Source organism: Molothrus ater, chromosome 12 (assembly GCF_012460135.2).
Source record: "Molothrus ater isolate BHLD 08-10-18 breed brown headed cowbird chromosome 12, BPBGC_Mater_1.1, whole genome shotgun sequence".
NCBI classification, from domain to species: Eukaryota; Metazoa; Chordata; class Aves; order Passeriformes; family Icteridae; genus Molothrus; species Molothrus ater.
In genome coordinates this window covers 13,740,013-13,950,011 of record NC_050489.2, presented here as the reverse complement: position 1 = coordinate 13,950,011, position 209,999 = coordinate 13,740,013, and the positions used below count along the sequence as shown (strand labels likewise).

Here is a 209,999-nt window from a genome sequence, read left to right as displayed (position 1 = left end):
CAGGGCATGGTCTCAGCAGCCTCGGTTGGGACTGACCTCCATCGAGGAGTTCACAGTGCTGGAACTTGGTTGTCCCCACTTATGGAGAGGTCACACAAACTAACCCATCCCCAAGAGACACCGTGACTCAGGCAGGATGTGAGAGCCCACAGCAGAAGGGAAGACATCTCCTTCTCCTGCATGGACAAGCAGAACAGCACAGGGTCCTTGCCTGCTGCAGATGGAGCAACTGCTGCCAATGCCTCTGCTGCCTTGGCTCAAGGGGCAGAGTCCCACAGCCTTCCCAAACCCTGCTCCACAGGGCCAGCAACTCAAGACCACCTTCAGATACTCCTCTCCCAGGGAGGACTGACAGCAGTTTGCCCTAAAACCCCTTTGCATATGATAGCTTCATCATGTTTCCAGACCTAACCAGCAATGGGGAGTTTGAGCAGCCAATCAAAGCCAACCATTCAATCCACTAGCTGCCTGGTGTGCTGCTGCATTTCCTTAAGCCAAAGAGATGTCCTGCTAAAAGGGGCTGTGACACTGAGAGTGACCAGAGCTCAGCATCTCCCTCACTGTTCAGCACTTGGCTCTCAAAAAGCCCGTGCTTCCAGAGGCTCCCCCATGGTCTGGAAAAGCCTGTCACCCTCTCCCCACAGCAGCACTCCATCTGTAAGCAGTGTCCATGTCAGGTGACAGCAGTTGCTAATGCCAAGCTGGGTGAAGGAGAGCATCCCTGCCACCTCGAGTATTAACAACCCAGCACAGGCACAACCTAGTTGCTGTAATCTGCAACAACTAATTTGAGAGCTTAGATCTTGTCTGTGCATGCAAGAGAGCCTCTTTCCCCCTCATATTCCTATCAGGAGGATGAAGAGCCTGGCATACCTCCCCAGCAGAGCCTCTGACCACAGCTTTCAGGGTCTGTACAAGGCTACTTTTGCAGAGTAGCTTTGTCCTTCATCTGTTCCCCCAGCACCTCTCCCACGCAGTGAGCCTGGCTACATTTGGCTGACCTCTGCAATATCCTCCTGCAGGTGCTTGCTGGGAGTCTCCCTAGGGACTGGCCCACTCCCAGAGAGGAGGGAGCACCAGGAGTGATGTCTCTGCAGCATGCACATGACAAGCCCTGTGCTATCAGCAGTACCAGGCTATTTCTGTTGGAGGCATATCCCCATCACAGAATAAAAGGAGGTAGAAGAGATCCAACATGCCTCTCACAGCCAGGTGTTTTATGGAAAACTGTAGAAACAGTTTTATGTACTGTTTCTACAACTGCAGCATTACATGTATGTTTCCTTTCAGGAGGCTATGGCTGCCCAGGGCAGCACAAATTGCAGAATCATAGAGAAATCCTGAGCTGGGAGGGACCCACAAGGATCAGATGCTATTCATTGTTCTGCACAGGACAACTCCAAAAATTATACCATGTGTGATTGCACCAGCCTTGCACACAACTATTTTTATCCAGCAAACAGGTCACTGCAATTACCCTGGGTTCTGCAGAGGAACAAGTCTCCAAATAGAGACCTGGAGTCTCAAAAAAAATCTGGTAATCAGCAGCCTGGGTAACAAGCCTGGGAACTTCAGGGCTATTCCAGTTGCAGCCAAAGTTCCTGCTCCTTCGGGGGGCTACTACAAGCCAGGAGCTACCCCAGCTTTGAAACAGAGACATGTGCTCCCCAGGCAGCACAAAGGGCAATGCAGAGCAATGGGACATCCCCACAGCCCATGGTGATGAGGGGGATGGAGCAGAGAACCTGCTCTCATGCTGTTATTGAACTGGTCAGGTGTCCTACACTCAGACCTTTGGCAGCAGATCCAGGATGAGCAGCTTTGGGCTTTCCTGTCTCCTTCAGGTGGCTTGCACAGGCCTAGGAGCACAAGGTTGTCATCTCCTTTAGTTCTGAATTACTTGCTAAGATACTGTTAAGCCACCTAATTTCAGCTCTCTGATGGCCAGAAAGAGAAACGTGATACTTTTCTCATAGAAAGACAAAAGTGGTATGGGAGCTTGCAGCATCCCCATAAACAGAGGAGGAAGGCACCATAGAGGTACTCAGAGCCTTGTTCCTACCCCATTTCCCATTACAAAAGAAAGATCTCCACAAGCTCTCAAGTCAACACCACTCAGAAGGATGCAGGGAAGTTGGCAGGTGCCATTTATAGAGGCTGCCAAACACAAGAGTAGCTTAGAGCCCCATCTCACACCTCCTCCCTTTCCTACACTGCACTTAAAGCTCAGGAGCACCTTCCCCCATATGGATTTCCAGGCTGAAGAACCTGAGTGCAGCTCACCCCCACCCCAGTCAAGGCACTGACGTGATTTCCTCTGCCATGGCACGGTGCTAAGGGGAACATCTCACTGCTGTGCACTCATGGCTGGTTCCTAACATAGTTTCCTTTTTTTTTAATTGCAAAGTGGCCTTTCCCTCTTCTGCATTGTAGATCCATTTCCCGCACAAGCACATGGGAGACAGCTGTAGCCAGCACTTCAGTGGGTGTTAAAAAGCCCCTCTTGACGGAGGCTGCCAACAATGCCAGGCTTGTTCCCAGCACAGTCTCACTCTGTCTCCTCGCAGGAGCAGCTCCTCGCGCCTTCCTCAGGGCTGCTTTAATTGCTGCAGTCACTGCAAAAGGCTGCTGTCATCCATGCTGGCAGGGATCTGAGTGCCCCAGCTTCCCATCCAGCAGACCCAGCTCCTTTGCATGGGCTGAGGGGCAATTTTACTCCAAGGGACTGCTTTGGTACCCACCTTGAGCAGCAGCTGACCATTGCTAAGCACAGCCTGTCGTAGAGGTGAATTACAGCAAAAGGCAGTAAATGCTGGCATTAGGAGTTTGACACTGAAGTCTGTGGGGCCTCCCCAGATTTGAAAGAAAAGGTAGTAGAAGAGGGATCAGTATAACTGTTCTGAAAATTTCAGAGGTTCTAATTTCAGACTCTCATCTCTTTCCTCTCTCTTCCTTTCTCCTTTCCTGGATCTGGTTTCTGGAGTTGCAGTATTTCTCAAGTGCCTAAAGCAGTACCACAACCTAGAGATGGGAGAGAGCACAGACAGAGGTAGGAGGCAGGGAAAGGACCTCTGCCTTTGGGTCAACACTTAGCAGAGTTCTGCTTATTTTTGGTTGTGCAAATCAGGAAATGCTCAATTCTTTTATGAATAGAATTCAGCTGTGCTGGAAACAACACAAGACAGATGTTTTAGATGCCAGATAAGGACATCTCCTGACCTAGGGGAAGTTGTGCAATATGGATGCTAGCAGGATGATTACATTACTGGGGCCAACAGCTCTTAGGAAAACACCCCCATGAGCTCCATGTTAGCTTAGAGTGATCACTGGTGCAGTCCTCAGCACAGCACAGGGAACCTCCTGTGGCCACAGAGACTTCTGAGGGAATGGAGATCCTGGGAATGGGCTGTGGTAGAGCACTGCTCCAGGTTATATGGCTCCTGTTAACCCATTGATAAGTGGATGTCTCTGAATCTACTTCCAGGCATCTCATCACCAGACTGAGCTTCTCCACCAGCTCCCATGTCCACAGACATGGCAATGCAGATATCCCATGGACTAAGCTTTATCCTGAAAGGAAAGGTATGGTACCATCCCACCAAGCTAGCCAAGCTAACTTAGGGAAGGGATCCACAAGGATCATTGAAGTTCAGCTCCAATCCTATACCCCTTCAACCTGGCAGTTGTGCTGCCACAAAATCAGAGGAAGCCTCCAAGAAGAAGCATTAAACCCCACCCAGAACAAGCCTTAAAACCAGGGATAGATGTTGCTCAAAAAGAGGGTTTGTGCAAGAAAGGCAACAAGTGATGCAGCAAGTAGAGGTGCAAACAGCGCTTTGTACCAACTACACTTCAGGAAAGAACTAGCTCTCTCCCCCATTAGGGACACAAGAACAGGTTGTATGCAGTTTAATAACATTTAAACCTTTATTTCAGATCACAAGTAAAGCAGGTCTTGGCTTCACAAAAGCACATCTTGGTTTAACTAATTAATTTGATAATCCGCTATTTGCAATCCTCAGGAGACATTCAGCTTCTAAAGCAAGTAATTACCACTAAGTGGCAACCTCTTTGTGAGGCCCAGTCTGATTAGGGAAAAAATTTCTTAAGCCAGAAATATAATCACAGTGTGATTTCCCAGAAGGACTGAAGGACAGACTACATAACAACAGCTGGTCACGCTCCCCATCTGAAGGGACAGAAGCAACTCAATTACCAGGTCTCCAGCTACAATTCAAGATGTTGTTCAGTGCCACGTGCAACCATGGCCTGCAGTTAACCATCAGGAAGTCTTACAGGAGGTATTTTGTAGGGACAGAAATCAGGAAGGTCTCACTTGGGGGGCTCAAATACCCATGTGTGCCACAAGGGAAAGAAGGGAGAGGAATATATCTTTTTTTTAATTCACACATCAGGCTGCCTGCAGCACATATTAAGAGAGGTGATTCTCCCCCTCTGCCCTCATGAGACCTGCCTTGGAGTGCTGCATCCAGGTCTGGGGTCCTCAGCACAGGAGTGACACGGACCTGTCACAGCAGGTCCAGAGGAGGCCACAAAGATGATCCTAAGGCTGGAGCAGCTCTCCTGAGTGGACAGTCTGAGAGAGAACTGTTCAGCCTGCAGCAGAGAAGGCTTTGGCAGAACCTTAGAGTCCCTTCCAGTACTCACAGGAAGCTTACAAAAAGAGAGAAGTTTTTATGCAGGCAGAGAGTGATAGGACAAGAGGGAGTGGTTTTAAGCTAAAAGAGGAGAAATTTAGATTAGGTGTTAGGAAGAAATTCTTTACTCAAAGGACAGTGTTGCACTGGCTCAGGTTGGCTAGAAAAGCTGTGGATGCCCCATCCCTAGAAGTGTTCAAGGCACAGTCAGACAGGGCTTTGAGCAGCCTGGTTTAGTGGGTGGCATTCCTGCCTGTGGCAGAGGGCTTGGAACTCTGAGGTCCCTTACAAACCAAACCATTCTATGATTCTAAGTCAAAGCTCATAGTGTGCAGTGCCAGAGAGAAAATGTGCAAGCAGGGCAATATCAGCCTTACAGCCTCTGCCCAGATACAAAGGCACACCTTGATGACACAGTGTCTTCCCAGACAAGCCAGCTGGACTCAGTACATGCAGAGTACTTGCTGGTTAGACCAGCTCTGGGCATCCCCAAGCACCCAGGGTTCTGGCTCAGCTGGCATCCATCACTGCCAGAGTCCACAGGACAAAGTCCTGCTTCTGCACTCATCCAAGACCCTGAGTCAGTCTGAGCAGCTCTGGGCTCCTTTAAATTTGGGCCAGGGAGGGGACACACAGAGGTGGCCCCAGGCCTTGTGAAGTGGCCGTGCTGCACACCACTCTTGGGTTAATGCTGCACACCAGTCTCCAGAGACTTCTTACAGTCATGAACACAGCCAGCACAGGTAGGAGGAGGGCTTGGATGGAAACCTGGCCTCCTGCCCAATCAGACACCACCCCAGTGCATCCACACCCCGAGGGTGTTTCCCCACTGCACTGGACTCCCCTCTTGGGTCTCAGCACGCTGGTGCTTTGAGTACTAGGCAGGTGCTCTGGTTGGCAAGATGTGACTGTACTGAGTGGAGAAAATATCCCAACCCACCACAAGAGCCTGTAGGACACAGAGCCAGGCAGGGACACACCTCTGTGAATGTGGAGGCAAGAGAGTTTAAATGGTTTAAGAGGAGCCACTTTTCTGTCTCCCGAGAGTTTAGGCATTGCCTGCCTTTCCTGAGAACAAAGTGCTCTTGGCTTAGAAATCCAGCTGTGGTTTCAGGACTGCTGCTTCAAAACTCACCACAGTCTCTGAACAGAAGAATAGGTCAGCTTTTTCTGCAGAGCAGCCTAAAAGTGACCCATCTCTCTCCAGACCCCATGTATTTAATGGCACAGAAGAGTCATCTGTTTACCTTCCCTGCTGGCAGTGATGCTGCATGCCATTTAGCCCCACAGCATATGTTTACTGTGCTCTCTGAGACAGCACGCTCACCTCTGAGCCAGACATGCCAGCAGGCACCCACACCCTTCCTGCCCCAGCCCCTGTCCTGCAGACAAGGGACTCGTGGGACACAGGGGCACACACACTACTGCAAATTCCATCCTCAGTCCCAGCTGCCAGGGCCTGCTCCCCTTTCCAGGTCTGCTTGGCAGAGTAAGCGTTGTGGTGACAGACAGACAGACACCTCCCACCATGGCTCCACACCACCAGCAGCCCCCGACTTGTGCCCCTGCTCTGTGCCCAGCTCATGCCTGGGCAACCAGCACCCATGAGACACCTGCCCAGCCTGCACCAGGAGAAGAGGGTACATCCCTTGGATACACTTTGGATGGGTATATCCCTTGGAGGATGCCACTGAGCACCAGCCATTACCAGACAAGGGCTGGGACACACTTCTGATCTGGAGACCCATCTCTTCTTTTCCCAAAGCCAACCTCAATCCAACTATGCCCTGCTAGGAGGCAGGGCTGGCAGCTCTAACCAGGGAAGCAAGGACCCCCTCTCCAACCACTGGCTGCAGTCTGCTCCACAGTTTGCAGAGCCAGGACCAGCTCCCAGATCCTACCTTGGGTGACAGTCAGGGACTCTGATCCAGGAGCTTTGATCCCCAGAACTGCTATTCCTCTGGGTGCACACTCTGCCAAGCTCCCATCCAGCCCCTCCAACCCTCCCAAACCCCACACTTACAGCCAGCATTTGCAGAGCTTCTACCCAGCAGATCCCGACAGATCTTGCAAACCATTCTCCCATGGCAGAATGTCTCCAGAGAAAAGGAAAGCTCTCACCTGCCTACAGTTTGCTTCTCCAGAGCAGGCAGGGAGGCAGGCAAACAGCTGAGTTAGCTCAGCACTCCCTGGGGCAGAGCAATAGCCCCAAGATGCAGCTCCAGGTCCAGTCAGTGCCTTATAGAGCTGCATGGGCGTTCCCTGGGAGCAGCTGTCATGGTGCCTATCACAGCTGGGCTGTGTTGCCCACTGAACTCAAGCAGTCCCACTGTGAGTCCTCCAGGTGCATCTCAAAGTACCCTTAATCCAGCTGGTATTTCCAACAGGGGAATAATAACCTGCTCAGGTCTGACAGTTTTCCCAGATACACAAGAGATCTGCTTTGTCCCCCTCTAGCCTTGCCCAGCTGGCAGCAAAGGGGAAAGATCTCAGTCCTCCAGCAGCTCTGCAAGGCTTCAGGCTGATGTTCAATCACTCCGCAGTGGGCAAAGAGCAGTTTGGGGTCAGGGTCTTCTCCCCAGGGGAGTCTAGAGCCAGCTCTGCTGACTGCAGATCCAGAGCACTGAGAAGGCTCCTTATGTGCCACTGGGAAGGGCTGGTTTGGCAGGGATAGGAGCAGTCTGCCATGGAACATCCACAGCTGGCAATTAGAGGAGTGAACCTCAGGGAATGCCTACAGCAAGGATGCCAGGCTGGAGCACAGAGCAGGTGGGACACAGGGCACTGTGAGGAGGTGGCGTGATGTGGATCATAGCTGCTGCACCAGGGACCCTTTGTTCCCTGTTGGGCTGGAGGCAGAGGAAGCACCAGGAAGCAGCACAAGACTGACATGCTGTGAGCTGGTTCCAGCAGGGGTGGGCACCTCCCCTCCCTGGCACCAGGGCTGCAGAGCACCGGCAGGAAACCTGATTCGATGGCATCAGCAGCAATAACAATGTGCCTCCTGGAGGAGAGGAGCAGCTTCCCCTTCAGACGGGCAGGGCAGAGGGCTCCTGCCTCCTGTCAGCAATCTGTCCTCTCTCCCTCTCACTTGCCCTTCTTCCATTATGTTGCTGCTCTCTTCCTCATCGCAGACAAATCCGTGCTCCCAAATCGAGACAGGGTAAGGTCAGCTACAGAGCAGCCCCAGGAAGGTTCGAGGGGGCTGAGACCCCTCTGGGGCTCAAACAGAACTGTCAGACTGGGGCCATGAGCCTTTGGAGGAGCTTCGTGGGAGGAGGGACAAGTGGGCCAAGAGCTTCCTCCCCAACACAGAAATACCCAGGTCCAAGTGTGTGTTCTTTGCTGCGTTTTTTCCTTTATAGAATCATACAATGTTAAGAATTTGGAAAGGACCTTAAAGATCATTCTGTCCCAAGGCCTCTTGCCATGAGCAGGGACACCTCCCACTAGACCAGACTGCTCAAGACTTTATCCAACCTGGCTTTAAACACTTCCAGCTCTGGGACAACTCCAACCTCCCTAGGCAACGTGTTCCAGTGTCTCACCACCCTCACAGTAAAAGAAGGCTTTGGGGTTGGGTCATATTTTGCAGCCCCTGCCTGCGTTTGCTGCCGGGTGAGATGAAGGTGTCTGAGAAAGAGCGCGTGATTGAACTTGGACATCACACCCGCCATCAGGAGAGCGGGAGGGAGCTGGGGCTGGCACACCACGGAGGCCTGAAACTGCCACACGTATATTGTCTTTTCCCTTAAGACTGCCCCGTCACGGCATCCCCGGGGCCTTTGAGCCGCGCTCCGCCGCACCCGCCCCGCCGGGGGCTCCATGAGGGGGCGCGGCGCCATCTTGGCGGGCGGGCCGGGGCGAGGCCTCGGCGCGGGGCGACACCTGCCGGGGGCGCTGGGCAGCGCGGCCGCTCCCGCCGTGCCCGCGCTCCGCGCACCGAGCTCCGCGTCAGCCGAGCTCCAAGCACCGCGTACCAAGCACCGACCTCCGCGCACCGAGCTCCGCGTCCCGCTACCCGCGTACCGAACCTCAAGCGCTGCGCACCGAGCCCCGAGCTCCGCGTACCGAGCACCGAGCTCCGCGCACCGAGCTCCGCGTCAGCCGAGCTCCGCGTAACAAGCTCCGCGTACCGCTACTGAGCTCCGCGCACCGAGCTCGGTAGTGAGCCAGCGCCGGCCCCGCTTCCGAGTCTCGGTGCGGCGCCCTGGCCGAGGGAAGATGCTCCCCTGCACCCCCGTCCCCCGATCCCCACCAGCCTGGGGGCGGTTTGGTTGCCTTTGGGCAAGCGACACCTCACGTGGAGCTGTATTTATAGACAAATCCAAGCGCAGCGAGGTAGCTGCCTGACTTTTCCCCCTCTTCATTGCACTCCTCGGTCTGTAATTTCCTGTTTGCCTTTAAAGCTATTTTTACTTAGGAAAAAAAAATTAACAGTTTTATCTGTTCACTAGCAGAATAAAGCAAAGATCGGAGTGAATCTAGCAGGGATTGTGGATTAACTCCCCGGCAGCACCTGTCCCACCTGTTTGCTCCACAGCCCTTCCATCCCAGCACATGTGGCTGGTGCTTCTTCACTGGCCAGCTCCCATCAGCCAGCCCCACACCTCGTGGGAAAGCTTCAAGTTGTTTCTTTTTTATTTCTTTCTCTGTCTTTCTGGGTACCTTTCTGAAGCTTTTGCCAGCTTTCTCCATAAATACAAGAGGGTAGGGATGTCTACTGAAAATAGGTGTATCTACATCACTTATGTGGTAGAGAAGAGAATATCCTGATCCTTAGGAGACTGGGATTTCTGAGAGAGCAGGAAGGACCCAGATGTCCAGGAGAAATCTGGAGGGGGTGACTGCTGCACAAGTGATACAAGCAATGCCTACAGAGGGGCTCTTAGGGCTCTGAGCCCACAGCTCATCCAGCTGTCTGTGAGAGCTGAGAGACTCTAAACTGCCAGGCAGCCACACATGATGATGCCTCAGGTGGGTGCACAGCCAGAATCCAACTTTCCCCCAGCCAGCCAAGGAGCCAAAGCAAAGCTTTAAACGGCTCTCCAACAGCGTGGGCTTAGCTGGGCTTCAGGAGGCAAAGCTTGTGTGCAGGCAGGGACTGCCCTGCATTGCTGTGACAGAGGAAAGCTCAGATACAGTACAGCTGCTGCAGAGTTTGGTCACTGTCAGTACCCTGTGGCCTTTCCAGGCCCTCCTTCCTGGGCCGCCCACAAGCTCGGGATGACCTGTGTCTGATGTAGACCAACTGGGCTGGTGGTCACCTCCCCAAAGTGTCCTCAGCACCTTCCCTCCCTCTCCAGGTAACCCACCAAGACATTTCATTTACCTTCAGGACAGCCTGGATGTGTGGCCACAGATGCCAGGAGAAGATGAGGTGAGAGGAGCCCAGGTGGCTTCTTCAGGGATCCTTGCCTTCTGAGAGGCTCTGAGGAGCAGCTGTGTCTGGCTGCAGGGAAGATCACAGCTCTTGGATCTGGGGTGCTCATAAAATCAAAGCCCACCACGCTGGCTTCCACTCTGGCTGTTCTGTAGAAATCCCCGGGAGTAGAAACCTCATCGGGCAGTCCTCAGGGATTCCTGCACTTTTGTTTGCTCCTCCAGGGAAAAGCAAGGAAGTGTGAGCCACGAAGGAAGGTGGGGATCACCCCGCCCAGCTCCTGCTGACCTGGAGCTCGCTCTGCTCTTGCCTGTCCTCAGCCAGTTCACGCTGCAGCGTGTTCCCTTGCACAGCCGGGCCGTGGGGAACGGGACCCTGCAGCCCGACGGGTGGCACAGCCCTGGGGACGGTGCCCGGCCCCGCGGGGCGCCCGGGGCCGCTCAGAGCCGGCAGCCGGCGGGGACAGCCCGGGCAGCCCAGGGGCTGGCTCCGCTCAGCCGGAGGGGTGCACCGCGGAGCACAAACGCTCTCCCATCCTGGCCGCTCTGCCCTGGAACGCAGCATGGGAACCACTGCCCAGCGCGAGTCTGTTCCTCATTATCCGCCCCGGCTGATCCCGGCTCCGTCAGCACTCGCGGCACAGCCCCGCTCGCATCCCATCAGCCGAGAAACCTCTGCACACCTGGGGCACACCAGGGTCAGGGCTGGCATCCGCCTCCAGAGGTGATGCCAGTGGGAAAACGAATTGTTCCCTTCGCCAATAGGCAGAGGAGGCTTCCAGTGAAAGCAGGGATGGCTGCTTCAGGTGCGAAGAGCAGGAAGGAAAATGCAGAATTCAGGGGAGGTGTTCAGTCTGATTGCTGGTGAGATGGATGCCTGGACAGATGGACACGAGGAGGCAGGAGCAAGGAACAGACTGATGTGTCTCCAAAATACTTGTACCGGATACAGTCAGACTGAACACCTCTCCTGAATTCTGCATTTGCCTTCCTGCTGTTCTCCATGCAAACATGAGCATGGCCAAAGCCTCTGCCATGCTTTGTGTGAGTGAGAGGTGAGGAGCTGGCTCCTATTCACTCCCTTCCCCCTGCTTCTGCCTGTATAGAGCAGTGTAAAAACCTCCCAAGAGGGTGTCAGAAGTGCTCCAGAAACAGAGCATGATCAGCAACTACACATGTGAGTCATCAGCACCCTTGCTGTAGTGGAAAATACAAAACTGGCAGGTTCAAGAAAATTATTATTGCTTGGACTTGGTACCTGTGAGACACAACTGGGTGCTAGTTCCAATATGGGGCTTCCCAAAAGAGTATATATATGAACCAGCTTTAAGAAGATAAGGCAGAGGGAAGCTACCAACAAGGTGGCACACAGAAACCACAGCCCAACTGTTCCCAGAGAAGCACTTGGAAGAACAAGAGGTAACAGGGACAACCTGGCCCAGGGGAATCGTGACTGAGCATAAGGAGAAATTCATTCTGTGCAAGACTGGTGTAGCTGTGGTGTGGTTCTGGGACAGGGACAGTTGACACCTCCATCCTCTGGGACATTCCAAATCCAGGGGGACAGGGCTCTGAGCTATCTGGTCTAGCTTTGCTACCAGCCCTGCATGGTGCTGGGATGGACCATGGGTTTCCCAAGCCCCTTCCAGTCTGAAATTTACCTGATGCTCCAATGTGCATCATGCAAAAGGGATGTGGTGATTTTAAGACTCACTTGTAAGATGGCCAACACCAATCCACTGCCCACAGCTCTTCCACACAGCTGATGTCAGATGTGCCTTACATCCCCTGCTGACTTCACAAGTTTTGCTACCACAGAGGAACTGGAGGAGCTGAGTATTGGAGAAAGTAAATGCCTGTGGAAAAAATGTGTGGGTTTAATGACAGGCTCTAAACAGAAGCCTGGGTGCAAAATGATAGCTCTGTGATAGTCTGCCCTGGGATGGGGTTGGTTACAGTCACAGTTGGAGGGTTGTATGTTCTGGGTTAGAGTCTGACAAGCAGATCCTGTGGCTGTGCCTCACTCTGTCCTGGAGAAGCAGAAGTTTGGACACATGCATTCATGGTTTGGCCCACTCCTCATGTTTTTCCACTGAAGCACTTTAGTATTTTTAGGCTGAAAGAAACGACTCTCTGCTATGCTGGAAGGATCAGAGCAGTCCTGTGCAGGCTGGACACTCGAAGGTGAAATACAGAGAGTGAAGTACAAGACTAAAAACCAGCCAGGAGCCACCATCCCTGCTCACAACAAGGATGGGGTTGAGGGTGGGAAGGGGCTACAAGGGGCTGGCTGGTGGCATGGAGAGCCTGCACACACATTAGCTGCTAGGCTCAGATGTCTGGATGAGAGAGCAGCAACCAGTCCCAGCATTTCCTGAAGCTCAGATGTCAGCTTTCCCTCCTCTGAGGACCTGAAGGATGCAGACCCACCTCTTCCAGGAAACCACCTGGCCCACACAGCCTGCTGCACTGCCAAGGCAACTGTGGCTGCAGGCTGTGCTGGCACTGAGGTCCAGCATGCAGAGCACAGCTCAGCCAGCAGCATTGTTGGTGGGATTCAAGGCAGATGGGGAATGTCACAAGGAACAAGAGCTTCCACGGGGGCCAGTGCAAAGCTAACAGGGCTAGAAGTTACATTTGACCCTGCCAAAAAGTTCCAGGGGTTGATGGAGGATGCCAGGTTCAATACAAGCCAAACATCTGCCTTGTGAATCAAATAAACCACATTTTTACTTTCCTTCAGGAAAAGCGGAGATCAAGGGGAAGAGCAAAACCAGCACACACCAATGCAAGGAGGCTCCTCTGGCACAGAGCACCCCGAAACAGACCCCTTTAAAACATATTTTTGCCTAGGAGAGAGGCCATGGGAAGACATGGGCTCCCAGCACACTGGTGGCTGTGCAGCCACAGCTCTGGGCAGGAGGACCTGGTCTCTTGCTGGCTGCTCCCTCTGCACAGCCTAACAACGGCTGCAGGCACGCATCGCTTTGGAAAGAATTTCACATTTTCCACAAACTTTATGGAAACCAGGAAATCCAGTTAGGCACATCAAGAGAGTGGGGTTGGGGCCTCAGGTGGAGAAGAATGGAGAGGCACAAGGACATGGTGCCTGCAAAGGAGAAGCGAACCAGGATGGGCAGAGGTTCCCAGACAGACCAGACCACAACGTCTGCTCCAACTCCAGTTTATTGAACATTACAAAATACTCTGCATATATTTTCACATTATAACAATATCCTTGCAAATAATATATTAAGTATTGAGTCATTTGTGGTGCCCATGGCTACAGAAAACACTGACCCAACTAGAGATTTAGTATGGCCCAATATCAGAAATCAAAACTAGAATAAGTCATACCAGAAATGCAAAACTATATAAAAACCTTTTAAAAACCTCATGCTCATCTGGTGGAACAGGTACAGAGCTGAAGGGCCTCTGCTGAGCCCTGCTGACAGGGCTGGGAGTCCCACCAGCTCACCTGCTCCACACTGGACTCACCCACCCAGTGCATCCAAGTGTCCCCTTGGCACCTGCTGTCTCAGCACACCCACAGAGCTGCAAAAGGCAGCCTTTTATCTGCTTTGGAACATTATCAGTCTGAGTTCCCATTTTTCCCAAAGAGGAGTGACCCCCAACCCTCCTGCTCTGCCGGTGCCCAGCCATTGTGCTCTTTTGTGTGCTGAGCAGTTCTTGGGGTGCAATTCTTGGCCCTTGGGGTCACACCAGGAATAATTCATCATTTGGGCCACCAGCTCCCATCACCCTCTGAGGAGGGAACAGGGGTGGCTGGGATGCAGGTGTTGGAGACAGCTCTTGGAAGATGCACACTGGTCACACCCATCACCCCTGTTCCTGATGTACATTCATACCTGCTGCTCGCTCCACTCCTTGCACCATGACCAGTCCTCCCAGCTGATCCACCCCAGGAGGGACTGGAACGTGGGCAGAATGAACACCAAGGATGCTGTGCAGGGCAGGTGCCTCCCAGTGAAGACAGAAAGCTGAGCACTGCAGCTGTTGGGAACACATCCAGGTGAGAGGTGCGAGGCTGGCACAGCAGGTTGGCTGTTGGAGGGGTCCCTGTGCGCACAGGTTTGCTAGCCCAGCTCCTGCTGGAGCCAAACCCCAGGAGCACTGCTCCCAGTCCTGAGAAAGCCATGGCTTTGCCTCTGTGGTGCCTCCAAAATCCAGGGAACACAGGGCTGTCGTGGCAAGGAGCCTATCTCTGAGCTCCATGCATGCTGTGAGGAACCAGCACTGTGGCCACCTTGAAGTCAATGGTTTGGTCACTGGGTGTGGGTGAGCTCTTGTGCACCAGCACTGCTCTCAGCCCTTTTCCCAGAGACCTCCTACACACCGCCAGGCTGGAGACCAGCTCATACTCTTACACCTGTGAGCAGCCACAGCCCATCTTCCAGGAGCCACCACCTCAGGGCAGCACAGCCATGACAGGATCAAGTCTCTTTGGGATCCCAGCCCTGGGAGAAATATCTCTAACCTCCCAGCTGCAGAGATGTGTAGGGACCAGAGAGGAAGAATGAGGTTTGGGATCTGTGCCTTCCTGGGTGGACAGGGGCTGGTACCTGCTGTCACAGCACAAAGACCTGTTATTGACCAGGTTTGCATCAGCAGGTGCATGGGCAAAGCACACCCTGGAGAACTGCTCCAGGAGGAGTACTGGGTTCTCCTGCCACTCCTGGAGTTTATGGAGACACACACAAGCTTTGCAGTGCAAGACAGAGCAGTCACCAGGTCATAGCCTGTCTGCAGCTCTCAGCCCCTTCCCAATCCACAGGGTGCCTCAGAGGTGGCTTGCTCTGTTGAACATCAGCCACCTGGGCTCTGCAGAGGGTGGCACCCTGCCCTGCTCCTCTGTGGCCATCAAAGGCTGCAGCTCCTGCTGCTCAGGACCGTCCGGGCTGCTGTCACTCTGGGACCGGCCGCTCTTGGAGATGTGGCTGGGGAACTGGAAGCAGGAGCCCTGCTCTGGCATTGCCTGGCTTGCAGACTGGGGCTGCTCTTCCAGCACAGGGCAGGCAAATCTCCTGTGCTGAGGTCCGCTCTCGATGCCTGGGGGGGAAGCGATGCTCTCCAGGGAGGAGATGCTTTGGTTCCACGCCTTCTGCATATCCACTGGCACGATTTTGGTGGTCTCCGAGGAGACATAAACAGCCAGATCAGCCTGGTCTCCTTTCCATGGCAGCTCCTTCTCTGCCAGGGTTGGCGATGGAGGGATGATGCAGGGGCTGGGGCAGACATCCAGGCTGCCTGGAGATGCAGATGGAGGGACAGTGAGAGGGAGCTTGCACAGCTCTCAGTCTCTCCTTGGACCCTGCAAACATTGCAGAACCAACCACTACCAAATGACCAAAGAACCCTAGAATATCCTGAGTTGGAAAGAACCCACAAGGATTATGGAGTCCAACTCCTTGCCCAATGCAGGACAACCCCAAGAATCACACCATGTGCTGGCCCAGGGATGCAGGACACAGGGAGGCTCTGCCATGCCTCCAGAGGACAGTGATTCTCCCATTCATGCTCTGTGGACTTTGCCCAGGCCATGGCAGCTTTGCTCCACAGGCAGAGGAAGGATAAGCTACCCGATGTCAGCTGCCCTGGCATGGAGCATTGGTGCCTACCAGGAGCTGTCTTTCCCTGCAGGACCTCATCAGTGGCTCGAGCAACGAACACAATCCCCTCATCGTCCTCTTTCTCCGTTTCCGAGCTATCACTCTCCTCCTCCTCTGAGCTGACCATCACCAGGACAGGAGCTGCAGGCAGATGGGGGGGCTTGGTTTGGTGCTAGCACAACCCTGGTGCTGTCATCCCACTGAGCTGGCAGTGGGCAGGCACCGCAGGTACTCCCACCCACACCACCAGGTCCCCTTGCCAGGACCTGCCATCCTCACCTGCCACTGGCCTTACCTGCATCCTGCCAGGGGACATTTCTGTGAGTCTTCCCGTTGGGTGTCTCTTTGGTCAGAGAGATGTTCTTCTGTGAAAGAAGAGGAACTGGCTGGGACCTGCCCTGTGCAAAGCCCTAAACCCAAGAGGTGGTCCTGCAGCCAGCCAGCATTGGGCATGCAGATTCCCACCCTGGCTACATGGCAGATGGGTTCTAGTCCTTAGGCTTTGCATCTTCATGGCCCCACAAGGAACAGCTCAGCTGCAATGCCTTCAAAAGCCTCCAAAAAAAGAAGATACCTAAGACTCAACTTGAGGTGCAGTTCCACACTTCTGAGCCTGGATCTGCACCAGCACTGAGGCTGCTTTATGCTGAGTGCTCTTCAAAAAGAACCTGGGGGTCCTCCAGGGCTTTGCTCAGTGAAGAGCCACCCCACAGCACTGATGGCATGCTGGGGACACATGGACAGACAGCACCTGCATGCTCACATGCAGCATCAACAAGACTGAGAAGAGATGAGCTGCTTTCCCCTCTGGCTCTGGAGCTGCTGATGCCCTGCAACGCTGCACCCACACCTCACAAGGACTTCTCTTACTGCATCCTGGGGTGGCCAAATCTCAGAGCTAGGAAAAGAACAAGAGCTTGGGAAGGACTTGCCTTTTTCCTGCCTTTTTCCTTCAGCCTGGCCTTGCTCTTGGAGGAGCAGACATTGTGCTTTGTGGACTTGAAGGTCTCCAGACGCCTCTTCATGTTCTGCCGGAAGATTTCTTTATCTTGGCGCTCTTGTTTATCTGGAGAGATGAAGTGACGGCTGTAGCTGGCCTTGTACTGGCCGAGGGAGAGGCAAAGAGACACAGGGTGAGCAGCTGGCCCCACGGAGCACGGTCCATCCCTGCTCCTCTGGCGGGTGCTGCTCCCCTCGGGGTCAGCCCCCGCCGTGCCCGGGAGTGCTCACCCGCCGCCGGGGCTTGTAGAGGCTCCCTCGCAGCACGTGGTGCATGGCAGCGTCCTCCTTGTCCCGGCGGCTCCGCACCGTGTCGATCACCTGCAGGTCCAGGCACGCCCCGCTCCCGCTCTCCCTCCTGTGGGGACATGGAGATGGACGGGCTGCGCTCCCTGCCAGCCCTGGTGCAAGCCGCCCCCAGGGGAGAGGGCGGCTGGGAGGTCACACGAGATCTGTCCAGGAGCTCAGAGGGATGGTTGTACTCACAGGAGGTTTGTGACTGATGACTCCGACATGGACGTGCGGCTGGGCATGGAGGGCAGTGCCAGCTTGGCAGCTGAGTGCACATGGCCACCCTGGGACATGGGAGGACAAGGCAGGCATCAGGACTGTCGCTCTGATTTTTTAAGATTTTCTAAGCCTTCTGATGTTTACATTTTTGTAGCAAACTTTCTCACACACTTTCTGTAAATAACTTATTATTTTGCATTCTTTTATGGAGGAGAAGAAATTTGATGGACTGTTGGCTTGTCCAGTGTCATTGGAGAGGTTGCACTTTCACCCTCCAATCCACCGTCTCTTTTGGAAAACTAAAAATATTGGAGTCAGAAAATAAACTTCCCTTTTCTTCACCTTGAGAGCAGCGGTGTGTGTGCTCATGTTGTTTCATGTCCTACAGTGACACAGGACAGCAAGGACCCAGCTGGGATGGGCAGGTCCCCACTGCCTGGCCAGAGGGTGCACATGTGGGGAGGAACATACATGAGGGGAACCTCTCCTGCCAGGGCCATCCTGCTGCCTGGACACCACTACTGCCTGTACCTGATCTACAAAGCTGATAGCATCACGGATGTTCAGCTTGTAGTAAACATCCCAGATCTCATCCCGCAGCCTGTAGGCAGATTTCCGCATCAGGAGCTGGCTCAGGTATTTCTTGTCAAACTGCTCCCACCTGCCATGAGATGAAGACACAGGCAGTTCAGCTCCCATGGGGTACCAGGGCCAGGGATATCTATCCACACAAGGCTGAGTGTCCCAGGTACAGCAAAGGGAGGCTGGGCATGCAGGACCTGTCCCTGTCTGTGCACAGGGACACACTGCCAGGGAGAGCAGGAGGGGAGGGGACATGCTGACCCTTCAGCCTGCCCAAGGGGAAGCCAGATACTGTTGGGTCTGTGAGGCAGTGGGAGTAGGACTGGGGCCACCCTGCTGGAGCACTTCCCCTGCAGGAAACAGGCTTTTTGCATCCTTTTCCTGTTGCTGTGCTGCAGATAAACACTGCCCAGGCAGGAACAGGGCTGTTCCCTCCTCAGTGCCCAGGGCAGTTCCATCCAAGAGGGGGCAGAGGGCCATTGCCACCAACATGGACACCCCAAGTTCTGACCTTGGCAAGCAATGTCAGCTCCACAGCATCCCCAACCTGACCTGTCTCTGGGATGCTTTTGTGATCTTGGTCTGCTGCACAACAGCATCCAAAGGTACCTATCCAGACTGATGGACAGACATACAGGCTTCCTGGTCCCGCTGCTCTGTCCACAGCTGGGGTGTCCTTCTGTGAGGACCCTGAAGATGTCCCTGTGGCTGGCATGCATCTCCCATGCACTAACAGCAGAGGATCCTGTCTAAGGCACTCACTTGTCCCGCCAGTAGTGGTAGCCATGGTGCCCCACGATGTCCTCCACTGCTGCCAAGATGTGGTCAAAGGCCTTGAGTGAGGGGAAGAGGGTGAGTGGTGGCAAGGCTGTGGGTGCCCTGGGGATGCCAAGGTCATACATGGTCCTTGCCCAGCCCCACACATGAGGGGAGCTGAGGAGTCTCTGGCACTGTCACTTACGTGCTCATGCAGCTCCTCGTTCAGCGTGGGTTTGTGGTGGTCACTACGCTTCACCTTCAGCCACGTCACCAGGGGTTTGATGGTGAGGCCCTAGAATGGCAGGAGAAGGCAAGGGGAAGACTGGGAGGGTGAGAGGGTGCATGGCTGGGGCATGGGGAGCAGAAGCAGCACAAAGTGACTGGGGACAGTGGCTGTGCCAGCCACACATGCCCCTACCAACCCGACCCCTGTGCCATGGTGTGCACTCCCAATCATCCTTCCCCTAGACTAATTTTCATCCTCCTTGTGGCTTCCCTTCCCAGGGCACTGAACACCAGAGCTGGGGCCCATCAGCAGCTTTGTAAAGAGAGCAGCCTGGACAGGCACACACTCTTGGAGCTCCTGGAGCCAGTCCCAGAACAAAATGCCAGTGGGAAAAGAAGGTGGGCCATGGCCCCACCATCACAACAGTGCCCATAGCGGTCCTGCCCACCTGCTGATGGATGGGGTGCCAGAAAGCACCAAGGACCAAAGGTCACTTGAAAAAAGATACTTTCCCAAAGCACATGTCCCCAGACCAGTTCTGGGGCAAGAAAGCAGCACTGGAGGAGGGCACAGTGCCCATCCTCACCTGCACAATGACAGTGAAGAACACCACCACGATGGTCGTTGCCACAAAGTAGTCCTTGGCTTTCACCTTCTCCCTGTCCAGCAGGATGACCAGGGCGAAGGCCACGGCCCCACGGAGGCCACCATATGACATGACCACCTGGTCGATCCTGTCCAGGGGGATGAGGCGGAAGCGGTTGAGCACATATGTTTGGAGAACAACACCTGGGGAAGAAGGAGGAGGAGAGCCTGGAATGCTGGGAGAACCCTGCCTGCTCCAACAGAACAGCACAAAATCCCAGCCAGGATCCATGGCTGGCCTTGTGCCCCAGCCTTTCCTGGGCAATATCCCTTTCTGGCATGAAAGGGCTGTGTGCTACCAGCCATATACTCAGCAGGACAGACTGACCCACGGCTCTGAAGAGCAGGATAAAGAACAGGGTGCCCAGCACCAGCGCTGTGTCCCACGTCCACTTGGAGGTGTCCACAGCCGAAATGCCCAGAAACATGAAGATGATGGTCTCTGAGCTGCTGGCCAGTGTCTTCATGGTGTACTTGACTGTGGTGCGGGATTTCTGGGAGATGTTGGCTTCCACGTACTTCTTGCAGCAGATCCCACAGAAGGTGACTCTGCAGAGGGGCAGGAGGAGATGGCATGGCCCTATGGCAGGATGAGGAGTGGGTCTACTCACTGCCTCTTGCTGCTCAGCACTGCAGCCCCAGTTTCCTGGGCTCCCCTGGGCAGTACTCACGCCAGGATGGCGGAGAGCGAGACCATCTCGGCAGCCAGGTACGCCACGTAGGCCAGGAGGAAGACGAAGAGCGGCTCGATGATGCGCACGCGCTTGGTGAACCGCGTGATCAGGGCCAGCAGGAAGGCAAAGAGCAGCCCCACGGCTGTGCCCCCCAGGCTCACCAGGAAGAAGGAGGCTGGAGGGAGGAGAAGTCTCATTTGAACCATAAGGAAGTGGGCCCAGCTCCTGTGCCCCCCATGCTGCACTGGCCAAGCGCCATTCTCCCACCCAGGTCCCCTCCAAAGCATCCCATGGAGCACAAAGCCTTGGTTGATCCCAAAGCATCCCTTGGAGCACCTCTGCTGCGGGGCAGGCTGGTAGAGTTGGGGCTGATGTTGGGGCTGTTCAGCCTGGAGAAGACCTCAGAAGCCCTTCCAGTAGCTGAAGAGTACTCCAAAAGAGCTGGAGAGGGACTTTTGGCATGGACATGGAATAACAGGACAAGGGGGAATGGCTTCAAACTGACAGAGGGCAGGATTAGGTTGGGTATTAGGAAGAAATTCTTCCCTGTGAGGGTGGTGAGGCCCTGGCACAGACTGGCTGTTCCATCCCTGGAAGTGTTCAAGGCCAGGTTGGGGGGGCAACCCGGTCTACTGGAAGGTGTCCCTGCTCGTGGCAGGGGGGTTGGACCAAGATGGTCTTTAAGGTCCCTTCCAGCCCACACAATTCTACAGTTCTATGCTGATGGCCAGCATGTGACACATGGAGGTGACAAAGCTGTGATGCTGAGTGCCCAACCCACAGGACAACAGCTCCTGTGCTTGCCCCCCTCCACTTCCACAACAGAGGAGGAGGTGGAGGGGCTGGTGTGGCCATTACTCACCTACCCCCTTCACGTAGTCTGTGGCGTGGATGTGTGCTGGGCCCAGCTCCACAAAAGAGTTGAAGACCTTGTACAGCACCTGCAGGCAAGGCAAATCCCTTGAGAAACACAGGGCATTGCCCTGCCTTGCGAGGGGCAGGAAGGGTCTTGTGGAAGAGGCATTTTCCACCCCAAACCTGTCAGGTAACAGCTCATTTCAGCAGGCAAAGTCTCCCAGGGCCAGGAGAGAGGAAAGGCCAAGAGAGCATGGTACGGGTCTGCCCCCAGCTCAGGGATGTCACCTGCATCCTCTGCCCATCCTGGGGAATTCCAGCACCTTGAACATGTTGGGCTCAACATTAGAGTCCCCCAAGCTGCAACTCACCACGGTGACAGCGTCATTCAGGAGAGACTCGCCAAACACAATGATGAAGAGGGTCTCATTAACATGGACCTCTTCAAAGACAGCCAGGACTGCCACAGGGTCCACAGCTGAAATCAGGCTGCCAAAGAGCAGGAAATCCATCAGCCCAGCTTCAACACCTGGATCTGTTAGGACAGAAGGACCGAGGTCAGGCAAACCAGCCACCCCAGAACCCCTCTCACCAGATGGAAACAAGCCTGTCCCTCATCTGATCCCAGTGACTTGGCTGCAGCATCTCAACTGGGAGTGCAATGGGATGAGCCCAAAAGTGTTCCCAGACCTCCGGGATGCCCCTGGAAAAGTGGGACTCAGGTGCCTTCTTGCTGCAACATGAGAGGAGCATGGGGGACGTCCCTGTTGGCACCCAGGTGCATCACTGCTCCACCAGCAGGCACCACCAAAGGTGGCTCAGCAGCCACACCTCAGTCCAAGCATCAAGTGGCTCCTCAGGGTTCAGCAGAGCTCAAAACACAGCCCAGGCCAGGCAGGGCCAGTGGCTCCTGCCAAGGACAGGGAACATGGCAGTGAGCCAGCAACGCTAGCCAAGGTCAGCAGACAAAAATAGCAAAGACATGAGTCAGCCCAGTGCCAAGCAGGGCCCGTCTGCCCTGCACGCTTGACTGTCCTGCCAGAGCATCGTTCCCAGGATGTCAGGACCCTGCTCGTGCTGCAATTCCTAGGAATCCACAGCAGGGAGAGGCAGTGGGCTATGAAATTGGGGTTGCTGTGCACTGCCACCCGTTTTTTGGGGACGTGGTCCGAGCTGGGCAGCCCTGCAGACCCACCCATGAGCCCGGCGCGGTGCAGCCCCCAGAGTGCGGTGCCAGTGGCGAAGGAGTTCCAGAGCGTGCCCACCACTGCGTAGGTGAGGATGGCACCAATGTTGTCAAAGAACAGTCGGCTGGGCATGAAGTACCCCGAGTCCAGGACAATGGGGGGCAGAAGGAAGAGGAAGAACATGTTGGGCTCCAGTTGGTACTCAGCTTTCTTTGCCACGGCCAGCACGATGCCCCCCAGGCCCAGCCCCAGCAGGATGAGAAGGCAGCTCTCTGGGACGACAGATGTCACCTTCCTTGACAGGTGGAAAACTAGAAGAAAAAGAAGAATGAGAGCATCAGCCCAACAGGCACATGGACAGAGCATCCCGAATCCACAAGCTTCACAGAAGGGTTGGGTGATGCATGATGGATGGGAGGGGAACAAGGGAGCACCTATAGAAAGGCTGCTTCCTGGCCACATGTGCACAAAAGACCTTCCAGCTACCTCCCAGGTCAGGATTTCAGGTCCCTGACTCTTTAGGATTTTCCTCACCCTCTCAGCCAATAAGCCAATCAGCCAGGCATTTTACTTTTCTTGGCTTCTGGTGTCGGCTCTCAAAGGTTTAAAGCAGGCAGTGAGCACGTTCACAGTGTCACGAGCACTGCTGGCTGCTGTTTAAGTGAAGAAATCCTGGTACACCGGGACATGTCACCCCACTCAGAGACAAGGATGCTCAGCCCTGGTGACAGGGTGACCTTGTTTGCATCCATCTGAGCAATCTGAGCAAGCAGCCAGAGCAGCATGCAAACCACTGCAGCACAAGGCATGCCTGAGCACAACCTCCCTCAGCACCAGCTAACCTACCTGCATGCAAAAGCACAGGCACTTGGGAGCTGCAGATTTAGAGATGCTTGGAATAATCAGTTTATTCCATGCAAGGTTTGGGCCAAATCTTAAGCTGCCGTGGAACAGGATGTATTTTCTAAAGCAAACAGAGGATGCCCTGGTATTCATCCAGCAGTAATGTGGCAGTGAGCCTGTGCTCAGGCACAAGCCAGCAGGGTGCCATGCCAGCCAGCACAGGGGACTCATTCCTCCAGGCACCCTTGTCCCCCCATGCCAGGGTGTCCCGTGTAAACCCAAATCAGTCCAGCTTCCAGGCAGGCAAGCCCAATCCCTGGGGGTTTCTCCTTGCTAGCACAAGGTGTCCCTCCAAAAGGGCATTGCTTGGGGAAAGGCTATTGAGGGTCACAGTTATTTTGTCCCCTTGTCACTGGGTTCTGCCATCAGTTGTGACATCCAGCCCAGCTCTGTTGCATGACTTGACCATCAGATGAAGAAATCTCCTGGGGAGTGGGTTCCTCTGGGCACTTTGAGAGCCATCTCTGTCCTTGTGCACCCAGCAGGTACAAGGGGCATCAGGGTAGGCTCTGAGCCATCACTTGGCTGCAAGCCCAGCCCTGCTGCCAACCCCAAAACCCAGTCCCTAAAGCCCTTTAGCTTCCCTCCTTTGGAACACCAACGGACAGACCATAAGGTCTGCCTAGCCCAGGGTGCTGTCTCCAGTGGCATAGATCTGGAGAGGAGCCCAGGAACAGGCAGTACTTCATCAGCAGGTTTCCATGTGTCTATGCCCTTGTCATTCTCCTCTGAACCTGGTCCTGCTCTATCCTTCTGGGACAGGTCCCACTGTCCCTGAGATGTGGACAGCCAGAGAACTGACACTGTGGCCTCCTCATGTTCTTCCTTTCTCCTTTCCCAGCACCTCTTAGGTAATTTTCTTTCCTTCACCACAGCTGAGCTCTGAATTAGAGGAGATAATTGAATGACAAAGATGTGATTCACAATCAGAGACATCTTTGAACCCACCACCCAATGTGCAGGCTAAGGACCACTCTCCTTTAGTTGAGGACCTCAAGAGGTTGCTGCTTGGCACAGCAAGCTCCATCCATGCCCCAGCACTGGCTCCCTGCCATAATACAGCAAGAGCACTGCTGCAGCCAGCAGGGCAGAGCAGTGAGCATAGGGGCAGCATGATCTGCAGCTCCACCACCAAGCACCTCAATAGGAAAGAGCAGCCAGGCCAAGCCTCTGCCATAGCTCTGTCACTGAACACCCCAGCCACAGAGCCTGGGGCACCCCCTCAGCCCCAGCCACCTCTGCTCACTGCTGTGGGCTGCAATACAGCCCTGGAGACTGTGGTGACATGGACACTGCAGCCCTTCAAGCAGACCCACAGCCTGAGGAAATGCTGGCTGGGCTTCATCCAGGCCGAATTCCTGCTAAATGACCACACAAGTCACTGCAGAGCCCTGCTCACCCCACACAAGCTGCCTGCACCAGTGGACGGATGGTGCTCGCTCAGCGCCTGCAGCAGGCTGTGAAGCCGCTTCCCACCCACGGGAACAAAGCTCTGAAGTTTTCAAGAAGGGAACGAGGCGTCCAGCCCCTTTCTGCATTCTCAGGAACATTGCCAAGATCCCTGCTCTCTGCTTCGGCAACCCAGCTGCATTCCTCATGCTGTGGAGCTGTCCTGGCTGGCTGGGGCACCCAGGAGAGCATGCAAGGATGCTGTGAGGACATGGGTCCTAGCTGTCACCCATCCTGGAAGTGTTCAAGGCCAGGTTGGATGGGGCTTTGAGCAACTTGGTCTAATGGAAGTTGTCTCTGCTCATGGAAGAGTAGTTGGAAAAAGATAATCTCTAAAGTCCCTTCCAACTCAAACTATTCTATGATTGATTTCACCAAGCCAGAAACTTGGTCAAATAAAGGAGAAGCATCAATGGGAAAGACCATGCTTGTCCAAAAATCTGCTGGCTGATGGGGAGAGCTGCCAGCCTCCCCAGGAAATGGCAGCACATGAGCTCCCATGTGTCACAGAGAGCAGCCAGTGGGGACAGACTGAACAAGCTCTAATTTTATACACACTAGTCAAGGATTTCAGCTCTAAAGGTTCCCACAGCAACAGTAACTTAGCCACATGTGAATTAACTTCAGAGACATAATCCATACTCAGGCATACATAATGAAGCATTTGCCATTGAGACAACTCAGGGCCAAAACCTCCTCTGCTCCTCCAGAGCTTGGGAAATGGCAGAAAACCTAAACCAAGACATGAGCAGCTGGGGGCAGAGGTGATGGTGCGAGGAGAGATGGTTGCAATTCTGCTGCATAGAACATCATCTGTCTGCTGGCAAACTCCTGCCTGTGGGGCAGTTATGTCTAAGGAGAATGTCTGGGGCAATGCTCATCACCTCTGTGCTGCCCATCCTGTGCTCTGACTGTGGATGGAAAAGGCAGCAAAGCCCGGATGATGCCTCGCTGTGCAGGAAGGCAACACCCAAGCCAGTTTTTCCCTGCCCCGGGTGTTTGCTGGCTTGGGTCACCCCAGCATCGTGACTGCCTCTGAGAACAGAGCCCACAGTGTCATTTCCCCATCACCCGGGCGTGGGGCCACTTCCTCCCCTCCAGTCACAGGGCTGTGAGCTGGCAGCCCAGCACCACAACCGCAGCGGATCCTCTGCACCAGCCTGCGCCCAGCGTCCACAGCTGGCACTGCCCTCTCTGCTCCCCAAAATCTTCCACCCCTGGTTCATCTCCTCTGTGGACTCCTGTGCACACTGGGGACTGCAGGTGCCATCTCTGGGGACACCCATGGCAGGGTGCTGCCTCAAGGTCTGGGTGTCACTATTGGCTCCAGGCTCTGAGGACCCATTGGACCCACTGGATACACTAAACCTGGCAGCTCAAAGCCATCAGCCATCAGGGCTGTGTCTCACAGACAGAGAAGGAGAGTGGCCATCACCCTCAGGCCTGGAAGAAAGTGGGGATTTGGGAATGATCCCAACTCAGGCCCCCCTGCACCCACCCGCACAAAATCAGGGTGGCTGAGGGGAGCATGTCAATGGAAACCTGCGCAGGGAGCAGTTCTGAGGAGAGGTTGGAGAGAAGAAAATAAAAGACAGGGAAAGGAATTTTCTCTCTGATCTTCTGCAGGTAGGAGGGACGCACTCGGCAGCTGGAGGTGGCACAGCTACAGCAGAGTGCTGTATTTTTAAACTCATGATACCTTTCAATTCATTCCTCGCGAGGCTTTAGGTCTCTCTTGCAAGAAGGCAAGGAAGGAGAGGAACGGAAGATCCACAGTGATGCTGGGACAGGAAGAGGCCAGCTGGTGGTCACAGCTGTAGCTGTCTCCTGTGTAACGAGTGCTGCTGCACATCCCTGGCTGATCAGAGATTCCCCTGACAAACTCTGAACCCACATTTCTTGGTCAAACTCGAAACTCAGAGGGTGTCTGCACCCCCACCACGGAGTCTGTGCCCACAGTGGGGTCTCTAAGGAGAGAACCTGGCTCAAGGTCACGATCTCATCCCCAGGGCCTAGCACAGCAGGCAGGGGCACTGTGGGGGACCAGCCCTCTGGGTACCCCTGCCTGGCACCCACACACGTGTGTCCCCTCCCCAGCACCGCAGATGCTGGTGGGGAGCCCAGCCCTGCACAGCTCACACAGATCCTCATTGTGCCTTCCCACACAGCCTCTCACAGCACAGCCTCCCCTGGCTCCGTGGTTCTGTGCTGGGGATCACAAGAGTCCAAGGCCAGCCCAATCCGGAGTGACCCACTGGAGGAGACTGCAGGCACCTGCCATCCCCAGGCTGCTGGGGGCACAAACTGCCCGGCACTGGCCCCACCGAGCCTTTCCCGGGGCTGGGGGGGAACAATGGCTTCCAGACCTGCCAGTGGCAGGTGCTGTGCCAGCCCTTGGGAACATGGGACATCCTTTGGGGCTTCTCCTCTCATGAACCCTCCATCCTCTGTGCCCACCCATCTATCCATCCATCCATCCATCCCTCGCAGGAAAAAACAGCCCGGGCCCCCACCCTTTCCTTCGGGTGGTGTCTTAACCCCGCCGCCGCACATCATCCCACGGCAGGGCACGGAGGATGTGGCGCGGTCCTGCGACCTCCGCAATCCAGCTGAGAGTGGTGACCAGCCGGATTTGTCCCCACGACCCGTGTCCCGCCGTGCGGTGACACCCCTCGTCCCGAGTGCCCCCGCGCCCGCCGGGGATGCCGCGTCCCCCCTGCCCGCCCGGGGGTGGGCACGTCTGCTCCCGGGGGACCGGAGCGGGTGGGGACACGGGGACACTCACCGATCTTGGCCAGGCTGGCTACCAGGATCCAGGCGGCCACCAGGCAGGGCGCCTGCACCTCCCGCCACTGCCACCGCAGCAGCTCGGCTCCCGCCGGGGCGGCGGGGCCGGGGGAGGCCGCCGGGGGCTGCATGGCCCCGCCGCTCCCGCCGCTCCGCTCCGCCGCGCTCCCGGCCCCGGCCCCGGCCCCCGCCCGCGTCACGCGCACGTGGGGATGCGCGGGGACGGCCCCCGGGCCCCACGCCACGGGCCCCGCCCCGAGCGGCACCGGCCCGCCCCGGACCTCGGCACCCCCGGTACGGCCCCGGGCCTTTGCATCCGCCCCGGACCCCAGCGCCCCCCTACTCACGCCTTTGCATCCCCCCTCCCTCATCCCAGCTCATCTGCACGCTCCCGGAGCCCCCTGGGCCGTACTAGTCCCCTGTCCCCCTCTCAGTCCTCTCTGCAACTGTCCCGGTGCCACCTGCATCGCCCTAGTCCCCCGTGCCCTCCCCCCGTGCCTCTGCTTTGTCTGAGTCTCCCCAGCCTGGCTTAGTCCTCACGCACCCACCAAATTCCCCACCCTCCTCCCAGCCGGCCCCTTCCCAGCTGAAACCATCCACCCTTGCCCCAGGTGCTGCCTGAGCATCAGCCCGGGAACACACGTGGGGGGCCCCCAAAATTACTGTCTCCCCTTTCCCTCCTCAGCCCCTCCTAAATCTCCCAGATGCTGATTAGGCTATCCACCACGCCCTGGGAGGTGCCCCATCTCCCACCCCCCATCCCTGAGGCTCCCAATCCAGGAGATTCACACTCCATGTCCTGGGTGGGCAGGGAGCTTTGCCCAAGAGCCCAGAGAGGTGGGATGCTGGGCAGGGAGCAAGAAGAGACGCTGGCAGAGTGCTCCATGGAGAGCCAGCTCTGACCTGTGTCCCTGCAGGACAGGACACCTTAGCCAGAGTGAGACCTCTGGCTGGCAGTGCCTGTGGCATGGGCACTCTCAGGTGCTGAGTGCCAGCCTGAGCCCTCTGGCCAGGTGGGAATGGGCCACAGGACACTTCCCTGGGAGCCTCGGTGGCATCACCTTTTTTCATCTCTCTGCCTGGGTACAAATGTGCTATAAATGTTTGCCAGCAGAAGCCAACGGCTGGGGAACACAGGCTGGAGGCAGGAGCAAGGGGAAAGCTCCCTGCCCACCACTCCATCACATCTGATCATTGTCATTGTCCAGGTAATCTGCCAAAAAGAAAGTAAAATGGATTTTACACAAGCTGTGCTTTGCAGTTTGAGCTCAGTATGCCCCACTTCCAGAGTGGCACCGCAACACCCCTGGATCCAGGAAGCTCATCCTGTGCTGCTTCCCCCCTGCCCCAGGATGGGGAGATGGAGCCCAGCTGCCCACCCGTGCTCCAGTTCACCTGGGGTGACCCAACCCACCCGGTCCCCTGGAGCAGCCTGGAACCTCATGAGGCCTGGAGCATCCTGGAGCATCCCAGTGGTGCCCCACAGGGCCTGGAGCACCCCTGACACCAGAGCAACCTGGGGTCTGCAGATCCTGGATACCGAGGGGCCCTGATGGAGCCCCCCAGAGCCTGGAGCATCCATCCTGGAGCACCCCTGAAGCCAGAGCATTCCAGTGAAGCCCCCCAGAGCCGGGAGCATCCCGGTGCCCGGAGCATCCATCCTGGACGCGCCCGCGGGAGGGCGCGCCGAGCGCCGAGCACGGAGCGGCCTCTCCCGGGACGGGGAGGGCGGAGGGGCCGGGCCGAGCCCGTGTCCGCCCCGGGCGTCGCGCGGGGCCGCGGCGGGGCCATGGCGGTGGTGGAGGCGGCGGAGGCGACGGTGCCATGCCGGGTGCAGTACCTGGAGGACGCGGATCCCTTCGCCTTCGGCAGCTTCCCGGAGCCCCGACGAGCCCCGGTTTACGCCGTGGAGGAGGCGCTGGCCCTGGGGGCGCAGCTGCCCGCGCTGCACCGCCTGGTCGGGGCCCCGCTGCCGGTGAGCAGGGACGGGGACGGCGGGGAAAGCGCCGTGCGGGGGAGCGGGTGGGGATGGCTGGCTGGAGGGGACCGGGGGGCGAGGGATCGGACTGTGTGTCCCCGGCAGCGCTCCCGGTGTGAGTCACGGCGGGGTTTGTGAGCTCCTGCGGGAGATGCCAGCCTCGGCCGGCCCCGATGAGTCGGCGGGAGGAAGAGGATGTGCTGCTCAGGGCAGGCAGGAACCCTGGCAGGGGGAAGCAGGATGAGGGCAGGCGTCCATCCCCATGTGGTTGGGGCTGAGGCAGGCAGCGTGTTCCCCACCGGCCTCGCACTTCCACGCCGGGAAGCCGGAGCGGAGCACACCGCTCCGCCTGGGACCCTTCCAGTGCTGCTTCTTGCTGCGGCACCTGGAGCTTGGGGCGGTGATGGTGGGGGCGGAGGGCCACCAGCCCCTCATCTCACCGGTCCGGCAGCAGCTTTGTCAGCGGAGAGCAGTACGGAAATGCACGCTGAGCAATTTCCTTCAGCTGGGAGGAAGGCAGGAGGCCGAACGTGAAGCGAGGCACCGTGTCTTGTTTGTGTGTCCTCAAGTCTGGCTCGGGCTGGGAAGTGGAGGAGACACGGGAGACAGGGCACCCTCCCTGCCTATCTCCTGTGGATGTGATGCTCTCGGAGCATCCTTCTCGGGATGGGGACAGGCTTGTTTTCTTCCTCAGGAAAGCGGGACCCAGCAGAGCTTGGCAATAGCTGAGCATCTTCGTCTTGCAGCACCACAGGAGTGCAGGGAAGGGAGGCAGGAGCCCCGGCTGGCTGGGGGGAGCTCTGCTCAGAGCTAGAGCAGAGAGATGGAGCGACAGGAGGGGGAAATTCAGCTCGGTGTGCCCGACACTGAGCTTGCTGGCCTTCCAGGGGAGAGGGGATCACTTCGAGACTTTGCCTGCACCAAAAAAAAACCCCTCCCGTTTATTCCCCTTTTCATTTTTCTTGGAGCAAAGAAGCAGCGTCTCATGTCGCCGTCATGGGATTTTTAGGCGGTGACTAAAGGGAGTTTGTTTGGGAACAAACAGCCTGGAGACATGACGAATGGAGCAAACTCAAATTTCATGCGTGTGCTGTGCTCCCTGGGCAGGAGCTGGCTGTAACGGGATCGCCAGCCCGGAGTGCTGCCATGGTGGCACGGGGCAGGGGGAGGGGACACTGGACACTGCGTTCCCGAGGGCGGGAGCGTTGCAAGGAGGTCCTGTGCCCAGCAGAAGGGTGTTGATCCTGGGCTTTCAGGCTCTGTTCTCTACCTAATCCAAGCTCTGGATATTTTTTTCCCCGTAGTTTCCTCATATCATCCCATGACTCTTGGTGAAATCACAGGTGAACCGCCTGGATCCTGTTCTGGGTTTATAAACCAGATTTCTGGATTATATAGATTATAAACCATGATGCCTTTATCACACAGTGCTCTCTGAGGCAGCAAGGGCTGCAGAATGTCCCACCTGACAAGCTGGGATGCTGGCTGGGGTTTGCATGAGCAACTGTGTTCATTGGGAGCCTCCTGCACTGGGATTTACAGCCTGTGGAGTGAGGTCAGTCTCTCAAGCCACCCAGCTCAGTTGAAATTCAGAGCTGGCACCCTTGGAGCCATGCAGATGTTGTTCCCCTGGCATGACCAGCCAAAGCCTCCCCTGGTGCCTTTTGTGCCAGGTAGCACTCAGCTCCATTAGTCACCGCCCTAAAATTAGTAAATGAACAGTCAGATTTTCCCAAGGAACTGGCTGTAAAAAAATTCAACTGGGAATGCCTGGTGCCAGGTTTGTCCTGCTGGGCAGCATGCCTGGACCTGCAGAGCACTGGAAGAGGATTCAGCAGCCAGGAGGGAGCTGGGCTGGGGTACCCTCATAGTTGGAGGAAGATTGAGCTGCTGGCACCCAGGGGATGAGCTGCCATGGCAGAGCAGCTGAGCCCTACCCTTGCTGGGCCCAGCAAAGCAGCTCCCTGTGCTGGGAACAGCTTAGAGATGATGAGCAAGAGGTTTCTGGTGCAAGCATCAATGCCTTGAATAGCCTGTCCTGCCCCATGACACCCTTGGTGCTTCCTCTCCCTGAGCAGGACCTGTCACTGATGACTTTTTCATGCTCTCCGGGAAGTGTGTTTGCTTGGAAATACCTTCCTGCTTTGTTTGCTGCTGCTGCATTGTTTGCCTCCAGGCTGATACTATCTTCTCCACTTTCCAGCATTTTTCTAGTACCCTTGGGTGATGCTTGGGCAGGGCGTGGCCATTCTCTGAACCTCTGCAGGCAGGTTTTGACAGGGCAGGTTTTTTGGCTGTCCTTTAAGTCCCCAAATGCTCCTGCGGCTCCCTTGAGCACTATCTCACCTCTGAATCTGGGGATTTTTCCAAACAATTGCAAAACCCATCAGGCTAGAGTTTTGCATTCTCCTTCCTCCCCCGGAAATCTGGGAAGAGCAAACAGTTCGCTGGCCTCAGTGCCATAAACTTGCTGAGAGCTCTTGTACTCAACAGAGGTGCCGGTGGGGCAATCTCTGTGTGTGAAGTGAGCAATCCCCATCCCACAGCCCTGTTGCCCTCTGTTTCCTAACAGGCTTGAGGAGGGCTTTGGTGAGGGTCTTTGCCCCACTTCACCCCTGGATGGTAGGAAAGCGGTGAGGAGGGGTCAGCAGCACTGAGTGTTGGTGCTCAGCAGCTCCCAGCACTCCCCAGCTCCCAACACCATCCCTGCATGGATCCCAGGAAGGGAGCTGCAGCCAGGCACTCATGCCACGGCTTTTCCAGGACACCAACTGCTGCCTGGGACTGGGCTCCTCCCACTGCCACAGGTCTGCTGATAAACAGCAGGAGATCTGTTAATGAGCAATGAGCCCAGCTGGAGGAGCTTCCAGAGGGAAGAAAGTTGGCACTTCTGGGCTGACTCTGGGTGACCTCCAGAGATCCCTCCTGGCCTGGGTATTATTTCCTGCCCCCATGATAAGGCAGTGGCAGTGTTCTCATCCACTTGCTGCCATCCATCATGCAGGAGTGGACAAGCACCTGAGTGTCGTGGCAAAGGACACCCCTCTTAACCCTGCAACTAAATTGTGGTGAATGCACTTGGCTGGGGTTGGGGTTGGGGTTGGGGTGGGTCCTGTGGCTCGTGTAACTCTACAAACCATCAGCCCCCCTGTGTGTTTTGGGAGGAAGAGCAGCAGCTGATGATGTTCTTTCTGACATGTCAGTGCCTTGTGTTTAACTGCTGCCTACTATATTTAAATAATATATTTTTCCTGTAGTTTCCCCACAGCCTTTCTAGAAGAGCTGCAGCGATGCTGAGAAATTGTGCAAAAAGAAAGTGTTAGAAAGGGGGTAAAAGTGGTAAAAGTGTTTCCTTTGCTGACAGATAAAGAGGATATTTGTTGCCTGGCCTTGGAGCATGTGGGGATGCTGCGATAGGGGTGAGCAGGAAAATGTGATGCTGTGCTGGGTGGTGTGAGTTCGTCTGTGCATGGACAATGTCTCCATATTGGAGGTGAGGAGGTTTCCATCACAGTCCCATTGAATCCTGGAACAGTTTGGATTTGAAGGGACCTTAAAGGGATCATCTTGTTCCATGCCACTGCCATGGGCAGGAACACCTTCCATTAGAGCTCTTGTTCCAAGTCCCATCCACCCTGGCCTTGAACACTTCCAGGGATGGGGCATTCAACACAGACAGAATCCTTTTCCAGGTTGTGGATCCTTGTTCTACATCAGGGTTGGCACGAGCATCATGTCCTCAGCAAGACCCTAGAACCTCCCTGTGAATGGATGAAGGGCATCCATCCTGCTGCAGGGTGGCTGGGACTCCCAGGAGCCACGGGCTGCATGTGTGAGCGTGGGATACTCTCCTCTCCCAGCTCTGTTTTGCCTTCAAGTCCCCATTGCCCTCAAAGTCTGGTTCATTTTGTAATGGTTTACCAGGCAGGAGACAGATGAACCAGAGCCACCCTGCACTGGGAGCTGTCAGTAACCTGTGACCCCAACTTGCTGCCCCCAGCACCATGACACTGAGACCTCAGCTTGATCCTACAGGGTATAAACCCCCTGTCTGAATAACCCCTGGCCCTGGGGCAGCTGCTGCTCCTTGGTGTGGAAGTGCTGCCCGGGATTTTTGGCAGGGCTGCAGGAGCCTGGGATGGCCTCTCCCCATCCCCAGGGAGGCCACAGCCAAGCCAGGGCCCAGGGCTTGGAGCATCCCTAGTGGGAAACGTTGCCAAGCTCACACGGGAAATACACAGGGTCAGGTCCCAGGGGCTTGGCCTCCCCCCACAGCTGGGACATGTCAGCAGCCCCAGAGGAGCTGGGATGTTAACTCTGGCTTGCTGGGGCTGTGGCAGCCCAGAGAAGGCAAGGCTTTTGTTCTGAGGGTGATTTGCTCTTTGCTGACTTAGAGTGCCTAGGTGGATACAGGGATGCCTGAGGGATGCCCAGGAGGCTGGCAGAGGTGCCAGTGGCGATGCAGGGGTTGGCCAGGAGGATACAGAGATGTCTGGGAGGATGCCCAGGAGTACGCAGGAATTGGCTGGGTGGATGCAGGGATGTCCAGGTCGATGCAGGGATGCAGGACAGCCTGTCCCAGTGGAGGGATTGAAGCATTCCCCAGTGAGCAAACCCTGTGTGGGGTCATTGTTAGGGACTGACGCTGTGAAGGCAGAGCTGGAAGCCAGGAGTACCTGCCCAGTGCCAGGTGCTGTGTTTGCCAAGCCTGTGTTTGCTGCACATTGCCATGGCTGGCTGGCGTGGCCAGCAATGTCCAACCCAACAACAGTGCCCTGCCAAATTGCCCATGTTAACTACTTCAATTAATGTGTCATTTGACTTTACCCTGTGGTATTAAAGTCACACTCACAGTGAATTCATATGTGTGAGCTTGTGCCCAATGCTGGGATGCAAGGAGATGGGAATGTTATGGAAAAGAATCCCAGTGAGACACAGGAGGCATACCCAATATTGCAGTGGGATCTCCAGGGCCACAGTGGGGAAAGGCATTGATGGGAAAGGTAGAGAAGCTGTGACTGTTCCCATCTGAGCTCCTCAGCCACAGGACTGTGCTTGGAGCTTTTGCAATTTGGGGTTGAAATTGAGGTGGGGTTTTAGATGGCTGATGGATCCCCACTTCTCTCCCCGATTGCTGCTTTTGTTTGCACAAGAGCAGCTTTAATAATGGGGTTTTATCCCCAGTCCTCAGTTCCTGCCCTGCAGATGTGTTCCTTGGAGATGGTTGAGCAGGGAGAGGGTGGGGCAGGGGAGTTGCAAGTGCTTTAGGAACAGATCCAGATGTGCAGGGGAGGCAGGGTGCTGGCACTGCCCTCCCTCTGCTTCTGCTCATGCCTTGAGGGTGAGTTGCCGTGTCCCAGAAGACCTGGCTGGGTGCTGTGGGGTGCTGCTGGCTCCAGGGTACCTCAGGACTTTGTGGGTGCCGTGCACCATGGGTGCTGTGCATGGATTTTCTGGGAAGGTGCCCCTTGCCCCAGCCTTGTCTCAGGGCTGTGCTTATCCAATTCTGATGGAAGATGCCACGTGGCTCTGGGCTGAGTCAGAGGGTGTGTCAGCCAGGGCACATCCCAGAGATTTGCACTGCTTTGGGGGGTCCCTGTCTGGGCTGGGTGCCCAACAGTTCCCTCAGACCCAGTCCCTGCAGGCAGGGGCAATTTGCCAGCTCTGGGAGGAGATGGATCCTGCCCCAGCTGAGCCCCTGCTGACTAACGGGGAGCCCCAGGGAGCCAATCAACCTCTTGCCATGGTTCCCACCCAGGGATTGCCAAGGAGCTCAATGCTGGCAGGACTGCCCTCACTCAACCTTTTCCTGCCTGGGGCTCCATGTTTCTCCACAATCAGCGCCAGGCTGAGGCAGAAGGTGCTGGGACATCTCCCTGCAGAGCCAGTGGCTGCGGACAGGTGGGACATGCCACCCCACTGCAGGATGTGTCTGCCAACTGAGTTTGGTGTGAGTGGGAGGGTGACCTGGGAATGCTCTGGGAGCCTGTAGGCCTGTGGTGGGCATGGGCACTCAGCCTTGCTGTCTGCATCCCCAGCTGGAGGACTGCACGCTGCAGGTCTCACCCTCTGGACACTACCTGGACCTTGACTTATCCCTGCTGGAACAGAAGGATGATCTGGAGGGTTTCTACGAGGAGGTCAGGTAGGGCACATGGGGTACCTGAGCCATGTGGGGACACAGGGGACCCCACATGTGTGTGTACACCATGGGCAAAGAGCCAGGGGTTGGGGTGGTCCCACTGCAGGCACTCACAGCACATTTTCCCTCACCTCAGGAAGGGGAGACGGCCGACCCTGATCCTGCGCACGCAGCTCTCCGTCCGAGTCCACGCCATCATCGGTGAGTCAGGGCTGCTCTCTCCTCCAGCCTGGTCCAGCAGCTCCACTGCCCTGGATGGGGGAGGTTTGGCCTCTGCAGTGAGTTTTGGCCAGGGTTTTTGTGATGGAGAGGGCTGCTTCCACCCCATAACCCCTCCCAGAGATCAGGGGATGTGGTCCTCGTGGGGTACCCGCTGGGTTAATACCCTCCATCCTCAGAGATCAGGACTTTTGCCTCTTGGGCTGGGAGCCCACCACCCACTGCAGTTATTCTGGGTCACTCAGGCAAGCTCTAAATATAGCTGTGAAGACATAAACAAAGGGCTCTTGCGCAGCAGAAAGTGCTGCCATGGTTCAGAAAGCCTGCTCTGAGGTCCTGCAAAATTTTCAGGAGTCTCAAGCCTTTTTTTTGTCTTTGGCAGGGGGAAAACAAGCACTGAGAAGAGTGATGCCAGATGGGCATCAGCTGACTGTGCAGGGCTGCAGCTGAACCATGCAGGAAGGGGCAGGAAGCCCAGGGTCAGGGTCATGGTCGTGCTCTTTGCCAGCAGTTCCCAGGCTCTGTCTGAGCGCTGAGCTCTTCTGCTTTTCCTCCCAGCAGCTCTGCCTTCCCTCCCAGCTCTGACAAGCTGATAAGCAAGTGGAGGAGGCTGCCAGGACACTGTGTTTTACAGGGCATATCTGGAGGACTACTTGGACATCTTGTTTTTAGCTTGTTGCAGCTTTAAGCCTGACCCAAATAAGTTGGGATATGTGGCTAACTCAGTTTTTGCATGTGGGAAGTGCTGGTTCCCAATGGCCTTGGTGTCTTCATGGGGCCTTCCAGCTTCCCAATGCCCTGGCTGCTCCACGCTGGCTCCTGCCTGCAGGCACACCCCCAAAAGCACATAGTCTCCACCCCAGTGACAGTCCTGTCCCCGAGCAACCTGTGTCACACTACTGGCCTTCCTATCCTGTGGATTTTTCCCAAGCTCCGAGGCTGCTGGGAACTTTGGAACCATGACATGGCTGTGCCCAGGGAGGGATGGCTAAAAGTAGCTCAACCTCTTGCCTCTGTTCCTGTTTAGGTTCTGCAAAGGAAACCAGAGGGGATATTTGTGTCATTGCTGGTCAGAAAAAGAGGGCAAAAAAAAGGAAATAGGAAAGTGAGAGGGCTGAAATATGTAGTTGTGTTAGAGCAGCTGCTCCCAGCCACTGTGTCCCACAGCCAGGACAGTGCTGGGGTGATGGCACAGAGATCAGGATCAGGATAAGTCAGGATGAGGGGCTTTCCCAGGAAGCCCCAGTTCAGCAGTGAGCCACTCACACCACATCTCTCCTTTCCTCCCAGAGAAGCTGTACAACTCACGGGGGCCCGAGCTGCGCAGGTCCCTCTTCTCCCTGAAGCAGCTCTTCCAGGTGAGGTGATGCTGGTGTGGTGGGGGACAGGGGCTCCCTCAGGGCTGGCTGCCACACTGCAGTAACACTTGGCCTTCTTCCCTCAGGAGGACAAGGACCTGGTGCCAGAGTTTGTGAACCTGGAGGGGTTGACGTGCCTGATCAAAGTGGGGACAGAGGCTGACCAGAACTACCAAAATTACATCCTCCGGGGTTGGTATTTGGGCACAGGGCACCTCTGGAGCAGGTTCCCTAAAGAAGCTGTGGGTGCCCTATCCCTGGAAGTGTTCAAGGCCAGGTTGGATGGGTCTTTTATGCAACCTGGTTTAATGGAAGGTGTCCCTGCCTGTGGCAGGGGAGTTGGAATGGGTCTTTAAGGTCCCTTCAACCCAAAGCATTCCAGGATTCTATGCTTGTCCCCAGGGAGGAAGGCTGGCATTCAGGGTGAGCAAGCCACAAAGTCTGCCAGGGCTACTCTGCCTTCCCAGCAGCCAGACATTGCCCTTGCTGCAGTGATGCTGTGCAGGGATGGGAATTCCCAACCCCTGCCTGCTGCAGCATCAGCCTGCCCACTGTCTGCCTTGCAGCCTTGAGCCAGATCATGCTCTTCGTGGATGGAATGCAGGGTGTCATCAACCACAATGAGACTGTCCAGTGGCTGTACACACTCTCAGGAAGCCCAGTGAGTGCCTGTTGCTCTTGGGGGGCTGTCTGTGCCCTCCACTGCATCCCCTTCCCTGCTTGTGGCTGTCCCCTTGAACCATCCCTCAGAGGATGTGCCTTCACTCTCTGCCTCTGGGCTTGGTACTCTGGTATCTTTGCTTGTGTTGGGTCCTGCTCCCAGCCTTCTGGGAGTCACCCAGGATCTGCAGACCTCCCTATCCTGATGTGACCACATTCCCAGGCACAGAGCTTGAGTAAGACACTCCTGCTCTAGGTCCCTTCCCAGTGCCTCTCAGCCATCAGCCTCACAGCTGCAGGTCCCTGGCCCCACGGCAAAGCTCCCAGTCCTGGGGCATGGGCACAGCCACCCCACAGTGCCCCAGCAGCACGCTGGCAGGCCCCTGTCACTGCTGCTGTCCCAGCTGCCATCCCTTGTCCCAGTTTCGCCTGGTGGTGAAGATGGCACTGAAGCTGCTCCTGGTGTTTGTGGAGTACACAGAGCCCAACGCCTTGCTGCTCATCCGCGCCGTCAATGCCGTGGACCAGGCGAGAGGTGAGCGCAGCTCCAGCCTCCTGCGAGGTCCCTGCTGGGGGACAGTGTCCCCTCCCAGCCTGCATGTCACCTGTTCATCCCTCTTTTCCCAGGTGCCTGTCCGTGGTCCAACTTAATGGCCATCCTGGAGCAGCGCAACGGGGCTGACACAGAGCTGCTGGTGTTCACCATGACACTGATCAACAAGGTCTGTGGGGGTGTCCCCGTGGTGCCACACTGCTGGGGCTCAGTGTGGGTCACCCCAGTGCCAGCAGCATCCCTCTGATTCTGCCCAGACGCTGGCAGCCCTCCCAGACCAGGACACCTTCTATGATGTGACTGACTGCCTGGAGCAGCAGGGCATGGAGCAGGTGGTGCAGCAGTACCTGGGCAGCAAGGGCACCGACCTTGACTTGAAGCAGCAGTTCACAATCTACGAGGTGAGTGGGGCTCCAAAAGGATCTGGCCATGTACTACCTGCCTCCAGCAGGGAGGGTGAGTGCATGGGGTGGCAGGGATGCTGCTGTGCCCAGTGCCATGCCCCTGGTCCCTCCACAGAGTGCTCTCAAGCTGGAGGATGATGTGGAAGAGCCACCCTCAGGGGGACGCAAAGAGCGGAGGAGGACAGATGAGGGCCGGCGTGGGTGGCGATCCCAGGGTGGCTCCCAGGATCCCAGTGCTGATGCCCAGCCACTGCTGGGGTCTCCTGACACTCCAAAGGAGCCCCCAGCTGAGGACACCCTGCCTATCCCTGCACCAAGCAGCCCAGCACAGTAAGTACAGCTGGAGGTGTTCTGTGGTGGGGATGCTCCTGGGATGGTGAAGACACCGAGATGCCGCATAAGCAGCACTTGGATCCGTTGCTGGTGTGAGGGTGGAGAGCAGTCCTGTGGGACTGGGACCTGCTCTCAGTCCCTGTCAACTTCTTCCAGACCCTGTCCCGCCAGCATCTACAACAGCACGTCCAGCGTGCGGCTGGCCCTGGCCTCCTCCCCGGCTGAGAAGGAGCAGCCCCCGGGCCCAGGAGAGCGCAGCATCTACAAGTAAGGAGCCAGGGGGGGCTGGGGGCATGGAGGTCCCCCAGGGCAGCAGGGTGGGCTCCCAGGAGCGTGAGGTGTGTCCATCCCAGGGCACACTCTGCCTTTCCCCTTGGGGAAACAGTCTGGGAGGGTACTGGAGCTGGAGAGATGTATGAGGGGGCAGCAAGTATCAAAGGGTCCAGCCAGGGGCTCCAAGGCATCCTTCGGGCATGCACAGCTCTGCTCCAGCTCCTCATTCTCCTCTCTGCCCATGCTTGCCCTCTCCTCTGCCCACTCTTTCTGTCTTTCCTTTTGCAGGCTGCACCAAACTGCCCCTGTCTGGTAAGTGCCTGGCTTTGCACGTGCATGCTCCCTCCCAGCATGATCATAGAATCATAGCATCCTGGAATAATTTGGGTTGAAAGGGACCTTAAAAATCATCTAGTTCCAATGCTTCCACTAGATTGCTCAAAGCATCCAGCCTGGTCTTACAGGGATGGGGCATCCACAGCTTCTCTGGGCTACCTATGCCAGTGTCTCACCAGCCTCATAGGAAGGAATTTCTTCCTAATACCCAGTTTAAACCTACTCTCTTTCAGCTTGATGTCCTATTAATTCTCCCTTGCCCTATCCTGTGGGGGAGCAGTCACTTGCACTCACCTTGCTGCCCCCATCCCTTGCCTCTCCCCTTCAAGTCCTACCTGTGGGACCCCAACCCACTCCCCCACCACCCCACAGGATGTGGCACGCTCTGATCCCTGCTTTGGGGTGAGGTGTCCTTGCTGGGGGTGGCACAGCCCTCTCCAGGTGATGGACAATGTCCCATCTCTCCAGCACCTGATGCCACGTGGTGCCTGGGCCGGAGGGGACTTGCCAGGGCTCTCCTGGCTCCCTGTGAACCCTGGGGCCATGGGGCAAGGGTTCCATGCTGGAGGGCTGCCAGGTGGGTGTGTGCAGGATGCACGAGCCCCGGGGGACTGCCAGCAGAGGGAGCTAACCCCTGTTTTCCCTCAGGCGGGAGGATGCCCCCTCCTCGCATGGGGACAAGCCTATTTTGAAGAAGTTTGAGTAAGTAGAGGCATGCGTGTGTCTCCAGGCATGCGCTTCCTTGGAGTGGTACCCGGCTGGAGGTATCTGGGCTCTGGCCACCCAGGGCATGAGGAGCAGGATCATGCCCTCAAGTCTCTGCCTTGGTGCCTTCCTTTGCAGCTTTTGGACGAGGGTTGCACTGAGCACCAGGTCTGTTGGGACCAACTGGTGACTGCAGCACCCTGTTGGCACAGCTGTGGGGCCATCACCTCTCTCTGCAGGGCTCAGAGGAGGTTGAATCCTTGGTGTCCCCGATGAGCTGTGACCAGTGCAGGGGGTTTCTGTGCTGTGGGACTGCCTCTTCAGTGTGGCATGGTGTGGTTCGCTAGTTGTCCCTATTGTCCCCATCCCTGCTTTGTTTTTGGCCAACATCCACCCCATCTTGCAGAGCTCGCTTTTTGGAGAACCTGGCTGCAGCCCAGAAGGAGAAGATCTCTTCCATGGCCAAGGGACGGCTCGACGTCCTTAGCGATACTACACTGGAGCATCCTACTGCTCTTGCATGGGAAAGAGACCATGGCACCTGCGATCCCGGGATGGAGCCACCCAGCATAAGTAGGTGCTGCCAGGGTGTGTGTTCCCAGCTCATCTGGGTCCCTGGGTGGGGATTAGTGGCCCCTCAGTCCCCATCCCATGCCTGTATCTGTGACACACAGAGCCTTGGAGGAGCTGGTCGTACCTCCTTGCTCAAAATGCTGGCATCTGAGCACACCTCACTGCAGAGCAGGACTCCAGCTCTACACTGAGTCAGCACCACCTGCCCCCTCCAAGCAGATTATTCCAGCTTCTCCCTCTCTCCCTGCAGGGTCTTGTTTGGCTCGATCTGACATCACTGACTCCTGCAGCACCATCTCCTCTGACACCAAGTTTATGCTGGACATGCTCTATGCCAAGGGCTCCTCGGAGTCAGGGAGGGAGAAGGTGTTCCATGAAATACCTTTATCCCCCCAGATCCAGGGTGAGGTGGAGATGGACACCAAGGGAAGCAGCAGCCAGGAGCAGGAGAGTGCCCGGCCCCGTGGCAGGGCTCCAGATGGGCCAGTAGCCAGCGCCCATGCCAAGCTGGTACGTGCCATGTCCAGCATAGATGATGAGACCCACACACAGAAGCTGGAGAGCACTGGGATGATGCCCATCAAAAAGGAAACGGAGCTGACATGGGAGCGCCTGGAGACCATCCCTGTGCAGCTGAAGATCAAGGACATGGACTTCACTGACTTGGGGGAAGAAGAAGATTTTGACATCCTGGACACGGGGCAAATGACCAACGGGTCTTTCCTCCATCCTGGCATTGAAGCAATGAGTGCTGGAACATTCATGGCTCCCCCTCCACCTCCTCCCCTCCCTGGTTGCCCACCACCTCCACCTCCTGCCCTCCCTGGTTGCCCACCACCACCACCACCACCACCTCCTGCCATCCCTGGTTGCCCACCACCACCACCTCCACCTCCTGCAGTCCCCGGCTGCCCACCCCCACCAGGGCTGCCAGGTCCCTCAACAACAGATGGCCCCTCTGAGGCCAAGAAGAAGAGGACAGTGAAGCTCTTCTGGAAAGAGCTGAAGCAGCTGGATGGCACTGTGGGGACTGGCAGGTTTGGCCAGGGGACACTTTGGGCATCCCTGCAGAATGTCGAGGTCAATACTGCGAAACTGGAGCATCTCTTTGAGTCACGGTCAAAGGAAGCGCCAACCTCAAAGGTACCAGTGGGCACCCATTGGCGGAGGGGCATTGAGGGGTGGGAGGAAGGCTGTGGGTTCCTGTGGGGATCCTGTTACCCCTACCCTCTCTCAAGGATGGGCACCAGAAGCCTGGAGGCTCAGTGGGGATGATTATGTGCAGTGCCCAGATTTGGTTTGGCTCACAGGCCTCATCTGTGTTTGGTTCCCTGTGTTCATAAGTTCACGAAGGTGAGCCCTTTGCCTGGCTGTCCCCATCCATCCTGTCCTGTTTGCAGAAAGCCATTGATGGGAAGAAGGTGGTGGTGGTGTTGGACCCCAAGAGGAGCAACGCCATCAACATTGGCCTCACTGTGCTGCCGCCCGTCCATATAATCAAGACAGCCGTGCTCAACTTTGATGAGTTTGCAGTCAGTAAGGAAGGGATTGAGGTGAGCACAAGAGAAGCAGGCTCAGCTCCTCTGAGGTCCTCTGCAGGTCATTTCCCCAGGCTAGGCAACATCCATGCCATGATGCCTGGGGTGACACATCCTACATATGGAGACTGACATATCCCTCTTTCCCTGCTCCAGAAAATCCTAACCATGGTCCCAACTGAGGAGGAAAAACAGAAGATCCAGGAGGCCCAGTTGGCCAATCCTGATGTTCCTTTGGGCTCTGCAGAGCAGTTCCTGCTCTCCCTGTCTTCCATCAGTGACCTCACGGCCAGGCTCCAGCTCTGGGCCTTCAAGCTGGACTATGAGAGCCTGGAGCAGGTATGGAGCCATGTACCCCATCTCCCCTCTGCCCTCCCACTGCTGACACCTCAGCAGTGCTAAGCACTGAGCCAAGCATGTTTCTGGTGAGGAACAGTCATATCCAAACATGGGAGGTGCCCCAGCATGGCTGGGGATGGGCTGCAGATCCCCAAGGCAAGCATGGGCTTGGATTGATCAGGAGGTGGTTGTCCTCGTGGGTGAATGCTGAAGCTCCCAAGGGAGAGAGTGGCCAAGGGATCTCACCTGCTTCTCCCTCACCCAGGAGATCGCAGAGCCGCTCTTTGATCTGAAGGTAGGCATGGAGCAGCTGGCCAGAAATCACACATTCAAGTGCATCTTGGCCACGCTGCTGGCAACGGGCAACTTCTTGAATGGTTCCCAGGTGAGGAGCAGGGTGAGGACCAGCCATGGTTTGTGGGCACCTAGAAGGGTCTGTGGGGAGCTGGGAGGTGCTGGTGGGGACCCAGTGGATCTGCAGACTGGAGGTCTGCTGGAGTAGGGACGAGAGTCCCTGCTGAGTCCATTGGGTTTCAGAGCAGAGGCTTTGAGCTCGGCTACCTGGAGAAGGTCTCAGAAGTGAAGGACACAGTGCACCGGCAGTCCCTGCTCTACCATCTCTGCCAGATGGTGGTAGAGAAGTTCCCAGAAACCACTGACCTCTACTCAGAAATTGCCTCCATCACCCGCTCTGCCAAGGTGAGGCAAGGCAGGTGACACCTGGGCAGGGGGACGGTGTGGGTCCTGTGGCTGCCCAGCTACACCAGCATGGCCAAGGACTGACATCTCACTCTTCCAGATTGACTTTGAAGAGCTGGCCAACAGCCTGGTGCAGCTGGAGCGGAGGTGCAGGGCCTCCTGGCACAACCTGAAGGTGATTGCCAAGCATGAGACCAAGCCAGTGCTGAAGACTAAGCTGACAGAGTTCCTCAAGGACAGCACCCAGCGCATCATCGTCCTAAAGGTGGTGCACAGGCGTGTCCTCAACAGGTTGGTGGCTTGGGGACACAGCAGGAACCTTGCAGTCCTGTTGGTGGCCCTCCGTGACTGATGTTCCCATAGGTTTCACTCCTTCCTGCTGTACCTGGGGTACCCAGCGAGCGCGGTGCGGGATGTGAAGGTGACATCCATCTGCAAACTGCTGCAGGAGTTTGCCCTGGAGTACCGCACCTGCCGGGAGCGCGTGCTGCAGCAGCAGAAGAAACGCGCCGCCCACCGCGAGCGCAACAAAACTCGGGGCCGGCTCATCACCGAGGTACGAGGACACTTGCCTGGGTGCCAGCAGGAGGTGACGCTCCCCATGTCCCCAACACCAACCTCTCCTCCTATTGCAGACTGAGAAATTCTCCGGCATTGCCGAGGCAGTTCTGCCGCCTGCCGTGGTGTCCAGCAGCCCCAGGGAGCAGATGGAAGCGGGTCACGAGAGCATGAAGATTGTGCTGACCTCCCCCACAGATATCCCTGCCCGCCGCAGCCGAGCCAGCCAGGGTAGGAGCAGGATGGCAGAGGAACTCAAGACATGCCCAGCTGGCCGGGAGCACCTGGTGCCAGCATCCTCATTGTCCCCATGCAGGAACAGGGCATGGCACCCCGACCCAGGGCTCTCCAGCCCAGGAGGATGTTCCCAGCTCACCTGATGATGCTTCAGATGAAATCATGGACCAGCTTGTGAAATCAGTGACACACAATCCCAACCCCCGACCCTGCCCCAACAAGGAGCGCAGGAGGTCCCGTGGCAATAGGAAGTCCTGTAAGTCCCATTCCTGTGTCCTTGTGCCCTGTTCCATCTCTGTTCCACGCTCTGTCCCTGTACTCTGTCCCATTTCCATGTCCCTGTCCCATGTCTGTGTCCCTGCTCAGATGCTTCTTCCCAGCTCTGTGTCCCTGTCCCCTTACCCTTTCCATCTCTTTGTCTCTCTTGCCATGCCCTGTCCCATCTCTCCTCCCAGGCTCTGCCCAATCCCCATACTCCTTCTCATCTCTGTCCCCGTCACTGTCTTGTTCCATCTCCATGTCTCTGTGCTCTATCCCTTGTCCTCTGTGTCCTTGTTCCCATGCCCTGTCTGGCTCCTTCCCCATGGGCCACCCGTCACCTGCCATGCTGAGCCCACCAGACGGGATGTACCCTGAGACCAGTCCATGCCAGTGCACCCCATTACCCTGTCCCTGCCTGAGCAGGCCCCCATGTGTGGGGACTCTGGCACCCAGTGCTGCTCGTGCTGGCAGTGCCACACTCTGCTCTTCCCGCAGTGCGGCGGACGCTGAAGAGTGGCCTCACCGACGAGCTGGTGCAGGCCCTGGGCCTGGGGCGGGCGCCTGGCATGGAGGTTTGAGGGGGCTCTGGCTGCTCCCCACTGCCAGCAGCCCCAGGACAGGAAGCAGCCCCAGCAGCCAGCAGCCCCAGCAGCCCCTGTGGTTCCAGGAAAGGCACACTCTGCACCTTTGGCCTCACCTCACTTTTTCCTGCTGGCCTCCAGCTCCCAGAGGTGCAGGGAGCAGAATGTGAGTGATGGCCCAGAGCTGCTCCATGGCGACCGGGATGGAGGATGCTCAGCACTCGTGCTTGGAGGCTCGAGGTTCATCTTCTCAACAGTATTAGAGCGGTCAAGGGGCTGGACTCAGATCCCCTCTGGGAACTGGGCCTGGCCCACAGCCGCTGTGGCAATAAAATTATCTGATATGCTGCCAGCATCTCCTGTTCCTGTACCTGAGAGGCCAGAATGATGTGATACTCCCTCCCTGGCCAAGCCAGTATCCCTTCTCCTGCAACCCCAACCCTGCTGCCTGGGGCAAGCACTCAGTCAGCCCTGTGGCTTGTAGGCACCATTGTCCCTCTGGGAACAGCATGATCCCCTCTGTGCCAGGACAGCTGGGGGATTTTTTCCAGAAGGAGCAAGGACTGCTGCCAGGCTCAAGGCTGCACGCTCAAGGACAGGAGCAGTGGCTCGAGCACAAGGCCACAGCACAGTAAAATTGTCTCACACTTCACCTCTCCTTTACAAACCTCTGCTGGGGTGTTTAGCCAGACCCAGACCTGGGTCAGAGGCAGGGTGGTTGTTCCCCTCTAGGGGCAGGTCCAAGGCACAGCAGCTGTGTCCCCCAGCTGCAAGCCTCAGAAATACCAGTGCTTGGCAAAGACAGGCTGCCTGTTCCTGTAAATGCACCAAGGCCAGCATCTGCCGGTCCCCATGGGAGCCTGGGAGATGTTCCTGCCACCTCCTGTCCCAGTGTGGCTCATGCCATGCCAGACACGGATTAAACCCCACGCTGGGTACGATGCTCCTCGCAGTGGGAACCATTTCTCAGCATCCCCCTCTGCCAGTGCTCTGGGCACTCTCACCTGTGGTAGAGGCCTTTGGGAATGGTGTCACATCATCCATCACGACAGCTCCACCTCGGCGCTGCCCTGGCGCTGCCTCCAGCCCTGAATCCCGCACAGCAGGTCTCTGTGGCCTTCAAGGAATGAAGAAAAACTCCACCGGGCAGGGCAGCTTTTTCCTCCTGGCTATCTCTGCCCAGGGTTGTTACTCTCCCACGAGGCTGGACATGCCAGCCTGCCCCGGCTTGCAGTGTCTGAGATCTTCCTGAGTGGCCCTGAAAGCAGCAAGATGCCACACTGAGAGCTGCAAGTGTCCCAGAAGTGCCTCAAGATACAGTCTGGCTTTCCTGGCCTCTGGGTGCTTGACTTGGTGCTGCAAAGAGAGGACAAAGAGGTTATGACAGGTAACAGTGAGCCACAGGAGGAAGGAGAAGGGGCTGAGAAAGCACCTTCTTGACCCCCTGCACCTACTCCAGGTACCTAAAATGATATTGCATATGTCACAGTCTAGGATTGTTACTCCTGAGGGCTTGCTGGGGACCACTGAGGCAGGGTGCAGGGGAATGTGTTTGGGTTTTTCCACCTTTTTTTTTTTTCAGCCTTGCTGTTATTTCCAGGATTCCCAGCCTGGCCCTGGACACACGCTGCCCTTGAGTGGCGCCTGAAGTGCTTGGCTTGGCCACAGCACAAGTCATTTATGCCAAAAATATGACCAGCAGGGGTGACCCCTGAGAAGGAGAGGGGGTGGCAGGATGCTGGAGGCACCTTTGCAAGCTGAGGGGGGTTTGGGGCAGTCAGATGAGGCTTGGTGGGGACCTGGGACACATGTGGCCTCAGGCAGCATTAACAGAGATGGGGTTGGGGTGCTGCAGCCCCAGTGGACTTCTCGAGGGGGGATGAAGGGCAGGACACCCCATGGCACCCAGCACCTCCATTTCTTCATCCATCTCCATCCCTGCGTGGCTCCTGCCCAGCCAGCCCGGGACCACGAGCTGTGTGTTGCTGCCACGAGGGGGCACGGTGGCCACACGCAGGCGAGGCCACCCTAAAGGACGCTTCCTGTCCCGAAAGGATGCCCCGTGTCCCGCCGCTCGCTCTTCAGCGACTCGCCAACAAAAATGGGCTTCATTTTGTTGTTCTCCCCTGGCTGGCACCCGGCGGGGCTGCACCCTGCTCCCCCCACCCAGAGACACAGCCTGCCTCTTTCATGTCTCCTGTTGAATGACAGCCGCGTCCTTGGTCCTGGCTGTTTGTCTGGCCGGCGGGGACAGGCTCCGGTCCCCTCTGATCAGCTGTGTCTCCACGGCTTGTCCCTGGCCCTCATTCTGCCCTGGCCCCGTTCCAGGCAGTGGGGAGAAGCAGGGGACAGCAGGAATGAGCCCGGCTCCACTTTATGTTGCATTTTTGCTCTTCTGTATTTTCCACCCTTACTGTGATAGATGTTCCCTGCCTTCTCCATTCCAACTTTTCCATGGGACTGTCCCAGCACAGGATCCTGTTTGCTGCCACACTCTGAGGTTGGCTACAGCTTCATGCTACATGGGCATGTCCCCAGTGCCACCCCCAAGCTCAGGGTAGGGGATTGCCCATGGTCCTGGCCTCGTGGTTGCCATGAAGCCCCACCACCTTGTGTGAGAAGCACAATTACCATCAGTGACAGCACAACCTCTCTTCTCCTCCCAGGTCAGAACCATCTTGAACACTTCTTGCAAATACTGGTGCACCCTAGCCACCTTCCAGAAGCACTATGATCATCTACAACCCCCACCCCCCCCAAATTCCTCCTCCTGCCTCAGCTGGAGGACACCTACTCCACTTCCTGGCCTCAACCCTCTTAAGCAACTTCAGGCTGACAACATGCTCCATTCTGCAACCACCTTCCCCAGCAGGATGGAGGCGTGGAATAGGAACCAGGTCACAGCTGCTGTGACCTACTGCCACCTTCCCTAGGAGCAGAGGGAGCAGAATGTCACCTGGAGCATGGCCCAGTCATCTTCCCCTGGCATCTGTCCTGTGACCAAGGGGGAGACACATTTCCCCTGTCCCCATCACTCCAGTGCTGAGATACAGACTCTGTGATGGGCAGAGATGGGAGATGGGAGGTTGATGCTGTGCTGCCAAAGGAAGCCTGGCATGCTACCACACATGACCCAGGAGAACACTAAGTATTAGTGGAGATGGAATCACTGTTTCACAGCCACACTGAAGGAGTAAGGTCCCTGCAGCCCAAAATCAGCTCTGATTTGGAGAACTGTGGTGCAGAAAGCCTGGCTGCCAAAGGCTGTGCAGACACAGTGACACAAGGTCCTGGCCAGGGCAGAAGGTGAAACCACCCAAAGCCACGAATGCATCTGGAAACTGAGCTGTGTTTTGTAAATACCTGGGGATCATGTGCAACCTGAAAAAACAAGTCAGAGGCAGGAATGTTCTGAAGACAAGGGGGTCTGGAAAGAGTCAGACCCAGGGGCAGTGCTTGGCTGGATGCTCCACGCTGCCAGCAAGGCTCTCCTGGGGAGCAGCCCTGGTACTCTGCAAAGGAGCTGCTCCAGCCACAGCACCCCAGGAGAAAGGAGATCCTGCCCAGCTGCTGGGGAAAGCTTTGAGCTGTGCCCACCATCCAGCTGAGGTGTGTGGAAACCCCCTATAGATGGAGGATCAAAGCCTGGGTCTCAGGCTGATTCCATCAACATGGCACCAAATGCAGCAGACAATGAGGACCAATGGTCACCTGTGATTTACAGCTTCAAAATATAAGGAAAGATCAAAGCAAGTCCTTTGTCAATTAAGCTGGAAACAAGGAATGAAAAATGCTGGGGAAGAAGAGGAAAAAGATCCCAGAACAAAGAGCTTAGGTGGCTCCATGGAGGCTGTGGCTGAGGTTGGCTGTGCCATGAGAAGTGCCTCCAGGCTGGGATTTTTTAGACTCAGTTTCCCATGCCTTAGGTTTGGGAAAGGATCACAGGGATGTTGGATGCAGGAAAGGCTTTCCTGGAGGTGAACCTGGCTTAGCTGAATCACAGCCACCTGTGGATCTGTGCTCCCCAGAAAAGAATGCCAAAATTACAGAGTTACCACTACAGTAGCAAAGTTCAACCAGAACCAAGACAACTGCACAAAGTTCAGTAGTAGGACACAAATATTTGGTGCCAGGAGTAATTAATCACTGTCCTTTGCAAGATGCTTTGGGGCAAAATGAGAGTTAAATTCCAAGTGGTGCAACAGCCTTTGTCACCCCTGAACTGTCTCCAGACCCAGATGCCAATGGGCTCCAGTGTCTCACATCCTCACTGTGACAGATGAACCCCTGTCCATTCAAGGGCATTTTGAGGACATTGTGTGGGAGACAGGGAGCCCCCTGTGCTCCAAGTGCAGCATCCCCTTTCCTGTGGGTTTGACAGTCCATGGTGGGTACCCGGCCCTCAAGTGACATTGAAGGAGGAGGCCTCAGCCCCATGGTCCCCTCTCCTGAGACAGCTGCTCCCAGGGAAGGACTGTACCTCATGGCATTTGTGAGGAAGCAAGAGCTGGCACAAATATCCATCAGCACTGAACAGGCAAAAGTGGCCTGTTAGACGCTTGCCTGGGTGGCGTTTCCTGAGGAGATAATAGCCCTGGAAGAAGGACTTGCTGTTTTGGAGAAGATTAAGTACCTGTGGCAGCAGCATGCGGATGAATCACAACCCTCATGGGCTTAGAGACCCTGGAAATGGCTTATGGCACTTTGAAAACAATGTCATGAATCTTCTGCAGATCAGATTAGGGAGTGGAACAATTATCTCAAAACCTGTTAGTCATGGGAGGCTCCAGGAGCTGGAGGAACAGCCTAGGGCAAGGGGAGCACTAGGAAGATGTGGTTTGTGTGTCCTCCCTCCCAGGGACCTGCTCGAGCAGCCCCAGGAAAGGTGTGGGAGGTGGCTGTGGTTGAACCAGCCCTGCTTCCCCTGTGAAAGGTGAGCTGTAATTAGCAGAACGGGTACGGAAGAGCTCAAGTAGGTCAAAAGGTAATGGGGCTATCACCGGCATTTCCCAACAGCACGGTGCAGCTGGGAGGCACCTCAGGGTTGGGCAATGGGCAGATGAACAAGGCCAGGCACTGTCTTCAAGGGAAGAGCCACCAGTCACCCTGACTGCACACCAGCCTTCTGAGGAAAGCTGGGGAGCGGCCAGAGACAGCAAATGGTGCTGCTGGTTCAGCCCCACCACACGGGGCCTGTGGTGAGAAAACCCACAGTAAGCCCTGAGTGGTGTGACAAAGAGCACCCCAGTTATCTACAAACCTATCCTGAGGTGTCCCACCTCAGGGCATCCCAAGACCATGTGTGAGGAGATCTGGAAGGGATGGATGCAGGGATGCAGGGATGCAGGGATGGATGGATGGATGGATGGATGGATGGATGGATGGATGGATGGATGGATGGATGGATGGATGAACATCCAATCTAGCTCTCAAGGGGTTGTGGAAATTCATGTTGCAATTTGGGAATGGCCACATCTACCCTCTGTGAAATACAGACATGGGTACAGACTCTACATTCTGTCTGTCCCTGCAAAGCACCATATCCCTGCCCCCACTCCCTTGCGTGCCCCAGCACTTCCAACTTGGCCAGCACAGTAAGGGATTGCCTCTCATGGAAAACAACCTTTCTCCAACAGGATTTTTCAAGCCCAGGTGAAGTGATGTGTGGTGAGGTTTAACCAGGTCCTCTTCAAAGCCCAAGTTCCCTGAGGCTCTGCTTTGTGGTCACCTCTATTGTTTTCATCAGGTTCAGTAGCCCAGGGCTGCAAGCAAGCAGATTCCTGTGGGAGAGCCCGCGGCCATGCTGTTGGGAGCATCCCTCCTCCTCCTCTACCTTGCCGGCTTCCCAACATTCCCTTGAGCACTTCAAACTCAGCTGGGTGACACCACCACACCCCAGCCAAACCACCCCAGCCTGTTCCACGCTGTACTTCTGCAGCTGTTGCCATCCCTGCTGATGAAATGTGGTTTCCTGCCAGTACCAGGGAGGCTGTTTCCAATGAGGATGGCACAGGCATCCCTGGCACGTGCTGCCACCACCACAGGGCTTGGGGGTCTGGTGGGGCAGCCAGTGCTGATGGCAGCACAGCTGGCAGGGCCTGGCTCCACCAGGGAGGGAGAGGTGTTGGTGATGGCACGTGAGAGCCCAGAGAGTGCCAAGAGTCAGGCCCACGGCAGGGACACACGAAGGATCACCGAGTACGGAGACTTGGTGAAATATTAAAGCAGGTGCTTAATAAAGCGAGCCCAGCGGCAGCAATTACCCTGTGTAATTAACCTGGGAAGGAGAGGACTTTGTCCCCCAGCCAGGTGGTGCAGGGAGCTCCTGCCAGCAGCTGCTGGAGGTGGCACAGACCTGGCACCCAGCACTGCATGGCAGGGCTTCCCCAGGCTTTGCTGGGGCAAGCCAGGAGCTGAGCTCCCAGCATGGCTCACCCTGCTGCAGCCCCAGAGTCACACCAGGTACGTGAGTGGCAGAGCACTGCCTGCTCTGGGTGCTGAGGAACTGAGCATGGCTGGCCAAGGCAGCAGGAGCTGGGCAGCCCACTGCTCCTAGAGTGCTCCCCAGCAGGGCCTGAGGGCACTGCCCTGTGCAGGGGGACCCGATCGAGGGGTGGCCCTGACGGTGGCCATGCCCTGTGCTCCCCCTGTCCCAGTGGGGCGTGGGTGCTGGGGGCACTGGTTCTGGCTTGGGCAGCCTCCCTGGATGCAATGGCACTTCCTGCCAGAAAGCTCTGCCTGGACAGGCACTGAGCCAAGCTGTGCCAGGCCAAACTGAGCTGAGCTAAATTGAACCAAGCTGAGCTGAACTGTGCTTACCTAGGTGGGATGATGTGCTGAGCTGTGCCAAACTGAGCTGAGCTGTGCTCTAGGTGCTGTATAACCAAGCCATACTGAACCGAATTGAACCATGATGGGCTGAGATGAGATGAGCTGAGCTGAGCTGTGCCAAGCTGAGTTGAGCTGAGCTGTGCTGAGCCGATCTGAGCCAAGTCAAGCTGAACTGTGCCTACCTAGGTGGCATGATGTCCTAAGCCGGGCTGAGCTGAGTCATGCTAAACCATGTCAAGCTCTGCTGAGTTAAGCTGTGCCTATTTAGGTAGCATGATGTCTCAAGACGTGCTGAGCCAAGCCAAGCTAAGCTGTGTCAAGCTGAGCTGTGCCTGCCTAGGTGGTACCTTGTCCTGAGTTGTGCCAAGATGAGCTGAGCCGTCCTGTACATGGTATGACATCCCAAGCTGTGCTAAGCCAGGCCGAACTGAGCTGAGTCTACCTGAGTGTCCTGACTGTCCTGAGCTGTGCTGAACCAAGCTGAGCTGAGATGAATTGCACCTATCTAGGTGGCAAAATGTTCTGAGTCGAACTGAACTGTGCCAAGCTGAACCATGCCTACTGAGGTGCCACAATGTACAGGGCAGGGCTCAGCTGAGCTGAGCTGAGCTGGGCCAAGCCAAGCTGCATCAAACTGAGTTGTGCCTTAAATGGGTGGCATCGTGTCCCAAGCAAGACTGAGCTATGCCAAGCTGAGCTGAGTTGTGCCTATTGAGGTGGCACAATGTCTTGTGCTCAGCTGGGCCAAGCCAAGCCAAGTCAAGCCAAACTGTGACTATCTGGCACATCATCATCTCCTGGTCTGTGCTGAGCTGAGCTGTGCAAATTGAGGTGGCATGGTGTCCTGAGCAGGGCTGAGCTGCGCTGAGCTGTGCTGACCGAGATGAGCCATGTCTACTGAGCTGGCAAAATGCCCCAAGCTGTGCTGAACTGAATCTACTTGGGTGGCATCATGTCCCTAGCTGAGCTGAGCTGAGCTGAGCTGAGCCATGCCAGACTAAGCAACACTGAACGCACCTACCTAGGCAGCAGAATATCCTGAGCAGCACTGAGCCAAGCCAAACCGTGCCGAGCCGAGCCGAGCCGTGCCTACCCAGGCAGCACGATGTCCCAAGCCGTGCCGCGCAGTACCACGCCGAGCCGAGCCGAGCCGAGCCGAGCCGAGCCGAGCCGAGCCGAGCCGAGCCGAGCCGAGCCGAGCCGAGCCGAGCCGCGGGTACCAAGGTGCTCCGCCTTCCCCCCTCCCCGGCCGCCGGTGCCGGTGCCCGGCGCTCCCGGTGCCCGGCGCTCCCGTCCCGCCCGTCTCCCATTGGCGGCGGCCGGTCCCGCCCCGCCCCGCTCCCCCGCCGGGCGGCTATAAACGGGCGCGGCGGGGCGGGCGAGCGGCAGCGGCGGGGCCGTGCCGGGCCCGGGATCGGGATGGAGCCGGGGCTGGAGCGCTGGGCGCACGGCGCGCTGTGGGCGGCTCTGGCCGGCAGCCTGGCGCTGCGGGCGGCGCGGCGGGCGCCGGGGCCGGGCCGGGGGCTGGGGCCGCCGCTGGGCCGGGGGCTGGTGCTGCCGCTGGCGCTGCTGGCCGCGCTGCAGAGCCTGTGCCGCGCCTGGCTGCCGCTGCCCCTGGGGCTGGCCCTGGCCGCCGCCGCCGCCGGGCTGCTGCTGTGGCGGGCGGCGCCCCGCGGGCTGCTGCCGGTGGCGGGCAGAGCCGTCCTTGTCACAGGTGAGTGCGGGGACACGGCCTCGACGCCCCGACGGCACCGCCTGGGCTCGGCGGGGAGCGGAGTGGGGTGTCCCGCAGGCACCAGGACGCTGCTGTCTGTGGGGTCCCGCTGGGGACCAACCACCGCTGCCAGCGCATCCCTCACCCTCTTCCACGTCCAAGCAGAACCGGCTAGGCTGTATCTGCCCCGCGAAGCAGGGAGTTGCAATGGCCCCTCGAGTGTTGACCACTAGTTGCAGCATGATGCCGAGAGCTGCTTCCTCTGGAAGCCCTGAGATTAGATGGGACAGAGCTGGCTTTGGACCCCCTCGGCTGGCCCAAGGGCTTCCCTCTCCTCTTTCCCCCTTCCCTTCCTCCCCTCTGGAGTTGTACTTGTTCTTGGAAAGGTTCTCATAGTATCTCTAGAGGCTTCAACAGGGCTGGCTACCTAGTGCTGAGCATCACTGCTTCATCCAGAGCTCCATCCAGGGAGCTGCTGGCAACAAGGTCCTCCACTGTGTGGGTATCCTTGGGAAATGCTGCCCAGCTGCTGCCTGCCTCCTCTTTGGGCTGCCTGGTCCAAAGCTTCTCTGTGGTCCTGAGCTCCTTAGAGAATGTGCTATGCTCCCAAGTTTTGCACAGCTCTGGCTTGCTGGCTGAAGCTCTTTAGGATATCTTGGTATATACATGGTTTCTCATTCCTTCCTCCTGGCAGTGGAACTGCAGGATGAGAGCCAGGGTCAGCAGTGCATTGCTGTGAGGCAATGGTCGTGGAGAGATGAGGAGGAAGTGCTGGAGCTGGGGTGGTTTTTGCTCCAGGTGTGCCTGGAAGGTGCTGCTGGCTCTGCATGGATGCAGAGGGGAGGGAAACTTCTGGGCATGACCTTGGCAGTGCTTCCAAGGACAGGAGCCTGCATCCTGGTGGGGATGTCTGTGCTGGGCTTGGAGGTGCTGAAGCTGGAGAAAGGAGTTTGCTTGTTTCCTAGAAAATTAAGGCAAGACCTGGGTCCCCCTTCCAGCTTGAAGGGTTCTGTGGCAGCAGTAGGAAGTGCAGCAAATCCTCTCTGGAGGAGGAAGATCAGAGGAGCAAGGCAGTGGATGAATGAATGATTCAACTGAGTGAAGGTCAAAGCTGCAGCAGGGTAGGGCTGCCTGGGGAGGATGTCTGACAGCCATGCGCTCACAGGTGCCCTGTGGCACACCAGCTCTGGCAGCCCTGGCTCCCTGGCATTGCCTATATAATTAGTGAGTCAGTGACTGGAACAAGGTGTTCTTGCCCCAGTGCGTTGAGGTGGCACCTCTGCAGCTCTGATGTGTTTGCTCTTGGCTGTAAATACTTTGTGGTTTTACAGGTTCGAGGCGCAGCCCGTGGTGCGGGATTGGCGTTTCCGTGCTGCTGCTCTGGCAAGTGCCTGCCAAGGGGCAGATGTGAGGGCTGTTTTGCTGGGGATGGCATCCCTCACTTGAGCATTTGCATAGTAATTAGCCTGATTCTTTTATGGATTAATTCCAGCCAACTAGGTATTGAGTAGCTGCTCGTGTCTCCTGTGGGAGCAGCCTAGAAGGATCAGCTCGGGGAGAAAGGCAGCCTGACCTTCCTCCTCTTGCCAATGGGAAGCAAAGCCTGGCAGAGAGAGCAGCATAAGCATGGATGGCTGGCAATGCTGGGTCTCACTGAAGGTGTGTGAGGTCAAGGACAGAACTTCTGCCATGCTGTGTGTTGTGCTGGACCTTGCAGATCAACTGAGAAATGGCACAAAGTCCCCTCCTGATGGAGCAGTGCAGGTTTCAGCCTGAAAATCTTTGGGCATCATTTCCTTGTATACCTATCTTGGCCGCTGTCTTAATCCTGCAGCAGGTTCAGTGATGCTTATCTGGGGCAAGTTAAGGTGGCTGCAGTGCTGCTCTATCTCCCAGGTGATGAGTTTCAGCTCTTCCAGCTGCCCACTCTCTCCAGGAACAACCCTGAGTTGAGCTCTGCATGTGAAGCTCCAGCCCCATGTGCTGTTCGGACATCGCTGGCTAAATAAAACTTAATTGTGGCAGGGATTGAAGGAAAACTAACTGTGCAGCTCAGTGGGAAAATAGCAGAGCAGCTGTAGAGCTGCTGCAGAGCAAAGCTGCTGACCCTGTGGTAGCAGCAGGGGCTGGAAAGTTGTGGCGTTTCCCATCTGCTGCAGGTTTGCATTTTGACTGTTGCACGTGGGACTGGGGTTTGGCTGGAGCAGGGATGGGCAGCCACCTGCTGCTAGAGGGGAGTAAGGGATGCTGTGCTTTCCCATGAGGCATCCCCTGGGCTAGCAAAGTGAGTGGTCACTAGTCTCTGCAGTGCTGTGATTGTCTGGGGCTGTGACCTTGGTGCTTTTGTTCTGCATCCCTATGGTCCAGCTTCTCCAGGAGTCTGGCTCCAGTGGATGCAGCCTGGCTGGGGGCAGAGGGTGAGGAAAGTGTTAATCCTGTATTCCTAGGAGATGTAACAGCTGTTTTCAGGGAGGAGGAGAATGCCCTCCTGTGCAGCCAGGGGCTGGGAGAGGTCAGTCCCAGGAGGATGGTGGGGATGAGGAGGGGAGAGGAAATCAGCTGCTTGGCCTGGGCTGGGAGGGAGACAGCAGCTATCTCCATGCCTCCCTTGGTTTGCTGTCCTGGGCCTGCCCTTGCCTTAAAGATGAGCCCACACCTGGCACAGGCTTTAGCCAAACTCAGAAAACCACAAGGTACAAACATACCTGCAGTGTGGGCAGGGCTGGTATGGGCAGCTGCCTGACCAGAGCCTGATCCAGCACAGGGAAGCTGCAAGGCAGCCAATACCTGGCATCCCTCACCACAGGGTGTGACAGGGCACTCCAGGGTGCTGGTGCTGCTGGCTGGCACCTGTGAGCCAGTGGGGGCAGTGGCTCACTGAGAGATGCTGGCTCCAAACACCAAACAGCTGGTTTGTGTGTGCATTCCCCTTCCCAAATGTGAAATGGCACTGCTGGGTGTTCCTAGGGCCACTGGACTCCTCAGAGCTGTGTGAAAAAAGAGGAGGAGTATTATATCCCATACTGCTTCCCACTGGGAATTGATACAAAAAGCAGTCCAGCCTCTGGAGCAGGGCAGGGCTGATGGTCTGCAAGAGCAGTCTTGGAGGGTGGTGATGAGCTGCCATTTCTTGGCCTCTCCAGATTTAGGCTGGCAGTGCATTGTGCAAGACTGGGCTTTGACTGGATCAGTTTAGACATGAACCTACAACATCCTTTGGTTCCTGTGGTCTTAGCAGATGCCTGTGGAATTCAGTGAGTCTTTTGAAACCATCCAACTCAACTGGGTGCCTGGAGGTGGTGGAGGGATGGCCAGGAGCATCCCCGGGCTCCACTGAGCAGCTGGAGAAGCCTTTTGCTGTTGTGTAGCTCTGCCATGTGTGACTGTGTGGGGTGGTTCTTTGGACAGTAGCCAATTGCCCGATTTACTGCAGATCCTTGAAAAGCACCAAATGCAAATCAGCCCAGGGAGTCTGCCTGCCTGCAGGGCTTTGCCAGAGCAGAGGAGGACAGGAGTTATGATTTTGGTTCATATGCTTCAGCTTGGATGGAAAGTTGAAAATAGTGAATTGTTGTTCTGTCTATAATGGTGGTACCTGAATTAGCTCTCCAATAACATCAAACATCAGGATGGCTGCCTGAGAGAAGCAGTCTGGGTCTCTTGTATCTTTGCTCTTCCTTGGTGCAGCCTGTGAAGGAAGCTAGGAGCACCTGCAGATTGGTCTGTCTTCCAACAAATCATCTCTGTGAGCAAAATTGGTTGTTGGTCAGGCTGCCCAGACCCAAACCTCCCCTGTCCTCCTCTCTTCTCCTTCCTGGCTGCAGGGAAAGTGTGGTTTTCCTGGTGAAGCGTTCTTGTTACAATTGCATGCCCCATTAACAATCTGAAATGGGTCAGAGCTTCAGATCATGTTCAAGGTTAACAGAGGCTTTGCAACTTGCAGTGCTGCAGTATTTCCCATGGACTCCACAGATGCTAAAGCATCTGCTGGCTGCAGCAGGACTGAGTGATTCAATCCAGATGTTGGGACTCTTGCTTTCTGCCATGAAGGTAAATCCCTTTCTGTGGTAAAAAAAGCAGTCTGGACTTTGATGTTGTCTTAGATCTATTTTCCAGCTAAACAAGGTGACTGAGAAATGCCGGGGTCAAGGATTCAGGGCTGGCTCTGGGATGGGCACCTCTGCACCACGGCGTGGCCAGAGCACCTGCAGAGCACACTCACAGCCTGTGTTTGGTGCTGAGCCTGCCAGCAGCCTTGCTGTGAGAAATGCTTTGTGCAAAGGTGCTGCAGCTCTCCGTAGGTGACTTTCACTCTGCTTCTGAAGCCAGTGATCCAGCTCAGAGTATCTGGGATCTTTCCCCAGCCTAAGTGCAGGGGGTTGGAACTAGGTGCTCTTTCAGGTCCCTGCCAAACCGAACCATTTTGTGATTCTATAAGTGAAAGTTGAAAATCAGCTTATTCCCTGAAATTGCTCTGATTTTTCCAGAATCTATTAAAAATTAACAGCAGAGGCAGCTGCTGCCTCCAAGCTGAGGGGTGGGACAGGACCAAAATCAAACACCCAAACTCCGGCCCTGGTGTACAAGCAATTCCTGGTATACTTGAAGTTAAAAAAATGCAATATTTAACTCTAGTTGTAGGGTTTGCTGCTGGCTTTTGGGAACAGAGCAGGAAAGCTGTTTTTTCTGCCTCTATCTGCAGGGCTGAAGCTCTCCCCCCGCTTTGTCAGCAGCCCTCCATGGATTTAGGATTCTTCTTTCCCACGTGAGGTTTCTTCAGAAATAGATACCTACCCCTGCTCACCACAGGCATGTGGATAGATACGCTCGGCTTTTTCTCACTTATCTATAAAATAAGCACTTTGGAAGCCTACTAATGACACAGACCTGTTGAGGTGGGAGTTTTTAGCACCGTTAACCAAAAATGATGAGCACAGCTAATTAGGAGGAAAAACGCATTGAGGTTTCATACTGTGGGAGACTGGAGTTGGTAGAGAAACCCAAGCTGGCTTGATTAACCTCGGGGTTATGTGGGGACATGAGAGCAACAAAGCAAAGACTTCCCTGCTGAAATGAGATTGTCAGATGGGAACGGATGCTTTCGGGAGGAGAGAAGTGTAGGCAGTTGCTGCCCTCTAGTCCAATGAGCAGCACATTTTTAATGAGGTCTGGGATTGGGTTACCCACTGTTGAGTCTAGCTCCCCTCAAGCCAGGATCTGGTTACAGAAGAGCCAGTTGCTGCTTTCACTGCTGGGAGCACAGGCACAGGGTTGGTGGACTTGCCCAGCCAGGGTTTTGTTTGAGGGGGCTCTTCAAGGTGTTTCCACCGAATCTTTGCCTTCTCCCCACAGTCTTCCTTCAGTGCTGGTCTAAAACTCCAGCTGGAGGGGCTTTTTATTTTTTTTTCTGAGGAGGAAAGGCTGCAGGGCTTTTGTACCTCTTACCTCCTGATGTCCCTCCTGTCATCTCAGATCTGAGGTACTGCTGTGGAGCCTCCAAGGCCAGGTTGGATGGGTCTTGGAGCAATCTGGGCTAGTGGAAGGTGTCCCTGCCCACAGCAGGGGTGCTGGAATTGGATGACCCTATAAGGTCCCTTCCAACCTAACTCTTCTATATTTAGATGGAAAATGCTCAAATTTTCTATGATGAGGTGGAAAAACTGCCCTCATGCTGTCAGTATGTTTCTAAAGGTATAGTTTAGGAGCTCTTATTTTTAATCACCCCAGGATGTGCCTGTTACCTCCTTTCCTGCTCCCCTTAGTGGCTGTGGTATATCCACCATCTCCCATTCTTCTGTCTCAACTTGTATGTGTAATGTATCACTTCTGCTTCCTTCTCCCCTGGAGAGCTGCCAGCCCCTGAGCTTTATCAGCTTCTCCCTCGGGAGCTGGCTTCCCTGTCACACATGGCGCTGTCCTGGGATTTGCTGGCTCTAAGGCTGTAATCTTGAAAAGCAGTTTTTGGCTTTACAGGCTTTGCGGCAGCACTTCCTCTTGTTGGGTGGCTGACCCTATGGAGCCAGATGGTGAGTGACTCCCAGGCAGGCTGGGAACAGAGAGAAGGGATGGGCTGGAAAGCTCAGGTACCTGCCCTGATGTCTTCTGTGCCAGCTCTGAAAGTCTGGCCTCTCAGAATCATAGAAGCTCTGAATGGTTTGGATTGGAATAAACTTTAAAGACCATCTTGTTCCAACCCCCCTGCCATGGGCAGGGACACCTTCCACTAGACCAGGTTGCTCCAAGCCACATCCCACCTTGCCTTGAACATTTTCAGGGATGGGGCAGCTGCAGCTTCTCTGGGTTACAAGGGCCTCATCCTGTTATGAGTAACCCACTGTGACCAGTATTTGTTCCTCTCTAGGGTCCTGGTTACCAGGTGGGGATAAGCTCCAACCTGGGGTGTGCAGCCATCCCAGGATGAGTTCTGCCCCCTCTTTCAGCTGTTGTGTTGGGCTCTGCCTAAGCTGAAGGGCACGTGTGGGTGCTGCCCTGGCATTGCCTGGGTCAGCACAACTGTGTCCAAGCACATCAACCTGGAGGGCCACCTTGATGTATTTTGGGGAAAATGCACCAAAGTAGCCTTATGATACTGAAACTCTTACTCTGAAGAGCTGGTGAGAGCTACAGGTGAAGAGTAAGGAGGGGACAACTTGAGCTGTGTATGGAAAGGGCAGGTGGGTTGAGGATGTCATGAGGCACATCTCTGAGCCTGGGGGCTTAAACAGCTCAGTGTATTTCAAAAGCTGTCTTGGCAGAAGCTCAGTTGGTGTTTGCTCAAGTGTTTTGCTCTGTTTCTAAAAAAAAAAAAAAAAGTCCCCCGCTTCACATGGATCTGGAAGCTGCAAATGAAAATAGTTGGTGCAGCTGTAGAGACCATCATGATGTGGGAATGGGCAGGGCTTGCACCACTTCTGCTTGCTTGGGATTGTGACATGAGGTGGGAGTTTACTCTTGTGACAAGGAGAGTGATGAGCTGGCACCCTACAAGCAAAGAAATATCTCATCAGCAAAATACCCCTAAATATTACCCCTAGTGCTCCATTAAAACTGCTGTAGCCTTATTGGGGTGCTGCAAACTCTGAGATGATTAACATGGTGATCCCCTGGGCTTGCTCTGACCTGTTGCTTTGGTCAGCATTGTCCCAGCATGGCTTTGTCCCTGCTGGCATCACTTGTGACTTGCCCACAGTACTGTCTGGGTGGCACATCAAAGCTCTCCCACAGCTGACCTGTCCCACCACATCGTTAGAGGTTCTCCTGGTCATGCCATGGCTGTGGTGCTTTGCTGTCCTGGCTAAAATCACCTTCCCTGAGATGTCCCTGGGTGATGATGGCTCATGGTGGTCCATGTAGAAGAGCTGTTCTTCCCTTCAGCTGCCTGTGGATGGATTAGCCCTGCCTGTAGCAGACCTTAGGCATGACCTGATGCCTCTCTTTGCTTGTTAGCACACAAGAGGGATGGATATGGGGCTCGGCTGCTGGTTCTCCGGCCTGCTGGGACTCCTGGAGAGACCTTTTGCAGACTAGAGGTGCCCACCAGCAGGTGCCCCAGCCACCACCTTATTCCCCAGGAGCATCTTCAGACATTCCAGACATAGCCAGTGGAGCTTTCTGGCTTCCCAGCCTGTTTCCTACCCAGCCCCTCTCTCTCTCAAAAAGCCCAGGTGGATGTGTCACCAGTGCCAGCTTGCCATTGGCACTGATCTTGAGTGGCACTTGATCTTGAGTGATCTGGTCAAGTTGTCTCCGGGTGTCCTTCCCAGCGACAGCTCTTCCTGATGGAAGAGCTTTGTCCCGAGAGCCATCAGCTCTTCCTGATGGCTTTCGAGGCTTTGTCAGCTCCATGTTCCCAGTTCACCGTGTTCCCTTTGAGGGTGATTATTAACCCAGCTATCACCATAGCTCTTCACAACTTCCTCTTGGAGGGCCATCCATCTATCCCAGATTAGCTCTCATGTACAGCCTGTGCCAGGTGAAGTCTGTGCTGCTGACTTCTCTCGTGTATCGCTGCCTGCTGCAAGATGAAATTCTTGACTGTGAGAATCTCACTGCTCCCTTTGGGGAGAGGATCTCCCCTCGCTGGAGACAGCAGCTGCCGGAAGATGCCATCCAGCCCCGGTGTGCGGTGAGCAGCTGCTTCTAGGAAATTCCTGTGCTCTCTTTCTGCGAAGTGTCACAGCGAAGCTGGAGGTGGCACTTCCTCCCCCCACCCCCGTCAGCTTGTGAGCCCAGGGTCACTGCTCACCGCAGCAGCGTCACTGCCATGCCAGGGCTGGGTTAATTCCGGGGTCCCAGCCTCTCTGAGCATCCCCCCAGGCACTGGCCTTGCATTGCAGGGGGTGGCTGGGCTCATTCCTGTTCTGCTGTCCCAAGGCACGAACAAGCTCCTGCGTTCATTAGCCCCACTGGCGGCAAGCAGCATCTGCTGCTCACAGCTTTGGTGGGGGAGAAGGCGTCTGGATGGCTTTTAGTGACAGCGATGGGGAGGGCTGCGGCCCCTGACACTTTTCTTATTGCCCAGCTGATTCTGTGCAATCAGTCCCCAATATGGATGCACCAGTAAAGCTCCTGAGAAATGGTCTTTAATCCAGAAGCTGTGGGTGCATTCACACTGGCCTGGGGGCTCCACGTCATCTCTGTCTGGTTGTGGTTGTTGTCTAGGCAGAAAATCAGATTTCCCCCTTCTCTTTAAGTGGGAGATAACTTCCCGGGTGGAGGTGATGACTGTGAGGCCCCAGGAATACTTGGCTAATCCATTGTAATTCACACCATCTGGCTATTGTCCCCAGCGTGGAGGGGTAGGTCACCCATGCACCCCCTGCCATGGGCATTCTGAGCTCTGCCTTCTGTCACGAGTCTCCCTGTGGGGCTGAGGGTTTGTCTGACCCCTGCTCTGACCCACAGGACCTGTTGGAGGGATGTGTCTATCCTGGGCTGTGGGAGCCATCAGCAATCTCCCTCGAGCTGCCTGTGCCGACTGTGTCATGCAGGGGGGTGGTCCTAGGGGAGCAGGGGCACTGTGTGCCTGCCTTGGCTCAGGTCCTGCTCAGGAAGGAGGCTGAGGCTTTGCAAGGATGCACAGCCAGCCTGCTTGAGTGGGGGGTTCCTGCAATATCCACTCACTAGGGATTTGGGGATGGGATTTGGGTCATCCCTAAAGGTATCTTCTGGCTTAAATTTAATTTAATTAGGCTTGTGGCTTCCTGAACCCCAGTGCTGAGGACCAGCAGCAGCATTACCAGGCCTGCTGCCACCCCAGCCCTGTCTGCCGTGCTTGGGCATGAGGGCTGCTCCCACAGGGAACGGGGACATGGCATGCCATGCAAGCCAGTGGCTGGGGTGGTGTCTTCTGTGAACAGTGATGACACTGGATGGGTTGGGGGCTGTGGGTGCCCCTTCCCAGCCCCACTCCCACAGAATTACCTTGGGTGTGGGCAGATGGTGGCTGATGCCTGGCTGGGGAGGCCAGGGCTGGTGCATGGCTGTGGTGGCCTAGCTGCTGTGGGGACAGGTGCTCCTGCCTTCCCCTCCCTATCCTGTGCCCTGCCAAGAATTTGTTCCTTCACAGCTCCCCATTGCCCAGGGCTGACATCACCCCTTTATCACTCCTTGCTCCAATTGTGTGCAGCATCTGGAAGGTGTTGGCCACTGGGCCTTGTCCTGCCCACACAGGATTTTGCTGGGCATTTTATCATGCCTGGACCTGCACTGTGCAAAGATCCCCTCCTTGAGCTCCTCTGGGAGACTGCCATCCCCTCTGATGGCACCATCCCCAGCTTGTCCTGTGCTTCTGCATCCATGAGGTTCCCACGCTCCCAGGACGGAGCTGAGACAAACAACTGAGTTGGGATCAGTGCCTGCTCAGGCACTCAGGTGAGCCTCCCTGAGTGCTGCTAAATCCCATACTGTGCCCAGAGAAGCTGGATCCATGATGGCAGTGAATCCTGTCAGAGCCAGAAGGCCACATTTAGCTTGGCATCCCAGGCAGGGTCTGAGCTTGAGCCCATGGAAACAAGTGGTGCAGCACGTTAATCCATTCGGCCTTGGTGCCCTGTTGATGGTGTCCTTGAGCCTGGTGACAGCTCTATCTTGGCAAGGCCTCTTGGACAGGGTGGTGGGACACACAGCCCTAAAGCTCTTTGGGGAGGGGGGACTGGTGTCCTGGGATTTGAGGAGCAGCAGGGGGCACCCAGGCAAGGGCCTGCAGAGCTGATGGGGGTGGAGGGGGGGTGATGTCCTTCTGAGTGCCCAACTCAGCTGGCAAGCTCCCAGTTGGTGGAAGATGGAGCATCCTCAAGGGGTGCTTCCAGCTGCCTTGCTGCCAGGTGCCTGGAGCACTGCCCCTAGGGCTGCTGACTGACCACGCTGCTAGGGTGACCGTGGGGGAGCTGGTCCATCCCTGGGGCAACCCCTCTTCAGCTTCCACACCAGGGTCCTCAGCTGGGGTGGCTGAGGAGGGACCAGATCCAGGGAGCTGTCACTGTACCCAACAGGCTCTGGGCAGTTTTGCAGGCACATGGGAATTCTTTAGCCAAGCTGTGGTTCTCACTGCTTAGGTTTTCGTTGGTCCTCACCTGTTGTGCATGGTTCAGCATACAGAGGTCATAAGGACACACAGCTTCTGGTTCAGAGATGAGGGTGCTCAGTTTATGGCTCAGGGATGAGGCTGAGGATGTACACAGCTCATGGCTAGGGGTTGAAGAAGCTTGGCTTGTAACTCAGGGCTTAAGATGCCCAGCTTGCAATTCCAAAGCTCCAGAATGAGACTGCACAGTTCATGGCTCATGGAAGGGGACTCTCAGCTCACAGTTTGGGAAGGGAAGTCATTCCTAGGTTGTGCTGGGGTGAGCACTGCAGACCTGTGCTGCCAGCCCTCCATCATGTACCGTGCCAGCAGTGGGGGCAGGGGCAGGCAGGTGGTTGTGGTTCAGCAGCTCCCAGGTCACAGCTGTGTTACTGACCCTCTCTGCTCCAATCAGAAAACTGTGGCACTAATTTTGAGCATGTCTGTGTATGGTGGCCTTGGTGCTGGTGCAGGAGAGCAGGGTGAATACCTGAGACAGCAAAACGTCAGAGCGTGCCATGCCTGACTCACCTGAAAGAAATGTGTCCGCACCAAACAGGGACTGCAGCTCCAGCCGGCTCCTGGAGCGAGGAAGCAGCGGTGCAGGCTGGCTGGGAGCTGCCCAGCTGGCACAGCTCAGCCCCGGCGGTGGCTCTGCTGTCACCGTGAGGAGCAGCTCTGGACAATGGATGCAAGATGCTGCGGTGTCAGTCCTCTTTCCCTCTCCGAGTGGGTGGGAGGCCACCCCTTATGATGATGCCGGAGGCCAAACCTTTTTGCTTGCTCAAGATAAGTAAAATTGGGGCTTGTCATGCCAAAATTCTAGTGGAGGCGTGCATCTCTCACTCTTTGGGAAGTCGCTGAAGTGGCTGGAGCTTTTGTAAAGTTCTCAGGAATTGCTGCTGACCTGCTGCTCTGGAAAACGTCCGGCCGGCCCCTGGTGCAAGAGTTTGTCCCGGCTTGCTGAGCCTGTGGAGGGCTGCTGGATTTTGCAACCTGGACTCAAGTTTAGCTCTGCTCCTGCTGCAGCAAAAGCCTCTGTCTGCTGACCCAGGGTCCATGGGGATGCGATGCAGGGACTTCCAGGTACCTGCTCTCCTCTGCTGTGCTCCCAGTGCTGGGCTCCTGCGCTTGATCTGACCACGTCCCTCCCTCCAGCAGGACTGTGAAACCAGCTGGCAAGCTGGGAGCTGGGGCGGGGGGAACTGGCGCCGGCATCTCCTCGTGATGCAGCATCCTGGGAGGGCAGCGAGCCCAGCACCAGCCTTTTGGGGCTGCACAGACTGCACGGCTCCAGCGCTCCCGGCGGGGCCGGGCCAGCGGCAATGGCTCCTGTGCCAGCTCTGGCGTGGCCAGCAGCTCATGTGCTGGTGGCCACAGGGAGTGAACATGGCCCTGGGAAAGCTGCCATGCTTTGGGGCCACGTGTTATGGGCCCAGGGGGTTCAATGTCCCTCCCTGCACTCTTGGCCATGCCTGAGCACAGTGGATGGGAAGCTGAGCAGCAGCGGAGACCTTAAATAACACCAGAGCATCCTCACCCTTCTGGCCTTGGGCCTCCCGCCAGCCTCCCAGGAGTTTTTTTATTTGGTATGTGTGTGAATAAATTAGAACTTCCGAAACAAACCCTCTGACTGCCCTGCTCCTCTAAGGCAAAACAAACCCTGCCTGACTTGGACAGCATGTGGCTGTGTTTGCTACCTCCTTGCCAGACTTGCCCATAAGAAGCCAGCAAACCTGGCTCTCAGTTTTTTGGGATGTTTCCCGGGGTTTTGAGAGTTACGTGGTGATAGGAAGCTTCATGTTTGGACTGGAAGCTTTTCTTGCCAGCTGCATGGGAGCAGTGCAGGTAACCCTCCTGTCAGCTGCGTCATGGTGAGGCTGTGGCCAGGAGCACTTTTATTTTTAAACCTTATCTTTATTGCAGTTTTCTCCTGCACTGCTTGAAAGGTGAAATGCACCTTATCTGTTTGTCTGCTGGCAGTATGCACTGCTCCTAGGGAGGGGAGAGGTGGATGTGCTGTACCTTCAGCATGCCCTGCGGACCAGGGTTCTGGGGGTGATGCTGGGGCAATGCCAGGGATAATGCTGGGGTGATGCTGAGCCAACCTGGCACACATCCATGATGAATGTGGGGTGCTGTGTGGGAAAGGGAGGTCCCTGCAGTCCCTTCCTGCCAACTGAGCACCTCTGGGCTGTGTTATCACTCTGGCCTCTGGCCAGGGGTTTAATTACAGGTTTCTGACGCAGCAACAGAGTAAAACTGAACTGGGAACTGGGACAGACACCGAACTGATGCTTAGCTGGCACCCCAAGAGCTGTGCCTGATCCCAGCCTGGGGGTGTGGAAGAGTGAGGCATCCAGTCCATGTGCCAAAGGCTGGTGGAGGGCTGCTGAATCTCGTGAGGTAACAGTCCCCAGGGCCACTGTTGTGTCCACCCCTGTGTCCACCCCGGGGTGGCTCCAGGTGCCACACAGGGTCGGTTTTCAGGATGTCCTCATGAGCACCCAAAGGTGCAGGGCAGGAGGGTACAGGGCCACGGGGCTGCCCCTGCAGTGCTCCCCTGTTAATGGTTAATGTGACTGGGCAGCGGTTGTGGCACAGACTCCCCGAGCTATCAGTGCTGCCATCGGCCCCGGGAACAACCTGTACCTTGCTGCCGCTGTTTGTTTGCATCCTGGCCGCTCCACCCTGGCCACTGGCCTTGTCACCGCTCTGCAACAGCCAGCTCCCGCCTGGGCTGTCTCCCAGCCACCCCGATGGTGGCTTTGCAGGTGATAGTGTCACCTGTGGTGCCTCTGTTTGAACAGTGATGGAGGATGTGAGGCTGGGACCGGGCATGGAGCACCAGTACTCTCCCGAGTGGTCCATCCCGTTTGGATGCTCCCTTGAAGGATGCAGGAGCAGACCAGAATCCGTTTTTTCCCTCACCATTTTTAATCCCCTCATGCCCCAGCCAGGTGAAGAGGTTCTCTGCCTTTTGATCACTTTCTGGGAGGCGAAAGGCATTCGGCAAAAGTCTCGCACGGAGCCTGATGCCAGCTATGAATGGTGCTTGATGGAGCTTTTAGAGGCTATTTTGAGGGCTGATGGCCCCTCATCGCTGCAGGGCTCTGGCCTGTTCGGTGGGTGCGTTGCTGGTGCCTGTGGGTTTGCCTGCAGCTCCGGGACGATGGGGCTGCAGATAAAGGGAGTGTTTTCTTCTCCTGCAAGGGAGAGAAAACAACAGCTCCATGACCTGCAAATGCCCCAGGGCAAGGTCACATCCTGGTGAGTCAGGAGCTACAGCAGGGTGCGGAGCCAAGGTGGTGCTCAGGCAAGGGAAACTGATGCTCGGGTGGATGTTTGGTTCCTGGGGTTGGTTCCTAGTGATGGAGAGGCAGAGCTAGGGGGTCTTTAGGGGCTGGAGGCAGACAGTGGCTGTCACTGGCCACTGCAAGGCTCTTCCCATCTCTTTCAGGATGTGACTCGGGCTTTGGGCAGGCAACAGCCAGGCACTTGGACATCATGGGCTTTCAGGTGTTTGCCAGCGTGCTGGACCTGCAGAGTCCTGGTGCCCAGGAGCTGCGCCAGAGCTGCTCATCGAGGCTGACGCTGCTGCAGATGGACCTGACCAAGACAGAGGACATCCAGCGCGTCCTGCAGCATATCCAGGCCCACACCAACAGCACAGGTAGGAGCTGCCTTTGGCAACCACACAGGACCCCACAGAACTCCCTGGGATCTCAGCCTGCAGCCAGCATGGCAGCGGCACCCTCCATCTGTCTCCACGGGGGCTGCGTCCCTGTGCCAACAGCCTTTGCCAAGCTCTCTTGTCCTGGGGCATCCTACAATTCCCTTGCAGGACCCCCATCAGCCTGGGGAGCAGCTGGAAATCCTGGGGTGGGGCTTCCCCATTCAGGTCACCTCTTCAAGCATCCCATTCCCACAGGACTCTGGGGCCTGGTGAACAACGCTGGGTTCAATGACACCATCGCCGACGCTGAGCTCTCGCCGCTGGGCAAGTTCCGCACCTGCATGGAGGTGAACTTCTTTGGCTCCCTGGAGCTCACCAAGGGGCTGCTGCCCCTGCTCCGCTCTGCTGGTGGCCGCATTGTCACCGTGAGCAGCCCTGCAGGTAAGCAGCCTCCCTCCAGCGTGGCACCCCTGGCACCCTCAGCCCAGGCATGGCTTGAGCATCCCCATGGTGTGGTGCAATTTCCAACCCCCAGGCACTCCAACCTTCTCAGCCAACCGGCTCCAGGAACTGTAGAATGAGCTGGCAGCACTGCTGAGCCCCACAGCAGCTACTAAGACATGAGGAGACATGGGGGCTGGGGACAGGCAGCCTGGTCACAGGCAACATGGGCAACCTAAGCCCAGCTGCCATGTGTCTCCATTGGGGACGACAGCCCCAGCCAGGGTGGGAAAATCAACTTCCTTTCCCCTGCCCTTTTTTTTTGCCCATTAAAACACTCTAATCCTCCACTGGGGATGACAATCCCAAGCTTTAGCTGGACCGGGAGCAAAATCAATTTCCTCTTCCCTCACCACTGTTTTTTGCCCCCATTAAAACATTAATTTGAATTTGAACAATTTCAGTTGTTTTCTTAGCAAAACAAACCCCAAGCCATTTCCTTAAGCAGGGCCCAGGAACACAGCCCTACACAAGCCCTGCCCTTCCCCCCTCTCTCCTCTGTCCCTGCTGGAGCACTGGCTCACTCATTCTTTCACTCCTGCCAGGTGACATGCCCTTCCCCTGCCTGGCAGCCTACGGGGCCTCGAAGGCAGCCCTCAGCCTGGTCATGGACACCTTCCGCAGTGAGCTCCAGCCCTGGGGCATCAAAGTCAGCCTCATCCTGCCTGGATACTACAAAACAGGTAAGAGGGTCAGTGCCTGCTCCTGTCTGTGCCTGTGGGCAAGGGACAGGTATCCCAGGGAGGCAGAAGATGGAGAAATGGGATGAGCAGTTGGTGGTGCAACCATGCAGCTTCTGAGTATCTCCAGCCATACGGGGACAGTGGCTATCCTGTGGCCGTTGGGCTCTGATGGACTAGAAACAGCATCAAGTCCTGCCAGCAGACCCCATACCACTAGGACTGGTCAAAGCAGCTCAGTCACGTTTATGACAGCGGCATCCCCACTGCAGGCAGGGTCCAAGACCCCTGGTCCAGTCTCAGGCTAGCAAGAGTCACTATGGTGCTACTACTGTCCCTCTCTCATGGCAATCTTTGCCAGGGTCTCAGGTGGACCTTCCTGTGAGGCTGGAAGGTGACTGGGGCTGCTGGCACCCATGGCAAGGGGCCTGGAGTGGGGGGCCCACAAGCTCACAGGGACTGTTTCCTTGCAGGGACGACGTGTGACCCTGCCTTCTGGAACCTGCATAAGCAGCAGCTGTTGGCCAGCCTGCCCCAGGAGCTGCTGCAGGCCTATGGCGAGGACTATGTGGAGGAGATCAACCAGCAGTTCATCCAGTTCATGAAGGTGGCAGTGGAGGACCTCAGCGCAGTGGTGAACAGCATCACAGAGGGGCTTCTGGCTGCCAACCCAGCCGTGCGCTACTACCCAGGGCAGGGCCTTGGGATCATGTATTTCATACACCGCTACCTGCCCTACTTTGTCCGAGACTTGTTCTTGAAAGGATTCTTCATCAACCCCAAGCTGCCCCGAGCCCTGCGGCGAGAGCACCACAAGGATGTGAAGAAGGCCTGACCTGGGCCTGCCCAGGGCCTTCTCCCGGGCTCTCCAGGCACACCGGCCCCTGAGCGCGTGCAGAGCCAAAGGCACCGCCCTCCTGCACCGTGGGGGAACAATCAGCATTAGACGTTAAAAACCAAATTTCTTTCCAAAATCAGGTAGATCTATTTTCTATTGTGCAAGAATCAACGTTTTCTAGAGACCTTGGTTTTGTATTTTTTCTAACCATGTACCGTCCAAGAGGCCCATCCCTGCCTGACTCAGCAGCTCTGCACCACAGGCTGGGATGTACCTCCTCAGCTACCCACCACCTTCCTTACTGCTCTCAGAGCTGTTTGTCTCCATCCCCTCTTGGCTGGGTCAGGGCTGGGACCCTGTGGCCGCTGCCTCCCTGCCACTCATTACACACTCCACACGCTCCTGATCAGTGCAGGGGCCAAGACCAGGCTGCCAGTGCTGCAGAGCTCTTCATGAGATGAACTATGTGATTGTCACTTTTTAAATAAATCCATTCTTGATATTCCAGCAGGCTCTGGCTGTCTCCTTCCACAGTGCAGTGCTGCAATGCTGCTCAGGGATGCCCAGCCTGTGGGCAGAGCTAAGCTGGGTCATGACTGGCCCCGTGCCGAGCACTGTGGCAGGAGCCTCACATGCAGCAGCAGGTGCCACAGGTACTCCCAGAAAAGGGCTCAACCTGCCAGGAGGGATTTGTGCCCACTCCCTGCCCTTCCCCAGCCCTATGCCAAAAGCTTTCTTTTGCTTTGCTCCGACTCTGTGGCCCTGCTGGGGCAAGGATGGCAGCGGTGACAGTGCCCCATGTGGACAGCCCCAGGCACCAGGGAAAACCATGCAGCTCCCTAACCTTATGGACCATTCCCATATGGCTGCAGCTCTTAGCTCAGCAGCCAGCTGGACCCACAGACCAGGCAGTGTCCTGGCTTGGGCTGGAGGGAGTACTCTGTGCCTCATGGGGTGGTACCACAACGATGCCTGTGGTACAAACAAGTGTCCCAACTCACACAGGAACCACACCAGGCTCCACTACCACAACTACCAGATTCCCTGTGACTGATGGAGGCTCCACCTGGGGCTGTGGGAGCAGGTGCCCAAGTAAGCAGGAGAGCACAGTGCAGTAGGCAGATATTTATTGGTGTAGAGAGGATGGGATCACAGGAAAACAAGCTGCAGAGGTGACCACAGCACAAGCCGGGACAGAGCCACTCTCCATTGATCCTTCCTCCCAGCAGCATCCAGCATGTTTCCCTTCAGCAAGGCTTGTCTGCTGCCATTGCACATCTCCCAGAACTCAAGTGCAAGTAGGAGCTAGCCAGAACAGAGCAGCAAAGAGCAGGGCTGCCACACCATGCCCAGGGCTTGGCTCCCACCCTAGACCACAGATAGGCAGGGCCTGGGACATCCCTGCCCCCACCAGGGTGACTAAGGCTGCTCTGTCCCCTGGCCAGCTGTGCCATACAGCTCCATGGTTGTGCCAATCCACCCTCTGCAGGGGAGAAGCCTGGATGTCTACCCTGGAGGGGTGCAGGGGTCCACCACCATCTGCAGAGCCCAGAGGAGCCCCAGCTCTTGCATGGTTGTGTCAGTAAACTGCAAGCTGTGGGTCTTCACAGCTCTGAAGAAGGAGCTCAGCCAGCTTATGGAGCCCTGTCCAGGGCAGCAGGGAGACTGATGAGAGCTTTTTCTGCAGACACAGAGAGGCTGCATGAGTGCAAATACTGCCAGAGTGGGAGGACTGTGCTCCACAAGCACTCTGGCTCTGCCCTCACATTCCCACAGGCTCCATTCCAGGCCTGGCCAGGGTTGCTTGGTCTCTCCCAGGTCAGGGTTCACTACAAGGGGATGAAGGGATTGCACAGCAGCATGGGCTACGCTACAAACCACAGTCTAACTACATCTCACAGAAACAACACTGAGTAGGAGATGTGCAGAGCACTGACAGAGGGCCCCCCCAGCCATGGCAGACCTGACCCATTCCTCTGCAGCAGTGGAACTCTCTGAGGCAGCCCCCTGCAGCTCTATGAGCATAAGCACACACAGCAATTAGTACAGGAACACTGTGACTACTGCATACACAACAGGAGACCCTCCTGCTGCACAGGGCTAAGCCCGGACCACTGGTCCCTCTGGACATCTCACAGCACACACAACTCCAACTTTTGAATAATTTAACTAGCAACTGTACAGTTTCCTCATTTGATCCAGTTCCGCAGATGGGACATCCCTGGAGTCTGGGCATGGGACAATTCAGGGAGTTAGGGGTCTGTCCAGACTCCAGGGGTGGGAGGGTTGGACAGGAGCAGAGCAGAGTTAGAAGATGGGAATGTAGTTGTCGATCTTGGTCCTGTGCCGCTGGGCAATGCACTCTGCGATCCACACAATGTTGCGGCACTCCTGCTCCTTCAGCTTCACGAAGGCATAGAAGACTCCAAAGTGGAATTGGTTGAGGAAGGCCAGCTTGTTCAGCTTTACCTGGGGAAAGCCCAGAGGAGGACATGTCATTTGTTCACTTCAGATAGGAGGAGTTGGTCAAGGCAAGCATGGAGCTGCTTGGAAGGACCCATGACTTCCCAGCAGGCTGGAAGGCTCTGCACAGGTATCCTGCTCTGCATCTCTCTAGGTCCCTGGGACAGCTCTAACCTATAGCACATGGCTCAGGACAGACTCTGACATTTGAAGGGGGAAATATTTATAACTCAGGTACCATAAAAGTCCTTCTTCTCCATGTAATTACACTCTGGTTTTGCTGTTGATGAACCAAATATCCATTAGCAGCCCCAAACATGCCTCCTCACAATGCTGGAATCTGTCTGGCTTAGACAACAGGCCAAGCACTATGCCAGGCCGCCATTCTCATGCAGGAGCAGAGGGCAAGCATGCTTCTCCTTCCCCCAGATCCTGTTAATCCACAGCACTGCTGACAGGGCAGTAGACCAGCTTCCTAACACCTGGAGCTTTGCAAATGGCACATGTCAAAAAGCATTTCAGGGCTCACTCACCTCGTGCTCAAAGAACCTGTCTTCAAGGGTTTTGTCTCCAGGGTTGCTGCCAGCCCCTTCAAATAGCAGCTTGTACTCCTGCAGGAAAGCATTACATGAGGATATACCCTGTACCCAAGCTCAGTAGCACCTGAGGGCCTCCTGTGTCACAGATACTCCAGCCACCCTGTCAAGTCAGAGGACAGAGAAACCAAGAGTCCTGCCCCTTCTCCAAAATGTGCAGTTCTCAAAGGCGTATCATTGCTTCAAGCCACAGGAAAAGGGGCATCAGGTACAGACTCCCTCCACATACAGACTGGAGTGCTCGGGCCAGACCCCTGTGCCCACACACACAGGCTGCTCAGTAAAGGGACACTGAGGTCTTTGACTCCAAACAGGTCCACAGCCATGCCCAAAGTGGCTTGAACATAGACAAATCCAAACATGTCCTCCCAGGTCTGCAGCTCACCTTCAACTGAGCCAGAGCTCAAGGCTGGAAGTGGGCCAACACCACTTCTCACTGAAGATACATTTCCATCCCAAATCAGGCAAGGAGAGCCTGTCACTGCTTCCACATCAGCACTTTAAGGGTTTGGTGGTAAAGGCAGTCCCCACACCCTTGGACAGGGAACATTGTCTCCCAGTGATCCCTAAAATGACAGCTATGACTAAGAAGCCAATGGCATCTCAGGCAAGCCAAGTCCTGCCCAAGCAGAGCACAGGACCAACAGCATCAGAGACGACTGGCACCTCTCTCCCCAGGCTGTCAAGTCACAAGTTTCCCCAGATCCCCAAGAAGCTCTGATGCAGAGCAGGTTCTTGTACCAATCCCCATGGCCCTCACCCCAGAGCACTCACAGGGTAGTAGTCAGCAACGTTTTTGACTTGCTCGTAGTCATCTGCCCTGGCCAGCTGAGCCAGGCCCTCAGGGTAGAGCTTGCCACAGTGTGGGAACAGCTTGGCTCGGTCCTCCTTGGACAGCTCAGTACCAAATGAGTTGATGGTGATAATGAAGGCCCTCCGGTCAGCTTCAAACTGCAGGAAGAGAGTGGCTCATGCTGGGATGCAGTATCTTTACCAGAGGCTGGCAGATATCAGTGCTGCTCTGCACACAGCCACATCAGGAGGGCAGCATGAGGAGGCTCCTAGGATGTGTACAGCTCTCCAGTGCTCAGCTAGGGCAGGCTACAAGTACAGGCTCCCAGTATGCCCAGTACCTGGGGAGCATTCAGGTGAGGAAATCCCCATCCCAGGAACAAGCCAAATCCTGCCCAAGTCCAGGGGTGACTCTCACCTACTGCTCCTAAGTCCTGCACATCTCACAGCAAGCTTTGGCATGGAGACAAGCTGTGACTCCAACAGCTCTGGTAGCTTTCCTACATGTTATCCAGGTCAGAGGATGAAGATGTTGCCACAGAGGCAACTAATGTATCAGTACTTGGGGAACCAAAGTCATGCTCAGGCAGTGTTCCCCACGTCTCTCAGTGAGCAGGTCAAGTGGGCATGGGGATGCTGAACAGGAACTGGAGAATCTTTAACAACTGGCAGACAAGCTGGGCCCAAGCAGGGAGTGATGACCATCACTGTAACACCATCCAGCTATGGAAGTTTCCAGACCTACCTCCAGGATTGGGCACATGGCATCTGCTGTGGTACCTCCCAGCGTCTTGCAGAACTTGTAGAAGGACTCCAGGTAAGCCTGGAAGAGAGAGGGCAGATGAGCATTCTTCTACACAGCTTCATCTACTCCCCCACAAGGCCCTTCAGCAGAGGACAGACAGCAGGCAGACTTTGCTTTCTTGCTCCCAGACGCTCTGTAACACAGCACAGGCACTCTGGCCCCTTGTGAACTTGCCCACACAAGGACTGTGCTTTGCCCAGGAGCCAGAGACATGAAGGGTTGTGGTTGGGTTTGTTCAAGTGACTGCATGAGCTTACTGTGGGCAAGATCCCCAGGCAGCAAGGTTAAAGCCTTTTTTTCTCCTTTGAGTCGCCTAACTCATTTTACTGAAGTCTCACGTGGTTTCCTGACCCTGCTCTGGCCTCCACAAACGTGCCAAGCCACACAACCATAGCTGCAAGACCTACACTCAGAAAGTAGCGCTGTGTAAGCAGAGTCAAGAGATGAGATAGGACATCTGTGAAAGAAACCAGCCATTCTCTCTAATTCTCTTTTCACACTGCGGCCACTTGGTCTCTTATCCCAACTGAAGCACTGCAGAAATCATACGGCCAGGCACAGCTACGCTGCCTCCAGGAAATCCTTTGTGGAGATGTTCTGTAATCCATCTGGAAGATGACTCTGTCTCTCAGGGGAGCCTAAGAAGGCTGTGGATGGCTAAAAGTATCGTTCAGCAAAAATGTTCTCAGAAGAAGTGATCAAGTAATAAAACACCTCCCCGAGCAGAGAGCTGCAAGCAGAATAATTTCAAAGGGATGGAATAAAAGGATGCTGAGACACCACAAATCTCTGCTTTATCACAACAACTCTAGGACTTAAGATGGACCAAGAATGTACAAGTTGGATACTCCCAGACTCTGCACCAGGAAAGCACCTGGATTACTGTGTTCTGTAAATATTTGTTACCACACAGTGCAAGAGGGCAATGCTGGGTGAGCATCACTCATCAAAGAAAGCCTCTCCAGCACTTGTCACTGCCCAGGTGGAGGATAGCACAGAGCAACAGCCGCAGAGTTACCACAGAACAAGGACATGGATAATGAATCCCGTTTGAGGCTGACAGGAAAGGGAACGTGGCAAAGAGATTCAGTCACTACCTCTGCGCTTATCAGAGTTCATGCAGAAACCTAAGGCTTTAGAAGCAAATACAGGTGAACTCCAATATCCAGCAGTGAATGGAGATCCAATACCACATACAACACAGAAAGTCTGTAAACAGCTGCACGGGGTGCCCTTCCAGTGACAGCAACTGGAAGAAAAACTCCAATGTCCTGAAGCCCTTACCCCGGGAACAGAACAATCTTTCCCTTTAATGATCCTCAATGGGTCTTCCCTGTCATGAACCCACCCCCTCTGTCTCCTGCCAGCCTCACCTGTCCTCAAATCTAGTCTGCAGACAGGCCTGTGGCCTGTCCATCCACAATGACTTTTCCAACATCATCTGGGGATACCACCCTCCTCTGCCAGGTGAGGAATCCTAGACTTTTCCTGCAGCTTTCTGTACAGAAGTTCATCATACCCAAGCCTCTAAATGTGTCTGTCTTAGCATCATCTCCTGTTTTGCTGCTCATACTCTGAGATGAGTGGAATGAGATAGTGTCCAGGTCAAGCACACTTTACAGATGGATGCAGTAGCACAGTGATACTCATAGAGTTCTTTTCTACTGTTAGGAACATGTTACCTTGTATAGAGACAATTGCTTAGGTCAATCATTACCCAAGATTCCCATTAGTAGTAGGAAGGAACAAGGAGACCCTCACTATACAAGCAGAGTTAGGGCTCCCTCCGAGCCTCTCCCATACACCACTCCACATTTACCCACACTGATTTGCCCGCTTTATTTTATTGTCCAGTTGCAAAGCTCCTTCAACTGGTTCCTACAAGAAAGTCACCAGCAAAGGCCAACAGTCAGCTGGCTTCGCTTCAGCAAGAGATGGAACAAAGGGAGTAAGCACTGAAGATAACAAGGCCGGCAATAAAGATAACAATGCCAGCACACTTCCATTGCAAGACTTGGCTGCTGACTGCACTCTACACTAAGCACTGACCATTTTTAACCCCTGTTCCCCATTTTAATCATATTTCCATTTGAGAACCTTCATTGTTAACAAGAAGCCTTTGTAATAGCCTTCCTCCTATGAATCCTGCTCAAACCTTCTGTCAACACACAGATTTCTTAAAAGCCTCCAGTATGTATGGGAGATAGCACTTCCCATTCCCATGCCAACTCCACACGAATGCAGGCATCTGTCCCAGGCCTGTTGTACTTTTCAGAGCAACTCTCTGCAGATTTCAGACCTGATTTTATTTCCCTCATTTGCATTGTATTATACATTTTCCAGTCCCTGGGGAAAGAGGTAGCTTCAAGTAGTCTGTAGGCAGCAATTACCTTTTCCACTCCTTCATCCCTGTGATTTGTTACGGACAGAGCCCCTGTATTCCCCAGGGGCTGCTCTTTAGCAAGAGCCAGTGCCAGCACACACTGAGGCATTAAAAGCACCTACATTTCCATTTGTGGGTAGGAAGAGTAGACTACAAAGCAGTATTGAGCCTCAAAAAGGATATGGGAAAGGACATGGCAGCTGGGATCTAAAGAGATACATCCCACCTCCCTCCCAACCAGTTTTCCCTGAGCCCACTCTGCTGCCTGCCTTCCCCCTTCTGGCTTCACATTGAGACCAGTGCCCTGCAAGGCTGTGGTGTTTATGCACACAGGTGTCCCTCCCTGTTATAGCAAAGACCAGTACACGCCAGAGGCCACAGGCAGCTGGGCATGACTGCTGACACGCCGCTCCTTTTCCCTCCCTTTGCCTCCTTCCCTTCACGCCTGACCTGCTCTCTACCTCTCCAAGCCATAGCTTTCTTGGGAAGAAGAGGTCACACCGACTGCAGGCTGGATGTGACCAGCCAAAACAAGATTGACAGATAAAATCTACATCCCACCCCTGATCCAGAGAGCAGAGATGGAGCGATAGCCACAGCCTGCACATAAACACATGCTTCAACACTGCCAGCTAAAACCAGACAGAGCCTGCAGAGGAGATGACAGTCAGGACAAGGAGATCCTTAGCCCCCTCCACATCTCTCTGCCAATACTCTCCCCAGCTTGCATCTTTCACACTGCTCTACCAAGAACATCTAAACCTAATCACAGCCACAGAAGGCTTGAGCAGACAGTGGGAAGGTCTTTGGGAAAGGCTCAAGACAAGGAGCAAAGCCAATGGGAGTCCTTCAACCAAGGTTAAGTTTAGTCACTGTGAATGCAGTTAACTGCACCTCTGAACCCGTGTGGTAAGGGAGCAGACTTCTCCTGCCTGCCTGGGGCATGAGTAAATTCAAAGACACAACCTCTGCAAAATCTCTTGCACAGACTCCTGAGAAAATCCTCTCTGCCTAGCTCTGGTGCCCTGACTCAGCAGAGCTGTGTGATCAGATGTAAGGCCCCTCCAGGAGTGTTATCTTTACTTTCCAATGGATGCAAGGAGGTTTTGGCCATGTTTAATCACCACACCAGGAATAAATAGGGAAGTTTACATCTCCTTCCTTTCTCAGGAAGGAGAGGGCACTAGGACAAGTGGCAACAGGCAGAAATTGATGCACAGAACTTCCACTTGAATATGAGGAAGAACCTTTTCATTGTGTGGATGACCATGCACTGGAACCGTTTGCCCACAGAGGGTGTGGAGCCTCCCTCACTGGAGATATTCCAGAACCATCCGGACACAATCCTGTGCTCTGGGATAGCCCTACTTGAGCAGGGATGTTGAACCAGATGACCCACTGTGGCCCTTTCCAACCAAACCCATTCTGCGACTCTGTGACTCATTTACCTTATACAGCGTGTTTCGAATTATTTCAATATTCATTTCATCCAGGTCCTGTTCAGATATGCAGTCTTGGAAGAAAGCAGCTGAAACAGAGCCAGAGACAGAGTTAGCATTGCCCTAACCAGAGCCATGCTCAGCATTTTCCAGACTCCTCAACAATACCAGGCAGAAGCACATCCTGTGTTGAGCTTGTCCCTCCTAGGCCTGGCCCTTATCTTCAGCAGCCAAATTGTCATGACTCAAAACCTCAGGCTCCACCATGGTTCCTTAGGCCATAATAATTTCTGGGGTTCTCATATGAAAATCTTTCTTTACCCCTTAGTCCCATGGTTTTGTTAACAGCCTATTCCCAGCAGAAATTCTCAGCTCTAGCCCCCAGCATCAGTGATAGAGAAGCCTGTATTTAAACATAAGCAGTCCCCAAACTGTTCCCAGATGCAGGCACTTGGAGGTGACAAGGCAGCTTTGAACTGCCTGCTACAGCATTGCAGGAGTGCTTAAGAACCTGTGAGACAGCAGCTAGTGAAACACAAGGAGCTGATGCTTCTCCCTCCTTCTACAATATCTTAGTGGGGATTAAGGTATGATGATGCCATAGCTCATATAGCCCATGACACTGGTCATGGCTGGAGTCAGGAGTTGTTTCTCCTGGTCAAGTCTATCAGTCTCATTTTCCACTTCTTCCAAGGGCTTTTATTTCTCTAGCTGAAAGTTAGTAACAGGAGATAGAATAAATTACTAGGACTTGGTAGGATGCTTAGCCCTACATACTTTGCCAGAGTACCCCTGGGAGGAGTTGGAGAAGTTGTTGCCACCTAAAGAACACAGATTTCAGATCAAACAGGTGCTGCAAGCTGCAGATATAGATGAGTCTTGTACATCTACAGTGTAAATGCAAACGAGTGGTACAATAAAACCCATTGACAGGACTTCCTGACTTCAACTCTCACTCAGTAACCAACTTTGCTGAATTTGCTACAAAGAGAAATCTGATCTGTCTCAGCTTACACAGTGCAGCTGTGGGTAACAGGCACCACAGCCATGCTGAGAACTGACCAGTGCTCTGCTCTGTACAACAAACCAGCTGCAATGCAGGCTCACACCTCTGGCCTGCACCACTTTTATAGCATGAGCTGCTTGGAAGAACAGCAGCCACAGTGTGGGTCTGGAGGGTCCTGAACAGAGGTTAACCTCTGCAGAAGTTTCTTTGCAGCACCAGAGCACAATGCCACGTGTCCGGGGGAACGCTGCTCCCGATGGTTGGCAAAAATGCAAACAGTGTGTGCCAGGACTGGTTTTTACTGCAGGATGTGCTGGCCAGCCTGGAGAGCTAAGCAGTGGCTACTTCAGAGTAGCTGAGGAATGAGTACACAGCTATTTCAGTTCTTGGCCCTCCAATATCCCAAATTAAGCTTACAGCCCTGTTAACCTATGAAAGCCATTTGGGGTTAGGCATTCCCACCAAGCCACGTAGCTACTCAAGTCCTTTTAGGAGATAGAGCTGCTGTTTCTTTGCGTGTGGTCACTGGAAAGAGTGCAAGTTAAACAACTGAAGCCTGCATGCCTGCTTGTTTAGGCAACACAGCTACTCCCCATGTTCCCCTGCTGAAGAAATGCCACACTGGTTGGTACACAGCCCCAAGGGCATGGCCAGGGCAAAGGTCTGGAGAAGCTAGCTCAGGCAGGGCTGGAGCAGGCAAAACCAACTCATGTACAAGTACATGAAAGCAAGAGGCAAAGACCCTCAATTGCCTGCCTTGCTGTCCAGAAGCACCTCAACACTGACATGGGGCATTTTCACTCCATATTCTGCTGGAAGCCTTAAGGTCTCAGAGATAATATCTCTGAAATACTCTGTTCTATCTTCTTACCAAAATGGGAAGGTTCCCACTTACTTGTGAGGAGGATTTTCTTCCCACACATCATCCCCACAGTGGGCTCAACTCAGCTGCATGCAGAGCCTCAGTTCTCCTGCTCTGTTGTTGCCCTGCCTTGCAACCCAGATCTCCTGAGGCAGGTTCTCCCTTCTTTACTGGCCACAAGTCATTTTTCCATGATGACTACTTCATTTGCCCCATTATAACACAGAGCATTTACAAAAGCACTTTCAGTTCCAAAGCCAACTATTTCTATCAAAGATAGCATGATGACTTAGAGTGTTTTCTTCTTTCTAGCAACCCCAAAAGAATGACTAATCACTGACTCAGGCATATCTCCTTACGTTTTTGCCCACAGATGCTAAACTAGAAAGTCACCTGTGACTACCTCCCCTACTACTGCAAAGACTTCCATATTTTCTCCAGAACCACTTCCTACACCTTTTATCTTTAAAGAGCAGATCTGTCTGACTAGCTCTTCATAAGACACTTGGTTTTAGCATTATGTGCCTCCTAAACAAGCCTGTAGACAATATATCTCAGTCCAGGATGCTGCTATAAAATGAGTTTTAAAAGGCTTTTGGAGATTTCTTTGTTTTGCTGTGGTTGTTTGGGTTTGTTTTTTGTTTACATAAAGGGCTTTTATTTAACTAGTGCTAATTTTAGTAGTCCCAGAATAAGACTGGGCATGTGCAGATCTCTGTAATTATCTTTAAAAACTGTATACTAGAAATTACCTAATGGCCCAACTAAAAGTGCTAGAAATCAAATGATTCATTCCAGCAGAAGACCCAATAGCTTTTCACTAAGGAGACTCAAGGCCTGGCTCACAAAAACCAAACTGTCCAGCACTTTGCCCTACCACTGTGATGGCCTGGACACTGATCAAAGGGCACAGAGAGGTAGCTGGTCCTCCAGAGGAAAAGACAGCTTAGGACAGACATAAACCTGAACTCAAGCCCAGCCACCAAAGCAGTACAGCCACAGCTGTGCATTACCCACCACTTTGTCTTCCTGGAGCACAACTTAGGCTTAGCTGGAGATAGTCAGACTGGGGGAGAAAGGGACATCTGTTCCACCATGGACAGCTGAAAGGTATTTTGAACAGCTCCACTCACCCAGGGGAGTGTCCACCAAGATTGCATTGTAAAGCTCTGCAGGTGTCTGAGCAATGTTCACAGCTTCCATCTGCTCAAAACTTCCCAGAGGATGGCATTTGGGCACCAGCTCGGAGATGGAACGCTGGTGCAGAGTGCCAGTGATCAGCAGAATGACATTGTCAATCATGTAGCTGTACCTGGAGGAATGAAAGAGAAAGACTGAAACAATGCATACAATATGAAACCCAGCAACAGGCACACATCATCTCCTCGTGAACATCTCCAGAAAGATGCACACTTCCCACAAAGAAGTACTAAGGCACCTCCTTAGCATCTGTTTATCATGCCAGCCTAGGAGAAGGCAGTCAGGCATAATCCCAGGCTGTGATTTATGCCACAGCTGAACCACACCATCTGGGTACCACCTACTACTGAAGAGCATTAGACTGGAACTGACTTCTGGAGGTCTCTGGCCCCATAACCTGCTCTGAGCATGGCCAGCTCTAACTGCTCAGGCAAAAAGACTTTTGAATGTTCATATGAACTTTGAATTACTTGCAAGGATGTGTTTCTCACAACCTCCCTGGGGCTCTGCTTCAGCATCCAAGCACATTTGCAATGAAAGGCTTTCCCTAACGTTCCCCCATGGTCATCTGTCTACTGTCTCTCATTCTAACCCCACACACCTCCAAGAGGAGCCTGGCTCCAGTTTCAGTGCCAGCAACGCTGCTCCATCTTGCCAAGTGAAAGGAGGAAGGGTCACATTTCCGCCGCCTCACTCCATTCCAACAACAACAGGACTGGCAGCTTTGGCACAACCTTCTCTCACACCCTCAAGAAACTACACACAAGGTTTTTCACACCTTACACCAAAAGCTACAAACTTCTTCGCATTAGCCCAAGTTATGACACCCCAAACCAAGTTCTCCACTTATGTTGCTCAGGATTAGCAGATTCAGTCTTTGGCACTGCAGCAATGGGACATTCAATCTGGAATCACAGTACCTGGCATAAGTTCCACCAACACAAGCCCTCTGTAGCCTTCCTCTCCAATATGTCCATTTTTCTCCTGAACTGAGCAGCCCAGAACTGGGCATAGCATGCCAGGTGAGGCCTCCCCTGAGCAGAGGAGAAAGAACACCTCCCAGTACTCCAGTCCAGCCAGAGAAGAGAGACATAGCAAGCCTGAAGACTGGGAACACATAAAAGGCTGGTAACCTTCTCCAAGTAGAAGGTCCAAGCAAGGGATCGAGGCATCACGTAAATAGCAAGTGTCCCCAGCAAGAACAGCAGTGATACTCTAGGCATCTTCACCACCAGCTAAGCCACAAGCCAACCAAGCTGAGAACTTGATAAACATCAAGTGACATGAGGGGGTTTTTTTAGTCAGCAGAAGTTGTTTTTGCACATATCCCGAGTATCACAGGGAAGAGGCACAGATGCTCAAGAGCAGGGTATGTGGCATTTTACACTCCCTTGATCTCACTCCTAGAACTCTAAAAAGTTAGATGATGGAAAAGACCTGAAGAAGCTCCTTGGCAGGAGCTGCTTCAAAACAAATGAGATCAGGCCTGAACTAGAATGGCAAAAGGAGCTATGCACATCTGGAGTTGTAGAGAGTCAGGCTTCCCACCGGTACTTGAGTACTGAAGAAAGGGAACTTAAGGCCAGCATCCTGAGATGGAGGCAAAGACAGACATGGCAAGGCTCTGGTGATGTTTGACAGACACACTGGGATGCTGCTGGTCTTTGTATTTCCAAGCTAACAAAGAGCACAGTGCAGACCTGCTTCCCTTTAACCACATCAAAGGCAGGTAAGCAGAGCCAGTTAAAGGCAGATTTTGCTAGTTTTTATTAGATGGGCTGATTGCCTCTCAAATATGCTCAAAGGGCACGTCCATGAAAACATCAAATCCACACCTTAGTTCCTCAAACAGGTGCTGCTTTTTTCTCTCCACACTGCAAGGCTGAGTAATGCACCTCCTGGCCCTATGATTTTTGCAGAGCACCCTTCTTTTTTCACAGCCTGCCTTTCCTGGTTCAATCTAGAACCAGGGCAATCAGTACAAGCTTCATGTACTAGGAAACCTCCTTTTGCCCTTTAATCTGCAAGGTCATTATCTTCCCTCCTGTTTGTGCAGCTCTCACCATGGAGATGACTGCAATCTCCAGGACAGCAAGAAGGGCCTGTTTATGAGAACTGAGGTAAGTCTCCTGCAGTAAGCAGCTGGTTCCTGGTAAATAAAAGCATCTGCACCCTAACACAGATGCTTCTCCATGAGGTGCACCAGAACAAGGATACAGAAGATCATTTCCCAGCTCCACCATCTGCCCTCAACATTCAAGTTTCCTTAGTGCAACACAGTAGCTTTAAGGAAAGACCATGGCCAGCACTTCTCTCAACAAAGCAAGGCAATAATATACAACCAGACCAAATTTGTTATTTTAACTCAGCCTACAGTGAAGGAATAGGTAAGGAAATACAGACATGTATGGCAGCACACCTCCTTCCTATCCCCAGTTTACTACAGTTACCACTCTCCACAAGGTATTTGCAAGGAGCCTGGCCAACGTCAACTGTAGAAAAAAGGAACTGAGGAGAAGTGTCTGGAGCCCTACTGCTCTCAGGTCTTCAGAGCAGCTCACTGGAGTCCCACCAAGCTCATTCATGCCTTCCCAGTCTAGCTCAGCACAAAAACCACAGCCAGGTTTTGGGAAAGCTGCCAAAATCTGAGCCTCTTCACACATGGAAGCTCCTTCTTTTGGACTGATGGTCTCAAGAAAGACAATCCAGCTGGCTTCCAGTGCCAGACAGCAAAGCATGGCCATCCCTGTTTAATTTATACCCCTTAACTTGACTGTTTCCTCATCCTTCAGGGAGGTCTGGGAAATGCACGGTCTATAGCCCAAATGCCATGGAAGCACCAACTGTCTTAAAGATTACTTCACCTCCTTAAATCTTGCTGTCAAAGGACTCATCCCGGCAGGAAGAGTCAATATGTGTGAGACAGAAGGGGAATTCTCATTCAAATTTCCCTCCTGAAAGCATTTCAAACCTTCACAACAACAAGGCAAATATGGCAGGACAAAGGTCTTCTTGTACCTGTTAAGGCCAGGCAGACACCAGCAGCACTACCTAATCACTCACAATAGCTCCATTTACTTCAAGCAAGGCCAAACAATCCTCATTCACATTCAGTCCTTACTTCATCCCAATAAAACCAATCACAGCTTAGCCACTCATAGCTACAGGACAAGTCTTCCAGTGCCAGGGCAGCCAGAAAAGCCTCTTGTCATCTGTGGAAGGGGCAACAGTCACATTGCTGTATCAGGTTTCAACAAGGACCCATCTGCCTCCATCAGCAAACCTGTCCCAAGACCACAGGAGAGGTCCTGGCTATGCTGGCATTTCCTCCCAGGCCCAAAGAAATAGATTAAGTACAGCAGCAGCAGTGTTTCTAAGAACCTCCAACTACTTGTGTAATAGAGCAACGTTTGTTGTCATCTTCCTCATCTCCTATGAAGTTCTGACCAGCTACAAATGTTTCAGCTTTCCTGATTAATGCCTGCTCAGAGCCCTCCAAAAGCATTTTAACCTTCTCTAGCTCTCAGTGCAGCTAGTAAGAGGACCATGTTCTGGGACATATAGAAGAAAATAAAAGTAGTTTGTCACTTGCAACACCATGAAGCCTTACTTCAGCCCACTTGGATGGCCTCTTGCCAGCAAAACTCTCTTGCACACAAAGGTGTTTTACACTCCTGCTTTGAGCTGCCTTCTGCTCATCTGGGGACATGGGCACAAAACCAGCCAGAGTTGGACATGCACAGTTACACCGGGCATAACTCTTCCTGTCACTCACTGAACAGAGGTGTCATATATTCCAGAAATTCACCTTCACAGAAATACAATTTTAGTCAATACTGAGAAGTGTTAGCAACATCTCACAGGAGAGTATAATTTCTTATTAAGGGACCAAAAAGAATCAGCAAACATAGAAATATCCTCAGCATCACCCAGAACAGGACAGAGACAATGATTTACAGCTTCCTGAAGTCTGAGACAACTGGAGCCACTATCTTAGCTCCTCCAGCGATTCCTACTGCAGAACAACATGCATTGGGTGACACTCAGATAACAAGAACAAAGTCAGGCTAGGATATGCCTAGAGAAGCCAAAAGAGAGGCACTGGTGGGGGAAACCTTCCTTCCAGCAGCAGCAGGCCAGAGTTCATGCTCACTGCTGATTTTGGGAGGTATGGTCTCAGGCAGACACAGCAGAGAACCCTCATAGAGCAGAGGGGAGAGCCAGCCCCCAGAAGCTAAATCCTGACATAGTCACCCATGGGTAGCTATGGAGCAGAATCAAGCAGGAGTAGAACACAAGCACTTTGACAATGTATGTTTTCTCCTTCTGGCATTACTTAACTCTGATAAATGAGGTATGCAAGAAAGACTGCAGTGGCCCACTGAATATTGGGAAAGGTTGTTTTAGCATGGGAGCACATGAAATGCATGAGCACTCATCATATGGGGCATTTACAATTTGGCCTCAAGGCACTCAGGCACAGCCCTGCAAGGCAGTGACCCCAAAACAGTTACAGCTTCTCCCTCCTCCACTTACTAATCTAATCTAATCATAAAGAGTCATTGTCCTACAGAGATAGGTTGGTCTTTTATTGCTTTCTCTTCCAGGATACTAAAAAAACCGTTAACAATACTGCAAGTAGTCACAAAGCATGACTAATGATGGAATATTGCATGACCTGAGATTCTCAGGGATCCTCCAAAAGTAAAGCCAAAACTGTAGCTCAAACAGCTGCTCTGCAAAGGATCATGAGGACAGCCCTCCATGTCACAGCCAACAGACAGTAGTGGGCCAATGCAGAGGTGCATAGCAGGGGTTTTGTTGGGATGGGTTAAGATATTGCCTTGCTCAGGCAGCTTTAATGCTTTCCAAAACCAGCATTAGACATTAACTCAGACTACTGTGAGCAAGGCCAAAGTTCCTATGTGACTGCATTGGGCAGTTACTCAGATTACTATAGAAGCATGAATTTATTTTGGGACGAAAAAGGAAAATTTCCAGTGGGATCAGAGCAGTGCTCTGAACTCGGCATGAATTCCAGAGACAGCTTTAAAAGATAATGAAGTTGTTTTGACTATAGTCACTTTAGCATCTAGCACTTCCCTCTTGCAGCTCATTCAGTTCACACACTCAGGGGGTGTTGGGAGAAGTAACTTAGGGAAAAAGTTTCAGGCTCTTTTACTGCTGCTTCCTTGGGTTTGTGCATAAATACACAGATCCATCTATATCCCACTGGATACTGTGCTGGTACACAGAGCCACTTGTCACACCTCTCTCAAGCTCCAAATGTTAAGCAGCCACGGGGGAAAGCAACACACAGACTTCAAAGCCCAAAAGAGCAGTGGCTGACACTAAGAATAGTGCCAACAGCTGAGATGTTTGTATCTGTGGGGTCAGCTTAAGATCATTAGTAAATAACTGCACAGATGTCCTGATCTGGAAAGGAGAGGAATGTTGCACATCAGGAAGATCTCAGTGTCTCACTGAGACTTGTTTGAGTAATAGACAATGGATGTGAACAGAGTCAAATCCTTTAATCGGTTTTTCAGCTCGTATTAGAACAGGTCAGATCAGCAGCAGTTCTACCTCTCATTGCAGCAGAAGCTCAGACAGTCCAGGGAACAGCAAGAGCAGATGCAGTGTGTGATGATCTCTGCTCAAAGTGCCCTTGCTGGTCTCTTCCTACCTTTGCACACTGTCCTTCCTAGAGTCACACCAATACAAACCATACCTAAGTGCTACATTCGTGAACCTGCCAAAGAGAAAGCTGAGAATTTCATGGTTGCCACCACAAACCAAGGGCGCTCAGCCAGGAAGTGGGTGCTCTGCTAAACTTAGATCAACAAGACCATTTGAGAGCAGAGTTATAACTTCACAGTACTACAGAGGCTGTGGCAGCCTTTCAAAACCAAGTATCCAGGAATGTTCTCAGCATTAATCTAAATTTAGCTGTATCTCCACATGATTTTCACCATCCTCTAGTCTAGGTCTCTAGGGATACTGACCTCAGTTTTCCACTGGTATCATCTGTTAACTTACATGCAGTGATAGAGTCTTGGCTGCATTAAAGACTAACGAGAAAAAAGCTGCAAGAAATACTTTTAATTTTAAAGCTTTGTGAATTTGACTCAATGTTTCTGATGTGTAAAAACCCCTTGAAACATCAGGGAATGTTTTGAGCACCTTGCAGCCGGGTGCAAGAATCTCTGGTTACCTAAACTTGATGTCTCAAAGTTTGAGAAATACAAGGCTGATATGCAAAACTGAGCCCTAGCACTCTGCACCATGTTGAACAGACTTGAGTCCTAATTAAATTTTAAATATTGACCAAAACCATGTAATCATGCTGCTTTCCCAGGGACCAGCTGCAGAAGTCAAACTTGCATAAAGTTTTTCTTATCTTACCTGTAAAGCACAAACCCCACAACATTTCATGGATATAAAATAAGAGGAAAGGCTGCACTGGTCACATTATCCCCCAAACTGTCTCTAGTAGCTAAGAAACCTGAATGAGTTTAGAGGCCTAAAAAGCCTTTACCTGCTTCTGAGTGAACGTGTGGTCTGGACCCAGCCAATGTGCAGAACATCTCTGTGCATACAGACCTGATGCCAGCAGAAGCCAAGAAAATTCATCAACCCACCTGACATGCAGTAAACCATAGGAGGTAGACACAAGATTTAGCTCAGCCTCTAAATATTGTGGTACTTATTCAAAGCTCTACACAAGTGTTTGCTAGACTTCAAACTAGCTTACAGAATAGACCTGGGAGAGGGGACTAGGACCCAAGATGCCCCCAGGAAGCCTTCAGAAGTAGTGCTCTTGGCCTCCAGACCTTCTCTGGGCTGAACTTGTCAGTCTAGAGTATTGGGTGAGGCAAATCAATGGAAAGGTAAAAGGAAAACAAAAGCTGTTAAGGTCAAGCACGCAATACCTTGGGAATGGTTTCAGTCGAGGAATGAAGCGTGTTACATGTAAACAGAATTGCTTAGTGAGTACACACCCAGCTGAAGGCACTGCACATGGGTTTTCTTCTGGAAAAGCTGCAGTCACACAAATTGATTTGAGCAGCATTGATAACCTCCTAATACACACACTCTCTTCCCTTCTTGTTTTATGCCTCTAACAGACATTTTCTTCAGCCTGTTGAGGAAAAGACTGTAAGAAGGAGCATGGGGGAAGTACAAGGACTGTTCCTGCAAACTGCAGATTCACCAGAGAAACTCAGCTTTAAACAAAGCCCAAGAAGATACAGAAATCCACACACTGCCTATGGATGACACTGCATGAGCTTGGACAGGGATGATATCCAGGGGCAATAAATTCTCACCTAATCACCCAGAGCCTGCATGCTAGAGGCCTTTATCAGACTCTGCAGAGTTTCACTGAAGACTTCCCTTAGTGACACACAGGCTGAAATCTGGAGCTCATCACTCACTTTCTGAGCATCTTTACTGCCACCAGTAACATTTTGTTAGCTTTTCTGATCACTACCGGTGCTCACTGTTTGCCAGGCACTGTGGTAACACACTGTGAAGAACAGTGCTACTCCATAGCAGAACAGTTAGGTTGTTCCCATTCAAATCCACTGGCCAAATGAAATGTTTTTCAGACATCAGAAAAAAAAAAGGCAGTATTTTAATGTAATATACAGTGAAACACACCTTCCAAAGATTCCCTTTCTAATGGGGGCACCCGCAGTTCACACCATGACTCCCACAGTCACCACCATGCAACCCAGTCCATCACCACAGACATTGGTTCTGGGAAACCAGTATGAGAACAGCATCCTTTGGGAATGCAGGTGAGCAGATGCAGCTCTGATGCCACCATCCAGAGGACACAAATCTCTGATCATTTCCAGACCATTAGCTATGCCCTCTAATTTTGAATATTGCATAATCCCTCCAAGAACTTGGCTTATCAGTTCAACTTTGCACTCCCTGCAAACACGGAAGCTGTTTGTCAGAAACCTGTGCTGCTTTGCCAAAACAATCTCTGCCAGAAAAGGCTCTTAAACCTTTTATTGCAGAATCCCCAGCCACTACGGTAAATTTTGCTTCCTAACCTCACTGCCACCAAAGAACCTGAGTGAAATAGTATAATGTAATTTTAAATGCAGCAGCATTAGGAAAGATCCTTCAGACTGTTGGACTTGTCACAATGAACTACACCTAAAGCATTTGAAGGGTTTTTTCCCTTCTGCAGGAAAGGATTTCAAAAGGATGCAGTCATATTTTGTAACCTCCACAGTTATGCCAGGATGCAAACTCCAGTACATTTAGAATGAAGATAGGCAACTTCCTACTCCAGAGAAGATTAGTGCTCTTCAGCTTAAGTAGCAATTGAAAAATTTGGCTCCAGAAAAACCACTGCTGCAAAATTAAAATTGAATTCAAAGTTGTGCAGCAGAAACTAGATCTATCCAGTGCAGGGGGGAGGCAGAGCAGGACTGGGTCAGGGAGAAGGTAACAGAGGGAAGTGTCAGTGAAGAAAAGGCACACACAAGGGGAAAAGGTACATGCAGCCTCATCAAAAACACATCTTGTGACCACAAAAACATACTGAAAGCCAAGTTCCCAGCTGCATCCTCAGGGCAAAAAAAGAACCTGGTTCCCAGCCCTCGCAGGCTGGTAAGATAAAGATAAAAGATGACCTAGTCTGTCCTCTAGATGACAGGCTTGATCACAGATTTGGAAAATGTATTTAGACCCAGCTTGCCCCTAGCCCTCACTCCCACGGCACACTCAGTGCCCACAGTTGCCAGCAGCTCCCCCACTGGAGACAAGACCAAACCCTTCTCTGCCCATCAGTTTGCTGAGAGGGCTCAAGGGGCCCAACAGCTGCCAGGGCCTTGACACTGGTCTGCTGCAAAGCCAGACTTCCCAGAGCAGGGAAGAGACTGCTGAAGAAATGGGGAGAGAAAAAACACCAAAACAAACCCCAAACAAAAAACCCACACACAACAAAAACCAACCAAACCAACCCAAAAAACCCACTAAACCCTTTTCCCTGCCACTGGAAAAAGACAAAAGCTGACAATCTGATCAGGCTACAGCAGGCTGGAGTCAGGATTCTTTATCATAACGTTGCTCCTATCTAAACCATATTCAGGAACACTGGAAGGAAGGAGAGACAAGCCATGGCACTCTGTCAGGCTAACACGAAGAACAAAGCCTGTACAGAAAGGCAAGGCAGCACATCACTAAGAAGAACCTAAAACCCACTTCCATCCCACAAGTCAATATGTGCTTGTTGAATTCAGGAAGTGGCTTTTGCTGTTTCAAGAACACTTAATACCTGTTTGTTGCTGCCCTACAGAACATCACTGCATTCCCCCAGCTGAACAGTCCATTGTTTGTGTTGGAGCAGAGATGTTAACAGACAATTTGTGCCTATCACTCAGAACCTCCACTGCTTGGCTGAAAGACATGGGGAAGCACCAGCAGACTTCCAGCAAGGAGCTGCGTGGCAAGATGCAGAGCTAGCAGGTGTGTTACAGAGACTGCAGCAGCTCAGCAAGCTGAGCTTTCTGCTTGCAGTGGCAGAGGCTGCCAGCTACAGCCACCACTTGAAAAAACAAATTGAGGAAGTTGGCTGATTTCCCTTATTTTGGTATAAGAACACAACACTTGCCACAGAAGAGTTCCTGGAGAGAACCAGAGCCAGGAAAGAGTCAGTGTGGTGCCAGGAGAGGAGCACAACAGGACAAAAAAAAAAAAAAATCTGTGTCAGCAAGTGACTCGGGAAACAAAGACCTTACTTTGGGGTTGCTGCCTAGCCGCGTTTTGGGGTCAGTTTTGGTTCTTGTGCTTTTAAACACTGTCCTTTCTCCTGTGCTCGGATAGAGGTTAACTCCTGCCCACCTCCTCAGGTGAACATCCTCACCCCGCTGGCTGTGCACCTGGGGACAGGAAGCACGGGGCTGGAGTGCCACCTTCCGGCAAGCAACCGGCAGCGCGGCCTCCCCTCCCTGAGCCGGGCATGGAGCGCGCACCCTCTGCTCCAGAGCCCCTGCACCGCCCCCACTGCTCCTTCTCCTTTCCCTGGCCTCACTTACTGCAGGGGCTGCTTCAAAGAGGCAAGTGAAATGACACGGTATCATTCCACCTGGGACAAACGGCATGGCTCCTGGCAGGTTGGTGCTGGGGCCAGAGGAGACAAGGACCACAGCTGCTCCCACAGTCAGACATTTCCCCAGATCTCAGCAATGTGTCCTGAGTCAGATCAGAGCATCCTCAGAAAACAAGCACAACAGTCACCCGATGATCCACTCAAAACCACCTCAAAGGTTCAGCAGGACATTCAGGAAGGAGAAAGCTCGACTGGTTTTTAAGTGCTTGATCCACCTCCTGGCATCAGCCATGCACAGCGTGGTCACTACCAATGAGTGTTAAGAGGCCCCAGTGGGCCCATCTTACATGAGGTTATCCAGGAGTCTTAAGAAGGCCAAAAAGGTAAGTACATACAAAGACATCCAAGCAGCAATGAGTTTCAAAGCTGAACTGGACATGCTACAAAACATTTCCTTCCAATTTGAGCCAGACACACCTCCTACAATCCCACTCAATGTTAAAAATCTCTGTTTACAACTCAGAAGAGGTCTCAGTGAACTCAAGCTTTCCAGTCATGCTCAAACTTTCCACATCTTTCTGCTATTTTTTATTTCACTTCAGCCTGTATACTATTAGCACATAGATACATCCAGTTGAGTACAATTTCTTCTTCTCACCACCTGGTGCCTCAATTGCCTTGAGCCATCTACCAGGAGCAGTCTTTATCATTTCCTGCTCAGCTCTCATTAACTACCCTGAAAGAATGGAGTGGGAAATAGGCATGTTCAAAAGGCAAAGATAAATCATTCCCTGCCTATGTGTGTGCACCCAGAATGAAAAATCAAGAGGCAAAGGCTGGTGCCAGTGTCCCCCAGGTAGGCAGGATGACACAGTACCTCTGGGTGCACAAGCACAAAATCCCCAGCACTGCCAACATCCTTTGGCTGAACATTTTTACAGTGCTGCCTCCATACATGCCTGTGCTAGATGAAAACCACTGGCACAAGTATGTGCTACCAGCTCCAAAGAGGACTGTTCTCCACTCCAGCTATTTGGGACACACATGGGAAGTTTTACACTGTCAGCAGACAAAACCTCTGGAATTTCTGTCTCCTGCCCCAAACCAAGACCTACAACAACTTAAGGGACAGTTTCAGGGAACACAGTCTGAAAGGCAGCCTAAGAAGTCACAGCCTAAGAAGCCTCTTTTCTACTAGGCCTGTCACCAAAATACTAGGTTTATCAAGAGAAGATACTAAGACCCACTGGGCAAAAGCAGCACCCTCCCCAAACTCCTTGTGGTTCACTGTATCTTGTTTTAACCTGCCTGTAGAGTCATTACAAGTTATTAGAGTAATTAATACCCTGACAGTGGCTCCCACCTTAGACCAGTCAAAGCTGGTAACACCTTCTCTACTTCAACAATACTCCACTGGTGTGCTGAGTGCAGACCCAGAGGAGACCCCTCCATCAGTGGTGCAGCAGAACCACAACAAAACCCAACTGAACACTTGACCTCCTTGCACAAAAGACTCTACAAGAGTGCAGACATTCCATATGGAAAAAGAACTTTCTCCTGCTTCACCTTTTGCCTTCCTCTAGGCAGCACTGCAGACAATGGCATTAAAGCCAATCTTGTGGGTAAAAAGGAAAATAAGAGATAAGAGTGAAGACAAACTTGAGGAAGGAACATTCTGTGCTGAACAGAAACAATATATTCAAAAAGAGATTATGCAGTAGCAAGAGACAGAGGCATCTGCACAGAATCATGTTTTGCTGTAGAGAACTCATCAAAATCAGAATGACAGAAGCAGAACAAGATCAAAGTTAAATCTAGTTGAGGGCAGAACACCAGTTTTAAAAAGTGATTCCAACAGCTGGTAAGAACCAGCCTTTCTGATTACACAAGATGTCTAAGGTCTTCTGCAAAACACAAGTGGATGTAGACACTGGATAAAGATCAACAGGACTGAAGTTAAGAGGAACTGGATTTCCATAGCCATACATAGCCCTCCTACCAAGTCAGGCAGCGTGTAACCAAGGCAGGCCTGGTCTGAGACCATTCAGCTCATGTTTGGCACACACTGCTAATAAAGTGAGACTCTTAGGCAACAGCAAAATTTTAAAGTCTGCAAGATACTGCTGTGCTGCCCAAACCATTGCCTTTAAACTGATATGACAGAAGAATTAGTGATTATTATGATAATTCCATGCAGACATTTTCATAATCCTGTAACACAGCAAAGGAAAAGGAACAGTGGAGGACCACCCACCTAATATTGCCAAGCTCAAACAGCACTGATGTCTTGACAGAAAATTCAAGATGGGCAAAGAGGTGTTTTAAGAGTTAACTTAAGTTTGAGAGAATAGAAGAGATTGCTCCATACAGCTAAGATGATGAAAGATGATGAATTAGAAATTGTGTCATACATTGGAAACACTGCTGCAAAATGGGAGCTTAGTAATGTTTTGCTCCATGTTTAGGTCCAAACATGAAAACTCTAGAAATTTCACTGACAAGCTTATAAGTAAAAACTATTTCTTAGAAAACAGGAAAGGCTTAGGAGACAGCTTTAACACACTGGCACAGAAAATAACAGATATGAGCCACTGGGTTAGAAGGTGAGATAGCAGTAGCACCCAGACACAGAAAGGAGTGAACACAAAGGCAGGTGGCAGAGAGACAGGTGTTTACTCAATATTTGCAAATGCAGGAGATACCACAGACAGATGAAAATTTAAAATTTTTCCATTAACCACAAAGATCTTTCTACATCAGCCTGCATCATTCAAAAACTTGTAGCTGGTAAGCAGGATAACAGACAACTGCCAAAAATGCATGATTAAATATCATTTGCCAGAGCACTTGTGATGAGCCCAGGCTCACTGTACCAGAGGTGATACATTAACTATCCCACTTAAGAACAGAGTATGATCTCCTCCTCAGAAATGCAAGTTAAAATCACACTCTACCGAACCAGAAACTCACTTTTGTCCTCGAGGCATCTCCTTGGTGGTTAGAGGAGACCATTGGCTGTGTAATTTGCAAGCTAAACTAGAGCTTACAGGAATATAGACTAAGGAAAGGAAAAAGTCAATTTTACTTCCATGTTTCAGATGCAAGCTAGAACAACTAGCATCCCTCTGTCACTAACAATTCCATTTTGTTACCGAACAAACCAGAGCAGCACACTGGAAAGCAGAGGGCTGTACAAAACCTCTGGGAGAAGATATCTCGAGACTGCTGGGCTACTTCAAGCTTTTCACATCAGCTGAACCTGCTGTGGAAGCCCCATGTGTTTCCACCAACTGACAGAGACGTGCTGAGGCTGCTGCAGCCCTCTGTTTCCCTGCTGCTCATTTCAAGTCCTGCCTTCCCCTAGTGCTGCCATTTGCTGGATCCCACCAAGCTGTCCAAGAAAAACAAACCAGTCAAAGGTCAACCCCAAAAGGGAAAAGTTGTTCAATTTTTGGCAAGCTCAACTCCCTGAACCAGTTTGTGTGGGGCCAGAGGATGGGGTCAGAGCCCATGGGGTGGGACAGCAGAATCACATCAGCCCCGATGAAGGCTGTCAGTGGCTTAGAACTAGCAGGCAACTCCTGTAATGGACACACATGGTATATGCCAATGTTTTGCAGCAGGACTACAGTTTTAAAAAACCAAGAACATTTAACACAAGGGACAAAGATAAATGGTACCTCTAAGAGACTGAATCAGTGTTGCAATGGAAGGTAGCCAAGCAGCTGTACCAACGGAGCACATGCTCCCTGGGAACAGAAGCCTTTAATAACACAGTGATACGATGCTGCTGCTTTCAGACCTCCAGACACAATCACACCCATTTCATTCAAGAAGCTGCATAAAACACAGCAGGCACAGGTCTGAGAGCAGAAAGGTGGTCTGAGAGCTCTCAAGTCTGGAAGAACAGCAGCATTTCAAATGCTGCTCATGACCAGCTGGTACTCACGTGATAAAGTCCAGAAAACTTGCCAGGGGCTCATAGGCGTGGTTCCTCATGTGACGGAACTCCACCACCATCTTCTCCTTCAGCTTGTCATCAATGACGGACACAGTGAGCGGGGACGCTTCATTGGCCAGGAAGTTCCCATAGTCTGTGCTCTGGAGGTGCAGTTTCAAGTCTGAAAACGAAAGAAAAATTCCACTCTAGAGGGTTTTGGGCTGGGTTTGGAGGCTTTTTCAGCATAGCCAAGAAAGCTGCTGCTCAGCACTTCTCTAGGGCACTTCTCTACGCACTCTCTTCTCTGAAAGATCACCTAGACAAATCCCATGTGTTAGGTCATACACTTACATTTGTTCTCAGTTTTATCATGGACAACTCAAATGCAGGAAGAGATCAGTGTTTCACCATATCAGCCTTACTTCATCTTAAAGACAAATCTGTGACACCATCTGTGTGACTGAGCACACACACTGGTGCCAGCTGTTCACTCTGCTAGGTCAAGGTGGAAGCTTACTGATTTTCTAGGAGGTACTTGCTAGAAATCCAGGGGGAGAAAAAAACCAAATAACTTAAGCACTCTGTCTAGCCAAAAGGGCTCTGGGTGGAGGCTCCTCTGAAAAAAATCACAACCAAGAACCTAACTGCATGCACAGCAAGCCTCCCCAGATACTAGTGATGTGCAGACATTTGTAAAGCTTTCAAAACCAAAAAGACAGAAATGGCAACTTAGAAATTATAAATCATCTTGGTCTTACATTATCAAAGCAGCCCAGCTAATTGTGCTGGTAAATAGAATTCAGGCATTAATAGGTAGAGAGGAGCTAGTGAAGATGAAGGCCATTTAAATCCACCTCACAGGGCAGGCAATCCCTGCCCAGGATGGAAGAACATGCTCAGAAGTCTTCCCTTTCTCCAGTTTCAAGCAGAGGAAACCTTTGTTTCCTCTCTTACCCCTGCTTGCAGGTCAGGTGCCCAACCAAGCTGCAGTCCTGGCCAACAAGCAACCACAACATGCTGAGTTCTGTCAAGATAAAAGCACTGTTTGAGCCAAAAGCATTTAAGTGTCTCTGTGGAAAAACTGAATCCAGAACTAAGGAACGTCATACAATCCTACTCCTCAAAGCTCTACTCGTTGCATTGGTACACAATGTTCATCTCCCTTCAGCTTCACCTCAGAGGGCCAGTTAGGCAAGCAAGCATCCTCCCAGGGATTCAAGACCTTTATGGGGTAAGGAGAGGAGCTGGAAGAGTTGAGTCAAACCAGATGTGAACACACCATCCAGAGAAAACAAAAGAAGACATTTCTCCCCGGTTTTTCTGAAGCAGCATTACTGAGGTGACCTTTCACTTCCACTGAGCCATATGAGTCCTCAGCATCATGGCACAAGCATCCACAGCACCGAGGTCAGAGCAAGCACTCAGCCTGCTTTGAGGAGTTTGGCCTTTTGACATTACATCCAGCCATGGAGAGCTGGAGAGCTCCTCCTCAGGCTCCAACCTGAGCTTGTACAGCTTGATACTGTTCTCAGCCCAAGGGATCAGGGGTCAAACAGCTTCCAAGCCAACTGACTCTTCTGGGTATTTCCAAGGAGCTCTAGTAAAGATGGTTTTGACCCAGCACTCCTTAGTTACAAAGATGTTCCCACTGCTCAGTGTTACAGAAAACAGATGGAGTTTATAGGGAAGGAAAATAAAGGCCAGAGACTTAAATACTGCTCAGTTTGTCAGGTGCTCAAGGCCAGGTTGGATGGGGCTTGGAGCAATCTGGTGTAGCGGAACGTGTCCCTGCCCATGGAAGGAGGCTTGGAACAAGATGGTCTTTAAGGTCCCTTCAACCCAAACCATTCAATAACTCTATGAATCCTGAACTATGTCTTAATGAGTTTTTGTCCCACTTTTTAAAGCTCTTGAATGATCAACATTGGAGTCTGAGTGGAAAATAAGTTTCTGACAGATCAGGACTTTACTAGTTTGCTTTTAGCAGAAACTGGAGAAAACATGGAACAAAACTGATCAATTAACATGTTCAATGAATATGAGAGAAAAGCTCCTGGTAAGAGTATTATACCCATAAGGTCAGATTGCAAGGGAAGGCACAGGAACTGCAGTAGTTGCATTCATATACCTCCTACTTGCAGTTCCCAGTAGTTGTGCAGAGCTCTAATGGAAGCTAAGTCTGCCCAAAAAGGCATGTGATGTTGTTTTGCAGCATACAGGACTTTGGAGAGGAAGCAGCTATTGCATATCCTCCCAGATCTGCCTTCGGTAGGGAAGCTGCCAAAGCTTGTTTCCTCAAGTCCAACACCATTGGTTTGTTTTGTTGTCATCACAACCTGAAACTCTTCTTTTGAGATTGCAAGCAGCTCCTTTGCTATCATGTCACTAGATGCTACAGACTCGGTGACACAAAAAGAAGTTTGCTGTACTTCCAGGAAGTCAGAGCTGCACTGTATCTAGACCAGAGGCACACAGGCTGCACGTTGTGCCTTGCAGGCTCTCCAACAGCTCTGAGCAAGCTCCCATGAGCTGCTTGGCCGGAACATTTTGCCCTGCTCCATGAAGGGGTTGTGCCCCCAACTCCAGAGCACAAGAGCCAGCACATTATGTTGCAACTGGAATAAGGGCCATGTTTATATAACACTTGGAATTCATTTTTACAAGGAAGGCCAGCCACAAACTGCAGAATTAAACTTTTCTGAATCCTTTAGCATCCAAGCAGACAAAACGGAACATATTTTCCAAAAATTGGACAGGATTTATGAACCCTGACTCAGTGCATCTCACGGTGTATCAGTGCTTTACACTAGCCTGTCCTCCTCCAGCTGCTGGGCTAGTCACCAAGCTTCAGCCAAGAGGGTTTGGGAGCTTTTAATAGGACTATTCACATGTCAAGCTTCTCAGATGAGAGCAAACTAATCCCGTGGTTTCACAAACCTGCTGCCAGAAGAGCTGTCCCAGTAGCACGGTGACTAATAAATGGCCTCACTGCTGAGCAAGCCCCAAGCTCTCCAAAAGCTCAGGTTCCTAACACAAGCTTGGACTCAGCTGGAGTTGGCCTCTGGCAGCAAGAGCAGCACCGTGGCAGGGGCGGCTGCCAGAGATCCCACACGCTGCAGGTCGATAAGACACTGGCTGCAAGGCTCTGCAGTGCCTCTTCCGCAGCTGCTGCTGAAAAGGAGGGAGGGAGAGGTGCAGCTAGAGCCCAGCCCCTCCTGATGAGCTCCTCCAGATACCCACAAACAACAGCACATGGTCTCAACCCAGTGACTGATTTTAAGAGATACATTTGCCTGTTCTGGCGTATTTCCAAGAGGTTCACACACTTTATGAAACAGACTGAGCCAGCATTTGGCAAGGGAGCACTTGAATGACCACAAAAGTTTTGTTCTCTCTCCTCTCCCGCAAAACCTAGGAAATTATGGCCAGGTCACTGCTCCCAGAAAGTTGCCTCATGCAAGAACACAACTGTTTGTCAGAATGACAGTCTTTTTCAGCTGGGTAGGGTAGTGCTTGGGATTACCATGACATGTACTTACAGCCACCTCCTGTCAATTCTCAGATCAGGCCCACTGGTTTTCATGCAGCTGCCTGTACATGAGCCATAAACACAACCAGAGCTTAATCAACACACTGCTATGCCAACACCTGGACATTTCAGATGACATCTTCACAAGAAACTTTATATCCACACTAATGCAACTATCCTCTCCTGCAAGTTTGCTTTGACATAACAAGGAACCAAGCCATTAGTCTGTCAGACATCTGTCAGTCAAAGCCTCTCCTGTAAGCCCAGTTCAGACAGAGTGATCCATGGCCCCATCAGCTCAGACTTCCAACCCTTCCTTCTTGCCTGCTGTAACTGCATTGCAGAGCTCTGAATCAAGTTCAGGGCTCAAACACTTCCAGGCAAGGACTGATCTGTCTTCTCACGCACAGGCACAGAATCAGCTTCCGCAACTTGTGAGCTGAACTGATGCTTTCACAAAAATTATCTGCTGTAACCCCAACATCTTCCTCCAAAACACCTGGGGCCATCACTGCCTATATAAAAATTAAAATATCATTTGCCATCTCCAAGGCTGGAGGCAGTAAAGCAGCCGAGGGATTACACAGCAGTCTGCAGATGAGCTACATCGCCCACGTCTCCCTTCAGGAGACTGCAGTCATTACCATTTGCCTTCTTGCTGTTTGTTTGGTCTGTTTATAGCCACCTCAGACACTCCTGAAGCTGATTCTCTGAAATCTCGTTCAAGAAGAACTCAGAGACCCTTTGTTCCCTGCAGAATTTAAGACCTTTCCTGTGGCTGCACACCACCAGCAGTGACGTGCTACCTCTTCTTCTCTGTTGTCAGGCAGCAAATCTGAGCCACAGTGAGACACAGAGAAGCATCATCTTTGGCTCTTTCCTCCATCAGTAGCTCACCTCTGACTTTTCACCAGTTTGAGATGCCCTCAGCCCCAAAGAGCAGCCTGTGTTTCTAGCCCATCCCTTCCTGGGACTGAACTCACTCCACTCAGAGCTTCAAACCCCACAGCCAGGCTGTGTTCCATGAGGAGCCCCTCAACTAGGCAGCCCCTTCCTAACCTGTCCAAAAGGCAAGGTAACCCCTCCTCATCTCCTGCATCCCCAATAAGCTTTTTTCCCCCTCCAAAAGCAGACTGCTCTAAGTCACTCTGTAACCTCAGAAGCCCAGTCAGGACATCAGCCCAGCACCTAGTGCACAGGATAAGGGAGAGGCAACAAATCACTGAGAAACTAAAACAAACAGGGCAGAAAACAGTCTCATGCTGCAGGAGCTGACAGCTGAGGAAAAACAAGATGAAAGCACTGACTGGCTGCCAAGCACCAATACCTGCCAGGAAACCCAGACAGCATCATCATCTAACAAGGGGCAGGACCCAAACAAGGGCTGAAGCTGCACCAGTACTGAGAAGCTGACCTCAGCTGCTGCTTGAAGTTTAGCTAGGAGAAGCCATGAAGCAGGTCTCTGCCTGGTAAAGGAGGCCAGAACAAACAGCAGAGAGCCTCTGCTGAACCCTACAGGAAGCCAGTGACCACAGTGTTTGTTTGCCACCATGATCTAGCAGGCTATGGAAGTGCCATCATTCTTCCAATAAATGATGTTTTCCTGAAGCTTGATTTAACAGGAGAGTTGATGAAACAGCCACAGCCAGCGGTTACACCCATACAGGATGCAGGACAAAGCACCAAAATTAGCAGGACAGCGTTTTGGACACTGTTTTGTTGCTACACAAGAAGTGAGCATTCAGAGGACAGGAATGGTCTGTACTTTCCTCAGATCTCACCTTGCCTGTAGGCTCTGCCTCCTTTGGCAGGAGAAAGCCCTTGGGGCCAGGGGTCAGTTCTGCTGCACAGTGCCAACACACAGGGGTCAGCTTTTCACACAGGGCTCCAAGATGTGAGGAGAGTGACAAATCATCATTGTGTGAATGTCAGTGAAAACTCCCCAGCACACTAAAGCCTGGCTTCTACAGCCCCCGAGTTCAGACTGAACCACTCTTGGAGCTCAGGATGGATCTAAGCATGGCCACACCTTGGGACCATCAAGTGGCCTCTCCCTGCTTGGTAGCACAGTAAAGGAGCTGCACAGGAAAGGATTCACACAGGGGAATATCATGAGCTCCACCAAAAGCAGTCTTGAAGTCAGTCGGGAGCTCTGCAACACCCCCGCGCAAGAGAGGACACACTGCCCATGTGGTTATCCTGAAAGAGAAGCCTCACTCCAACCTTCCTGGGGTCTCAATTCCAGGGCCACAGTGATAAAATGGAAAAGAGACAGGTAGCACAGCTTCCCCTGCTCTTCTCTCGTGAAAGGAGATGTGCTGAACACCTCAAAGCAACGGCAGCCTGCAGGGGAGAAAAAAAGATCTTTGGGACAATGAAGACAAAAGCCCACACTGCACACAGCCTGGTGTACTCCATGGACAGATCCCACTCCTCCAAGTGCACACCACTGTTTACAAGGCATTCCAGCTCCCAGCTGTGCCAACTGCATGGACAGAGCACAGGCACCCACAGAGTGGTGGTGCTGAGATGCACAGTCTCCAGAAGGCCTCTCCCAAAAGAGGCCCACAAGCTTGAGCCAACTCCCTGCCACTCCTCAGCCTCATCACCTGCCTAGAAGGTGACACATCCTACTACTGGATTTCACCCACCAATCACCTCTACAACACTGGCAAGTCAGAAAGAAAGCAGCTCTCTACACTGTTGCTGTGGAAGCAAGAAGTAGTAGTAGCAATAGGAAGCTCATGAACACTGACCTAAGGGTAAAGACACTCCTGGGTTAAGATGCTTTTGTGCACTTCTTGGGCTCTGCACACTCTTTGCAGAAGGGGACTTTGCAGACCAACAGTAAAGCCAGTTGGTAACCAACATTCCAGTCCCAGACTGAACTCTGCTGCTTAAAAGCATCACCACTGTTTAACTACATCAACAGCTTTTCATTCTCCTGACAGAACATCAGACCCCTGACAGGCCACCACAGCTTGCAGAGCTGTAGATGACTCACCAATCTTTTGACAGTAGAAATCTGGGTGACTCCTAAGTTTGGCTGCCCCAAACAGATTCCACGCAAGCACAGATCCATGCTCACAGCACTAGAGCAGAGGAAAGCAGCTCCAGGTCCTTCACTGACACCTTGTGTCAGAAACAGGAACTGGATACAACAGCGACCACCAGGCAGGTTCCAAACGCTCCCAGCTCATGTGTGCTGCTGTATAGGGCCTCGCTGAGGAACAACCAGAGCACCAGGACTTTTGGAGCTGAAAGAAGGCATTAAACGTGTTATTGATAAAGGCTTTAAGAGAAAGCTTAAACCAAAACAGCTCTCACACACACACACTTTCAATCCATTTTTCTGCACTTCTTATGGCCAACTCAGGAGCCTGCCTGACCACAGACAACCCATTTGGCTCTCTGTTTCTGACTCAACAATGGAGAGCTTGGGTCACATTACCTTGTGATCAGATAAGCAGAGACAACAGGGGATCATGCAGAAAAGCATGATTTCCTTCCTTCCAGCAGCACTAAACTGCCAGCTTAAGTCCTGAAGCAGAAAAGTCAATCCCTTTATGCTTCCAGACTGATCTGGGCACACCAGAGGGAGCAGCATTTCAGACCTGGAAGCACAACGTCCTCCAAGCAGCCAGATACTCAATTCTCAGGGCCAGACCCAGAACAGCTTTGGTCCTTCAGGCTTTCTCTATGGCCAGGGCAAACACTTGCTCCAGGACTGGGACTAACTGCAGAGGAGACCAGTGAGAGGCAGCAGCAAAGACTAAACAGAGTAGAGAAGAATGTATCAGTAATTTATGCCCCAGTACTTATTTTGGCTGCTAATACATCAGGCACTGCCTGGATTTAGCGCAGATGAGCATCTGAGAGGGAAGGAAACATTTTAAAAGTCAGTGGAGCACAGAAAACAAATACTGAAATGGGAAAGTCAGCACTAAAAGGACAGAGGAAAGAAATTGTTTGACCAGGGACCTACGTAAGGAATAAAGAACAATGCTCCTTTGAAGAAAAATCTCTCTCCAAAAGGGTACGGCGAGCCAAGGGAAGGAGTAACAAGAAGGGCAGTGAATTTGGAAGAGCCTCTAGGTTCTGAGTGAAGCGTGACCAAGAGCACAGCAGCTGCCACCACCAGAGAGCTGCTGGGGACAGAACAGCAACAATACCATGGCAAACATACGGGAACTCCAACGTGACTCATTCCAAACGCAGCCAACACCACTCCAAGGGAGAACCAGGCAGCTTGGTTCAGAAACCGAGAAACAGAGAGAAAAGAGAAGCTCCAAGTACAGAAGGACTCCAAAGAGGAAGTCATCTGCAGGAAGGGTGAAAAAGTCACAGTTCAGGGCATGCTGAGACTTGTGACTACCAAGAGAGCAGAAGTCACTCCCACTGCTCTCTTCCAGACCCTGGGCTCCACACCAGGAATGACAGTGACTGCTGCAAGCTGCAAGCAAAGAGCTGCAAAAAAAAAAAAAAAAAAAAAAAGAAAAAGAAAAGAAAAGCAGAAAAAGAGCTTCTGTCCTAAGTAAAAATATACTGGGGATTTTTAAGGTAGAGACTGGGGCACAACACAGCACTCTGTTCCATTCTATTACTACCTGGAGCTGCTCACTGCAGGTAACCTACATCCAGGGTTCAGCAGGCCAGGGAGGGATTCATCTAAAGTGTCAATGTCAATGAACCACTCAGCAATGATTGCCTAGATAACATTGATGCTTAACTATTTTTTAGAAGAAAAAAATGAGCCAACAATTATAGTTCCACTGATCAAAACAACCAACATCTCTGGATATGTCTGTTTCTAGTTTATTTCAAGACAGGCCTGGTTTTAATCTTTGTGATCAGGTTCTGTACACCAAAGAGTGAAAACTGCTAAGCAGGTCACTGATCAGAGGAACAGTTTAGCACCAACTAATTAAGATGATGAGCTGACCACAGCACAGATGATACAACTGCAGAAGAGTTTGGGTTGGAAGGGACCTTCAAAGGCCATGCAGTCCAACTGCCTGCAATGAGCAGGGATATCTTCAGCTAGACCAGGTTGTTTAGAGTTCCATTCAACCTGGCATTGAATGTTTTCAATAATGGGGCATCCACCACCTCTCTGAAAGCCGCTGCCAGTGTTTCACCACCTTCATAGTTAAAAAAGAAATCCTCACAGTTCTGCAAGTTTGTACACATTGATCTAGAAAAAAAGATGATGGCTGGAAACCAGAATTAGCCTCAAAAGAGAACACCAAATCAGAGGCAACAGATAATTCACTGCTGAATTTACTCAGATATGCACTAGGTTTTTTCTTCCACTAGCGATCTTTCAATAACAGCAGGTACTTTCCTAGGTGACCTGATCTCCTTAAACACTAATCATGGATATCAGGGATCTTAAGTAATACTAATAACCTTATTTCAGGCCTTAAAAGGCTTCCTGCCCTTTAGGGAGTGTAGGCACAAACATGTCTCACCAGCAAGGCCTGTCAAAACCCACCAGGCTCCCAAAACCCGCAGGGTACAGCTACACGGCCACCTCAATAAAGCATTAGGAGCCCAAGTTCCCTCACGCCACTGTATCAGCGGCTGCAATTACACGGCCGGGCTGACCGGGAAACTGAGTCAGCTGAGGCGGGGTGGGGGGCCAGGACGGAACACCGACCAGTCATGGGGTAAAGAGGGAACAGCTCCTTATAAACGCCGCTATCGGCTCTCTTCCCCACTGCCAAACAACCCCTTCCCTCCCCTCGTCTCCTCACAGCCCCTCACCATCTCCCCTCAGCCCGAACATTCCCCTCAGGATGGCGGGGAGGGAGGTGGGGGGGGGCTGTCCCCACTTGCCTCAGGCCTCCACCGTTACTCACCCTCCAGGCTCTCACACTGCACCAGGTTCACGTAGTCGCCTTGCCGGAGTACCCCCGCCTTAAAGCCGCGCACCAGCCCCTCCAGGTAGCCGTTATCCACGTTGAAGTAAAGCTCCGGGAAACACGACATGGCGGCAGCGGCACAGGCAGCGCTACCGCCCGCCGCCTCACGTGACCCGCCGGGTCACGTGGCCGCGGCCCCTTCCCGGCAGCCATCGCGGGGCGGGAGCGGCCTGAGGCGATGGCGGCCGCCACGAGCCCCTGCCCGCCGTGCCCCCGCTCCGGCTGCACAGCGCCCGGCGTGAGCCTCCCCTTCCCTCCGCCTAAGCCGCCGTGAGCGATACAGGCACAAGGAGGATACGCAAGTAAAGTTCGCAGTGTCGCCTGCTGCCGAGACACCGCTTCTACTAGTCAGGAAATGCCTAGCCAGTTAAAGGGCTTTGCCAGGAGCTGCTCTGTGAAAAAATGAAATAGTTTTGTTTGATGTAAAGGTGTTGCAAAATGTGGGATATGTCAAGGTTATATTAAGGCAAGATGTTCTTTGATATAAGACCTCTGTGTACTTTGAAACCTAACCCGTAAGAAAGGAGACCTAATCAGTGGAACAGGCAGCAGCCAGCACCCCTCACTCAAGAATATCCCAGAACAAGCTTTAAGGATGCAATAAATCAAGGTAGTGATGTATGTCTACATGTACATTGTTCACCTAGTGAAATACTCAAGGTCCATGTATCCTAGAGCTGAGCTGTCTTCATTGTAACACTAAAAATCACACCTGGAGGGTCAAAAAGACCCTGACCGGGTGAAGACGCTTCCCCTGAGCATGAGTGGAAATTGCCTGGATGAAGTTGTGTGATTACTATGGAAATTACTAACCAATCTTAATAGAGGGGCTGTCCTTGGAAAGTCACTAACCCTGAACTTCTCTGTGTAAATAATAGCACAGAAAGCCTGCTGGGGTGTGCTGGATTTGTGGAACAGCACAGAGCACCCAGGCTGGGGCAGCTCTGAAATAAACAATCAGTGTCTCTCTGGAGTGTGTCATGATCGGCTCAGTGCACACCAAGGAACGAGCCAGATTTTGTGGGTAACAGCAGCATAGCCAGAACATCACCTGAGGTGCCCCTGCTGCTGAAACAGCACTAATGGATCCAGGAAAGGCACATCTGGTTTGATGTGGATGTGTGGACACTGCCCAGCTGTGCACAGCCCACCCTCATCTTGCTGCCACCCTCCGAGAGCCCGAGAGGACACGTCACACCATTCCCACTCTGCAGTGGCTTTTGCAAAGGGCTGGTTTATTGGAGCTGCAGAGCAGGAGGCACACGCAGGGGCGAGCAGCTGGCAGCCCCTGGGGCACTAGTTCTTGCCGCAGGGGAAGCTGGTGCTGATTTTCCTGCAGTAGCAAAAGGCATTGAAGAAGCGGCAGTAGCAGGTGGCACAGGGGTCACAGCAGGGGATCTGGTGGCCCAGGCAGGACTCCAGGAGACGGACACAGCGGCGGGGGGAGCGCTCCTCACGGCCCTCAGCTTGCAGCTCTGTGGATGATGCCTGCAGGAGAGAGAGGAGGAAGAGGAGGGGAAGAGCTGGTCCTGGACCACTGTGCCAGCAATAAAGAACTGTGTGGGAGAGAGCCAAGAGCGGCTGCTGAAGCTTGGCATCGCAGAGGCTTCTGTTGTGTTCAACCCCAGGCTCAATTTTCTGTTGGAAATCACTGCTGTGCACTGTGGACTCTCTACAGGCATTGGTGCCTCATCCACAGTGTCTCAAGGCCTTTGTGCACACATTTATTTTGAAGCACAGCCTGGACAGAAGGTGCTGTGCCTTCTGTACAAACAGAGGCACTGGGGGCTGAGCCAGGCCACCACAGGGCACTGCTTAGTGAACTCCTGCTCTGCAGAGGCTTCCTGGGCTACACTTGAGCTTAATTAAATGGATTACAGGAGCACAGGCTTGGACCACTCTCCTTTGAATGCTGGAGCCCCTTGCAGGTCTGAGCCGCCTCAGCTCATCCCAGCTCCTCAGGTGATGGACAGATAGTCCCATCCCAGGCAGCACTGTGCTGGCTCCAAACCCCCCAGCCTCAGAGACACAGAGGAGGCTGCTGTGGCCTGAGGCTGCCCTGCTCTTAGGGTGTCTGTAAGAAAGCTCAGGGAGCCATACCTGTGGTTCCAGCAGGCTGCCTCTCTGCACAAGGTCACCATCAGCTTCTTGGACCCCCAAGGCCATCTGCTCAAACCCCAGCCTTGGGAGAGTTCCTGTGAGATACAGAGAGACTGCACAAGGAGGCTGCTGGAGGATCAGCTCTGATTCTTCTCCCTTTGCTCATGGGTCCCCATAAAAAAAAAAAAAAGACCCCACTCCCTGTGGGCTGCCAGGCTGCTGTCACTATCCAGGGCCAGGAGAAGCTGTGCTGCTTTAAGGGGATCCCCAGCTCAGTTTTGGGGCCCTGGATTTCCCAGCAAGCAGCAGGTGGGCTCAGTGAGGAGCAGGGCTCAGGACTCACCTGCCGGCTCCGCAGACGCCTCCTTGCCCTTGCGCTGCAGGCTGGCCTGGCGGGCTCTGTCCACCCGCTCCAGCCCGCCGCTCGCCTTCTGCACGTGGCCACAGCTGAGGTCAGCAGTCCTGAGATCCAGCACAGCCTGGATCCCCTGCAGCAGCCCACAGCACAGCAGCAGCACGTTCAGCATGGTCCTGGGGGACAAACTGTGCAGAGGGGCCTGGCCAGCATCAGCCCACCTGGTGGCAGCGTGGCCTGTCCCCTCCACTGCCATCATCCCCTGCCACCCCAAGAAGTGCCGTGTCAGCCTCTGCCAGCACAGCCACCACTCCCAGCTGTTTGTTCCCTTGGACTGGAGAGCCTTTTTTTGGGCCCACAGACACCTGGGAGCAGGAGCCCCCAAAGCTCTGTCATGTGCTGTGGGGCACTCTACATGAGAGCACATTCATGATCTCCCCACAGAAAGGGGTGACCAGCAGAGAATGGACTGAGATTTGATCTTTTTTGTGTCAGTTCAGGTTCTTCTGCCCGACACACAGCAGCCGCCAGACCACTGAGGTGCACAGTGTGTGCATCTGACACAGCTCCTGCCAGGCTCTGAGCCTGGAAGTGCCACTAGAATCTGAGTGCTGGGCAGGAGATGCACCACAGCACACACAGCTGGGGGACAGGAGAAGCTGCAGGGCCAGGCTGTGGGCTTTGGGGGCCTGAAGGCTCTAAAAAGTAGGTGACCTCTTAGGGAGCAAAAGTAAAGGGGTCCAGAGGTGGTATCCACCAAATGTCAGCCAAATCCTTGGAAACCTGTGCTTGCTGCTTGGGCAGCCTTGAGGTTTCAAACCTGGCTCCAGCAGCCCAGTGCTGGCCACTCCTCATCTCCCCATCCCACAAAATCACCCAGCTCTTTACTGGGAGAGACCCCCCTGCACTGTGGGGAGCCCCACAGCCGTGGGGTCACATCCCACACGCTCCCAGGACCCCTCCCGTGGCAAGCACTGACCTCTGCCAGCAGAGAGGTGTTGCTGTCGCTGCTCCACTGAGCCCGCTGGAAGCGCTGCTACCGCTCTCTGCCTCAGTGTCCTCCTCCCCACATGTTTACTGGCATTTATATCAGCTTTTTATTAATTAAGTGCTGCGGCCACATGACTTCGCTAACCACCAGGTAGGTGGGAGCCTCTGGAAAATGGGCTTTGTCTGGATGGAGAGGCAGCCAGTGGGGTGGTGCATGGGAGGGGGGGCTCCTTCTTTGTGCCTTGCACAGCTGCAGGAAGGAACAGTCCCTGTTAGCTCCAAACTCCCAGGTTTTTTGGAAGTGATCCCCACTTCCCTTTTCAGCCCACTTCCCTTTCCAGCACTAAGCCTGAGGACATTTCCTAATTCCCAAATACAGAAATAACAGGGCTACGATCTCCTCACCAAAACCATGCTAAGCTTGACTGGTTTTCAAAGGGAATGTTGCCTATCTGTATCTCCTGGCAAGCATCCACTCATAGTGCAGAGCCTCCAGAAGTCCTCCAGCTTCTAACCACATACCATTTGCTGATTCTCCAGGCTTCCACCTGTGCTAACTGCATCTCTTACTCATGTCTTGTTTGGAAAACCTGCATCTCCCCAGAACCAGGCTCCTTTGGGGAACACTTGTGGCCTTGAGTGGCTTCAGCCCTGCAAGGAATTGGGGGAATAAGACATAACAGGAAGGGTTCAGCAGCTTCTGACATCACCTGCAGAGAAGGCTGACAGCCCAGGCTCTGCCCAGGCTGTTCCTAGACCGGGAGGACCCCCCAGGCCTCCCAACACGTCCTCGGCAGAGCACGAGCCACTGCTCCTGGCTGCAGCACCACCTCTGAGGCTCTTGGCAGGCTTCCTCTGCTCCTACACACCCCCATCCCGGCATGATCAGATTCCTGCTGCATTTGAGGGACAGGCTGAGCAGGCACAGGACCAGTGAGGAGCTCATCTGCCATGTGTCATTTTCTCCAGCTGTGTGTGGCTGCTGGAAGCACTCTGCACCCAACTGGGTCCCCCAGCGCACAACACCCAGTCAGGATCCCCTGCCACAGCACCTGGATGCTTCCTGCACCCCACATGCCTGGACAGAGTCACCTTGGGTGAGAGGCAGGTTTGGCAGCCCCTTCCATTCCCGAGGCCCAGGTGGGTGCCGTGTGTCCCATCCAGCCCCGGCTCCTCCGTTCCTCAGCCCTGGGGAGCCCGGGCCCGCAGTCCGCGCTGCGCGGACCCCGCTGGCCGCAGCCCCCGCACGGAGCCCTCGGCACAGCTCATTAGGGGCTGTTTGCAGCCGCCGGGGCCGCGGGCCAGGACTTCTGGGAAGGCATTAGCGGGAACGAGGGCGGCCGCGCTGAGAGCTTTTTAATCTGCAGGAGCAACATCTGCTTTGTGCGCATCCCGATGGCCAGTAACGAGCTAAATGAGGCGGCCGGCCGCTCGGCAGCCGCTTCCAGGAAAAGACCGGCTTAAAGCGAGGGGGAAAGGGGGGCCAGGGCTGCGCTCCCGGCTCAGTGGTTCAGGCTCCAGCGAGGGAGGGAGCGGGTGGAGCGGGTTAGTGGCACAGCAGAGATGCCCATGAGCGGGCATCCCGGGCAGGAGCCCACAACGACGGGACCCTCCTAGAGACCAGCCCGGGCTGGGGGCTCTCCCTGTCCTCCTGGAAGCATCCAGGCAAGCGGGCGGCTCGTTTAGCTCATCACCAGCCCTCGTTACCGCTAAGGCCAACCGAGTCCCCGCTACCCCAAACAGGCAGTAACGAGCCGGGCCGCGGGAGCTGCCGGAGGCAGCGGTACCCGGGGTTGCCTCTCCGGAGGTGATGAGCGTCACCCCGGTCTCAGCCCCGCCGGGCCGGGCCCTTTAAGGCGCGATCCCGAAGCCGCCCTGACGTCAGCGGGGCGGGCGCGCCCGGGCACCGCAGCCCCGGCGGTCGCAGCTCCGCGCCCCAGCGAGTGCGGCTCCGCCGGAGCGCCCCGGGTGACAGGGGTGGGTATCGGGGTGCCCGGGGCGCTAGAGGGGGGGCATGGGGGTGCCCAGGGTGCTGAGGTCTGGAGGTGAGGGCATGGGGTGGCATGGATGTTGGGGATTGGAGATGGGGATACAGGAGTGACAAGGGTGCTGGAGACCTGAGGGTTGGCGTTATGGGGGCGGCCCGGAGTGCTGGGGACTGGAGATGGAGGTGTGGGGGTGCCCAGAGGTGCTGGGTAGTGGAGGTGAGCATATTGGGGTAGCCAGGATGCCGAATATCTGGAAGTTGGTATTATTGGGGTGCCCAGGATGCTGGGGTCTGGGAGTGTGGGGTGACAGGGGTGCTGGCGATTTGGAGGTAGGGGTATGAAGTGCTCAGGCTGCGGGGAACCAGGAGAGAAGGAGTATGAGGCTGCTCAGGATGCTGGGAACCAGGAGAGAAGGGGTATGGGGCTGCTCAGGGTGATGAGGGACTGAAGGCAGGAATATTGGGGTGCCCGGGGTGCTGCAGTTCTGGACATCTGGAGGAGAGGGTATCAGGATGTCCTGGGGTGCTGGGAATTGAAAGGAAGGTGTTGGAGTGCTCAAGATGATGGGGACCCAGACATGGGGATTATGGGGTGTCCTAGGAGATGGAAGATGGAAGTATTGAGATTCTCAGAGTACTAGGAACTGGAGATGGGGATACAGATGGGGGTCTAGGTCCTGGGATGGGGACTGGGAGGTAGAGTGTCAGGGTGCTCAGGCTACTGGGGACCTGATGTCCTGGCAGCGCTGGTGTCAGTGGTGCTGAGGGACCTGGTATTCGGGAGCACCCTGTCCCTCACCCCACATTGCTCAGCATCTCCTCCATCCCACAGCACCTGCCTGATGCCTGTCCCCACCTGACGGCACCGCCATGGCCGGGGCGCAGGGCTGCGGCGAGGCCAAGATCGCGGGGCTGTACGACCTGGAGCGCACGCTGGGCAAGGGCCACTTTGCCGTGGTGAAGCTGGCCCGGCACGTCTTCACTGGGCAGCGCGTGGCCGTCAAGGTGATCGACAAGAGCAAGCTGGCGGGGGAGGCGGCAGGGCAGCTCCTGCAGGAGGTGCGCTGCATGAAGCTGGTGCAGCACCCCAACGTGGTGCGCCTCTACGAGGTCATCGACACCCACGCCAAGCTCTACCTCATCCTGGAGCTGGGTGACGGTGGGGACATGTTTGACCACATCATGCGGCACGAGGGTGGCCTGGCCGAGCCGCGGGCCAAGCACTACTTTGCCCAGATCGTCCATGCCATCTCCTATTGCCACAAGCTCCATGTGGTGCACCGTGACCTCAAGCCCGAGAACGTGGTCTTCTTCCAGGAGCAAGGGGTGGTCAAACTCACCGACTTTGGCTTCAGCAACCGCTTCCAGCCCGGCAAGATGCTCACCACCAGCTGCGGCTCCCTGGCCTACTCGGCACCAGAGATCCTGCTTGGGGATGAGTACGATGCCCCAGCTGTTGGTAAGGGCTGAGGGGGGCCCTGAGGACCTGCCTCCCTCCTGTCCCTGGCCTGGAGCATGGTCCTGCCAACTGGGTACCACCTCCCACTTGGCCCCTTACACTAGGAGCACACAGTGGGACTGCTGTCCCTGCAAGGAGCAAGCCTGTCCCTTGGGTGCTTGGCTGCCCAGCCTTGCCCTGGCACAGCAGGGTCCTCCCTGCAGAGACCATCCTGGCATCCACAGAGATCCCACAGAGTGATGGTTGCCAGAGAGGGGAAAAAGCCCAAGCAGGCTGTGAGCCTGGAGAGGCAGCCTGCCAGGAGAAGCAGTGTGAGCATTGAGCATACAGCTGCCAGCAATCTGGCGCTGGTGGTTATTTGGCGGGGCGAGGCAGGAAGGAAATCTGCTCGGGATGCTGCTGTTTGGGCGGAGGGGCTCCGAAAGTTTCCTTTGCTCCATCCCCGCCCTGAAAACCACTTCCTTCCCATGGCTCCCAGTGCTCTTCCTCCCCGGGTGCAGGGGATGTGCAGGGGTCTGGGGACACTGTCTGAGGGCACAGGGAGCTGGGCTGGGGGCTCCAAGAAGCTCTGCTGTGACAGAGGGGACGTGGGAGGGAAGCAGGATCCGAGCTGGCTGGCTGGCTGGAATTAGGGCAGGAGGATTTAGCAAAGCAAAACACGAGCCCTTAAAGGCAAAAGCCCAGCGTTGGCTCAGGGAAAGGCAGATCCTGAGTTGAGAACAGGGATAGCTTATGGAGGCGGTAGAAAAATAAGCTGGTGGCGCTGCAAAGGGAAATGAAGAGAGAAAACTGACGCAGATGAGAAATTTTCGAACACTTGACTTAAGCAGCTGAAGGTATTAACGGAGCGCCCAAGGGCGTGCTCAGCATCCTAAACCCGCACATCTGCAGGAATTTGTGTGCTGGGCAGGAGGAGCCAGTGAAGATGCTTCTGGCTCCATCCCTGTCCCTAGGACAGGGCAGCAATCCTGCTCCAGCTGGTCCCCATGCAGCTGGAGAGCCTAGATCGGTGCTATGTCCCTCTCTGATTGCTGTAGTGTCTCCTAAAGCACAGCCCAGTGCCAGGATGGTTGTGGTGGGGTTTGGGAATCAGGAAGCTGAGGAATGACATGAAACAGTGCCATGGGTGGGTGTGTGACCAGGGGGAGTGGAGAGGGGGGCAGAGCTCAGGGCTGGCCTTCCTGTCCCTGGCTGGACAAGGTGATAATACCTCAACTGCTTTGGTGAAGTCCCTTGAGACCTGTTTGGATGTGGGGATGGGAAGGTCCTTCCCTGTCTTGGTGGGAGTATGGTCCCCCTTTCCGTGGGGCAAGACCTGAGGGCTGTTACTTCCAAGGAACATCCCAGTGAGCACTGGTGGGGCAGCCCCTTCCGGGGTCCCTGGGGTGGGGAATCTCCTGGGCCATGGTGAGTGCAACCTGAACTGCTGCTGCTGCTTCTTGCAGACATCTGGAGCCTGGGAGTCATTCTCTACATGCTGGTGTGTGGCCACCCCCCCTTCCAGGAGGCCAACGACAGCGAGACCCTCACCATGATCATGGACTGCCGCTACACCATCCCCCCGCACGTCTCGGCACAGTGCGCTGAGTGAGCACCACCCCCTCACTGTACCCCCAGCCCCCAGCTTGCTGCCCCCGGGGTGGGTGCCCCAGCCCTGGCAGACACCTGGGAGCTGAGGTGGGAAGAGCAGGCAAAGCTGCTTACTCTGGGATTCACATAGTGCTGCAGGGTTGCAACGTCACTCCTTTCCCCCAGTCTCATCTCCAGGATGCTGCAGCGGGACCCGAAGCAGCGAGCGTCCCTGGAGCAGATCGAGGGCCACGCGTGGCTGCAGGGGGTGGACCCGTCCCCTGCCAGCCGCTCCCTGCTGCCCCTCACCTCCCACAAGCGCGTGTCTGAGGAGGAGCACGAGATCATCCTCCAGGCCATGGTGTGCGGGAACATCGCGGATCGGGACACCATCCAGGAGTGAGTGATGGGATGTGGGGGTGGGAGCCCCCGTGAAGGGCTCTGGGGGAACCTCCAAGCACGGCCCTTGTGTGTGCTGCAACTGCCTGGTCTCACACAGGGCGCTGGAAGCCGACCGCTACAACCACATCACGGCCACCTATTTCCTGCTGGCAGAGAGGATGCTGCGGGAGAAGCAGGAGAAGCAGGGCCACCGCCTCAGTCTCGTTTACAACCTGGCCAAGGAGGTTCAGAGCAGGTGAGGCCCCTGCTGCCCCCATCCTGTGTCACCCTCCCCACCATCCTGAGTCCCTGGTGCAGCGTCTTGGCCAGTCCCCTGTCCTTTTCCTTGTCACAGCCCTTGTGATGCCCAGCAAGTACTGACACCTCTCTCCCCTTCCTCAGGCCCAACTTATCAGACACATTTGGCTCTGCGGGCAGCACTGGCAGCCTCCTGCCCTTCACGGAGATAGGTGGCCTCGCCGGGGCGTCCCGGCTGCCCCCTGGAGGGGACATCGGCGGCCGGCAGCCCACAGGGACCCTGCTGAAGGTCCCTGCCGTTGACACCACCATCACCAAGAGCACCCCGGCCCTGCAGCAGATCTGTGAGGAGGAAGAGGAGGACGACGAGGAGGAGGAGAGGCCCAGCGCAATGGAGAGGAAGAGCAGCTCTCTGAACCAGGAGCAGATGCGAGCCTTCCTGCGCGCCCACCGCCCGCCCGGCCGCGGGGAGGTCTGGGGGCCGGGGGTGGAGCTGGGGGGCCGGGGAGGGCGCTCGGGGATGGCCTGGGCTGGGAAGGGAGTGAGTGGGGGCCGGGGTCCCCCCATGCTGCGGGGAAATGGAGGTGAGTCCCTAAGGAGGGAGGAGGACGCAGAGTCTGGGGGCTCCTCAGCAGAGTTCCCCAAGGAAAGGGGAGCCATCCTGTCACCCCAGAGCAGCTCAGCTGAAGTTCCCCAGGTACTGGGGGCAGAGACAAGTCCTGCCACCCTCCCAAGTCCTGCAGACACGTCCCCAGGGCAGGGGGAGCAGATCAGCCCGGCCCAGCAGTCGGTGGAGAGCTCAGGCCCTGAAGGGGGCGCAGAGAGTGTGATCAAGCTGGACCCGGGCAAGAGCAAGGGGGGCAGCCTGCGGGACAGGCTCCTGCAGTTCCCGCTCTGCGAGAAAGCCCTGGCCTTCAAACTGCGGCCGGGCTCCAAGGAGAGCCTCTTGTCACTGGGGCAGTTCAACTGCTGCCATGTCATTTAAGGCCCCGGGACTGGCCCTGCTGTGGGGACTGGGAGGGCGCCCACTCCCCTGCCTTTGGTCTGTGGTGGCTGTGGGGCTGGCGGGTGGCACAGTGCCCTGCTTTGTCACCCGCGGTGGCCACCCTGCCAGCACCCCCCTCTGGAGCCCGCTATGACTGACCATCCCCCGGACAGCCCTGCCCAGGGTGAAGCAGACTGGGGTCCATCCCAGCACCGGCCAGCCTGTCCCCAAACCTCTGGGACAGCTCCACGACCCTGCTGGAATGGGATGGACCACGACACTTTTTTAACTACTAGAAATAATTTTTTTAAATAGTCTATTTTAATGTAATTAAATAGAGATTGCTATATCCCCCCCAGACCCCTGAGTGCCCCAGCCCCACAGTGTGCATGGCCCGGGGCTGGGCTGTCCTGCTTGCAGCCCCCCCACCAGCCCTGGCTGGGGCCAGGCACAGCCTGGCCCGTGACCCCAGGCTGTCCCCGGGGCCCTCCCTGCAAATAAGCTTCCTATTTATTATCTCTTTGTTTTCTTGCTGGCAAGAAATGAATGACGACGGAGGCATGGGCCGGAGCTCGGCCTGAGCCGTGGCACATGCCCTGGAAGGATCGGAGCCGCTGGGAAGCAAAGTTTGTCAGGACAATAAAATAAACTCGTGGGTTGATGTGGGTGCAGTGTCATTGCAAAAACATCACTGTCCCCCCAGTCAGGGGGCCAGGGCTTCCCTGGCACCAGGGGTGGCTTTAAGGGAGCATCTCTCTGAGCTGGGGTGGGCAGGGACCCAGATTGGAGCTCAGGGCAGCCCCAGATGGGAGTAAGGACAGGGATGATGAACACCCAAAGGTAAGAGAACGCCTGGGCATGCCAGAAGGCAGGTGGAGGGTGCTGCACATCCCCTTGAGAGTCAACCACACTCAGTCCCAAGGTGCCCTCAATAAGTTTCCCCACTCTCAGTTTGGAGTCATCCCTGAGCCCCCAATTTCAAGCCCAGCCCGGGCTTCCTTCTCTCCAGCTCTGCTGTTCCTCTTCCTTTTCTATCCATCCTCCTCCCTCCTTTCATGTGTACCCATGATAACTCCTTTTTTCCTCATCATCCAACATGAGATCTCCCTGAGTACTGGGTGGTTGAACAGAGCAATGCTGTCTCAGGTGGGAGGGATGGAGCCAGCTCTGAACTGCTTGGGGAGTTGGTGATATGAAAAGAAGGAGGGGAGGTGCCCTGGGGACCCTGCAGCAGCCACAGGGCCCCAGCAGCAGGAGAGAATGCTGCTCCTGTCCACAGGCTCCCTTCCTTGATATTAAAGGATAACAGCACCGCCTGAACAGGGGCTTGAACCCTGGACCCTCAGATTAAAAGTCTGATGCTCTCCCAACTGAGCTATCCAGGCTCACACTTGGCCTCTCTGGGTGGTCTGTGGCAGCTGGGGCAAGACCCCTACTTTCCTCAGCATTGCAGGGACAATGTGGGCACCCACTCTGGTATTCCCCACTCCCACGCCGCCCCAACGAGGCTGCCAGCGCAGGCCCGATGAACGCCCGGCTTCTGGCAATCTCCCTGGGCGCTCAGCAGGCACAGGACGCGCTCTGCGAAGGCGCCGCTGCCGCAGGGATGCGCAGCACGACACGAGCGGATGCTGCGGCAGCGGCTCTGCAGCCTCCGCCGCTCCCGGAGGGAGCCAGGAGGGCCCCGCCGCGGCCACGAGCACCAGCGCTGGCCGGGGCCGAGCAGGGCTCCGGCCTCTGCTCTGCTCTGCGCTGGCTGCAGCAGCCTCGGCTCCAACCCCAGTCCTGGCCGCGCTTCCGCAGGAGCCGCCTTCAATCACAAGGGAGGGGAGGCTGCGCCCTTGGGTCACCGAGACACAGAGCCCGTGCGGGCACCTACAGCTGCCACCCCACATATTCTACTGCCCTTCCTCCCCATCCTTCAGGAGGGGACCCTTTTTCTCCATAGGGAACCCACCTTGCCAGTCCAGCCTTGCCCAGCTCGGAAGGGATTGAAGATGAAAGCAGAACCCAATTGCAGACGGGGTGGGGGAGCCCCAGGGACAGCCTGCAGAGAGCCCCGTGGGGCCTCTTCAAACACCTCGTGCGCACTAATTGGCTTCATTCGAGCAGCCAGAGATGGATCAGCCCCCTTCTGCTGGGGACAGCACTAAGGAACCGAGGAACGGCGGCCTCGGGACGGCCCCGCAGGGGAGATCAGAGCCCGTACGTACGGCGGGAGTCTGTGTGGTGTCGACTGAACAAAAGCACAAGCTTAATTACCCTGATTAATCAGAGCCCGCTGCTTTTACCCCATGTCTGGAGCTGTGACCGCAGCGGTGCGCGGCCCCTCGGCAGCTACGGAGGTGCAGCCCCCCGAGGTGCACCGGGCTGGACACACCGGCAGAGAGACACGTGGTGGCCCCTGGATCCCGCAGAGAGGCACCACACGGAGCTCAGAGCCTTCAGGGAGGCGCTCGGAGGCCGGACCCCACAGAGACGGACTGCGAGCCCACCGGACAGGGGGCTCCCGGGCGCGTTCTCGCCGCTGCTCTCCCGGCCCTTTCTGTCCCTTTTTGGCCACCGTTAGCCCGGCCCATGGGGGTGGAGCTCCCGCCACACGAAGGGCCCGACCGCGACCACGTGGTGCGGGACCACGTGTTGGCAGCGTCATGGCGTCTGCGCCCAAGAGGTTCAAGGTACGGGGGAGGCCGGGGGCTCCCGGGGACACACCGGCACTGAGGGGATCCGCGATCAGCCTCATGGCTCCTTCCCCTTCACCCCATGTTTCATCCACAGGCGGCGGTCGAGAGCGGCGCGCAGGAGAACAGTAGTGCCGACCCCCTCTCCGCGTTTTTGGCGTGGTGCGGGCGGGCCGGGGTGGAGCTGAACCCCAAGGTGAGGCACCGCGGGCCGGCCCGGGCATGCCCTAGGTCCGCCCCGGTCTCTTCGCTCTGCCCCTCATGGCTCCCTCCGGCCCCAGGTGCGCCTGAGCAGGGAGGGCGCGGTGGCGGGGTACGGGATGCTGGCCGCCGAGGAGCTGGAGGCGGGAGAGGTGCTGTTCACCATCCCTCGCACGGCGCTGCTGTCCCAGCACACCACCTCCATCCACGCACTCCTGCAGGAAGGTGAGTGCAAGCTTCTTCTGTCACTCGAGTCTGCTGTACCTTTTAAAGGAGTAAATGCGTCTGTGGTAAAGCCTCGGGAACGTTTCTGATTTGTGCAGGATGCTAGAGGGTTGTTTGATACCAGGTAGGAAAGGGGAGGGCTGGGCATCCCCTCGCTTCCCTGAGAGCTGTGCTGGACAGGGAGAAAAGTCCATCAGTGCAACATCTCCAGCTTCTAGCTGACAGGCACCCGTACTGTGCTGCTTTCCTTGAAGCACTGGTAAGACAAGAACAGTTCCTTGGTTCCTGCAGGCACGCAGAGCCTCAGGCTGAGGAGGGCAAGGCTGTGAGGCCTGGCAGAGTTCATCGGTAACTCCAGAGAAGCCATTTCTGGTCCTGCTTCAGCTCAGGACAAAGCCAAGACAAACCAGAATAAAAGCTCAACCCCTGTCTCCAGGCTGAAGACAGGCATGGAGGTTTGTCATATAAGGTTTTGGTTCTGAAATGCAGAACAATTAAGGTTTTCTCCATCCTGTCTGGTTCTGTAGCCCAGGAGTCCCTGCAGAGCCAGTCTGGTTGGGTCCCTCTCCTGCTGGCCTTGCTCCACGAGTACACAGCCAGCAGCTCCCACTGGCAGCCGTATTTCTCCCTCTGGCAGGACTTCCGGAGCCTGGACCACCCCATGTTCTGGTAAGGTGAAAGCAGCGGGGCTTGGGGAGGCTCAGGCTTACAGCTGAAAGCAGGCACAGGCCAGGGGCTGCTGAGTTCTGTCATGGGAAGGGATGTGGTCCTGCTGGGTGCCCCCAAACCACTGTTCCAGCCCTTTGCTGGCACTGGCAGGAGCCTGAGGGGCCCTCCTGGAGTTACGTTACAGGCAGAGCTAGAGAACAACGACCTGGAGAGCTGAGATTTTTAAGGAGGAAGGAGTTTGTAGACCCTTGGCCCTAGCACAGATGGAGAAGAACCCATTTTTCTTGTAACAGGCCTCAAGAAGAGCGAACAAGGCTCCTGCAGGGCACAGGCATCCCAGAAGCTGTGGACAAGGATCTAGTTAACATCCAGCTGGAGTACAACTCCATCATCTTGCCTTTCATGGAGACCCACCCTGACATCTTTGACCCCAAACTGCACACTCTGGAGTTGTATAAGGAGCTGGTGGCATTTGTCATGGCTTACAGGTGAGAAGTAAAGGTTTTGCTCCAGCAAGGAGCACAGATAAAGAAGCAGGAGTACAGGCTGTGTTAGAGGTTACAGCTGCACAAGAATCTGAGTGTAAGGTGAAGCTTGTCCTGTGCGGCCATGTGTACCACTGGCTTGTCTTAGCTTTCAGGAACCTTTGGAGGAGGAGGAAGAAGATGAGAAGGGGCCCAATCCTCCCATGATGGTGCCTGTAGCAGATATTTTGAATCATGTGGCCAACCACAATGCCAACCTGGAATACTCTCCTGTGAGTGCAGAGCTGCTGTGCCAGGCATTGTCACAGCTTGGTTCTGTTTTACTAAGACTTTTGGGAATGGGCACAGCAAGGTGGGGTCTCAGCCCAGGGTAGCAAGTCTGGCCTGGATCTCATTAAAACAAAGCCCTGCTGCATTTTTGGTTAGGAGGAGCTCAGGGAGACCTGAGCTCTCTGAAAGCCCCTGTTGGGTAGTCAGATCAGCACGGCTCAGCTGCTCTCCTCTCCCTGCTTGCAGCACTGTCTGAGGATGGTTACAACACAGCCAGTGAAGAAAGGACAGGAGATCTTCAACACCTATGGGCAGATGGCCAACTGGCAGCTGCTGCACATGTACGGCTTTGCAGAGCCCTACCCCGGCAACAGCCACGACACTGCCGACATCCAGATGGTGACACTGCGCAGGGCAGCGCTGCAGCGTGAGTGCCACCCCAGCCCCTGGGAGGGTGTGGGGCAGGCATCTCTGTTCAACAGGGAGGACATGAAAATAAGCCTCTTCCACAGCATTTCAGTGGCTGGGGCCAGGCCATGGTTTTCTGCCTCCTTTTTCCCTTTCTCCATTCACCCTCCCCCTCCACTGCCATCCCGGCTGTGTTCACAGCTCTGCTGTCTTTGAAACAGGAGCCAAAAGCGAAGCGCAGCAGCAGCTGGTCTCAGAGCAGTGGGACTTCTTGTGCCAGCTGGAGATGGTGGGGGAGGAAGGTGCCTTTGTGCTTGGCTGGGATGAGGTGCTGACAGAGGAAGAGCTGTCCATGACCCTCAAGGTAAGAATGGCCAGAAGAGCTGCAAAAGGGAGCACAGAGTGCAGCCTGTTTTAGTCTCTTAATCTTTAGTGCAGCTGAGGAATAACTCACCATGTGGCGCTTCTGTTCTACTGATGTACTCACACTGCCAGTGACTTATCCCTTTGCCTGGGTCACTACAGGTGCTCTGCATGTCAGAAGAAGAATTCAAGGAGTATAAGGAGCAAGATGGCTGGGAAGATGACAGTGATGAAGAGGAAAACTCTACCCTTTCAAATGAGGCCCTCTCCAGACTTAAAACCCCTTGCAAGAAGCTCCTTTATGACAGTGTGCTGCTCACCCTGGAGTCCTATGGGGCAGACCTGAAAGCAGAGCAGGACTTGCTAAATAACAAGGAGGCTTATGAGAAACTGAGTCGAAGGGAGCAGCAGGCTCTGCATGTGCGCTATGGACAGAAGAGGATCTTGCACCAGCTGCTAGAGCTGGTACAATAGAAACCCCAGTGCCCCTGCCAGGCCCTGGCTGGGCTGATCCTGAGGGAAAGGTCAGCCTCTGGCCATCTCTTCTCTAGCAGAGAGCACAGATGGCAAGATTGACTGCAGGTCCACTTGTCCCTCATACAGCACATGGATTTTTAGCTACCTCTACATAAAGAAGTAACTTCACAGCACAAAGGTGGTTTTGAGTGGCCTTATTGTACCATGAGAGCTCTGGAGCACAAATACCACCTTTTTCCAGAGGCCTTAAGAAATCAGCCATGCTAATGGCTGTTTTAGGAAGGCAGACATACACTGCCAGAACAGCAGAGGATTCCCTCATTCAGCATCAGAAGTTTATGGCAAGAGTTTCTCCTTGTCCAGATTAAGAGGGCAGAAATCCAGCTGGTAGCTCTTACCTTGGAGAGGTTCAGAGTATCTGGCAGGTGGACCTGCTGACAACACTAACCTCTTCACCTGTACATATTTTATGTTGAACATGTTCAAGAGTACAAGCCCATCTAGCTGGTCTTCATGTAGTCTCAGTATAACAAGTATTTCCTTTTATTTCCTTTTAGAAATAAAAGTTACTTCTGTGTGGGCTTGAGACTACTCTGGAGGAGTACTGTCACAGTTCCACAGCTGCTGCAGGCTGAGCATTTGATATACACCCTCTGCTTGATGCAGTTCTACCCTGAACTCACTTTGGTTTTGCATGACAAAACACTGATGGTTGACAGGCCAAGCTCTATTTAATAAAAATGAGTTTTCTTACCCAGCCCATGCTCTCTACTTCAACAGGGTGTGAAGCCCCATCTAAGAGCAGGGGGATTGTTGCTGCTGCTGCAGTTAAAAGTATTGCAGACAAGCAAAACCCACACTGCGCTCATGACAAAGCTCAGCTCCAGCCCTGCCTGCAGTGCTTAGGCACAGGCTGGTTTCACAGCACTGAGGGGAGCTTGTTCTGGTTTCCCTGATGGGACAATAGTGAATTTGAGCAGGATCTCACACAGCTGCCACTATCCTTCAGAGAGACATTGTTAAAACTGGTATTTTGGTATCCTGTGTCTCCAAAGTAATCATATTGGAAAACACTCATGTCAGAGGAGTATTACGTTCTGTATCTTGGTTAAAGTTTGGGGTTTGGGTTAAAACTTATTTTTTAGATATGCACAAATTTGGTGATGACCAAAGCATATAAAAGGTTTGAACACTATAACAAGACTTTGTTATACCTGCTGTTAGTAATTGTTTGCCTGCATGGGCATTGGAAGTTCCACCTCATTGGAGGGCATTTTGAGAACTTCACTTTTAAGAATGTATTTTTGGACTATGGGAAAAGCTTGGAGGGAATTAGCTTACTAAGAAGAAGCTGATTATGTGGTGGCCTTTTTATCTATTAGAGAATTGGGGAAAATGGCCTCAGAATGGATCCTGCAATTAGTGTTACTTTGTTGCCAGGAAGGAAAAAGGGGCAAAGTACCAGATGTTGATCTGTTCTTTGCAATGCAGAATAATGATAAGGCTTGGAAGGAATGTGGATTGATGACAGCAGACTCTCGTGTTTTAGCACTAGAGAAATAAAAAAAGGAAGTGTAATGAAGAGAATAGAGAAAGGAAAGAAAAGGGGAAAAGAGATCAGAGAAGGGATAGTAAATTTGGCTGATTGCTGTGATAGTTGGAAGGGCAGGAGGTAATGTAAGGGAATCAGATTTCAACTGCTAAATTCCCATCTAGTAGGAAAAATTCAACATAGTTACTTGTAAGGAGAATGGGCACTGGAAACAAATGTCCCCAGAACCCAGGGCACAGGTAATCCTCAAAGATGGGAGGCCCCACAAGAAGGAAGACTGCTTACACTCAGCTGGGATTTAGACTGAGAGGCAGCTGAGTGGTCCACAGAATCCCCAACAGAACTCCTGGTCACAGTAAATTTGGGGAATGAAAAGCTAGAATATCTAATAGAGGAGCAAGCGAGATGTAAATAAGCCTTCAGTAAACAAAGGAACATCCATAGCTGAAGCCATAGGAAAAAAAAGGAAATAAAGCCATTCTTCCAGCCACTTAAATTTGGAATTGGAAAGAGTTTTATAAAATTTCTGTACATATCCAAATGCCCAATGCCATTATTAGGAAGATAATTCAGTAAATTAAATGCAAAAAGAACCTTTGAAAAAGGACAGATCCAAGTACATAAACCAGAAGAAAAAGCCCCGGGGGCATAAATGTTTATGTTACAGGATCAAAAAGACCCAGAGAGGAAGAGATACCCACAAAATAGAAGATAAGGTGACTCCTCTCATGTAGGTGACTGGCACTCCTGCAAGATCACAAGAAGCAAAACTGGAAACAATCCAATTAAAACCAGGCACAAGATGGGTAAAATGAAAACAACACCCTGGTAAATTGGAAGCTAGAAAAGGGCTAGACCAAACATTGAAAGATTTATTAGCTTTGGGTTGCTTCAGGAATGCCAGTCATTTTAATACCCCAATTCTACCTGTTAAGAAACCACACTCAGATCAGCTGTCCAACATTTAAGAGCAATAAAGCCTTGCACACAAGATGTGCATCAACCACATAAAAAGACACTGGTCAGTGGTTTAGAGCATTAGATTTCAAAGATATTCCCTTAAAAAATATCTCCTTTTGTATCCCACTGGATGCTAGAATTCAGGAGCTGTTTGCATTAGAATGGGAGAATCCTCAAACAGGGGGCTGTCAATTATGCTGTACTGTTTTATCATAGGGATTTAGAAACAGACATACAATTTCTGGAACACAATGTAAACTCTGTGTCCTTTGGATTGGAATAGGAGGGACAGTACAAAGTATAGTGAAGAAGAAATGAGAACTGTGTCCACAGTTCCAACTTCAAAAGGCTCAGTTTCAGTACAGCTGCTGACCTGGCAGAGAAATGCCACAGAATTGTAGGACCTAGCCACAATCTACTCCTTGACACAGAAGTGACTGATGCCTGGAACAGAAAGAGAGAGAATTCCCTCTGAGCTGCCAGCCACTGGCACAGCTGGATCAGTGACCCCTCAGAGCTGTTTTTTCCTCTATACAGCAAATGCAAAGCCAGGTATGGAACCCCTTAAATCCAAGTAGGAAATCCTGACCTCTCTGCCCACCCCACAGCAGTCAACTAAAGCAGTTAGCTTTAACAAGCTGATGTTATGTAAAAAGAAAGAAATGAAGCTCTATTTCCTGGCATCTGCTAGGTTAAAGGACCTTGCAATATTAACAACACTGAACCTGCCTACCCTTTCAATAGCTAACCACAGCCTTGGGCAGATTCCTGCTGCAGGGAGATCACAGCAGAGTGGAAGGCACTAGAAATGAAACTGATGGGCTGTCTACACTCCATTATACCTCCAGTGCAGTCTCCTGCCTGAGACAAACCCTGCTCATGAGCTTGCAGACAAGCCATTTCTATTTTCACACAACTGCCCCTTCTGATGCCCTTCAAAGCAAGACCCTGTCCAGTCATTACATCTGCCCACTGACCTCATGCTAGAGAACAAACCCAGCTGCTTCTCAACAGGCAGTGCCCAAAACACACTGGAAAACTGCAGATTTTGGATGGGTGTAGAACAGGCTTTGGAAGACACCAACTGGCCAAGACAGAACTGGACAGAATAAGCACAGTGGCACGTGCTGCATGTCATGACTTTAATGTGTAACTACAGTATGCATACATACAAGAGTGGGAGAACTAAAGCCCAAGAACTAGAAAGGCTACAAAATACAACACGTGGACCAATACTTTACAAAACATTGAAAATCCTTACAAAATGGGCTGTATTGGTCCTTTGGGTTTTTTGTTTTGTTAAATTTTTTCTTTTTTTTCTTTTTTTTAGGTTTTTTTTACAAACTTATACTGTGTGGTCACAGGGGAGGGTGGGAAAAGGTCTAGATTTAACCCCTCATCTTCCAAAATTTACAACTGTCCAAAAAAAAAAAAAAAGCTATAGGCCTGGTCTCTGGTTTATTTACTGAAAACAGCTGACCCTCACCAAGGGCCTGTTTCTTCTCCAACAAAAAGGAGGCATTCTCTGACTGCCACTTCACTTGCTGTCTACCAGCATTTGATGAGGGTGAGGGGAAAGCAACACTGAACCTTAACCCCTCCCTCACCCCTCCTGTACTCCACAGAATTCCCATATTCCAAACACATCCACTTTTTTTTTTTTTAAACAACTTAGTGATTTAAAGGTCCCCCATTCACATAAAGAAAAATAAGTTACTGGCTTTTCAATATTCTTTGGGAGTCTGGGAATGTCAGGACAAGGAGGTCTGCCCCAGACAAGTGCTTGGCATCAGCAGCTGCCCCTTTATTACAAGATGGACAGGCACCAGTTACCCACCTGCCTTTTACACAATTTGCACAAACCCAAAAGTCCAGACAAATGTTTCTGTTCCTTGTATTTACACTAGTTCAAATGATATTCACAGCATCTTCTGAAGTTTGGCCGAAAGTCAAAAAATTTGTTTCAAACTTTGGAACATGCCCACATAAGACTTTCACCCAGGGTCTGTTGTGTCTACCCAATCAAGGGGGCTGGGAAGGTCAGGAGGAGCCTTACAGAGTCTTCAGTCAGTTGATGGGACGGGACCTCCAGGCTGGCACTCTTACAACGCAGGATGCAGCTCATCTAACTGGCACCAGTACCTTCCATAACTTGCTGGGCCTGCTTCTGCCCCATGCAGCATTGTGCAACCGACTGGAACAACCTGCACACAGAAGCAAAGCAATGGTAGGTGCATTTATGGTAGCAAATGGATGCTGTGACAGCACCAAAAACTCAAGGTTCAACTGCTTCAGAGATATCATTTTCATGATTTTGTGGTTAAGTTATACTCACTTCTCAATTTCTGGAGCACAGTGAACAAACTCATGGTTCCAGAACTTAAAGGCTGGATTTTTGATCAGCTCAATGAAGGTGATCAGGAGACCCCAGGGATGAGGCCTATTTACAATCAGTCGTTCCAAGAGAACCCTGAAATCACAAAGTAAGAACACTTAGAGCTCAAAGATCAAAAATACAGAAGGAAGGAAAGCAAAAAGCTGAATGTTGGCAAGTTAAACACCGTCCCTCTCACCTGGTGATCTGCTCCTGGATGGCCTCTGTGTTGGCCTCTGCAAACAGGTAGAGCATGGTGCAGCTGAAGTAGTGGGTGTGGCTGTTGGGGTAGCGCAGCTGGTTGGCGATGGCGTTCAGGAAGAGGTACCGGCCTGCAGGAGAGAGCACTGAGCACACACACCCACTGCTCCGCTGAGCACACCCACTGCTCCCCTGAGTGCACGCTGCACCCCTGAGCGCACACACACACACTGCTTGCACCCCTGAGCGCACACACACACACTGCTTGCACCCCTGAGCACACACACACCCACACACTGCTTGCACCCCTGAGCACACCCACTGCTTCCCTTGCACACCAAGGGGAATAAAGCAGCAACCAGTAGTGCTTGAGATTAATGTTTGGGAGCCTTGTGGAGGTACACGAAACCAAACCAACTGAAGATATGTAAAAGCTGCATCTACCCAGGCTGATGGGGAAATAAGAATTCAATTCTTCTTCACTGAAGGCATTTCTAATTCCCTTGAATACTTTGAACTTTTGGTTAGAACATTGCTCCTATATTCTAACGTAGCATTCATTTCTGTGAATTCACTATCAGCTACATGAAATCACAGAATCATCAAGGTTGGAAGAGACCTTTAAGACCATCAAGTCCAATCATCAGCCTAGCACTACCCCTGTAACCCCATAACCACTAAATCACATCACCCAGCACCAGATCCAGACACCTCTCAAACACCTTCAGGGATGGCAACTCCACCACCTCCCTGGGTAGCCTAATCCAATACCAGACTGCCCTAACAGTGAAAAAACCTTTCCTGGTATTTAATCTCTATCTTCCCTGTAACACCTTAAGGCCATTTCCTCTTGTCCTCTCATTGCAGGCATGGTAGAAGACCACCAATTCACTACAACAACCCTTCAGAGCATGAGGCCCACGAGCCTCCTCTTCTCAAAACTAAACAAACCCAGATTCCTCAGCCATTTCTCACAGGAAATGTTTTCCAGACCATTCACAAGCCTTACTGTCCTTCACTGGACACATTCCAGTACCTCAATGTCCTTTTTAAAGAGAGGGCCCACTTGCTGTAAACATGACATTGCATGAACTAGCAGTGTTTCCAGCTCACCTTCAGTATCCAGGTCGACTGCCAAATTCTGGAAGATGTCCATGTGAGCTGAGTGGGTAATGGTGCTCATGGAGGGTGTGCTGCCTTTGTTGTGAATGTGTGCAATTGCTTGAGTACCTACGTAGAGCACCAGTGCATTAATCAGCTGGATGTTGTAGCGGTTGCCAGGTTCATTTGATACCTAATAGCAAAGATATGAAAAGCATTAACAGTCAATATTCCTTCAGCACTCAAAGGTACAGCATGTGCAACAACAGCATCCAAGTATATTACTGATTATCCAGAAGACAACACACTGGGACATCCACAAATCCAATTTGGCATTTAGCCTTTTTTAATATGGCTTATATTAAAAGGCATATATTGTAGTGCATATATATGTTTGTGTGTATATATATTCAAAAACATCAGCAAAGTGTTGACAACAGATTTATTTTTACTTTCTGCCTGAAGGAAAACATCAGGTAAGGCAATGTGAATTCACCAGCTGGTGGAAAGATCCCCCTTGTGTGAATGTTTCTGTCTAAGCAATTCTCTGAGGAAATCCAACTTCAGACTCAAGTCTGCTACAAGCTAAGCCATGAGATGTCTGAAATGAGGTTTTAGCTACAATTCTGAACCGGGCTTTAGCTAATTTGATCTTTTTTACCCTTCAAGTATTGACATGAGGAGCCACGTATTTCTGTAACAATCTATTTGGAGTTAGAATTTCATCAGATTCTAAAAGGCTTCAATACATCCTATCAGAGGGTGGAAGACTTATTCAGAGTGTGCATTTTCACAGGCTTTTCTACTGTCTGGAACACATGTTGGCCAACACCAACAAAATTCCTGCAGGAAAGGATGGTGGCTGAACCAGTGAGATCATCTGTGCAACATTATTTCAATTGAACACCCACAGAAACCTCAAAAACCTCAAACTTACTTGTAGGTTGCTTCGCAAGTCAGACAAAAAGGTGACTGGAGAACGGGTTTTGAGATAGGAATCCAAGTCTTTCTTGAACTGAGGTGGCATCACTCCAGTGAAATTCGTGAGTATTCGTGGAGCAATATTAATCTCACTTAACATGTCCACCTGTTGACAGAAAACCCAGTCAATTAAACCATCAGCAATGGAACAAATTAAAAAGCAGATCTATAAACAGTATTTCAGCAACTACTGCTGCTGATCACTCTTCCTTCTATCAATAAAATGGCAACACCTGCCTTTTGCAGGTTTTAGAAGAAACTTGATATCTAACATGCAAACTTATTATATGATGTCTTGAAGAACTGAGAGGATAAAAAAATTCAGGGGTGAAGGCCAGAGAAATTCAGTCACTGCCTTTGGGGTCTCCCCATCTACACTCCAGACAGTCTAGTAGTTTCAAAAAGCACAAACATCCACACAAATCAAGAAAAGCCTTCTTCAGTGACAATGAGCACTGCAGCTTTGCCCCCATCACCCTGCACAGCTCAGGCAGAGAAGTGCAACAGGACAGTGCTTTGGCAGCATGAGAAAGTTTCCTTCTAATCATTCCAAAATTAGTTACCTAGCAGATACCCAAAGATTTAATTAGATAATATTAACCTGGATAGAGAGTATTTTGAGCATTACAGTTTCCTATGATCAAACTCCTTCAAAATAAGTTCTACCTTTAGGTTGGGGGTGAAAGGGTCTGGAAGCCTCATGTTCCGTGGGAAGGCACTCAGGATCAGATTCCTTAGCTGAATACAGTTAGGTGGGATCACATCACAGAACCCATAGTGGTAGTCACAAAGAAATTCTGGGAAATCATGCAACAAGACCAGCAACACACGCAGAGTGCCCTGTGAAATAAAATATTACTGTTAAAACTGTCCAAAAGATTCCAGAGCCATCATTCTATGTCATGTGGTTAACATTACCAGAAGGAAACTCATCTGGGATGGCAGCCTGCTTCCTCCACAATTTAAATTCAGCTCTCAGAGGTAAGTTAGAAAAAACAAGCTAATCCTATTTTGCTGCCAGAACACCTCTACTTTGATTTGAAGCATCCATTAGTTGACATTTTTTTACCTTATAAAGAATTTGCATAGGCTTGGTGAGTTCCACATTTCTAAGGAAAGGAGCCAAGTACTTGAATAGATCGATCAATAACTGGGCATACATAGGCCAACCCTGTCAAGAAAAGTACAACAGGTGGAAAACATGCAATGAAGGCCAGTTACCTTAATTTCAAAACTTTAATTAGACTGATCTTTATATAAACATGGATGAAGAGCTAGCAACTGCCAGCTCAACCACTGAGTGCAGCCCAGCTCATTTCAAGGGCTTCAGCTGCACACCATGTGCCATGGGTGTTTCCAGAACCCTCAACATGCCATATTGAGCTGACAATATTTAGCCCAGAAGGAAGGTTACAGCTCTTCTAGACATTGACAAAGGCATGTTTATCAAATTCAATTCCCCCTGTGTTCCATAGTTATTGACACACAGACTCTCCTCCATGCAGTTAGGTTACTGTGAATATGGAAGACAACAAAAACAGAACAGCCATGCTACTAGTGCACTTTAAGAGATGTGAAACAGCATCACACCAGATAAACATCTGGGTGAGCTTTTTAATTCAGAAAAGATAAACTGCAGCCACACCTTCTGCTGTGGTGTATGTGCCAGCATTCTTGCAATAAATATCCGATGGGAGATCAGTTCCAGCCAGGCATAAACAAAACCTGGAGCTTTTGTAGGCCTCAGGATGTGAAATGTGTTACTGAAAGAAAAGTTAGAGCAGGTTAGAAGTGCACAGCAATAAGATTGCTTTTCATAACATTGAGGGAAAAACATAGCCCTAAAAGCAAAGGCATTTGAGCATTTTGGGTTTTACCAGTCATCTTCCCTAAAACAAGCAAGTGGTCAGTCCACAGTAGAACCAGTTACTCCAAAGGTGATGAAGCCACCACAAAGAACAGTCAGATAGCCTTTAAGTGAAAATCCTTGATCCTACTAAGAAAGGATGAGCACTGTGGCCAAACCCAAATACATACCAGAAAGCTGTGAGTGTCTGGAAGTTGATGGTCTCCAGCACATGCTCAGGAGCATTTAACTCCAACAGCAACATGATGAAAATGCGATGGTAAGGAAGCTGCTGGAACTCACTCTGCCGAACATCATGGTCTTGCAGAAGAACTCCCACCACAATACCAAGAACCTAAAGAGATTAAGACATGTGGAGCAATGATTAAAACAGCAAGAATTACTCTGCAAGTCAGACTACAGATAATACTTTAACCATCAGTAAAAAAAAATAATCAGTAGATTCTAACAAGAACCAAAAATCCTAGTTATTGGAAGTGTTGCATAAATGAATATTCCAATTTGTTTCAGTAATTGCCAACCACTATGCTTTGCTCTCCTTGTCCCTTGGACCACAGTCACAATGACTGACTGGGCAGTATCTGAAGGTCTCAGACTACCTAAGATGATCCAGCCATAACCCAAGTAATGTAAGAGCAAAGGCAAGACCCTCACAACATGAAGGCAAACACTCAGGAATCAACAACCTTAAAACAACAGCTGCTGACTATTTCATTTCAAGGCACAAAGATGAATTTCAGATTGGTTAGAGATGAAATCTTTGTGAACAAGAAAGCCACTTGGCATCTTGGTGGTGCACTCTAAAGTTTATTAGTAACCAACCCATCTAAGTTCTCATCAGACACTTCAGCAGCTGCTGCCCACATTAAGGTCTGCACCTCCGGTTTATCAAAGGTACAGCCGACAACACACTTTAAATGCAACAAAGACAAGAAGGATTCCCAACCTTATTCAGGAGGTTGATCTTTGTGACTGTGTTGGTTGCCTCCCCAGAGTGCTTCACCAGCAGTGCAATGAGTCGCACAAAGGCATCCAGGTTGTGGTAGCACTTGGCTCGAATCATGGTGGGGTTGGCTGCAGGGTTGTGCTGCTGCTCGGCCAGGGCTCGATAGCTGATCTCAACACACATTTCGGTGCAGAGCCGGAAAAAACGGGTGATCAGGTCATCTGTTTTCAGGATCCCCTGCTGGTGCATCTAACCAGGAAAGGAAAGGAAAAGACGTCAGCACCATAACCACAGACAGCTCATTTTACAATTTATTTCCAACAACACACCCTTCACAAAGCACTCCCCTTGCCTGCCACAACAGTTAATTCTTGCCATGCTCTCCTGACAGATTATTGTTTGCAAGGCAATTTGAGGGTGGCAACACAATTTTAGCAAACACATTTATCCTCAAATACAATCTTTTGAATCCCAAATCTTTCCAACCATCAGCATAGCTGAGAAGCCTGTTTCAGCATCAGTGCTGCCACCTGCACTCAGCCTTGCATGAAGAACATGAGGGGCACAAGCTCTGGGCAGGGCAGACTCCAGCTCCTAGCTCAACAATCACCACTACTTGGCAGCCCCATTCTGTAGAAGCAAACTGCATTTGGAAAGCAAATTTTCCTTACACAAACATTACACACAGAGAAAACCTGGGTGGGCTTTTTTGCTTTGCATGGGGGAGTTGTTTTAATAATATACATATAAAAAACCCCAGAGACCTCATTTTATTTGTCAGGCAGAGTATTAGAACCATCAAAATGAAACAAAGTACACTGCAGAAAACTTGAGGGTTTTGAATAAAGCATCTTATCTTTAAACTCCTACTGGACATAAAACTATAAAAACAGCAGAACAGCTAATTTGGAGAACTTCTAGTATTTCTGAGGATATACTTTTTTCCTAAAAAGCCCCAAAAATTTATGTATCTGCCTTCAAAGTTTGGTGCTTCTTCTTGTCCTACAGACTTGTGGGAAGGAAGCAACACTTTGGCAGTCATTTGAGTTCAGTAACAGAACCTATTTAATGTAGCTATTGCAAAATATTCTTTAAAACTTATTACTAAAGCCTGTAAGGAAACAATTGTAAATAAACACTGCACTTCAATATATTCCAATTGCTTTTTCAAAACTGATCAAATATGTACAAAAGGTAATCAAACAAGTGTGATAAAGAGTGAAGTGGGACAAAAGTGTACTAAGTATTGTGAGTACTCTATATTGAAGCGTGCTTTAGAAGCATGATTTAAAGTAAAAGAAGTGAGATCACAGAAATAGTAAAATATTTCTTTAAGATGTATACTTAGCACAATATCTATTAAAAACATTCAAAAAGTTCTATGCAGTAGAAGTCAAACCAACTGCAAGCTGTCTATAACCAGTACAAAAGGACACTAAAATAAAAAAAAAAAAAACAAAACCCACTGCATCAGTCACAATCTTCATGCATAGTCTAAAGCCTGAGCTTCTTTTCATCAGTAGCTGCAAAGTCTGCAGCACATATGTGGTAGTGTCATAAACTTAGAAAGAACTTAATGCAAAAAGGCCATGTCAGGGGCTTTCTTGCAGCTGCAGTCAAGGAGCTGCATGCAAATAATACAATTTTAGGGAGATGTCTGCAAATACAGGAGTTTGTTACCACACATGCTGGACTACTGAGGGGATCTCCCCCCTCAATCACACCTAGAAGGCAGATGGCATTGTGATGTTCACCACACCTGTTAAGTTGCTTCAGAGTCCTTTAACAATGGTTAAAAGGACCATGTCCAACATGATGTTAGACATTGTTTAAATTTAAGCACCACTTCAGCTAATGAAGTCTCAAGATTCTCCTTATTAATGATTTCATTTTCAAAAAGAATTCCCTTGCCCACATGACCTGAAACAATTTACCTGAATCTTGACAGGTGAAATCCTCCTGTAGGCTGTCAGAGCTTTTACTGTTACTCATAAGGAGCAACACCAGTCAAGGCTCATTACAGAGCATGACAGAACTATTTCCAAGAGCTATTTCAGCTCAAGTTCCTTTTCCACCAAACTTCTCTCAGAATTCAAGGTCTGAAGTGACAGCCTGTTGCTACAGTATCTGCAGAACATGATTTGGTGGAGGACAGGACTTCATCAAAACCAGACAGAACTTTGACAGTAAATTGCCATACACCTGAAACTTTCAAAGGATGCCTAACAGGTTATAATACCACTTTAAAATGGGGGGCATCACACCCTACTTATGCTGAATAAAAAGCACCTTTCTTTCCAAAAGCTCTACCTGTCCAACAAACGCAGAGAATGCTTTGGTACTGTCACGGCCTGCTGCAGCTGAATGGTAGAGGTTCACCCACTCCCTCAGCAGGTATTCTGCCTTCTCCCTCAGGCCTGGTGGGTCATCATACTCAGAAGCTTGGGAAATTCCTGAATGCATCATGAAATTAGGACCTCCATGAGCACGGTCAATCATTGCTTCATAGTTTGATCGGACCACTTCCATCAGCTGGGGTAATCTAATGCAACAGACCAGAGCAAGAGTTGGGTTAGAATTCCTCCTCCCCCACAAGGTGCAGGAACTGGAAGCTCAGTCAAAGAGAGTTGAAAGAAAGCAAATTATTTCTTATACTAAAACTTTCTATCTTACAGTCCTCACTGGAATAGCAGAAATAACTCATGAAAGCAGATACACTTACGATGAAAGAAGGAACACTGAAATCACATAAGCTTTGAAGTTCCACTCCAATTTGTACAGTGGAGTGCTGCAACAAAACACCACAGGGACTAGAAGCAGCTTCTCCTCTGCAGACTTCAGGAGCCCTAAAATGCTCCCAGATAGGGAGATGCCAGTACTGAATGGCCTGACTGGATTTGGCTGCAGTGAAAGCCAAGCCATACAGTGAAGACAGTCTATCCATGCCAACTGCAGATGAAAGGACTTTGGTTTTGTGACATCCTATTAGCAGCTGTGTTGGTAAAGGCAGCCACTGCCATCAGCCAGCTGCTGGTTGCTCTCACAGATATTCAAAGTTCTCCAAGCTCCAATCTGTGTCTTTCTCAAACCCAGCAAGAACTGCTTCCACCTTACAAAGAGGAGGCCTGCAAGTCCCACAGGTATTTCCAGGTGTTGCGGCAACATTTGCTACCCAAATGGTCTGGGCAGTTTGCTGGTGGATACATAAGCCATGTGAGATTGGTGGAGGATTGCTCTGTAAGCTCTAAACAGAAAGGACTGTCCAACTGGATCGTTTGCAATTAAGAAATTAACATACTGACACCTAAATATGGAAGATTTAAGCAGGCAATAATACGGCATAAATTTGAGATAAAGCAGGAATTCAAACAAATTTCTCACAGTTGCACAGAATTTTGGACTATAGTGCATGGAGAGATTTTCTTGCTTAAGCATTCAGCTTCACATGCTGCTGCAGCTGCCTCTATTTTGACTAAGATGAGCCCATTTACACTCAAGTGACAGTTGAAACTAAGAAAGGACTGCAGCCTTAGGCAAAGTTAAAAGCTGTATGATTGAATGATATGAGACATTGCCTATATAATATGCAAATCATAATTCAGCACAAAAAAAGTAACACATTGCACAATACTATAGCCTCACCCTTCCGGGGCGTTTCCTCTGGAATGAGCATTAATTCTCATGAGTGTCTCAATGGTGTGAAACAGATCTGCTTCTGTTACATGGGCAACACTTCTCTCATCCACCAACAAGATCTTTACCAACTGCATGGCAAATGCCACAGCCATGTAGTTCAAGCCATTCTCCATGGACTGTCAACATGAAAAAGACAGAGTTCAACCACAGATCTTACAGTGGAGTGAGTGCATCCCTCCTCCTTTAAAAGAGCAGATTCTCTTTACCTGAGCCAAGTGAAGGTCATACTGCTGCATGTTAACAAGGTGATTGCGGATTAGCAGCTCCACAGCTTCCACGTTGTATTTGTACTCGTCTCTGCATTCAATCAGGCACCTGAAGAATGGGACTTCTTACAAAAAGTGTACTTCAACAACACAGTTTAAGTGAAACAACTCAAATCTAGTACTTCAGAAACTGTGACATTCACTGTGATTCATTACCCAGCTTCAAAAGAAGCCTCTTCTAGAGCATTCTCTAAGGTAATGTTGAAGTTCAGAACAGTCAAACTCAAGCATCTACTGCCCTGCACAACTGCTCACAAGAGCCCTTCAAGAGTTTCAGTTTATTCAGCATAAGAAGTCTCTCTTCCAAGGATGAATTGGCAGATCTGCCTAGCTGAAGCTTCTGCTGCAGGCATATGCCATGTCACATTGTTTGTGACAGCACAGAGATATTCTCTGCAAAATCAGGGGGAAAAAAAAAACCCCACACCATGCTCTAATGCTTAATTCCATTAAGGATTCCTATCATGTTCTGGGATGAACCAGCATTATCAGAAGATCTAGTTAATTTTGACAAAAAAAGCTGGTTATTTTCTGTCTGTCCAAATTGCAGCAAAGAAAAATATTGGCAGGCAGAAAATTCAGAGTAATACAGGAACTCCCAAAAGATGGTCAAAGCTACATCAGTGTTCTTGCTGCCTTGCAACTGACCTAGTGATTTGTTTGTTACACCACGGAGATCCATAGGCACGGCCATCCTGCAGAGCCTTCAGCACCAGCAGGTGACACTCACGGTAGCGGAGCAGGAGGTCAGCATCAGCCCCACTGGTGGCATCCAGCAAGCCCTCTACAGCCTAGAATAGATGCAACCTGTTAGCAGAGGGAAAAACCAGTCCTCTTCCAAATCTTCTGCACATTACATCAGCAAGAGTTATCACCAGAAGACATGGAAAAAAAAAATCAACTGAATTGTGCTGACCTCTTGATAAGACTGCGTGAGATTTTACCAGCTACTATGGCATCTATACATGCACTGTACACAGCTATGCTATCAGAAACAAATACACAGGTCTCTCTATGCCTCACTAGCTTGGTATGTGCACCAAATACCATGACAGACCCTGTTACTTTGTGCTGCAGTCTCCTCAAGTCAATACCTCCTCCAGCAATTCTGCATACGGCTCATGGAAAACTACCTGAGAAAATATTTATGGAACCTGCCAGAGGTGAGCAGCTTCCTTCAGAGAAAGAGCTGCAACACTCAGAAATATCTGTGTTGGTCTACAGCAAATGGAGGATGAGTTTTACATGGGCAACACAATTTATTTGGTCAAGTTCTAGTCAGGATCAGATCCTTTAATAGGTAAAAGCATTAGCAGACAAGAAGGAAGATTCTCCCTCCGGCTTTCAGTTACCTCTGTTTTGGCACTGTTCTAGGATCCTCATGCAGACAGCTCAGTATCCTTACACTATTCTCAAGTGAATTTTTCTCTATGTCTGTCACTTGTTCTACACTACTACACAGGCACTGATGCCAGCTCAGATCACAGAGCTCACTGCAACACTTCGCATTGGCACAGCCTACAAATTCTGATTGGGATGGAGTTAATTTGCTTTATAGCAGCCCATATGGTGCTGTGCTTTGGATTTGTGCTGAACCAGTGTTGAAAACACAGCACAGTTTTGCCAGTTGCCGAGCAGCACTAGCACAGGATCAAGGCTTTTTCTTTCCCACTCTCCTTCCTCCACCAGTGGGTAGGCTGGGGATGGACAAGAGGCTGGGAAGCAACACAGCCACGACAGCTGACCCAAACTGAATAAAGAGATGTTCTATACCATATGACATCATGTTCAGCAATAAAAGCTCAGGGAAAGGAGGATGAAAAAGAGCATTCATGGTTCTGATGTTTGCCTTTCCAGGCAAATGTCACATGTGCTGAAGCCCTGCTTTGAGAGGAATAGCTGGACATCTCTCTGCTGATGGGAAGTAGATATTTTAGTTTCATTTGTGCAAATGATCTTTATTTTCCCTATTAAATGGTCATAATCTGAACAAATATCATCTAGTCTTCCCTGTGTTTTCTCTGTATCCTGCAGAAAAGCAGAAAGAGGAAGCAGCTGCATGGATGTTGGGCAGCTGGCCAGGGTCAACCTACCATGCATAGTCATATATCAATCACTGCAAAATAAACCCCAAGTGTGCCACTAAAAATCTACTACTAGGCTCAATACTATCTACCTACAAGTGCAGTTCAAACCCCTTTTTAGCCTCCAAATCATCCTGAAATCAGACCACTCTGGACTGCAACAGCTCTCTACTTGCCACACCTGAACAAAACTAAGTCCCAGAATTCTGTACACCTGCTTCTCCCACAGCAGTCTCAACACCATGAGTACAATACCCTATGTGAACACAATGGCTCCCTCCCAATCTTATCAGATTTCCAAAGACAGCAGTTCAGTACTGTTCACCCAGCAAGTTCCACAGGATGCATGAAGAAACAAGGTCACCAGCAAGACAATCCACCAGCTAGGTGAGTAATAAATTCTAAGCAAGCTGTTACAGAGATGAGTTGTCATCACTCACCTTCTGCAGTAGTCCAAGTGCAGCAATCGCATCCCGGGAGTTCCGAGCCACCACCACCGCCTCCAAGAGGCTGCGCAGGGCTTGGACTTGAGGATTCATGGCCAGGGTGTGTGGAATGGATTGTAGGTGCTGCTCCAGTTCTGTCATACATTTGTCATAAATCTGTGCTACATCATCTGTAGCCCAAGCTTGCTGCTTAAGAGAAAATGAGAATCAGTGATTTTTGCAAGGATTGCATTTGTGACACTCAAATATTGACTGACTGGCTCTTCTCCTTCAGAAATTATAGTATCCAGAATTTAGACTTCTACAGTACTGTGGTTTGTTATGCTGGCACTTTAAGTACATATATATAAGTACATGTGAAAATACCCAGCACATAATTCTATCAGTCATAATCACAAAATGGTTTGGGTTGGAAGGACCTTAAAGACCATTTTGTTTCAACTGCCCTGCTATGGGCCAGGACATCTTCCACTGGAGCAGGTTGCTCAAAGCCACACCCAACCTGGCTTTGAACACTTCAGGGATGGGCCATCTACAGCTTCTTCAGACAGCCTCTTTCAGTGCCTCACCACCCTCACAGGGAAGAAGTTCCTCCTAACATCTAAGCTAAACCTGTCCTCTTTCAGTTGGAAGCCATTCCCTCTTGTTCTGTCAGTAAGGCCCCTTATGTATGCATACAAAAACTTGTTAATTCTCTTAAAATTCAGACTTGCCATCCATGACCTTAAAAAGTAACCTGAGATTTGAATAAAATGTTTCACTGCAATTAAAACTACATGTAGTAATCCTGAACTGCAGAATTTGTCCCAATTTGGATTACAAATCCCAAGACTGGATGGAAGTTTTATGTTACCATTACTTTGTCTTTAGAACAAATACATTTTTTCAAGCGCTATCCCCAAACAATACAAACACTTGACTCTTATGAGTCCTTCTAACAAAAACACAAGTTCTGCAAGTCTCCAAAACAGCTATAGTACTCTCAGGCTGATTAATTCAGAAACCTCTACCTTCATAGGCTGAGCCAAGAATCCTGTAGGCTGAGTTAAGTCATTGGTGGGCAAGAAGCCAGGGACATTGCGTGCAAACTCTTCATAAACAGCCAGCTGTTTTGGGTCCACACCTCCAACCTTTGCAACAAAAGGAACAGGCATTTAACTCATTTATAAGACTGAGGCAGTAAAAACTGAGGGCAACTTGTGTAGCAGGTAGCTACTCCTAAACAAAGTGGCCTAGACATCAAGTAGGATTCAACTGCTCTACACTGAGGTCCTATCTCTCCTTCCACACCTCCTAAAAGGGGGATTTTGCTCTAAAAATGAAACTCACATTCCCAGAAACAGAAATAACTGAATACTGAGAAACGCTCTGTTGAAAGCACATGGTATGCCCTTTAAAGGAAGAACATAGAAAGGAGACAAAAGAAAGTAAAATATAAAGACAACAAAACAGTGAGAGGAAATGTACAGAAAAAGAGACTCAAGAAATGAGAAAATTATATAAATACTCAATTTGGAATAATGTATTTATGTGTTTCCATACTAATCAAAATAACAGCAGCTGCACTGTTAGGCAAGACTAACAATACATGATTACTCAGCTGATGCTGTGCCATCCACTTTTCCTTATCAGGAGGGAGAGAAGAGCAGCATCAGAAGAGAGCTCACCTTTAACCTGATCTGTTCTGGCATCCGCTCAGCCTGGTACGTTAACACAACAGGGTCGCAGTAGCGCCGCCCCTCTTGCCTAGCATGCTTCCTGAGCTCAAATTCCTGCCAAAAACACAAACACCACACTGCATTTTAGACACCCATAGGGATGTGTATGAGCACACAGGATACTTCTTCAGCAGAGCCATACTTACAGTTGCGAGCCTCTTGTCCATCTCAGGGCCTGCCTTTTCCACAGCTGTCTTCTGGATAAAGCAGCAGGCAAGCTCACAGTTATCCTGTGCTAACTGGGCAGCTGCCTGCTCCATCATGTCCCTCTGCTGTGGGGAGGCTGCCTATTGAAAATCACAATAATCAGTGAAGAATGTAAAATTTCCCTGTATATATAACTAGCCTTAAAATCTGTACCACTGCTTACACAGAAAACCAGCAATAAAAAGGAATGCTCTTAGGATCACACTCCCTTGCCATAGAATATACAATACTAAATTTAATTTTGCATAGCTTTGAATAAAACATGTAGGCAAGACGACAGTAAAGACTTTCAACAAGGAACAAAACAGCAGGAGGTCTCCATCTTCTCCACCTACCCATCTCCAGGGCACAGAAATAAAGGCCTGCTTTAGACAGACACACACAGAGAGATGCTAATGCAGGGAAGACTTTGCACCACAGTAGAAGTTTTTCTACTTCCTAGGCTGTAATTGGAAGATATAAAGGTGCACCACTAACAGTGCAAAGAGCAGTCCTAAGCCTTTTTCAGTGGATTCCTTTTCTGATAAGGAATCAGATTTTCTTCCTTCCTTCCCAGAGTCTGCTTTATGAGAATCCTGAACAGATGCACTTATTTTCCAGGGTGCAAAGCAGTCAACTTCCACTGGAAATGGAATACATCTATAAAGGCAGCCTGTCACATCTACTTGGACTTCATTGTCTGCAAACATCTCTTCTATTAATTCATGAAAATTACACTATTTCTGTTAAACCATTTCATAACAATAAGCCAGAAAAGAATTCTGATACCTCATACAGAGCCTTTTCTGCAACAAAATGTTTTCTACAACTGTCCCTTTAAAAACTTCCTTGGATTAAAACACGATTTGTACCAATGTCATACGTCTTCAGGGATAAAAAAAACCTGACTAATTTCTAATTGCTGAAAGCACAGCTGTGTCTTGATCTTTCCAAGATCCTTATGCTCTTGTGCCTGTTGCTGACACTGATGGCAAGAATTCTGTAGTAGCCACTGCTGTGGTCAGCAGTTTGCAGGCTGGTCTTATTTTCTTCATTAAGAGACCTGATAATAGCCTCTAGAAAACCCAATGAATTCACAAGCTGTGCAGAAGAGTCTAAACTACCTATCTGCTCACAGCACAAGTAAATAAAATATGCCTGCATGCTGAAACAATCCAAGATATCACCAAAATGAATTCAGTCTTCCACACTATAGCCTTTCAGCCTCAAACCCTGCAGAAAGTTCAAGCCTCCAAGGCTTTCATGATGTGATTTAACTGGAGAGAACACTGGGCAAAATAAAAAGATAGTCAGGAAGTTTGTGTGCCATTTACTAAGATCTACCATCTCAGTTTAAGGGTGTTTGACCTGGAATCACAACACTTTTTTCCACTGTAATTCCACAAGAGACAAAACTTCTACCCAGTAAATTCATCCCCATGCTAGTTAAGCCACACAATTAATTAACAAGTCTATATTGTAGAGAACTGATCTACGAATGCTGGATGCCTACAGTCCCCTAAGTTGGATATAAACTCCAAATGATGGGGGTCTTACCCTCAGTGCAGTAGCAAAGCTATTTTTCAAGTTGGTAGCTATGCTCATCAGCAAAGGCTCCCTGCAGGTAATCATGGCCATGCCAGCAGTCAGGTTCCTCATCATGTGGTGAGCGGCCACACGCATCCGGGACTCCTCGGAATCCAGGGCAAAGTCCTTCCTGACTATCTGCTCACAGGTGGTCATGGCAATCTTGATGGACCTGTCCACCACGGGATGGACGAGGTCCTGCACCGCCCGCTCGATGGCCTGCCGCACACACTGCTTCAGCTGCGGGTGCGCTTGGAACAGCGGAATCTGCAGGGCGTTAGGAGAGGGCAGAGAATGAAGCACACTGCAATCCCACCTACCCCACACACCTGCACTTTCTCAATGACTCATAAGTGCACTGTCATAGCATGTGCAGTACTCCCATGTTCCCCATGCAGCTATTACAGTATTTGATAAATCTGAATCTGCAACAAATTATTATTTTTCTAACCAAGTTGCAGCTGAGTAACAATGCCAAGATTGACTTAAGAGGTGAGCTGATAACTGGACAAAAGGAGCACAGAGGCTCTTTTTATACTGAAATCCTGATAGCTCCCACTAGCTGAGATCTGCATCAACCCTGGCTGTAAGATAGCAAACTAAATCAGCTCTAAAACTTACCGTTGGATTTAAGGTAATGTGTGGAGCCAAGCCTCCTAAAGAATAGACATTGATGTCATGGTAACTGTACTGGGGCTGTGGAGGAACCGTGGCTGTGCAAGTGGTGCTGGTAGCTGGAGTTGTAGAAGCAGCTGGAGAACACAAGTAGGTTTGTACTGAGACACTATGAAACCACAGAGAGCAGCAACTGCTTATAAAACAAGTATATAATTCTTATTTAAACCAGGAAACAACCAGAAATAAAAGGTTTGCAGATTGATCATGAAACCTCCTAAACTTAGCAAGCAACTTTCATTCTTCATTTGCCTAATAATTAGTACCAAAGTAGCTTCAGTACATTTTAAGAGAGCTTTTTATTATGACAGTTTTAACACCTGGTCTATTGTTAATAGGAGGGAGTCTAAGGAGTAGCTACACAAACATAATACAGCATTAGTCCTCATGATGGCTTCCATTCCCTTTCCATCTCCAAACTCTGTAGACCTACTTCTTACAAAACTACCCAAGTGCTCAGGAATATTACAATAGCATATGTACTTCATATTTTATTTTGTATAGCAAAACCTGTCTTATTTGAACTTGAACAGTGTGGTTCTGGATTTAATGAGATGTACTTACTGGTTGTTGTGATGGGTGGTAGCTCTTCTGGCTGCTTCACATCCTTCTTTGGCGCAGACAGCTGCTCATCCAGATTTTTCAGACGGTCCTTATCTTTCAGGAGACTTCCAGGTTTCAGCTCATTGATGTCTAGTGCAAGATTCTTGCAGAGCACCTCAATCTCAAACTTCAGATTCAACTGCAAAACAACTCTAGTTTAGGTCATGTTACAAGGAAAATACCCAAAACATCTACTGAGCCACCTGACTCCCGAACTCCCCATTCTAATGCCACCCCTTTCAGAGACCAACAATGACTGAGGATTAGACAACTATCTTGATGCTGACCTCATGGAGAAGAGTTTCATCCAAGTTCTACCAAATTAAGCAATTCCCAAGCAATTTCCCCATGCTAAAGCAGTGAGGAGGACTGCTTAGTCCTTCACAACATCCTCCTTGAGTAGTATGTCAATAAAACCTTACACGCAGAAGTTACAGAAAAAAATCCAGTAATTTACTTTTAGATCATGTTCCTGATGTAGCTCAGCTAAAACATTCATAATGGCCATTGTCCATGGGTTTGGAGGCCTGAAGACCTACAAGAGAAAGAAGAGAGCAGGATTACAGAAACTTCTTGAATAATTTGGATAGTTTATGACTGGAAATGTTTGAAACACAAGCAGCTATGCGTGCATACAGCCATGGAAACCTTTGTACCGTTGTGATTAGAGTAGAATTTAGTACTTTAGTAATAATTATTCCAGTAATTCAGTATAACTAGAAATACATTAGGAACCTAAGTGAAAAACTGGAAACACAATGACCTGGTCCTTCTCGAAAGGACCATGTTCCATGTCAAGCAGAACCGACAAGCTGATCAGGATCAAAGTGGGTGGGAGAAAAAAAAAAACGAACTAGGAATAAATATAACCTAGAATCTCTTAAATGACTTCCTTCCATTTCTCAATGGAGTTCTGTTCAGGGATACCGCAGTACATTTCAGCTAACACCATCTATTAAAAATGCATGGCCATGCACTTTCCCTCCACACAAGGAGCACTCCTTGACTTTATGCTTTTATATCCCTTTTCTTTCTCTCCACTGAATTAAATCAGTTTTCATTTTGTGACAAAAGCTGATTACTTCCTGCAATATTTTGCCATTTGAGCAATAACTCTGTCTGTACAAAGACACTTACCACACTCCTGACACTGGATTCTAAGACTTTGGCAACAAATGGCACTACATAAAGCAATTCCTGCTGTCCCTTAACATATGCTTCCAGTAGTAGTGACTTCACATCCAAATCCTGAAAAACAATTGAAGTGGGAATGAAGGTAGAGAAAACAGCAAACACACTGCACAATCCCACTAATACACTGCTTCCTTTTCAGATACAGGTAAGGCTGAGTCAAGACAGCCCTTGAATTTTACAGACTGCTAAGCAGCAGTTACTTTTTGAACAAAGATTTATCCATCTATATTTTTACGTGGATTAACAAACTTTTGCCAAAATAAATGTAGCTACTAACTTTTCTGATATAAAAAAATATTTATTTCGAAGTGTTAAATAACCAACTCTGGAGTCATACTTTGAACTTGGCACATAAAAGAGGCACCAGAAAGGTGGTAAGATTTCCCAAATAGCCTATGCTACTGCATAACAGCATACCAATTCATGCCAAGGCAATCTGTAAAGACAAGCTCACCGTGTGCAAGATGGGCTTATTTTTAGCCATCGTTATCATTCCCAGCCAGTGACCAAGGTTCTTCAACAAGGAACGGTCTGAGAAGTTGGCTGCAGCTTTATCTGATGTCAATAGCACCTAACAAAGAATAAAAAAAAAAGCATCTCAAGCAGCAAGCAGAAGATAACCAGACTCCAAATCCAACAGCAGATCTGAATGATGGCAAAGTTTTAGAACATTAAGTTCTGAGCTTCAGTCACATTACAGAGATACTTGAACAGCTTTCACTTCAAGGCAGCACTCTGTAGATCTGCACTGTAATGACTACAGAATTCCTTTCTTTAAAAGGATCAAAAAAAGAGGATTATGTTTTCCCAGACCTTACCATTTATTCTGTTGAGACTGTTACAACTACTCCCATAGCTGAGTGTAACTTGTGCTTCCTCTTAGTGCCTCATCACAGACCTGAAGGCTACAGTTTAACCTTCCAGGGAAACCACCTCATTGTCATGTCAAAACATAAATCATGTCATCAATCATAAAACAAGTATTCTGCTGTTAGTTCTGTTCCTTAACTCCAGAGGAGCATCAGCTGAACAGAGCAGGGTCAGCTGAATTCTCAAGAGCCAGGAGATGCTTTTGCACTACAGCGTAACCCATGGTGGTCAGGAAATCCCACCAACAGGTTTAAAAATAGTGCATTCTTTACAAACTTGTTTCATCTGGTCATCACTTCTGGGCTATTGCTTCCTCCTCCCATCCACATTATCTTAGCCCTCCAATAAATTTTGGCTTTTACACCCCCATTTTCTGAACACACAATTTCCCCCCCATTCCTCTTGGGCCAAAAGAGCAGAGTGTCATTTTCTATCTTTGCACTTTCCTCCACAGAAAACAACTAGACCATAAGCAATTTTCCCTTGGGTTATAATTTGCAAACTTCACACAAATTTGAAGTCCACCTACATAAATTAATTCAAATGCAAATTTGCCCTCCTGTTACATAATTTAAGTCTTTCATATGCTCCTAACTGAAAAGAATCCTAGTATTCCTAAAGATAATCTGTAAGTTTAATGGTAAGCTAGAAAGAATATTTTTGAATTATATTCTATATCTGAGAATCAGCACCACACAAACAAATAGCAAGAGGAGAACAGCACATTCCTGTGCTGCCTTTAGAAAACTTGCACTACTCACCTTGATATTTCTGTAGGTTTCATTCAGAACCATTTTATTAAACTCTGGATTCTTAAGTGTGTCAAGGAAGTTTGAATACAAGCTGTGAAAGTTAGGCTCAATACTGACTCTTTTCATCACAAGATACTGTGATACCCAAGGCATGAACTCTTCTTTCACTGTTTCCTTCAATTCTTCCACCTGTGCTCAAACCAAAGACAAAGCACACACAGAACAGATGAGAAGATAATCAAAACCTTCTGGGCTCAGCTCTGACCAACATACAGTTCATGGTCAGTCAACTGCTTCTAACACTAAGGCTGTTTTTCTACAAAAAAAAAAAAAAGTATTTGAAATCAGTGTCTCATTATCCAAAGATCTGGTCAACCAGTAAGGACTCAAGCATGAAATCGGCAAGGTATAACAATTCACCTCTCCTTCACTTCCCAGCTTTTTACCAGACAACTGGAAATAAATGTTGTCACTTTACAAGCTCAAGCCATCCATCCACAATACAGCAGCACAGGTGGCAGCAGGACTGTACTCAACTAGTTCAAAAAAATTCCCTTAATTTCTAAATACCTGAGCTTAACCTTGCAACATTTAATGGTACCCAGTCCATTTATGATGTGAATGTTTATTTAAGATTAGGAACAGGTATCTTTTACCCATCTCTCCTCTCCCTGGAAAATTTTATCTCCAAAAATGTTTAAGCACAAAGTGCTGGAAACGATCATTTCTTTACAGTGTGCTCCCTCCTGAAGTTTTTCAAGTTAGAATTTTGTAGAAGTATCATCAGCCTCACTTAAAAATGAATATATTAAAAAGGATTAAGAGTATAAAAACTATTTTTACTAGCATTCTTTCATACTTGCCTTCTGTGTCATATTTGACTGAGACAGATTATTGAAGATGAAAGCAATTTTTTCCTGGACATTCTCTGGAGGTTCCACAATCCTCTCTGTTTGATCTGTTGCTACTAACAGCGTATCAATGTTGGTAGTATTAATGGAAGGCTGGAAGGAGAACAAGAAGTTAAGCATAAACAATACCTAGAGGTGACATCAAAATAAACTTTTGCTCTGTTCTGTCAAGCAAAACTAGAATTGAGCTTTATGAGGGGACATCTACTGTCTCAGATTAATTTTCAGCAGCACTCTGAAGGAGTCAAGTGATTTTTTTATTCTAAAAATGATGATCAATACTCAGCAGAGGAACGCTGCTGCAGAAAAAGCCTCTACATGCACATAAAATAGGTGCAACTGCAATGGCACCCTTTAGGCCTCTAAGCCTGTGTACAATTATAGCTTGGAGAAAAATCACAACAAAATAGTGAGCAGCACTTAACACAGCAGGGAGGCTCCAGGAGCACTTCAGTGCTGATTTGGGAAGGAGAAATCCCAGAGGTTCATTCTGAGACCAGGCTCTCATTTTGAGTTGCCAGCTTAAGTCCACAGAGTGTGATCCTGGTCCCTACAGCTGCAGGTCTGGACCCCAGGGTTTAGCACCTGGTACATTGCAATTAAGGGAAAAGGTGATGCAGTTTTCAGTATCAATCCTGACTGGAGTTTAAATGGGAAAACAAACACCTCAAAGTAACAAGTTTCTACATGATGTAATCAGGTGTGAAAGACATTAACAGCTACACTAATAACTGTCCCCCCAAGTGTGTTCATACTTTCAGCTATGTTTGGCTTTTGCCTCCTTTACAGGACCTATTCAAAGACAGTCCCAGGCAGAAAGACAGGTGGCCCAAAACTTTCCGTGCAATAGCCAATTCTATCTATCTGCCAACCCTGTAGTAACTCTGACAAGCTTCAGAGTTGTTTACACAAGTTACCAAAGACATGAAAAACCTAATGCAGTTAGAACTGTGTCAGATGTGTGCAGTAAGTGTCCTTAAGTCCCAAGCAGAATAGAAGCTGTCAACTATTTTAAGAGTTCTGTTGCAAGTCATTAATAGAAATGGTGTTCCTGTAATTGTCTTTATAATTACAGTCTCAAGAACACATTTCAACTTGACCCCAAAGCAACTGGATAGTTTGATGATGAAAAACGCCTTCTCTCTAAAAATGTTGGCCATACTTTAAAAGGTTACATGTTTTAAATCAAAAATAAGGATCACAGTTTGAAAATCTGTAGTACACAAATTAAAACAGATTCTGTCTGTATGCACTTGGTCCAGAGCAGCATCTGCCCCTCTGGGAAGGGCACAATGACACAAAGCTCACCGGCACATCTTTCTTGAAGCTGACTCCAGTTGGTCGGGTGATTGTAATGGTTTTTGCAACGGTGGTGGTGGTTGAGGTGGTCACTATAGTGCTGACTTGGCCAGCAAGAGGAGCTTTTGCTGGAACCTGGGCCTGGGCCTGAGCCTGGGCAAGTGCAATACTTCCAGGGGTGGTGATTGAACCCTGCATCTTCACAGGAGGATCTCTGGATTGCTGTCCATATTCTATGTACTAAAAGAGGGAGAACAAGCACATAGAAAATTTCACATGCAGCAACAGAACTATAGGTTGATTTTCAGCACGAGCACTATAAATGTTTGCCAACAATCATTCAAATATTTGCCAGTCTTGCCATAAAGGAATCTCTAAATACAACTGCATACTCTGATAAAGCACATCCTGTCACTATGGACTTACTAACTGCAGAGGAGCCTCAAGCTCTGCCTCAACAAGACCCAATATGCTTAATATTTTACAGAGCACTACCTAAAAAACTCCATCCCTCTCCCTCCAAGCCTAGAACAGCTGAACAAAAGAGGAGAAAGAGCCTAAGAACAATGTGTGAATATCAAAAGCAGGCTACAAAGCAGGTAAGAAGTCTTCTGCAAGGACTCTGACAGCTAGATAGTCTGCAGTTCACCATTATAAGCAAAACCACAGTTCAGAAATAGCCAACTTTTAGATCTTCTGAAATAGTTCCATAGTAGAAAATTAGTTTCTTCCCCACTGCTATACATTTCCCCAGAAACTGGAAACATCAGACTGTCATTTAAGGGGTACAATCTGAAAGCTGTTAGTGAAACCAAGACTGCTACTGGACTTTGCAGCTTCAGGTGAAGCCTCTACCTTAATGGTAGAGCCAAACATTTTTCCTTATTAACTCATGCTCTTAAGCTCTGCCACTGGGACGAGTTTTTCTGTATTTCTAGCAATAAAAGCACATTTAAGGCAGACACCATGTGATGAACACTGTTTTGGACAACAAGGTATTCCTATGGCTCTCAGACCTTCAGGAAAGAAATTTTTCCTGGATTATTTTATCAGGTCTAAGTATGAAAGTGTATAAAGCCAGTTGAATGATCTCCATTTTACACTAAAACTCCAAATCTTTAAGGGACTGGAATATGAACACACTGAGGCACTTTAAAACCTTCATGCATGGACATGCATGCACTGGTTAATTATGCAGTTATATTCAGGTAGCTGTTTCAACATAAACAACCCAAACAGATTTATGGAAGCAGAAAAGGCACCTTCACCTGCCTACCCTACCCCAGAGCAGAACCTTTAAGAAAAGGCATTTGATTCTGTGGATGTAACATGGTCTAAAATCGCCACAGATGAGACTGCTTTTCCAAAGGAAAACAGAAATTTGCTCTAAAGAATTTAACATCACAGAAAGTTAGTGTTGCTTACAGACACACTCACCTCCTGTAAATGATGTGGGAACTGTATAAAGTGACTAATAGAAGCCAAGTGCTGACAATACTGGGGATAGTCCTTCAATCTGTAAGACAAAACATGCATTAGTCAGAAGCATAAGCCCACATCACAAACAGTATTAGAGACAAACAACTATCATGTATGTCATTCCCATTCTGCACCAAATAATTACTTCAGGACTCTTTACAACAGCTGTGCTATAAACAAAGCATTTCCTACAAAATATTTTTTGCTGCAAAATCTATTTTAAATGAATTAATTTAACATTAAAGCACAAGATTTATTCACAGTAACTCATCTTTTCCTACATCTCTATACTTCTGACCTAGTACACAACTAGGTGTATATCCAGTGTTTGTAACAAGATTACTGGATAAGTTATTTGTAGTTTGGTTCAGTGCATTTTAAACAGCAAACCAGAGCACACCTCACACCCAGAATCTTCTCTAGCTGCAATTCATAAGAAGTTTTGAGAAAGAACTTCTGCTGAGATTATTTAGCCATACATTTCTGTGTAAAAGCAAAGTTCTAGAACTCAGCTCTCAGTCACTCCTTCAGTAATGAACAGTGCAAATGGCACTCCACTGAAAAGCACCCGTGAAGAATAATTACATTCACCCCCTGCCTAACAAGCTGTTAGTGACTTCATCTAACTCAACACTTCACTGATTTTTATTGAGTCTAAGTAGTCTCAGCATCTCAGTTTGTCCCACATTTATACAGGTATCACACTGAACATTTTGATTTAGAAAGGTTACCCTTTAACTAGCACATTCCCACATTCTGTTTCAAATCACTGTATCTTTGAAGAAATCCCAAAGCTGAGCTGTGCAATCTTGTAACTGTACGATTAGAGCAGGTTCAAGGTTCACAAGACAATTCAGGCACTATTAGAAGTGTACCAAACCCACACTCACCTATTTTTAAATCTATCTAGTGCAGCAATACCAAAATAGTACATTTTGGATGCAAAAGGCTTTCGTAAGGCTTCAAGAACATAGCGCAGGGCCAGGCCCAATGCCATGTAAGTAACCAGTCCTTTCTCTATGATGCCCCCAAAGAGACAGGCTGTTATGTGCAGCTCTTTGTCTGGGTACTGGGGGAAGAATCGATATTCCTCAAACAAGTTCCTCAGCATACAGTTAAACACTTCTCGTTCCCGTTTAATGTTGGAGTCCTTAAACCTCTGCAGCATTTCCAAAACCTGCAAAGAAATTGGAAATTGTTACCGACAGATTGGCTTTAATTCAGCCCTTTCCCATGTTCATGTTCCATGAGTGTTTGCAACTACTAAGGTACGTTGTGCTACCACAACCACAAAGTAACTGCTTCATTTTAGACAGCAGGCAGACACTACATCACTACAACCAGCTTCCTCTTCAGACTTTAGTTCTCTTTTAAGCAACTGTCTTCACACAAAATTTTTTTGTGACCGCCTACGCCATTACTTTCAAATTAGAAAAATTAAAATTAATGTTGTGTCTTCCATAATTTATAACTGTGCAAATATATTGAAGTAAATTCGAAGTACTTCAAAGAGCAAGTCCATCAGACCAATAATTACTCTCATAGAGACTAACAAAAATAATTATCAAAAGCTCAGAAGGTAGAACTTGTGACACTTTTATATATCTAGATCTTGCAGTAATTTTTACACAGTTTAAAACCAAATACATTTAAGATCACTTATATAGACTATTTAAAGGCACTTTTTAGCACTTATTTTCAACAAAAAAGCTTCCACGCCACACAGAATCTTTCCCACTTAGCAGCATTTTAGGAGTGTTAATTAGACACTGAAGTCTTCAATCCAGACAAGTCAAAGTTGAATGTAATGAACAACTGCAAGTTCACTGTGAAAACAACTTCAACCAAGCAAAAAAGCAATGCTGCAGCATCCACCACGAGCCCTTTATTATTTCCCACTAAAAGTAATACATGAAGGAATAATTATCATCCACTTTATTGCAAGTTTCTGGACCGGTGCTGTAACTGCTACAGAAGGGAACTCACCTCATCCACAGACATGGTTGGGTGTGGTGGATGGTTGTAAATACGCTGGAAGTAGCTGTTTGCCTCATCATCTATTTCTTTGCTAAAGTGCTGATTAGCCTCTGGCCACACCTGAGATAAGTCAGCTGTTAAAAAAAAAAGGAACAGGTATCATACTCAGGACAACTTCAGACAGTCAGGATTTCACCTAGGCCTTTTCAACTCTTCCACCAATCTATAAAGAACTGCTAGTTCTTCTGAAGAGCAGGATATTTAACCTTCCCAGTAGACAGGAATTGCTATTTTAAAATCTGTTTTCAATATGCTATATTTATTCAAAAAAACTGCATCCTAAGATAGCATTAACCTCACAGTGCTCTACTCCTAGAACTCAGTGCATCCCAAGCTAACCTTGGCTGACAACTAAATAACTGAATGCAGAACAGTCTAGAATAAAGCATGCTACACAACACAAACATGCACACAAACTTGCACACAAACTTTCAAGCCAGCCAGTGAGCTTCCAACAAGTTTCTATTGAATGCTCAAGACCCAGAATATAAAGCAATGGTTACTACAGCCACCTCCACTGTACGGCTCCTCTGTAACAGCAATGTGGAAGGTTTAGCACATGGCTGTGCTTCCTGAGCATTTGACTGCTTCAGCATCTCACTGTAAGCATGCTGCAGAGGCATAAATTAGTTAAGGATAATGGCTTAGTTGTTATGAACCTGATTATTCCTTTCAAAAACTATCTTTCCACCAGCTTTTTGTCTTATTTGCATCCAATGTTGCAGTCTATTTCACTGCTTCACCTGGTTTAACCAGCTCCTTTATCCAGGTTTAATCTTGTTATAAACAGAACAAAAGACACCCTGGTACCACACAAATATAATTCTCTGCCAAGAGCAGGACAACACTTTTGTTTAAAACACAGTACAGCAGAAAAAGGACAAACACACTATTCATGCAAATCCATAGCACATTATATTTTTATGCTAATGGGTTCTTTTTTAATATCCCCACCCTCAGACATTTGGTAAGCTATTAGGATACATGTTTAGAAGAACCTTTTCCAGACTAATATAATAATACAAGAGCCACATTTACCACCTACAGATCCAAGCTTCCCCTGAAGGAAACACAGATTAACTGCAGACCACAGTCACACTTCACAGCCACAGACAACACTACCACTTACAAGGTTTCATCTTACTCTGCTGGAATGTAGGCTGGTTCAGTCCAGATGTGCTCAGCTTCCTTTGCACGAATGGGTCATTGTTCACTGCAGGAAGGCCCAGGGCTCCAGTTCCTATGCCAGTCAGGCTACCCGTAGTAAGACCACCTACTGAAAAGCAAACCTGTAGTAAGACCACTTACTGAAAACAAGCAATTTGTCATCTCATTGCATCCTCACAGTATCTACTTACCACTCCTCCTAGCACTTGTCACTTCCAACAACTGAGACCTTTATAGCCTCATTGCTGTCTAATATCAAGCAGTTTTAACATAAGCAGTTCTTAATCTCTGTCCCAACCTAAAATAAGGCTGCTATATTTGTCAAAACACTCATCCTCTTGACTCAAATCTCTTACCTATTGCAGCTCCAACATTCTGAAGTATTGTTTCAGCAATGACCCAGGAGCAAGGGCTCCTCACTCCATCCATATCAGAGTGTTAACTTCCTTGCCTATGACACAGCTGTTTGTCCAGTGTGACTTCCCACCCTTAAAGGGAAGGAAGCACCCAACCCTCCCTTAAGGGGTGGGCTGTCACATTCAGTATTTCCAACCACAGCAACAACAGTGCCTCAGCTGTACCATGTCAAAAACAAGCCACTCCACCCGAAGAGCAGTACCTGGAAGCTGTGAGGAAAGTCCTCCAATGCCACTGAAACCGGTTGTCTGGTTTTGGGTGGAAAGAGGTGGGAACGCTTTTGCTGGTGACTGAGGAGTACTGAATGCAGAGCCCAAGTTTGGAGGGAAGCCTTGCATGCTCTGGGTGTGGGGAGCAGCTGAGCCACCTAAACTAAGAGAGGCCATTCCCGCAAGCGAGTCGATCTGAATGAAGAAAGGAAGATTATACAGACATCCATAAACCACAATCCAGATGATTTTTGGCATGTTTTGTACAAAGACAGCTACATATCAAAACATTTCTGAGAAAAGCTCTTCTGCATGGTTACTGTAAATTCTGAAGTCACCCAAAAGATTAGTTTGTCTACAGAAGGCACTCTTATTTTTCTTCTGCAATCCCATGAAATCCTATTCTCTCACAGGTTCTACAGAATGCCTCATTGTTCCACAGTCTGTAGCTGAGTGTAACACAACAGTAAATGCTTACAATAAGTAGCATTTACTTCTACTTGCAGATTTTTGTACTAGAGTAGTTTATGCTCTGCAGTTTGCAACCTCAGACCCCACCTCAGGACTTAGAAAGCTGTTTCATTTCAAACTTCAGAGTATTTTTGACTGTCTGAAGGACCCTACTATGCCAGCTTTTCACAGCTAAATACCTGAATGAAGTCCACAATAAAAAACATTAAGACCTGGTTTATGAATAGGAGGGAAGGCACAATACAGTCTGCCAAAGCAATAAGTTAAAGAACTGACTAGGAACAGCAGAAAATGGTATTATCTACCCAGAAGACAACATGACTACAGAGTAAAAATTGCTTCTGTTTATTCATATGAGTTATTTGTAGCAGGATGCCAAGATTTTTGGTACATCTGATGAACAACTTCAATGAAGCAACAATTCACAAGAAAACCACTATCTGCATTTAGTTTACATAAGCTACTGACAATTCAATCATTCTTAAATGCTGAATTGTCACTATTTAATGTGAAATACTTTTTACCAGTTAAAAATCTGCCATTGAATGTAACTGCTAGAAGCAAAACCTGTCTGTAATGTGTTGCTCCCAGAGGAGGAAGGGATGATGAGTGGCAGGGATTAACTGAAATGTACCTTGTTTTTAAAAGAGCAGTTCAGTTGAGAGCTGAAGAGCCCCAGTTATAACAAGTCCTTATGCTCTAGCACTGTGGCTTGGCCCGTGAAGCTACAAACAAGACACATCAGGTTCAAAGGCAGTGCTTAATTCTCAGAAGTCCTAGTAAATTTTAGCACTTTAAAAGAAAGCCTCAGTTATTCAAAGTAAAACCAAATATCTGTCCCTCCTCAGTGCTCCCATCCTATAATACTTCACAGTTACTTCTTACAGACATCAGTGAAGTCAAAGACAGTTCTGAACTACATCCCTCAGACATCATTCTCTAGTTACAAGCAAGCTATCAAGACATGCAAGCACAAAACTACGTGAGCCAGATGATGTTTGACTTAGTCCTGCAGAAAGAGCTCAACTAGTACAGCAGAACTAGCACTAGATCAACAGCACCTTCTGCAAATGCAGCATGTGACTGTTGTACCTGCACAGGAGAGATGGCATCCAAGCTGCTGGCGCTGGGCGGGCGTCCTTTGGGCATGACCCCAGGCGGGGGCTGCCGAGCCTTGTTCATGACATTGCTGCAGTTTGCTACCATGGTGAGGATGGTCTCTGACAGCTCCTGAGAAACACTCCTGGGATGGGGAAGGATGACAGTGAGGCATAGAACATTCACAAAAATAAGGCCGTTAACTTATTCGATTTTCCTAAAGAAATTGAGGCCATATTTCACAAAAAGAAGCTGCAAAACAACCCCAGCAAAAGCTACATTTTGTTATTAGAAAAACTTGCCATAGATCATTTCCCAAGAGAAACAGCTATATTTAAATAGAAAAGTTTAAACTGTAGTTCTACAACAGTCTCCAACAGACTATTACTTTGTTTTTGATAATTCAAATACTCCTTTACAGTTACATCAGCAAGCAAGGGCCTACAGAAGGCTGGGATATGTACTACATGGTTCCAAGAGGTTCTTGGAAGAGCCTTTGTCTGCTGTTGTCCACATTACGGGCTATATAGCATCTTAGCCTCAGAAATTAAAATACAGATAGTGATTCTGTGATCCCTTGCTCAAATCTGCCCCTCAAGGCTTGTTCCTGTACCAAAACTTCACCATTTATGGTTACTCTCATTCTGAATCTCATTACACACAAGGTCTCTCTAAAAGATGAGATACATGAGCTATGTACTCACAGACAAAAAAAGAAGAGGTAAATACCACCACCTGCTTCACTAAAACTCATCTGTCTACAGACTGAAAGACGTGCTTCACACACTGGCATTAAACCCAGAGACAGGAAATTTAACTATTCAAGGAAGATATAACCAAAAAACATCAGAAAACTCAAACTTAGGCACAAAGTCATTGCACAACCCAGAGCAGCCAGTACCTCTTTCCAAAGTGTTCCATGTCTGACTGCCAGGTTCCCAAACTGGAAGGAAAGCTAGCTCTGTTGCTGACTTACCTAACCACAGACATAATAACAGAACACTAACATTTTCCTTTTGGAAAAAACAGCCAATTATTTATGCTTTCCTGAACTTCAGTTATACCTTTTTGGTGAAGACAGCTAAAGCTGCAGATTCCTTCCTGTAATGGTGCAACTATCCTAATACAGCTTTGTTGTTCTGTTAACATTGTCTGAATATTCCTCATTTCAATTCAATTTTCACAAGCTTTTACTGCTCAACTCTTAGGATGAGGGGAAAAAGAACAAAGGAACAAAAGAACAAAAAGAATCACACTGCTGGTGATTAAGGCAGAAGAACTGAAGATCAGCCATCAGCTTTGGCAGGTATCCTGTTATGGGACACACAGAATTAGTGAAGGGCAGCCAGCTGTTCTCCAGAACCAGTGATCCACTATGCAGTGTGGGGAAAGTGCCACCCATGAGAGATGGGGGAGGTATCATATGTGACCAGGCTTCTATACACAGCAATGGATATGTTAATAACTGTTTCACAAACTGGCTCCTTTACACTCCTCACATCCTCTCACCAGAGCCTTGTTTCAAGGACTTCAGAACAAACGGCCTTGGGGGGAATGTATGAAAATGCAATCAGAAATCTACCTTTGAAAAACCCCAAAGAGATTTCTTTTTCAGAAAGTTCAACCAGACCTGAAGACAGAGCTCTGAGGTTAGCACACAGTAGAGTCAGTATCTACAGTATGTATCTGCCCTCACCTGAGCCACAGTCTCAGAAATGTCACTTAAATGTATGTATGACCAGCTGAAATGTACCACAGGATTTTTTCTGATGCAGGAGGCATTTCAAGACCATACAGCACTTCAGTCAGCCATGGAATGGGCTGGGGGAGTCTACAGTTCACATGTGGTTACCAACCTCAGTCTTTTGCCCTCCTCCTTTTTGGGGGGTTAAATCTGCAGTCTTTATGCTTAAATACTACAACATGCTTTTGCAAAACAAATTCCAACTTGCTGTAAATAGATAATATGGCAGCTCAGAATGAGGACAAAGACAGACTTACAATCCCTGAATTGGATATTTATGGTGACTAGTTAGGCCATTTGTGTTTTGGAAAGAACCACTAATGTTTTGTCCCACCATCTAGGCAGACTTAAGGTTAACTTTTTTATCATGTCAAGAGACACACTGCTGTATCAAGTTGCAAACATCACAGTATTTTTAGATAGCATAGAATTGCAGGTTTTCTAAAAAAAAAAACAAACCCAAAATCCCAAACCAACCAACCAACCAACCCAAAACCCACAAAAGAACACAGTCTGCATTTCAGGCAAATGAAGTTGGAGGGCTGAGAGGACCAGAGTCTAGAGGAACAAAACTGTCACTGTAAGGGAAGTTCCAGCTTGCTGTAATCACATGTTCATTTCTCTCTCTTCCTAAACACTTTCTTACAAAGTGGGAAGAAGCCTTTTCATTCCTGAAGCACAGGTACACTGAAGCTCCTTCCCTGCTTGAGACTGAGAAGACTTGACTTAAAGACTGAGAAGAAATGATCATTCCCCACACTGACACCCTTGGACCATGCAGGGCATGACTGTGTGGAGAAGGCACTGCTGTCCCTCTCAACTCACTGCAGCTCCACGAGCGAAGGACTTCTCATAAGCACCTTGTTAATAAATTACATGGTTGGTCAGCCTGTGGTGCCTGCAACCAAGCCTGACTTCACTGTAAAAACACACTCAGCTATAGAAAGAACACTGATTTCTTTTTGAAGACTCACTGTTACATGATGCCACAACTGCAGTGTTCACCAGTGATAAACAAGCTGCACCAAAAATAAGTCTCAGAACATGCAGGGACCTGGTGGCTAAAAAAAAGTGTCTCCCAGGTCACAAAACAAGACAAGAACTAACTACAGCCTAATTAAAGAGCAGGCTCCTAAACCAACAGATTTAGGAGATGGCAGGCTTCAGCTAGTGAAGTGCAACTACCCTCCCAAATGTACTTCATATTTACTGTGATTTTAACCTGCTAGTCTTTACAACGCCTGCTTCCATTTGTGACTGAAACCTAAGCTAATCAAAGCAATTGCTTCATGAAAGAAATCCAAGCTTTTTCTTTCTAAAGCTCAAAGAGAATAACTAATAGAAAATGACTGCAAGTAGGTCACATTCTTGTATAAAAGGGAATAAAAGTAGCTATAAAAAGAAACCAAAGGCTGTGAGAATTGTGCCAGTAGAGAACTAGTGGCGTTTGGAATTAATGGAATAAATAAAACTTGGTAACACATTAAAATTCAGAACACAATGACATTAGATGCAATTCAAATCTACAGTTAACTATTAAACCTCTAAAACACAGACACTGCAGCATGCAAAAGAAGGAATATAAGTTCATTTGAGAACTACAGTCTCAAAAGATGCGCTTTGACTTGAAAATCAAGAGCTATCTTTTCTGACCAAAACATGTGCTAGATCATTTTATTTTAGAAACAGCCTTTGAACTTCAGTTGCAGAGGTTCCAGCAGAAAACAGGAAGTTTTTCTTTTCTCCTAAAGTCTTACAGGTACCTCAACTTCTCTTTCAGTTCCAATACTCATTGTGACCAACTCTATGTTGGTACTAATTTCCTACTATCTACATGAGAGCCATGAATCATCCTGGGTACCTCTAAAGATGTTTCTTATCTCTTTCAAGACCATGCTGGCTAAGCCAAAGGACACACTATAAACCCCAGATTATGTAACACACACTTGGGTATGCCAGCCTCATTTGGTGCCAAAATGTAGCAGCAAAACAAGCCCCATCTCCAGCTTCCAGTCACTCTGGCTCACACATTGCACTATGCTGCCTCTCATTACCTCTGAAATATTGCTGCAGTTCAACACACCTTGATCTGACAGCACTAAGAAACAGCACTGCAGATGTTTTACAATTTTCAGTCACATTTACTGTGTGTACATAGCATTTAAAGACTGATTTGTCCAACTGCACTTTCCATCAGCCCTGTATTCTACCCCTGCCTCTAGCAGCTCTCAAATCCAAACCCTTTTCTTTTGACTTCAGCTAAACAATCTGATCTGCAAAAGATGTTCAATATTCTCCATCACTGACTACTTCGAGTCTCAAAGACAAGAGAAGTTACACATATTTAGTTTCAGTCTCAATTACACAATCACCACTCCCCACTTTTCTCCTACACATAAGGATGGCATGAGTCGTTTGTGCCAAAGCAGTTACCACACAGAAACATTTGGTTAACACAATCACAAAATCTGTTATAAAGCCACTGTTTTCCAAGATGCTGTCCCATTCTGTAGCCATGGCCTGAATTCCTTTGTCTGAATTACAGCTCTGTATCTATCTAGTCATTAACAACTGATTATCTGACTAACCAGACAGCCTCCAGTCACCAAGATCAGCTCACCTGTTTGCTGATAAAGACAATACTCAAGCTCTTGTGATCTAGCCTACAACAGAAGTTTCAATGCAAAATTAAATGTACTCCTGCACCTATCCCTGCAAGTTTATACACTCTCATTAACCCCATCCTCCACATGAAACTCCAAACCAGCTGTGACAGAAAGCCAGCTGCAAATGCATTACTCTTTCAGCATAAGCAATGTAATTCTTACCCAGCACAAGCTTGCAGGCAGGCCAACATAGTCGCCAAGGTTTCTGGAGGAAGCTGAGCACTTTTGGGCTGATCCTTTTCTGGAGCAAGGCCACCCAGGATAGATGGACATCTTCTCTTTAAGAAAGTCATACAGGCCTGGATGAAAGGTTCCTGAGGAAAAAAAAAAGTTATCTTAATCTCCCAAACCACATCCAAGACACTATTTCAAACTTGGCAATTGCACCATGGAAAGAATTGCACTAAGCTACTATAGTTCAGTAAAAAAGTTGAACTATCAGACTATGGACACTTTTGACAACTTTAACGCTACTTAGAGAATTGTTAAAGTGACTTAAGTTAGTCACTGACAAGAGTGCAAAAATAAAGAGAAAAATCCTGCTTTACCCCATGTTCCCGAATTTTATCTGTGAGCCATTTGTCAAGTTTGAGGTATTCCCGTCGAGAGGCAAGTGCAGCAAGGTCAATAACAAAGGCAAATGGAGTACCATTTAGCAGCATTGACAAGGCCTAAAGAAAGAAAATCAGAAGACTACTAGTGAAGACACACAGATACCCTTTCTCCTTTCTTTTCTTTCTAGTTCCCATACATGTTTTAATAAAGAGGTCTTATGACATGCTGCTATGCTTTCTTTGTCAACAAAGATTGGTACTATCAACTTATAGCTCGCTTGTGAAACAAATCAGCAAGAGCTCTGATTTGAAATCATGACTTCACCTTCCTTGAAGTGACCTTGTGCTGACAGTTTTAAATTCCTCTGTGATATGAAAAACCACCAGCGAGTGGTCAAGAGCTACCAAAGTGATATTGCTACAAAGCTAAGCAGAAGAACTTAGCATTTTCCTGCAAACAGACCTCAACCACTTCAGAGATACTTGGAATATATCTGCTCCAAGAGGTCATCTCTGAACACTGTAATTGCTACAACAAAACTGATTTCAAGCAGCAGCTGGTGCTCTTGCACTTTGAAACACCCAGTTATTTTGCACCTAACTTTAGGAAGCAATAAAGCCTCCAAAGAAGTTAGTCACAACTTCCAGTCTTTTGTCAATGTATAAAATCTAAGAACTAGTAGCATTCTCAAGAAATCCCCATTCCATTATGTTTAGCAGTGCCACCTTCACACAAACATCTGACATTTTCTACATTCTCATTTCAATAATATTCAAGGTTAAAACAGTCAAAGCTCTTCCTGGATTTACACTACATTCACACAGCAAGCAGTTCTGCTGCGCTGCTTCCCAAGGTACTTGTCAGCTAAGCCATGATAACCAACCCCACTGCAAATACCAAGTACAATGTCTTGGGCTCACAATAGGACAGGCTGGAAGCATCTGGAGTCAGATACCACAACTCAGCTGAAGAGTACTTTAAGTCATATGAACGTAGGCTTTTTTTTAAGATGAGGGACAGCAGCCACAAATAAATTCAGACATGCCTGAACAATGTAATCCTTACTAAATTAGTCTAAGTTAAGCTTAGCTTTTGTTAAAAGATGAGCAAGTCTGCATAAGGCACCAGACAAAAAACAATGGCAGTATTTTGAAAAACTCACCTTCAAGTCTTGCGCCACATCAAGAATACGTGACAATTTTGCCTGGTCATACTGCTCCCCTCTCATGTACCACTCTGCCATGGCATGCATGATAAGCTGACGAATTGAAGGAGACTGACCCTGAGGAGAATTAAATTAGGGTTGTACTTCATGATTCTAGTAACAGGATCAATTATGTGAACATTCATCAGGGTATTTCACAACTAAAAACCTTAACATACAAACATATTTAGTCTCCAACATACAAACATGTTTACGCTTCAGCTTCAGAACTTGTTTCTGATTTTAACTCTTTCTATGCAAAACTGAACTATCCAGGAGCTACAAATAAATGATGTAGCTGACTGCAAATGGTAGATACATACATCCCCAGCTCTTTCCTACCACTGTCCAGGACCAATTCCTCTCTATCATAGGCAAATCACTTTCAGACTACACAAATATTTACAAAATGCTATGCCTGACAGGATGTCCTGAAATGAAAATTCAGTACCACACCTTTAAAAAGGAAAACACAGTATCTAGATCATTGCTCATACAGAGGCAATTTCAAAACACAACCCAAGTAACATTTTTATGGCAGCAAGGGTTTTGTTTAAAGGAAAAGTGTCACGGAATGGCACCATGTCCCATGGCAATCATCATTCAGTGCCTCTTCTGCCATTTCAAGACCACATGCAAAAAGCACTTCACGTCTATTCTACCCCTCATACTTCAATTTAAAGATTTCCATCAGGAAAATATAAAACATTCACAGCATGCCCTCAGAGGTCAAGCTTCTTGCCATTAACTCTACTCTAGATGAACAGGGTAACATGTTTGCTAATAAAGATTTTCTCCAACCCCAGAGACTACCTCTACTTTAAATTTCACATGATTTCTCTTCATTTAACTACTAATGCACACAGTGATGAAGGCCACACCAAACAAAACATCCATTAGAAGTATGGGATTTGCATACACAGCTACCATATGTCTGCATGGAAGCTCTCCTTGAAAAAGCTCAGCAGTCAGTCTCAAGTTTTCACAAAACACCCAGACTCTGCAAACTTCCAGAGCAGGTAGTTTCTTTATGTCTAGAATAGCTTTCATCTTTTTGGCAAGTACAAAGGAGATTATTTTGGTTTAAACCTTCTCACCTCTGACTCCTTCAAGTTTTTACACTTTAAATGTGTGAGGTTGAGAGCTGAGGGGGCGGGGTAGGTGATGCTGTTGTGAGGGGTTTGGGGATTTCTTTTGGGTTGTTTGGTTTTGAATTTTTTTCTTAAAATAAAACTGTGGTCAATTTTGTTTAAAGCTAAAGGTTTAAAAGATCAAACTTAACTTGGGTCTCTGTACTTTTCCAGGAATATTTTCTCAGTGAATATTATTGAAAACCAAACCATAACAGTTTGTTTCAAGTCAGGGAAGAGATATCCCATTACTTTGCATAAACCATGGATCATTTACCTCTTGGGTTTTAAAGTGACTACAAGAACAAACTACAGTGAAAATACTTACCTGTCCATGCCATGCATAGTGCAAAATGATGGCTGAGTTGGGATGGTTGCCAAGGAAAATTGGCATGAGGGTGGAGATGAGTTCATGGCGCAAGGTGTGCCAGGACGTGTTGATCTGCAGTAAGGCCAATACCAGCATATCTGGGCAATGCTTGATAGGAAAACTGAAGAGCTGCTTAACCTGTTCATACTGCCCCACTTCTGCCAAACGTAACAGAGACTCAATCAAATCCAGGCTCTTCCTAACAAAAGAGAAGAAAAAACAAATAGACAAACCCCACAAAGTTAGCAAGCAGTAAGTTTACAGGATCCTGGATTCAAGTATTTTATGGCAGCAACTATAAGGACATAAAAAGCAACACCCACTGCAAACAACCTGACACCGCAGCTCTTATCATGTACAATTAAGCCTGCAAGAAACCATAAAAAATAACTCAGATCTTAGGAGCTCCTAGTTATGTTAGGGAGGAGACGGAACTGAAAGCTGACGTTGAAGAAATTCAGCTTGAGCTGGGTCACTTGGATAACGGAACTTGAAACATACTTGCAGCAATGGAATACACTTTTTGAAACACCTGAGAGTCCCCACTTGTGGAAGTTAGTGAAGAGACTCTACTTGTTTTGCCTGCTTTACAGACAAGTGATCATTGCCCTTTTACTTGTATTCCTCATCCTTTAATTCCCTATTCTGGGTGGTATAATTGAAAAAGAAGCAAGCATCTGTACTGAAAGCTACATGGCTACCCCAAAAAAGGGATGTAAAGGGCAGCTTAAAGTCACACCAGTCAGCTTCATGCACTAACTCACCAATAGCCACATACATTTACTAATTAAATTTTAGGACTTCTTTCATACAAGTTTCTCTAATATCATACTGGGAAAGACAGATTTAAGTTTCAAAACCACCTCCTCCATCCCCTCCTTTCAGCTTGCAGGATGTGCCAAAACACATCAGCAGACACTCTTTAAACAAGCCAAAGACTCCAGCAAAAGCAAGGTATTATGGAAGTACACAGGAAGTTTGATACTGTGAACAGGTTTCACCAATCAAACCTGTCACAAATACTAATGGCTGATCTACTGGTATGTACACAACAACAATAAATCTGGCTGCATGAAGATAAAACCACCTTTGACCAGACAATTAATCTTACTCTATGTATGAAAAGCAGTTGAGAGCAGGTTTATTACCATGTAGCAATTTCTCGATTGTCATCTCTGGTGGTGCTTTCAGGATGTCTGTGGCAACAGTATGGCAAGGATAGTCAGCAAAACAGAAGATGTCAGGGTTTATGAGGGAATGTTGGATGAAGGAGAGCTGGAATAACAAAAGATGTCAGAAGTAGTTTAGACATTAGATTTTCAGGGTTGCTTCTGCTTATCAAGTGCCACATTTTGAGATATATAAATCAAATCAACTAAGCAGCAGGGATGAACCAAGCTTCACTATGTGTTTTAAGCAAGGCTGAACCTCACACTTCTAGAATTGGAGAATTATGGGTATAGACATGCTGAGGATACTTGTTTGCAAGAAGCTGTGGCCTTTTAGTGTAACCAGGTAAGCACTCCAGAGCACTGCCATGCAGCAGCAGTTCCATGCTCAGCTGCACCACACACCAGAACTCTGCTGGGGCCAAAGGCAGGCTCGCAGTGCACAGCAAGTGACCATGACCCACACAACGCAGTCTAATCACACATGGTACTTCTGTAATAAAACCCGAGGCTTGTGCCTTACAGGCAAGGTCTCAAATGAGGATTATCTAACATTCACACTACTAATCTCCATTTATCATTCAAGAAACTCAGGAATTTTGAAAATATTCTACAGATAGAGCAAAAATGTTGGTAAACATACCTGGCCCTCTGCATGCTTCCAAGGTCTGTATATGGCATTAACTGGAAAAACCTCCATGCCCAGCCCTCTCTGGATGCCAAAAACTACAATATGCAGTCCCTTGCTATCACGAATCTGAAATCCTGGATGGTCCAATTCATACGTCACTACTTTGAAGTCCAGGCTAGGGTTCTGCAACCAGACAAACAAGGATTGTGAGCTTTGCACATTACCATCTTCAGTACTGCCTTGAAAGAGCCCCTCTTCATCAGTATTGTACCCAGCTTAACATCCACCCAACTTTTAGCTGAAAGCAAGGGTTTTGTTTTAAAAAGAGATGAATTTATATAGTTGTGAGAAATTGATGCAAGTTAATGTTTTAAACTACCCTGTGAGATTGCACTTCCCCAGCACTACAGTAGCTGTCTCTCCTTCCAAACATTTAATTAACAATTCTTTAAACACCCCAAACAAATAGCTCCTCTCTTAGCATATTAACTTACTCCTTTCCTAGGATTCCACACCCTCCAATAAAAGACAGAAGGGTCTGATCTGCTCACAAGCAGAACTTGCTCCTCCTTTTGCAAAATGTAAACTCTAAGACCTCGTAAAGCACCCAACGTATTTTCAGGAACAGTGTAAAACAATACTGATGAGAGAGCCTGGAGGAAACTGTGGCCATTATGGAACAAAAACCAGTCATTTCAGAGATAGGTGAGCACCAGAGATAAAGCTATTTTATGGCCCAAGGTTTAGAAAAACAAAACAGTGACTTCTGCATAAGGAACATACAGAAAAAAATCCTGTATAAGGCAAGCAAAGGAAATGGTACTCATGTAGCTGAGTTCATTACAAAAATTGCTGCTTATAAAGCAGTGGAAAAACCTTCCTATTTCTATAGTGCTATCATACCTAAGAAGCAATAAAGAAGAGTTTTGGAATGAGTAACTACAAAACTACTTTCATTTTCATCACTAATGCCTACAGTAAGAAGTTTCCAAAACAAGGTCTCTCATGCACAAAACTTTCCACTGTCAGAAACACACTGAAACACAAAAACCCTCAGAGAACACATGCTGGAATGCAGTGTGGAATGAATCTCAAACTGCACCCAAGCTATTCATTCAAGTAGCTTCCATTCCCTGGAATTCCTCAAACTTTTCTTGCTCATGAGGGAAAAAAACCCAGCATTTAAGTACAGTTACTTAGAGTCAAAGCTATTTGGGCTGCTGGGGAGCTTAAAAAGGTTTATGATCATAGTGAGATATGCCCTGCTTTATCCATATGAAAGACCAAGATGCTTACAAGACTTACCAGCTCTTTAAGAACATCAATCAAGACCTCCACATTCCAGGTATGGGCTTGGCTTCCGTCACTCTTATCTTTGCCATCACTCCAAATCCCACTGCCAGGAGCCGAAATAGACTGCAAGTCAAATACACTGAATCAAACACTAGTAAAAAATAAAGCAGTCTCAACACCCACTGGCTACAGAACTCCTTGCACTAGAAAGGTACAAACAGAAGTTCAGACTAGTAATGATATCAGTTTAACACTTTGAGGATCTTTCATTCATGAAAGTATTACAGACATTTACAGCAGAACAGTCAGAAGTACAAGTATTGAATAATACAAGCAATTGTTAAATTCCTAGAGGCCATCATGTTAACTCCTTCTTCTGCTGAAATATAATCCCCAGGAGAACAGGCACTCACTTGTAATGAAATACCATCCGTCAATCCTGAATGAGTTCGAGCCATCATCCCCAAAACCCTGGCAACCTGGGCAGCCGTGACTTCCCGAACACCAAACTGCATGATTATGTTGCGACATTCTTCAACACTAAGATGCAACAAAACACAGAGATCTTAGAGGAAAGCAGGTTTCACTGCAGCACAACATAAGGCTTCAGCCAAATTAGTCAAATGATCCAACATAACAAAATTCCAGGACAATCAAGAAGAAAAACTCGGTAGACGATCTGTGCAATTATTTCCATGAAATACACTGTGCCACGTTTCCAGTTCAAAGCCAGGTGTACTGAAGTGACAGGGATGTCACAGAGATGTTTCACAGACTATGCTCTGTCAAAGCAAAAGCACAGGGTAGGTTTAGCACTCTTGTTGCTTAAAAGCACTTCCACTACTGATCTGTGATAGAGAGCTTCAGAGACTCAAGTTTTCTGCTACCTAAAAGCGAAACAAAGGCTTTGAGAATGCACGTTTCAAAATGCTGACATGCACTCTTCAAAGGTAAGCTGTGAACATTTGCCCTTCAGCCTGATACGAACCATGGCATCCCTGAGCACAGGGCACCAGCAAAAACCTCCCAGGAGACAAGAGAGAAAACAAAGAGCAGATGCCCGAGTTTCAACTTTAGAACTGAAGGCTTTTTTTGTAGTTTTTTTCCCATTTTGTATATACTTCATAACTAGGCTAGGAAGATTTATATAGCATGAGTATATAAACTGTTTTATTAACAGGCATGTGTTAACAAAGGAAATAATTCGGTATCTTTCAATACATGGTGTTTTTTTCCTTCTTCATTTAAAAAGAAACTCATGTTAATACCTTTGAGATTTCATCACCTTCCCAAAGTAATCAATAGTCTTTCTCTTGAAATACAGAATAATTTAATCCTACCTTATGTTTCTTACAGGTTAGCTTCATTCTGAGGGCTAAGTTTTACAAGAGTAAGTTCTTCCAACACTCTAGTGGCATTTAGCTGGAATTTATGTCTACCCAGACACTTTTATTTTCACTTAAGAAAGGATGATAGTCAAATTCTTATGAAACCTTCACAGCAATGTGAATCCTTTTATGTAGCACTTCTTACCATAACAAAATTCCACATAGTGTCTACAGGCATGTAATACAGATTAGAAGGAAGCAAAATACAACCAGAATTCAAATAAATGACCTCATAATACTTGATAAGATTCTACTTATTTTAGTAGTTAAAGTGCTCTTTACTTTTTACCTCAAGAAACAAGAAAGAAAACCATCACCACCCGAAGTTACATGCTTGAAAATTACATTTTCCTACAAACCTTGCACAAAAGCCATAGCCAACTTCTTGCATGAAATCTGCCAGAGAACTCTCCATCATGGTTTTGGCTATCCCTCCAGAATCAGGCAGGATCCTGTCCATTAGAATGTCCCGTTTTTCAGGGTAGAGAAGTGGTGCAAGCACCACAGGGCAACGCTCCTGGGGAAAATCTAAAAGCAAGAGTAACAAAGTGTCAAAACGTCAGCTGCATGTGAAAGAGTACTCAAAATTGTTCCACTGCTGCGCTAGAGTTGGCCTGCTGCTGGAGAAATCAAGAGGGCACAGATGCAGCATCCCTCCATCCCATTTTCAGTTATCTCCTGGCACTGGGATATTCCTAGAGAAGAAGAATGTAGACTAAACTAGGCTTGTGCAGGTTCACAGCAGCTCTGCAGCTGCCCAAAAGGCCAGCAGCTGGGCTGGTATAAGTTTAGAACTAGACTGTCACTAACAGCAGTTATCCAAAAAAAGCACAGGGCAGGAAACAATACAGCAGTCCAGCAAAAGCCACTCCTCCAACTCAGGAAATATTAGGAAACAAAAGATCTGCTACTGAGTCTAAGAAATGTAGCAAAACTAAGCCAGGCACTTGAGCACAGAAAGAGTAAATACTCATTTTTTCCTTCCTGGCAAACAAAGTTTAAGAGAGACTAGTAATGAGAGGATCGTATCTGTGGATCAGAGTTCTGCTCACAGTGGAGAGCAGCAAAGCCACCTTGTGGGAGGGCCCTTCCTGAGACAGCACCATACCCTGCAGGGCCATTCCAAGAGTGCCCAATATCCCAAAGCAAAGTGTCAGGAATTACACAAGCTAACACATTGATCTTTATTAAAATATATATGAACTAAGAAGCTATATTTAAAAACTTAGAACAAATATTTTGCTCTTGTACAAATGGTAGTAGCTTCCTCTAGGTCTGTGCAGAACGAAGGAGTGGGTTAAGTTCAATTATCATCTTGAGTCCAAATCCTCCCTAGTGTGACACGTTTAGAGCAAACACTGGTTTTGCAATGGAGCAGACTACAATAGCAGCTTCCAGGAAATGAACCAGAGCTCAAGTCAGAAGTACCTCCCCTCACTGTTCTAGTGCTTCCTCGTAGATCTGCATCTAATATAATAAAGCAATGCTTAAAATGCACCTGTTTGAAATTTATGTTCCTTACTCTGTTAGAGGGTTTTCAACTACAGTGCACTGAGCTGCTTTAGTTAAAGCCACAAATACCATGCCATACAAGCCAACACAGACTTGAATATCCCTTACTCAATGTTTATTCATCAAAACTTTTCAAGAACATGAGATCACGTTACTGCTCATCAAGAGTAAAGCAAACAGAATAGTGGTACTTTTCTGTCAGTTTAGAACTACAAAAATGTACCAAGTTCTAAGTCAGCAAGTCCCCATCACTTCAGCACTCTGCACTGACAGCAAGTCATGAAAATCCAGCTCAAAGTCTGTATCTGGTCAGGCTTCCTGAACAGCACCACTTACCTCTACGTAATGTTTTGAGGAAAGCGTCAATCTGCTCCTGTCCTACCCCAAAGGCTCCCTTCTGCCCAAAGAGGAGATGGGAGAGGAGAAGGTGCAGGACCTCTATTGCAATATCTTGGAAGCCACCTTCTTGATTTCCACTGACGTCTGCGTCAATGTAAGAGCGCAAAAGATCCGGGAGTTTCTGTTTGATAAACTGGGCAGCTTTTGGAAACAGAAGAGGTTAGAGTCAAAACCTGGGATTCTGTTTTAATATTAGATTCATTTAGCTAGGCACCATTCTCTTAATTTGAGTTTGTTTACCACAGGCCACAACAGTTCAGATTTAAACAGAAATCTCATACCTGAGAACTCAAATATTAACAGACAACTACAATTTAAGATATCAAAATACCCCAATTTGCTTAATTATCAAGCAAGTCATTCATGAAACAGTCCTTCAACTTCACACAAGATCATCTACAAGGTCATCTACTGCCCCTCCCAATGGCACCACTAATTACAAGGTCAGGTCAGGCAGGCACACATCTACCCATCTAGAAAGCACACTGCTGAAAAAGGCTGTCCCTGCCTGCAGTACTTGAGAAAACTTACCAAAACCTCGCAGATCTGAGCTGAAAGAGTTCAGTAAAGCCAGACCAAAAATCACCTACAAACAAAAACAAACATCATAGTAAGGGGATCTTATCCTTTCTAATTTGCGAAGTTAAAAAAAAAAAAAAAAAAAGAAAAAAAATTTTTAAATAAGCATTCACCTACCTCTTGAACTTTACTTAATTTGATGACTTTACTCAATTGGGCAAATAAATGGGGTGAAGGCTTTAGACTCTGAAATAGGTAAGAAGAATAACATGAAAGTTGTTCTGGGATTAATCTCATTTGCAATGTGTCAGACTATCTAAAGTCTATTTGCAAGCTTGCAATATTAGTAACTATTCTGCTGCAGGTTAACACAAAGCTTCTATGGCTAAACTTTCCAACTACTTTTGGATGCACTTTCTCTAAAAGCTTCTTCCATATATCCCCCTATATAACCACTATCATGGCTTTCATATTGAAAGAAACAGAAGCAGTGATGATTTGTTTTGGTTCTGGTGCCATAAACAAGCCAACAAGTACCAACATTAGATGAAGTATTACAATTAAGTTTGCAGTAATTCTGAGTGATTGACTAACCTGCTTAGTTTAACAAAAAATAAAACCCACACCAACCAGGCAAGCTCAGGTTTTGAAAAATTTACTACAAGGGAAGACTAGCTGGTTTTCTAGAGACCTATTCAGTGCAGTTTCTGACACTGGAATCCCCTTCAAGAAGCATACAAACCTTCTGATAGTGCAAGGGATTGTCAATGGCGTACGACAGCGTCGAGATAAAGTTTGGTTTTGTAATCAGCGACGCACACTCTTGGATCAGAAATTGAGTCTGAAAAGAACAAGACAACTTGAAGACTCACAGTTTTGTAACAGGACAATAAAAGTAATCTACTGTGCACTGTGTACAGAAAAACTAAAAGATAAAGTACTTATGGAAGTGCCCAAATTCTCTCTAACATCAACTAACTCCATTCAAGCTTTCTTCAGGTGTGCTTTGCTTTTAAGACTGACAAAGTGATGAAACATTCTCCATCATTTGTGCAATGTTTTGCTCTCTGTAAACATCCTCACACTTTGCAATAGACAACCCAAGAGTATTTGATTCATGGTTAGGAGCTAAAAAGTCTGTGACAAAATTGCTTAAGGATGAAAACAGCCCTGCCAATAGACATAGTCAGCACCAGAAATGTCAGTTAATAGATTTGGACAAACTCTTAAAATACACAGAAAGACTTGCAAACAAGAGGACTGCATCTGGTAAAAGTAGCATTTGTACTGATGCAACCTGTTTTTTTCCAGAGCAAGAGATTGTAAGTCAGATATTATTTTGAGGATTGGCAAAAAGTGCTTGCAGTTGAAAGGCCATATAACTAGAAAATAAGTCTGTTTGAATCTACTGCTTCTAACCTGCCTTTGTGCTTGACCGGATGAAATCCCACAGTAGATTTTTAACAATCAAAATTAATAAACAGACATGTTGGTGTAAACTGTACCTGATGAAAATCTTTGCCACTACTTTTACCATCGCCACTGAAATCCACGTGCGAGAATAGACAGCGTAGTAAATGCCTGTCTGCCTCGGGACCGTGCCTATTCACAATCTGGAAAAAAAGTATCAAAAAAAGAGCAAACAGTCATTACAGAGCAAGATCTGGGTCTAGCACCATGGATACAGCAGTACTGCTAGTAGTCAAATCATCTACAGTTTCAACAGAACTGCTGTAAATGTTCCTTTTAATCAGTAACCTAGAAACCACATCATTAACTCTATTTGCAAATAAGAAGTATAAACAAAGAATCTAGACACAAGTCACTGACACAGAAGCCATGGATTTCAGGGGTGGTATTCTTACAAAGCTAAGTAAAAAGGGATTTTTAAAGTTACCCTCAGGATCCTGCCATCAAAGCAGCCCAGAATCCACACCGTCCATGGCCTCACTTTTCCCCATTTTTCCCCACAGCTCCTGTGCCTAGCTCTGCAAGAACACAGCCTTGGGACAGCACCTGTGCAATGGGTGATCTGCATTTGCTGACTTATGACACCTATCACTTATTCCTAAATCTTAACAGTACTACATTTTTGTTTGCATCCCCTATCATTTACCTTAAGTTGAACTCAGCTACAGACCAGTTCATCAGCTTGTTGTCTGAAATAGCTGCAGACTGTTTTACAACTTGCTCCTTTCTTTACACCCCAACCAAGTGGACAGCATTACTTGTTTTTAATAGAATCCGTAACAGTCAGAAATGTGAAGCCAATCAACAGCAGCTTGCCTCTTTGGCCAAACAGTAGCAGCTAATAACAAATCCAACCTTCATCTACCAGCAACATTTTCCCCACTGTTTTCCCTTTTCTAGCTGCAGGAGAGACACACATGTGCCAGCAAAAACCTGCAGCTCTGCCTCTGGTCTGACTGCCTACACCAAGCCCACTGCTTCACCAGTCACGAATGTCCTTGTTTGCCAGTAGCTTCTTTGTGCAAAGAGACAAACAGGGTTGCTTTAGGCTCTGTCTGCTCGGGCTCTGATGTTTGACTGTTTTGTCTCAATTTTTCTACTGTTATCTGACACTATGCTTCCCTTTCCCGCAGAGCCTGCTGATTCCAGTGGCTGCCAAGTTTCGTTCTGCTGGAAAAAAACTTCCAAGTTGAATCCAGCTCTGCTTCTTTGACCAGAAGCTATAAAATACATGCCTGTGGTACATCAGTCCAGAGTAAACAGCCCAGCTGTGGTGACAGCTGGGCCTTTGAAGGCAGCCATATCCCTGGATCAGGAAGATGCTCAGACTGGTGCAAAAGGCAGCAAACCTGAATTAACAGCAAATCCTACTACCTAGCTCAGGCTTCAGAAAACAGGCAGTTTGTTTAGGCAATCACAATCAAATACAAAGATTTGGATGTGGTAACAAGACTGACATAAAGCTGGGTCAATTTCCTAAGAAGTTGCATGGTGCTGTGTGACCAAGGTGAATTCATCAAAGTAATCAGATGCCAAAGAAAACTGTAATACTAAAGCCACCCACACAACTTGCCTGCATCAGAAGTAAATTGCTTCCTTGCACTGAGGTATCTTCCAAAGGACAATAATTTGAAAATTTAACATACAGGAAGGAAGGGAAGGGAAGAGAAGGCTAAAAGTGCAGTGTATCAAATTTCAATTCTAACTACATTCCCAAAAAAGCTCTTCCAGGAAACAGGCAATAAGAATTGCCAGTTTTCCTGAAGAAAGAGCTGAAAGAAACCTTTGTATTGGCAGCCTTGATACACATTTACATGACAGTGCATCCAGTCATAAAACCAGATCAAAAATAGTATTTTTTTTACTGCAGGGGTCACCAAGCACTGACAGGGGGTGCCCAGAAAGATTGTAGTCTCCATCCATGTTGGTACCCAAAAACTGCCCAGACATAGTTCTGGGCAATGCACTCTAAGTGACTGTTTGAGCAGGAGGTTGGACCACATGACCTCCACAGGTCCCTTCCAACCTCAACCAGTCTGTGATTGAGGATAAAGCTTGAGCCACATGTATTTGGATTTATCAGGTAATGTGTTTGGGCAAATACAGGATTAGACAAAAAATAACTGTTTTCCTACATTCAAAAACATTCAAAACTTTAGCTTTCCTAGATAAACCCATCCACAAAGCCCTTTCCCCCTCTCCAATCAGGGCTCTCCTCACCACTTAAAGAGAAGGAGACCGCAAAAACTCACCTCGGAGGAAGTAATGGTTTAGAATTTGTGTCTGACAAATGCATAAAATATTTCTAAGTTTTTTAAACATACATTCAATTTCTTTAAGCATTACCTATATTAAATGACTACTGATAACATATTTAAACAGAAATTAGTTCCTCAAGCCTTGCCACTGTTACACTCGAGTGACGTATTTAAACAGAAGTGTCATTTTGCTCAGCTGAGACAAGAACAACTCCAAGTATGAATTTCCACAACTCTACATGCTTAGATGGAAACTTTGCAAAATTGAGTGAATCATGCCAAAAATTTACCCCAAGCAGTGTACCATGAGACAGAATTATAGCACATACATTCTCTTCAACTAAAGAAATATTGTACCAGCAACCACAAAAGTAAAGCAATTCCAGGAAAATAAAATTTAAAAACAAAAAAGACAAGGGATTAAGATTTTAGGCATTTAGCCTTGAAATTCTAGATCTGCTTTATAACCATATACCATTCAGCCATTTCCACAGACCAGGTCCCAGTCTCTCACCCCTTTCACCACAGTGAGGCTAAGAGGCCTGGCTGAAGGGTAAGGAACAACCTGGCCCTGTTTTAGAGAGCTATGCTCCAAGTGAATGGCAGATCAACCACATCTTCTCCCAAATCAAGTCATGCTTTGGTCACACCTTGCTGCAAAAACCATCTGTTGAAACTAACAGTGATCAAAAGGACAGCATGATCCCAAATGAGCCCTGGAGTACTGAACTTGCAAAAACATAAGAAACTTACAAAAGTTACAAGAGACCCATTCCATCTTACACTTGAAAAACCAATACTGCTGAAATCACTCTCCTCTCACCTCAAGATAACCAATGAATGCACTTTTAAAGACATCAAATGTTACAGAAACTCACTGCTTAAGCCCTCTGGCCTTCTAATCTGATTCAAATCGCTGCAGGATTGCACTGCTGCAGGAAAAACCCTCAACACTGAGTGGCCCAGCTGTCTGCTGGGAACTGAACTAAACCAGTTTCTAAAACTAGCTCAGCAGCGTTCACTTCCTCCTAAGCACTCCTCTGCAGATAATGCTTTTCAGTCCACCCTGCAAGGCAGAGCTATTTTTAAAAAGGTCAGTTAAAACAGAATTCTTGCCCTAATCATAGATATTTGGGACTCAACATGCAGTTACTCTGCCTGTCTTCTGAAAACCCAGGGCCAAGACAGTCAGCTCAGTTTCACAACCAAGCCATGAGTCACTGAATGACAAGAGGAAAAAAAACTTCCATCAAGGGAGGAGAGAACATTCAGAGGTAAATTACAACATACTCAGGCTTCCAGTGCAACAACTCTGAGCACTGAATGTATACGTTTTCCTCCCCTTCCCAATCAGTGTTCTATGAAAGGCCGAAAGTGGAAATATTTAACCTGGACAAGTTAGGAAAGCTTTTCATGCCACCCTTCAGGAGCAGCAGTTAATCTTGATATTCAGCTACAAAGTTAATACAGGTCTCAGCTCTGAGCTGTATTCCATGACTTGGCAGATGAACCTGCAGGAGTATCAGACACACCCAGCAGTTCCCAACACCACAGAAAACAGCAAACAGTAACATATACAAGAGCACAGCAGAGTACAAATACAAACGAGACGAGAAACTCCAGTTCTCCTTACAAAGTTTATTTTGTAGCACCATATCACTTTACTTACATGCTGTATTTCCTGCTGGCTGGCTCGGTAGTTTTTCTTGGTTAAATTGTCCACCAGGTAGCTGATTTGAGACAAGGCCAGCGAGAGCGAGTCAAGATTCATTGCTGGTTGGGGCGGAAGCAGGCGGCCGAGCCCGGCGCAAAATCACCATTATTCCCCTTTAGTCACCTCAGAGACAGGTCAATTTTTTTTCCCCCAGTGAGTCTTTATCTGTTTCTGTGTTACTTGCTTCAGCTCTTCTTTCTCAGTTGTCTTTGTCTGTTCTGAAGCATGGCACCTGGAAAACAGTATTAAATTAGATTTAAGCTCTGTAGCAACATCACATAACTATGTTCACAAGGAAAATGAAGTAGTATTAAGTTTTCACAACACAAGCTCTGTTGTTTTTACACTATCCAACCACTTTTGTTTCTGCATTTTGCAGTCTGAAAGAGCCAGCAAACAGCTCAATCAGAAGAATGATTTTCAGCACCATGAGAAAGAAGGAAATGAGATGAATAATGAACTAGATACACAGCAACAATCAGATGTCAGAATCATTCAAAGCATCCATCATAAACTAATATAAAAAATGCACTTTTACCATCTCTGCTATATTTTGCGCCAGTACATCCAGGCAGTATTGCCTCAACCCTGGTACACCAAAAGAAGCAATCGTGAATGAGCAACACACAAAGAACTGCAATAAACTAACCCTAACATTTGGCTTATACTGAAACAGCTTTCCAGTGAGCTACAACAGCAGAGCTTGCCAGCTTAATAAATTTCTATGACAACACAAAACTTGGCACTTGACATCTCATCTGCTAAATTACAGATTGCCAGTGTGACAAAATTGCATCCCAAAGCAAGCCCTGCATATCCAACAGCGTGGGGAGCGTCAAACGAAGCCGTGAGCTGCTCTGAGCAGCAGCACTGTGCATTGTCAAAGGTAGAATCAAGCTGGAGAGTCACTGCTTGGAAGCTCTACCTGATCAAAACACAAAGGTCACTGGGCTTCATGCCAAGAGTCTGAAGATCCCTTTTTCAGAACAAAAACTATTGCTTTGTGGTCTTGGCTCTCCATGGCAAAACGCAGCAGCACATGATTTGTGCCTCATCATGGGAATGGATGGCTGGGGTGATGCGCTGGCCTGGCACGCGGAACTGAGGAACCAGCCCAGGGAGCGATCCTGCAGCAGCACAGCTCCCATGCCGGGCCTCCCTCTGCCAGCACCCAGCAGCACCCGGCAGGTGAACAGGCTGTGCTGGGTGCAAGTACAACTCTCCTTCCCATCTCCCTTTATACAAAAGGTTTTCACTTGCTTACACTTGCAACCATACCTTATTTAACATCTGCCTACACTTCAAAACATCAGGAGCAACAAATCCTACCAGAGGCAATGAAGATCATTCTGCCGTTTGAAAAAATTGATTATATTACACAAATATATGGGTAAATTATTTGTAAGAAAAGTCAAATCAACTGACTTGCAGACTTTCAGTATGCCAAAGAAAACTCCTGACTACTCAATGAAGATATGCAAGATCCTTCTTATGCAATAAAGCTTACATCTCACAAAGAACAAATTTTCAAGCAGTAATACTGAAAGTATTCTTCAATGACAAGGCAGTTGGTCTCTAAAAGAATTTCAGAGCATGTCTAAAACTGCAGTGAGAAGAATTACACAAAACTTCCATTTCTTTTTAGTACATCTGACAAGCTGCACTTCATTACCTTTATATATAAAGGTTTAAAAGGCCAGTGACTGTGGAACATCTAGAAGGGAGGACTGACACAGAAGTTTAAAAAGATTTCTCAGTAGTACAGGACCTGATTTTTTTTTTTAAATAACCTTTAAATTCCTCTTTTGGAATAACCTAGAAAATGTCACTGGGTTTGGCAAGTACATGCCTTCCAAGACAGTCCTACGGGAAGGGTTTAACATGCATGACCAATATAAAGCTGCTGAAAAGCATTTGTTAAGAATCAAGCACACAGACCTCAGCACAGTACTTGCACTTACTGAAACCAGCAGTCAGCAAGGGGAATTCAGCCCCATCAGAGCATCAGCTTATAGCCCAACCAGCCTGGAGAACTCACAGGCTGTTTGAACTGCCTACAGGACATAACACAAAACTTCAACTTGGCCAATTTTTAAGGCAGTAACAGAATTTCAGAGTTTGCCTTTCAGGGCCCTAGGAAGAAAAACCACATTTCTCTGGGCATTTTTCATCATACCAATACAAACAGCACAGGAATCACACCTACTCCACCTAAAACTCAGGGGTTTTAGTTCTGAAATTCTCCAGCTGGGCTCAAGCCTCCCTGCTGCCATACCACACACTGACCATCCCACCCTCCTATTAGCATCTCTTGTCTTCCAAAAAAGCAGGGAATGCTTTGATTGCAAAGAAGCAAAACAAGCTTTGCCACCTTCCAACTGCAAAACCTGGCAGTGCCACCGGACAATCCAAGCTGAAGGCAAAATGGATTTTTTCTTTCAAGGAAGCCTCTCAAGGAAGAGCCTGAGCCAACACTGAGATTCAGGGAACACAATAGCTGAGGAAACAGCTTCCTACTTCCGTTCTAAACATGTGGTTTGCACTGTGTGTATCCCAGCACACAGCAAACCTGACAGCTCCCCCAGACACAACATTAACAGCACTTCAGAGATTCAAATGATGCAACCTAACTCAGGAGAGTACAGAGTAATCAAGGGAGCTTTGTGTGCAAAGCAGAACTGCTCAGGTACCTCTTTGGTCCTTCAGCGCAAGACTAAAATTCAATTACTACAGCACTGATTAAGGAAGCTATGAATGCTATGTGAAGCAGACTTTATTTTTAGATCCATATATCCTTAGTGGGAATGAATCTCCCTACACTGGCCTCAACAATCCAGGAAGCTTTCAGTCCATGGGACAAACCTGCCAGGTTCAGACAAGTCAGGCCTCAGCCACAGAGAGTTCATAAAAAAATTAAGATTACCTGGCAAAATTATCTACTTTCAGCCACAGATCCTATTATACAGTAATGGATTAATATACCCGGCACAGGACTCAGGAGCTCTTACAATATTACTATTTTATATTGTGCAACACAACCCATTTTAAAGAGATAAAAAATATTTACCAAATTCTATAGCATTACACACCCTGAACACTTCCTAAGGGAAACAACAGCCCATCAGCAAAAGACTTTTGGCATCTATTTCAGTAGATCTTTTTTCAAGAGCAGAGTTCTGTTGGATTAAAACATAAATGGAATAAAATTTCAAGCAAGAATCCAAAGACCACAAAATAGAGTGGGATCAATATGAAACCACCCATCAGGTGTGACCAAAGACACTCCCTAATAACCAGAAATCACTAGAGAGTAACTAAGCCTTGATGGTGAAGTTGACAAACCTGAAGTCTTCCACGAATTCAGAAACACCCCTACAAAGAAAGTAATTTCAAAATTACTTTAAGCTAACTTTGGATCTTTTATTCAGCATTTTGCAGAAGTAAGTAACTACTGCCACTGGATTTCAGGAGTTGTATGATTTCAGGGCACACGTACTGCATGTGGAGGATAAAACAGATCAAGTGACACAAACAGCAATGTGTTTGCTGATTAGGTTCTAAACTCCTGTCACAAAACATTGCATTAAACATGCTAAAGGGACCAGTGCTAAACCGGCTCTCCAGAACAGTCCCTTACCCTCTTTTTAAACCCATGACCAAATACAAAACATGGAAGGGCAGCAGACCTCTCTGAAGACTGACACTGGGAGCAATCCAAGGGAGAAAGGTGGTTTTGAATCATACTGTACTTTATATTTCAGGATGTCTACCACTTTGAAATCTACCAAGGGAAAAACCCCAGAGTGAAATTCACATTAGCAGTAAAATAAGTTCCTCAATTCATTTGACCAGTTCAAATTCAGATATTTACAAACAGAAAAGACACCTGAACATTCCATACCCTGGAAAGCTGCACCCAATTCCAGTAAACTGGAAGTCAAAATATGATTAGACACAGTAACTTCAGTTTTCAGCACCTAAGTTGTTCCTACTGACTCAGGCCAGTGAAGCTGCAGTTTGGAATCTACCTCAAGTACATGAGATATGCATCAAACATGACATGGCTGCTTCAGGCATTTTCACATCTCAACCTGGACTGTTAAAAAAAAACAAAAACAACAAAACAACAAGAAACTCTCACTTCCAAGTTCTCCTTCAGACAAGAACTCCAGAATAAAGTTTCTGCTGAAGGGAAAAAAAATGAGAGACTTGTTATTAAATGCTTCATGTTTTTTTACCATCCAAAATGTGTTTTAGAACAGCTAAATGCTATTTCAAAAGTCTAAGAAAACTGCAATATTCATACATTGGGGATGTTTATGGAACAAGAGAGAAATCTACTAAAATAGTGATGGCCTCAGCCATGATTTTCAGTGATACAATTCCCAGCATGATTTAGTTATGTCCCATCACAGGGACACAAAATATTATTGTCCTCTATTGCTAAGTTATGTTCCCACAGTTTCTCTTCCACTTACTCAGTTGAACACCAAGAATGGCCATTTCAGCATAAATCAAAAACCTAGGAGCAGTATATAGGATAAAGAGGGTAAGGTATTTCTCCAAGGAGATATAGATAGGCAACAAACTGGCTGTGAGTTTGGTTTGGAGACATCAGGCCAACGGCATCAACAGTTAAGAGTGAACTTAGAAGCAAAAGGGCTGAAAGAATCGAAATAACAAAGGTGGAAAGGACAAACCAGTCTACTACCAACTAAGTTTGTTTCCTGTTTATAAGAGAGTCACCCCACCTGGACTCACCCTGCCCATAGTTTTAGCCAATGCCAAAGTAGTTACCTTAGAAACAGGAATCAGTTGGGTACACTAAGAGTGACTTGTCAGAGTCACACCTCTTTTGTTACCTGCTTGAGAAAAGTTCCTGAGAGCAGTTGCCATGCTTCCTTGCAACAAGTGGGATTCAGAAACAATCTGAGTATATAATACACCAACAGACCAGTGTTGTATTTGCAGTATTATCTCACTTCTGTCGTAAATACAGTCCAAATTGGTTGTGGTTTGTTGAAACTATGAGTACCCATTGGCCTTCCTGTATAAGGAGTAAATGGTACTAATCTGAGTTAGGAAACTATTGTAAAGAAGCTCTTGTACTGATACAGCATCTGTCGAGACACCCAACTGTTGCTATTTCTAGTTGAGAATTATACAAGTCCATTTTACTGGGCAGCGTTTTCTTAACTGAAGGACAGCACTGAGAAGGATTTCTCTCCTGTGGTCTGCAAGAAGGTTATGTCACAGGATTATTTACTACAGCTCACTTTTTCCGTATTTTCTGCGGGCAAGTTACAACAACACCGATCTGCTACGGAGGCCGCCGAGCCCGGCCGGGGCAGGCCCGGCCCGGAGTCCTCAAAGCTCCACCTGTCACCACCGGCGTTACACAAGCGCAGGGGGAACGATGAGCACAGCTCCAGAGCCGGCGGTTTCCCCGCCACCTCGCGACGCTGCCGCAGCCGCCTGCCCCCGCCACCGAACAGGGAACACCCGCGGCTCCGGCCCCTGCCGAGTTCCCTCTGTAGCCCAGGGGCGGCCGCAGGACCGAAGAGTCGGGGGGGGAGAGGGCCGCGGGTCCCGCCGCCGCCTCTCGCACACCCCGGCGGGCGGCCCAGCCGGGCGGGTGCCTCAGCCGGCCCCGCTGCCCCAGCGCAAGCCGGCCCGGTCCCGCTGCCTCCGGCCCGTCCCCACCGATAACCCCCCCCGCCCCGAAGCTCGCAGTGCCCCCACAGCCACCCAGATCACCCCCCCGGGGCAGGGCGGGCGCCGCTCCCACCTCGGCGGTGTCGTGAGGGCCGGGCCGGGGCCGCTCGCGCGCTTCTCTCGCGCCGCCGCCGTTCCGATACAAAATGGCGGATGGGGTCGCGCGCTCGCGCCGCGGCCTTTCCCCTCCCCCGTCCTCTCGCGGGGGGGGCGCGGGGGGAGCGGAGGGGCGGAATGCGCGCGGAGCTGCCGCGCCCCCGCGGAGGGGCCTTCGACCAATCAGAGCGTGGGGCCGCGTGAGAGGTGGCCAATCAGCGCCGTGCGACCTCGGGGGACGGGCATCCTGCCGCCCTCCGCGCGGAGCCTGAGCCGCGCGCCATTGGCCGGGAGGGGCCGAAAGCCTTCCTACTCTCTCAGCCAATCAGAGCTGCGAAGTCCTCTCGGTCTGCGCGTGCGCGCTGCTGGCCAACCCGCGCTGCCGAGGCTGGCCAATGAGCGAGGGGCGTCGCGCGGGGGCGGGGCGGGAAGGGCAAGTGGCGGGCGGTGCCAAAGGGCGCGCGGAGTCATGCGGGGGGGAGGGGTTACCCCTCTTCGAGTGGTGCGGCCCGCCCCGTTCCCCCTCGCCTCGCTGTTTCCTCCCCCAAGAAGGTGGTACAAGCCCAGGAACGGTTTCCCCCCCGCGCAGCGCCGTGGTACAGGCCCATGAATTGGCGTCCCCTCCCTCGCGCTGCCTTGGTACGGTCTAGGCGCTGCGCCCTCCCCCCCCCCCCCCCACCAACATGGGGGTTGCGGGTCCCTCAGAGCGCCCGGCCCCGGCCCGGCACGCTCCAGGCGCGGGTTTTCCTTTCTAAGGAAATTCCCTCTCCATTTGCACCCTCCCGGATGGCCGGCCTCAGTCCCGAAGAGGAAACTCCCTTCAGTTCCTTCCCAGCCACACCACACCCGCCTGCCGGCCCCAGGGAGCGACAATGGGGTGCCGCACGGGGACCGGGGCCCACAGAGCCTCCCCTGGCATCCCCCGGCCCTGGGCGCGAAGATACCCCGGACAATGAGGGCCTGAGGAAGGCAGTGGGGCTTCCCAGCTCCACACCATCCATCCCAAAGCTCGGAGAGCTGGGATGGCATTTCAGGATATGGCTTCATCCCTGTATCCCACCCGGGAGCATCTCCCACAGAAACCACCTCGTACTGGCCTGGCACACGCATCACAATGTCACTTTTATTGAGTTGAGTTCCCTCCACTTTCTGCATGTACAAAATACATGTTAAAAGGCCAGTGTTTGTAAACAGGGGAGCAGTAAGGCAAACAGGAACGGCAACAGCACCTCCAGACCTGCCCAGCCCTCAGCCACAGGGACACTGCGGGGGCACCAAGGGAGCCCAGGTGCTTCCCAGGTGACATGAGACAGTGTCCTCATCCACTTCGGCCAAGGGACCTCCTCATGCCTAGCACACCTTCAGGAAAGCCAGAGCCACAAGACCCACCAGGTACCAAACCTTTTCATCTTCCTGTAGGGTGGGTACTGGAAGACATTTTGGCATTGGTATCTGCTGAGCATCTCTGCTGGGCTCCACGGGAGGTGGCTCTGTGCTCCCCACATCCAGGACAATTAGCCATTTTCTTTATGCCAAAGGGTCCCCAGGCCCCAGCTCCTGCTCACAGGCAGGAGCCTGGCAAAGGGGCTCAGCACACAGCCAGTGCCAGTGGGGGTTTGGTGGAGCCTGGTTTTGTCAAAAGATGAGGGAACAGATGCTGGAGATCCCTTGGGAGAGGCAGGAGGGATCTGTGCCTTCACAGCATCTCTCAAACATTCCTGCTGGGCTTAGGGCTTTTCTTCCTTCCTTCTCCACTGCCTGGTCTCCCTGTCCCAAGCAGCAATGGGGAGGTCCCCATTTACATGCAGTGTTAGCAAGGAAAGACCAAACATTTCCATGTGGGGAAGCACCCATGTGCTGTCACCCCTCCTGCAGCCACTGGCTGCAGCAGGACAGAGCCACGTTGAGAAGTGCAGGAGCACAAGCCATGGTTCTCCTTCCCACCACAACAGCCTGTGCTGCTTCCAGAAGATGCAGGAGGTGCAGGGCCAGGTTTTGCACAAATCTGGGCACAAATGCATCAATCCCTGAATTCCTCCCTCCCCAAGGGTTTTAGAAGCCAAACAACATAAAAAGAAACTCAAAGACAGAAAAAGAGAACATTGCTGTTGAGGTTTAACGCCCCCAACCAAATCTGCAGCTGGGGGAACTTCTCAACACAAAAAAGGCAGGAATGAAACTATCATCCAGACAGGCAACAGAGGCACAGCCCAGAGCAACACCAGCCATAGAGAGTGTAAATGACCAAGAGAACAATATAAAACAAATTAATACTGACTGCTTTATCCCAAAAGCATCCTTTAAAACCTGGCCCAGTCCCATTTCCTGGACACCTGGAAGAACAGGATTGTAAATCTGGAGAAGAGCTTTGCTCTACTGTAGTGTCTTCAGTAGGTTGATGCACTCATAGCAGCTTCTCTACTGAGTGAGCAGCCCCTGGCAAGGAAAACATTGCACTGGCATGTCCCTACCCCAGGGTCATTCTGATCCTCAAAAGAAAAAACCCAAACAGGCTGAAGGCAACCCTTTGTAACACAAAGTGCAGCCCAGGTAGAGGGAGATGTGAGAGAAGGGGCAGGAGACCAGCAGGAAACCAGAGTTCAAACCAAACACTGACACAGAATAGGACTATGGGGTGTCTCCCTGTCTGATAAACATGATTACTATTTCACTTTATGCAGAACACTGCTTCTCTCTCCAAAGTTGGGAGAAGGAGTTTTACCCATGGAGAGGAGCTCCACCAGCACAAGGGTACACAGATGAGAGCAGCAAGGCTTTGCAAACCCCAACCATGACCCCTTAGTGATGTCTGAGGGAGGGATGTCTACTCCAGGGGCAGAAAGAGCTTGCCCTGGATGACAGGTCCCCTTGTAGTGTTGCTCTGGCTTCACCAGGGAGCCAGGGCTGAGAGAAGCCTGACTGCCTGCAGCCTTAAGACAATGAGATACAAACCACCACAGGGCTTGTTCAGCCAAGCCCCGAGTCACAACGGGATCTTCTCTTGGATCTTCCCAACACACCGACATGTTTTCTTCCCACTTCCCTTTGGTCCTAGGGGAAATCTCCATCCCCTCAGCAGCAGCAGTGCAGTCCAGCCTGGAGGAGTCAGGCTGTAAGATCCACAAAGATGGCATTGGCAGTCGTCTGTCCAAAGATGAAGGCTCCAAGGGTGACCATGAACACCCCGTAGCTGACCTGGGCCCACCAGCTGTGGATGCAGGAGGACAGGGCATATTTAGAGGGGTCCTTCACCCCAATATCCACAGGGGAATGGGGGAGAGGGGAGGTACATTTCAGTTACCTGATTGCCCTGGTTTCCTGGATTTCAGAGAGCTTGGCTTGAATCAGGCAGAGCCCTGAAAGGCAGGGGAGGCAAATTAGAACCAGATGAGGACTGTCCACTGGGGACTGAACAGACACCCTATAAAACAGGGAGCTGCACTCCCTGTTACAGAGCTCCACATCCAGCCAAAACAGTTGGGCTGCTGACTGGCCTCACACCCCATTTTTGTCCTCCTCTAAAAATCCCCTGGTTCCTGTGTTTCCATCCTGCCCCTCCCTCTTTGAGACACAAGGCCACAAGACCTTTGTCAGCCTCTGAGCATCCCAGGATCCCTACCTGGGAAGACAAAGATGAAGCAGGCAGCCAAGCCCCCAATGACAGAGATGACTTTGCCAATATCAGGGATGAAAAGAGCCAGAAGGAGTGTCAGGAGGAACCAGCTGATCGTCTGAAGCAGGCGTCTCCTCCGCTCCCGAACCACGTCCTCCTCCACCGTTACCCCGGTGTAGCGGAGCCAGAGACCCTCCAAGACAGCCCTGTGGGCACAGACCCAGGACAGAGGGGTTTCCTCGTGCTGCTCCTCCTTCCCACACCAGCCCCATCTCTCCCAGCACTCACCGGCCACAGAAGTGCAGGATAGGGTAGGATGTCAGCACACAGAGGATGATGAAAGCCCGGGCGAGGGCAACAGGGATGTCATTGGAGGGGTAGGACATCAAGACATCCTGCTCCACGCCAGCTCCAAAGGTTAGGAAGCCACAGATGCCTGCCAGGAAGGGAGCAGTCAGCAGGAGACAGGGAGCAGTCAGCAGGAGACAGGGACAAGTCTCCTGAAAATCTGTTTGAAGGACCAGACTAGGATGGATATGGCACAGGGCACATTGCAGAGGTGTCCAATGGACTCTCCTCCCTTCTCCCTCTGACCCTTGCTGACCAGAGGGTCCCTGCCCCCTGAAGCTCACAGCCACTCCAAGGACTGTGCCACCACACTCACACAGTGTCCCCTCACTTACCAGTGCCTGTGTAGACAAAGAGAGCAATCACCATGGCTGCTGTCACCACTGCCCCCCAGGTCTTCACCTCTGGCTGCTTCATGCTGTTAAAGACGGGCACGCTGCTCACATGGCACTGCCAGGACACAGAGACAGTGGGGATACGTGATAGGCAGAACCATGGGGAATCCTACTCGTGATACTCTGTGTTTGTTGTGATATCTCCCAGGTAAAGGGGGGGGGAGGGAGCAGGATGCCCTGTACGTCCTAGCTGGGGTAAAATGGATCCATCTCCATCCAGAGGTGGTGAGATGTTAAAAAGGCTTCGGCCTCCTTGCAAAGCTGGGCAGTGAGCACACGGGCAGGGTTTTAGTTTGCCACCCAAGCAACCACAGGATGGAAGGGGAGTGCCAAGCTCGCAGCCTTACCTGGAACCCAAAGCAGATGGTGGGCATGGCATTGAAGACAGCTGTCCAGGTGGAGGGGCTGGAAGGAGAGAAACACCCATCAGTCAGACCAGAATCCCCTGTGACCCCCATCCAGTGCACCAGGGGAGGATGAGCTGGGAGTGCTCAGTGCCTTTGCCTTACTGCATCCCCCCCACCCAGGATGATGCCATTGCATGGAATGAGGTTTTCTTGGGACCTGGTACTCCCTGAAGACCAGGGCCTCTCACTGAGACAGAAACAGCCAAACCTGAGCACACAAAAGTGAAAGTATCAGTAAAAAATAAGGATCTAGTTGGGCAGCGCAAAAAACTGGTTTAACCTTTGCTCTGCCATAAAATTCCCGCGCTGGATCCAAAAATATACACTGTGAGGAAGGGAATAAGCCACAGTGGTTGTGCTGGTTAAGGAAATAACCAAAATCATCCAAATATAGACACAGCCCTTGTTGCTGGGCGAGTACAAGCACTGCACAGGGAATCCGGGCCTGGATATGTCAGAGATAAAAACCAATCAGTGCTATCAAAACCTGTGATAGAGCCATGGGGACCTTTAAGAGGTCCTTTTCCTCCTCTTCACCACCTGCTCCTCTGAAACACGCAGAGGTGCAGCCATTTGGGAGCTTCTAGCAGCAACATGCAGAGTCCCCAGGAGCAGGGATGGGACTGCTGTAAGATTCATCCCCTGCCTTTGCAGTGCTCGCTCCCACAGCCCTGCCTGGCTCTGCAGTGCTCTGGTGGCACTGACAGCATCGCGTCTCTTGCTCTCACCTGGTGGGGATCTCCACAGGCACCAGCTCCTTGTCGGGCCAGATGTACTTGATGATAATGACTGCTGTGACATACCATGTGCCAATCACACTGAGGGAGCTGTGAAAGAGGATAGGAGGCTGTGAGTGCTCTGCTTCCCCACTTCATGGACGGTCTCCTCCCAGCCTCTCCATCCCCATCTTCTGTCCTGTGCAGCCCAGGCTACCCCACTCCTGCCTATCAGACCCATTTTTGCTTTCCCTTCCCATGGGAATGTGCCAGGAAATGTCACTCACTGTCCCCTAAGCAGATGCCAACACAATTCTATTGCATTCGGGGGTTATCCCATCCTTCTCTGAGTGACAGACCTGCCAGACTTGGGTTTTGGGCTGGAGAAAGAGGCAAGTGTTGAAGCACTGACACTCCTTGGTGCCCCTGCTGGTTCAGCTCCAGCAGCCAGGTCACACCAAGATTCTTGGTGCAGCAGGGCTGGCCTGCAGACCACCCAGCCTAGGGACACTTAGTGGCTCTCCTTTCTGCTGGATTGCCATCTCCAAAGACAGGAGACAATGTAGTTGAAAGCAGGATTCCCTGCTTCCTGCAGCACGCAGAAGGGTGGGACACAAGCCCTGAAGTATGACACTGTGGCTGCACAGTGCTCAGGCATTCTTCTGCTTCCCAGATGGGGAAACTGAGGCATGGGAAAGCAGAGGATGAGTGGGCAGATAGGGCACTAGAACCACAGCATTTCCAGTCCCTGTCCTCTGCAACCATGCTTAGGTGGGTGCTGGCTGGTCCACCCCAACTCCCAGCCCCAGAGGGCTCTTCCCACCCACCTGGCATATTTTTGGAAGCCAATCTCTTTGGGGATGGAGAGGGGCAGGATGAGCAGGAAGGCGGTGATGCTGATGGTGAACTTGCGGTCTGTGTACCAGTGGCTGCTCCCAACTTCCTCAGGCTCCTTCACCAGAGCAGCAATGACTGTAGGGACAACCAAGATGGTCAGGTTGGCCCTCCCAGCTGAAGGGACAACAACTGGTTATTATTTGCTCCATGGGAGGCACTTACTCTTGTCCTCCTGGTCTCCAATGATGATGAGGAAGGCGATGCAGGTGCCAAAGGTGTAGACAGCGATGGCCACCTCGCACAGCACACCAGGCACCTTCCCACAGACAGCCCACACAACCTCCTGGTAGGTGCGCTCGTTGCTGGCCTGCGAGCAGTATGCCAGGATGACCAAGCCTCCGATGATGAAGATCAGCATGCACTGGGATGGGAGAGAGACAGGGAGGGAACACTGAGCCAAGAACATGGCGAGGTTCCCTCAGCCACCCCAGGCAGCCACCCCTCCACCCCTGAATACACTGAGAATCTCTGGTGCACCTCACCCAGAAGAGCTTCTTCCTAGGAGTCTGGTCCTCCCCAAGCCCTTTTTGAGGCACCACATGTCCCTCCCGTGCACCCTCCCAGGGTGGGATGGCAGACTGTACCTTCCCCACTCACCATCTGCAGGGTGATGCCTGCAGCCACGCCACCAGCCATGCTGAAGGCAGCAGGGAAGTTGAGCAGCCCAGCCCCGAGAGCAGCGTTGACCACAATGAAGACAGCTCCCAGAGCCGATGTGGCCCCCAGACCACTTCCTTGGCTCTCTGAATTTTTGGGTACCGTCTCCACACTAGGGCTCTGCAGGAGCCTGGCCCGCTCACCAGCATCGTCACTCCACTCCCAATCCTTGTAGTCACTGTTGATGCTCCCAGTGCCCTGAGCCATTGTCCCTTCGCAGGTGGCACACGCCACTGTCCACGTCCCACTAGTGCTCCTGCACCAGGCTCAGCCAGGCACCTCGAGGAGGGTCCTCAGCCAGCACTGGCTCCATCAGGCAGGAAGGGCAGCAAACAAACAGGCTGGAATGCAGCAACACGGGAGTCAGGCACTTCCCTACTCCTACAAGGGAATCAAGAACGACACTGTTAAGTGTTAGTTAAGTTATATTAACAAGGGACAATCTGGGCATCAGGTGGGGGCACAGGGGAACTGAGTTCCCTGGGTCTTAGCTTGGAGGGTCACAGCACACACACAGCAGCAGAGATATAGCAGGAAAACTCACCTCTTGTCCCTCAAATCCAGGGAGAGGACACAACTGCTGTTGGACAGGGGACTGAGCCCTGGCTGTGGGGCTGAGGAGCTGCAGCTTTACAGCAGGACTCGTCTTTCTGTGGACACAAGACCCAATGTCCTGGCTCACTTCCTGATTTCCAGCCCTAATTTCTGCAAGCTCTGCAAGACAGAGCTGAGCACGTGCTCCTGAGTAAAGAGCAAGGCTGGGCTCAACAGGAATGACCTGTGTGCAGCAGAAATACTGTGTCAACAGGAAAAGCAGGACTGGCCCCTTCCAGGGCACCCCCAGGGTGACAAGCAGCAGGAGATGGATGATGTCTCAGAAGTTTTGGATTTGAAGATATGGTGTTTCCAGCATCACAGCCCTTGGGAGTTGAAAAGACTAAATCTCATCCCAGTATCTCCAAGGTGGAGGAGATCGACCCTCACAATGAGGCAGGATTTTGCAGGAATCTACATGATCATGAGAAATCTCTTTTCAAGGAAATCTGGTTTTTATTCCTAGAGGACATGTACAGAAACTCTACCTGCCCAGCTCACTCCTTGCTTCTGGGCTATTTAAACTCTGTGCTTGTGCTATGAATCCTCTGAAAAGATTTCTGAGGAAGGGGAGGAAGGGCCACCCTGTGCCCCGTGGGTAGGACCGTGGAGGGACAGGCCGGTGGCTCCGCGTGGGCTGAAGTTCCCACCCGGCCGAGGATGCTGCAGGGGGTCGATGCTTCTCCCATGGCCTGGGGGAGGATGCTGAAGGGTGTCCATTCCCTCCAGGCAAAGCCGCCATACTCTGGCAACCAGAAACCCCGAGAGCAGGCGCTTCACCGAGGGTGACTCGACAGACCCGCGGCGCCGGCGGCGCCCCCCGCCCGGAGGAGCAAGGCCCGGAGCCGGTGACGGTCAGCCCGCGTTCACAGGGGATGCACAGACTCCTGCCCTGGCCGGTCGCTGGGCTCCCCGCGTGCGTCCCCCCGGTCCGTCCGTATCCCGGCCCCACTCACCAGGCGGGGAACGCGTTCTGCTCCGCTCCCTTCGGCCCCGGCCCCGGCCCCGGCTGAGCTCGGCGGCGGCGGCGGCGGCGCGGCGGCGGCTCCGCCCTGCCCGCTGCACGCCGGGGGTTGTAGTCCAGCCCCGGAGGCGGGGGAACATCCGATGGGGAAACATCGCCCTTCGGGTAGCCCTTCCCAGAGGCTGGGCCGGCGGGGACCCGCGGCAAGGAGAGGGCGAGAGACAGGGCTGTGCTCCAGGGTGCTTTTATTGTACAGAGAACGAGCAGAAGAACGGCCCCACGAGGGTAAGAGGGCAGGAGGCGGCAGCTCCAGAGCCACGCAGAACCGGGGACCACAGCACAGGAACCCACGGCGCCGTGGGGCAGCACCTACGGCGTGTGCGGCATGGAAAGCGGTTTATTGCACAAAGGACAGCAAGCGGCGGCTGTGGGCAACGGGCCAGTAAACAAGCGGCGTGGGAGCGGAAACCTTATGTCAGGGAGCGGCGGGAGGATCCAGCCTTCCAGCAAGTCTGGCAACAACGTGCACTAGACCTGGACAGGTGCACCAGACTGGACCTGTCCCAGCTCCAGAGGGCACACAGCTGCCCTGGGCAGGAATGGGAAATGAGGACTGCCCTGCTAAATACCCTGGTATGGCTGCAGAAGGAAGAGGTGCCTGTGGATGGAGACAGCTCACAGACTTAAGAGGTAATGCCTCCAGCTCCGCCTAGGGAGGCTCCACTCCATCGTAGGGCAGTGGCCAAATATGGACCCATGTCCCAAGGCAGACAGCTTTTGGGAATTTGTCCTCTCGCCAGCAACACCTACGTTCAACACCATAGGCTTCAGTTTCAGCTCCGTGCCACTAGCTCACACCTGGACAACCTCAGTTCACACACACTGTGCTCCTGGGGCCCATCAGTGGGAACTGCCTCTCTACATGGGATTCTCAGGAGATGAGGGTTTCACTGGTCATGTAAGATGCCCTGTGCTAGCATGGCCCTGAGTGGGAATGTTTGGTGCATGGAAGGGACAGGATCCAGCTGCACAATGACTGGATGAAGTCCCCAGCTCAACATAGCCATGCACCAGTTTATTTGGATTAAAAATCAGAGTCCAGTAAGTCACAGGACCTTAGGGACACTAGGCTTAGAAGGACAGAATGGTGTTTGAGTCATCAGCTCTCAGATTTCTCTCAAGATCTCTGTTTTCTGGTGTCACCATATGTGTGGTTGAACAGAGGGGAGAGGGATGCCCCACACCTCCGCATGAGGGGCATACTGCAGGGCCAGCCTCTTGGCTTACAGCTTTGGGACACGCAACAAATACTGCAGGGAAGACTGCTGGAGGTACAGGGCTGGACTGCTGGGCTTAGGACAGGAATGGGGCAGGGCAGAGACCACCAGAGAGCAGTTTTCAGAGGAGATTGTTATTGGGGAGCAGAGGCGGGGGGGTGAGAAATTGTTTCACCTCCAGGTATGAAAGTGAGACAGGTTGAAAAGAGGGACACTGGTCTGCCCCACGCACTGATGCCACTGTGAATTACACCTGAAAGGAGAGTCCCAGATGGAAAGAGCGAAGCCAACGATGGAGCAGAGTTTGGTAGTGAGAAGTCCTCAGAGCTGTTTGTCAGAGGACAGCTTTGGTGCTGCCCAGCCCCAGGCTGGGATGATGGAGGACGGAGCCTGCTGGCAGCAGGGACTGGCTGAGGAGCTTGGAGGAGCACACCAGAGCAGCCCTCCAACTCAGCCCACCCAGCTCCCTGCCTGCTTCTGCTTGGGCCAGCAGCCAAAAGCCTCACAAAGCCTTCTCATGGAGAAATGTGTGTGGAGAAGCCTTTGGTGCCTACACTGGTAGGAGGGCATTGCTAAGCATTTGCTTCCTCCAGCATAGACAGGTGCTGGGGATGATGGAGAAAGGATGGACAGCCGGGAAGAACGGCTGTGACGAGCAGGAGCCAGCAATTGTGTCCCTGCTCCACAACACAGGGTGGATTTGACAAGGCTTCTACAACTCATCTACAAGATACATTCAGCAGCGGCTTCAAGTGCTGTGGTTGAAGTATTCTGCTTGTTTCTTTTCCCTCCTCATCTTCGACTGGTGAGGAAGGGAAAGCCACCAGCTCCAGGGCACCCCTTTGTCTTTACTTTGTGACTTGATGGATGGCATGAGCCAGGTAACCCACGTTGCCTGACGTAACTCCCGCCACAGAGATGCGTCCGTCCTTTGTCATGTACACTGAGAACTCCTTGATCAGCCGCTCCACCTGGGGTGAAAAGAGCAAAGTTCAAACTGCAGGCCAATCCCTGCTGTATCAGCAAAGTGCAAATTTACCCAGCTTGCTGAAACTCAAAGCAAACTGGCTGCCAGCAGACAGGGCATCCCACTACCTGCAGAGTACCCTGTGCACCAAGAGAGATGCTGCTCAGCTCTCAGGCCAAGCAGCAACACTGCAGATGTTCAGCTGGAAGAGTAACCTTGCTTGAGCTGACCTTTAAGGTCACTTCAGAGCAGCACCCAGTGACTGCTTGCTTTGATAGACATGACAGCTACATTTACTTTCAACTTCCCCAAGTACAGCAGGGAACAGAGCAAGACCGGGTCCCCATGATGTGCCAGTGCTTAGGGCTTGGAGGATGTTCCTTCTGAGAAGAAGCACTTACAAGGGCTCATTTTGGCATCTGCAGTCAAAAACTTACTGACAAAGACTACAAATGACACTTAGAGACCACTGGAATTGCATTTACCTGCTCAGGCTTCAGCCCTGTGAAGCAGAACATGCCGATCTGGTCAGTGATGTGTTGCCAGTTGTGGGAGGATCCCTCTTTCTTGAGGTTGGACACCAGCTGAGTCCTCATGCTGATGATCCGGTCAGCCATGCCCTTCACCTCTGTGAGCCTGAGGAGCCAACCCAGCAACCATTCAGAGCAGGGCTAGAACACACCAATGCTGCTCTCCCCACCCCAGCTATTGAAAATCAACCTCTCCACCTGGAGGGGTCCCATAGACAGATGCAGATGAGCATGAAGATGTAGCTCCAGCTGGGGGAGCTGCTTCATTCTCCTGATACCAGAAGGTGACCTCTTTTTATTTATTCCATTGCTGTTGGACATGACTACCAGAATATAGACATTTCTCACATCTGAAAGCCACAGGTCAGTAGGATGCCTCATGGCAGCACTACTCAAACCCAGATAAAATACTATCTACAGATAAACCAAGAGTGCAGGGGTAGCATTGGCAAACAGGCCCTGCTCCAAAGCAGCACAGCTAGGAAATGTCTCTCCTGGGCCCTGGATGAGGCACAAGTGTCAGGCTGCCAAAAGAACACAGCCCCCAGCGAGGCCACAGCACACTGCCAACCTTTGTTCTGCCAGGCCAGCTGCTGGGAGGGACCCGGCACCAAGAGGCTGGGAAAACAGCACAGCACAGCCAGGAATCAGGCTTAGGGCATGAGGGTTACATTCCTGGGTCTCATTCCCAGGGGGCTTATGCTTCCACTTCCCCCACATGAGACACACTACATGGCTACACCGCCTCAGAATTTTATGCTCCTTGGATAGGCAGCTCCTGCAGCCCTCAATCCTTCAGGAGCTTTATCCCCTCCTTTACACAGAGTTTTCTTCCTCAGCAACACAACGAAAACCTGTTTGTGTCAGGTTAAACTGACACCAGCTGATGCCAGGACATAAGCAGGGATTTCTCCAGAGTAAACATGGTTCTGACTGTTGCTGAAGCTAAGAGCTGCCTGTGACAGCAGCACACAGTAAGCACAGCACAGGGCTGCACAAAGAGATCTCAATGTCATGAGCATTACAGAGTTCTTCTTACCACTCCTTCCGTAGGTCAGGGGTGTTCAGGATCATAGAGGCAATGCGGGCTCCGTTCACAGGTGGGTTGGAATACATGGGGCGGATGAGGATCTTCAGCTGGGATTCGACCCTCTTGGCTTCATCTGGATCACTGCAGATCACTGTGAAGGCACCCGCACGCTCTCCTAAGAGAATCACAGAATATCTAGAGTTGGAAGGATCACTGAGTCCAGTTTTTGGCCCTGCACAGAACAACCCCAAGAATCCCACAATTCCTGTGTCTGACAGCATTGTCCGAACACTCCTTAAGCTCTGTCAGGCTATGACCACTTCCCTAAGGAGCCTGTTCCAATACCCAATCACCCTTTAGGTTAAGAACCTCTCCCGAATATCCAGCCTAAATCCTCCCTGACACACTTTTATGTCCCTTGGGTCCTGTCATTGGTCACAGAGAGCAGATGCTGCCCCTTGAGAGGAAGCTGATGCCCATGATGAGCTCTGCCCTCAGTCTTCTCTTCTCCAGGCTGAGCAAGGCAAGTGTCCTCAGCTGCTCCTTGTATGGCTTCTCTTTTAGACCATTCACCATCTTTGTAGTCTCCTTTGGACACTCTCTGAAAGCTTTATATCCTTCTTATACTGTGGCACCCAACACCACACAGCTGTAGGGTATCCCTGTTCTCTAGAAGGGTCTCCACCAGCTCCTAATGGGTTATCCTGCCCAGTACTGCAGGATGAACACAGGCAGCAGGAAGACACTGGCTGCTAAACCTTGGAGGTACTGGGATCCCACCAGCAGCCTGGATGAAATGATCTCCTTGTCACGTGCCCCACTCACCATACAGCCCCATGTTCTTAGCGAAGGACTGTGACAGGACGATGTTGATGCCCTGCTCGATGAAATACCGCACAGCCCAGGCATCCCGGTTGATGTCCCCACTGGCAAAGCCCTGGTAGGCCATGTCAAAGTACACGAGGAGGTTTCGTTTCTGCCAGCAAAGATGGAAGAGAGTGTCACAGAAGCTGAGCAACCCTCCAAGAAGCAGGGCAGCAGGCTGAGAAAAGCCATGCAGACAGCAGTCTGTCCACCTGCAGAGATTCTCCTCCAGAAAGAGAGCCATTCCCCTCCATTCACCACAGGGAAAGCAGCCCAAAACCTGCAGCTACCCAGCACACATCAAAACAGCAGCTAAAGATCCTGCAGGGCATTTATGGGATGTGCAAGTCTGCCCAGGAAGCAGAAGTTAATTCAACAGTAATAAGATAGTCTACTTCATGTAGTCTGTATTATCAGTTTTCAGGAAAATCACCTGGCAACTCTCTAGTCAGCTAGGCAGATACCCCAGATACACTGCCCCTTAGATCTACTCTTCTGTAGGCCACAGAGATCACCAATTCTACCAGTTCTCAGGATCCTACTAAGGCCAGGTATCTCCAAGCCAAATTTCACTGGCTACAGGCTTGATGGAGCAGCAGGAAGGAGGAGAAGGTAGAACCTCTCCCTTTCTATTTGCAGCGGAAGCTTGCAAGGAGACACCAGGCATGTGAGAGATCTTCCAGCATTTTTAATACACCAGCACTGGGTTCTCTGCTCCAGCAATCACAGCTCATGCTTTCAACCCAGCTGCTCTCCTTTCAGGTCTCCCTACTCCAGCTTCCTGGGAAGGTGCCAGCAGAAAGCCCAATGGTCAGCTAGAAGCTGTCTGGGTACATTTGGCTGGCTCCTGTGAAGAACATGACACCCATCCTGGCTTCAGGGAAGGGAATAACCTTTAGCAAAGCGAAGACCAGGTGCTACCCATGAAAGGCCAGAGATGTGGTTTGCCCAGGAATGGCACAGTACCCCTGGGACACTGCTTACCTTCACTGTAGCTGCCAACTCCTTCCATTGCTCCTGCCGGGGATCCACCCCAGTGGGGTTGTGAGCACAAGCATGTAAGAGGATGATGCTCTTCTCTGGAATTTTCTAAGGAAGATGTTATAGAGAATGAATCATCAGTGCTATCTGAGCATTCTCCTCAGCAGATGAGACAGCTTAGATGAGCTCTGTGAGGCTTCTAGCCTTGATTTAATGCCTTCAGGCAATATAAAATGACAGAATATTCTGAGCTGGAATGGATCCATAAGGAGTCCACCTCCTTGGCCCTGCACAGGACAACTCTGAGCACCACACTATGTGGCTGAATTGTTCAAACACTCCTTGAACCCTGGCAGACTTGGTGCTATGACAACTTCCCTTGGGACCCCGTTTGAGTGCCCAACCACCATCTGGGTGAAAAATCTTTTCCTAATATCCAGCCTAAACCTCTCCTGACACAGCTTCATGCAGCACGATCACATATAGGGTAAAGTAATATCACCACCCATTTCCCCACATGACCTCCCTTCTTCCAGGCATGGAAGGCAACTCACAGAAATGTCATCCATGGCTCCAGAGAAGTCAAGGCTGCACGTCTTGGGGTCATAGTAGCGATAAGCCTGAAGCTGCATGCCAGCATCACGGAAAATGGGAGTGTGATTGCCCCAGGATGGTTTGGGTAGATACACATCACGGCTGGCTTTGAAGAATCGTTGCTGGTCAATAGAAAGACAGGAGTGTTCAAACAGGTTGTATACATACAGGCAGTTAGAAAACTGTAAAAATTCAGCTCTGGTCAAAATATGTTCTTTCCTTCCACTCCTGGCCAGGCACTCACCAAAAAGTTGGCTCCGATTCGCAGAGATCCAGTCCCAGAAATACCCTGCACAGTAACATACTGCAAGAAAAGAAAAAAATATGAGTCTGAGTAGCCATGTTGTGTTACAGGGAGAGCGCTGGTCACTGTGTCAGCACTGGCAGCAGCACACCCAAACAGGGATAAGGGGCTGGAGGGACAAGAGGGGTCAGCATCTATCTCCAACTCCAGGGCAGGGAGTTGGGCCCCCTGGCAAGGTTAAATCCCCTCCTTGGACAGGGCTGTTTCACCCCAGCCTTCAGAGGAAGCAGTGATCCTTGGGGCCAGGCAGCTCACAACTCAGAATCATTGATACCCCACCAGTTCTTCCGCATTTGCTGAGCACCCACACACAAACCGTGTGTCCTCCCTGCCCCTCCTTACCCGGCCGCTCTTGAAAGCCTCACTGTTTTCTCCCAGAGCCAGTTCTGCGGATGCCCGGGTGAAATCCGCCAGTCCCCCGATGGGCAAGTACTCCTTATCCATCTTCTTGGATGCTATCATGGCCTCCGCCTGGAAGGGAGGGCACAGGCTCAGTGAGGAAGGCATCACCATGGAGACAATGATGGACAGCTGAAGGTCACTCCTCTGCACATTTGCTTGCTCGAAGGGGGCAAAGGTTGGTTTACAGGAGTTTCTCTGTGGAGCTCATTCCAAGCAAGGGGCAGCAGTAAACATTTCAGATAAAACCCCGCAGCCACCAGAGCCCACAGTGGGTGACAGTGTTGGTACCGTGGAGCTAAGGAAACCTGGCACCAGAAGAGAGCACCACTTCCAGCCCATTACAAGTCAATGCTGCTGCACAAGGACACACACACTTCTTTCCCCAAGCAGGAATAGTCCTGCAGGAAAGCAAGACTTGAGTGTTACTGAGAGGCAGATATCATCTTTACATAGGATACATCCCCAAACCAGGTAGAGTAGCAAACATTTTGTAGGGCCTTGTCATGCTGGAAGTGGCACAGACCCTGGCAGCATTCACATACCACCAGGAAACTGTCCCTGTGACACAATCCAGGCTCCCTGGTTGTGACCCAGCTGCACAGACAGAGGGAGGGCAAGGTATGGCTTTAAACCCCACACTGATGAGACACATGGAAAAGGCACTCTCCCTGCACCCTCCCTGTCAGTGCAGCCAATCAATGCATGTGTCAGCTGCCAGCTATTTAACAGCGTATTTCTACCCCTACAGCCCTGAAAGACCCCATAATCCCTTCAAGGGCAATGTCCACACCCTGGGCTGGAGTTTTAGACTGGCTTATGGAGAAACTGGTAGTATCAGCTCAGCAGAATTTCTAAGACTAATCCACTAAGGGGCCAATGTCAGCTCCTTCCTCCCTTGTGGGGTGCCCTGAAGAACATCAGCCTGCTCAAGAAACACCTTGAAGTTCAGAGAACAGGTGGATTGCAGGGCTCACAGAAGTCAATAACAAGTTAGAGTTACCTGAATGGGAACAGGGACATGTACTTTTTGTTCTGTCCTGTACTACTTAATGGCTCTGTCATTCTCAAAAGCATTAGTCCTGCTAAGGGGACATCCAGGAATACTGTCCTGCTCTGTTAGAGACAGAGCTTATTTTAAGGATCAACAGACAAAACTTGCTTCGTGACCTTCCCCTTCCCTGACTCCCTCAGGGTATCTGGCACCTGGATCTGGCCCTGCCCAGCAGCCAGCTCACCTTGCGAACACAGTTCAGGACATAGGGCTTCCCGTTGTCATCCCGATATGCCCCCACTCCCAGGTTCATCTTCTTGGAGTTGGTGTCACGCTTGTAAGCTTCTGTCACCCCCAGGATGGGGTCGGGGGGACCCATCTCCACATGGGACCACCATGAGCTAAAGGGAGAAACAAGAAGCTAAGCATGAGGCTTGAGAACTGGGCAGAGATGTGCACCAACAGAAACCCACAAGGGAAATCTTGTCTTTAAACCACTGAAAAAGGTACAAATAGTGTTCAGAGAATTATCCAAAAAACCAAACCAAACAATTTAAGTCACATTGTATATTAGAGAATGGGCAAAGAGCCTCAGTTCATTGTAGCTGAAGATAACTGACTCCCTCTCAGTCATTAGCATGTTGAAATGCTCCTGTTTGCCTTATGTACTAACACCACACAGAGCCCAGGAAACTGGAGCCTTGAACTCCCATGCTCTGGACAAGTGCCCAGAGCCTGCATGTGGGATTGCACAGGTCATTCCCCTCCAGGGAACCTTGGCCAGACCCAGGCAATTGCACAAAAGCATGAATATGGAGTCTCTTCCAAACTCCTGGAAAGGCTGTAGTACATGAAAAACAATTTGTTTTTCTCCCAGCACTGGCTGACAAAATAAAGGTATTTCCACTCTTTGCCCAACAAACTCTGCCTCCCCTGGTGTTGTAGACAAATGCTGTTTTCCAGGAAATCATAGAAGACAGTTTGTTCCCCATGTGACAATGACAAGCTCTCATGTGAAGACCCTTCCCCTGCTGTCAAGCACAAAACCTCCCTGCATCAGGAGGAGCTTTGTGTTTCCCCAAAACAAGGAGCCACCTGCTTCTGCCCGGCTGGCAGCACACCCTGAAGATGGAGAGGCTCTCTTAATGTCAAGGGCAGAGCCGACCATGCTATAAAAAGAAACCTGTTATTTCCTTTGGCCAGAGTCTCTGCTCTGTCCCATGTCCAGGCTTTGCAGGCCTGCAGACAGTGCAGGAGCAGCAGTGTGGTGTTTTTTAACCTGCCTGGCAGAGGGATTTGGCTGTCACAGCCCCCTCCTGAAGGCACTGCATGCAGCTCTGAGCTTCCTGACTCACCACACAGGTCCCCCAGCTCAGTGGGGAACAAAGGGGGCAATACAAAGTAGATTGGGTTTATCTCCTGGAGGAGAGAAGTCAAGCCTTGATAGCTGAAGGAGAAACACACAGACAGAGAGCCATATCAGCTTTACTATGCTTTGCAGCCCAGGAAAGGCTATGTCATCTGATAATAAGATCCTTTCCCAACTTGGGAATGCTGTCCTGGGGCTGGTCCGTGCCCCAGGCAATGCAGGCAGCCTGGAGCCAGCCCAGGGCCAGCCAGACCTCCTGCTGAATGTGTAGTGCAGACTCTGCAGGCAGACACAGGTCTGTGGGCAGCAGGGCCATGAAGGTTAAGGAAGATCTCACTGATCAGCAGAACTCACACAATCATCTTTCCTCTCCACTCTGTCCCTGTTTTAGGTCCATTTAAGCCAAGTTTCCTTACTACAGGAAAATTTTGCACACTCCTATGTATGTAGACTGCATCTCATGGAGCCTCAATCATTTGCCCTCTTCAGACTAACTTCAGATAACCCTCTGTACACTATTTCCAAATTTTAAAAAAAGCCTGTTACTCCTTCTGACAGGCTTTGAGGAAGAGGTAGAGCTACCTCAGGTAGTTTAAAAATGGAAGATGTGCTTAACATCACAAGAGTTTTTTAGACCACCAACTAGTCTTAATTACCTCTTAAGTATACGATTAGCTTGGAAAGGAGGATGAGTCAGAGATGCCAGCAACACACACCCTCCAGAGAGGGACAGGGGCTGCAGCCAGTGTGGAGGGAGTGACCTGGGGAACCAACCTGAGCAGGACACGTCAAGGGGACTGTCAGGGCAAACTCCTGCTGCGGGTTCAGGCAGCTTTGGACAAACCCCTCCCAATGTGTTCCTGGCAATGGAGAGGCAGGGAAAGAGAGAAACAATGTGCAGTAGTGTGGCTTTCTTCAGTTTACCTGGTTTAGGATTATTTTGGTATCAAGGGCTGCAGAAGTCTGGCCATCTATTTTAAAGAGCTGCTACTTTGGAGATGGTGACAGCACCTTCTTTCTGCTGGGCTTTTCCCCAAGCAGCTTACAGTGTTTGGGGTATTTAGGTTCTGATCCTGCTAAGGCTTAGGCAGGTCACTGAGCTCTAACATACTGCAATTAATGCTGATCCTGCAGGCATTTACCTAAGCTGCAGCACTCCAGAGAGTTAAGTACCTTTGTTCTGAGCCGGTTTTTGTGTTGGCTTAAGGCACCGACTGGTAGGTTTAGGACTTATTTTCCTGTTCTCAGCATGAAGGTTTCCAGGTGAAACAAAACTCCTCTGGTGTTTCCAGGGAGGTGAGCTTGCAGGGACACAGGAGAAAAAGCCTAGGCTGAGTTGTCCAAACACATCAGGATACCAAAGAGATCACAGAGGCAAAGCTTTCCCAAAGAGGTTTGGGAAAAAGAGAACTACTAGGGGTCCAAGGCCACAAACCTTAAAACACTGCTACGCCCCCTTACTGTTGTCCCTGCACTGCCTTGTATTTCATTTTGAGAATTAAAAGAACATTGGACTTGAATAAAGGTCAAAGCTATAAACTGCACATCTCTGCCAGGCCAGAGGTATTCAGTGCAGAAAACTAACCAGAAGTAAACTTGAGCTGGGGTTGAACTACCTGAGGGATACTCAATGTAAGCCAAAGGAAGCACATTCTCCAGCTACAGGACTTCCACACAGAAGGCCCAGTCATGGTTTAGATGCTCATCAGAGCTCCAAATAGTCTCTGTACTCTTCAGCCATGCTGGTCTTCTGAGCTGGTTTAATGCACAACTGCAAGTGCAGTGGGACAGAGAAGGTGGAAAAATGCACCAGGAATTGCATAAATTTGCACATTTTTCAAAAATATATGTGGAACTTATGCCTCAAGTGCACAGACCTAAGAAGTGCTTAAGGACTCAAGCCAAGCCTGGAGAGCAAGCATTTACAAGCCCAGTGAAGGTTTCCATAGCGGAGAGGCCAGCCCACATTCCCTGAGGTACAGCTACATAAGATCCCAGATTTCAGAAGCTTTGCCAAAGCTCCCACAGCAGTTCTGCAAGACAGAGCAGAGCAAGGGGCCAGAGGGGCCAAAGGCTGTACGTAAACCACATCTAAAGCAAATATTTACACATGAACAATGCTAGCAGGCTGCTGGCTACTACAGGATCTTTCAAGCCTACAAATTCCTTGCCCCAGTGAGCTTCGGATAAGCTTTCCACCAAGAAAAGTATTTAAATAGCTGTCTTGTGATACCTCAGAGCAGCAGACTGAGTTATCGTCCTAATTAGCATTTGTGTGTCAACAGAGCTGTTTTAACCATTTTATATCTCTTAACCTCTGTTCTGCTTTCAGAAAGAGCATTCCCAGCACAGATTAATGATAGCAGCTGGAGCACCACATTGCATTGCTGAAGATAAGGAAACAGAAACTGCTAATCAGTGCTTGGCTTCCCTTGTTGCACAATAAGCCGCTATTCCTGAACGGAAAGAGGGGGCTGCACAGAGGCTCTTTACAAACTTAACAACCTCTCTTGGGTGACCTCAATGCAATTTGGTAATTTACACTTTGCTGTACAACAAGCTTGAGAAAAGCAAAGCTTATGCCAGCAGGCTCCATACCTTTCACAGGCCTACTATAGTCCATGGGCACAAAACACAAGTTCTAGACAGCTGCTCTTCTGTCCCTGCTGAGAAGAGCCACAAGGCTGGCTTAGAAGCAGTAGCAACTGCTGGAATAGAGATTTAAAACAAACCACTGCATTCCTGCTCTGATGTAGGCTGGAAGCTGTTTCTTAGAGACTTCCTCACTAGTGAGGGCCAGGAGTCAAAGGGTTCTGGAGAGCAGCAAGGCCTCATCCAGATCTTTCTGCACACTCTGCTTCTTGGCCACCTAGTTTCAGTGATGTTCCCAGCCCCATGGCTCTCAGGTCAGCTGTACTTTATGGAAACTTGGATGTTTGGGGCTTTTCACACAGCTCCAGCATCCTTCTATCCAAACCTCTGCTGACCAGAGACAGCAGAATCCAGAGTTGCCAGTGCAGGACTGGTCCTCACAGAAACAGTCACTCCCACCCTGCTCCTGCCAGGGTTTGTACCCCTGAGAGCACAGCATTAGCACAGCCAGCACTACTCCGACCCCATTTCATGGATCATGGGGTCACTGGAGTCCCTTTGGTCCCACTAAACAGGGCAGGCAGACAGCACCACCTCAGCCCCATTTTACAGCACACAGAATCCTAGAATGGTTTGGGTTGGAAGAGACCTGAAATATTGTATTGTCCAAACCCCTGCCATAGACAGGGGCACTTTCCACTAGACCAGGATGCTCCAAGCTCTGTCCAGCCTAGCCTTGAACACTTCCAGGGATGCAACAGGCAGTTTCTCTGGACAACCTGTGCCAGGGCTTCATCACTCTCACAGGGAAGAATTTGTTCCTAGTATCTAATCTAACCCTGCCCTCTGTCAATTTAAACCCTTTCCCCCTTGTCCTGACACTCCATACCCTTGTCAAAAGTCCCTTTCTAGCTCTTTTGTAGCCCCTTTAGATACTGGAAGGCCACAATTAGGTCACCCCGAAGCCTTCTCTCTTCCAGGTTGAATAACCCCAGCTCTTTCACTCAGCCTTTCCCCATAGAAATGGAGCTCCATTCCCCTAATCATCTTTGTGGCCTCCTCTGGACTTGCTCGAACAGGTCGATGTCCTTCTTGTGCTGGGGCCCCAAAAGTAGATGCAGTGCTGCAGGTGGGGTCTCAGCAGAGGAGACCAGAGGGGCAGCATCCCCTCCCTTTACCTGATGCCTACACTGCCGGCGATGCAGCCCAGGACACTGTTGGTTTCTGCGCTGCGAGCGCACATGGCCTGGGCACGTCCAGCCTCTCACCGACCACATCATCCGTGCCCCGAAGCACAATGTACATCACTACCAGTACCCCAGCCAATCACTCACGGCACAGGGTGTCCCCAGCCCATCGGTCACGGCACGGGGTGTCCCCAGCCCATCGTTAAAGCACAGGCTCCCCCGGCCCCGTTTCTCGGGACTCCCCGGTGCCGACGCGCCCTCCACGGCGGCGCCTCAAGGGCAGGCGAGGGGCGCCGGGCTGGGCCGCAGCCAATCAGAGCGCGAGGACCCCCCTCCCCAGCCAATCGGAGCGCGGTCCGTCCCCCCGGCAACCCCCATCCCCAGCGCATCGTCAGCCGCGGGCCGCACGGGGGGACCCTGCTTCCCGCAGCCTCCCCCCACCGCCACCTCGGAGCGGGGCTCAGCCGCGGGAAAACCCCTCCGCCGACACCGGCGGGCGGCCCTAGGGGCTGAGCCACCTCTCAGCCCTCACCTGGCGCGGGAGGCGGCGGCGGCGAGGCGCGGAGCGGCGAGGAGCCGGCGGCTGTGCAGGAGCGCCATGGCGGCAGCAGCAGTGGTGGCAGCGGCGGGCGGGCACTTCACACCACGGGCGCCGGCCGAGCGCCCCGCCCCGCGCATGCGCCGCCACGCCGGGGCACCGCCCGCGCTGCCCCCTGGCGGTCGCTTCGGGTCAGTGCAGCCGCGCCGCTCAGTCCGGGGCGGTGCTGGGCGGTACCTGGCGGCGCTGGGCTGTGCTGGGCTGTGCTGGGCATTGCTGGGATGTGCAGGACTCGACTGGGATGTGGGCCATGCTAGGCTGCGCTGGACCATCCTGTACCACACAATACTGGCTGTACTGGGCTGTCCTACTACTGGGCTGTAGTAGGCTGTACTGGGATATGGAGCCTTAACTAGGACATGGTGGGCCATACTAGGCTGTACTGGACCATCTTGTACCAGGCTATACTTGGCCATACTGGGACATACAGTATGGTAATGCACTGTACTAGGCTACACAGCGCTGTGCTTGAGCTGTATAGGACTGCACTGCACCATATGGAGCCATACAAGTCTACACAGGGCAGTCTTGGGCCACAGTGAGCTATACAGGATTGTAACACACTCTATGGGACTCTACAGGGATACACAGTGCTGTACTTGGTCATGTAGAGCAGTACAGGACTGTACTAGGCCATAACTAGGCTGTATTGGATGTGCTTGGTTGCCCTGTGCCATTCTGGGGTGTACAGGGCCATGTGGAACTGTAAAGGTCTGTACTGGGCTGTGCTTAGCTACACAGGACTGTACAACATCACACAGGTCTGTATGGTGTGGTACTGGTCCATACAGAAATGTATTGACCCACAGAGGGATACACAGGGCTGTACTGGGCCATGCTGGGCTATGTGAGGCTGTGCTGGGCCATATGGGACTGCACTGTACCATACTGGGCTGTTCTGTGCCATACTGAGCTGTGTGGGATTTTACTGGGCCATAATGAGCTGTACAGGGTTGTACTGGGTTGCACATGTCCAGATGGGACTGCCCTGCACCATACTGGGCCATACAGGCCTCAGCTGGGCTGCACTGGATAGTGCAGGAATGGGAAAGGTTGCACGGGGACTCCGCCAGCATTGTCACCCTGGGACTGGGTTCCAAAACTGGGAGTGGGGGAAACAACCCTTGGGATGTCCCAGAGGCTTTGGCAGGGTGTGGGAGAGGTGAATGGGAGGGATAAATGGGAGGTACAGTGTCCCCACCCAGCTTGCCTGCACTCTGCTCCCCAGGGATTTTCCAATGATCGTCATTCCATAGGGGCTTTCCCAAATCCCATCCAGCAGCCACGTCTTCTGTGAGATCAGAGTGTGATATCCCCCTCCTCCCTGTCACCCAGCAGCCCACCATGGGATGGAGAAATAGGGGCTTCAGTCTAGCAGTACTTGAATTTATTAGTAAACTGTTCTTTGGTAAATGATAAAAACTCAAGAGACCAAAGGAATGAAAACAACACCCCCGCAAAGAAAAAAAAAATCATATTAAACAAACCAGGCAGATGGGAAAAAAAAAAGTTTTTCCCCCCCAAATGGGATTTTAGCAACCTACAGCAAACCCAAGAGATGCTGGGGGAGCTCTGCAGTGATGGGGGCTCCCCTTTGTGCTTGTTTTCGGGGAGGAGGAGCGTGGGCTGTGTATATGGGGGTCCTACATGGGGGGCTCATTGCAGAGCACCATCTCCAGTTCCTTGCGGTAGAGCTTGCCCCCGTCGGAGAGGTTCATGATGCTCTTCCTGTAGTTGGTGAGCTGCTGGATGTTCATCTCCTGCAAGGCATGGGGGGCACTGGGGATGGGCATCCCTTTCTCCTGGGGGAGTACCCCCAGGCTGAGATTACACTCCCCCCAGTTCCAGTGCAGCTTCCCATGAGGATTCAGGGTCACCACTCAGACCACTCCTGGTCCCACATGGACATGGAAAGATGCTGCTGGGAGATGGGAAAAGGAACTGGGGGGCTCTGGGGGTGGCACCCAAGCTCTGCCCCCACTTACTTTCTTATTCTTCTCATACAGGTCTTTCAAAAGTGCATCCAGCTCATTCTCATCAATGAAGCCATTTCCATCCTGGATAGTGTGGGAGGGACATCAACAGCAGGAAGGACACAAGCCCTGCAATTCCCCCTTGGACATGGGCATCCCCAGACCCTCTCCCAGCACAGCCAGAGGTAAACCCAGTTCTCCCAACCCAAACCAGAGCAGGGAATTGCCCCAACCAAAACCATATGATTTGGGGTTATTTTTTGCCAGGTTACATTTGTTTGGGGCAGTTTCCCATGAGCTGGCTCCCTACCTTGTCGTAGAAGGCAAAGATGGCATTGAACTCATCTGAGGACAGCTTCATTCCCTGGGAAGTGACAAGGGAATGAGAGAGGTAGGAGGGTATGAGAGAGGGGTTGGAGGCACAATCAATGGGAATGGGTTGTTTTTCTTGTTATTATTAGCAGTAGGAGTAGTATTATGTTACCTGAAACTTCAGAAGAAAGTTTTCTTGCACAGGCAAAAGTCTGAAAAACAAGAACGACAGGGAAGAGGGGGAAGCAGCCAGAAAAAGGCATTTTCTTAAATGCCAGTGATATTTTTCTCAGAAACATGAGTAAATTAAAGAGGAAAACAGTTTTCCCTGGAAGCTGGAGCAGATTCTTCCTAAACATGGGCATTTCAGGTGTCTTTCCCTCCCCAGCTCTTCCTTCTTGCTGCCCGTGACCTTACCGGGACATCTCGGAGAGGCCCAGCTTCCCATCACCATTCATGTCAAACATCCGCAGCTGTGGGGATACAAACAGCACCCTGTCACCCATCACCTCCTCCTCCCCTGCCTGCCACCCACCTGGGGTGCTGACACCCCTGGTGGGGACACAGTGCCCCAGGTCCCACTCACAATGGTCTGTGTGTACTCCTGCAGCTTGGGCTCGTCGTAGGGCCGGTTTGCCTTCTTCAGCAGGTCCGACAAGAAGCCCTGGGAGGAGAGGGTTTTGCTGGCTGTCCCCATCCCTGGCTGTCCCAGCAGGGATGTCCCACTGGCAGGGATCCAGCCCAGCCCACCCTATGCCCACAGCCCACCTTGAGCTCATTGGCTTCGATGTAGCCGCTGCGATCCGTGTCGTACCTGCGCCAAGCCTGTGGAGGGACTGCCATGAGCCTCTGCAGGGGCTCGTGTCCCCCACTCCCCCCTGACATGTGTGTGTGTCCCCATAAATCCCTGCTGAGGGTGTCCCCCACCCCCCTAAAGGAGATGGGACCATCTCACAGCTCCCACTGGCATCATCTGCTCTCCCTTGGGGCTAGATGCTTTTGTTCAGCCCACACCAAGAGTTCAAGCACCTTTATCCTCATGTCAGTATGCAAGACTAGGCTTTAATATTTAATAATATTTAATTACATCCCCCAATTAAACAATAGTGTCCGCTTACCCTCCCCCCCCCACCATATCACAAGGTGCTCCTCTTTCAGCCTTCCCCTCCACCCAGGATTCAGTTTCCATGTACAAGCTCCTTCCTCTCCAGGATGCTGCACATTCCTTTCCACTCCCAGCTATGTTTTATTTCCCATCTGCAATTTCTCTTCCACCTGTGTAGGTTCACCCCATGCAAGGGCACAGTGAGGTTGTGGGGTGGCCTAGAACAGCGTTGGCTTTGGCACATCCCTTAGGCACTTAAGAGCAAGCATGAGGGGAAGTTTACAAAAAAGCCCCAGATTCTTGCAGCTCACCTTGCCTGGAGGCTGGGATGAGGCACCCAACTGCCTTGAGAAGTATCCAAGGGGTGCTGAGAACTGGGAAAACTCACCACACTCCTGCTCTTCCCTAAACCAGCACTGCCTCTCAGTGCTGAGTTATTGCCAAGAGCTTTGGGGAGACCAGGGGAGGTTTGGGCAGTTCAAGCTCCCAGTTGTTTTCCCTTGGTGGAGCTGGATTGAATTCCCTGGGGATCCCCCAGGGCAGCCTGTCCCACTCACCTCCATGAACTCTGAACTGGAGCCCACATGCTGGCGGAAACACAGCAGAAAATTCTCCTCTGTGGGCAGGATCTGGGCCAGCTGTGGGAAACACAGGCATGGTGGAATGGTGGAGGGGAAACATGAGCATGGGGGTGGAGCATGAACAACCTGGGGTTTGTCAGGTCCAGCACCACTCACCTCTGCCATCTCGATTTTGCCATCTGCATTTTTGTCATATTTGTGCATAAACTCCTTCATCTTGTCACCCAAATTGTCCTTCTTTGAGTCCTGCCAGCAAGGAGAGAGGGAATGGGAGCATTTCCCCCATTCCCTGTGCTGATCTTCTCCTGCTTTCTTCCCAGAGGAGTCCCAGTCCCACTCATGAGTGCCCAAAGGAGGTGGGGCTCACATGAGTGTGAGTCTTTGGGCACAAGGGAACAGGGGAAGGAGGGAGCAAAACCAGAAGATGCTCTTACCACACCCGCCCCCTTTCTTGCACTTTCCAGCTCCTGGAAGAAATTTTCCAGCTCTTTACCTTCAATGTAGCCATTTCCTGTGGGAGGAAAAAAAAATGGAGTAGGACTTTTACAATGTCAGAGCACAGGAGGAGAGGGACAGATGCTCCCAGGGGACAGGGCACTTGTTCCTCTGCACCAGGACATGGCTCCAAGGCAACTGTGGCAGCAAGGAAATGCCAGCCAATGTTGATGCTGGGTGTTACACTACTGGTGATGCCCAAATTTGCCCAGGTGACACACAGTGCTGGACTTGTCACTTGCACTCATTTGTGGGGCACAGGGGACTTTGTTCATCTTGCTGCATTTTCTGTATCTGATGCTTCAATCAGATGCCTTAAATAAAGGCACCCCATCCTGTGCAAGCATCTCCCAGGCAGGAATGTCTCCTCTCAACCCCCTGTGGGGGCCACAGGGGCAAATGGGGAGCAGAGGCAAGGCACCCAGCACAGCATCCCCCCCATCTTGGGTACAGGATCAGCTCCAGGAAGGGCTGACCCCACTGCCAATCTCCAGCATGGCCAGGAACTCAAAAAGATCCCTGTCCTGTGTACCTCACACCTCTCACTGCCAGTATCTGTGCTGAGATGTGGTTCCCTGGGAACCCGAGGTATCCATAGCCCTGCCCTGCCTGTGGGATGCTCGATGGCTGGATGGCTCAGCCAGGGCTCAGCCACACTTGGGTCCCACAGTGTTGGCCCTTGGTGGCTTTGAGGGGTGGCTGCTGTGCCTGGAAGCAGCAGGGTCACATCACAGCTGGAGACAGCAGTGAAGACACTGGCTCCATGGTGCTGTCAGGCAAGGTGTCACCTCCCAGCCAGAAATCCTCCCTTCCAAGAACATCTGGCCACAGCAGAGGGATGTTGCCCATTCCCCTGAGGTGCCTGGCTGAGGGATAGCCAGGGCTCTTGCTTGTGAATATTTCCCCCAGGACTGCTCTGCATTTCAGCTTCTGGAGGCTTGGACCACATCTCCCTGCTCTGCAACACCTTTGGCGTTATCACCTGCAGGCTCCCCAGCAGCCTCCGCTCCCCACTGCAACACAGCAGCTGGGAATAGCCCATCCACATCCCAGCTCAAAGCACTGGGGAGATCCCAGGGTACCTTCCTCTTTGGTGACCACATCCCCATGGATGAGCAGCATCCTTCCCAGGAGGGGATGAGGGGCTTGGGTGATACTTGGGGTGCTGGTGTGACCCACTGAGGTACTTTGGCTTCCCACTGCTCTTCCCAGGGGCTTTGCTTTTGTGGGTGCAGGAGAACCCTGAGTGGCTTTGAATTCAGTTGGGGAAAAAAGAAAAATCAACAGGAGTTTTGAGCTGGGAAAAAAGAATAAGGCCAAGAAAAGCTGTGTCCAGTAGCTCGGTTTCCTCCAAGCAGCAGCTTGGACAGGTCTGATCCATGTCCGCAGAGCAGCAGGATGTGGAGTGTCATGGAAAATCCCCTCCGGAGAGCCACAGCCAGTCCATGCAGCTCCACCTCGGAGCCTCGGGGCAGCTGGGGCTGGTAAAGTGAGGACATCAAAGACATCCAAGGGGACATCTCTGGGGCATGACAAGCCTTGAGGGGAGGTGGCTCAAAGTGTGGAAGCCACATTGAAGGGGTTTAAATGCAGGGATGAGCTTGGGTGAAGTAATCCCATGCAGTGCGGAATGAACCCCAGGTCCCTCCATTGGCACAGGGAAGCAGCCAGGGCTGTTGGAGCTCCTGCCTGGTGCAGCTGAGCATTGTCCTTGTCAAGGCCACCTTCTTTCCTGATGCCTGAGTCCCTCCTCTCCTGGGCACCTGCCGTGCTGCAGCCTTGCCCTGCCTGGGGGCCGTGGGCCAAGCTGGAGCCGTGCCTGCCGCGGTGTTTTGGAGATGACAGAGCACATCCAAGGGCACAGTGGGACACACTGCAGGGAGGCAGCTGGACACCCACCCACCGAAGTGCCACCTTCCCAGCCCCTTGGTGGCTGCTCCAGTGCCAGCAGTGACAGGGACCTGTGTCTGTGTCCCCGATGCTGTGAGGCTGCGGGGGGGGACCCCAAAATGCAGCCAGGAGCAAGCTAAGCTCCAGTTCCAGCAGTGCAGCTGGGGAGGTTACATGACGCAGTTCCCAGGAGGTTTTTGGTCCCCAAACCTCCCTGCAGGAGCAGGAGACTCAGTGAAGGGCAGGAGCTTTCCCCTGGGCTGCTGTTCCCGGCAGGCTGAGCCTCCTTCACGGCACCGCAGCGCTGGAAGAAACTGTTTTCCCACAAAACAATGCTGTTTTTTGCATTTCCCCCCCTTTTTGGGGCTGACAGTGGTAGAAACGGGATGTCCTGCCCAGATGTGACTCCGTGGGAAGGTGGCATCCCCATAGTGGACACAGTTTTTGCTAGCATCCCCGGGGAGAGGTTTGGGGAGGCTGGGGAGCAGGCAGGCAGAGACCAAGCACTCCAGACGTGGAGGGACCGTTCCTCAGCCTGCTCCAGGCGTGGAACACCCGCTCTGTCACTCCTGGCAAGGGGGTGGCCCTGGGGCCAATCTGGTGGCCACACTGCCCCACTCCTTCCAGGTACCAAGTGTGGGGCACTGCCGAGGCAGGGAGACGGAGGGGACCGAGGGTGGATACTGGGCACACCGGGAAGGGCAAAACGCCCAGAGCAGCCCCCAGAGGTGACACCAGCCCCGAGCGAATCCCAGCTCTCAAGGCACCCGGGGGACGTGTCAAGGAGAACCGGGATATCCCGGGCTCAGCGTCCCATGGGCTGAAGGCTCCCAGTGGGGTCCAGTTCTGGGGCTCCCCGTCCTTTCCCGACGGGAGGGTCCTGGGGGATCGATTGCATCCCCGACCCCGGAGCTTCAACCGACGGGGCTGCGCCGCGGAGACTCTCCATCACCCCGGAGACTCTCCATCCTGGAGTCTCTGCATCCCGGGGGCTCTCCATCACCCCGGGGGCTCACCGTTAGCCCCGGGCTGAGGCGGTGGAGGCTCTATCCTCTCCTCCGAGATGTCCAGGGACTCTTCACCACCCCCCCTTCAGCCCCGCTCCCCCAGGGATGCTCAGCCCGCTGCCCTCCCCGCCGGTTTTTTGAGGAGCGAAGTGTCCCGCGCGCCCCGGGACTGACCGTCCGCGTCGAAGTGCCGCCAGATGTCGAGGAACTGGGAGGCGGTGAGCTCGGCCAGGTGGAGGTGCGGGGCCTGCTGCGGGCCGGCCATCCCGCTCCCGATCCCGCTCCCGATCCCGCCGCTCCCGATCCCGCCGCCGCCCGCAGCCGCCTTTTATACCCACCGCCGCCGCGCCGCCCGCCGCCGCCAGAGGGCGCCGCCGCCCCGGGACACCGGCCGGGCATGGGGGGCAGCGGGACACACGGACAGCGGGACAGCGGGATATCGAGATATCAGGACACCAGAACATCGGGATACAAGAACATTGGAACAACAGGATACCGAGATACCAAGACACCCGGACATCGGCATACCAGGACATTAGGACACCGGAATACCAGGACACTGGGATACCGAGACATCAGGATACTGGGACATTGGGAGCAGCACTGGGCACTGGAGTCAGCAGCCCCTGCCCTGACACTTGTCCCTGCCTTGTCACCTAACCCTACTCTGTCACCTACTGCTGTCCCATGACATCTGCTCCTGCCCTG

At 50.7% G+C, this 209,999-nt stretch overlaps 11 protein-coding genes and 3 non-coding genes across 21 annotated transcripts; 4 read left to right on the top strand and 10 right to left on the bottom strand.

The window, feature by feature from the left end:
• Positions 1-13,208: 13,208 nt before the first annotated feature.
• SLC9A5 (solute carrier family 9 member A5) lies at positions 13,209-27,398 on the bottom strand. 3 transcript variants are annotated; one of them, XM_036390350.2, is made up of 16 exons: positions 27,245-27,398; positions 22,116-22,418; positions 21,292-21,455; positions 20,928-21,006; positions 20,063-20,240; positions 19,720-19,940; positions 19,333-19,535; positions 18,723-18,812; positions 18,524-18,594; positions 17,711-17,840; positions 17,156-17,244; positions 16,901-17,027; positions 16,603-16,773; positions 15,966-16,035; positions 15,680-15,811; positions 13,209-15,308 (listed from the first exon to the last, which is right to left on the bottom strand). In XM_036390350.2, the coding sequence occupies exons 1-16, from the start codon at positions 27,375-27,377 to the stop codon at positions 14,842-14,844; spliced, it is 2,628 nt and encodes an 875-aa protein (XP_036246243.1). In that variant the 5' UTR covers positions 27,378-27,398; the 3' UTR covers positions 13,209-14,841. The 3 variants fall into 3 exon arrangements, with proteins under 3 accessions (XP_036246243.1, XP_036246245.1, XP_036246244.1); XM_036390351.2 differs by having other exon boundaries at positions 15,110-15,372; XM_036390352.1 differs by lacking the exons at positions 21,292-21,455; positions 22,116-22,418; positions 27,245-27,398 and having other exon boundaries at positions 20,932-21,005.
• Positions 27,399-29,035: 1,637 nt separating this feature from the next.
• FHOD1 (formin homology 2 domain containing 1) lies at positions 29,036-45,348 on the top strand. 2 transcript variants are annotated; one of them, XM_036390462.2, is made up of 24 exons: positions 29,036-29,221; positions 35,263-35,369; positions 35,503-35,567; positions 36,876-36,943; positions 37,030-37,135; positions 37,510-37,604; positions 38,027-38,138; positions 38,231-38,325; positions 38,414-38,557; positions 38,676-38,890; positions 39,050-39,160; positions 39,455-39,478; positions 40,151-40,204; positions 40,614-40,780; positions 41,031-41,923; positions 42,181-42,333; positions 42,475-42,657; positions 42,923-43,042; positions 43,195-43,356; positions 43,457-43,647; positions 43,720-43,912; positions 43,992-44,145; positions 44,231-44,407; positions 44,908-45,348. In XM_036390462.2, the coding sequence occupies exons 1-24, from the start codon at positions 29,036-29,038 to the stop codon at positions 44,988-44,990; spliced, it is 3,858 nt and encodes a 1,285-aa protein (XP_036246355.1). In that variant the 3' UTR covers positions 44,991-45,348. The 2 variants fall into 2 exon arrangements, with proteins under 2 accessions (XP_036246355.1, XP_036246356.1); XM_036390463.2 differs by lacking the exons at positions 39,455-39,478; positions 40,151-40,204.
• Positions 45,349-53,243: 7,895 nt separating this feature from the next.
• HSD11B2 (hydroxysteroid 11-beta dehydrogenase 2) lies at positions 53,244-70,304 on the top strand. The gene is made up of 5 exons (XM_036390549.2): positions 53,244-53,538; positions 67,563-67,775; positions 68,034-68,219; positions 68,825-68,962; positions 69,433-70,304. Exons 1-5 carry the CDS (start codon positions 53,244-53,246, stop codon positions 69,792-69,794), a joined length of 1,194 nt encoding a protein of 397 aa, XP_036246442.1. The 3' UTR covers positions 69,795-70,304.
• Positions 70,305-70,907: 603 nt separating this feature from the next.
• ATP6V0D1 (ATPase H+ transporting V0 subunit d1) lies at positions 70,908-104,919 on the bottom strand. The gene is made up of 8 exons (XM_036390343.2): positions 104,746-104,919; positions 95,365-95,536; positions 81,277-81,455; positions 78,285-78,364; positions 74,394-74,471; positions 73,631-73,807; positions 72,794-72,871; positions 70,908-72,266 (listed from the first exon to the last, which is right to left on the bottom strand). Exons 1-8 carry the CDS (start codon positions 104,873-104,875, stop codon positions 72,105-72,107), a joined length of 1,056 nt encoding a protein of 351 aa, XP_036246236.1. The 5' UTR covers positions 104,876-104,919; the 3' UTR covers positions 70,908-72,104.
• A 1,103-nt stretch (positions 104,920-106,022) lies between these two features.
• AGRP (agouti related neuropeptide) lies at positions 106,023-107,438 on the bottom strand. The gene is made up of 3 exons (XM_036390400.1): positions 107,252-107,438; positions 106,909-107,003; positions 106,023-106,296 (listed from the first exon to the last, which is right to left on the bottom strand). The coding sequence occupies exons 1-3, from the start codon at positions 107,433-107,435 to the stop codon at positions 106,105-106,107; spliced, it is 471 nt and encodes a 156-aa protein (XP_036246293.1). The 5' UTR covers positions 107,436-107,438; the 3' UTR covers positions 106,023-106,104.
• Positions 107,439-110,129: 2,691 nt separating this feature from the next.
• On the top strand, positions 110,130-115,553 carry LOC118691201 (SNF-related serine/threonine-protein kinase-like). 2 transcript variants are annotated; one of them, XM_036390313.2, is made up of 6 exons: positions 110,130-110,230; positions 111,073-111,699; positions 113,145-113,286; positions 113,455-113,667; positions 113,768-113,905; positions 114,052-115,553. In XM_036390313.2, exons 2-6 carry the CDS (start codon positions 111,111-111,113, stop codon positions 114,890-114,892), a joined length of 1,923 nt encoding a protein of 640 aa, XP_036246206.1. In that variant the 5' UTR covers positions 110,130-110,230; positions 111,073-111,110; the 3' UTR covers positions 114,893-115,553. The 2 variants fall into 2 exon arrangements, with proteins under 2 accessions (XP_036246206.1, XP_054372125.1); XM_054516150.1 differs by lacking the exon at positions 110,130-110,230 and adding an exon at positions 110,543-110,553.
• A 651-nt stretch (positions 115,554-116,204) lies between these two features.
• On the bottom strand, positions 116,205-116,277 carry TRNAK-UUU (transfer RNA lysine (anticodon UUU)). Its single transcript has one exon. It is a non-coding gene; the product is annotated as a tRNA-Lys (tRNA).
• Positions 116,278-117,513: 1,236 nt separating this feature from the next.
• Positions 117,514-121,428, top strand: SETD6 (SET domain containing 6, protein lysine methyltransferase). Its single transcript, XM_036390314.1, has 9 exons — positions 117,514-117,570; positions 117,671-117,769; positions 117,855-117,999; positions 118,527-118,668; positions 118,962-119,156; positions 119,302-119,425; positions 119,670-119,850; positions 120,053-120,195; positions 120,357-121,428. The coding sequence occupies exons 1-9, from the start codon at positions 117,544-117,546 to the stop codon at positions 120,666-120,668; spliced, it is 1,368 nt and encodes a 455-aa protein (XP_036246207.1). The 5' UTR covers positions 117,514-117,543; the 3' UTR covers positions 120,669-121,428.
• Positions 121,429-124,308: 2,880 nt separating this feature from the next.
• CNOT1 (CCR4-NOT transcription complex subunit 1) lies at positions 124,309-179,740 on the bottom strand. The gene is given in 50 exon segments (XM_036390183.2): positions 124,309-125,387; positions 125,519-125,653; positions 125,757-125,889; positions 126,872-127,052; positions 127,797-127,946; positions 128,507-128,680; positions 128,910-129,011; positions 129,486-129,603; positions 129,878-130,041; positions 130,654-130,902; positions 132,964-133,195; positions 134,296-134,465; positions 134,556-134,664; positions 135,264-135,406; positions 137,140-137,331; positions 138,156-138,275; positions 138,813-138,917; positions 139,010-139,150; positions 140,607-140,903; positions 141,258-141,388; positions 141,876-142,053; positions 142,372-142,449; positions 143,052-143,162; positions 143,563-143,679; positions 144,740-144,919; positions 145,594-145,734; positions 146,950-147,180; positions 148,378-148,456; positions 149,310-149,596; positions 150,406-150,530; positions 151,586-151,732; positions 152,243-152,444; positions 153,813-153,963; positions 158,391-158,542; positions 158,777-158,899; positions 159,946-160,065; positions 161,446-161,686; positions 162,636-162,663; positions 162,666-162,762; positions 163,300-163,470; positions 164,593-164,703; positions 164,994-165,120; positions 166,328-166,496; positions 167,817-168,020; positions 168,411-168,465; positions 168,576-168,644; positions 169,141-169,239; positions 169,904-170,011; positions 173,796-174,072; positions 179,629-179,740. Coding segments are annotated over 49 exon segments (7,128 nt in total). The 5' UTR covers positions 173,898-174,072; positions 179,629-179,740; the 3' UTR covers positions 124,309-125,308.
• On the bottom strand, positions 144,104-144,242 carry LOC118691478 (small nucleolar RNA SNORA46). Its single transcript, XR_004981007.1, has one exon. It is a non-coding gene; the product is annotated as a small nucleolar RNA SNORA46 (small nucleolar RNA).
• Positions 153,347-153,482, bottom strand: LOC118691480 (small nucleolar RNA SNORA50). Its single transcript, XR_004981009.1, has one exon. It is a non-coding gene; the product is annotated as a small nucleolar RNA SNORA50 (small nucleolar RNA).
• Positions 179,741-182,657: 2,917 nt separating the features above from the next.
• On the bottom strand, positions 182,658-188,328 carry SLC38A7 (solute carrier family 38 member 7). 4 transcript variants are annotated; one of them, XM_036390446.2, is made up of 12 exons: positions 188,235-188,328; positions 187,229-187,334; positions 186,625-187,065; positions 186,190-186,388; positions 185,958-186,102; positions 185,143-185,241; positions 184,355-184,412; positions 183,948-184,062; positions 183,553-183,700; positions 183,271-183,470; positions 182,953-183,007; positions 182,658-182,859 (listed from the first exon to the last, which is right to left on the bottom strand). In XM_036390446.2, the coding sequence occupies exons 3-12, from the start codon at positions 186,889-186,891 to the stop codon at positions 182,757-182,759; spliced, it is 1,389 nt and encodes a 462-aa protein (XP_036246339.1). In that variant the 5' UTR covers positions 186,892-187,065; positions 187,229-187,334; positions 188,235-188,328; the 3' UTR covers positions 182,658-182,756. The 4 variants fall into 4 exon arrangements, with proteins under 4 accessions (XP_036246339.1, XP_036246342.1, XP_036246340.1 ...); XM_036390449.2 differs by having other exon boundaries at positions 186,828-187,065; XM_036390447.2 differs by having other exon boundaries at positions 186,625-187,025.
• A 142-nt stretch (positions 188,329-188,470) lies between these two features.
• On the bottom strand, positions 188,471-201,975 carry GOT2 (glutamic-oxaloacetic transaminase 2). Its single transcript, XM_036390339.2, has 10 exons — positions 201,863-201,975; positions 196,427-196,583; positions 195,132-195,260; positions 194,730-194,789; positions 194,446-194,607; positions 193,895-193,999; positions 192,872-193,022; positions 192,056-192,221; positions 190,972-191,122; positions 188,471-190,490 (listed from the first exon to the last, which is right to left on the bottom strand). Exons 1-10 carry the CDS (start codon positions 201,928-201,930, stop codon positions 190,368-190,370), a joined length of 1,272 nt encoding a protein of 423 aa, XP_036246232.1. The 5' UTR covers positions 201,931-201,975; the 3' UTR covers positions 188,471-190,367.
• Positions 201,976-203,300: 1,325 nt separating this feature from the next.
• Positions 203,301-209,599, bottom strand: CALB2 (calbindin 2). The gene is made up of 11 exons (XM_036390558.2): positions 209,466-209,599; positions 206,334-206,410; positions 206,056-206,145; positions 205,876-205,956; positions 204,982-205,038; positions 204,800-204,877; positions 204,631-204,686; positions 204,386-204,425; positions 204,212-204,265; positions 203,914-203,985; positions 203,301-203,688 (listed from the first exon to the last, which is right to left on the bottom strand). Exons 1-11 carry the CDS (start codon positions 209,554-209,556, stop codon positions 203,572-203,574), a joined length of 813 nt encoding a protein of 270 aa, XP_036246451.1. The 5' UTR covers positions 209,557-209,599; the 3' UTR covers positions 203,301-203,571.
• Positions 209,600-209,999: the final 400 nt, after the last annotated feature.

Excerpts from the sequence above, each read along its gene's own strand:
- LOC118691201 (XM_036390313.2), top strand. The coding sequence starts at position 111,111 with ATGGCCGGGGCGCAGGGCTGCGGCGAGGCCAAGATCGCGGGGCTGTAC. Across the intron at positions 113,668-113,767 it reads GATCGGGACACCATCCAGGA|GGCGCTGGAAGCCGACCGCT; the intron begins GTGAGTGATGGG and ends GGTCTCACACAG. Across the intron at positions 113,906-114,051 it reads GCCAAGGAGGTTCAGAGCAG|GCCCAACTTATCAGACACAT; the intron begins GTGAGGCCCCTG and ends CCCCTTCCTCAG.
- SETD6 (XM_036390314.1), top strand. The coding sequence starts at position 117,544 with ATGGCGTCTGCGCCCAAGAGGTTCAAG. Across the intron at positions 117,571-117,670 it reads CTGCGCCCAAGAGGTTCAAG|GCGGCGGTCGAGAGCGGCGC; the intron begins GTACGGGGGAGG and ends TTTCATCCACAG. Across the intron at positions 118,000-118,526 it reads CCACGCACTCCTGCAGGAAG|CCCAGGAGTCCCTGCAGAGC; the intron begins GTGAGTGCAAGC and ends CTGGTTCTGTAG.
- AGRP (XM_036390400.1), bottom strand. The coding sequence starts at position 107,435 with ATGCTGAACGTGCTGCTGCTGTGCTGTGGGCTGCTGCAGGGGATCCAG. Across the intron at positions 107,004-107,251 it reads GGCGTCTGCGGAGCCGGCAG|GAACTCTCCCAAGGCTGGGG; the intron begins GTGAGTCCTGAG and ends TGTATCTCACAG. Across the intron at positions 106,297-106,908 it reads GCAGCCTGCTGGAACCACAG|GCATCATCCACAGAGCTGCA; the intron begins GTATGGCTCCCT and ends TCTCTCCTGCAG.
- ATP6V0D1 (XM_036390343.2), bottom strand. The coding sequence starts at position 104,875 with ATGTCGTGTTTCCCGGAGCTTTACTTCAACGTGGATAACGGCTACCTG. Across the intron at positions 78,365-81,276 it reads CTTGGTGGACACTCCCCTGG|CTGCTTTCTTCCAAGACTGC; the intron begins GTGAGTGGAGCT and ends GCTCTGTTTCAG. Across the intron at positions 73,808-74,393 it reads CCATGTGCCCAATCCTGGAG|TTTGAAGCTGACCGGAGGGC; the intron begins GTAGGTCTGGAA and ends CTCTTCCTGCAG.
- CALB2 (XM_036390558.2), bottom strand. The coding sequence starts at position 209,556 with ATGGCCGGCCCGCAGCAGGCCCCGCACCTCCACCTGGCCGAGCTCACC. Across the intron at positions 205,957-206,055 it reads GCAAAATCGAGATGGCAGAG|CTGGCCCAGATCCTGCCCAC; the intron begins GTGAGTGGTGCT and ends TGTTTCCCACAG. Across the intron at positions 205,039-205,875 it reads CCAGTTCAGAGTTCATGGAG|GCTTGGCGCAGGTACGACAC; the intron begins GTGAGTGGGACA and ends GTCCCTCCACAG.
- HSD11B2 (XM_036390549.2), top strand. The coding sequence starts at position 53,244 with ATGGAGCCGGGGCTGGAGCGCTGGGCGCACGGCGCGCTGTGGGCGGCT. Across the intron at positions 67,776-68,033 it reads GGCCCACACCAACAGCACAG|GACTCTGGGGCCTGGTGAAC; the intron begins GTAGGAGCTGCC and ends CCATTCCCACAG. Across the intron at positions 68,220-68,824 it reads CACCGTGAGCAGCCCTGCAG|GTGACATGCCCTTCCCCTGC; the intron begins GTAAGCAGCCTC and ends CACTCCTGCCAG.
- FHOD1 (XM_036390462.2), top strand. The coding sequence starts at position 29,036 with ATGGCGGTGGTGGAGGCGGCGGAGGCGACGGTGCCATGCCGGGTGCAG. Across the intron at positions 38,139-38,230 it reads TGCCGTGGACCAGGCGAGAG|GTGCCTGTCCGTGGTCCAAC; the intron begins GTGAGCGCAGCT and ends CTCTTTTCCCAG. Across the intron at positions 42,658-42,922 it reads ACTATGAGAGCCTGGAGCAG|GAGATCGCAGAGCCGCTCTT; the intron begins GTATGGAGCCAT and ends TCCCTCACCCAG.
- SLC38A7 (XM_036390446.2), bottom strand. The coding sequence starts at position 186,891 with ATGGCTCAGGGCACTGGGAGCATCAACAGTGACTACAAGGATTGGGAG. Across the intron at positions 183,701-183,947 it reads CTTTGTCTACACAGGCACTG|GCATCTGTGGCTTCCTAACC; the intron begins GTAAGTGAGGGG and ends CCTTCCTGGCAG. Across the intron at positions 183,008-183,270 it reads CTTCATCTTTGTCTTCCCAG|GGCTCTGCCTGATTCAAGCC; the intron begins GTAGGGATCCTG and ends CCTGCCTTTCAG.
- SLC9A5 (XM_036390350.2), bottom strand. The coding sequence starts at position 27,377 with ATGCAGCCCCCGGCGGCCTCCCCCGGCCCCGCCGCCCCGGCGGGAGCC. Across the intron at positions 19,941-20,062 it reads TCGCTCTCCGCCATCCTGGC|AGTCACCTTCTGTGGGATCT; the intron begins GTGAGTACTGCC and ends GCCCCTCTGCAG. Across the intron at positions 17,245-17,710 it reads CTATCAGCTTTGTAGATCAG|GGTGGCCATGTGCACTCAGC; the intron begins GTACAGGCAGTA and ends CCCATGTCCCAG.
- GOT2 (XM_036390339.2), bottom strand. The coding sequence starts at position 201,930 with ATGGCGCTCCTGCACAGCCGCCGGCTCCTCGCCGCTCCGCGCCTCGCC. Across the intron at positions 193,023-193,894 it reads AGTTGGCAGCTACAGTGAAG|AAACGAAACCTCCTCGTGTA; the intron begins GTAAGCAGTGTC and ends CTTTGCTGGCAG. Across the intron at positions 192,222-192,871 it reads TAAGAACATGGGGCTGTATG|GAGAGCGTGCGGGTGCCTTC; the intron begins GTGAGTGGGGCA and ends TGATTCTCTTAG.